The sequence below is a fragment of the Cydia fagiglandana genome, chromosome 10 (assembly GCF_963556715.1).
Source record: "Cydia fagiglandana chromosome 10, ilCydFagi1.1, whole genome shotgun sequence".
In the NCBI taxonomy this organism is placed as follows: domain Eukaryota; kingdom Metazoa; phylum Arthropoda; class Insecta; order Lepidoptera; family Tortricidae; genus Cydia; species Cydia fagiglandana.
In genome coordinates this window covers 9,152,944-9,408,478 of record NC_085941.1, presented here as the reverse complement: position 1 = coordinate 9,408,478, position 255,535 = coordinate 9,152,944, and the positions used below count along the sequence as shown (strand labels likewise).

Here is a 255,535-nt window from a genome sequence, read left to right as displayed (position 1 = left end):
GCTATATTATTAAATTGCAAAATTATCGATACTGCAAGTTTCAATATAATTACTTAATACAAAATGTACGTTTTACATTCCTATAGTAACCAACACCAAAGGCCGACACGTCTTATCTCTATTGATATGAACACTAGCAATAACATTTAACAGAGTACTTCTTCTTCCTCGCGTTATCCCGGCATTTTGCCACGGCTCACATAGGAGCCTGGGGTCCGCTTGACAACTAATCCCATGATTTGACGTAGGCACTAGTTTTTACGAAAGCAACTGCCACACAGTGTTTCGTCTAGAACAAGCTAGGTGGACAAAAGTCGTTATCAAATTATCTCTAATGAGTCATTAGATATGATAAACAACATGTTGAAACCCCCAAACCCATTAATAGATTATGTCTAACTTTCTAATTTTATGAGCCATAGGGTGCAGAAGTCAGCTAATGAGGTAAGTGCAATTGCACAATTTAATCAGTTGCAATTTTGTGATGCGTTCAACGACATCTCTTACAAGTAAAACGTTATTTTATGAAAAGGTTTGGTGATAGATCTTATAACTGAAGGTAAGCACTTTATATTTTTCATAAAAACATGTTCATATCAGTTGTAATAATGCTCGTATAGAGCAATAAATATGCACTTAAAAACGTGGTGAGATTTTCTTCATTTTAGAACTTTGATAGACTAGCAAATACTTGACACCGCTTGACACCGGTCTAGATTTTTGATATTATTTACTTGCATAATTCTATTTTATGATGGTGTATATTTCATTTTGCATAAATTTGCATAACATTTTTTTTTCATTTTTTTTGCAGAACACGTTCTCTCTATTTTAAGGAAGGGGTTTTTGAAGAATGGACAAATAAGGGGAAAAACGACTAAAATTTCCACCTTTATCAGTTTATATTGGTAAAATATGAGTTACGAGATTTCAAAGAAGAGTCTGAGAGACGGTTAAAAAATATTTTAACCAGTTATTCATCAAAACTGAATACCAAGTGGAATAGTGCGTCAAGATTTAAAGAAGCAATTTGTGAAAAAGTTTAAAAGTGGTATGGATGGCCAAAATATAGAATTACGAGTGTACATAACTAGACCAAGTGCATCAACGTCGTCTGAAAATGTTAATCCTGCAGGAAGACCCAAATTAAACTTCAAAAGTTCCCCTTTTAAAACGGAAAAAACGCTGAGTTAAAGATCTGGTACAATTACGTACCTATTTTTTAACTGCTGCCGAAATCCCGATTGATTCGTGATCGGCAGCAAATAAAACACGGCAAAAATGTTAAAAAATATTAGAGAAAGTCCACATAAGCCAACGTAGTCTTGTTCTTACGACAGCAGTAGGTACTTCAATGAATTCTAGGCAGCTAAGTGTTAATGAGGCATTAGCATATTATATTGAGTCAAAATCGACAAATACAAACTTACAAGCAGACTAAAATGTGGTCAATGAAGGCTGATTATCATAAATATTCATCATATGATTATTTGCCCAATGCAAAAGGTACAAGCGTGTTATTTCCTTCAGAAGAACTTTAAAAAACTTACGCAAAACAAGGAAAACAATTATTATTCTGATATAATACATGAGTTAGAACAGATTATAAGTTATTAATAATTAACAGATTAATTATTAATAATAAGTTAAGTTTTAATTAATTTTCTATATTACATTTTTATTTTTTTGTATATTTTAAAGTAAATACTATGAAAATAATGTATCTAATGAACTGTAAAATTTTGTTTATTATTGTGTTAATAATTTATTTGCAAAAAAATATATAATTAATTTAAATATATATTTTATTTTAATTTTTTTACTTTTTTTCATGGTATTTTAAAATTTTTAGTAAATTATATTTAATTAAGCAATACTAACCATAATACTACCCAAAAACACAAAAAAATAATTTTGTCCACCTAGCTTGTTCTAGACGAAACACTGTGTGCCATCTGACCTTCCAACCCAGAGGGGAAACTAGGTCTTATTGGGATTACTCCGGTTTCCTCACGATGTTTTCCTTCACCGAAAAGCGACTAGTAAATATCAAATGATATTTCGTACATAAGTTCCGAAAAACTCATTGGTACGAGGCGGGGTTTGAACCCGCGACCTCCGGATTGCAAGTCGCACGCTCTTACCGCTAGGCCACCAGCGCTTACAACATTTAACAGAGTACATTAACGGCAATTGTAAGTTTATATTTATACCTAATGGTAGTTCCAAACGGTACGTTACCTACTTGTTTCTACATTGTTACACCAATACCAACACGAGTTGCGATTTACCTTTTCGCACGTGTATTGTACAACGTTTTACAGTACATATGGCCCTTAAATTTTTTGACATGGGCACGACGCACGACACTTTTATGTCCTTAACCTTTTGGACGCCTATAACCGATATATCGGCACCGCAGGTCGAACGCCAAAGACGGATTAATCGGTCACAGACCACAGAGCAACATAGACCTACGTGCATATGCATAAAGTTCAATTTCAGTTTTGACACTTCGGTGACGTGGCGTCCGAGTGACTGTTTTTGTGTTTGACACGGCGTCGAAAAGATTTATAATAACCTAGGGCGATAAAGTAGCACCATATGTACTGTAACAACTTTTACTGGGATTAAGGACAATAATTGCCCATGTCAAAAATTTAAAAGGCCATGTGTGCTGTAAAACGTTGTACAATACACGTGCGAAAAGGTAATTCGCAACGAGTGGCGATAAATTGAAATACGACGGTAGGAAGCGTTTTAAATCGACACGAGACACATTTCCTACATTTCGCACTTGTATTGTAATGTACCTACTATTTAATTGAGGACAGCAAACTTGATTGTTCAATAAGAATGATAATGACAGCACATTATACCTCATGACATTTTTATATGGAATAGCCGTCACGTAAAATGTTTGTAGAAGTTTGTTGGAAAGGTCCATGTTCCATCAAAAAGTAAGAGTATGTGGCTAGGTACTATAATGTATGTATTATCTCTTTGTAACAAACATAAATGCAAAAAAATCTGATGTATTTTTATTACTGTTGGTGTAACCGTCTCCTTTCTTATACTTCTTTCCTACTCTAATTACAGGAAATCAACTTTGTCATAACGGTTTCTTTCGGATAAACGAAAAAATACGAAGTGGTGCAAACAAGATGTTATATTTGCATTTTATATACAATATTTTTAACCTACGAGTTGGAGTTAGGTCCGCGGCGACGGCCGAAGGTCTGCACAACGTTCACGAATCTGTAGAGGAAAAATCCATGATTAATTTATGTGTAATGAATGAAATAAAATTTATTCCTTAGCAAGCAAAAATTGAGTCTACGAGTATTTTACTCCATCTTTAACATTTTGAACGCCAGACGGCGACGGAATATACCGTGGTCCGGACGACAGCCGATCGCCATTATTTAAGCGAAATTGAACTTTACGGAGGCCCACGTAATTTCCTATTGCATTGGCGAAGCTGACGGCTGTAGCCGTCGTTGGCGTCCGTGGTAAGACTTTCCGATGACGGCCACAGCCGTTTGTGGATGTCAAAAGGTTAAATGGAATATGTTTACAAACATAAGAGCTAGAAGCTGACGGCTGTAGCCGTCGTTGGCGTCCGTGGTAAGACTTTCCGATGACGGCCACAGCCGTTTGTGGATGTCAAAAGGTTAAATGGAATATGTTTACAAACATAAGAGCTAGGTGTGATGGAATAGCTTGTAAACAGTCTTTTCCACATTAACCTTAAGTTCTTAGCAACATAGGCAAGGAATGAACTATATTCACCTCCTGTTGTACTGGATCCTGCGCTTGGCACGGCCGGTCTTCTTCTTCTTCTTTTGCTGCTTCTCCACCTTGGGGGTCTGACCCTTCACCTTACCTGTAAGGAAATAAATTACATATCATTAATACTGACACAGAATACATAATAACTATGCACAGTCTAACCAAAAAGCAGGTCCAGGACTTGGGAGCTTCTTTCTCTTGCTTGCTCAGTGGCTTAATTATTACCTAATACAACGCAACTACGCGATTATAGCAAGTTCGCGCGAATTTTACTTGCGTGTCAGGCGATTGTCAATTCGGATTTATTCAAGTTCAATGTTTTGCAATAAACGCATAGTCGCGTGTATTCGGACGACCCCTAAGGGCAAGTTAGTGGATGAGGGCATGACAAACTATTGTGGAATTCATGCTCTAGTTCTTATACCTGCTATGGTGATATGACCTTTATTATTTATTTCTTAATTCTTATTAATTGTGATATCAATATGAGTATTGTTTTGATTTAGAACTGCTGGTATTAATACAAATATTTATTGCTATGCTAAATAACTAGTAGTTCATTACTTTACGAGTCTATTAAATTATGGAATAAATTTATGTTATGTACTTTGTTATTGCCAGGGCTGTTCACTTGATGTCATCTAGTCTAGTGATAGTAACATGAACATGCTATTTGAGTTAGTGATTAGTGCAATCATAAAACTACATTAAAACACATTAATTATTTTCTGACTGTGTGGAAACTGAACTAATATGCTTGAATTCTTCCCAAAGGAGAGTTCTAAGAAGTTCTACGAACAAATTAAATTACTTTATATGATAATACTTTTTAATTTGTGTTATTTTAAGTATGATACACTACTACATTGTATGTGATTTCGGTTATGGGAGTAGTTTACAGAGTTACCTACCATAAGAATATAATTATTATAAAATGAGTATCTTACCAGCACGAGCCAGGGATCCGTGCACTTTACCACCGAGCAGTGGCACTGTGAAGTCCAGCTCAGCGGAGGAGAGCTCCGACACGAGGCAGGCGTCCTCAAGGGGAGCACCGCAGAGCGAGAGGGTCACCTCCTCGGCTTCAACTCCCTCAAGGGCGCGCAGGCGCTCCTGAAATTTAAAAATGTTTGTTTATATCAATTATGCAAAAAAATACATATTTTGCCTTTATCAAGTTGTAAGTACCTACTAGTTCGCAACTCAAGGTATTTGATGATTTTATAAGGTGAGATTAATGCACGTATATGCAGATAATGAAAATGACGTATAATATAATTATTATATTATGGAATGTTACTAACATAACCTAAAAATGCTCGGATGCTATTTTAACAATATTGAATTTATTGATGTCGATTTTAATGACTCACTCAAAACCCACAAGTAACAGGCAAAGTGATAATAAATTAACCATTTAATAGTCAGCAGTTATTGCATAGAATAGGCAAAAACGATGATACTGTAACAACCATCATGCCGTGATGGAAATTTCACCAAAACATTTTGAGAGCACCATACCTTGATCTGACCAATGGATTCTTGTCCATTGACGTCTAGAACGTGCGTAGACTGTCCTCTGATGTGAAGCTGCATATTGAGGCCTATGAAATAGAAAAGGCAATGAGCAACAGCATGGTCGCAACACGTCAATACACTACGGCGATGTTTTAACACGTAACACTGAAATTTTAACACCTACATAGAAAAAACTACATATTTTATGCTTAAAGACACTTAAACTCACCCTACACTTGTAAATTTTATAAATTAAAATAGTAAATCCATGAAATACTAACCTTATCAGTCAATTCTGACAAGCGAAAGAAACAAAGATGGCGGTTTTCGGAAACGGATACAATAGTGTTGCACAATACCGTATAATTATGTTGCACGACTATAGATATTATATTATAATATATTGTAAAAACTTAGAATAAAAACTAACTGCAGTTGCTTATGTCTAGGTGCGAAGCATCGAACTTCTATACGATTTTTGATACATTGCAGCTTTTAAACAATCTTTTTAGAGGCCTTTAGTCCGGTGCACATCTTTATCGCTTTACCCCATACATACGTCCCTATCGGACGTACTTTTAGCCACCTTCAATACTTTTGAACAAGCCTCGGACCGGACCAACCAACTTTGTAGATCCGTACTTACGTCTATTAGGACCTTTATTTCGGTTTATTATATTGGCGACACTGCATTTACACATTGAAGCTTTTGATTGGTCGCCTAGAAAAGCGGCTGACTAGCCGTGTGATCTGTGAGTCCGGTTAATACACGACCAAATAATGTACAGCCCAATAATAGGCGTCCACTTTTTTGGATGCGTATTATTGGGTTGTACACTACTGCCCTGTTCAAAGAGTGGCTTCGTATTATTGGCACGGACCGAGCTTGTACACCCTGATAACGCTCAACCCAATAATACACGACCCAATAATACGAATCCATTTAGTGGACGCCGAATATTGGTCGCATATTATTGGCCCGTACCGATAATGTTCGACCCGGGATTGCTCAACCCAAGAATGTACAGCCCAATAATTGGCGTCCACTTTTCGCTCCACACCACAGACTATAAATATTTGACACATAGAGTGATATTCTAGGGATGGGGCGACGATTTTTAAGTTTACGATTCAGTAATGTTGCCATGCGCAAAAAATAAGCAGATAATGGTAAGGTTAAGTAGCTAACATATTATCGCACCGCACCGCGATCTTGGTGCGTCGCGCCCATAAGTAAGAGCGAGAAAGAGATATATTTTTCTTCAGCCCGCTCCAGACTATGCGCGTGAATCGCGGGCGAAGCCGCGAACGCGAGTGTGGAGTCGATTTCGCTGTCTGCGAACATCGACGCCACACTTGCGTTCGCGGCTTCGCGCCGCAATTCGCGCACGAGTGTGGAGGGGGCTTTCCAGACGGAAACAATTGTTCGATCCATGAAATGTATACTTGGTCAAGCAGATCTGGTCAGTAGAAAAAGGCGGCAAATTTGAAAAATTTAGGCGCGTAGGGATCTCTTCCCATAGAAAATTTGAATTTCGCGCCTTTTTTTATTGATAAGATTTGCAAAACCAGCTATAATTAGAATAGAATGACAGAGAAAGGTGCCTGCAATTTGCACGCACCGCGACCCTTCGCACCGGTAAGTGAGGGCGAGAAAAAGATATCTGTTTCTCGCTCTCATTCATGAGTGCGACGCACCAGGGTCGCGGTGCGGTGCGATAGTGTGTTAGCTACTTTAAATGAGTATAGTTTTCCTGGTTCTTAGGCCCCGTTCGCACGACAGCTTTTTCAACGCGCGCTAAAAAAAGCGTTTGAATGACACAAATGGATAACCATTTATGTATTCACACGACAACGGTGACGCTTTTATTCAGTGTTGTTGGATTTTAGACTTTAAGCTTTGGTCGTTAAGTCGAATTTAGAGTGCGACCAGATTCAAGCGCTTTTTTAACGCGCGTTGAAAAAGCTGTCGTGCGAATGGGGGCTTACTGACTGTCAAATTGGTTTGACCAGAGATACATATGTTTGACGAACTATAATTAAGTCTTCGTCACACAGGCGCGTTTTACGGGTGGCGCGCGAGCGGGGCGTGAGCGTTTTATATGTAAAGTAGCTATAGGTGGTCAAGCAAATCTTGTCAGTAAAAAAAGGCGTGAAATTAAAATTTTCTATGGGACGATATCCCTTCGCGCCTACATTTTTCCAATTTGCCGCCTTTTTCTACTAACAAAGAAAAGAGATATACGTTTCTCGCTCTCACTTATGGGTGCGACACTCCAAGGTCACGGTACGGTGCGATAGTCTGTTAAGCCCCCCATTCACACTCTACCTTGTAGTTCGCCTCGTAATCCGCCTCGTTGGGTAGGATCGTGTATGGGGGTTGCGGACTACGAGCCGTCCTACAAACTCAAGTAGGATGCCATAGTACTGGTACTGGTGATGGACGGCAAAACAGAGGGCCTACCGCGAACCACGTTCGACGTGTTGCCCCTCCGTCGCGCGTGTAAATTCGTACGTAAGTGTGACAGGGCAGGGGTGCTGCCTAGCACGTCCAACGTGGTTCGCGGTAGGCCCTTAGTACCGTGTGTAAGCTATTTCTTGCTCCGTAGTCCTGTGAGGCGGACTACAAAGTAGGATGGTGTGTGAGCTATATCTTACACCGTAGTCCTACGAGGCGGACGACAAGGTAGGAGTGTGAATGAGGGGCTTTAGTTACGCGGCGCGCCCCGCTCACGCGCCGCCCGGAAAACGCGCCTGTGTGACGAAGCCTTTACAGAGAATTCTTATTAATAGTTTTTAACAGAAGTAGACCGTTGGATCTGACCTAAGTTTCTGAGTTACACACTCTCTTTTTGTATTATTTAACGAAGACTTCCTTATTCCTTCGGGACTGATCGAATCGGTCGATTTGATCAGTAATGAAATTGGCGTCAATCTCCAATTTTAGATTTATGGTGATATTAGAGCCCTCTTAATTGAATAAACGGGTATGTCCTTAAACCACGTCCAAGACCACCGGTGGACAGGCAGCAGCGTCCCTCAAATTCGGTGTACTCGACTGCGATCGCCAACCCGCCTGCCAAGCGTGGCGATTATGGCATTCACCCCCCAAAAAAGGGGGAGGCCTATGTTCAGCAGTGGACGTCTTATGGCTGAGATGACGATGATGATGATGAAATTGAATAAATGCCCCAGAACGAAAATACTAACCTCACAAATTGGTATTCTTGCGTCCGCACCTCATTTTATCGGTAATATCGGTCATTATCGGTCATTATCGGTGGTTGAATTCGGTGAGCCAAATTGGTATTTGCGTCCGCACCTCCTGATTCGATCGGGCAATTGAATCAGATTGGCGAAAAATTGACTAATCTGGATATGCCTTTAATTGACAAGAGTTTAAAGGATATCATACAAATACGACGGAATTAAAATAAAAGGTAACTTGCTTATACTGTTGTGTATTGCTATTGAATATAGTTCGTTTTTTTTAGCATTAGAAAGAACTCCACAGAAGCAAGCGTGCAGTCTTTATCGGGCTCTTTAATTGTTAATAATTATTGAATTATCTAATGTAGCATGGTCAATACATATAATTTACTTCAAATTATTACCGCTGAAAGTGCCGGATTTGGAACCAGAAGCTTACTTCTGCGAAGTTCTTTCTAATGCTAAAAAAAACGGACTATAGCTTGGATTGCTCATGATAAAATTATTCTTGATTGAATTTCTTTCAGATCAAAAATCAAGCCTCAACATCGCAATCCCTCAACTCAAAAAAAAGATTCCGATTGTTGACGCCAGAGATATAATTATTTCCAAAAAGCGTGCACAAATAACAGATGCACGTGAAATATTAGCTGAACTAGCTCACAGATTAATAATATGTGTCTACAGATTAGTATAGCCGCCCGTCATACTTTTTTTTTCTATTTATTTTTAGAGCTTGTCACTGAGGTGAACATGTCGCTCCATAAAAAACTACAAATTTATACATTCTTACAACTAACTTATTCTATATACTAAAGCCTTTCGTACAAGCTGCAATAGCATCCGACGAAGGAGCAGCCAGGACACTATTGCAGCCCCCAACATAGCATTATGGCTTACGCCCGTCATACTGGGTCATACTGAACAACTTTTTCTATCGGACCAACCCCGAAATCCCAAAAAAAATATTGGCCTTCCCATAGAAAACGTCGACATCCACTCGATCAAAATGTATGAAACGGCCAAAAAAGCTTAAGTGATTACGAAGTTGGTCCCATTATAAATGTCATAACTGAAAAATTTGAATTTGATTAGCCTAGTAGCCAATCAGGTAGCGGTGATTGCTAAAGGGGCTTATACATAGAACACGGACCTAATGTAAAGCGCCCTCCAGACTATGCGCGTGAATCGCGGGCGAAGCCGCGAACGCGAGTGTGGAGTCTAGTTCGCTGATATGCGAAATCGACTCCAGACTCGGCTTCGCGCCGCGATTCGCGCACGAGTGTGGAGCGGGCTTAACGATGCATTTTTACAAATCGGTCGTTACAGCCGGTCGCAACGACGGACTCTAAGCCCCCATTCGCACGAGAGCTTTTTCAACGCGCGTTAAAAAGCGCTTGAATCTGTCCGCACTCTAAATTCGATTTAATGACCAAGGCTTAGGTAAGTCGAAAATCTAACAACGCGTGATAAAAGACCGTAGTTCTGTAGAAAGCGACCAACTTTTTATATTTGTCAAAGTGACTTACACCCTAACTCAGTAGCTTTGGTCTCTTTCTGCATTGATAAAAAAATTGAGTTGGTCGTTTTCTGCATAACTACGGTCATTATTTAGCGCCACCGCTGTCGTGTGAATAAATACACATGTATCTATTGGTGTCATTCAAACGCTTTTTTAACGCGCGTTGTAAAAGCGCCCGTGGGAATGGGGGCTAAAGGCGTATCCTGACCAGATCCTGACTAGTAAATTTTTCGCCAATCTGATTAAATTGCCCAATCGAATCAGGAGGTGCGGATGCAAACACCAACTTGGTTCGCCGAATTCAACCGCCGATATTGACCGATATTACCGATAAAATGAGGTGCGGACGGTTGAATACCAATTTGTGAGGACTGACGCCACACTGTGGGCTGAAATTAGGCTGTCATTGACATAGAAACCGAAGTTATTTTTATGTTTTCTTGATTGAAATCGGTTTTGCTAGGCATTGTTATAGTAACCTATGAATTTTAGACGATTAGGTATGAAAGTTGTGGAATGAGAGTTACGAATTAAAAAAAAAATCGGGGTGCACTCCTGGGGGCCGATTTTTTAAATTCGACTACTCGATTTCGTGTATTAAATTTCGTTCAATAATATCTCTACTACTAGGCATTTAAATTCTACTAATAGAATTGAAAACGAGTGGTCAATACCACTCGATTCCCAATTTCTATCGCTAGTATTTCAAAAATTAGCATTTCGCCGTTTTCCACCGATTTCCGAACGATCGAACGATCGAATTTCAAAAATCGGCCCCCTGGAGTGCCGACAGAAGTGAAAACTCAATGACTAGTCCAAAATGTCTGCAGCACTACCTATGTATAATTGACCCATCCTCCTTACTATTGAAAAACTTTAGTTCCGAAATTGCTGGCTAGTGAGCTTAAATTTGTAGCGTTAATTGTTTAAAATTCGAATAGAAATTGTAAAGTTACCTTGCAGACCTCGCATCTAAATATATTTGGTCATGATATTCTGAGTTTTCACTTTTATTAGCGATTTTATCAAGATGCAGCTTTATTGAATTATATTTGAATACCTAAAGTTAGAATGTAACTGAGATTCTCGTATTTCAGCCCGTACAAGATTAGAACATTGAGCTTTATTGCTTAAATAATATAAAAGTTCCAGTTTTAAATAATTCACCTGATTATGATACGTTATGACGGTTATGACTAAAGTTCTTTGGTGAATAACATTGTGCGTGACACATGACGTCAGCCGTCGTCGTCGTCGTCGTTACGCGTTATGTGTTACGCTGTATCTAGTTTATCATTTTTTCCCCACCTCAAAAAGTGCTCAGCGCCGCTAAAGAAGTTTTCACTTCAAAAAAATGTATGGAGCAGGAACAAAAAATCATTATTACTTATAGCTCAATAGTGGGACCGGATTTTTGCACTAAAAGTTTTGATAATTCTAAAGTTGAAAAAGTGATACTTATCTGATATAGGACATATTTTTAAGCATATATGCTATATATGATGAAAAGTTAGAACGAGCGTTAGATATAAATTAGGTATTTATATATTTTTAGTAATGATCTTTTAATATTGAATTAAAGTGCAATGTTTAAGTTCCATTGTCTATAATATGTATGACGCTTTATAATGTAAAATTATTAGAAATTTTTTTAACGTGCTTCTTTGTCAAACTACAATTAGCTTATTATTTTGTCGATATTGAATTAAAGTTTAATAAATCCACAACAACATATCTAAATTTATAAGTTAATAGGCAAGCTAAAAAGCTAGAAGAATAAGATATATGCTTTAGAATTAATATACGTTTTTTGTCCTATAAGATCTAATATTGAATTAGAGTCTGTAAAAATAAGTCTATTACTATAAAATAATATACGCAGCCATATTATGGAAAGTAAGAAATTTCTGTGTGTAGCTTGCATTGTAATAGTAAAATCTAGTTAAAAAGGCGCGAAATTCATACATACGCCGCGCTGGTCCGTCAGTCGCCGGCGCGGCGCTCGAGAGCCTATCATCATAGCCTACCATACCTCGCCCCTCGCCCCACCTCCCGCTCAGTAACACTGTCTGTCTTTTCTTATCATTCATTTGTTTGTTTACCGTGCACATATATAAATTAGATGCGGACATTACGTGAAATTAAAATATCTTATTAAGTAAAAATACCTACAGCTGGTCAATCAGATCTTGTCAGTAGAAAGAGGCAGCAAATTTGAAAAATGTAGGTGCGAAGGGATATCGTTCCATAGAAAATTTGAATTTCGCGCCTTTTTTTAGTGACAAGATTTGCTTGACCAGCTATATTTCATTATCTTGACTAATATTGTAATAAAAATGTACAAGATATTCACAACTATTTTTTACTATACATAGTTTGTCAAAGGACTGTCTCATTTCAAACATAGACAGGGAGAATCATCATACTATCTTTGACTTACACTAGTACTAGCACCCAAAAGAAAAGGATGAATATAGTTTTTTGTTTTTATTTACTGACATTTTGGTTTGACCAACTATACCTATTTCTGGTTCCTATTGTCATGTCCTGTCCTATTCAACGTCAATATCATAATATGTATATTATAAACCAACTGATCAATATTACACGGTATACATCCTGAATATACAATAAGGTAAGTGGCCTCACTTACCTTATTGTATATTCCGTGTGGGCCGTATATGCCTATATACAGCCCACCTTAAATTAAAATGGTTTTTTTTTTTAATAAACAGGATATGAAGTATGAAAAACTCACTCAAATAGGTTTCTCATTTATTTAAGTTTCTTCATTATACCAAAATAGTTATAAAAATATCACGATACTCTTGGAAAATATACCTTTTATAAAAGTCCTATTATGGGCCTTATTGAACACTACCAGTGTATTACTTAATCCCGCAAAAAATAATCATTTTGACATGTGACAGTTTTTAACTTAAGAGTTATACATATACAAATAACAATATTTGATACTTCATAACAGGAGGATTTATTTATAATAAGTAAAAATAATTATTTTGGGTCTTAATAACTAAAGATATAAAAATTGTCTAGTTTACGCGAAAATAGTAGGTAACTAAACATAAATCTTTATTAGTTACAGTAGTCTCATCTTTTAACATCTGGGGGCACGGCAGTGCCCCCGCCAAGACGAGAAAAGCGCAAGGGCACTATCTACCTTTTCTCGAAGCGCTTCGTCGTTTTTTGGAACCCTCATAACTTGGGGTTGGATTATACCAGATAAACAAAGTTCTCGGACTTATTAAGCATATCAATTGCATAGCTCTTATACTTTAGATTTTATTCATATCTAAAAACTTCGATTTCGTCACTGACTCACTCACTTGATGATCATCAATACCGGGTACTTCCTGAAGTCCTCTAAGAAGCTGAAATTTGGTATGTAAGATAGTTTTAGTACCCAAACAACAAATAAATAAAAAAAAAAAATATCCCTAAGGGGATGAAGATGGGGTTTAATTTTGTATGGGAAATCAATAATCGCTGAACCGATTTAGTTGAAATTTGGTATGTAGATAGGTATTGTTATGGGGAAGGATATAGAATAGATTTCAACCTCAAAGTTTACCCTTACGGGGTGAAGGCAGATTTCAACCCCAAAGTTTACCCTTACGGGGTGAAGGGTTATATGGGGAATCAGTAAGAAGTACATTGTGTAACAGATGCCCCCAGATACTTATTTCAGGATTTTTAATAGTAAATCACCCCCAACCCTTTAAATTAGGGGATGGAAGATTGTCATAAATAACTTACAAAAAGAAGTGAAATCCCACCAAAAACATTTTGATGTACAATGTTGCCCAAACGAAACCATAAGGCTCGCACTGTCAAAAAGTTATCAGATCTCTTGCCAAGCTTCTAACTCTACAAGCCCTCTAACTTTACTAGCTCTACACCAAAAGTGTGTGGCTTGGCCGTTTCGTTTCTACAAGAACTATTATATGTAAGTATAATACAAAAACCGCCCAAATGCGAATCGCACTCGCGTTCTAAGGGTTCTGTACATTACACAATTTTTAACAATATATTTTTTTTAGAGAAAAGTGAGTAGTCTTTAAAAAATCCGTAGGTATCGGAAAACTAGGTACTTAAGTCCGACTCACGCTTGACTGCACATTTCTAATAGGTTTTCCTGTCATCTATAGGAAGAGAGCTAATATGTGTATTTTTTTCATAATTTTAGACCCAGTAGTTTCGGAGATAAGGGGGGAGGGGGGGAATGGTCATTTTTTGCGTATTTTCTTAAATAACTTCTAAACAACTAATAAATATATTTTAAAATTACGAAAAAATGTATCTGAGATTCTTACAATGAGCCCCTTCGTTTGATATATACATATATATATATTTTTATTTATTGAACAATAAGCTAAATAAAGTACATTATTATTACAAGACCCATCGTGGGCAAAACCTTGAGGAGGTTTGTATGCCGATGGGGAGTTCGAGAAAATAACATGACAATATACATATCTATCTTATCTTATACTAATTAAAATTCTAACAAAATTCTCTTATATTAATTCATATTCTAATTCTCTTATATTAATTATAACAAGATATAGTTTTTTTTTCTTCTATTTATCATTAATCTCAAAAGTGACCCCTTTATTTGAATTTATATTATTTACTTTACGTGTATGTCCTTGGGCTAGAGACTTACATGTGTATACTACCAAATTTCAACTTATTGGTGCAGTAGTTGCGGAGCAAATAGGCTGTGACAGACGGACAGCCAGACAAACGAGTGATCCTATAAGGGTTCAGTATTTTTCCTTTTGAGGTACGGAACCCTAAAAATAATGAATTTAATAAATTTTTCACCTTATGCCCATGTGGCGGTAGCGAAACAGCCAAGCCACATATTTTGACTAAGGTGTAGAGTTAGTGAAGTTAGGGCTTGTAGAGTTTGAAGCTTGGCTCGACAAGAGATCTGACAACTTTTTGACAGTGCGAGTCTTATGGTTTCGTCTTAGCAACAAAATTTACATGAAAATGTGTTTGGTGGGATATTTTTTTACAGTAAAAATATTTATTCGTAACAGTAAGTATTATCTTTTAACATAATTTTTACAGTACATCTGGTGCTACATTACGACCGGTGCTATAATAAGCACGTTAAAACACTCCCTTTGACCGTGTTTTAAAATTCGTCACTCGTTGCAAAATATCTATTTTTCGCAATTCTATCGTAAAAGAAAAGAAAACTAACGAAGAGGTTTTACGCATACGAGGGCCGCACTGAAAGTTTTGCGTAACTTTTGAATAAAATCATTTATAACCATAATAATACATTTATTGCTTCTCAAAATGTTTCCCTTTACATTCTATGCACATATTCACTCGCTCAGACCATTTTTGGAAGCATGAGGCCCAATCACTTGACTGCATGTTTTCGACGTGGTGATGAAACGTAGTAACTGCCTTATCCGGGGTCTTAAATGTCAAACCCCAAATTAAATCCTTAATTTTGGGAAATAGATAGAAGTCACATGGTGCAATGTCTGGATTATAATCCGTATAAGAGACATTTTCCACGTTTTCGTAATTAAAAAATGTTTTTGCCTTTATTGCGGTATCGGTGGACGCATTATTATGACGCAGGAGGATGCGGCTTCTCGGTCGTCTCTCGCGGTCTTGACTGGACTAATGCCTTTTTTCCGGATCGTAGCAGAAAATCCAGATTTCATCTCCTCTAACGATGTTATATACAGGTTTTGAACTTTCTTGCTTGTACTTACGCAGCATTTCTCGGCACCAGTCAAAAAGTACCTGTTTTTGGACTGAAGTTAATTCGTGAGGAATCCAAAGACAACAAGGCTTCCCGACTTTTAAATATTCTTGTAAAATCTTTTGTATTTGTCTCATACCTATCCCTAATTGTCCTCAAATTCGTCATAGGTGATTCGTGGGTTTTCTTCAATGAGTCGTCTCACAGTAGCCACGTTTCCTTGAATGATCGCCGTGGACGGTCGACCTTCACGAAAATCATTATCTAGAATAATACTGTCTCTACTAAATTCACCATACCAACGCCTCACGATGCTCAGATGTGGTGCTTCAATCCCAAAAGCATTTTGAAGGCAAGCACTACACTCTTGCGGAGTAAGCGAACTTTTAAAATCATAACAAAATCATAGCTCTAAAAATATTTTCGCGTTAAAGCCACGTTCAACGCACTGACTTACTTTGACAAGCCATTAAAAACAAAAGACGATCGATTTGTCGCCAACATTTGTCACATTCCATAATCAAAAGCCTGTATTTTTTTTAAATATACAATTCATAATTTAAATGTTTACCAGTGGCCAGTAGTGCAAAACATTCAGTGTGGCCTATGTAGTAGGAGAGAGGAGGAGTTTGTTAAGAACTATACAATAGACAATAGAAGAGGAAGGATGCTTGGGCACCTGATACGACACGACGAATTTATCAAAAATATCATAGAAGGGAAAGTTGAAGCAAACAGGAAGAGGGGAAGACCTTGGTCTGGAAGAGCGTACATGGATCAAATAAAGGAAAAGATCAAAGTCGTGTCGTATCGGGCTGTCAAAGAGAAGGCGGAGGACCGCCAAACATGGAAATTGCTCCACCGACAAGAGTCATACTCTTAAATATATGATGATGATAGTAAATACCTACCTATGTATTAACAAAAAAAAGTCACTTGTAATTAGTTACTGCCTTTAAAAAGTATAAGTGCCTCAATGTTATTAGACTTTTTGATTCTTTAAAACGTCTTTAGGTCAATAAAGCAAGTGAAAAATTATTAGAGTTAGACCAAGAAAAGTCTGCAGCAATTTTGACAGCCCACGCAGTGCAAGTGTTATTTATAAGTCATAATTTCATAGAAGTTTCTTCAAATCGACCTTATTAATAAGAGATTAAAAATATTGAAAATTATCTTAAAATATTTTAATCTAATATTTCATCTCATACGTTCAATAAGGCCCGGGACTAGACCTTTTTACCTGCACTGACAGTGGGCCTTCTTAGCAACAAGTAAAAATTCAGAATAATTGGGAATAATAGGGAGCAACTGCTATTTTTGAATGCTGGGCCTTGTTACCCGCCGGGCCTCATATGCCTGCACCTCACCTACCTTATTTATTTGTTTTACAAGGGGAAAAGTTGTTGATTAACCGCTCGTGCTAATATTGATACCCAAATAAGCGAAACATTTTTTTTATTAAATAGGAGGCAAACTAGCAGACGGATCATCTGGTGGTTAGCGATTACCGCCGCCCATGGACACCCGCAACACCAGAAGGGTTGCAAGCGCGTTGCCGACCTTTAAGATGGGGGTCTTTGAAGGTTTGAAGGTCGTATCGGACAGTTCATTCCACAGTTTGGCTGTGTGAGGCAGGAAGCACATTCACAAATTCAAACATTCTAAAATTGAACCACGAGCGTAGTTAGTGGTTCGTAAAGTTGAACCTTGAGCGTAGTGAAGGTTTCAAGGGACGAAGGTTAAATAAAATTTTCACCACATCAGCTCGTAAAGGCCCTCTTGATTGTTCGTAACGGATAAGAAAAGTGGCATTTAATTTGATGCAAATTTTGAGTTGTTACCGTAGGTAAATTGGATCAGTTGGTTGGTAATATTGACTTTAAAATGATAAATATTGAATAACGTCAGTTTGAAATTGATTTTATGATAAAGTAAATATTATCGGAGATGATCGCTCTTAAAAAATATATGTCGCTAGTCATTTATAACCTAAAAGCGCCAAATTACGCAAAATTATATTGAAATGACACCTGTGTATTGAATTTGAAGAATACTTTAACAAGGGTAGTTATCTGTATGACAATGCACCTAAAATAATTTTTTAAATGTATCTATTATTTCTATACTTAACACGATAACGAATTCTACGTAAACGAAACCGCGGGCAATCCCTAGTACATATAGAAATAAATAAGGGAAGGTAAGTTTCCATTAGTGTACTGTGTAAAATAACTATTTACCATTGATAATAATTTTATAAACGCTTTGCGTATTTTTAAGGGCACCGCGCTAACCGCTAGCCCGCGACCGTCGATCGCTGCCTCCTGCCACGGCGCACAGCGCGGCGCGCGCAAACGCCGCGCGTTTGAAATGTAACTTAATATAAGCTCGGAATGCATACTTACGTATCAGTATTTAGTGTCGCCGTGATTTTATATTTCTAATCTTTTGTGTGAGAAGTAAGATCTTTATTATGACCGTGTAATATTAACTCTACAAACTTTAATTCAATATTGGCTATACTGCTTAACGAGAAATCAATATCTAGACAAGCACATTGTCTACATTTCTAACTTTTTACATGTATACTAAGTTGATAGATAATATCGTAATTTTGCAATATCAGCTACTCTAATTCTGTATTTTCATAATAATTCCTGTTTTTACGTTCACCAGAAAGCAGCTGTTCCAGATTTCTAAAAACCGAATAGTGTGAATAAATTAAAGTGTTATTGAATATGTTAATGTTTTTTGTAACTTTAATTTTATATTTACATAGTTATTTAGCAAAAATTGAAAATTTAAATATGGCCGAACGCTCCACCTAAAATTTTCTAACTTTTTACATGAATGTTATTTAACATGCTTACAATAACATATCAAAAAAGAAAAAACTTTAATGTTATCAAAACCCATTTTTGTTCCACCGCTGGTCTATTAGTCAAGAAACAAAACAAACCGTAATATCTTCGCAGGTGGTTATACTACGAATTATTTGTGATTTTTTGGCATACTACATATTATTATATCCGTCACGGGTGCGGCTTTTTTTAAAATCATTAATTGTTTCTATGGGAAAAGCACAAAAACCAAAGTCAACATAATATATATTAAGATTTTTTTTGACTGAAATGGGTCTTGCCCAGTATGTTTATGCTAAGTTGTAAGTTTCAGACGATTTGAGTCGAAAATACTAGTTATGATATTTTTTCAAATAAAATGTATTTAGCCGGTACAAAAAATCAAAATATCTCACAACAGTTGACTTTGGTTTTCGTGCTTTTTCCATAGAAACAATTAATGTTTTTTTTTAAAAAGCTGCACCCGTGACGGATATATGTAATATGCCAAAAAATCACAAATAATTCGTAGTATAACCATCTGCGAGAATATTACGGTTTGTTTTGCGGTTCTTGAGTAGGTACTTAATAATGATTTCTTGTTTCTGCACCATACATTTTTTTGAAAAAAATTCGTAACTCGACAATTTTCATTCCAAAGCGTGTAAAATTCATAGAGTCGGACCAAAAAAAGTCTGCAGCGGATTTGATAGCCCACGCAGTGCAAGTGTCATTTAAACGTCATAATTTCATAGAAGTTTGACGTTTAAAATAACACTTTCACTGCGTGGGCTATCAAATCCGCTGCAGACTTGTATAGTACGATAGCTGCCTTTTAGGACAGTAAAAAAAAAAAGTGGTCGGCCAAATCCTGTGTTGGCAGGTTAATGTGTCCGACCAATTTTGTGGTACCACGTAAGAGCTACAATTTACCTCATCGAAAAATAGAATGAAACAAACGGATTATAATAGCTTAATAAGCCTGTTGACTTATGGCTTAGTCGGCCTCACCTTAGCCGGGCAGTTTTTGCAGTCCGACCACATTTATAAAGAATAATAATTTCTTTATTGAAAATATGGTTTCTTCGCAGCTTGAACTTAACTTAATAATGCTAACTGAAAAAAGTCATAAGTAAATGAGTCCATGGAGGTCTTAGAGGGCTTTAAAAAAAAAGAAAACATTCAGTTCAAATTTTATTCATAAATCTATCTACTTAATATCTAAATAACGTTTTCTAACTACCGACGTGGTTTCAGAGTAACACTTAGGTTGAGATGATGTCTCACAGATGTCAAAAATAAAAAGGTTTTCATCGATTTTTGACAAGTTTTGAATCGTATATCCTACTTTTCCACTACAGATAGAATGAGGAGGCATAACTGACATTTTATCACGCCAGCTGGCGCCTCCATAGTGGAGTTGCTGTCACTGTCAAATCACATACATTGTTTCCAATAAATTGTAAACATTCTCCTTTTTTAACCGACTTCCAAATCCCAAAGGAAGAGGTTATCAATGCGGTTGTATGTTTTTTTTTCTCCACAATACTGCAATAGTGTGCGACAAATTGTGGAAATATACCTATAGGATCTCCCTTTTTTCCCAAGGACCCGATATGCATAAATCGGTGAGAAAAAGCTTTGAGTACCAAAAACTAAGGCAAATGACAAAGACCGTTTGTGTAGGCTGCAATTTAAGGAAGATAAATATTTCGGAAAGAGTAAATACACAGGTAAGCTAAGTTTTAACGAAGTAGTACATAATTTAGGGCATAATGGCTTGGCTACACATGCTGTATTCCATACGCATCATGACTTTGTGTACCTATCTGATGGGCGGGCGTATATGAAACGCCTTCTTGTACATGCAGGTGATCTAGGTATACACCAAAGCTTAGTTTTCAATCGAACACTTGTAATATAACAGGAAAAACTGCACGTGAGCCTTCCAAAATTTTAATAAATGGTAAAATACACAAGATAACCTCACATATATTAAGTGATTATCTTTGTATCAAATCAGCCTTTTTTCCATCAACTGTAGCATTTCTCCTTCGAAGCTCGGTTAGTAGAAAAAAAATTCCCACCTTTTACCAGTGGTAACTACTGGGAATAAAAATTCCCAGTAGGTACCACCAAACCGAGTTGGTGGTAACTACTAGGATTTTTTTTTCTCAGTAGTTACCAGTGGTAAAAGGTGGGAACTAGTGGAAATAACCCTTTTATTGTTAATAATTACTGTTAATCATAATCATCTTGTTATTTCTTCGACTCGCAAAGGCGTTATGTGCCCTTCAAACCATTTTTAACCGACTTCCATTTCATAGAAGGAGGAGGTTCTGTATTCGGTTGTGGCTATTTTTTTTTTTTTTTCTATGTACGTTCACCGATTACTCCGACATCCGTAGTCCGATTTGAGTAATTCTTTTTTTGATCGAAAGGAGCTACCTCCGAGTTGGTCCCATTTTAATTTGGTTTTGTTCTGATGATGGGATCCATGAGGAATTGAGGGAACTCCTCAATTTTAAAAGGCACATGCATGGTGATTTGAGTGTTTTCTTAAGCAACTCGAGCATTTTCTCCCGAAAACCACCACTTTGATGAAGTAGACCTGATGATGATGATTGTTTTGATGATAATGATGATGATTTTTTAAATGTAGTACGTTCACCGATTACTCCGACATCCGTAGTCCGATTTGAGTAATTCTTTTTTTGTTTGAAAGGAACTACCTCCGAGTTGGTCCCATTTTAATTTGGTTCTGTTCTGATGATGGGATCCATGAGGAATTGAGGGAACTCCTCAATTTTTAAAGGCACATGCATGGTGATTTGGGTGTTTTCTTAAGCAACTCGAGCATTTTCTCCCGAAAACCACCACTTTGATGAAGTAGACCTGATGATGATGATTGTTTTGATGATAATGATGATGATTTTTTAAATGTAGTATGTTCAGCGATTACTCCGGCACCTGTGATCCGAATTGAGTAATTCTTTTTTTGTTTGGAAGGAGTTGCCTCCTAGGTGTTTTCGTATTATTTTTGGTTCTGGTCTGATGATGGAATCCATGAGGAACTGAGGGAACTCCTCAGTTTTTAAAGGCACGTGTAAAGTGATTTCGGTGTTTTCTAAAGTAACTCAAGCATTTGCTTCCGAACACCGCCAATTTGATGTAGTGCAAGTGTAGCCTTACCACGAGTTTGACATTGACATATTCGCTAAGTTAGCGACGCTAACGTCTTCGTAACTAACTTTTTATGCATCTCGCTCGCACTAATATGCCAATACGAGCGAGATGCAAAGAAAGTAAGTTACACACACGCTAGCGAATAAATCAATGTCAAACTCTTGGAAAGCTGGTAAGGCTACTGATCGGGGGTTAGGGTTAGGAGTTAAGGGGTCGGGGATAAAGGGGTCGGGTAATGGTGGTTGTAGGGCTGCTGGTTCAGGGCCGAGGGGTACATGGATCAGGAGTTGATACGCTGTGAGGTAGAGTGATCGGGGGGGTTGAGAGATTGGGTCAGTGGCGGGGCGGAGGATGGATTTAGTGTAGTGACAGGAATTGTAATTTCCCAGACGGACTCGAGAAAATTCCTGATTACATATTTATTAAAGTAGATACACGAATTTAGTGTTAATCATGATGTTGTTTTTCATTCATGCGTCGCGCTCTTAACAATGCGTTAAAACTAAAAATGGAAAAATAAAAACTTTTTACAAAAAAAAGAAAACCGACTTCAAAAAGGATGAAATAAAATATTATCCATTTTAAGTCTATGCGTTACCAACTGATATGTTTGAAGTCGGTGCCAAGCCAAGTAGTAACAATACCCGTCAAATATAATCAGCCTTATGACTATAAATCCCATTAGAACTGTATTAATAACTATTATAAATGTGTAAGTAATTCTGTCTGCCTCTTTGTCACCTTTTCATGGCTATACAACTGAACCGCTTCAGGTGACATTTGGCAAGAAAGTAAATTCCTTGAATTGTTTTATATTATGAAGCGTAGTTCTCTGAATAAGGGACGGGAAATAACTTCAGTCCCAATCTCACGCTTGCGTGCCGACTAACATGGTACGGACTGTGCTAAGAAGGTTTGATCGTGTGTTCTGAGGTGTGTTCTTAGATACATTCGACGTCAAAGATATGGTTACACTTTTGCACCTTACTCCTTTGTAATAAGACGAAAAGTGTAAACATATTTTTAACGTCAACTGTACCTACAGAAAGTACGTTAATTGTCGTCGTTTAAGGCAAACCAACGTACATCCTTATCGATTCGCACCAAAATCATGGTATGCTTCCAAAGTTGGCTTGGCACCGACTTCAAACATATCAGTTGGTAACGCATAGACTTAAAATGGATAATATTTTATTTCATCCTTTTTGAAGTCGGTTTTCTTTTTTTTGTAAAAAGTTTTATCTTATACATTTCATCTCTTAATGTCCAGTCACAATGTGTGGCATCAAATTTGATGCAAGTGGATTCTGCCGCACACCGCCACATTGAATTTGTGAAAGCCATCCGTAACAAGCCATACGTCAACAGGTTTATTTTAGCTATTATAATCCGTTTGTTTCATTCTATTTTTCGATGAGGTAAATTGTAGCTCTCACGTGGTACCACAAAATTGGTCGGACACAGGAACCTGCCAACACAGGATTTGGCCGACCACTTTTTTTTTTACTGTCCTCAAAGGCAGCTATAGTACCATACAAGTTTCATACGATTTTTCGATAAAAAAAATTTGATGATTTTTTTATAATTTTGGTCGGACTGCAAAAACTGCCAGGTTAAGGTGAGGCCGACCAAGACATACGTTAACAGGCTTATTTTAGCTATTATAATCCGTTTGTTTCATTCTATTTTTCGATGAGGTAAATTGTAGCTCTCACGTGGTACCACAAAATTGGTCGGACACAGGAACCTGCCAACACAGGATTTGGCCGACCACTTTTTTTTTACTGTCCTTTTGAGGCAGCTATCGTACCATACAAGTTTCATACGATTTTTCGATAAAAATTTTTGATGATTTTTTAATAAATTTGGTCGGACTGCAAAAACTGCCAGGTTAAGGTGAGGCCGACCAAGACATACGTTAACAGGCTTATTTTAGCTATTATAATCCGTTTGTTTCATTCTATTTTTCGATGAGGTAAATTGTAGGTCTCACGTGGTACCACAAAATTGGTCGGACACAGGAACCTGCCAACACAGGATTTGGCCGACCACTTTTTTTTTACTGTCCTCAAAGGCAGCTATCGTACCATACAAGTTTCATACGATTTTTCGATAAAAAATTTTTGATGATTTTTTAATAAATTTGGTCGGACTGCAAAAACTGCCAGGTTAAGGTGAGGCCGACCAAGACATACGTCAACAGGCTTATTTTAGCTATTATAATCCGTTTGTTTCATTCTATTTTTCGATGAGGTAAATTGTAGCTCTCACGTGACCCAATAAATCTGGTCGGACTGCAAAAACTGCCAGGCTAAGGTGAGGCCGACCACTTTTTTTTACTGTCCTCAAGGTCAGGTATCCTACCATACAAGTTTCATTCTATTTTTCGATGAGGTTTTTTTTGATGAATTTTTGTCCAACGTTTTTGCCATTTGTACAAAATCTGCCAGGTTAAGCCTAGGCCGACCAAGTGCGTTGGAAGCTACTAAATGTCAGGTACCTCTACAGGGTAGGTATATTCTATTTTTTGATGAGGTTTGTTTCATGCAGCCGGCCACCGGACTATTATTAAACGTCAAAACTTCTATGAAATTATGACGTATAAATAACATTTGCACTAGTTGCACTGCACTGCTTATAATGCTATCAAAATCATTGCAGAATTTTCTTGGTCTAACTCTATTCATTCACCAGTCAAGCTAACATGTAGATACAGGGTCAACCAAAACAGCCAAAAACGCGAGCGCAGCGAGCCCCAAATTTTTTGTTGACAATATCGCAAGGCTGGGTATCGATCTTCACCTGGGCCTAAAAGTCTGAAGTGCCCCCGTGAGGGGAACTTTCATGTGGAGTCAAAGCCGTGCTTCAGGCTTCAGGATAAGTAGTTGAGCACAGACTCCAACCTTCGGTCGGACACTAGTTTTGTGTGAGGAGAGAGATTAAACAACGATGCTGGCGGAACCGACGCTTCTATGACGTTACAAATACAAACCCGTAACGGTTCTTGCGGCCCTCAATTTACCGGATTTTTCTTTGATTTACCGGTATTATTGATTGACATTTCGGGCTTTTACCGATCAGCATCGGTAAAACTTGGGGTTTTCCGGTAAATCCTAGGTTTTACCGTACTTCGGGCTTATGTACAATTAAACGACGCATTAACACGGCAGGTGCACTTCGCCCCCCTCATCTTGGCAATGGCCGCGTAAAGCATCATCATCAGGCCTTTTATATATTTACAGATGATTAAAATAATTAAGCAGCATCTGTGATCTAGCGACAGGACCGCTCGTGGCTATATTATATATGACACAATTTTTGAACGGCATAATCGTCCACATTTCTGTCAAGTAATACGAGGGTCCGCACCAGGGATGTTGCGAATATTCGCATCCGCATCCGCGGAACATCCGCATTATTTTCAACATCCGCATTCGCATAAAATCGATGCGGAGCATCCGCATGATGCGGATGTCGACCAAGTAGGTACCTAACAGGAACGTATTAGAGACGGCACCGCTGGCGTAAGTGTAAAGGCTCCAGTACACAGTGGTCAAGGATGGTCCATGCCAAGCCATGCTTTGCAATGCGCAACAGTAGGCCTATATCACGTAGGTGTTCACACAATGGTGCATCAAAAAAAAAAAAAAAAAATTGCAGGCTCTGATTCATATAAATCTATAATAAACTGATAAGTCTCTTCATTGCTCCACAATGATGACATTTTGTGCTATTAACATTGAATCAAGCGGTCAAAAATTCAAGAAACTAAACAAACAATGGCGACTGTGTGAACACCACAGGCCACGGTACGCCACGATTCCTTTGAAGTGTGCCAAAAAACCGACAACTCCCCGATTGCTCACCACGGCTGATACAACTGACGGCAGTCGTCCGCCATTGCATACCATAGCATAGCCCCCTGTACACAATGGCCAGGGTGTGGCATGGCCCATCCTTCACTGTGTACTGGGGCCTTTAGGTAATTTCGTCATTATATATAACGAAATCGTCTAGATCCCGAAAAACCGGCCAAGTTATTGTTTATTAAATAAAACACACCTATGTGACGTCCCACAGGTAAAGCCGCCATAAGGTACCTTTTGCCGTGGAACGTCACCTATATTCTTGTTCAAATACTAAACGGTTCGTTTTTTTTAAATAAAAAATACTAAATATGTAACATTTGACGTTTTTTGAGTACCAAATCTTGACATCCGCATCCGCATCCGCGGATGTGAGGCTTTAAATATCCGCATCCGCGGATGTCATAAAAAATCTGCATCCGCAACATACCTGGTTCGCATTAAGGCGACCCTCATCGCACATATATGTCTTATTGCTCGTTTTCGGGCCAAGTCTTGAAACCAGGACCTAACATTGGTTACGCGACCTCTTAAAAGGTGTTCTTCCACTCAACGCGGTGTGTTGCTAGGTCTTTCCATGAGTTGCAGTGCTTTATTGTTAAACGCAATCATATTACGCTTTACGCAGTCTTTAAAGCGGAGTAATGACGTCTTACGTTGCACTTGCCTAATAGCACTGTCCATTCGTTAAACATGCCCTAGCCGCCGCAAACGTCTCTGTTTGAGTAGCGCGGTCTCAGATTATAAGCGCGGTGATACTAGGAAGCTTAGCAAACTCCAGCGCACTTTCGTTGGTAACCAGTAACCCTGTCTTTCCATGTTATGTTTACTATACCATACCTACCTACTCCGAAGGCAGCGCACGTGGAAGGTGTTAATTAAGTCTTCGTTCCTGATTAGCTTACGACGTCCAGGTTTCGGCCCCCTACAAGAGTATTCTCTAAAGACACAAGTTTGGTAGACAGTTATTATGGTCTTTGTCGTAAGGTGTTTGTTATTCCATACGAGTACTCTTGCATATAGCCCTTCGGTTTGCATTATAAGAATTCAGCTGTGACCCAGTTACACCTATACAAACTCTTTAGATAGAAATAGGTTTTTTTACCTTTTATTTTAGCATAGGTTTTTTTAACGTAGTATATAGTTCCCTACGGTAAGTACCCTAAAAAGGGCAGCAAAATTAAGCCTACCAAAAATAAACGAAGTATTAAACACATTGGCTGCCCACCATCCTTCACCTAAAGTGTATCTCCCACGCCCCTTACAAATTTAGTGATCCCAGCATCTGACTATACATTTATTACTGAGGTCAATAAAGAGGTAACGAGCTTTCGATTCTACTGGTGATGCTCATGGGCACACAGAGAAGATTACGTGATCCCAACGGTGAAGTTCAATGTTCATGGCAGCCAACGTGTTAAAAGATTAGCCTGCCAGGCTTTCCAGTTATATTAGGCTATATTGGTGTGCATATAAGTGAAACAACGACATATGTGCAACGTCTTGTAATATATTGATAATGATAGTAAATATATTTATGGAAGCATAGATTAAGTACATTTAATGTAGGCAATGACTAATGACATTCATTTATACAAATTAATAATAAAAATATCATTTAAAGTATATACTTAGTAAATAGCACTTTTCGTGCGTATGTCAAAAGCTTAAAGGGCCATGTACTGTAAAACGTTGTACGATACACGTGCGAATAGGTAATTTGCAAATCGTGTGGATTTATTTTCGTGTTAATTTATCGCCACTCGTTCGAATTTCCTCTTTTCCGCACTTGTATCGTAAATAACTATTCGCCGCCTCTTTCAATAGCACTTGAAAGAGGGTTCTATGAGGTTCATGTTGTTCTAACTAAACAGTGATAGTGATACGTTTCAGCATTAGAACATTATATTTTTCACCACACCTACTCGGAAAGGCTTTCTTAGCACTTCAAAAACTGATAGCAAAGTTGCATTTTATTCACATGTGAGGCAAAGTAATCAAATGCAAATTTTGAGTTGTTTTCTTATGTTTGCTGGTAGAACTGACTTTTATGATGATTTTGGATGATAAATATTTAATAGGTAACATTAATTTGGATTTGATTTTGTTTGATATTTTACATTTAATATTTGCTTCGGGTCGGTGTGGTGAAACATTTTGTGTTTCACTCGGGAGCAAATTTTGTTTAACCCTCGCGCTTTGAAACCCTCGCAACGCTCAAGATTCCATTTTTTTAACCACTCGCTACGCTATCGGTTCAATTTTGGAATCTTTCGCTTGCTCGGGTATCAATATTAGCACGAGCGATTGAACAACAACTTTGCCCCCGAGGGAAACAGATAACTGTTACTGCGGGGCGCGGGCGGGGGCGGGGGCGGGCGCGGCGGGCGGGGGCCTGACACTGGCTGTCGACATGAATCGCGAATATATAACATGTTATATGTTTACCATACCATAATATTAGAATGCTGCAAGTGTAAATATGCTTAACAAATTATTTAAAAATATTAATCAATAATTATCATGATAGTATTAAGGTTCAAATCTATGTAACGGCTCATACGAGTTAACATGTTTTGGTAATGTATTTAGGACGATCGACCACCTCGATGTAGACGAGTTGAATCTTAATACTATCACGATACGGGATACGGATTTAAAGGACATTGTTGCTTTAGCACGTGGCTAGGTATAATAGAGGTAGGTACGGGAGCTAAACCGCCCGTAGGTATAAAAGAAATAATGGTTTTTGTTAAAAGCTTAGGGTCTTAGGCGTAAAAATAAGGCATAGGTATATACTATAATAGTAGATGCAAATAATCCAATTAGCTCCAGGATGGTAGTGTAATATGTGGTTCGTATACTTCGTATGCGTGCATGTGCCTCCATCAATTGGTTGAACAAGACAGATTCGAACTGTCGACCTCCGTCTGTGGTGATGTGAAGAGCATCAAGCATGCCAAACCGAGAAATCTACCAAAACCAAACCAATCTACTAAAAGTTTGCAAAGCTCACCGTTTCTACTACTGTTTTAACATTGTTCTATTGATAAATTACTTGGCTATCGGCTACCATAGTATTTGCGGATTCCTGAATTCGACGCCACTTTTATTCTACACGTCGTGAAAAATATTGCGGCGTCGATTTTGGCGTCCTTTGTGTGACGTAACACAAAAAAAACACATACATTTTCTTCATTTTGTGTTACATTCTTTCATATTTTTGTGAATATTCCATTGTGTTACCTACACTTTTTTGCAATTCACTCGTTTACGGGTTTTACTAGTGCTGCACTCTGGCAACAGAACATTGTATTCTCTATCGCCATAATTTGTGACGTTTTCAACCAAAAGGTTAACATTGTCGGTTGTCGACGAGGCTGATTTCAAATTGAAGCTTTATGGAAATAGCGCCTTATTGACAACAGATAATAAGAACCCATTTGGTTGAAAATGATACATTTGTCCCTATTAACATAATTTAGCCATAATTTCATGAAAGCATTTTTCAGCTTTAGATGTGCATATGCAGTCATGCACATCTAAAGCTGTAAAATACAGACTTATAATTCGAAATGTAATAAGTGACTTAGGAACATATTCCGATTGATCAAACTTTAATTATTCTATGTGCGGCAATTAGCACTGTACGTAAATACATACCTATTTCGAAAATTTAACCGGCCATATGTAAGTACTTACTGCAACTACAAAACGTTGTGCGAATAGTTAAGGTGGTTCGCTTTCCATACAAAAAACAATTGCGTTATATTAAGTAATTACACACTATTAGGTACTTATGTAATTGTTTTTTTTGTATGGAAAGCGAACCACCTTAATTGCCAACGAGAGGCGATAAATTGAAACACGATCTATAGGTCAGGAAATGAATGCTCAAAAAACGTTGTAGAGGGAAATGCTAGGAACACAGTTTTTGACTCCGTAACTTTGTTTGGACTATAACTAGTCTACCCCCCAGCACCGGGGCTACAGCCGGGGACTTTTGATATGTTCACCTCCTAACTAGTCCAAACAAAGTTACGTAGTCAAAAATTGTGTTCCTAGCATTTCCCTCTATAACTTCTTATTGCTTGGCCTACTAAGGGAGTTCTACTTTTCGAACATGTATGTTTGGGACTGCTTCTAACTCGACCTAGCAGAGATACTATTTTCTTGCGCATGATTGCCAGAAAACTTCTAGCTTCGCAAAACATGCCAGATGCACTACATCTACGAGGTAAGCCCAACAGCATTCTGAATGCATTGTTATACTGCACTTTTAATGCATCGTAGGCTCGCTTCGTATAGTTAACCCACAGGCCACTCGAGTAAAAGGAATGGCAATATGCTCTAAAGAGCGTTGTACCTTGACATTACTGATATTATTAACATAAAAGGTTTACATTTGCTCCATGTGAAGCTGTTGGAGGAAAGAAAATAATAAAACTCATGAACTTTCCTTTTCAATATTTTACTGACAGGTGAATAGGTTCTAAAAATGTAGTGCAATTTCCTTTACCTTCGTATTTTCACGGATACGTCCGAACGTCTCATATATGCTACTTGTATTTCAGTCAATACAAACAGTACTGAGGCGAGGTTGACTAAAGTAGCTTTTATACCTAACTATTCGTATCTTCCCCTGCAATTGGCGACTCACACGAAGACGTCAGTCGCCCGAGGCGCGCGACGCACGTCCGGCGCCGGCGACTCAGCAGAGACTCATTCTGGCTGCTTGTATCAGCTCCTGAAATTTGAGAATAATTATATTTAGAATATTTGTTTAAAATGATTTTATCAGTGCAACATGAACTTTAATTCACTTTCATAACTTTCCTGGCTTATTTTATATAGGCCCCACATACATAGATGTCGCTAGAAATAGGTACGTAACTTTTCTGAAAACCTAAATGTTAAATGTTTTAAAATTATGGCTGCTTATATGACCTTGTATTATCGTAGTTTATATAAACTGATATGTCGTTTTTACAAACACTCCCTCAGTGGACTTGTTGTACAAAGTAGCAACAAAGGTCTTTTAAATTCTGAAAGTGTCATTACGGGATTGTCCATATGAGTATGACACCAACGAAACGGCCAAGCCGTACTGTTTGACCAAGATGTTGGCTTTATACTGTTAGAGCTTATAAAGTTAGGAATGACAGAGTAAAAGTCTTGGTACCTACTACGGGATCTGATAACTTTTTTAGTGTAAAAGCTTTATGCAACTAGTCTTGGCAACACTTTACATTAAATGTTTTCGTGGGTTGTTCTAACCTCAAAAGTAGTAAGGTTGTCTGGAAGAGATCGCTTTTTAGCGATAAGACCGCCTGTTGTTTAATCTCTTCTTCCTGTATTATTTGTATTGTTTTCTGTAATGAGGTGTGCAATAAAGAGTATTTGAATTGTATTGTAGTACCTATACTGTAATTGAGGTAATCTGAAAAAAAAACCGGCCAAGTGCGAGTCGGGCTCGCGTTCCAAGGGTTCCGTATATTACACAATTTTTAACAATCAGTGCCGGATTAAGATATTTTGATGCTTTAAGCATTTCTAGACCATGGTGCCCCCTCTCCCTAGGGTCATCAAGATTACATTGATTTTTTTTGGTAAATTGAGAGAAGTTCAATGCCGCATTACAGCTGAGAATGGAAATCAGTCACATCATTTTATCACGAAAATTGACAGTGCCGTTGCAGTAATGTTGCAACAGATTACCTAATACTGCTGCAGTCGCCACCCGAATGTCACACCTTTATCATATCTAAGAAAGTGATTGAAACGCGAGCGAAGCGAGCGCGAAAATTTTTCGATATAAAAACGCAATATGATAGACAGTTGTACATTTTTACTTTTAGTATGGAAATCAGTCACATCATTTTATCACGGAAGTTTTAATCATTTTTTGTCATTTTATTTGCGATAAAAAAGGTTATATACAAGTTGTTTCTGTAAAATTATACATTTTTAAGTCCCATCTTTCTTAACTGACTATGCAGCATGCAAATTTTAGTGTAATATATACCTAACTTAACCTACTTAAACTAGTTTAATACAAATTAATTATCAACAACAATAGAAATAAAAATACACTGTCAATTATGAAATAATAATATATCATGTATCTATCTCAAACAAAACCACTTCAATTAACATAATTTAAAAACTAGATTGTTGATTTACAAGGTATTCATTAATAGAATAAAATGTCGAAGACAGCAGCCATTGAAAAAGTGCTCTTTTAAATTTACTATTGGGCAATTCTCTTATGTTGTTGGGTAACTTATTAAATATATTGACACACATAGCATAACAATTTTTCTTAAAAGTGGCAGTTCTTTGCATTTTATTTATGACCAGCCTGTTAGTGTTCCTAGTATTTCTTAGGAATACTTCGTTGGCTGTTTTAAACAGGTCTATATTTAACTTAACTAAGTTGACAGTACTTTGCAACAGAGTAATGTTGCTGCAGTCGTCACCCGAATGTCACCTTTGTCATACCTTAGAAAGTTATTGAAAAGGCGAGCGAAGCGAGCGCGAAAATGTTTCGATATAAAAAACGCAATTTTACTTTTAGGCCGAACCAGGCCCGAATCCTGGCATTTTGGTGCTCCCCCCTGAACGTGGTGCCCTAAGCACGTGCTTGTTTTGCTTATTGGTTAATCCGGCACTGTTAACAATGTATTGTTTATGTGAAACGTGAGTGAAATCTAACACTTTAAACTCTCGCGTTTTGTACATATATTTAATTACACAAACGGGTCTACCGCGTTTGGACGCGCGTTTGGTTGGCGTTTGTGGGTTTGTTGGGACGTCAGTCTTTCCGTGACCACAGCTAGTGCAACTCAGCTGAAACGTCGGAATTAAAGGTAAAAACAATGAAATTATATCGCGGTAGACCCGTTTGTGTAATTAAATATGTGATTGAAATCTCTTTAAAAAATCCGTAGGGGTCGGATCTAAAACTGTAATTAAGTCCGACTCACGCTTGACTGTACATTTATAATAGGTTTTCCTGTCATCTATAGGTATAGACCTATTTTATGTATTTTTTTCAAAATTTTAGACTTAGTAGTTTCGGAGATAAAGGGGGGGGGGGGGAATGGTCATTATTTGCCTATTTTCTTGAATAACTTCTAAACTGTTTATTCGAAAATTATAAAAAAAAATATATTTGAGATCCTTACAATAAGCTCTTTAATTTGATATGTAACATGATATAATTTGAATTTTTTTTTTTTAAACTATTCATTTACCCCCCAAAAGTGGCCCCCATGTTTAAAATTAATTTGTTTACGTTACATGTCCATATTTGGGTCACAAACTTACATATGTGTACCAAATTTCAACTTGATTGGTCCAGTAGTTCCGGAGAAAATCGGCTGTGACAGACGGACAGACAGACAGACAGACAGACTGACAGACAGACGCACGAGTGATCCTATAAGGGTTCCGTTTTTTCCTTTTGAGGTACGGAACCCTAAAAAGGACTATAATTATTAAAATCATTTAAATTAATTAAGGTAAATGCTAAAATAAGCTCTTTCAATCCTTCAACTCTTGCACTTGTGCATTCTCTACTTACAGAAGTTTTGTACAGCAGAATAAGCGAATCCATGTAGATGTAGTGTAGGGACGCTCGGCAGGAAGCAGGTGGGCTGTCGATCACGTGTTGCGTTCATTCAGCCCAATTCCCTAGAGTTGGAGCTGCAGCTAGGTTACTGTCCCGGCGGCATTAAGTGCCACACCATTCTCCTCGAATCTTCTTGTTTTCCTGCAGAACAGAAGAACATCTTTAAGTTCGTTTTCTTTCAGTGTGTCTTTACCGAATGTATTATATCGCGGTGCCGCATACATGAATTACATGATAAGTTCGCCTTTGTACTAATGATGTGTGTTCTTTCATGTTTTATGTTTCTTTTTGTACAAGGACTATACCAAACAAATTTAAGAATATCCACAGATGGCTCAAAAACAAATGAAGGGACCGGATGTGGTGTCTTCTCGGAGGACCTGAACATATACATCTCAAAACCCCTGGGTTACACTGGGAACACAATACGGGATTCCAAGCTGAATGTGTAGGAATAATGGAAGCTTGCAAAGCGATAAAAAGACGAGAAGTAAAACAAGAAAATATACTAATACTGTCAGACAGTAAATCAGTACTGCAAGCACTAGGTAGCTACAAACTTACATCGGAACTCATACTTGAATGACATCGAGGCCTCACTGAAGTGAGCAAAGAAGGCACCAAAGTAACAGTATAATGGATAAAGGGGCATAGTGGATCAAGAGGAAACGATGCAGCGGATGAACTGGCCAGGAAAGGTTCAGAAACCAGCTTCACAATAAGTTGTTGTTGTCCTAAGGCACCCCAGAGGTGCAAAGGGCCTTCACAAGCTCGCGCCACGCCTTCCTATCTTCAGCGACCACTCTGGCCTCGCTCCAGCTCAACCCGACCGCTCGTCGTTCATTTGTGACGGACTGCTGCCAAGAGTGTCACAATAAGTACTGGACTAAAATGAACACCTGTAGGCAGACCAAAGAACAAAACTACAAGCTTACACCAAAATATTACTAAAAACACCCAGACACGTTTTACGATTACAGTGAGTTTTTTAATATTCCACTAGTAATTTAATAATTAATACAGGCGTGACATTTGTATAGTACCGATATAAATTACATTCTCATTGTTAATAATAATTTCGATATATTGCAAATTTTAACGATTAATTTTATTTATATAATTTGGATTATGTTTACAGGTATATGCACATAGAATACTAGACCAATACTAGTACTTATATGGAAAAAAAGACATGTAACAAATTGTTATCAATAAATTTTTCATTTCATTTCATTTCATTCATTTCATTTCATTTCACACCAACTACGCAAAATAGTAGGATTAATCACAGGTCATAACAGACTAATCCAGCGGTCGGCAACCTTTTAGCAGCCAAGGACCAAATAGTAGTTACCGAAGTTGATGCGGGCCGCACTTTGTTAATATTTATGACTTTATCAGACATTGTTGTTTGTCAATATTACATACAAAATAGCCTAGGAGGCACGCGGGGTGCAAGTGAGAGGTTCGCGGGCCGCTTGTTGCCGACCGCTGCACTAATCAAACACCTACATAATATGGGTAAAACAGACAGCCCCATGTGCAGAGTGTGCATGGAAGAAGAAGAAACAGTAAAGCATATTCTCCTACACTGTAGGTAGAAGGTAGAAGTATACAGGAACCAATACCTAGGGACTCCGTGCACATTGAAGGAGGCAGTTAGCGACCTGAAGACACTGCTAGGTGTCATGGAGGAGCTGGGGCCACCCCATAAACACAATTTTTTTGCTCTTAAGTAGTAGTTTTTGATGGTGTTTGACCCATTGATCAGTGACCCAGTCTCAGTTTTTCTGATAAACAGCTGTCTTAATGGACTCACCAATATGTTTTGCAGAAACCTCCACCTTGTAGCATACACCTTGTTTTCTCAGTCAATCTCAATATAAATAAATATATTGGGACATTTTTACACAAATTGACCAAGTCCCACGGTAAGCTCAAGAAGGCTTGTGTTGTGGGCACCCAGACAACAATATAATTATTCAATATACAAATATCTGTCTCATCAAACAAATAAATTCCCTAACCAGGATTTGAACCCAGAACCATCAGCTTCACCGGCAGGGTCACTAGGCTAGGCACCCACTAGGCCAGACTGGTTGTCAAATATAACCAAGATATTCTTTTGAACAAACTGCCATGTCACTGCTGGTTTCAATCTGTGCCCTTCATAATCTACATACTTACTGCTGTCTGTCTCTCATGCAGTCTAAAAAAATTAAGTGTGGGGTACAAACTTTGTGTCGGTCGAAAGTCGAAACCCTCTTGCCTTATCTCCTGATCCACCTTTCAATACTGGTCATCACTCAAGTAATTTTCCAAATTTCTGGGAATACTTCTAGCTCGAGACAGAGGTTAAATATGTGCCATAGCGGCTCCGCCAGCACCATGCTGTACAGTCCATACGCACGAGGGAATACCATGCGGACACGAAGATTTTTTTAGCTTAAGTTGTTGAATTGCGGCACTTACCTCCAACTTCGGCTTCTCCATTAATTAATATTTTTTCAGTACCTCGTACCTCTACTGAGTCTACTGTTTCTTTTATTAGAATTCATTTTATTGTATTTGTAAACCAACAAGTGTCAATACAATACTGTCAATGTCACTGAAAGATGGCACTAGAAAAAACCGATTATTTTTAAATTGTCAAGAGCTAATGTCAGAACGTCCCTACTAATTTTGACAGCTCCCTTAAAAAAAAGAATCTCTCTGGTTTTTGGCTTCCTATTATTGGGTCGTACATTATTGGGTCGGGCTTTCTCGACCTGTACCAATAATGCGCAGCCCAATAATTGAAAGCCAAGGGACTCAAATTATTGGACGCGAATTATGGGGTCGTACATTATTGCCCTGTGAAAAGAGTGGCTTCGTATTATCGCCCCGGACCAATATTGCGCGGCCCGAGAATGCTCAACCCAGGAATGTACAGCCCAATAATACGCGTCCACCATGGACGCCTATTATTGGGCTGTACATTCTTGGGTTGAGCATTATTTGGTCGTACATTAGTGGCTCCCTGATCTGTCCAATTTTGCCGAAAATTTCGCGAAAATATTAAAATGATCAAATAAAACAAGTGGTTAACATTTATTTAAAGGGCCCAAGTTAATGCATCGAATATGCTGTCGAGATTGTTAGGAGAATTTCTTTTATTTCTCGTACATTTGATTGTAAACGTACTTGTTGCTGTTCAGAATGTTTATCACCAATTTTGGACTAAGAGGGATGATTTACCAACGTGTGAGCTGACGAAGAGGGACATCAGTATTGTCATGGAACATGTGCCAAGATTGAGAAAGAAGTTGCATCATCTGGTTGTGCTGGCCCACACGGAGTATCACTCTCTCAGCGATCTAGCACGCGTTGTGATCTGGAGTCTCGTGGCCGGGATACCGTACGTCAGCTTGTATGACGTCACAGGTAAACATAGATCTAACCATTATGTATCCAATAGTAATCTATCTTTTAATCCACTGTTATGATGCAATTGTCTAATCTAATAACCTTGAGTATTGGTTGTTATCAAGTTTGTTAGAACAATTAGTAAAAATAAAGAACTGTTGTTAACAAATTACTAACAAAATCATCACCTAAAACTATGTAATACTTGTACATTTAGCAGGATTCAAATGATTTAAAAATCCATTACATTATCTATTCCTTGCTAACAACCAAAAGTACTTAACTATTAGCTCAGATCCGTTCCACAATTTATCATTTCTGTTTGCTCAGTTGGTGTTAACTTTCGTCTAAATCAGATGTTTAACTTACTCCATATATTATGTTATTTACACATACATTTTACGGTTAACCTGTAAGAATAGTTGCTAAGTGAAATAAATAAAAAATAAAAAGAGTTAAATATTACATGCTCATATTTTTTTGCAGGTAATCTAAAGCAAGATGAGGAGAAACTGTTTCATAAGATTGAACAGCAGAAGAAAGGTGTTCCCGGCTATATTAAATGGGCAAATAAACCAGATTTAAATGGTTATACCAATGGTGTGAATGCACACACAGTGATTGTCAACATATTTAATTCTTACGACGGAAGACCCAAAATTGCGCAGTGTGTGAGTCATATTGCGGCAGAGGGTAGTATAGAAAACCACAAAGAACTCACGGTAGAAGAATTGAATTATAGACTTAACCTCATGTACCCTTCCATTCCAGACCCAGATTTAGTTATTTATACAGGACCAGTGTGCCGCACAAGTGGTTTTCTACCATGGCAAATTAGGCTTACAGAATTTATACAGTTATCTTTAGACCATAGTGTAAATGTTAAGAGTTATATAGGTGCTCTGTACAAGTATAATAAATGTGATCAAAGGTTTGGTAAATGAAACCTTGTAACTTATAGTGCTAGGCCTAAGTGTTATGGTTAGGTAATTATTTATTATTTTAACATCCCGTATAGTAATTGAAATAATATCACAAATTATGATAACAAGTTAAATTATTAGAAGACTATTTTAAACAACAATGCATGGCCTTATTGTCAGTAACACTAAGTTAATGTGCATTTACTAAGTCATTTTGGAGAGTTCAATAGTACCTAAATAAATAACAATATAAAATTAATAATTTTATACAGCTGTATTAGCTATGGCAGGGGTTTCCAAACTGTACGCCGTGGCGAACTTGGGAACCCCTGAGCTATTGTAATCTCCAGTGTTCAAAAATATCTGATGGTTACTGTGTACTATTTGTTGTATGTTGGTATGTATTATTATTTATTAGTCCTATTAGCGTTTTACTATTTCCAACTTGAGTACACTAAGTATTGTTACCAAGTCAAACAACAACATTAATAATTAAATTGGTAGGTATCTACTTATCTTGAAGAAGGTAATGTTTGTAACTTTTGTAAGTTTCAAATAAAATCGTTAGTTTGGTTAGGACTTGTTATTTTCAGTGAACACTACTTACATATGACTTAGACTTAATTTTGTATCAACTGTGATATAAATAAGTTCAGCAACCAATTTTATGTTTCCACATATAAATAGCACACTATATTAACAAAATATATATCGTGTATATGGCATATCGTGTGAGTCGTGGGAGGAGCTTGCCACTCGGAGATCGGACTGGCGAACTGCGGTCAACATAGGTCTCAACGACTTCGAAAGTGCACGCCTCGAAGATCTTGCTCTCGCGGTAGCCCCTCAGATTCGAAAATCTCGACCCAAGCCCTCCTACACATACACTTACGACTCGAATGGCGAGCTTTACAGCATGTCTTGCGGCCGGAAGTTTAAAACAAAACTCGTCACGTTCGAGCCCATGCACGTCAGGCTTTAATGAATACCAGAGGGCCTACCGCGAACTACGTTCGACGTTTTGCCTCTCTGTCGCACTTGTAAATTCGTACGTAAGTGTGACAGGGAGACAACACGAACGTGGTTCGCGGTAGGCCCTCTGATACTGATTTGTCCGGGTGTAGCCGTCGACGGATACGTCTGGGAGGACATAAATAGCCAAATATAAAAGCTTAATAACACATTGTTTTTTTTTTCTATATCCCGTTTTCCTGACCAGTCAAAATAAAGGGCACGTTTCTTTAACCCTTTGAACGCCAGACGGCGCGCGAATATGCCGTGCCCCGGACGCCAGGCGATAGCGATTATTTAAGCGAAATTGAACTTTACGGAGTCTCGCGTAAATTCCTATTGAATTGGAGAAGACGGCTGTGGCCGTCGTTGGCGCCCTTTCCGATGACGTCTACAGCAGTCTGTGGCGGTCAATGGGTTAAAGAAATGAAAAATCCTCATCTCATATATTTAACATAAATACCCACCCTACATATTTTGAAGATACTACAATAATTTTAGCTCTATAATTCTCTTCTTCTTAAAGGTTGTTATAATCTTTAATAATAATTAGAATGTGGCATTTTATCCACAAGAGTGGCAAAGTGCCTAATTAAAAATTAAGATGCAAATTTTGAGTTTGCAGCACGCCACCATGGTTGCAACCGCAAGTGTGACGCCCAATTATAGTCATAAGTATTAAAGTATATAAATAAAACAAGTTTTGTTTACTTTTAGATTTATTGGAATAAAGGTAATGCAACAAAGCTAGTGCACTTAAAATATTATACACAAATACTATATACACCTGAAGCAAGCCCTAATCACCACCTGCAAGAGAAAAAAATAAAAATAATATATCACAGCCTTTTCGCAATGTGGTATGCCAGAAACACAATCATAAGTCGCATCAAGTTCATGTCAATCTTATCTTTAAAATCTATTATTTTTATAGTTATCATTATCGTGAAATATATGATTGCAATATCATTGTGTTTCTGGCATGTTTACAGTACTTTATTCCTACATTGGACATGATTCCGCTTAAAAGTGTAAAGTATAACTAAATAGAAGGTTTAATTAAAAGAAGGCACGAAAAAAGCGCAGTTAAAACTAGTGTTAAAAACTATTCGTTATCTTTTACGCTAATTAGTGGCACTTATCGGGTATACACCGTGTGCTTAATCTAAATAATAGAAAAGAAATACAACCTGTAGCGTCGGTGGGTTCATCGGCGGTGTCGGGAGCGGCTGCGGCTGCGATCGCGCCGTCGGTCGTCCCTATACCGCTCATACCTATCGTACTTGTCGTGCTCGCGGTCGCGTTTGGAGCTGCTTCGGTCGTACGACCTCTTCTCCCGCCGCCGGTCCTCCGACCGGTCCCGCGACCGGTAGCTCGTCGACCGCGACCGCTTCGACCTCTTCCGAGGCCTTTCCTCGTCGGACTCATCCCTATATTTATCCTTGTGTCTGTCGTAATCCCTACTCCGTTTGTACTTGTCGTAGTCGTTTCGTTTAGATCTAGATTTCTCCTCATAATCGTCGTAGTGTTTCGTTCTGGAGTGGCGGTCTCTGTCGTCCTTCTCTGACTTGTGAGACTTTTCCTTCTTTTGTTTCTTTGATTTGTGCCTGGAGTCTTTGGAGGAGGATCGTTTGCGCTTTTTGGGTTTGGTTTCTACTTTGATTTCGGGTTCGCTAGGGGAAGACGATTCGCTGGAGCTGGAAGAGTCTTCTTCTGAATCGCTGGATGGCGAGGAAGAGCGCTCCTTGTTGTTTTTGGGCGGGCTCGGAGTGCGCTCGCGTTTGCTCGACTTCTTTGGTTTCTCCTCTAGAATAATGTTCAGTTTCCGGACTCCATCGACCTTGTCTACGGATTTGTGGTTGTTTTTCTTGTCTCTGGACATGCGACGTTCCGGGGGCTTTTCTGGCGTGTCGCTGTCCACGGGTGGCGGCGTCGCTGACGCACCTGGATTGGAAATAACTTAGTATATACTAAATCTATTTGTGTAGCAGTAAAGTAAATTGCGCTCAGCATTTATTTCTTGAACTTAACGTCTCGAACGAGTTACATGGAAAGCAATTTGGGAACGGAGTAGTCATTAAGAGGTGGTTTAATTTGAGGAATCCAAGTTCATTGTGATTTAAGCGTTCGACTCGTGAAGGCCTTGATTTGCCGGTTGCGTCCAGTCCGTGGCCTTACGTGTGTGCGGCTCCGGGGTGGCGGGCGGCGATGCTTCGCCGAGCTCCGCCCGTCGCACCTCGGCCTCGATCTCGCGCGACGTCCGCTCGAACTCCACTCGCTTGCGCTTGATTATGTCCTGTGAGATAAAGTCATTGTCAATTTTTCTGTAGTCTTCATACATTCGATTTCCTAATCTGCGACTTCTGATCTTGTTTTGTTTTTGTCCGTTTTATTTAAACCTGTTTACGTGCAATAAAGTGACATACATACAATGTCTATGCTTTAAATTCGGGAGCAGCTAACATCTATTCCGGTTCTAATAGTTCTGTAGTGTAAAATGGTGTAGAAATGCTCTCGTACGCGCCCAGCCCTGCGCACACACACACCGGTGACATGGCGTCGCTGTAACTGAGACGGTAATGTTCACCTGCAACTGCTGGTCCGTGAACTCGTCCTGCTGCTCGCCGCCGCTGTCCTCGCTGCTGCTCTCGTACGCGCCCAGCCCTGCGCACACACACACCGGTGACATGGCGTCGCTGTAACCGAGACGGTAATGTTCACCTGCAACTGCTGGTCCGTGAGCTCGTCCCGCTGCTCGCCGCCGCTGTCCTCGCTGCTGCTCTCGTACGCGCCCAGCCCTGCGCACACACACACCGGTGACATGGCGTCGCTGTAACCGAGACGGTAATGTTCACCTGCAACTACTGGTCCGTGAGCTCGTCCCACTGCTCGTCGCCGCTGTACTCGCTGCTCTCGTACGCGCCCAGCTCTGCGCACACGCACACCGGTGTCATGGCGTCGCTGTAACTGAGACGGTAATGTTCACCTGCAACTGCTGGTCCGTGAGCTCGTCCCGCTGCTCGTCGCCGCTGTCCTCGCTGCTCTCGTACGCGCCCAGCTCTGCGCACACGCACACCGGTGTCATGGCGTCGCTGTAACCGAGACTGTAATGTTCACTTGCAACTGCTGGTCCGTGAGCTCGTCCCGCTGCTCGTCGCCGCTGTCCTCGCTGCTGCTCTCGTACGCGCCTAGCCCTGCGCACACGCACACCGGTGACATGGCGTCGCTGTAACTGAGACGGTAATGTTCACCTGCAACTGCTGGTCCGTGAGCTCGTCCCGCTGCTCGTCGCCGCTGTCCTCGCTGCTGCTCTCGTACGCGCCCAGCCCTGCGCACACACACACCGGTAACATTGCGTCCGGACACAGAAGATGATATAGTACAAGTCGAGCTAAAATGACGTCTAACACTGCATACGACAAACGGCTACCCGAGTCACGGTATGGATCGAAATTACACGAACATATGCAGTTATGATTCCTAGCACTACTTTCATTTCATTTTAAGTTGGGACAGTCACTATTACCGACGACGGTTATTATTATTTAGTGCTATATAATATTTCAGATTCCTAAAAAAAGTGTTAGCATTAGCGAAAACATAAGATTGCAAGGCAAGACAGGAATTAAACTCTATCTTTATTTCTAATCTATGTCTTGTCCTTATTGTTTTGATGTAGTTTGCAGTATTTTGTTCTTGTATTTTTTTTATAAATTGCGTTGTTGCACGTCATTTTAGCTTTAAGATACTATCGGATCTTTCGAATGATAAATCAGAGGCCAGTATTTTATTTAGAAATTACCATTACTAGTAAATATAGGTATAACAGGCACGCTTACAAATAATTTAACATCGAAAATAATTTATTCGTTTCTTACCAATAAATCCATAAAAGACAATGTATTTAAACATTGTCAAATTAAACTGTATTGCCAAGGACAATACAAAATTTAAAATTTTGACGAAGAATTTCTGAAAAGAAAAGGTCACCTGGCGCTATGATGGTTACGTCATTACTTTTATAAATAATCTTGCTTTTAAAATATTTTATGAACATAAATAATATTTATTACTAGTGCGACTTTCATATGTGTAAAGGTGGCAGTAGGTATACCATTCACCGTGTAGGTCATAACGGAACCGACTTTCAACATAATTCCATAGGAAAGTTCAGCACCAGCGATGAAAAACACTCGCGTCCTTTCGCGGATGGTAAAAATAAATTACGTAGGTACACATACTGCGAGGTTAAATGTTAACAACTGCATTGCTTGTTACTGTAACAAGTATTCATAAATTTGACAAAACCATCATAAACGGTTTACGTAACAATCTGGCAAACTTCAAGATTAGGAGATTGTTACATGCTTAAACATAAACAGTGCTTAGATATTAAGGTATGTGCAACATTTTCAGTTTGCGAGAAAGTCCGTATATAAATTCCACAAGAAAGTAACTCACCAAGACCACTAGCGATAGCAGCGAGCGCCTTGGACTTGCTAGCTTTGATGGCGTTGAGACGCGACGCTTTTACCATATAAATAAAACCAATATTAATCACACACACCACATGTATTCATCTGTATCTGAAATAAGACTTTATTAGGTATAAAAATAGGGCACAGTTTAGCACATCACAGTTTCTTGATCACAGTAAGTAAGTATATCACTATCAGTGCACTCGTTGTATATGACAATGTCTTCCGGCCGGTAAGGCAATATGGTGGATAGTGGAAATACCTTGTGCGGCGTTATACCGGGCCAACTCTTCTTGGCTCACCATATGAATCTCGTGGTCGGTCACTTCAAGTAGGATCTCAGTGAGTGAACGCCGAACTGTCAGCATCTATAGACACAAGTTTTGAGTATTTTGGTTTCTCGATTAAGTTTCACATTTTATGAAGCAGCAAATGGAACGAATGATGAATGAATTAATAATAAAGAATATGGAGATGAGAATTGTGAATTTAAAATGGCGCTGACGGTTTTGTGTATAGCCGTTTTTTTTTATGCATTATCTATATATTTTAGTTTAATATTCTTTACCAACTAAGGACAAATTAAAAACAAAAATTACTGCTGTGTGTTGAGACAGTTCAATTAATGAGATTGCTTTGATAAGGTTTCGATCTACTACATTTTGTAGCCTTTTGATTCGATTAAAACTGACTTTCAAAAAGTGTAATGGAGCTCCTAAGGCTGCAGATAGGACGCACGCCACCATTCAGAACAGGCTCATTCAATTCTATACATTAGATCGCGTCGTTCAAGCGGGGTGGCGCGAGCGGTAGCTGCGTAGACGGTCGGGTGCGTCAGTCCGTGGCTTATTGTGGAACGACACCATACGAGGGTCGCACTGAAATATTCGGGAATGGGACACTTAGAAATAACATAATAGAAAGAGGCATATAATTTATAAAAATGTAACTCTTTATAAAACTTTTAAGGTATATTTCATTTGGTTGTCATTTGTATTTAAGAATTACTGGCAATTTGAAAATTGTATGTCGAACATTATTTGAATTTTTGGCAAAGTGATTTTTCCGATCAAATTTTTAAACGGTTTTCAATATGCCCTCAGCGAACAAATAAAAGTTACAATGGGCTTCTGTTATTTTTTTATGAACTAGAGTTCATCGTACGCTCGTTTGCGGTTAAAATTAAATATGAAAGTCACTTTCATTTTATCCCATAGATGATCTTAAAGAAGCATGTCATTCCAAAGCGACGTCAAAAATTAAAATCGCATTTGTGCTGTTAATTAAAAAGACTGCCAAAAAAGTTGCATATCGGCAGATTTCGACATTCCTAAATATTCATATGACAACAGTAAAAAAATATTATATATTATATATATATGTAAAAAAACTTCAATTCCGTTGGCTACTCCACGAATTTCATACAAAACCACTAAGGCTCCAAAATCGCCATACAAAAAGGACTTTGGGATTATGAGCCGTGTGCATTACAGAATGATTACTTTCAAAAGAAAATTTATATGCGTGGTCAGTTTGAGATTAAGTATGCATTAAAATAAAGATTGACTGTCTAGATGCGACAGTATTCTCTATTCCCGACATTTTCAGTGCAACCCTCGTACTCGTTGCGGCCTGAGGGCGGTATTCCATCTGTCCAATATCTTGGTCCAATGTTATCGCGTCCCACTTACCCATTAAGCAAAATGTGAGACGAAATACACTTAGGACAAAGAAATTAGGCAGGTGGAATACCACCCCGAGTAGTAAGCACTAACCACTTCCTGCATGATCTCCTCCTTGGAGCGCTGCGGAGGCTCGGGCGCGGGCTGCGAGTAGAGCGGCGGCGCGGGCGCGGGCGCGGGCGGCGCGCCGAGGTCGGGCGGCGGCGGCGGCGGCGGCGGCGCCTCCGCGCCCTCCCTCTCTTCCGATTCGCCTTCCGAATCTGTGTCCTGTGAGAAAGTATGAAACTTTTAATGGGGTAAAGGTGTAGAGGGCCCGGGTGTTAGGAACGAAACACTTAGGGTCGGTTGCACCAAACGGTTCGTATCGTTAAAGAGTTCGCTAAATTTTTATGTATGGAAAGTTTCATAGTAAGGCGCCGGGACGCGCTGGCTGACGTTGATCAGTCTGTCAAATGTGGTTGGTGCAACTGGCCCTTAGGGTCGGTTGCACCAAACTGTTCGTATCGTTAAAGAGTTCGCAAAAATTTTATGTATGGAAAGTTGCATAGTAAAGCGCTGGGGAGCGCCGGCTGACGTTGATCAGTCTGTCAAATGTGGTTGGTGCAACTTGGTTTAAATTTCACAAATATGTCATTTCGCACCTATTATTTCGCAACCTTTTCGGCAATATGAAATCGCTAGAGATTCCATATTATTATCACTGTGACAAGACACAAAATCGTAGAGAAATAAAATTCCAGTGCGCGGCAACAACAACAATATGCGCGATAAAGTGCCGCACACAATAGGCATGGCGTTTAAATGGTTATAACAGAAGGTAATAGAACATACGAATTTGCTCTTAGGCGGCGGCAGCGGCTGCCCGCTGGCCTCCGCCTCGGCCTTCATCCGCTCGAGTTCCTGTTCTTCTAGAAGCTTCTTTTGCTTCTCTGCTTCTTCACGCGCTTGCTTCTCTTGCTCGCGCTCGATCGCACGCTGCTTTTCACGCTCCATCTTTTCTAGACCTGTGGAATAATCGTACCATGTATTGTGTTTTGCAATCGCCAAATAAAATATTTACATATACATATGTATTATCATATTCATTCAGGTTTTCTCACGGTGTTTTCCTTCACCGAAAAGCGACTTCTGAAAAACTCATTGGTACGAGCCGGGGTTTGAACCTGCGACCTCAGGATTGAAAGTCGCACGGTCTTACCGCTAGGCCACCAGCGCTTAGATATTGTATATCTATCATCTATAATTCTATATGACACAGAGTAGAGTTTTGAGTGTACATACCTTCTCTAATCCACGCGGGCAGCTGCCTTCGTTTCGCCGCATCGATGGTGGGTGTGGGCGCCACCGCCGGGACCATCACCGGCTCTATCACTGGCGGTGCTACAGGTGGCGCCTTTTCCCTGTACATATACAATGGTTAAACATTGTCAATGGTTCCCTCCACAAGCACAGAATAAATAATAGTACTAGGTACAGAAGATTCACTCTCTAACAAAACGCGTCTGTTACGAACAGGACAGATATGACCGCTAGGTGGCGACAGCGCCATGCGCGGCTTATGGCTAGCCGCCAAAATTGGTGTGGGACGGATGTACTTGTAGCTACCTGTTGCAAAGTGACGAAATCGCGGAGTGAGCCACGCCTGGCAGAAGTCGCTTTGAGCAAGGGGCCGTGGACAAGTGATGACAGCCTATTATCTCTCTTTAGTACTAGTACAGCAGCTTTTAACTTTATTATGGATACAGTAAGAATTAAAAAAATAAAAATATTCTAGGGAAAGTCTATATATATAGTAGGGGCTAACTTTGGTGAAAACAATCACTCATTAGAAGAAAGTTAGGCGAACAACACCATTGACAAACTATAGTTGAGTTATAAGGGATGAAGTTTATGCATTTTATGGTGCAGAATATAAATTTTTATAAGGTAAATGAAAAATCTCAGGATTCCTGTCTAATCCTGCCCAGGCATGATTTTTTTAAGACTCTTGTGCTACTATAAGTCTATATTGATTTTCAAAAATGTTCTATGAGGATTGTCCACGAAGGTACCTTGGTCGATGCGAGCGGTGGCTCCTCGATGACTTGGAGTCCCTGTTGCTCCGCTTGGTGCGGTCACGCGAGGTGCTCCGGTTGTTGTTCTCGGGCTGCGGCGCCGTCCAGTATCCGTGCTGAAACGTCGGCGCTCCCACGCCCGCTGTTGTGTATCTGTATAGCAGAAGTTTGAAACAACATTTATTTCATTTCATAGACACATACACATAGTATAAATAAACATTTTTTAGTTTAAATCATGGGTCTTGTCTATGATCTCTTAATTAATAGACAAATTGCAGCAAGAAGCAATCACGCGTAGAACAAAGTACCCGGTAAATAATCCAGGCCTAATAAAATAATTGTAAACAAAATGTGTTTACCCAGGCATTGCAGTAGAGCCATCTGGTGGTACAGTGTAGCCATCTATCATGCCTGGAATCATAGCAGCGTCTGACTGCATGTTGCCCCATCCTGGAAATATATAAGTTATTATATTATTATATATTACTAGCTTTTGCCCGCGACTTCGTCTGCGTGGAATTAGTAGGTACCAGCAGCTAGAGTAAGTACAGTGCCTGGATAAAATCTAATAGCAATTCGAGCATGATATGCTTTCGTTTACACCAATTAATAGGCACTTCATTAATTTTCTCATTTCCACCCCTCTTTTCACCCTCTTTAGGGATGACTTCTGACATAAAAACTATCCTATGGCTTAAACTATCTCTATGCTAAATTTAAACTAAATCCGTTCAGCGGTTTAAGCGTGAAGAGGTAACAGACAGACAGACAGACACACTTTCGCATTTATAATATTAGTATGGATTATATGTGAATGCACAGGCAGCTTAAAGCTAAAACATGCACATCAATGTCCACTTGTGTTTGGTAGTCTACGAAAGTGTTCATCGAGTTTGTTTTTAAAAGAGTTTATCGAAGGTGCAGTTACAGCAAGAAATAGTAAAACAAACGGCCATATCTTTTATTTTAACTTAGAAGTTTGATTTTTTACAGCTTCAAGCCGGGACTGTAGACCTGAGTATATGATTTAAATTTCAACTCGATATCTCCACGCGTTCCCAATATAAAGGATCTTGACAGACAGACAACAAAGTGATCCTATAAGGGTTCCATTTTTTTTCCTTTTGAGGTATGGAACCCTAAAAATTGTAGTAATATGACAATTGCTCACTCCTTGAAGGAGCCTATGGACTTATTCTGTCCTGAATCTGTAGGTGCCAGGTTTTTTAAGACTAGTTCTTTGAGTAGATAGTTGTGAAAATTGTGCTAACAAGTGGAGACTCAATTCCTACAAAATGTCTAGTTTCCATCATTCTTGTTTATCAGTATTGCATTGTAGAACAAAAACACTAGGCGATCATAAAACTAGCCAGTTAATTTTCTTCAAGGTGAGTGAAATCACTGTCTGTACTAAGAAACTTCAATTATAAATGTTACAAAATATACTGATGATATGAAATTAGATTTCTATTCTGTTTGTAAAATACTTTAATTAGTAATTTAGAATTTTATAAGCTTGGAATTTTGTTGTTTAATTTTTTAGGGTGTATTCATTCAGCGTCATCAGCAAAGATATAAATCACTTCACTTATGTCAAGAGTTACATCTCCTTATAATGGCTTTGAGCCCAGGGCCATCAGGGGTTTCAGTCATCAGGGGTTATCAGGGGTGATCAGGGGATCAGGGGTTTAGGGGTACTGTACTTATATTAAAAATAATCATGGTCATCATCATACTGGCATGTTTAAAATGGCATGGTCTGGTGTACCAAGTAATCTGGCACTAAAATTGGGATACAAATGATCATTCTATGCCCTAATTTACTATGTGCACTAACATTTTCGCTCTTTAATCTCTTTATAAATGGCAATTTTTTTAAATATTTAGTAAAATGTATTTCTACAACACACTAAAAAATACATCGATAATATGCAGATTTGCTCTAACTTCCTGTAAACCAAATTTTCCAGTAATCTGGCTCTCTTGTGGCAGATTGTACTATACCTGCAGTTTCTATGAAGTGCCCTATGATTAGTAAAAATTGTGTTTATTGAATAAGTTCCTTATTAGTACAAATAACTTGCTGGGATCCAGAGAAAACCTTAAAAGTAGTATCCACATTGAGCCGGATCAAGGGTTAGATATATACCATGCAATGTCAACATCCTAGTATAAATAAACAACAAAGAATGGAGAGATGATTTATATTATGTTAGTTGTAGATTTACCTGAACGATCTATACTTACTTTAAAGGACAAATATGAGACTGACAAGTATCAGAAGCCTTACCCCACTGATTCCAGTTATTGCCCCAAGAGTTAGAGTTAGTGTTCCAGTCAGCTGGCCCCGACGCGTCGCTGTTTGTGTCGGGATTTTCCACCTCCATGGGTGCTTCGCCTTCTTCCATGTCGGTCTTCGTTGGCACGCCGACTATGGCCGCTGCCTCTTTCATAGCTATCCATTGTTGAGCTAATGCGGCCCAGTCTACAGAGTTGGAATCTACATTTTGATACGCAGTAGGATTCAAGGCCCACTGCGTGGGATATGACGGGTTCACGGCATCTTTGCCGGAATACATTTTGGCTAAAATTTATTTATTTACACAGTAAATATTAAAGGTACTCTTAACATATAGAATTAGCACTTCATAGATTGGATTGGCACTTCATAAAAGTAAGAATAATACGATTCACGACAAAATATCCACATATCACAGCAAAAATCCCACATTTCATTTCATTTAGAAAGAATGAACTTTTTTTAATGTCGATTGATAAAATGTTGCCTTTAGTAAAAAAATTGTGGAATAGCAACCCTCTTCGTTTCCTTTTAGCCCAAGAAAGATACGCTTACGTTAAACATTAATTAGTAATAGGCAATTTTTTTTTTATTCCTGTTCTTTAGATCATTTTAAGATACTTTATTTTCGAATCCAACCAACTTTCCCTCCGGAAGTAGGTAAAAAAAAATAGTTTAAAAAAAGAGCCGTTCTTGTTTGTTAAAAATAGTAATAGTATTTTTAGTTCGTAAACGTGACGAAAATAATATATATAATGAGTCGACAATGGAATCGGTCAAAATATTTACACGAAAAATAACTAATTCAATAAATTGCGGGACCTCACGGATATACGTCGTAACTTGATATAAAAAAAAAGTTATAATTAAGTCTTTGATTTAATTACCATAAAACTACTTCATTAAGCTATTTATCCGAGAATCCAACATCAATATTATTTGTATCACTTTTATATATATTTACGCCTTAAACGTGCTAGAAAAAATGGTTATAGATATAATTTCTAGCAGACTTTGTTCTGATAACGTTCAAAGTGATATTCAATACACAATCACACTAAAACATGGTCAATGTAATAAATAAGAGCAATTTAACAAATTCGCTAAATGAAACTACCAAATTTGAACTCTGTGCGCTAATGCTAAGGATTACATTTCCTTGCGGCGCGCGGGTACAGTTTCAATGCGGGCGGTGGCGGGAGTTCGTGCCAAGGACGCGTGGATAGTATGTAGGTAAGTATGTACTTAACTACAAGTTGCTACAAGTGACAGGCCAATTCGAACGTGCGCGGGCGTCCCGCTCGCACCAAATATTTGTGCGGCCAAGTCTGAGCGAAATGAACGCGCGCGTGAATGATAGCTAATTAAAAATAACTGATATAATTTCCAACATTATTTTAATATTGGTTGATGTTCAAATTATACACGTCAGTCGTCAACGTTATGACCCACTACAAAAATAAAAATTTCGCATGACTATCGTTTTTATTTAATTTCAGAATGGCATAGTGTGGAGTGGCATTATAACAGGGATACTTATTATCGTAGTCATTTGACAGTTTTGGTGACACTTTCACATTCTGTCACAGCGAAGTGTGTAGGCCCACTCTTTAATTTTATATTAAAGTCTATCCAACAACTTTGTCAGTAGAAAAAGGCGCGAAATTCAAATTTTCTATGAGACAATAACCTTTCGCGCCTAAGCGTCTGTAGACTTTTTTTTTCAACTAACGTATTATATTGACTACTTCGTGCTCTTTCTATTCATAACTAGTTTACGTTCCTAAGTTTCAGAAAGCCCCCTCTCGCTGTCTGCGAAAATCGACGCCACACTCGCGTTCGCGGCTTCACGCCGCGATTCGCGCACGAGTGTGGAGGAGGCTTAATAAGTATAACATAGTATAATAATAGTCGACGCCAAAGATATGTTTACACTTTTGCACCTTATTCCTTTGTAATAAGGCCAAAAGTACGGCTTTAAAATGACAACGTTTTACACAAAAATAAAACGCTAATTACATAACTTACCATATTCGGAACCTAAGAACAATATTGAGAGTGGCAACACTGTCACAGGAGGCTATTCATAAATTACGTCATTTCAAATTTGGGGCAGGGGGCAAAAATCGTCAAAAATAGATGACGTCATTTATGGACAGCCCCTAGGTCGTATTGTCTTTTTCTAGCATATACGTCCCTCTCTCCCCCACACTCCTACCACACAGGCAGGTTGCTTTGTCAGTTATACAAGATAAATTTTCAAGTCATTGTCTCAAAATTATACTTATGTGCACCATGCAGGATTAAAACTTTAGGTTCCGAATAGAGATGCACCGGATATTCGGTTATTATCCGGTATCCTATCTCGCCCTTATTTTAATATCCGGCCGGATACCGGATAGTAACTATGCTTGATATCGGAATATAATCGTACTCGATTATTATTTTAAAACAATTTAAACGTTCCATTCACTAGCTCGCGCACTAATTTCGTAGTGATAGACCTATATGAGTCCGTGCAAAAGTTCATTACGAAACAGGGCAAAACTTCCACAATGCTCACCTGAAAAATCGGAATGTAGGTATATTTCCGCCGGCCGAATATTCGGCGCCCGAATACCGAATATTCGGCCTATGGTCAGGCCGTATATCCGGTATCCTGTATGCGGCCAAACAACTATCCGTTGCATCTGTAGTTCCGAATATGGTAAGTTATTTAATTAGCGTTTTATTTTTGTGTAAACGCTGTCATTAAACAGCTGTACCGATATTCGGAACCTAAGAATAATATTGAAGCATGTTTGTTATCGCCTGGTGGTGGGAAGACGCCAAACCAATGTGATTATACATATCCTATGATATACTTATTCTTCTTCTTATTCTCCTACACATCCTGAACAAAAGACTGGAATCCTTTATAGCGAGACAGATTCCACAAGAACAGGCAGGCTTTGTGAGAGGAAGAGGGACACGGGAGCAAATCCTCAACATTAGGTTGGTGATAGAAAAGTGTAGGGAACATAACATCAGTGCCGCTATGTGCTTCATAGACTATGCAAAGGCCTTCGACTGCATCAGCTGGAAGAAAATGTTCGAGGTGATGAGCGAAATGGGGGTGCCAGATCACCTAACCTTTCTGGTCCAAAACCTCTACCTCAGTGGTAGATCCAGGGTGAGGATAGGGGAGTGTGTGTCTGAACCTTTCCAATCGGAACGCGGGGTGCGTCAAGGATGTATCCTGTCACCGCAAGTGTTCAATCTAATCGGTGAACATATCATGCGTAGGGTTTTAGAGAACCAGCAAGGCGGGATACGCATTGGCGGCTACCTCCTGAATAATCTGCGGTTTGCTGATGACACCACAATCATAGCCTCGACGGAAGCTGAACTCGCCGATATACTGGACCGGATTGATCGCATCAGCGCAGAATATGGTCTTCTGATCAATCGAAGTAAAACCAAACTGATGTTTGTCAACCGGAGCGGCCATCCACAGAGAACCAACGAGCTACGTGACCTTGATTCAGTACGCAAGTTTGTTTACTTAGGATCACAAATTAGCGATGACGGGGACTGTGATCAGGAGATAGTCAGGCGAGGTCAGATGGCAAAAGCAGCAGTGAAGCGACTTGAGAAGATCTGGAGGAACCGAGGAATTAACCGCAAAACAAAGATAAAGCTCATGCATACCCTAATCTTCTCAATCTTCCTGTATGCTTCCGAGACTTGGACACTGAAAGCCCGGGCACTTAGAAGGATAGACGCGTTCGAGATGTGGTGCTGGCGCAGAATGCTGAATATATCTTGGACTGAACGCCGCACAAACGAGTCTATCTTAAAGGAGCTCAATATCACCACAAGGCTATCCACCATCTGTACCCAAAGAGTCCTCAAATTCTTCGGCCACACAGTCAGACGCGGCACGGACACGCTAGAAAGGTGCATTATTACCGGGAGTGTCGACGGACGAAGGAGTAGAGGGCGTGCACCCAGTAGATGGTCAGATGTGGTACAAAATATTACCCAGACTTCGCTCCAGGCAACAATGCAGATGGCCGAAGATCGAGAGGCCTGGAGAGCAGTGGTAGGAAGAATAACCCATAGGAGTCACGTCCCTCAGACATGAGGTCACGACCACGAAGAAGAAGAGATATACTTATTATGTGTATGTAATATCATTATATTATAAATGTAGTACACCCTTTATTGTAACACCAATGAGGAGAGAGATATTTAGTAAAGTATACAATTTGATAGGTACATTTTGTATAATTAACATAGGTATATATGCCATTAAATAAATAAATAAATACTATAGGACAATTTTACACAGATTGACCTAGTCCCACAGTAAGCTCAATAAGGCTTGTGTTGTGGGTACTAGACGACGAAATATATAATATACACATATCTATAAACTAGACGGGCCCGCGGCTCCGCTCGCGTAAATGAAATATAGAGTTTATCTTATGTTTATTTAACTGCCGACATTACTATGTACATAATAATTAATAACACAGTCAGACAGGGTTGGATATATATGCAACCTTGCCAGGGTTTATAACTGTGATATCCCATTTCTTATTTAATTGTAGTCGTTACTTGGATAACTTAATTCGCAAATTTCTCAAAAAATGATGTGATTTGATGAATAAAAGGCAAGATTGTATCTTTTCATCTACGTAGGTATTTGTGACGTTCCACGGCAAAAGGTACTTTATGGCGGCTGCCGATTACGTCGCATAGCGCCGCAATAATATTGGAGCGATGCTATTATTAACGAATAATAGCGTAAGCGCCAACCACCATAAGGTACGTTTACCTGTGGGACGTCACATTTATAACAACTTGTTTCAACATAAAATTATTCTTTATTTTTATAAGCCTAGTTCCAAAACGTTCATTAGATTAATTTCCGCCTTAAGAATAATATGGACGATCACCGCCCATAAATCGATAATCGCCTTTTCATACAAACGTAGTCCCCATTTCCCTTTCTGGATATTAACATTACTTACTACGGCTACGGTGATGCAACGACCCAAAGTGAGTCCTGGCCTCCGACTCCAGATCACGCCATGTTTCTCGGTCTTGCGATAGCTCTCGCCAGTCAGCATGGCGGAGGTTGGGCAGGTCTAGAGCAACTACGTCGTTTCAGCGGTACCTAGGACGTCCATCGGCTGTCTCCCACTTCGTTGTCCCAAGTACGCTCTCGGCACGATCCTCTCCCATTCTCTTTGTGTCCGAGCCACGGAAGCTCAGCCGCTTTGGTCTCTCCAATACCCAAATATATCGCCAAATATATCGGAACACATTTTTATTATTTCTATGGCAACAAAGTTATATTACGATATATTTGGCTACTTTAGCCGTCACTATCTATTTCATACTGACTGTACATTTGCTTTATGAATGTGTAGTCGCCATTAGATATATATCGTAGCCACCAAGGTCGCTCAAAAATATCTGAATATACACTTTGATTACATTATACATAATTTACATGGTTCAGATATTTGTGAATACCTCATCCGCTCCGATATATCTGATGGTGACTTTCAGCAAGAAGAAAAATCTTACCTGGTCGAGTCGTATCTTATTACGCGAGAAAACAATTCCCGAATTGATTATATCTCTAAAGTCATCCCTTGAACTGATGGACTTCATATTAACGTATCAACTTTTTATTTTTGGGCTTTCTCGGCAGCCCGTTCCCCGGACGAATGGCAATGGTTGCCGAAGCCATAAAAGTCATCTGAATAATATAACTCGAAAATAAATTTAAAACAACGAAATGCAAATTATTAGTAATATGACAGAAGTCATTAGTATGGGGGCTACGAAGGTTGACATTGACAGCACTTTTTATTTTACTTCGAGTAAAAAAAGCCGAAATCACTGCATACCAACATAACAAACATAATTTTGGTTATTTGAAGATCGAAACGAAACCAACAGAGTTTCCGAAAATGGCCGATAGTCGTAAAATGAAGAATGTTATGAAAATTTCTTTTGCTTATTGTAAGTTAAATACGCATCGAAAGCGATAGTTTTTATGCTCTAGTTATATTCTCATATTTAGATAATAGATTAGAACAGCTTTTTCTTATCATACGTGCGTCTTATTCGTGAAACGTGTCAAAAACTTTTTTAGAAATTTGTAAGGTGCCATCTCTCTTCTTCCCTCGTTTTTTATCCCGTTCTGGTTTTTCGATTTTATATATATGATTTGCATTTGTGACCACCTGACGAAGCCTGCGTTGTGGATATCCTACCTAAAAATTTGATCATATTTTTATAGATGTTAAATAAAGACTTAGATAAAAAATTATATATATGTGAAGTGTAATTAAATCCAAAATAACAACTACATGCAAAAGTTCTTTTCCTTAATCTTTTAAGCTATAGGTAAGTAAGTACCTGCTAAATTATTTATTTAAGTACCTACCTACATTTTTACAAATATTTTATTCAAAATCAAACATCTAGTTGGAAAGAAATAAGTAGGTAGATAAAGAGTGAAATATTTCACGATTTCGTATGTCATTCTTGCGCAGAGCCATGCTAATCTCTCTCTGTTTCTAGTCAAATTTAAGTATATGAATTATGAATTGCCGAAGTACTAACCCACAATGGGATGTAGGTTTGTTCGTTACCTTGTATCTCTTTTTATCAGCACTTTTATTACTAAAAGTTTATTTGTGACGTCCCGCGATAAAGGTACCTTATGGCGGCTGGCGCTTATGCCGCATAGCGTTGCAATAATATTGGAGCGGCGTTAATAATAGCGTAAGCGCCAATCGCCATAAGGTACCTTTATCCGCAGGATGTCACATTCTGCTATATTATACTAACCCTGAACGGGATAAAAAGACAAATTGCTGATAGATACTTAGACAGATGAAACCTCCTCGCCATATCATAGTCTACCTTAATACGTAGGTTCTACGTAACGCGTATTAACTAGCCGTACCATTCGTATTCGAAAACACAAATCACTTGAAAACTGAAGGGTATGCCATTCACCATTTAAGTATTCAAATTTCAAACCTTATTATACACACAGAAAGATTTAAACTAACAAGACTCAGAAGAGACTTCATGTAGTATGTAATGGTAACACGTGCACGCTTTACTAACTCGATGTGTTTTTAAAGATATGTACTTCAGTATTTTCATTGGCATAGCCACGGTGCACGCAGGCAGCCTTTGAAAACACTTTCATGTCATATCATGGCATAAGCCGTTAGAAACTGTTTTTCACCACACCAACTCGGAAAGGCTTACTTTGCACTTCAAAAACTAAGAGCAAACTTACATTTTAATCACAAGTGAGGCAAAGTAATCAAATGCAAATTTTGAGTTGTTTTGTTATGTTTGCTGGTAGAATTGACTTTTAAATCATGATTTTGGATGATAAATATTTAATAACATTCATTTGTATTTGATTATTACATTTAATATTTGCTTCAGGTTGATGTAGTGAAAGATTTTGTGTTTCAATTGGGGCAAATTTTGTTTAACCCTCGTGCTTTGAAACCATCGCAACGCTCAAGATTCCATGTTTCGAATATTGATACTCGCAATATTAGCACGAGCGGTTAAACAATAACTTTGCCCCCTTGTAAAATAAATAACTATTTCAATATAGTCAGCTAAACTGAGGTACAAATTCAAAAACTCACCAGTAATTTAGCTTCACGACCTTCTAGATGGAAAAACAGCAAGCCAATGACTTGAAAATTTGCCTTGAATAACTGACAAAGCAACCTGCCTGTGTGGTGGGAGTGTAGGAGCGAGGGACGTATATGCTAGAAAGGAGCAATACGACCTACGACAGTGTTGCCACTCTCAATTTGAGATGCAATGGATAGTTGTTTGGTCGGATACCGGGTATTCGGCCTGACCATCGGCCGGCGGAATAATACCTACATTTCGGTTTTTAGGTGCGCATTGTGCAGGTTTTAACCTGTTTCGTGGTGAACGTTGGCGCGGACTCATTTCTATGTTCGAAATGAGTAGGTACCTACGCGTGCAAGTGAGTGGATGTGGATTTTTAAATTGTTTTGAAATAATAAACGAGTAAGTACAATATGACCGTGACTGTTTCTTAAATCCAATTTGTTTACTCTGAAATCTAGCAAAGTTAATATCCGGTATTCGGCCGGATAGTGGGTCACTAATGTCACTATCCGGTGCATCTCTACTCTCAATATTATTCTGAGGTTCCAAATATCGGTACAGTTGTTTAATTGTTGCTTAATTTGGAGATTGACCCCAATTTCATTTCTGATCAAATCGGTCGATTTGATCATCCCGTCTGGACTCCACTTAACAGCCGTAACACATTAGCGCGCGCGCGTAACACGGTGCGCCAAACCATAGCCTGATGTCATGTAGGTATGTACTTATAGTCCGTTTTTTTTAGCATTAGAAAGAACTTCGCAGAAGTTCGCTTGTGGTTCTAAATCTGGCACTTTTAGCGATAACAATTTGAAGTAAATTATATGTATTGACCATGCTACATTAGATAATTCAATAATTATTAACAATTAACGAGCCTGATAAAAACTGCACCCTTGCTTCTGCGGAGTTCTTTCTAATGCTAAAAAATACGAACTATAGTCCAAAATTATGTTATTTATATGCAATATATGCATTGAACGTTAAATCTGAACCAATTCGATTACTATTCTATAGTGAATCAGCATGACTTGAAAAAGCGCGGCAAATTTAAAACATGTATGTAAAAACCATTTAAGGTTTCAATAGCCCTCATAGACCTGACTTTTATCTCGATATCGTAATTTTCTAGCGACAAACCCATTATCTATACAAAACTGTCGCAAAAATGTTATCGCTTGTATATCGTGGTACAGGATAGGATGGAGCCATAGACTTACTACTTGCTTGCAGGTATCATAATCAAACAAAGTGCTTGCTAAGTAGCTAAATACGCGCAATGTATTTTTATGTCAAAAATAATGTATTTTTTTAATGTTAATTTAGTATGAATTATATAGTAAATATATGTATATTGTTTTATCCACAAATATGAACAATTGTAGTTAATTTACAAAACATAATTTATACGGCCACAAATAAAATATTAAATGCTTCTAAAGTCTGTTTGATTATTTCTACATTGGAAACGAAGTCATTTCAAATTATAAAAACAGTAACTGAACACCTTATTGCTACCTGCATTCACCGCTCGCCGCTCAGCTACCCCCTGACGAATACCACGGCCTTACGTTTTATGACAGGACTCTGAGTCAGGGGAGTGGCACACTTGGTCCGCCATTTTAGTCAGTCATTCCATGTTCGGGTGCGCTTGCGTTCAGTCGAGTTTTGGAATATTACTGCAAATTTTTGTTGTTTGTTAATTTGTTGGTTATGGTGTCGACTTTTATTGCCCTAGTCGCCAAAATAAATGATGTTACTTAGTGAAATTTTAACCGACACCACACGGTAAAAATAAGTTTAACAATAATTACTTAGTTAAAAATCGAGTAAAAACGGTATTTCTAATACTTAACTTATATTTTTTGCTATTCAATTAAAGAGTACTAACAAAATCCTAACTCAATTAATTAGTGCAAATATTTTAAGGTTTGCGATTCCTGCTCGGCCTTGCGTCGTAAGGTGCCCGGTACCACTGTATTGCAGCAATAACTAGAAATGCTTACTTTGGGGAACATTAGCAACTGTCGTTTTTGATAATTACATTTTAGTGGTGAGGGGTGGTACTTAAATGACCGCTATTGAAACCTTAAATGGTTTAAACTTATAGGCGCGAAGATTTGAAATCCCTAAGAAAATTTTAATTTCGCGTCTTTTTCTGCTATCAAATTATGTGTGTTTCGGTATAATAGCCCAATATAATTGGCCTATTATTGTATTAAATTTAACGCGCACGCAAAGACGGAAAGCCTGCAATTATATAAAATTTACTTTCTTATTTACAGCACTCTTGCCCAGATTAAAGCTGATAAGTAGTTCGAATCTAGTCTCCCATATTTTTTAATTTCACTGGTACATATGTCTTGACCGAGTAAATAGTAAATATACTAAATACTTTTTTAAATATTCGCGCTCGGGGCGGGGGGAAGTTTCATCGTTCCGCCGCCCGCTCCATGCAACGACCAATCGCGTTAGCTCGCTGGCTCGTGCGCGGCAATTTTAAAGCAACGATAACGTTTTTGATGGTTTTTTGTGTTATGAATCATATTTCAAGCCGATTTTTACAGTATTCGACGATCGAGAACTCATAACGAAAATCCCATATGATATTGATCTATTACCATTTTTAACCAGGAAATTAAAGCACAACCCCATAAAACCCACCATACGGTATTATTTAGTGTACGATTAAATTGCAACGCTTGTACTTATTATAATTTGGAAATAATTAGAGAAAAAATAGCCTATTACCATTTTTGAGGACGGAAATATACTGAATTTAATAATAACCGTAGGTTACTTACTTTAAATGTAGGATACATAATTATTTTTTGTGTGATTCATGCTTAATGTTATAAATCAAATATTTCTCTATGAGTATTAATTTAAAAAATGTTATTAATATTTTTTACAAATTTTCTGTGATTTTTTATATTTTTACATTTTTTTTTAAATACCTAAATGTAATATATTTATTTGGATTATGTGTCGACGTAATCACTAGATTTATTGTCTGTCCCATACACCGAATAGTTCAGCTATTACTAATTATTTCCATTCCGCCATACTAGCCGATTGTATCTTTCTTGGGCTATTTTTATTATGTTGGTTCCCACGTTGTTTCATACGTCAAATGTAAAGGTTGGTTGTATTGTTGAGTGGCACGTTTACATCTAGGTTTATTTCAATGCCGCCAACCTATGAGGAAGAGACGTTGTTGGTTGTTGGTATTTGTATTGAACAACAGATGTCACTGTCATAGTATCATAGTGTCATTATGATAGCTATAGATGGCACTGTTGTAAAAAACATATTGCGGTATTTTAATTTTGTTATTTTGTTCTGGTACTTACTTATACAGTGCCAGCCACTTGAATAGCCTCACTCAAAAAAATTAATATTTCTCATAGTAATATAAAAGGAGATATACATTAAACATTAAATATGAAATAAAACAAGAAGCCTTGTAATAGTATATAAAATATTTATTGTTATCTAATCAAAGTTTTAAGAAATAACGTCAAATAAATAATTGGCCCTTCCACTTGAATAGCCTCACATGCTAAAGGATACTTTTTAGTTATTAAAACTCTTTCGTTTAATATTTTGTATACCTTCCATTAGACCTTATTAATTCGAAAATATGATTAGGTAGTGATTCATATAAAGAATGTATGTAATTAACGTCCACAGAATCCCAAAAAGTGTAAATAGCTTGAATCAGTTCTTCTTTATTACTAAACTGGCTTCCGTTGTAATAAACTTGCCGAGACAGCCCACCCCAGGCATTCTCCATGATGTTCAGATCAGGAGACAAGGATGGCCAATCTAGAACTTCAATCTGGTTTTCTTCAAACGACTTTGTAACTATGGCTGACGTGTGTATGGGAGCATTATCATGCTGAAAAAACATTTTTTTTCTACTTGTTACTTTTCTGATCTTACTTTTTGTCTCTATTAATAAATTTAAATACTTTTCAGCATTTAGTCTTCCATCTACCATAACGCTACGTCTTACGTAGGCGAACAACGCGCGAACGCGGCGCGGCGCGGCGCGGCGAAATCAATCCTTTGATGCCCATAGAAGTGTCCTACGTAAGCGATCTCGTTGCGAACGCGGTGCGGCGCGATTTGCACGCGAATGTCAGGCGGCGCGGCGCGGCGCGGCGCGGCGGCGGCCGCTTTCGCCGCGCCGCGCCGCGCCGCGTTCGCGCGTTGTTCGCCTACGTAAGACGTAGCGTTATTAAATCAACAGTACCATAGTAATAAATTGCTCCCCAAACCATCACCGATCCGAGAATTGAGTGATGACGTGATAGTACTTTCGGATCTTTCCTTAGGTCATGAAAATAATATTTAAATCCATCTGGACCATCTAGATTAAACTTTTTCTCATCATTAAAAATCACATTTCGCCACTCGGTTTTCCAGCACATGTACTTTTTGGCAAAAGACAGTCGATCCGCCACATGTTGTTCGCGCAAAGGAGGTTTACTCATGATTTTTTTCATTTGAGGTGGGATGATGTTCTAATAATTCGTCGAACTGTAGAGAGAGATCCTCTAGTATTTATTTCACTAGCTATCTGCCTGGCGGTCTTGGTGGAATTTGAAGCAGAGCGTAAAATAAGTCGACGTTCACGATCCATAGTGGCAAATTTTGTGCGTCCTTTATACTGGTGGTCGTAATTTTCCTTATTTTTAACATAATTATTAATAACTTTAGGGCTGCGACCTATTTTTTTAGCTATCTCACGATGGGATAATTTATGAGTTAAATAAAAATTAACCTTTTCAATTTATAAACTTGTAAGTTTTTTGCCACGTCCTATAGTCACAAAAACATTGTGTTTATCGCGTTACTGCAGGTACTTAATAGAATGCCTTCTGTATTATCTAATCATAATAAAATAAATTTGAAAGCGAAACATAAATGCACGGTTTGGACAATTATGTTACACTGAGCAACGTAGTGATTATATGCTCTTTGACACTGAGGCTATTCATGTGGACGACCCGTATTAGCTTTTGCGTCCACGACGTTTCGCGCGCAGACAAGTTCGGACTTGTGAATGTGTCGTTCGATAAACGTCAGGGCGTACAATTCAAATTTAAGATATATTGATAAAAATTATCACGTATAATTATAATACTCACAATATATAGGTGAGGCTATTTAAGTGGTTGGCACTGTACTAGTAAAATAAAATTAGCTGTGCCCGCGGCTCCGGCCGCATGGAATGAAAGCCAAAGAACATCTTAATCTAAAAACATAGATTTATAAGGCATAGATCCCTAGTCCGTACACCCCCAGTGAAGCCATTTCAAGTGCGACGTCTCGTCACACTCGTATCATCGTATTCGAACGGCCGTCAACGGCCGTCGCAGTACTCAAAGTCAAATCGGTGTGTGTACACCTATCAAAAACTACAGGAAAGATGGTTGTTTGTACAGTGAATGGGTGTCACAACACATCATATAATAAAAACAAACCGCCCGATATTACATTTCACGCGTAAGTACCGAGTTTAAGGTGATATTTTTACATAATCGTAAATACAAAAATCCAAATTTTCGTCAGCTGCCATTTCTTCTAAATGTTGCCAGTGTAGTGAATATTTTTTCCTCCAAATGGGACATGACGTCTACATTCTAAAATAAATACGCTCAATTGAATTTCATTGTATAATTGTAGAAAATTATAATTAAGTTAATTATTTAGGTACTTAGTTTTTTTCTTATTTTTATTATGTGTAATGTTCGTTTCAGTTTTCTGACTGATCTGCTGTCTGCGAGATGGAAGGAAAAAAATTAGACAAAATCGGAAAGACGCAATATGGAAACATTGGAAACCGACTAAACACAGTCGAATATGCTCTGTCATATTTAAATGTATTCTTATTATTTTATGCACTTTTATTTTGTTGAATAAAAATAAAACTAGTAAAAACTTATCAGCTATTTATTTAAACCTTATTTCACAAAGTACAGAAATGCAATAAATCCCAAAATAAACAAAAAGATTTTGCTACAAAATCGAATCTACACACTTCCTAATTATTAATAACCAAGTGTGGATGTTGTTAAAAATCCCCTACTTGGAGAGATGTAAATGAATACTGGCAACATATTTTGTATATATGTGTGTGTTTGCTGAGCGTAAAACACGAGCGTCGCACGCACACATCCATCGTGTTTCGGCTTCACTTTTGGCAGGTTCACCGTATGGGGACTATCTGTCTATGCGTTATTAGTTTAAGTCTAAAAAGTTAAAAGTATGACTATGTGCTGTGTGCAAACTGCAAATAGGGTAAAGTCATGTTCGAATATTTAGTTGGTAAGGGTTTATTCTTTTGTGCGGCGGGCTTAGGATTAGGATTAATTGGCGGGTTAAGGATTGATTCATTTGTGTAATAAATGTCCATTTATTATTACTTAATCCTCAACATTTTCCGCCAGGGGGGCGATTTTTGAATTTCAATCGCTCGATTTCGTCATTAAAAAATCTGTGGAAAATGGCGAAATGCTGACTTTAGAAATACGAGCGATAGAAATGGTGAATCGAGTGCTATTGACCACTCATTTTCAATTATATAAGTAGAATTTAAAGGCTTATTATTAACCGGGCAACTAAAATATTAAACAGGAACTTTCACTGGGCATATAATAATATAATTTGGTTGAGCATTAATATTTTAGTACCAATAAATTTATATTCGCCTCAAATTTAAGCATCATATTATTAAAAAACTGGCAGCAAAATCAAGCCACCCAAAAATATTATAGGGAACTTGAATTGATAGGTCGGCGTCTAAAATAATAAGTTGGCAACTAATATTGTAAAGCTATCATAAAATTTTATTGTTTATATATTTTGTACATAAACAGAATAGAATACCTAAGATACCTATATATATATATATATATATATATATATATATATATATGTATATATATATATATATATATATATATACATAAGCTTTAAATTCTCCATTTTTAAATAATTTAAATTTAAACATATGCATACCTAGTACTTTAAATTGTCAAATTTCACAGAAAATTGAAATTTTCACAGATGATGTATTTCTGTTGCCGCTATAACAACAAATACTAAAAACAGAATAAAATAAAGATTTAAATGGGGCTCCCATACAACAAACGTGATTTTTGACCAAAGTTAAGCAACGTCGGGAGTGGTCAGTACTTGGATGGGTGACCGTTTTTTTTTTTGCATTATGGTACGGAACCCTTCGTGCGCGAGTCCGACTCGCACTTGCCCGGTTTTTTAAATTAATAGATAGCCATTTTCTTTTTAAAATGACAGCGTTTTACACAAAAATAAAACGCTAATTAAATAACTTACCCTATTCGGAACCTAATAATAATATTGAGAATGGCAACCCTGTTGTCGGTCGTATTGTCCTTTTCTAGCATATACGTCCCTCTCTCTCCCACACTCCCACCACACAGCAGTTTGCTTTTTGGCGGTTGTCGCAAAAACTAATTTCCAACTCATTGTCTCAAAATTATACATATTTACACCAGGCAGGATTAAAACTTTAGGTTCCGAATAGGGTAAGTTATTTAATTAGCGTTTTATTTTTGTGTAAAACGCTGTCATTAAACAACTGTACCGCTATTCGGAACCTAATAATAATATTGAGACGTGTTTGTTATCGCCTGGTGGTGGGAAGACGCCAAGCCAATGTGATTATACATGTACTTATTATGTATATGTAATATTATTATATTATGAGTGTTTAATTAATTATGCAGTACACCCTTTATTTTAACACCTGTGAGGAGAGAGGTATTTAGTAAAGCATACAATTTGATATTCCATTATATTATGATACTAACTTAACATTTTATATACGTACTTAATGTACTTATAAATGTTCAAAAAGAATAAGTGAGTCACCACAAGGGTGCTATACATAATTACTTAAATGTAGGTATGTGAAAACTAGGTAAAAGAAGATGTGATAAGTCAGTCTACTCTTCAAAGAGCATACAACATCTGTTATAAGGAGTGATGTAATTCAAGTATGAAAAGATAAAAATAATAAAGTACTAGAGTAGTTTTTATTTATAAGTCGCAATTATTATCAAATTTGATAATAATTATCTATAATAGTAAAGTAAGCAGTTGCAGGAATATAACAAGGACAGGACCTTTCTTATTTCCAGAATCCCTCGGGATTAGGTAGACGAATATTTTAATTATTCGTTATATCACTATCACCACAAACAGAGTTAATAAAATTAGGTACTTATTCAAATGTCATAGGGAATCACTAAATTTATTTAATGACTGTAAGCCATATACTTGGTTATAGGTTATAGTTATAGCTATAAAATGCATTTAACTCTTTTATATGCTTTACTAACGAGAACGCAAGTCACTGTACATACATAAATAAACCTTACTTAAAAGTGTGAAGGTTACTATGAGAGCTTAAGCCACAACACTCATTGTTCACTGCGCTGTGGCACTAGTTATGACGCTTTGTGGTGTTCTTGTGTAGAATTGCCACAGAACTTTATCAATAATATTTGCAGAGTCATTCTAATTAAATTCATGTTTAGCTATCATAACCTTAATTTTACTCAATAATTTGTATATATGTAGTAAGAGTAGTTTCTTAGTGGTTTACTTTATCTGGTGCCTACTGGTAGACATAAGCCTTAAAACTTTATTGGTTCTGACCGCTAAAGTGGCTTAATTTCTGTAAACTATTCATAGACATTGCTTAATTCTGAATATTCAGTGTGTAAATTATAAGGAATCAGATACTTAATTCGAAACCCTAGCTCATCGCATAGGTGCTTTTAACCGAAATACAAATTTATGTGCTTATTTCGTGATTTTACATTATTTGCTGTGGGAAACCAGGGGGTTCCCGACCATTTGCCGGGCGCCTGTGGCCCCAAAGCCACAGCGCAGAGGCCCTTTAAGAGGGACCTATTTTATCCAATGCTAGAATCAACGCTTTGTCGAATCTATTAGATATTTAGGTATACTTATCCTCCTTATGAACTAAGGATAATTGTTACTTGTTTATATTTCAATAGTAGCAAGATTGTAAATTATTTTATATTCTGAAATATAATATTACTTAATTTGGGCCAGTGTACTTTTGTATACTATATCTCTGGCCTACTACCTACTATATAGGTTAGTCTAATAACATCCCGCCTACTGGGAGGCAATATACAGAGTTCATGGATATATATTCACGATATCGCTAAGTGTGTGGATCTAGTTTTCCGACACTTGACTGCATGAAATTATTGTGTACATTTTTTACAGGTCTCGAGCAAGAAGGGTACCTATATATAGGTTGAGGTCCTTAACTTGTGGATTTGGTAATAGGAGCAAGACACAAACGGGGTGTAAATTAATTGATCCACCATGTTTCAAGAGATTCATGTGCATTGATGCCTTCAAGTTACACTGTACAGACAGACTATATACCTAACTCTTTTGCAGAGTTTTGCCAACATATTATAATAAATGACTGCATTTGTTTGGGTGTACTTGTTCCACGACAAAAACATATTTATATATATTACAATGTATTTTTGAAAAGTACTCGCCTTTCAAAATAGCTTCGCCTTTTCGCAAGGCTTGCTGCTGTTTCACATTGTGCAAAGCAACCAGTATCGCAATGCTATAATTTTGTATAAATTGAGAACTAGAGGGTCATGCCCTAGACGTGACCGCCCAGAAGTTATACTAGAATCGTTCGTGCAAACCATTAAGTCACTGTTTATTAAAAACCTTATGACTGGGTACCTTACATTCCACGGTGGGTACATTTGTTAAACGTATAGTATCAAACTATGACGAATAATGATAAGTGAATTAAGTGATAACAATATTTGGTCCGTGCATAGAAGCACGTGCCTATGAGATTAGTGCATGGGTAGTTTAAAATAAACTTAATCTGTGCATAGGAGCACTTACGATCAAGGTGGTTCGAATCCTCAAGGTTCACAAAGCAGACATAAGGATGTAAAATAAATCATTCATAAACGCCCCGTTAGGTCAGTTTTGTATATTTTTATTTCCAACATGCTTGTGCAGCACATGACAATTTTCCTATATACCATGCCAGTCAGGGATATAATAATTAAATAGGTACCTAACCTTGGTTATGTCGTGTACCTACATAGGTAGGTACTCGTAAAAATGTTAACTGAAAGACTAGTGCTCTCGAGGCAAATATAATTTATATTAATTTCTAGTCTGTCATAGCAGGCATAGACTTCAAAGGTTTTTAGATATTCATAGGGCCGCTAAACGGAACCCTTTGTACACCTTGAGCAGGCTGTTTGTGCTCTTGTAATTTTATTTTCACACCATGAGTGATATTAAACATAGCTTATTTCAGAATTGAACCGTAAGCTATGTTGTGTCGTGAGCTTAAGTGAGCCTGATTTAATTAGAGTCCACAGATTATCTGGACCTTGGAGGATTGACCACACCTTATTCTAAATATCAATATTCTGTCTGGGCTTATGGTCGAATTTAGGTGACTAAATCTCTTAGTATTATCTATGCCACCAACGTTATGAGGCTTAGCGTCTCTAGACCACAATTTTATATTAGGGTGCAAAGATTTTTTCATCTTTAAAATAAAAATGAGTCGAGATAGGCTTATATCTTAGGTTATTTCATATCTATTATATTATAATTTTAGAAATGTTAATTATTCCAATTTTGAGTTTAGCCAATAGGGTGTCCGGGACCCTTAAAATAGATTGGTAAACAATAATGAAACCTCGAATAACGAAGCCTATTTCGATTGATTTTTACCCAGAACATTATTTTGTTAGAACCCTTTTCACTTGTCCTTTGTCCAAAAGGAGGTATTTACATATTCATCTTTGTTATATTTTTATGATTGTGGCCTACTCGCTCGCCTGTGTTATGACCATATCATTTAATTTCTGACATGCCTTGCGCAGGCTTATATAGGTTGTAATATCATCATCAGTAACTTGACATCAGTTTGTGAATGAATCAAAGATTCTTTGGCACACCTTACGCAGGTGGAAACATGGCAGCCTTGCGCAGGCTTAAATAGGTACACAACATATTGGTTTCATCACAAATAACTTGACGTTAGTTTGTGACTGAATAAAAGATTCTCTTAGGCACACCTTACGCAGGTGGAACCATAACAGACATAGCTTAAGAATATCATTCAAATGAAGTCAAGGGGAAAGGATTTACTTTAATAGGCACTTTTAGAAAGTGTCATTCACGGTGACGAGATTTGCCATAACTAAACTTTAACTCTACAGTTAGCGAATATAATTTGAAATTATGAAGCAAACCATGCGTCTTCGTCAATGAATCAATCTAAACATTCCCATATCGTTAATGCCCTTTCAAGTCACAGGCTTCCGATTTTACTTAAAACGTTTACAAGTGTAGGTACTATTTATGTAGGTAGGTAGGTAGGCTTAAAGAAGCGTCTTGTATGTACCTATAGTTACATATAGAATGAATAATCAAGTTATTCAAATCCAAAATAATACAAGCACATATAGCAACTACATGCAAGAGTTCTTTTAAGCTGTTAGTACCTGTTATTTATTTAAAGAGATACCTATCTACCTACATTTTAACCTTTTTTTTTTTTTTTCAATATCCTTAGATCTAGTTGGAGAGATATACATTGATAGGGAGTGAAATACTTAAGACTGCATCGAGCAAAATCAGCGAAAAAGGCAGTCACCGTTTAGTCGCTAGCGTTCACATCTCTTGATAAAAAAAATTATAATAAATGTCATTATTATCCCAAAGAGTGTGTTTACAACGAATCACCCTTGAAAATCTGAAATATTTTACAATATAATAAATACACCTATGCAAAGTTGTACCTAAAACGAGATGAACGAGTGTCAGCGTTTAGTAAAATTTGTATAAAAAAATCGATGCTCATGCTATAAAATCGAGTGATTTCGAAAGCCAGATAACTGGACTACAACGAATCAGGCTTTTCCTATTTTTCCTCTTAAAGGCTACAGAGAAATTCAATCGTAAACGTAAACTTTCGTAAAATTTCCATACATCCGCCATATCTGTCAAATTCTCCTTTCAATCAGATGCCCGCTGGGCTTGGTTCAAAGCGGACGCGTACCAGGATCTCCCAGTTTGACAGTTTGAAATTCATATCCGTATACGAATGATGATACCAGTGAAAAACTGTGTTCAAAATAAATAGGGTAAATAAATAACGTCACACGGAGATCTAGAGTCATAAAAATTTCGACATCTTTTTATTCACAAGTCATAATACTTAAAAAATATAACAAATTATTTAATAAAATATATGAATACAACCAAATCAGTGTAATTAGCTTCTTCCTAATTCTCTTAAAATGAAAAAAGTTTGAAGATTTGTTATTTCTTATTGGAATAAATTTTCATTGTGCTGGTATTCATGTTACGTCATTTTAAAAACATATATGACATAATGTCAATATACTAGATAAACAATTTATCAACAAAATTCTTCACATTTTAGCCTAAGCAATATAAATTATTAAAATTTTATTTATGAAGACGGAGCAATGTTGTTCACATAATTTCAGCAATAAAATTCTTAGTTTTTAACTAGTTCTGTTGCTATTCTAAGAGCTATCACGAGCTCTGAAAGTTAATTCAATGATATATCATCAAGAAATTGAAATCAAGACTCGACCTGCAGTCTCAGCGAGTTTTTGTGGCTATATTATCAGTTGAAAGAACGATATTTAAAGCCAATACCAGCAGTGGTCTGTTTTACGAGTACCTATATTGGTTTCATGTGACGATGTTTATATAAATGTATCTATCAAACAACAACTGTGCTTTTATTTCATTGATATTCGGTGCAAAACGATAACTCAGTAACGAAATAAAATTATGAGAAATGCCTTTGGTTTTTTTCAGTGAACGTTTATGTTTATGAGGTCGTTTATAGGTTTTAAGGTCTTATGGCTTATCAGCGTGGCTTTGGCCTTTGGACATTTTTGTAATGCTTTGTAATAAGATAGGTGAGGTATCTACTTATATCCCTAATTGTAATAACCTTTTTTGAAATGAATTACAATTTAATTATTTAAATAAAAAAGTGGTCCACAATAATATACATCCGTTCGGTCCGCTAAAATAATATAAGTGCCCTTCATAATATTAAGTAGGTATATTTAAGATTAACAATCAGTAAACATCATTAATTACAAATTGGGTGAGATATTTCCGACATAAAACCTAAAGGTAAAAGTACAATTTGCCAAGTAAACTGTCAATCTACATTAATTATTATAATAGATAGACTCTTAGAGGTCAGCTTACTGAAGATTATGAACAACATATAGGTACTTTCTAAATAAAATACAATTTGTTTTTCCATGACTCATGTAGGCCTTATTTTACTAGACCATTTAAATTAAAGATGAAATTAATTCATGATAAAAGGTAATAAGGCCCGGTAATATTCTCTGTTATTCTTGAACTTGTACTATGACTCAGACACTGACACTGACAGTGCAAGTAACAAGGCCCGGCTCCGAACCAACATGGTATGGTTTTTTTATAAAACGTGTATTTTTCAAAAGCGCCGGAATATTATTATAACTATTTTGGTATATGAAGAAACATGAACAAATGAGAAATCTATATTGAATTGAATTGGTAATAATATCCTGATTATTTATAAAACTATTTCAGTTAAAATAAAGGTGGGCCTTATATGCCTCACCTAACCCTATTCGTTCACATTTAGATCCTATAGCTATATTTGGTCACTTTGGCCGTCACTATCTATTTGATACCGATTGTACTAACAATTAAAAGTACACCTCATATGTACTTTTTCCTGTACTGAAACTTATAAGGTATGCCCACCAAATACGCTCATAAGAACGATATATTCGATAGATATAGGCTATGAACTATCTAATGATATACAGGGTGTAATCGTTAAGTGTAGCCAGGCTATAATTCCGTAAATATAACAGATATCAGAAAACTTCAAATTGTTATCGAAAGTGCGTTACCCAATGAGTAAAATTACATTAAGGGGTCATCCATTAATTACGTCACACGTTTGGGGGGGGAGGGGGTCAAGAAAATGTGACATGTTGTGACATGGGGAGGGGGAGTCACAAACACTGTGACGTCACTTTAACTTCATCACTATTCATCAGTAACCGAAAATTAATTTATATTTTTTTATTCGCAGTACATTTAAATAATGAGGTTTTGGAAGTATGTAGGTAATTTTCGTTCCTAATTGGTTTTGTGTTATAAAATTATATATATTTATTTTACCAAAAATATATATTTTTTTAAATAATGCCGAGTTAGTACTGCCCATTTCGTTGAAAACAAAATTACCTAAAATGTGACGTCACACCAGGTGGGGAGGGAGTTGCAAAATGTGACCAAGTGTGACAAGGAGGGGGGGAGGGGTCAAAAAACCTAGAAATTAATGTGACGTAATTAATGGATGATTCCTAATAACTTTTTAAAATAAAAGCAGAAATATCCCAAACATTAACGTCAAACCCTCCCATACATTTAGTACGACGACTCACCCCTCACTGTAATAAAATAATAAAACTATTATTTCATAAACGGTAGTTTTATTATTTTATTACAGTGAGGGGTGAGTCGTCGTACTAAATGTATGGGAGGGTTTGACGTTAATGTTTGGGATATTTCTGCTTTTATTTTAAAAAGTTATTAGGAATCATCCATTAATTACGTCACATTAATTTCTAGGTTTTTTGACCCCTCCCCCCCTCCTTGTCACACTTGGTCACATTTTGCAACTCCCTCCCCACCTGGTGTGACGTCACATTTTAGGTAATTTTGTTTTCAACGAAATGGGCAGTACTAACTCGGCATTATTTAAAAAAAATATATTTTTGGTAAAATAAATATATATAATTTTATAACACAAAACCAATTAGGAACGAAAATTACCTACATACTTCCAAAACCTCATTATTTAAATGTACTGCGAATAAAAAAATATAAATTAATTTTCGGTTACTGATGAATAGTGATGAAGTTAAAGTGACGTCACAGTGTTTGTGACTCCCCCTCCCCATGTCACAACATGTCACATTTTCTTGACCCCCTCCCCCCCCAAACGTGTGACGTAATTAATGGATGACCCCTTAATGTAATTTTACTCATTGGGTAACGCACTTTCGATAACAATTTGAAGTTTTCTGATATCTGTTATATTTACGAAATTATAGCCTGGCTACACTTAACGATTACGCCCTGTATAAGTTACTTCGGGACGCGTCATGGTCATGGCCCAGAACCCATACTATCCGGGACACAGTTCTTTAATATTATGTGGGGCTAAAAAGGCCCTCTGTCAGTGCAGGTGACAAGGCCCGGTCCCGGGCCTTATTGAACGTATGAGATGGAATAGTAAATTTAAATATTTTAATATAGGTAATTATGAGTTTTTTGATTTCCCGATAAGTTTTAAGTAAGCATCACTTACTGGCTTACAAAAGTATAAGCGTAGTACCTGCATTCATAATTTTAGATATAAGTAGTTCACTTCGAGTAGGTAAAATAGACGATTTCTTATATCTTTAATAATAAAACTCCTAGTTTTAATTTGGTCTATGTCTACAAACCGCATACTTACCATCGCACACCACCACACTGTTAACTGACAGTTCGTAAACCTTATTACAAAAGGCATAAGGTCTACCGATGGACAGTTAAGAGCGTCGCCGTTTGTACCTATCTTAATACAAAAGTCAACAACGAAAATAAATAATTACCTAATACGTCACATACCTATGACATGACATGAACAAACAAGGAAAGCTATATATAAAAAGTGTTTTTTCTCTGTCTTCTCACAAAGGAAAGTTTGACAGTTTTAATTCCTCAAAGGAGGTCAGTAGTTAACACTAAACTCGAAACAGCACCTTTAAAAAAACATTAGGGGTCACTGACCTGTCCCAGTAAATTGAGGTAGTGTGCGTGAGCTGCGTTTGTGCGTGAAATGGGGTAATTTGACAGAATCTGAAAATTTACCCTCCTCTACGCCCTCTTAATATTGATATATAATAATATTTACACACAAAAACCCCACTCAAATAAGTGCAGTGCAGACTTTTAGAATGCCAGTAAACTGGCTAAGTGTTACTCACTTGTCTTTAACCTCTAGCCGCCCATGCGTTAATCCTTGCCAAGCAGAATGAAATTTTATTTTGTCAATATAAAGTTCAAATTAGAATGGACAGGAGACCTTTTTTATAGGTCTCTGGGCGGCTAGAGGATAAACTAAACAGTCGAAACCTTGAATAGATAATTCGAAAGTTTCGCCGAGATATTATGCTTGCTTTATCAATAGCAAACGTAGATATTCGATCTAGTTCAATTTTGTAACCAGCAATCTGCTTACAACACCTGTAAATTACATTGCTAGTTACACATCTCTTAGCTTGATTAATTGAAGGAGGTATGAAAATGAAACTAGAAGCTTAATTAAGGTTCTTAATTTAATTTATTATTTGAATCATCATTCAATAGCAAACCGCGCGCATTCACCCATCTTCACATAACAGCTCATATCGCTTACACAAGTAGACTACAGACAACACACAAATTAAATTTAGGCAGCGGCGTTTCAACACTCGACGCACTTGTCACACCATTTTTCTACTGGTACCTACTTCAATCACTTACGTAACGCAAGTCTTTGTATTTACACTGGTTTTAGCTTAAAGCTAGCAACGGCTCTTCCGGATCGTGCTTTGGACTTATATGTTTCGAGTTCGCTTTCTTCCACTGCTCCTTTTTGTTAAACTTTTGCTTTGTTGCTGCTAACTTCGCTTTAGATTTCGTAATCTTTGGCGGCTTAGGGTCGTCTAGACGTTCTAATGTCTCTATAATGTTTTTAGGCTTTGAAACGACCCGTCTAGTTTCTTCGCTAATTTCGTCCATCGTTGCATTTTTGTTGGCGTAAACGACGACGAAATGTGAGTAAGCGGAGTTGGATGGAGAGTTGATGTCGGCGAAGTCTCTGAAGTTAGCGAACTGGTCTTGATTGAAATTAGGTCTAGGATTGGCTATGTAGCCTGATCCGAGAGACGGTCGGCCATGGCCATTGTTGTAGAATGAGTTGAAGCTGTCGTGGAAATCGTCGGTGTCCTCATCGTTTTGGGCGAAGAAAGTTCCTCCTCTAATGATTCCAAAGTTTCCTGAGCCAAGCAAGCTAGAGCTTGCATCTACTAAAGGCGCTGAAGCAACGCTATTCTGCTTTCCGAAACCATCAAGACTTCTGTAGTTTCCAAACAAGGGGTAGTTTAGCAACGATCTGTACGATTGCGGTTTCTGGCTGTACGCCGTCTCTTGATTTCCAAAACCGCCTATTCTGTAGCCGCTTTGCTGTTGAGGTTCGAAGAGGTTTGCGAAGGAGGGAAAGAAAGTCTGTGAGCCGCCGACGAGCTCGATCGAGTGGTCGGTCTGGACGGCCGTCGAAGCCGCAGATTGAGGCTCATGCTGTTGATTTTGCCACTGCTGATGCGGCGCCGCTACCACCTCGGGGACAATCTCGGACGACTCTGCACTGAGATCCGTTGCGTCATCTGAAACAAACAGATTTAACGTCAGTCAACGTTGTCTAAAATGCCAAAAAAAAAATTAAAAGACCTTGATAAGGTAAGACAATACGATGCTTGACGTATGTAGGTTTGATATGTTGTAACGGAGATTGCGGCTGTTAATACATAATGCATGTATGCATTGTTTTGATTACACTTGTAAATTAAGTTCTTTGCTGCGTGGGTGTGGGGGGTGACGTTTCGACTTATTTGCGACACGCTATAATAAAAACACATGTTTTATGACGCTCATTGTCTTTCAAACGGAATAATTTAGCTACCGGAATATAAAACGTTTCCTGAATATACATTTGTAATAATTTTTAGACCTTGTAGTTCAAAATGTAAATAAACGTAGGTACCATCAACAAAAATAGGCACCTAACCAGACCCTAACATAAACACAAAGTATCTAAAACACTCGTTAGCCTGTCCAGAAACTTATAAATCTCTCGTATAATTTATTGGTGTTAGTAAATTACAATTGAAGAGAGGCACCTAACCAGACCCTAACATAAACACAAAGTATCTAAAACACTCTCGTTAGCCTGTCCAGAAACTTATAAATCACTCGTATAATTTATTGGTGTTAGTAAATTAAAATTGAAGATGTTTCGTATATTCTTATAAGGAAATGCGAGGCGTGCAAAATGACTTTATCAAAATGTAAATCTTTATTAGGCCGTTATTCAATAAATTGAGAAACTCGGCTCGACATTGTTTCCTGAGTGAATTTCTCAACTTTAGCTTTCAATCAAATCCTTATATGAATAGTATAGCCATAAGAAGCCAATAAGCGTTAATGACGGATAATGAGTTCGAAGAGTGGGTAAATTATTAGGTACATCAGGAGGACGCCAATTTACGCTATTTGTAGGTGTCCTATTCTACTCTTTAGTTGTTAAAGCAACATTAGACATTTAGAAGTAGCTTAGTATTTATTATTGGTTATTGGTGCATTACGATTTCTGATACCTTCATTCATCACAATTACAATTTTTATAACTAGACTTCAATAAAAGCTCTAAGTTTAGTTTTGTAATTACAATTTGTTTAATTGTCACTTACTGTCATTTATTAAAGTTAATAACTTTAACAAATCTCTACGGTAGAAGTTCTACCATTACGTTCGGTGCCGTAAGTCCAAGCATAATTATTGTCCCACTGTGGGTACCTATGTTGGCTGGCTGAATGAATTACTACGTCTGAGCCTTTTGGACCGGAGAAAATTTACTCAACGGTTATGTCATTCCTAAGTACTGGTCAGTGAAGTGACCACTGTGGTTTGCGGTTGCCTTTTTAGAGCACCGTACAAAACTTTGTTCACGGTGCTCTTATGGGATCACTTCGGTCTTGCAAATCGGTTAAATGCGTTTTTCTCAAAGACCGTTTGATGTAGGTACCTGAAATTTGGAATAGTTATGGCAAGTACCATCACTAACACTGTGAATAAGTCGAAACTGCTTATTTCTGATTTTAGGGGGAAATTTAGGGGTTAAGAGGGGTAGGCTGAATTTTATTTTCAATTGTAAGAATCGTGTGAGGTACCATTAGAAAGCTTGCAAAAAATTGAGTCGATGGACTGATTTTGACTTCATTTTAGAATGCAATAGTTTCGATAAAAAATGCATTTAAAGTTGCAAGTTTTCATACAAAAATTTTCACCTCTGTCCTGGCGATTTTCGGGAAAACTATAGCTAACAGGCAGCTGACCAGTCAATATCCAACTAAAACGACTATGGAGACGGCGGGAAAATTATCAGGTTAACTCTAACTTTATTAGTTTTTAAACTGCAGCCTGATCTTTGGTTGCTTAGGGCTAGCTAACTGATGCTTACACTGGTCATTCATATTAAGAAGTAGTTTTAGTTAGAAAGATCCTTACTTAAAACTTTGACATTGAAATTTATGACTTATGTCTTTGATACAAAGTTTAATTCTACTTACTTACTTTTGTGAGATATTTCATTTTTTTCCTGAATAGCCTACTATAAGTATGAGAGAGTAAAAGATCTGCAAAATGCAACCTTATTAAAATAAAAAAAAGCCTTATTAAAAGCAAATAAGTTTAAATTTCGAACGGGCTTTCCAACCAATGGACTATCGCAGTGTGCTCAGTAAGAATCATATTTTATTATTGGAGTTTATCAGTTTAAATTTAAATTAAGAATTCCGTTCTTCACTGTCGTTGTGTTTTTTTTCACATTAGGGCACATAGAGTTAGTAAAGCGAATAGAGATAATAAAGTCATTCAATACTTATTAACAGCTATGGCGTCATCTACCTATAGATTTTACTGAGAGTATCTGATTCGTCGAAACAGTACCTATTCCTTTTCATTAAGTACCATTACATTTATGTATTAATTGTATAAAGTATGTATATTTTTGAACCGATCGGTGAGAGCAGCAACTAGATACTGTTCTGTGACGAAAAAAAAATTAAAATTCACAATTCACAGTTTTTGGAAACAAAGGTAAAGTTGACGAAATATAAAGTAAGCCGATCTTGATCAAACTTGTTTGAGTGACAAAAATGTCAGTTAAGATTTGGTACTCATGAATTCCAGTTCTACTAAAATATTTTTGCTTTTAAAAACTGATGTACAATAAGTCCAAAATTGTCCGGTAAGTTAGGTTTATATTCAAATTATACGCAATTCTTTGTAGCAACTCCGCCAAGTGGACGGAAACAGGTACTGGACGGCAACCTGACGCAGTTACCCTACTTGTACTAAAACTTAGACATTTATTATTAGGTACTTATTTCTGTGACTTATATGAAACATGAGCAAATTGATTAATACTTTACGTTAATTATATTTTGAGTCAGAAACAAGCCTAACGTCAAAAACCGAGAAATGCCGAATCACAGACTTAATTGTAATATTATTCCTTTTTGAGTCGTGCCTGCCCAGTCTACAAGTTTAAAATAAGTACAACAATTGCGACTATATCAAAGATTATGAGGTTGTATGTATACCCAGTATTTTTGACGGATTTAGTTTTTCATGCTCGAAGTTGCCTGTCAACTCTGACGTATATTAAATTGTCAACTATTTTGGTGTTTGAAAAAATCAATAATTGGCAAAGTACCGTGGCAGAAAAAGCCATTCTCACAAAAAAAGAATCAATAATAATGAAAATGTTCAGACAAGTGGAAGAATATCATACTTCAATATGTTATGGATGCTAGTAAGATGTAAAAACAACAGTTTAGCGGAATGTCAGTTTACGAAATGGTTTGTACAAATTACAGAGAAATTCATAATAATTTGTTTCTACTAGAAATGTGCCTTCACCAAACGTTTTAGATAAACGGTATTAGGCCTATATTATATAAACGTTCTTGATTTCGGTTGGCCGAAATGGGACTTACGATTTTTCCTCTTTTCACCTCCAAGATGAGGTTGATTGTTAGTGTTCGAAAGCTGTAATTTGGTATGGATATACAATCAACCCGACAAGGTGGTAAATAAAATCTTTAATCTCTAAAAAATATATCTAAGGTAGAAGCTTTGTAACTTCTACGTTACCTATACTAGCCCAGAGGACTTTAATAAAAGTCCAAACTCCAAGGTCCCAGAGCTCCCAGACATTACCTTCTTATTTCCTAGTCAATAAAATGTACTTATGGGATAAATTAGTATTAGTATCCAAACTTAAAACCACCTAGGGATGTGTCGTACGGTGCTCTGAACACCGTAGTCTTGACTTCGTGCTTGGCCAATTATTTAAATTTTGAATCAAGAACATAATCACATTCGAACGCAATATCGAAGCATGTTGCTGAAGATTACGATTACGTTGAATATATTCATAATTATCAACCTTTATTTCGTAAATATTATAAATATGTGACGATAACCGCTGATCTTTATAACCTTTAACCTAGAGGGGAATTTGAAACAAATCTGCATTTTTGTTAGGAAAACAAGGCAGTGTTTTGAAACTGTGCCAAAGGTCAGGAGAAAGCTAGGGTTAGGGTATAACGAGGCTAGATCGAATAGACGCCTTATGAGAGACGTGGCAGGATCGACGCAATAATTTTGGTCACGTCTGTTCACGTAACTCTGAATGAAATGTGCGTTTTGTATCAGATTAGAAGACAGACTAGGTAATACGCAATTTGCGTAGGAATTTGGATTTCTCTGCGTGCGTATCTATACTGCTTATGCGTTTCTTCTTTGTTTATTTAATGCGACATTAAAAATAAAATAGAGCAGTTTAGTAGGTATTTTGAAATGTTGTCTAATATAGGTACCTACTGTACGCTGTGTTGCGTAGGTGACGCATCGCGCGGTCTCTTTCAAACCAATAGCCAGTAAGTAACCAATAATGTTCAATTTTTACTGATCACAAAAAAGTTGGAACAATTACGATGGTAAAATGTGTATACTAATATTACTAATTACAAAATTATGCAATATCACTTGTTTCTATATCTATGTCATACACATAATAGGGTCCAAAAATGACTTCACTTGACTATTTTATCTTATATGTAAATATGTAACAGATAAGTAGGTAGGTACTTATAGGTATCTGTTTTTACGGTTCCGTACACAAAGGGTAAAAACGGGACTCTATTACTAAGACTCCAGTGTCCGTCTGTCTGTGTCTGTCACCAGGCTGTATCTCATGAACCGTGATAGATGATGTATTTCTGTTGGCGCTATAACAACAAATACTAAAACGTACGGAACCCTCATTGGGTGAATCCGACTCGCACTTGTCCGGTTTTTACTTATTGCAGCAATACGTAACATACTAGTTTAATGCGACTCGTACGTTTAACGAAGAAGACTTTACATGTCGCAGTAATTTCCCGCTTTTCCGTAGTTACGTACAAACAGCAACACTCCTAACTGTACATAGGTGGACCTTATTACAAAAGGCATAAGGTCCACCGATGTACAGTTAACAGTGTGGGCGATAGGTCATCGTTTAACGGGTTGACAGTTTCCACACGAATTGCTAAACCATTCGTACACGTTGATGACATAAGTGGTTCAAACCTATGCAACTCTGCATTTATCTCGAAATAGGAACTCTAGAATAATGTCTCCATAATTCATGGAAGCGCTGCTTGAGAACTTTTTAGGCACTGTCGAAATACTGCGACAATTCGACTGCGACCATAATTATTAAAATTACCCTAACCTGGTACCTAAAATGTATGGGTTGCAGTCGCTCGACCGTAAGTACGTAATACTCGTAAAAGTCGTAGATGCATGATCAGTGATCACATTACTTAAAACAATTGGTAAAAGTATGTTGCCCGCTCACTTTATAGGTACAGTCAACTTTGATAAAGTCAAGTTTGATCAGATCAGACTATGCGTTAAAAGTATAGTAGCTTAATAAAAACATAACTGTTTTAACAATTAACCTGTTGCTTACTACTACTAGATATCTAATTTTAAACGCGAACTACTTATCAAGTTTTTTTTCCGTGATATTTTACTCGTCACTATATGGACGCTGACTGTACCATGTTGCCGGTTTAATAAAGTTCTAAATGTTTTAATTGTACTTAGGTTTATACTCGTAAATTGCTGATAACTGCGTAATAGTAGCTTTCGTAAAAACTTAACTGCGTAGTCCAGTTGTTCCGGGCTCCTATAGCAAAATACTACGCTACGCTAAGAACTGTGACATTTAAAGATGTCATTACAGGATTGTAGTCGTATTTGCAGGTAAGTACAAGTTCTCAGCGTATTTTTATACATTGAGCAATAATACTATGTACCAAGTTAAATTATTTGTGGCCACCAGGTACAATTACAGAATAGTGACTATGCGTATTTTAGTTGCCTATCTAGGTACTACATAAAAATAAAGTATAAAATTTATTAGAATCGTGCACTACACACTTATATTATTATGTAAATTGTTTCAATATTTACATGTTCATCGTGTCTAATAATAACGTAGTTAAATATAAATTACGAAAAGATGTGCAAAGAATTACAAAAATAATTTCCGCAGTGTATTTACAAGTAATTGTAAACATTTATTCGTTCTTCATACTACTAGCACTGAATCATCATCATCATCATCATCTCAGCCTATATACGTCCCACTGCTGGGCACAGGCCTCCTCTCGAGCGCGAGAGGGCTTGGGCTATAGTCCCCACGCTAGCCCAGTGCGGATTGGGGACTTCACATACACCTTTGAATTTCTTCGCAGATGTATGCAGGTTTCCTCACGATGTTTTCCTTCACCGAAAAGCGACTGGTAAATATCAAATGATATTTCGTACATAAGTTCCGAAAAACTCATTGGTACGAGCCGGGGTTTGAACCCGCGACCTCCGGATTGCAAGTCGCACGCTCTTACCGCTAGGCCACCAGCGCTCTTCTCTAGCACTGAATACTTCCTTTTATTAATGTACGGTATTTACTGCCTGCCTAAGGCATCTAGCTAAAATGATTATCTTGCAGTTTCCGGTGCGATAATATACATAAATATAGTGCTTCGTTTACGCAGATTTAATTCTTGTTTCGTAACTTCTTCGTAACTATCTAGATGGTTTTCTGCAGACATTTTTTACATTACGTATGTAAATTTCTAGTCTATCTATTTTAGGATTTCATAAGTGATAGTAGCGTTCCGTAAGTAAATTATCCAGCACAATATACAAAATAGTATTTAAACTGTAAGAGTAGGACCAATTCCGTTGTATAGCACAAGCTAATTTGGACCATCCATATTAACGCTAGTAACGCTACGCATCTTGCAATGTTTGACATACTTGAAATCTAGAGCACGACATCGATTATTGAAACAAATACGCACACTTTTCTAATATGGTAACACCGATTTTCTACGGTTCCGCAATGGACGCGCTATATTGTTTTTGTCTTATTTTGCTGTGCGAAATTAGGTTTCTAAATGCGGTTGTTTTAAACATGCAATAAGAAAGTAGAAAATACATTAAGTATCAGGCAGACACAAATTGTTTTGATATAATCATGTCATTAGCCTTCCAATGTGCACATATGAGTGCATAATAGGACAACTCTTGATAGAATTTTGCAAGTACCGATTAGCCTTAGCGGCTAACGCTAGTTGGTGTCAAAACAAGATGACGATTTTATCAAAATTTAAAACAGAATCGGCCTCATTCTTAAAAGGTGACATTAGACCCCTGTTACGAGCTGAAATTGTTTCAGCTGCACTATTAAAAAATAAATTGCAAGTGATTCAGAAACATGCCTTGAAGGCAGAAAGTAAGTAGGTAAACTACTTTTAAAATATTCGGAAATATATAAACTTATAAGACAAAAATAATCAAAGGTTTAAGTATGGCTATTAAAATAGTCATAAAGGCTATATCAATTGATACTGATCCCTATGTCCCTATGTCCTATGAAAGAAGTTAAAAAAAACAAATGAATATTTAAACAAACATATGGCCTAATTAATGTACCTGGCATTGATTCATCTAGACTTTTGATTGTTTTCAAATGACGTCCGCATTTCCTACATTTCCGCATAGGTACTACGTCCTTTGACGTTAACGATAACAATTTGTTAGAAGGCAGCACAAATCCCACGTCACTCGACATCCACGTAAAAGGATTGTGCATTCACAATTACTTGACAACCAGTTTAAGTGAACACAGAATAAATAATAAAATCATAACAAATAAAGGTCTGAATGAGCTGGACTGGTGCGTTCAATGTCGTCCCTAAATAATAAAGTCTAACCCGGAACGCATTGTTGAAGTCATGTTATAAATTACCATTTGTGTGTAAATATGTACAGTTAATCAGTGAGATAAAATCACACGCATTTCTTCCTGATCGAGGGCTGTGATGTCTGGAAACATATCGATACTACATCCGAATATACTTATTATCTTCTTTCCGCAGTATTGTTTACACGAATTGTTTTCGTTGGTTCATCATTGGTAGAGGTTCATAGGTAAGTGAAGCCAACACATATGCAGAAATATCAGGTAAAAGTGTTGTCAAAGAGAATAAAGGAATTTTTCATTCCGGAAATGGAAAATTTCGGTTGCTACACAAAATAGGACGAGAGAATAATAATATGAGTTGTTTCTTATAATTTTCGAAGCGCGAATTTAACAATTTTGGTAAGTTTCCGACAGTACATTAGTAGTGTTGACCTGGTCTTGATGGTTATCAGATTTTTTAAAAAGGAAACCGATACCGTGTATTGCTAAAAAATTACTGCAAAAACTTGTTTGTTTAGTATTTGGGCAGTTATAGCAAAGTTTGGAACTTCTACCATAACGGGTTTTCTAATAAATCTTTCATCCATCACATCAAATCAATCGTATCATATTTCATTTGAGTACACTGGACGTGTACCTACAACCAGAGAGCGGTTTTCGGTCACAACTACTTAGTAGCTACTTACTACTTAGTAAGTACTTGCATTAGCAAGTCAGACGGGTTCTTTCATTTTATTTACATTGAGATAACAGTAAGTATTATGTAATTTGAACTGGTTATGTCTGTGCATTCGGAAGCACTTGAAGTAATCCCATACCACCTAGTAGCCAAAATTATTAATAATTGTAGATTTATCATTTTAGTGACGGTTCATTGTTTCCTAGTTAAAGGTAGTTTAGTTACTTCGCGGACAACCTAAGTCTAGTTTAACAAGTAGTTTAAATTAAATTATTACTTTCTAATGCTGACATTACTTCGAGTAATTTAAAAATAAAAGCTTTTAACTTTTAGACACTTGAATTGATTAAAACGAAATGTAGAATGGAGATTTCGGTCTTCAACAAGGATAAGCTTCTTTTAAATAAACCCGGAAATAACCTGCCGAACCTGCTGAAGAGAGCGGAAGGGGGAAGTTTTTACTAGAGTGAGAGTAGCGACAAATTTTACTACATAGGCGCATGGTCCAGTCAGCTGCAGAGACTTTTCTCTGCAATTAATATGTAGCGGTGGTACCTTTTCTCTGCAGCTGACTGTACACTGCATTCGATTTGCCTTGACAAAACGTCCGGGTCTTGAGAACTGCTGTGCCACTGGACTAAGGATAATACTCAAAAATTAAAAAATCTACAAATATCTACAATTTTTAAACACATGTAAACAAATGTAATACTATAATAATTACGCGCAATATCTCACTCAGTTACGTACAATGACACAAGCTAATGACTTACATAATGTCTTATACTTATCGCGAAAAGTGCACCTAAAAAAAAGACGATTAGTTATTGTGACGAAATATACATTAAGATTGAGCTTCTTTGCCATGAAACGAAAGTTCTTTTGATGTTACATTCATTGCGAAAAAGCCTTTAAAACAAATAATGCACAACATAAAGAGTAATGAATTCATGCATTAGTGGGTTGGTTACCGTATTATATTGTTTGATGGCTCATATGACATAACATTTTTAAGACAAGAGTTTTGTATCTTGTAACCATTTTAGTTGCGATTCATTGCATCAGCATTTATGAAATCAAATTTTATGATTATTTTATGCGGATGGTCTAAATAATCAAAGGGCCCAGGTTTCAAAATAGCATGGCTTAAATGAAGCATTTATCAATAACATAAATAAAATTGATTGGCAGTGAAAGCTTTAAGGCATTTAAGTCCATCACTTCTAATGTGTATTATTTTTTGTTACCTACTTCAGTAGCTCTACTATCAGTTTCGTGAATGACAGTGAGAAGTGAAGACAGTGAGAAAGTTAAGGAAAATGTATGGAGTAATTGTACAGAGCCTCTACCGGTCACGTAAAGAACTAAAAAAATCAATTGGTACCATGAGTTATAGACGTTTTTACGCGAGTTTTCCATACTTGCCTAACTTCACACCTAAAACGCTCTCTTTCTAATTATATAATGAAAACTGAGCCAGAATTGTTCTGCGTGTTCTGCGTAAATATTTAACGCGAGTAAACGTGACAGTGACACGAAAAATACGTGCGTTTCCAACGTGTCATTTCTGTCAACTTGTAATCACAACAAATACGCAGATTTTTTACAAATATCCATGCAATTTTCAACGTAATATGTATTAATTTATAACAGTACGTGCACTTCAAGCAAAACTTTAAGGGATAAATCAATTAATAGTTCGATAAAAGGCTGATTTAGTACAAAGGTAATGAGTTATACTTGACATCATATTTTCCTATTTCTACTGCTACATTTGCGAAAATCACATTGCTTACGAGCAGTTTTTGGTTTTAGGCAAGAAGCTGATTGAAAACAACATTTCCATGAAAACCCGGATTGCATCATGTATGCATGCGTATGCATGTAGAAGTTACATATGTATTAAGAATTAAGGCTCAATACAAGGAGCGGTACATAGACATGTTGCTGTTTTTGTTGCTGGGTGCACATTACACATAAATAGTAAGAACATACCGCATGACCTATTATAATATTTACACAAGAATTGTTACGTATTTTATTAAGCATTATTATCTTAAATAAAATAAAACATACAAATGTTCTGTGAGTTTATTTATTTTTCTTTAAGTACTAAGTATTATTTAATTTTCCGTTGTTCAAATTATTGTGTTTGGTACCTAGGTAATCGTTTTTCATGTAAACTTGGTAACAGGAAATATAAAACTTTCTTCAAAAACTTGCTGGTGGTTCAGAATCTGAAAATTTAAATATGATTTAAACACATTTATTGCCAAAAACCCGCTGCGTGGGTTCATTTTGTATTGGAAATGGGGCGCTTGGCACTGAAATATACTCGAGATCATATAGGTACTATAAAATTAAGATCGCTATTAAGGTCATACGTAGGGTCTGTGCGGAAAGAGAAGAGTCGTAGGTATAATGTATGGGCTCCCCTAAATTTCACGACTCTTCTCTTTCCGCACACTCTATTAGATAATGTTACTTAGTAGTAGGAGACGGCCGCTGTCATGATGTGGACTGAAGCGGACCAATATAATACATACCTATTTTAATATTTTAAGATTTCTTCTCATGTGTGTACTATTTTCGTCATAGGTAATAAATATGTAGCCAAAATAGGCCTGTATAATCGCGCCGTATACTTTGCTTCCTATTTTTTAACACGCAAAGTCATAATTTTAACTCGATTATTAATGATGTTTACGTAATTATCATATTTTGCAATTTTTGTCTTGAATACAATATATTTTAATTTATACATTGTTTACTAACATTGACGTGTTTATTATTTTTGTAACTATGGCAACGTCAAATCTTTAAAAAATTGTAGAATGAAGGTTGAGTCAGTAAAATAGTGACAAAATTGGTCTTAGAGCATTTAATAACTGGAGTGGCCATTGAGTGCTTACTGTTAGGATTTAGGATTAGGGTTCCAAGCAGGAAAGAAAAGCTTGTTTTAACACCATATAGGTAATGTTTATTAATCTCAAGCAAGACTACATAGTAATAGCGTCTCTTACGAGAAGAAAGAACACCTACATTTGTTTTATATTGACAACCGAATAAATCAAATATCATAGTCGTAGTAGTCTCGAAGGTATACTCTTTATTTTTTTGTTGACATTATTACTTACCCCTCTGCCGAAAAACGGTTTACCCTTGAATTGCCGACAGACATTTCATCGAATGTTATTTGGAAGACAACGTTTCAAGTATTTTTATTTCATCGACAAGTTATTGCGTCGAAGAATCGATACTAGTAAATTTAAATCGGGGACTTTTAATTGGTACTTGAGTTATTTTGTATATAGTTTATATCGTGGTATTTCTTTACGGGTTTTCTTATTTCATTTTGTATTATATTTAATAAAATTGATTACGCGTAAAATTACTTCAATTTGTAATATTTCTTATCGAAACAAGGCTGCCATTTTCATTTTGGCCAAATTATAAATAGGTATAATTTAAGCCGTTCATTTCTGTGTAGGGTCGCAGTTCTAACCTAACCTAAACCTACTTTAAAAAGCCGTTCGTTTCTGTGTGGGGTCGCAGTTCTAGCCTAACCTAAACCTACTTTGATAGCCGTTCGTTTCTGTGTGGGGTCGCAGTTCTAACCTAACCTAAACCTACTTTGATAGCCGTTCGTTTCTGTGTGGGGTCGCAGTTCTAACCTAACCTAAACCTACTTTAAAAGCCGTCCGTTTCTGTGTAGGGTCACAGTTCTAACCTAACCTAAACCTACTTTGAAAGCCGTTCGTTTCTGTGTGGGGTCACAGTTCTAACCTAACCTAAACCTACTTTGAAAGCCGTTCGTTTCTGTGTGGGGTCGCAGTTCTAACCTAACCTAAACCGACTTTGATAGCCGTTCGTTTCTGTGTGGGGTCGCAGTCCTAACCTAACCTAAATCTAAAATTCTTACAACAGAAAAATGTATAAATGTATAGTACGACATATAAAAATGTATTAAAGTAATACGTCGCACAAATGAATTGCGATGTTTAGTAGTTGTGCCAATCAAAATATTTTGAAACGAATTAGCGATCAAGTAATATTCGTTGAATATTATTTCTACGCAGTAAGAAAAATTGAAATAAATAGTATATGAAACAAAATAACGCCAAACAATATTACTAGTACTAACGTTTCGATGAATTGTTGTCGATGAAATAATATTCGATGAAAAGTTTGTCGGCAAAACAAGGGTACACCGCCGAAAAACTTACACAATTGTGCAAACTTTTGTACAGACTGACATGGCTATTTGTACGTTACGTACAAATCATCTAGAAATAGCAATACATTTGATGTCCCCTCCGCCGCAAAAATCGGCAGACTGTTTTGTAAAGAAAATGACAGCGATGACATCTCCCTTCTAAATGCTCTTAGTGGATTGTAGAGGTAAGGAATACTCCATGTAATTAATAATGAAAAAGTGTCCGTCAAAAACCTTAAAAGTTTAAGAGGGAAGTATACTACGTAATCGTCCATACAAAAAGAGAAAACGTTTTTCCACTTGTAAATACGAGTATCTTCCATTCTCCATGAATTTTAGTACGGTATTAATACAATGAAAGACTAAGTTTATGGGTTTTCTTTTTTTCGCTACTCTGGAGAGCTGTAAAAAAATTATAATAGCTGACAGCGTGCCCAGTTTTTGCAAATATTCTCCCATTAAGGAGTTTTCTCATAAAGTCATAAAGGATTCTCCTTATCTCTACCCTCCATATTCACGGCTACCATCAGTATATGTAACATTACTTTCTGTGCATCTCACTTGCACTAATATGCGAGAGCGAGATGCATAGATAGTAAATTACGTAGACGTGAGAAAATTTGACAATTTTGTTATTTAGTTCATTAGGTGACTCCTAGAGGCGCTGTATAAAACTCCGATATACTCGTAACTCTTGCTCTGTTTTTTAGTATAGTTAGAAAGGGACAGTATCGTTTGGAGTGGAGTGAAGTTAGGTACATAAGACCGTAAAGAAACGTAAAACGTGACTCACGGCACGTTTATTCACCGAGTGTAAGTGAAAAATACTCTGCCAACTGATGGTAGAGGCTCAGGCTCGTTTTAATAAACAAGCTAAGATTAGACATACAAATCATACAATATTTGTTTACTAGATCAAGTTATGAACTTATGAACCCGAATAAACAAATGATTCGAGTGGACGGGGCGGCGGAAAGCGCCGAAATTCTAAAACGTAACAAGGTCTGGGTAGAGAGTACCATATGGAGATGACGTATCAGCATTGCGATACAGCGAGGAAATGCCGCCAGCATCCTTGGTACAATGCCTCAGGGGCCTATTTTAGATTAAAGCTAGTTATTAAGTCGTTTATATAGTAGAACCACTGTATATATATATTGTACTTATGTAAATAAATGATTTAATGATAGAAGTCGATTGCGACCCACATCTCCATAAAATTTGATGGCAAGTAGAGTTAGATCAAGAAAAGTTTGCAACGATTTTGATAGCATACGCAGTGCAAGTGTTATTATAAACGTCAAAGTTCTATGAAATTATGACGTACTTATATATGACACTTGCACTGCGTGACTGCGTGTGCTATCAATATTTGTGCAGACATTTTTTGGTTTGACTCTATTTAAGTACCTACAACATATATGTCTTAAATAAATGTATGCAACGTAAATTAAAGACTTGCTTGGCTTGATCATATGCGGGAGAATGCGCTGTTTGGTCTAAGAGACACTTTTAGTTAAATAAAATATAGGAAATTACCTAGTTCTTCGATAAAAATGTAGACACCTAAAAAATAACACATATAATAGTTTTATTAACCTTATATTTGCTTATAAAAATACGTTAAAGGTCTTAGAGAATTACTAAACTTTAAGGCTGTCAGCAAAGCACTTTAGTTCGTGAATATATTTATTCAATAACCCCTCGTTATTGTAAAGTTATAGACATATTGATAGATTATTAATAACAATGACCGTAAACGATCATGATTGCAGTTATTTATGGCCCGAACAATACCTATTTGATGCTCGAATTGGTTTTATCAAGCAGTCATCTTTGGAATTAGAGAGGGCCTTTCAAGGTTCGGGCACAGTAGACATGACTGAAACAGAACAAAAGCTCTTCTTATTTTAACCGACTTCTTTACCCAGAAGGAGAAGGTTCTGTATTGGGTTGTGGTTATTTTTTATTTTTAAATATTTAAGATCAGACATAATTAGGTTCATGCAATGCTAGCTGGTAGACATTATACATTTGAAATCATAGCTAATCAAGCATTTATCGTAGTTGCATCAGCAACATATTCCTAATAAATATGTAAGTATATATGTATGTAAATACTGAATCTACCTATTACGAAAATAGGAAAGATATCTGTGGGTATAATTAAACACGATATGAATAGACACGCTAGAAATAAAATAAAAAACATAATTTATAAAACATATAAGTAATCGCAATGGCATCAGTAGAAGCAGTAAGGAAATAATAATTCCTTTTATATAGATATACCTATTTCAACAGGTAATTAATGCAGCACCAAACTAGGTAACCTGGCTATAGGTATAATGAACCAGACAACAAAAACGTCCCTTGTAAAAATCTCGTATATTAAGTTATCATTTAACATTTCTTAGTCAATATTTTTGCATGATACCTAGGTAATTCACGAATTCGTTTATAAATGAAATTGGCCGGTGGAAGTTTAGCTTCCTATTCACATGTCATTTAAATAAAACGTAATATTTTATCCTTAAATCCGCCTCCAGTAGGATTTGTTATCCAGCTCCAATTTGTATGAAAGATCTGCCGAATCCAGAGCTGGATTATTTCAGTCGGATTCGGATTAATTGATGGACTCGCTTCAGATGTTTGCGTTAAAATCTGGCAAGAGGCACGCTGCACGTTGCACGCATGCAATTTAATTTAAGATTGGTTGAACTTCCTATATCTGTTACTGATTTCCTATATACATTGGATAAGTTCTTATAAGCGTTCGTACAGTAGTAGTTCGTAGTGATAAAAATTGCGAAAATATTAAGTATATTTTTTTTACTTTTTACGACAAGAAAAAATTGATTATTTAAATTATTACTGACTGTCTGTGCGCAGTTATGGTGCCATCGGCTGCACGTACGTCATCATTTTCACTTCGGCCGTACTGTTTTGCAATCTGTGCACCGCGTTGAATTCGCGGCATACCGTCCGATTACCTAGCACGCAGTAGAACGTGACTATGAAATAATACGTATCAGAGCAATCGACGATCTCTGCACTTTTGTGACGTTCCGTAGGAATTTAAAGAAGGTGTGGTTTATTGACCTACTTTTAACCATAGAGGATAAAGACTTTAACCATAGAATAAATGTAAAAGTAGAAAAACTGCTATCTTGGGTGAGACTTGAACTCACGGTCTCTGTATCGATACTCCAGCACACTGCCGGGTATAGAAATTAGTTTTAATCTTATACATACTAAAGTTTTATCACAATAAATTCTCACGGATGATGAGAACTGAAAATTGAGAGCCTATCGCGAAAATCTAAATTTTGTTTTCTGCTTTCTATCAATCTTGGATACGAGCGATAAGGGAGACTAATAGGTAACGAAATTTCGATTTTCGCGGTAGTCCATATTACTTTATTGATGCTGTTACTTAAAATTTGATTAGAATGGGTTTCTTTTTTAGGGTTCCGTAGCCAACTGGTAAAAAAGGAACCCTTATGGATTCGTCATATCTGTCTGTCTGTCCGTCCGTATGTCACAGCCACTTTTTTCCGAAACTATAAGTATACTGTTGAAACTTGGTAAGTAGATGTATTCTGTGAACCGCATTAAGATTTTCACACAAAAATATAAAAAAAAACAAAAGATGGGTTACCCATACTTAGAACTGAAACTCAAACATGTTTTTTTCATCAAACCCATACGTGTGGGGTATCTATGGATAGGTCATCAAAAATGATATATTATAATATGAGGTTTCTAATATTTTCTTTCTAAACTGAATAGTATGCGCGAGAGACACTTGTGGTAAAAGGTGTCCCCCCCCTGTAACTTCTAAAATAAGAGAATGATAAAACTAAAAAAAATATATGATGTACATTACCATGCAAACTTCCACCGAAAACCGCAATTTTACTTATTATGTTACTTGCTGCTACGGAACCTTTCATGGGCGAGTCCGACTCGCACTTGGCCGCTTTTTTTGATTTGGTATATTTGGGGAATTTTTAGCAGATTCTACTTTATGATAGTAAAAACTATTGAATAAAAATATTTTAATACACTAAAAATACTTTCAGTACGTACATAAAATAAGGTTTAATATGTCATATTTTATTATGTAAATATAAATACTATCAGCCATTCATGTGCATGCACACTAGCGTGCAAGCCATAAAGATAAGTTTGTTAATTATTTAATTAAAATCCTTATAACATAATGGCCGCAGGGACGACACGGCTATTAACTTTACGGGTAATAATGTAATTATTTAATCATTTGGTCGTTTTTACACCACCTTATCGTCAACGTTTGTCCTGTAGATACGGTAAATTATAAATTTGTGATAAGGAAAATTTCATAAAATAAATGCATTTGAAGGGCAAGTTAATATTAGATATGACTTATCCCACTAATTACTGTAAAAAAATTAATTCATAAATAACAATTCGAAGCGTTGGAAATCTAGCTGTAAGAGTGTGCTACTTTCAATGTGGAGGTCGTGGGTTCAAACCCCAGCTCGTACCAATGAGTTTTTCGGAACTTATACGATACATCATTTGATATTTACCAGTCGCTTTTCAGTGAAGGAAAACATCGTGAGGAAATTGGGCTAATCACAATAAGGACTAGTCTTCCCTCTGGGTTTGGAAGGATAGATGGCAATCACTTTCGTAAAACTCATGCATTTACCAGTTTTATTCTTGGGATTAGTTGTCAAGCGGCCCCAGGCTCCCTTGAACTGTAGTGATAAGACGGGACAAGCGCTAGGAAGATGAAGTTCATAAATTAAAATTTATCACGAACGAAGCTCACAATGTGTGACAATAGTCACAAGCCCTGTTGGCTATTGTCATACACAGCTTCGAGTGCATACGCAACCCTCAAGCACCGCTGAACGCATCTTACGTACTTCCTCATTACATAACCTCAAAACCATAAGCGAACGATCTCATTTGTCAAATCATTGGCTCTCAGTGAGGCAACCGTTCGTTCGTAGTTATAAGACGAGTAGTATTACAATCGTTAACCGAGCCCAAGGTGAGTCCAACGCTTAGGTAAACCAGTATAATAACCGTCATGATACATAGTTATAGTTACTAATATCTTAAGGTCAACCTTACCCAGACTTGTCAGAGTGCGCGATTCACCTCCGCTCTGTAAGCAATTGAAATAGATACACAGCGAGTGCACTCACTTATAGAGATTATCAGATCACATAATGAGATTAATGTCGGATTGAAAATAGAAGCATGTTTTACAAACCGATTGTACCTTTGAGTGATTAATGAGGTATTGAGTAGATTGATATTATACAGCTTTGTGTAGGTTTTGACAAGTTAAAACGGAAATACAGATTATGCGTACGTTATTCCTAAACTTATTTAGAAATAAGTAACCTTCCACAGCCTATAAAGGTTTTTTAAATTGGTAACATGAAGCATATGGATCATTCGACGTATTTAATGAGTTCGCGACAGTATTTGTAGTAGGTATAAATATTTTTGCTCAAGGTCAATTATGTACTAAATAAATACTTAAACAAAGGGTTATAATGGTGATATGATACTATGACACATCATGCCGACTGTCGAGCCATTTCCTCCGACTGCAAATGGCTGGCAAGCAGAAAATCGTGTCACCTGCGTTCTTCCGTGAGAGTGCCTGGCCTTTTTCACATCATAGAACCTTTTATTCTTTGAACTCGTCCGTAGTATAACATGACCCAGACATCCTTAGCAACTCTTAACGTCCGGAGTTCAACCTAACATTGTCAGAGGCAATACGCTCAATAGGTGTTAAATAACAGTCATTACATTAACAATAAAATACGCGACGAGAGAAATATGAAGTACACGGATACAAACATATATGTAAATCATAAGCGCAACATGCCTTCCGCAACATGTAACAGATTTAATAATAAATTAATTCTGTAGGAATATAAATTACTTAATGTCGCTTTCGCTTATGCAGGGCAATGCTTTGCAAACTGACACCCAGAATCTATCTTGAAAACCTAAGTAAATCTATGCAAGCGTGTATATCATCGCCTAGCACCCATAAGTAGTACAGCCGGCCTAGCCAAGGTTACAATCGCTATCGCTTCGATAACGAAAAGCATTATGTCTCTCTATCACTCTTCCATATTAGCGCGACAGTGACAGTTGCGTTTCGATCGCTACGGAGCGTAAGCGATTGGCATTTTGGCTACGCGGCCAGGTTTTGCTTAGTTTGGGGTTAAGTTAATCTGAGTAAGATGTCCCCTGTGGTATTAATTAATTTTATTTTATTTTACATCAGTGGATGGATTTTGGCCGGACATTAGGTTAAAATAAGAATTCATATTTCTATTAGGTATATGTATTTACCTAAACAGAGCAAAAAAAAATTAGGAAAAATCGATTTTTTGGTTATTGATAAAAGGTAACAATGCAATACGATTTTATTTTCTTAATTTAATTAAGGACTGTAATTAGACAACCGGCTAAATAATAAACTTCGAGTGTTTATAAAATAATTCAGTATTTGCCGTATTAAAAATACGACGTTTATGATCGCCTAGTCATACATAAATGTATGAAATTATTAGCTAGATTCTATTCCACTGTTACATTAGATATTAGATTAACAACATCACGATCGGCTGAGCATGAGATTGTAGAGCATTTTACGGAAATCGTTTGTGACATGACTCACTTCAAGGATAGATACATTACGTAGGTATAATATACACTGCTCTGATCTACACTGGTCTGAGTGACACTCTCTTTGTTGCTACACGGATTTAGGATTATTAATGGTTCCTCGACTCAGGTTACTTTTAGCTAAGTTTTTTGTGACCAAAGTCTGACATCGAGAATCTGATGTTTCCGGGCTAATTTTGTTAATAAAGACAAATGTTTGTTATACAAGATGAACACCACACTCACTAAAGTAGCCCTAAATAATAGTTTTCTTAATATAGAAAATCACATTTTAGAATGGTAATTGCAATTTGACCGATAGCTTACGAACACGTGCTTTACTATAAAATTTTATATTTTTAAAGGAAAGTGAAATAACAACCTAATGTAAAATTTACTAAAGACAACTTTTGAATAAAAGACTTATTTACTTAATCAAATGAATAGGTAGGCACACTTATATGAGTACCAAAATAAAGACATGCCTATAAGACGTCTACGAGTAGGTATACATAAAATCTTTAACATCTGTAACATCTTTAGTTGAATAAAACAAAATGACACTAAGTAGAACCTTTAATGTAGGTAATCCCTGCAAGGTGTCGAAAGCAGGAAATATATTATTGTCTAATTAATAAACAACTGTCATATTAATTAATAACTCATTGATTTATACTTGTTGCCCAATATCTAAAGGTCACGATAAAAGCTTTATGTAACGAACGACAATTTACTATCAATTTCTTTTGACACCAATTTAAGTTTTTCACTTGTTTCGTATGAAACCCGAATATTATCTAATTTGAGTTAAAGGGTATGTCAGAGGTCATTTTCAAAAATTTACATAAAGATTTGTTAAGTTTGATGATTACATCACAATCAGCTAAAAACTTTAAACAAATAGGTTATCCCACAACTCATTTTACAGTTTCACTTCTCAATTATCAATATTTTATCAAGTACCTACGCAACTTGGCTGTTACATACTTTATCAACAGTTTATCTAAATTGAGATTCATTTTATTATTACTGAAGCCCATATTTTTGACGTGATAACGTCTTATAAATCGATGAACACCGGTAGCATGCGCGAAAAAGTGTCACGTTGTGGACAAATCTCCATGGTAACGTTGTGGACAGATCTCCACGGTAACGTTGCGGCCACGTGTTTTCTTATGACGTTATCACTCAAAATTATCGTCCGTAAACAGACTTTACAGACAACCATATTTTTTTCCTTTTAGCGAAAGCTAGTACCTAAGCTAAGATAGGCACTGATTTTTACTGATACAAAATCACGACGCTTTTCAGTAGTTAAAAATAATATTCACCCAATAAGAATTTAACGTAAATGTTAAGTGCAAATACAATCCGAAATCAAAGTTACAAGGTTAGTAACCCGATCAGACCTGATTGTTTGAGAAACATAAAACGATTTCGTGTGGTTGACCTGTTCACAATGTGGTTCAAACATTCCGTGACTGCGAGGCCTATTCAAATTTTTTGAAATCTGTTTTTGATATCTCTCTCGCATCAGTTGGCCTACTGTCATGGCCTAAAATACGAAACTTGAAGTTAAGACTTTATGTTCTATCGCTCTGAAATCATAATGCTTTAGTATTTATAGTCGAGCACTGTCAGTATAGTTTCAGTAGCAGTTTCAGTTTTAGGTTCTGTGAAGAAATTCAAAAAGGTTTATGTGAAGTCTCCAATACGGATTGGGCTAGCGTGGGGACTATATATCGCCCTCTCGAGCATGTGAGGAGGCCTGTGCCAGTGGGACGTATATAGGCTGAATTATTAAATATTATAAAAAAATAAATAAATGAGAACAGGTCTTAAAAAGGGACTATGTGTGCTAAAAAAGCAATAAGATAAGTTATGGCAACCTATTGTACCTATGTCTAAGAGCTGAGACTACTAACGTGGTTTTAAAATAAATTTACTAGTAGGTATCGTAATTTATTCTTCGAACTCGGTAGTAGGCCTTTCGGTTTCATCGCGTGGCGCACTCTCGCTTTCACTCTTTCCTTATCGGAAGTTCAAGGTGAAGCCGCGAATGAGGTAATAGTTGCGCTAAGAAATAAATAATAATACGAATGACGACTGGTCTGGCCTAGTGGGTAGTGACCCTGCCTGTGAAGCCGATGGTCCAGGGTTCGAATCCCAGTAAGGACATTTATTTTGTGTGATGACACAACACGGACACATATTTGTTCCTGAGTCATGGTTGTTTTCTATGTATTTAAGTATTTATATATTATAATATATATCGTTGTCTGAGTACGCACAACACAAGGCTTCTTGAGCTTGCTGTGGGACTGACTCAATCTGTGTAAGAATGTCCTATAAGGTAGAAGTACCTAGTAGGAGCTCGACGCTGCACTAGTAGTTATTCGACATGGACACTTTATGTCAAAGTAATATAGGTTAAATTTGAACAGCGAAGATTTTTCTTTATTCAAATTTAATCCTTGTCACTTTGACATAAAGTGCCCATGTCGAATACTAGTGCAGCGTCGAGCACTAGTACTTCTATCTTAATATTTATATATTTTTGGTGACGTCAGATGTGATCTGATATCATTGCAATGGTCATATATATACGTATGTACCATCACGCTTCGCGATTGTTGCTTGTTGCTATGCTATAGAATTTCCAATTTAGTAAGAACCATATATATATGGGTTTGAAACGGCTTTAAAGAAATATTCTGAATGTTATATGGAGAAAAAGAAAAAGAAATGGTGCGTCTAACAAGTTAACGAAAATAATACAAATTTGTGTAATCTTATTCCTGATAATGATAATGTACCTAATATGAAAGTTATTATGTTTAGATTTTTAGACTCCAGTCATTTTACGCCTTTACGGGCCATGAGTAAGATGGAATGGAAATAATTTATAATAATTATAGCTATATAATGTAGTACATTGGATTCTTAATGATTCTAATATGTGTTTACATGCATAACTAACTTACGTACCAACACAGTCATATCAGAAGGGAACTCGACTCTATCATCTCCATATAATTTATAATCTTAAAACTTAATCTCGTAAAATTGTATTGAAAAGACAGGTGTCATCTTACCCTTCGAGTTTGAAAAATATTATAGTTCTTGAATGAGTATCTCATTAGGTATGAAAATATCGACCTACTGTTTGTTTCAAAACTCGAGTATTCCATAAGTTGTTTAGAAGCCAATGGGCACGCTTGACCCCTGTCTAGTTAATAATATTCGTCACTTAGGTAACAAAAGGTTAAAGATCATTAGCACTTCGCTGACATAATGAACTGTGAAGAACTATGCGTGAGGTGGCACATCGCTTACGTTGCGTGCCCTACATGCATTACGGTACGGGCAAAGAGAATTTGAAAAGTGTTTTTGATAATGTCAAAAAGTATCGCCATCTACTCGACGATAGGCCAAAGGTATGGTTCCATTTTGGAGCTATGCGAGCCTCATTTGTATCGAAAAATGTATATACTGTCTATAACATATAATTTACTTTGACAGTATTCCTCTAGTCTAAATTCTCTTTGGTACGGGCATATACGGGTTACAACTGACGGGTGCACGCCCGTGTCTACGCCGCACACGCCTGGTGTAGTTTAGACTTTTTACGTATAGATGAAAATCACAACAATTTTTACACTACGCCATTGCAAAATATTTGAGTATTTTTGCCAGGTGGTTAGAAAAGGCGATGATAACTCAGAGTAGCGTAGACACAATGTCGTAGGTGATAAGCCGAACGATGTACAAAAGCCCGATGCTCTGGACTGATCAAATTCGCTGAGTTCTTGACACTCAAATCTATAGTACCTACTTGCATTCGGGCACAGATAGAAAAAAAAAACGGCGGCGGATTATGAAAATTAAATTGTATTATTAATATTTGCTATGACCCTCGGAGAGATGCAAGAAGGCTTTTAATAACAGTGACGATGAAGATCTATTATATTTACTAGATTAAATAGTCCATGCTTAGTAAACGCTCCATAAAGACCTAACTTAAGCATTCCACGCGGGCGGTACAGGTCACCAAACATGATTTATTTGCAAATAAACCTAACAAACGGTGTTATATCATAAAGTAATAATTCACATGCTGACCTCACGTAACTTCTTATAGGCCTTTGACCAACGCGTTATATCTTTTAAGTACCAACATATAATAATGACTGTCCACTGTCAATTTATACTGTTACGTGTCTCAAAATTGTTATAGATGACGCCTTAACTCTCTCAAAGAGTTGTGTTGTTCTTTTTAGACCCGGTATCTCATCAGCTGAAGCCATAAAGGTACAATAACATAGAGATGACACGGGAGGGGCCAAGCGACCGAACGAGATGCACTTATGGAAATTTCAGTAGGAGTAGAAGAGAAAGCGGTATTATTGCTTGTCCTTGTCATAGTCTCACTTTTTGTTTGTTCCCCACCAAAAATTTAGTATGGTTTATGGTGGGCAACAAATAACTCGACCGAATTACGTAGATTATTTATGGTATGTTGTCAGGAATGTTTTAAATATTGTCGCTTTGCGTATGTTTTGTCCCTCACGGAGGCACGCGTATAGCTCATCTATGTAATACTAGGTCTATGCCTGAAGCACTCGAGTCTGTATGCAAATCAACACTCTTTATTATATACTTGTCCAACTTGAATGAAGCGTTGAAGCGAGTCATCAATAAAGGTCAACACATGAAAGAGTCACGTTTGTGATAATTTTCATAACAATAGACATAACAAACGCTAATGCGTACTTCCGGCAAAATGTCAATGTGTCTATTACGAGTATAGGGTATTACGCAAATGATAAAGACATTTTAATGCACGAAAGCGTTAAGTGCTTAACCTTTTGTTAAAAATTTAGGTACATGGTTTTTTTAAATGGTTATTAGTTGCATGTATTCGTGGATTGTTAAATAAGATTTCTAAGCTTAAAAAGGGGTATTCATTAATTACGTAAAACATACATTCATCGCTTACTTTTATATGGAAACTTAATCTACGTTCTACGTAATTTCTAGGTACTTTATGTAAGGATCTCAAAGTCATATATTTAATTATGTAAGCACCTATTACATATACAAGCCAAATTATGACAATTTAGTTTAGTACCTATTCCGCACTGTCACATTAAAATCTGTGCAGAGTTAGCTTGATCCGACTCTCCCAATATCCTATATCAATTCTGCTGCTGATAGCTGTCATCACAGAAAAAAATATGAAATCAAAAAACATAATAAATTGTATAAGAATGACAGCTATCACATACATATTTAGACTTAGAGAGAATTGAAATTTATGATAAAAGTACATATTTAATTTAATACAGTGAGTTAAACCAGCCACATCACAAACTAATCCTAATACAGCTACTGAGTATGACAACAATCAACACCCCAATTAAGTAATTCTTTAGTATTCATTAAGTGCAATCTTCTTGTTGTTAGCAACTCATTATAGTTAACTAAAGTGACACTTTGATTTATATCTATAAGTGTACTGATACGGTAACATTACAATCGTATTTGCATTGAATAGTATCATAAATGTGAACTCTATTACGTGAGGATAAGGTATAAAATCAAACTAGTTTTTCGACGTACTTAATGTTATGCTTCTCGTGGCAATATTGCAAACTGTGTGCACTACCGTAATTATCTATACTGGAGTAATTTATTGCATATGTTTATAGACAATTGCATTATTAGAAACCATTAAATGGAAATATCACAAGGAACATCAGTTGACGTTTAGTTTATTTAACTACTTTGATAATCTTCGTCATCTTTGATTACGAAATTATGACTTTATACTTTATAGTAAAACGCAAAAGGTGTATTTTGTTCCTTTTAATACAAGAGAAAAAGAAAAGAAAAATACGATCACGTTTAGTACAGTCGCCATCAGATATATCGGAGCAGCCAAGGTGTTCACAAATATCTGATCAGACCTCTCAATAGAGGTCGCACTCTAACGCCTTGACAATTCAGGGCGTTAGAGTGCGTGTTCAGATATTGTGAACACCTTGGCCGCTCCGATATATCTGATGGCGACTGTACGCTGTCCCGCGAATAATGCGTTTTTGACGTGTCTTACGCGGTATCCTACGTAGGCAAACGAGACTCGAACGCGAAGCGGTGTGGTGCACGTGCAGCGCGGAAGACACAAACCTAGAAGTGTCCTATATGGGCGATCGTTACGCGAACAGTCGATGCTGAAGCAGATTTTACCGTACATATTTATATTATCTAATCTATAATAAATATTCTGACCAGGATTAAATGACTCTGCTTCTGTAGATAATTAATGCTGTAGATAATTAATCAGTTACTTAAGTTTTAAAATGTTAGAACTTTACTAAAAAGTAGCTTTCGTTAAAATTAACTCTAAAGGCTGCATAAATATTATTACAGTGTCTTTGAGACAGATGATATAAATAATTAAATATATTGAAACGGATGTAGCGAACGAGGATGCAATCAGTAAGTAGGTATAATTGAGTCGTTTACTTGTCACATTGTAATAGAGTTCTATAAGAGCACAGGTCAATTATAATACTTAGGTTATAATTATGATTCAGTCGCAGTGAGTCCTGTCACAGATTACTTCACTACCAGCACTAAACTATGCGCTAATGCGCTAATAAAAAACAGATGCACTAATAAAAAAAAAAAGAGAAAATTAAAAATATAAATATAATAAAAGATTGACGACCGCATGACTGTGGATGACGACCGTGGATGATTGACGACGTGGATGCCCGCAAAGTCCATAATACTCGTATGATTCACGCAGTGTTAGATATGTTATACAGGGTGGAAAGGCACGACGATCCTTCCCGGAAGTATTAGGTCGTTTAAACGATACAGAGCAGATTGGTAATGGTAAGAATCGTTAATTGAGTAAAAAATAAAAATACCAAATTTTCTACTTTTTAACTGTGGTGATAACCCTATAGCATGTGCACATGACGGCTAGATTAAGGATCCCCGTCGGGAAAGCTCGGGTCTTTACGCTTTTTTCCGATCGTTGACAGAATCGCAATGATCAAATGACAGAATCAAATGAATGCAAAAATATTACATACAATTTTATTACTTTCTTAGATAATTACTTTTTGCCAATATTTAACACTATCTTCTCTTTACATACGGTGTTCAAATGTACCTCGGTGTCTTAAAATGTACGTTGTACGCCGCAGCCCGCACCCGAGCCCGCGCACATTACCCATGCGATAGTGTAGCTATGCTCTTCGTAATTTTTCCTCCGCAGATTGTCAAAAGCGGCAATTAGCCTTTAATGTCTCATTTCGTCCGCAGTTTCACATTCCGTTTGGTACACCATATCTTTTACACAGCCCACAGATTTAAATAACCACGAGCATCTAACACGGCATTTTTATTTGCAGAATATGACATTAGATAAATAAAGTTCAATAACAATTTAATTTCAAACATCAGACGTCTTGTCTATTTCCTACCACGCAAGAAGGTTTGTCAGTTAGGTATTTAAGAAATATTTATTCTTGATTTATTCTTAGTATTTCATTTTTGCAAGTTTTTTAATCCATCAAACACAACCTACTTGTAATTTTTTATTATTTTAGATAGTTTCCAATTATTCGAAAATAATTTTGTGAAACGTGTTAAGAAACTAAAACCTTTTTATCAGCCAAGGAAACCAGAGACATTTATAAGACAATTGCGTACTTTTGAGTGGTTGTCAATGTCACAATTTGAACTGTCGTTGTAAACAATGTTGTGGTTAGTATTAATAATATTAAGGAATAACATAACTACTTAATTCAAGTATTGAACAAGTGGAACCACTAAGAAAGCGAAAATCCTGCAACGATTCTTACCGTGTTGTAAGCAGACCTAAGAATGGTTAGATGGCAACAAATTAGCATAATTTCCTGTCGTATACTAATTGTTTACAAGTAAGTTCATTGACCCTGTCACCTGTTAGGGTTACAACAAAGTAGTTTTTTGCACGGATGTTTAAAAGGCCATAATTTAGAAACGGTTGCCCATATTAACATAGTTTCTATGGAGAAAATATAGAGCTTAGGCTAAACAACCCCCCTTTTGCGCAAAGGATCGTCGTGCCTTTCCACCCTGTATATGTTATTTCTAGTTTTATTACCTACTTACTCGTATCATCAATAATCGTCATTTATAATAAATTAATAATGATCAATCCACGTTACTTCACGTTGAAATAAAATTTATGTTAACTAAGCACCGATGTCAAAAGATATGAATAGAAATATGCGTTGGTATGCGCATTTCTTTCAACCAAGTTGCAAGATATGTTTGGCAAGCAGTGTCAATGACTGGATCTTTGACCTCAAACACAGTCACCTGCTGAATAATCACGTACCTAACTTGACAGTAGAAGCAAACTGACGTCCGCAATACTTAACTGAACTTGCGGTACAGATGCAGAACATAATTATTTTCTATCGTATTTTCACGGAAACGTACAGTGTCTTGCTATTTCAGTCAGTCTCGGTAGAAAAAGTACTGACGTTGACTGAGGTAGCATGACAAATACGAACGTTTCCGAGAAAATACGATGGGTAACAATTTTACAACATCTGTAAATACATGTGACAACATGCGTGTCATTTAATGACAGTCAAATGACACGCATGTTACAATGAATTGTTACAATTAATTGTATCTGATATTCACACCTTTGAATATTGATATTTATTTTTATTTAAACATCTTGCCAATTTACATAGTTTTCTTCTGCTAACATGAAACTTCAATTTCGCGACCAAGCAAAAATATCGGATACAGCTTTATATCTGTAGAGATTGTGTACATTTATTTTGGCGCTTTTATTCGCGTATTAATTGTCCACTGTAGCTTAATTGTGGTTCAACATAGATCCAAGGTCTAAATCAAAATCGACGTCCGGCCATTTTGATAGATAAGCCTATTAATATTAATGTGAGGGGGCAGGTAGAGGAGCCTCACGGGGATGATGGGAATGAAAGTCAGGATCCAGAGCGATGAGGGGTATTTAATATTTAAATAAAAAGGCACCTGTAACAATACAGGTTACGTGTTAACAGATAGGTATGTATAAAAACACTTTCGTAATTCAGAAGGTTAGAAATCAAATAACTTACAATATGTGCCTTGGTGATGATGTAGATATATATCTGGAAGGTGTGCAGGGCCACAAAACGAGCACTATACTGAACTGCACGCACTTATGAATTATTACGTTTACTAATAAAAATCACACTTAAACGGTCGTGTTTAGAAACTTGGGAAGTACAGTCCGTTAGATAAAATGATGTTTATCGATCAAAGTATGTGATCGAACTGAAAATAAAAATCATTGAATGGAATTTGGAATAGGATTTGAATTTCAAAAAGGAATTTGGAATTTGTATGGTGCCAGAAATAGTATGAAGGTCGATAGTGTAACGCTTCGTTACACGCACCGTTACACTACCGGGGTCGCCCTGGAAGGGAAAATCCTGGGGCTTAAGGCCAAAGGATTTTTCCGTAATGTAAATATAATGTAATGAATATGGGTATGAGTGATAAATTTAGAAGGTGGGTATGTTATATACAATGTTTATCATACAAGAGAGGCGATTTAAACATGCATACCAAAGGTCATTCATACATCATCTTATAAAATTTTGGTTAATTGTTTAACCAAAATAAGTTTCAATAGAGTACTCCTTTAAGTAGAGGACGTACTCATTAAATCGCTCTCCATTAGTATTAAGGCTTATTAATCAGTAACCACCCGCTGAATATTAATGAATCTAAATATAATATCTACAATAATGTGTACCTACAAAGAGTACGATTGTTGAAATTTATTCAACAAAATAATGCCGTATGGAATGTAGGATTACTACAAAATATCATAAGATAATTCCTTAATGGAATTAATAAATGTACTGTACGGTACGTATGTACCTAAGTACGTAAATATGAACGTTATGTCAAGGGAAGAAATATATAAATAAGTATTGTTCTAACTCTGGTAGAGTTAGCTTTGAATAACGTTATATGAACGTAATATAACGTTATATAAATTAAATAGTATAAATGAACGTATAAATTCGTACTAAGTAGGTATGTACGAAATGTAATGAGTCCGAAATGTATAATGGGGATGAGATATAATTATAAATGTATAACATTATATACAATATTTTACAAGTTAGGAGCTTAGGAGAAAAGTAGCTAAGTTTGAGCCAAATAAGAATCTAATTAAGGAAAAACAGTATATTATTTATTTTAGAATTTTGGGGAGAGGTTTAAGGTCTCTAATATGCCATCGTCCGAGCATTTTGCCGGACATGTCTTGTAGGACATATACTAAGGGTGATATTTTTTTTAGGATAGAACATTTAATAAACTTGGGTGCAAGTTTAGCAGAATAGTGTTTAGGAGAATTACTAATTGCGTAATTTCGTTTCCAGACGATGTCATTTTCGTTGAATTCGAAATGTTGGTGATGTTTATTATACGATGAAGAATTGGTTTGGTGCGCTCTCCAAAGACGGGCTTGTACTTCGGAGAAGACAGGCTGGAGAAGACCAAGATTATCAGCGTATTCGTCTCTGGGCGCGAATATAATATCATCTGTGAGATCAGATTTATCGTATGCTGATCCACATGTGACTAATTCGCGACCAAATACAAGGAAAGAAGGAGTATAATTTGTTGTTTCATTTACGGAAGTATTAATAGCAAATTGTATCTTATGTAGGTTGATATCCCAATTCCTGTGGTCATCCTGTATGAATGAGGATATTGCTGTGGTAACAACTTTATTATATCTCTCCACGGGATTTGGTTGGGCGCATTTAATTGCGCAATAGTGTATTTTTGGGATCTGATAGGAGTGGAATAAATCCGTTGTCTCTTGACTAACGAATTGAGGACCATGGTCAAGAATTATGGTCTGTGGGATTCCGTACACTAGGAAAACTAGGTTTTCTAGAATATGAACGATTACTGATGACGTAGCACGTTTAATCGCAAAGAGGAGGCAGTATTTTGAAAAACAGCAAGTAACGACAAAGATGAATCTGTTGTGTTTTAGTGTAGTAGGCAAGGGGCCGATCAAATCTATTGAAATGCATTGAAAGGGTCGAGAGCATTGCTTAGGTTTACCCATTAGGCCAAGTTTTAGTTGGGTTTGGTGTTTGCAAGCTAAGCAAGTCTCGCATTTGGCAATAAAATTTGAAATATCTTTGTACATTCCTGGCCAAAAATATTTCAATTTGACTTTATTGTATGTTTTAAATGTTCCGAAATGAGCGCAAGTTGGGGTGGAATGATTTTCTGTGATAATGGGTATTCTGTACTCTAGTGGGATAACTTCTTTCCAATTATACTCAGATTGGAGTAATGAAGGGGTTTTTGAGTATCGGTATAATTTATTATTATGTATTATGTAATCTGGAGTGGTGTTGGGGTTAGAACTGCATTTAGCGTAGATATTATTATACCAGTCGTCATTGGTATTAGAACTATTGTAGTTAATAACGTCTACTGAAGGTAAGCGTGATAAAGCGTCAGGGATTAGATGATCTTTACCACGTTTATGTTTAATTTCGAAGTTAAATGTAGATAGACGAATACTCCAGCGGGCTAGACGTCCGGTTGGATTATCTAGATGGAGAAACCATTGTAATGCGGAATGGTCTGTGTAGATTGTGAACTTTAAGCCGTTGTCAAGATAGCAACGCCAATGTTCTAGGGCTAGTAAGACACTTAGGAGTTCTCTTTCTGTAATTGAGTAATTTCTTTGGGGACCAGTTAGGGATTTGCTCATATAAGCAATGGGTTTCTCAACGCCATCAAATTCTTGGGTCAGCATGGCACCGATGCCGAAGCTGGATGCATCACAGTGGACTGCGAAGGGTTTTGAGAAGTCTGGGCAAGCAAGAACAGGGGTAGAGACTAGAGCTTCTTTAATGGATTTAAAGGCATTATCTTCTAGTGATGTCCATTTGAATGGTGGTGCTTTTTTGGAAGTGGAGGTAAGTTTAGTTAGTGGTGCAACCTTTGTGCTGAAATCGGGGATAAAGCGTCTATACCAACTTGCTGTACCTAGGAACTTTTTAACTTCTCGAGGAGTTGTGGGAGGTGGGATGTTAAGTATTGCCTTAACCTTGTCAGGATCTGTTTGAAAGCCGTGTTCATTAACTATGTAACCAAGATATTTAAGTTCTTTTTTGAAAAATGAACACTTGGGGAAGTTTATAGTAATGTTGGCTTGTACTAGCCTTTGGTAAACTTTATTAAGTAAAGTGATGTGTTCATCGAAAGTATTACTTATGATGATAATATCATCTAAGTAGGTAAATACTGAGTTATCAAGGTTTTCAGAAGGGAATAACGCATCCATAAAGCGTTGTTGGGTAGCAGGGGCATTAGTCAATCCAAAAGGCATTACGCGAAACATGTACATGCCTTTTGAGGGTACATGGAAACTAGTTTTAGGTCTATCAGAAGGGCGTAGGGGTATTTCCCAAAATGCTTTTGCTATGTCTATCGATGATAGATATTTAGCATTTTTTAGATTATCTAGAATGTCAGAAATGAGTGGGAGTTTGTAGGCATCTTTGCGCGTAATCGAATTTAGTTTACGGCTGTCGATGCAAAAACGCCACGTTCCATCTTTTTTAGGAGTTATTATGACAGGGTTTAGCCATGGGCTTTCACAGGGTTCGATAACATTAAGCTTTAGCATTTCATCAACTTCTTTGCATAAAGCTTTTTGTTTCTCTGGAGAAAGCCTATAGCATCGCTGTTTGATTGGTGGATGGTCACCGGTATCTATGTGATGTTCAATGAGGTGGGTTCGTCCTAAGGGTTTGGTTTCTGTTGAAATATTTTTAAATTTTTCAATAATAGTATCTGAAATTAACTGTTGAGTTTCAGAAAGGTTGTCATAATTAGTGATGTGTTGGTCGCAGGTGGAAATAACTAGGGTATCTATATGTTTATCAGAATATGACGTTATGTCAGGTAATATGTGGGGAGCTATATTGAATTTTCTCCAAAAATTTGTGCCTAGAATCAAGGGTTGCTTTACAGTAGGGATAACATGAGCGGTAATAATAGCCACAATATTTTTGTACGAAATTGGTAGTTGAATTGTACCAATAGAGTATATAGGGTAGCCGTCGGCTACAGAGCCTACGACTTTATGGTCGTAATTTATGGTAAAATTGTGGGATAAGAGAATTTTATGGGAATTATTTCCGAAAATAGTTAAAGCACTGCCACTGTCTAAGAGGCCACATAAAGTTAAATTATTTGTCTGGATGTTGACATAAGGTCGTTCATCGTATGGATCTTGAGTGAAAAGTGCTGATGTAGTATTGTATGATGACATAAATAATTTAATGGTATCTAACCATTGGTTCCATTCTGTAGCAGTAGTTTTATTTAAGTTACTTTTCTCCTTTATGCGTTTTTTGGAAATTTATGGCAAACTGTACATTTTGCAAAAGTGACATTTTGTTTGCCACAGCGGAAGCATACTATATTTTTACTTGTACAGATATCTAAAGAATGATCGTTTGTTCTGCAACGCGGACAGGAGTAACGTAACGTAGAAGGTGGTGCTGTTACAGTATGGACCGGTTTATTAAATGGGAACGGTGGTATGTTCGGTTGGAAAGGGGGGGTATGGTTAGAATCTTGTTGAATGTTGGTATAGTTGCTAGAGCTATAAGTAGAGGTAGTATTACAGCTTTCGTACCATTTGCACGATTGGAATAATGTGTCTATAGACGTAACATCTGTAGGAACTAATCTGGAACTGTAATAAGGGCTCATGTTTCTACGGAGGATATCTATTTTTTGTTTTTCAGAAAGGGGTTCATGTAATTTGGAAAAGAGGGCTTCCATGGCTGAAAAATACATTATTATTCGTTCATGTTGTTTTTGTTTACGGGAATGTATATTTTGTAGTAAGTTGTGGTCATGGTCATGCAATTCGAAATCTTTTAAGAAGTGGGTTTTAAATGATTTCCAATCTGTAAGGGTTGTTTTCTTTGACCTATACCAATCTAAAGGAGTGCCTGATAAAAAATCGTATATATATTTGTGTAAGCGTTTGTCGTCAATGTTACGCGCAGTTGCAAACTCTTCGATGTTTCGAATAAAATCATAAGGGCAACTATCGCCTTTATAGTTGAATTTTTTAAAATCGCTTGGTTTTGCTTCAGAGAGGTTGGTTAATTTTCGAGCAAGTAGGTCTAAATTTGTGGAATCATCTATCAAAGAGGTTGCTGACGCGTAAGTTGACGTTGTTGTTGACGGTTGTGACATGTTAAATTTTGTTTGACATTTTGACAATAATTCGCATATTTTCGAATAGTTGTCAATAATTTCTGGAGATAATTCAGTGGTAATAGAGAGACGTTCTATTCTGTTATATAAATGAAATAAGAAAACCGCTATTCTATCGTGCTTCGCTTGGTTGGAGGTCGCAAGCTGTAGCTGAGAAGAAACTATTGTGAGGCATCTGCTAATTTCGGTGATATCCTGTTCAAGATCATATGGGCTGGAGAGATTCGAACACGGGTCCGCGAATAAATTTGGAGTGAGGAGCTGTCTTAAATCATCAGCCTGCGCGGTGGCTGGGAACTGAATGTTCCTGAGTTTGAGCTCATAGATGAGTTCAGGTTTATTTAATAGTGCTGGATTCATTGTTTATTAAAGTGGATACCTATCACGAAGAGAATAATTGATGTTATCAATATAAATAAAATATGTAGTTATTAAATTTTATTTTTTATTGAATCGAAAGGAGAAGTTTATTGTGATATTAGGCTTAGTTGTGTATATTTATTTAATCGGGTGAAGGATAAGCTATCGGATTATCTCCAACAGTACTGCCGTAAGTCAGGATTGGTTCGCACTTCAGTGACTCCAAGGAGTTTTAAAAACACTTAGGATTGAAACCAATTTGTGAGATTTCAGTGGAAATCTTGGATTGTGTAATTGTATGTGATAGATGTTTTGTGTAATCACTATGTTAAGAGTTTTGTTACGTGGCGCGACAAAAAGCGTAGGACGCTGGCATAATAGGGATTAGAAAATAGATATAGATAAATTGGTATAAGATGATGAATGATGATAGATGTATATGTAATTGGTTATTTAAGGGGGGAATTTTGGTTAAATGGTTGAGGATTAGATAAAAGATTGGTTGTAAAATAGAAAATTAAATAAAATGATGTTAGGCCGAGAGATATTGCGAAAATTTGAGTTGGGTCGACTATAACCTTTTAGAATTTTGAAAAAAATCTTATGCTAACTATTACAAGATATATAAAATTGATAAAAAAAAAATATGTCTTCAAAAAGTAGCAGGCGTCGGCGTGGAGTAGGAGCACGAGCGTAGCGGAGGAGGCACGAAGAGAAGGGCTGCTCTGCGTCGTAGGTCGGGTGGGTTTGATCACGTTGATGGCGCCAGTGTGAGGGGGCAGGTAGAGGAGCCTCACGGGGATGATGGGAATGAAAGTCAGGATCCAGAGCGATGAGGGGTATTTAATATTTAAATAAAAAGGCACCTGTAACAATACAGGTTACGTGTTAACAGATAGGTATGTATAAAAACACTTTCGTAATTCAGAAGGTTAGAAATCAAATAACTTACAATATGTGCCTTGGTGATGATGTAGATATATATCTGGAAGGTGTGCAGGGCCACAAAACGAGCACTATACTGAACTGCACGCACTTATGAATTATTACGTTTACTAATAAAAATCACACTTAAACGGTCGTGTTTAGAAACTTGGGAAGTACAGTCCGTTAGATAAAATGATGTTTATCGATCAAAGTATGTGATCGAACTGAAAATAAAAATCATTGAATGGAATTTGGAATAGGATTTGAATTTCAAAAAGGAATTTGGAATTTGTATGGTGCCAGAAATAGTATGAAGGTCGATAGTGTAACGCTTCGTTACACGCACCGTTACAATTAATAGCTTTATCTAATAAATCTAAAAACTATCAGTTCTCGGTACCCAAAACGCGTAGGAGTTTGCAGGTGCATTCATTACGCAGCGTAGGTACAGTCGTCATCAGGTATATCGGAGCGGCCAAGGTGCTCACAAATATCTGAACACGCCTCTATTGTCAGGGCGTTAGAGTGCGTGTTCAGATATTGTGAACACCTTGGCCGCTCTGATATATCTGATGGCGACTGTACTCGTATTTACGATAATGAACTAAAAGACGAACAAATCGATACCTAATTATGTTTGATTAATTGATTTTACATTAATTTCAATCTTAATTGAGTTTAAAATCTTGTTGACGGTTTGCCCTACCATGATCACTATAGCGCTAGAACAAGGTATACATTTTAATATGTTTTCTAATGTAAAATCATCATCATCATCAGATCATCACCATCTGTGGCATTACAGCCGCGGGTGGGTCTTAGCCTGGTCAAGCAAGTCCATTCCGATCTATTTGTGGCTTTCCTTATCCAACTTTTCTAATGTAAAATACGGTTGTTAAATATGGTGGAGCAGTGTGTCAGTCCCATAAATAGATAATGTATAGTGTATTAGAAATATATAATGTATAGATAATGTATATTGGGCCCAAAGTTCTTGCTTACTGTTTGTAAGTATATTAAAATAATATTAAGTTAGTTATACATATTTCTTGTGTAAGTGATATGTGATTTCTTATGAGAAATTAAATGTCTTTAAACCGAATTATTCATCTAGGCCCTCAAGTGCAATTTTTTCATAATCCACTAACAATAATAATATTAATTTATAATGTCATACCTTTAACGCTAAACCGTCGGTTCAGTTATCCATCGACCTCAAACTTACCTCAAACGTCATTTGAATATCATCAAGTCAAGGCGACCGCACCTAGTCTGAACTGTTTCCCGCGATCTACACTTGAGCACTGCCATTAAAGGTCTATGGCGTTATTCATAATCGTCTGTCAATTATAATTTATAACAAATCGTTGATAATCGTTTGTCCTTATTCATCATTTCGACATTTCTGTTTGTTAGCAAGAGACAAAATTTAACAAAGGTTTGTATGAGGTTGCTAAGTTTTATAATAGTTAGTCTATCCGTTAAACAGTTTTGAATGGGGCCTGTGAGGATTATATCGAAAATTCATATAGTAAAGGTTCTACAAAGTAATTAAAATCGGATTTGTCGTGTCACGTGCTTAAACTGTGTCGATAGTTTTTTTGTCTTAAACAATATAAAATTCTAATACTCGTATATTAATATGTTAACTGTACTGCAGGCCCGCGCTTCCATCTCTGCTTAAGCCATAGATGTAAGTAAATTGAGGTAGATATGGTACCAGGCGCACGATCGTGAGCCATTAAATATAGGTTCCGGAACCTATATTTAGTTAGTCGTATGGGTGACGCCAACCTATCAAGTTGTCAAAATCGTTGGATCAAATTTTAGTTTTGTCAACTATGAACGTCACACGTCTACATAAATAAAAGGTCATTGGCTTAAGCCTAATAATTATTGCATTTAAACATCTAAAGAAAATCCAAAGCCTCGTGAAATTAAGTACCTTCTGGCGCTATATTAGGTAAAAATAAACTGCGTATGAGTAACTTGTCAATATTGGAGCACTTAACTATTGTTACGGTGCTTAAGAAACGGTAAGCTACAAGGTTGGCAGTTTTTCGAAACAGTAGGTCGTTGTTTTCGACATGCTTCATGCTTTGATGGATTGACACGCGAGTTTGCTGATAAGTGGTTCCGATCCTGAAGATTATGCCTAGATCTAGTTACGAAATTTGGTTGGAGATTAGGAAAGTAATGTCTAGTTAAAACTTGTGGCCCTGAGAGCTGTGAACCCCACGCCTACGTCATTAAAAAAAATCCAAAATCCGAATCGATAATTAAGTATTTATGTAAGTATTTAATTAATTCAATCATAAATCGATTATTATCACCAAATTTATTGACAATCGCTTGAAATGCGACCTGTAAAAGAGAACCGACTATTAGGCTAGGAGGTAAAAATTACAAGCACTAAGCTAAACTTTACAGAAAAAGATGAGATAAAAAATTATAATATATGCCTACGTTGATTTTATTCAAGGTTACGTTACACATTAAAACCACGGTAATTTATCAAATGCATCTAAATCAGATAGGAAATTATAGATTAAGTAAGATAAAAAGCCTTACATAACAAAATGACAAGTACTACAAATGATTCATCAATCATCATCACAAGGACATGGCGGGAGGGAAGGCGTGCTATATAAATAATGAATCATCGATAAAATCTAATTTTTAAGTTAATTATTTTTATGTGAACGAAATGCGATGTTACAATAATTAGTACATAATTATATTCAGTCCTATGCATGACAGAAGTTGCGCTAGAAGGGTTCTGCATATTATGTTGGCATTTTATTATATTTGTGTCGTTTAACTTCAAACTCGGGTAAATCCATTCGACCCTCTCTCTATTACCTTTTCTTAATACCAAAATCGCATTTAATCTGACAGATGGATTTACCCGAAGCGACTCATTTGATTTGCTCTATCTATATAATACAGTAAAAGGGAATAAAATAGAGTAGGTATAAGTATTATAAAAAATTGTGTGTTCTACATATAGTTAGGCAGATATTCGCGCTAGTTTGATGTTGATAATATGTTTTACTTAAATAAAAAAACAATTAGAGATATGACGACTTCACACTTATTTATTTATTTATTTAAACTTTATTGCACAAAGTATATACAAAAATGTATAAATGGCGGACTTATCTATTATATAACTCACATTCTAGCTAAAGACACATTCATAAGGAACAAGTATCTGAGAGTTATCTAATTTACAGTATCACTTGTTACACTAACCCGGGTTTCACCGGTTAAACCGTTAATCTTCTTCTCCGTTACACTCTTGACAGAGTGGTCGTGGCCATTATGTAAACTTTTGAGCGACTCATTTAACGACACGTTAAACCGTTAACCCAGTGTCAAATTGTAGGTACTGGTAACCATGGTAACTCCAGGTTTAACCGGTTAACCCTGGGTTGGTGGGATGGATGCAAGTAGCCCTTAAAGGTCTAGTTAGAAGATATAAAGATTCACGAACAATGTATCTAGACTAAGGCTTGGTAATGGGACTTTCGTTGCCCTGCGTATACCTACGGAATCCTAAAATCGTGAACAATGATTATAGAAAAAAGATAATATAGTAACAATGGAGCTTTTACAAGAATTAAGTATATTCATCGTAATTCGAGCGAAGCGCCAAGGTTTGGTTTCGTGTACACCGATTTCCTAATGCTACCTTTGCTTGCTTTACTTAATATTTGATTAAGTTTTACACCACTTTGCGTTTGAGTAGTCTGATGTAAGTATGACATTGTATTCATTCCACATCGCCTTTTCATTATAAACTTATTTAAATATATTTAGGGCCGGTTATCCAAACCGCCGCGTACAATTACATTGTACAATTTGTAATTGTTGATAATGTTTCTTAACGTTAACTATGACGCTAGTGACTGATATCCCGTAGTGTGATTCCAATCCCATACACTACATGTATTACCGCGGCGGTTAGGATAACCGGCCCTTAAAATAATTCAATTAATACTTACTGCTGGATAAATACATCCTATGAATAGTATTCATTGTATGCCTATGTCAAATGTGTGTTCTATTTTAACCAACTATAACTGCCCAGTTATTGTTCGTGTACGTGTGTTAACGAATATAATAATGTTCAATTACATATCTCGACAACACTTTTGCTATTCATCTTCTGACCTCTTGACAGGTAAAATTATATCTCCATTCAAATGTCTTTGAATGGCTCGAAATAAGGGGTCACGTTGGAGAAAATGTATGATGGCACGAACGCGGATCAGGCGCAGAATGTCGCGACCCGAACTCACGCGCATCCGTAGTATTGAGGCCTTTGTTTTTGAACCTAGGCAGAAGTACCTTTTCTGGCCACTTTAGCACCCTTTCTGACCAGTTGAATTTTATTAAATACATTATATTATAATTAATGATTTTTTTTGTTTTTTAAGCTTTATTTTATATGGTAATGAATTGAGTTTGTAATGACATATAATGAATAAATTTATTTTATATTAAGTTAAGACTTAACTTTATTTTAATTAAAGTAACTTAATGGTCAGTGAGTAGCAAGATAAATCTACTTTTCATTACAAATACATTTAGGTACGGCCTACTGGAATGATCGGAAAAAATATCAAAAATTACCATAAAATTGTTAATACTATTGGCTATTATTATCAACGGCCATCATGAAAATTGTATTTTAATGCGGAAAGCGAACCGACGGCCTTAGTTTCCATAGTCCAGCGAGAAGCCAATAGGCCAAGGAAGCGGCCAATGCAGCTTATGGTTAAACTTATTCGTAATAACGTAAACTGTGTAATTAATTTACTTAGCTAATATTGATAAAATTACTAATCATGCAATTATAAATTTCGTAGAAAAATGATGGTTGGTTGGTTGGTTGGATATAAATGATTCGCGTTTTTTGTGAAATAAGAAACTTCAAACAAATATTACATTAATTTTCAAATTATAAAGACATATAATTTGATATCTTTACATGAAGTGTTTTCATTTGATATGTCAAACGAAATAATTTCCAAAACTTGTTTTACTTATATAATTTTCTAATTTACTGTATAAAGTTAAACCTTACACGCTCGTTTTTAAGTCGCCGATTTACGTATGATTACCACAATATAAGTAATTGGACCAGCACTTACTTTTGTAGCAAATTGACTTTGACAGACTACATATACACGAGTGATCCTATAAGGGTTCCTTTTTCCTTTTGAGGTACGCAACCCGGTAGAATAAAACTTAATACAATAACGATAACATGGTAATCTCAAGAAATACACATCCGTTAATTTGTTATTTTTTTTAATAAATCGCCTGATGCCTCTGCTCATGGATACCTGCAACACCAGAGAAGTTACAGTGCGTTGCCGGCCTTCGACATGGGAATACGCTTCTCTTAGGACTAAAGCCCCCCATTCACACTCCTACCTTGTAGTCCGCCTCGCAGGACTACGGAGCAAGAAATAGCTCACACACGGTACTGTTTTGCCGTCCATCATCAGTATTGCTTCGTTTCTCACAAGTCCGACGTCTACTTACTCTTGAAAATGTTATGTGCAATTAAAAAAAAAAAGAAAATAGCTCTTCTGCTATGTATTTTCTTGATATTGGATAAAATAAAAAAGAGTGTGAGAAAAGAAACTGCTAAAAATTCGCCAGAGAGCGTCATATTTCTTAAGAATTGGTAATAATTGTTGCAATGCCTGTTCCTCCATTGTTTGTTAGAGTGATTGGGTGATTTTTGGTCCCACAAACAGCGATTTTCTTTATAAATTTCAAAAAATGACGCACCTGTTGTCATACGTCAAACACGGCAGTCCGCAACGTAGGACGACAACCCACACACAATCCTGCGCGGCGGACTACAGCGGTGGGCGGGGCTTGTAGGATTTGTAGGACCCAAGAGGCATCCTACTTGGGTGCGTTGTAGGACGGCGGCCCGTAGTCCGCGATCCCCATACCCCAATGAGGCAGACTACAAGGTAGGAGTGTGAATGGGGGGCTTAAGTATGGCATGATATGCATGAGTATCCACTAATGACTTAGAAAAATGTTGCTAATCTACAATTATTTGCATTTTTAGTGGAGGTCGATTATAAACGAAAAATTAAACGAGTAGTATGGACTATTAATTAATTAATAATAAATTATATGCGGTAGACGTGGGTTGATAGTTAATTGCCTTCCAAAGAAAAGAAGACGTTAAAAACCACAAAAAGTAATATTTTTGGTTATTAAAATTATTATAAAGATGCCTATTAAAAAAACAATAATTCTCATCTGTATATACGTATATCTTGTCGGCATATACGTGGTTGGCTTTAGTATAAACAAAGCTGTCATGTCGGATCAAGTTTTAAATAAATAGACACATAAAAAAAAAATTTGCCCGTGCCTCTCAAGCACGAGAGGGTTTGGGCTATAGTCCCCACGCTAGCCCAATGCGGATTGGGGACTTCACATACACCTTTGAATTTCTTCGCAGATGTATGCAGGTTTCCTTACGATGTTTTGCTTCACCGAAAAGCTAGTGGTAGGTAAATATCAAATGATATTTCATACATAAGTACCGAAAAACTCATTGGTACGAGCCGTGATTTGAACCCGCGACCACCGGATTGAAAGTCGGGCGTCATATCCACTCGGCCACCACCGTTTTTTTTACATAGGCACATACTTAATAAATTTAAATACGTACCTACACATGTGCCGTTTAGCCCGCTATCCTCTTATAAGATCATCAACAGATAGAACTTAACAAGTCTAATTAACCCGCAGAATGTAACCAGCGGGTTATGTTTAGCGCTAATTACAAGGAATTCCAATATATGAAGAGTGAATCTAGGTTATTAGTTAAAACTTACGTAAAAGGATTACGGCATTTAATAAAGTTAATGATAATGAACTATTATAGGCTCTTACACTAATAACATACGGTTTACTTTTGCTAACTAAAAGGTAGGATTTTTATTTTCAAGTTATGAAGAAACATAAATAAAAACTTAATAAAAAAACACTAACTTAATGTAAAAACGTATAAATAAAAGTTATATTTTATTTAAAGTCTAGGGTTTTTTCTCGGTAATCTATCAAGTTCTGCGTTGCTAAAAGTAACGTGGCCGCCACATTTCAAGAGAGTTTGTCTAACTTTTTTTTTTAGTTCGATACATAAATAAAAAATCTATTTGCATACTTACGACCAATACATGCAATCGCCTACAGGCGATAGTAGAATGTTCAGCGGCGCGTACAAAAAGACATCAATGAATGCACATTGCATCAGAAAAAGTTATCATTGCGACTTTTGTAATCATAGTCGTAACTATAGCTTTTCCTCCTCCTTGTGTCGTATTCCTCATTGCTGAGGGTCGTGGCCTCCACGAATTATTTTGTGGACTAACTCCTTCCACTTGTTGCGATCTTCAGCAGTGTGCAGTGCATCGTGGATTTTAGATTTAGTGCCTTCGCGGATCTGATCTGATAGCTTTTAAGCCGGTGAAAATGCGAACCTTTAAATTCTGACTAGCATGTAAACGTATCCGCTTCAACAATCCAGTGGTAAATAGATGTAAATAAATCTGCGATAACACCGCAGTTGCTAATATAAATTAAATAGCTTCCGACCATGCTAATGAACGCATTAAGGACTGCACGTGTTTACATGTTTATGTCCGGTGTCTGGCCGATTTATGGTATCATTGTGCTGGGCCGAACCTTGAACTATCTGAGTAATGTCAATAAAGATCACCATTAGCGCCCTACTTTCAAAAACTGCGACAGGTACTGAACCTAGAATACTGACCCTCCTGACTTGAAGCTCTGTGTGTGTTGGTGGCACGACTAGCACGGCAAAATGGACAAAATAATTCAGACTTATCCCATTTCTCTGTCATTTTCTAGTTTTTTTCTTGTATACATGTACCTACTATTGACTACTTACTTAGATTCGGTCAAAGATTTATTTAAATTTCCAAAACCGCATTAGGCCTATTGTATACTATACTAAATAAGACCAAAGCAGACTCAGGCATACATTTTAAAATAGTTTTAGAGTTTTTGGGCATTATTCATGAAACTATATTTCTGTCCAACGTATCTTCCTAAACCTTAGTAGTACCTATCATTCCACCTAAGTATGAAGTTTATAGTTACCATTTAGTAAGTAAAAATACCGCTTCTATCTATGAGCGTTTGACGGGCTTGAGCTATAAAATTTATAAAAATATCTGTAAATAAATTTCCCTAAATAATTATTTCCCGTTCCGTACAAATACTCCACTCTATAATAGCAAATTAAGCCCATTAGTTAAGTCATGTTACCTACCATTAATAAGTATTCAAATATTTAAAACGCTGAAATCCGCCGAATCGTGACAGCTAATAGTTGCACTTTTTCTGCGACAAAATCATAAAATAGTTGCGGAATAGCGCGTGCGGCGTCACGCAACTTTTTAACAAGACCTTGGACTTATTGCCGAATGGTTTCTAATTACTATTGGAAAACCATTAATTGTTTTAATTACTGGAAATTGTTACTTTGTTGGAAAGCGCGTTGGAATAGAACATCGACCCTTGTTTAGAACTATTTTTTGCGGGAAAAATTGAAGGCGCGATTTTATGCTCGATGAAAAAAAGGCACCGTGTTAAGCATCCGGTGCCTTTTTATATAGTTCAAGGTCTTATTCAGGAAAGAATGTACGATATGGTAATAAATGTCAGTCTTGCTTAAACCTGCACAACTTTATATGTACATATATGTGTTCCTAATCTAACTCCAATTCGAGGCATTCTCGTACTGAAAAAAAAATCGGCTAGATTTTTGTCTAGATACCACGTCTACGTATATTTAATAACAGTAATAACCACTAATGTGACCGAGCTATTAATAACATGGTACAAGTATCACTCACATAGCATTTTCAGGATACTTGTAAATAAACATAATATAATAGCCCTGGCATATGGCGGCCCCCGACCCCGCGGCAGACCAAAAAAGCGATGGCTCGATGTCGTGAAAGCAGATATGAGCGTGAACGGGCTCACACGAGACGACGCCCAGGATCGCGCAAAGTGGAGGAAAGCAAGTAGGAAAGCGGACCCTGTGCAAAGGCCGGGATAACGCTAGGTAGAAGAAGATAATAGCTCTGGCATATAACCGTTTCCCATAGCATCCACTAATCGTATAATATCCTTGAGGCTTTTACCAGTTGGTAAATAATTGTTTCGTGCCGTCCCAACTACTATGCAAATGGCCAGAGACAATGCACTGTGTCTCTCGGCTTGGGAATCGTGGACAAAATGATTTCAAATTCTTATCTTTCTGATTTATATTGTTCATTTAAATAGACTGCATTTTATTGTGGGAATCAAGTAGGCTTTAACATTCTTAATCATTTGCTTGAAACATTAAACATTGTGGTTTATATTACGATGCAATATAAATCATCTGTGCGAATGTATCATTTATTGGTTTACTTAGTTCATATTTAAAGCTATAAAAAGGTCGTTATTGAAATTAGAATTTAATAGACTGGTTTTATTACTTACAGTAAGTATAAAAAATATCCGTCGATTAGAATCTACATAATCTCAGGTATATTTTAAAACTGTAGCGTAATGTTACCTTAAACAGCTTAAACGAAGCATAAATCTGTATTATGCATAAATCTTTGCCGATAAGTTATATTTGTAAATAAAATTTCCGATATTTCTCAGATTAGCACAATCTTCGGTATATATGTATAAAGTTAAAATAAATACAAGCGTGCAGGTACAATAAATAATGTGCTGTTTACTGAGGTGAATCACCTCTGCTTTAGATACGTCACGCTCACTGGTTTGCCAACAGTTTTAATGTAGCAAAACTAAACATAATCAGATGGACTCACGGACTCATATGACATGTGTGTCCTTGACCGCAAGAGAGACAATGCTAGCGTGCGGATGGTGCGGATGCAGCATTGTGTGAACGCAGTCATTGACTTAATGACTACATATTTAGGACGCTATGCGCCATGTGGTGCTGCGTGGGTAATATGTGGACATTTATAAATGATTGACGATTAATTAATGATAATTTTATGTGTTATCTTTATCTTGCTCGTGTAGGTTTATAACTTATTAATATTTTCTACTCCCGTACTTACTTTTATTTGTCATTTAAAGGATCGTGCACACACCTTTAAAACCCTACCTTAAAGTTGTTAAGACAAGTCTTTAGTATATTCCCCAAAAAAAGAATTTGTACATACACGCAGTATCTTTTTGGTGATTTTACGATACTTCGTGTAATGACCACTTAAAAAATATTGAATGAAATACAGTGTTGCCAACCTTATTTTAAATGTCATCTCTGACAAATAAGTGAACCATAGACATTTTTTTTTTAAATTTCATTCATTCATTCATTCTTTTCACGCCCGTACCCTCCATTTTTGCTACTTCTTGAATTAAAAAGATTTGTTAAATTTTCAATTTTATTTCAAAGTATTAGAAGTGCTTGGTCGTAGAAAAAGTATTGTATACAACGTTGTTAAACTGAGTCAAAAAATACTCGTGGCGTCTTTATTAACAATTTTCGGCTTTGCCTCAAATTGTTACTCACGCCACTCGCCTTTTTTGACCTCTTTTAAACAACGGTTGCATAAAATACTATTAAGCTCTAATCTAATGTTATGATATATCACACGTGCCACGTTAAATTTGTTTTTGAGTAGGTACAATATTTGCATAGCTATCACCGTGACAGCAATCCATCTTACCAAACTAATCAAGTATGACCGTACTAACCGAGATCTAATTACATAAATATTTGGAAGACGTCTCCGAATAATGTAGGTTAAGTACCGTGTAATACGCCATCATTTATCCATCATGACATTGCAAATGAAATATCTCGTTCATCTTCTTTAACCGTGTCAAGTAGAAGTACTCGACGTCAAAATCAATTTAAGGTGTACAAGTCTTTGTATCGTATACATTATAGCAAAATCATTTTATCGTTATGATAGACTTGATAGAGTATTCGCTAACAGTTATTTTGAATGCGTGAATAATTTGCTGGCATATTTCTTTACCACAATGTACCGGTGTTGAAGTAACAGCGGCATTGATTGTGGTATTTGTGGCCCAAGAAGGAAGTAGCCGCGGAGGAATTCCGATACTTTTTTTAGACGCAGGTAAGCAACACAGTATTTACTTATTACTAATGTAAAATTATTGATTCCTCATGCTAATTGATTCAATCATATAAATTTTGTAACTGACATAAGTATATCTATTCCATAAGTAGCATAGGTAAATAAAATCTAACTTTGCTATTATTAGCATATTTCTTTAATATTATTGTTCAGATATCAATAACATTTCAACGACCCGTTAAACTCGTGACGCAAGTTGATTGGGCCTTCATTATCACAATGACATAATAATATGTCATAATAATGCATGCTTAATAAATGCCGTAGGCGCAAAATATGAATTCCAATGGTGTTTTAACTGATAACAGTTTGACAGCCAGATAACGACAGCAAAGCCAGTTTATTTCTCGGGAATATACAATGACAGTTTGGTGACATTACGGAAATTACTCCACAGGTTACTGGGGCAGGGACAAACGCGTAGTATATGTTAAATATTAATATTATGTAACTTGAAGATAGTTTCAAAATACGTGGTTTGGTTTTATTGACGTTTGGTAGGTTTTATTAAGGGGACATCATGATTTGATTTAGGTACCTACGAAGATTTATTTGGTCTCTTCTAAATATTAATCCTTTATCAGACATTTCAAAAATGACAATCATTATGCCAATGCCAGTCTTACTCATCAAAAATAGAACACATGTTTGAAGTTCCGTATGTGGGAAATATATATCCCTTAGCTTGGTAAAGGGTTAACCTTTATAATGTTATATGTACCTAACAGATACATATTATCTAATTATACTTGGAAGTAATATCTGTAATATACAGTTTCAATTATGCAAATGCATGATACCTTGTAATTTTATGATTATAAAAATAATTGTGAATATGTATAATTCTATGCAGTACTAGCAGCTCTGATTCATTAAATTAAATAAGATTTGTGTATTGACAGTGATTTAATTAAGTTAATTAGGCATGGTGAGGCCACCATGTCTAATTAACAAAATCAATCACTAGGTCACAAAGTGACAGTCTAGCTAGACAATGGCCTCACTATGGGTTACCAAACACCAATTATATAGTTTTTACACCAAATTCGCAACAACCTAATTATTTATTACCTTGGACCACAATGGCTCAGATAGATCAACTCGGACTTAGCGGTTAGGCAAATAACTGGCAATACATGCAATATTACTTGTCTAAACAATGACTCAGTCATCGACTGGCGTTCGTTGACTCTAAGTGGCCTGAACTTTATTAGCATGACAAATATTATTATTTTTTTGTCCAGCATTATAACGGCACGGACGCATTGGGTCAAGCTTCCGAATTATTTAAAGATGATTTGAATGTCAAGTCATGGTCATTTCATTAAAGTACTGAAGTTATTAAGAGCTCTTGAATCAGTATTATTGACACTAATGGCGTCTCGTGTGACTTGCAATTCAAATATAATCTTCAAACACTGTTGTTAAACTCTACAATACTCTACATACAAGATCAGAAAGATTGAGCGGACCAAATCTTAAAAGGACATCTCCCGTGTTGTGTAAAGTCAAATGTAAAGAACCCGCGATGACTTAACTTAACCATAAATTGATTGAATGGTTACCAGTGAATGAAAGACTAAAACAAGGATAAAGAAGGATAAGGACGGAGGAGGGATAAGTTCGCCTTTGTGCTGCCTATCCTGTGCCATAAATTTGTGTTTTGTACAATAAAGAGTTTATACATACATACATACTAAGCAGTGGCATATTTCCGTGAACTTATATAACCTCAATCCCTATGGGAGAAAGTCTTTCCTTTGACCTCTCATCTAGATAAACCTTAGGTGAAGAAGTTAGTCGTGAACAAACACTTATTTGGTAAAGACACGTACACTTTCTCTAATTGCCGTAATAGCGGTCAGTTGACATAACATGTTCGTTGCATTATGGTCATAAGTACGGGAACAAGTTACTGGCTGTGTATTTTCTTTACCTGCCGAGCACAAGCGATACAAATTTTGAATTAAACCAGGGCCTATGGAGATGGAATCCTGCTCTTGTAGGAGCAAACAGGGAAAAAGGATCAAAGGATTATGATTTATGGGCGTTTATTTATGTGTTCTTCAGAGTTATTCCTACACAACATCACGTGAAATTTTGATTCTAAGTACCAACTAGAAACTAGAAGACTAAAAGTGTCCTAACTTTTATTTAACGTCTATACTAACGCAAATTTTCTATGGATACTCGAAAAGGTAACGTAATGGAAAATCGAAAATAGTAGGAATAAATTGGGATTCTTTTTTTCTCTGTTACAACAAAGTTCGTGATTCCGAGGTGGCATAACCTAAAAATTTTTGGAAACTAAAGAATACATGAAATTATTACAAAAATAGGTTCTTGGCCAATTTTTAATTTTTGGTACAATATTTTATCGCTGACTGTACTTTTCTTACGACAGACAACTAATACTCATCGAAATTCTAAAAACCCCTAACACAATTAGGTTAAGTTGTTTCATCACAAAGTTCCTATGGCCACCTCCTGCCTCCATCATCAGATCAGCTCGATGATCAGTACTGTAATATTGCATTGTCATCCGATTTATACATGCATGCAAAATTTCAGCTTAATCGGAAACCGGGAAGTAAAGGAAGGAAGGGATCAAATTTAACTTGCAAGATTTGATTACACACAGATAGACAGACAACGGTCAGGTGAAACTACATAAAAGCTTGTAAAAAAAAACACCCTTACTGCTTTGCTTATGCGTTGAACTTGCTCTTGCTCTGTAAGCGATTGCAACTCCACTCCTGTGCATAGTGCACATACGAGTATACCATCTATATCTTACTTGCTGGTAGAATGTGATTCCGCTTCCTGATAAAAGTTGTTCGCGTTCATATTTATAATGAGTTTAGTGCAGGCAGTACTTGCACACTGCTAGTGCTTTGTGTATCAGTTAGCCATATAATGTTATATACTTGGCATAAGTGGTACTGAATATGTTTTGAAATATGAGAGAACTAGGATAATTCGAAACTCTACATGTCACCTGAAAGAGCATATGTGGGTCATCCGGGGGGAAAACGTCCGTCTGGGCGTCCCAGATACCGCTGGAGTGACGAAGCCCAAAAAGACCTGTCCGCCCTCGAATACCCAACTGGCGTGAAGTGGCGCAGAATAGGGCAGAATGGCGCTCTCTTGTGTCAGAGGCCAAGATCCCCTTTGGGTCACTGAGCCAGTGATGTATGTATTTATGTATGTACAGGTCACCTACTTATGTAATTTGTTATAGATGAACTATTTAATTGAATATCTTTAGGGGCGAAGGAAAGAAAATGCCGCCCACATCCGATTATAGTTAAATTGCAATCTGCTTGTTTAGTTCATTAATGATAGAAGCTGCGTCAATATTTGTGATCTTTACTTTGATAACAATATCTATTAAGAAAAATTTTCATAAACTGTACTATAAATCTATTATTTTGTAAAGCGTGAATGGGACGAATTCTACACAGTGCTTACATGTACAGTTCAAGATAATTAAATGTAGGTAGCTATGTTATATGTTTGCATAATATTTTGGAAATTTACTAATTTACTGGTTTTCCATTAGAGTTCACGGAGAAGGCCGCAGCATTGAACTAGTTTTTTTACGCCGCTTGTTTTAGATTTTTTCTATCCAAATTATTCTGAGGCCAACGACTAATTATCAGTAATTATGTGATAACATCAAGTCATAAAAAGAAAAACTTTGAATCGTCCATATTCCCGGTTCTGATGACTTAGGTAACACAACTTAGGTAATACATTTTATGATAGGAAACTCAAACTCATACAGTAAGAACGTTGTTTGAAAAACATGTTTATTTACTGACAAATGATTTCTTACTAACCAGATGAAGTATATAGGACGGGTTGCGGTCACTGCGTATTGACGCACTCATACTAATTTATTATTTAGTATGTTTAAGTTTTTTAATGTTTGTTTAATGATATAAAGATCTTTAGTTACTATAATGCACATTACAGATAAAAATTAACAAAAAAATAGTGTTAGAGGTATTGTGTAAAATAGTATACGATGCAAGTGAGTAATACAGCTTGTAGTATCTACAATTCTACACCTAAGTGTGTTGGTCTTCATAAACACTTGATAAGGAAAATTCTGTATTTAGCTTCATCTTCCTGACGTTTCCTAGCTTTTTGGAACGCCTGCGGCAAGAGAGCGGCTAAAGAATTGGCACCGCGGCGCTCGCACGTTATCACGAAAGCGAATGCCATCCTGTCCATTACTAAAAAAAGTTTTTACCACCACAATTTTATTGTTCTTAGAACTTATATGACCGCTGGGAAAAACAGTTGCTCTGGAATGGTAACCAAATAAAACACCGGGTGGATATCACAAGAATCAAGATGGAACGGCGATCTGATGAGGATTACAGCAATATCGGCCGGAGTAGGACGTCGACGTCGACGTCAAAGGACCGTTAGACGTTTAAGATGACGAAGACTATGGTTATGTAGCAAAAATGTCAAAGCCCTTACAAACATAATTTAAAATCGGAATAATTACTTAAAATGATTAAATACTTCGATTTGATTCAATCGTGCTTGCGAGAGCCAATTCACTTAAGATATGACAATAATTTATTAAACGGCTTCACAAGTGTTTATAACATTTTACGAACTTTGTCATATTCATCTCGATCATCAGGGACATCGTAGCTTCTAAGTAAACGATATTTAAATATTTAACGACAGTTTTTCGTAAGAACCGTAAAAAAATAAATACCTAGCGAAGATCTGTAGTATATTATGTTCCATAAAAATAATCAACAAATCGTAACCATACCTATTGCATAGATGAAAGATGTAATGTCCTAGATAATCAGTTAAGAGAGTTGCTGTTTGGACATCTGTGTCTTTTAATTTCCCATAGCGAATGAAATTAGTCGTGTTTCGTCTTGTCACAAGTAAGTTTAGTAGGTTAACGATACGAGTGTAGTAAGATGCATTTGTCCATACGTGTATAACTTGATCACCGTTTTTGTGCTTTATCATTACGTATGAGGTATATGCGTATTTCGAGAAATTTTACACATCATATCCCTAACGAATTATGCCTATAATTATTTATTGTGTATATATGTATACATATAATAAAATATTTGTCAAAATACTTCGTTCAGGAGACAGACATTTGCAAGTAGGTGTAGGTACTGAGAATCTTGGAATACTAGAAATCTGAATCAGTCGGAAAGAAAAGAAGATATAACCCACGAACGTTGCCATTTTTTTCTACTTACGTACTCGAAATAGATACTTAAGTCTTCCTTAGTGTGTACTTTCCAATATTGTGTAAATCTGCTTTACCTGTAAACAAAAATAATCACTTATTTTTTATTAATTAAATACACACCTTATTTATATAGGATTGCGACAATAATATCTCTTTTCATGTTCTATGTTATCTTGGATAGGAAGAAATAACTGATAATCAAAGAAAAAAAAAATGCTTGATCATATCGTACGTAATAGAAAGCACTGTGACCCACAAGTCGGCTAATGTTTACTTTGATTCGGTTTGCTTTGTTATGCAAAGCTACCACGTCATTATCATTGATTCCAATCGCGTCCGGAAGTACGTACTCTTTGACAAACAGAATGCGTTACTCAAATGGTTACGTCTTCTTCTATGACTGAAGTGAATCTAAGTAATATTCTCACGAACATTGTGTAATAGGTTTTACTTTGGATATTATTGTAATTTGTTTAGTTACGCGTTTAGTGCGGACTAATAACTGTTATGACATTTCTTTAAGTTTGTTATGATTTTATGAAATACTTGCGTAGTTTGGGCACGATTTAAGTGTTGTCAAATTTGGAAGCGTAGTGCAAAGTGCAAGTAATTGCAAAATCTGAAGTACCTAGTATTCGTGACGCGCGAGATATTGCGTGGAAATCACAAATACACAATTTAATAAGTTTGTACAAATTCCGTCTTTTATTTGACGCTACTCCAGAAATTTCATTGTTAAACCTTTTTAGATTTTTGTAGCGATGTTTGTAATATTCTTTAATGGCACGCTCTTAAGTATGACTGCAAATAACTTTGTTTGAATATTTCGCGTGCTTTGTCGTGCCAGATATTAGGTACTTCATCTGAAGTACTTATAGGATGCAGTGTCTTTAAAGACCACTCTTCACGATCTAATGAAGAAGTCACGATCGTTCTACTGAAGAGAACTACCGAATAAATCTGTTCTAAGGGCAACACGAATTACTATTAAAAAGATAAAACACAGTTGCAAATCTGACTATAGACAATTATTTAAAGTATGTAAAATTTTACCAGTGGGATTAAAACTCAATTATGTTAGCTGTAAACAGTCATGGCAGCCAGGAACACAGGGATCTAGTCAATCATAGTCATAATACCAGAGCACTAACTGCGGGCAAATATGAAGTACCTAGGGTGTATAATTATTATGGCGATAGGACACTAAAGAAACGTTTACCCTATTTACTGAACACTTTGCCCACGGATATAGTAAAAGAGCCCAAAATAAATAGATTTAAAATCAGTCTAAAAAGGTATCTCCTGAATACTCTATAGGGGATGTCTTACCCTATAGTGTATTCATGATATACCTACCTATTTCAACTACGAATGTAAACCTATTCTAATTTTTAAATTTAATTAAGTATAGTATTATAGTATACTGAGACTCCACAGTCAAACTAAATGTAGTTTTGTGGAGCATTGTATGTAACAATAAAGTTGTAACTTCTAGTATAATAAATAATTAAATAAATAAATTAATTAATACTAACGTTCACTAATTTAATTAATTGAAGGTTTTCGCAAACGGTACGCCACGATGCGCTAGGCCGTGCCACCGACACATAAATGGATTAATTAACTAAATACGTTCACAGTCAGTTTTGTCTGGCATTAATTGTTTGATAGAGTTACACCCAGAGAAGTCTGCAACGTTTTTGACAGCACACGCAGTGCAAGTGTTATTTATACGTCATAATTTCATAGAAGTTTGACGTTTAAATTTAAAATAACACTTGCATTGCGTGTGCTATCACAATCGTTGCAAACTTTTCTTAATCCAACTGTATGAATATGAATCATGACTTGAGTTGGCTCACTATGCCTCTCGCTGTCGGTTGGACGTTTATCCTTGTTTTAGAGTATTTTTTAGAGCCCGCGCCCACAGAGAGCGGTCTGGAGTTCTGGGTTCCGCGTTCTGCATTCAGAGTTCTGCATTCAATGTATAACTTTTTACTATAACGCACATAGGAGGAGGTGTTTAGACCGCGGCGGTTAGTGTCGGTAGTGTCCAACCGAAGTTTAGATTTTGGCATAAATATCATGTTTCGGTCGAAGATTCGGTTTCGCCCAAAAAAATAGAAATTTTCGCCCGTGCCAAAACTGTATTTCCGGTAGTAAATAGCCGAAGTTTCGATTTCGGCAGATTTCAGCATAAAATTAAAAAATATATTCCGGCCGAATTTAGAGCAAAACCGAACCGTTTTAGTTTCGGAAATAAAAGCTATAGCTTAAACTGTATCTGATAATCAGATAAACTAATGAGTTTGAGTTTTTTGTGGACTAGACTGACTCATTAGGAGCAAAAACTTGATATACGATTTGATTATAAATACAAGATGCGACTTAAATAGTAATTAAGTAAATCTAAGTAGCACGCGATGCTTTAAAATTAATTAATTACTATAATTATACCTACAACATTTGCTTAGTGTTATAATTGTATAAGCATATGTTTGGCCTTGTACATAGTGATCAAAAACAGCATGATGTATCAGCCGATAGAAGACCACAGCACTGGCACAGGGAAAAAAGCATAGGATCTCCACAACAACTGGTAGTGCTGTATCCTCGTCTTATATCTCTCACTTATACTTTTATAATTATCTTGATTTGATTATCGGTCTGCATTGTCTTTTTACAACGCGGTTCCAATTGACTTTAGGGGCTCACTGATTAACAGTCCACCGGGAGGTATCGTAACGATAACATGTTGTAATTAAAATTAATAATATTATACCATAATCATCATTGCCAAGCTATGTTGCCTATGTTCCCTTGTCAGAGAGTTAGTTATCCCAATTATTAAGCGTCATTCCTGTTTATTTGAGTTATCTCATTAAGACGAAACAGGAGCTGAGTTTTAAATATTTTAGGTAAATATACCCGTCTCGCTAACGGAAGCGGCACCTAAAAGTAGTGCGATAAGGACAAGGCGAAAAATCCTGCGTAAAAATCTCAAAAATCGAGGTTTTGTATTCCTCTGTTTCCTCCTCCAAAACTTAACCAATCGTAACCAAATTTGGAAATCTAAATGATTATGAAATTATCTGTGTCGGACCGTTTTGCTTTTTTGGCTAATTGATATCAGTTTTGAATGCCACGCCTCTCATTGCGGCATAGTCAATTAGGCCATTTTGGCCATTTTTGAAGGGCTCTAGCGCCTTAAAAAATAAAAATATCAAAAAAAGCAAAACGGTCCGACACAGATATTGACAATATTAATCTGTGTTGAAAAAATCATTGCTCTAGCTTCAAAAACCACGGAGGAAAACGAGGAGTACGTTTGTATGGAGAAATGACCACTCCTGTGGCTCTTAAGGTCACGTTTCAGCAGCAGTACCTACATAACAGTGCATAATGCGCTTTTGTTGCCAACTTAAGTACATAAAAAATTAAATTATCGCATGAATCATTCTACTGCTGTAGATATACTTAATCCCACAAGTTCAAGACCCTAGTAATCATAGAGCTAGTAAATAGAAACGTGATGGATCTTATTGAGCAGTCAAATAAATAAACATGACTAGTCAGCTCAACATAACTTTGAGACGCACCTTGTTCACGCACTAATAAATTTCTGAGAATTGTAATTGAAAATTAATTTATTCCCAACCAATTCAGCGCAGACAAATATAGGTACCTAAATAATTCAAAAAATAATGGAATTACTTTTCGCAGAATTTGGATCCGGATGATATCTGTAGTTGTTTGCATATTAATAATTTAATTCTGAATTATAAGTTATTACGTACGCTAAATCCCAATGGCTCCTCATAAAAGAAGAATTGAAATATTTATAAATGATGATGTATATCACGTTTTCTAGACGATAAACTTAATACTACCGCCTCATTGCAATTTTCTGTAACAACTCTATCTGAAAATATCTTACGATAATCGAAAGTGAAAGTCATGTTTATGAGTTAATAGAGGCGGATTACTATACTTTACGGTACACAGCACTTTTATGATAACTCTTTGATAATTATACTCGTATTACTCTATCCGTAGCGGTTGCATCATATTCCGTATCTAGTTTGAGGTGTAAAAAATCAAAATCCAGTATTACATTCCAAAAATGTGATCTTGAAAGTAATTGGGAATAAACTCTCAAATTAACAATTCCGGTGCCAGGAATGTACATTAGGTTAACGAAGGATATTGTGGTAGAATGTGAACATTTAATAGGTATTCTATTGATTTTGTTTCCGCTGAAGGTCTACAGAAGCGATTAAATAACAAGATTTGCACATAAAAGTTCACGTTGTTTACGGTAAGTAATTAATTCGATTATATGCATTATGATCAAAGATGGTACTTTTAATTAAGCACGAAACTTCAATTCCAAATGCAGTCAAGATCAAGATAAATAATAAAATCGTGATTTTACTGCAATGAAAACTTCAATAGTAATAAATGGCAATCGTTGATTCATCTGACATTGCCTTAATTGGCAAATTTGCAATAAAACAAATCGAACAAGCAATTAATCAAGTGTAGGTATTGTCTTCATTTGTTATGTAAAGGTACCTAAAGGCGTTATTAAACGAAGTACCTACAAGTATATACATTAAATATTTCATTGAAGTGTAATACGAACAAAATGGAAATATGACTTCGTTTTATTTGTGTGTACTAATATCTAACGTCATAACTTCATTAATTTCATTATAATATGTAGAAGTAAAAACTTTTGACATAGCTCAGGTAAAAGGTAAATTGGTAATTATCAAACATGTTTATGTGACAAAGGATTATGTCACTGAGACTGGACAGTATATTAAGACTTTAGTTATGTGAACAGGAATTTAGCATAACAAATAGTTGCTTGAAAATTGTTAGATAAACATTAACCCACATCAAAAATCGACTTTTAATGCTAATGGTAACAGTAGCAACAGCAACCACAGTTAGTGTTAAAATTACGCTATGTAGAACATAAAAAAATACTATAAGCAAAACAAATTATGCGATCAGGGTTCTGTTTTTGTAAACATATTTTTACATTACATATTCATCATTGAGATTTCGATGCGGCAAAAGATTAATCACATTATCGGTTGAATTTTACACCACCACCACACATCATAATAAGTTTTTTGATTCAGGAACAAGCAAATCGATAAGAATATTGAAGTAAACCGTTGAAAAAAAGGAGTCGCGCAAGGCACGATACTAGGCGCACTTTTTTACAACAGCTCCTCATTAAACTTCAACAACTAAGCTCGTTTTATTTATTATAGACATAAAACAGTAAATTTATTCAAACGGAACCCAAGATACCGGTTTTAAACGTAAAAGCAATCGAGTTCCGGAAGAAATAGACAAAGAGACGCGTGCGACGGCTTTGCATGCTAGAAGTAGGAAAAGATCGCGATTACGAGGCGGTGTGAAAAAGCAATTACAAATAACTTACGTAATTCAATAAGAGATGGCCAAGTTGGTCTAGATATATCAGATAGTGATACTGATAACAGATAAAAACTGCTTTGTGTATCCAATACAAAGTATGACAAAGTAAAAAGGAGAATTATAAACGACAAGCTTGTTGAATGTTGATGTAACTTGAAAAGAATTTGCAGGTAATGCTATTTTATTATACATTATATAATAACTAAAACTTAATAATCTAATTAATGGCCATAAAATATTAGTTGATATTCAGTGTGTTAACGTACTACGGGTAATTAATCATATCAGACATATAATTAACCCGTGTAATTATGAATTAAGAAGTTTTTTCTAAGTTACATTTAGTTATGACCCCGTAAATCATTATTAAACTTACCGAGGAGCAATGTACTGCACACATTACGATACATAGTTATCATGATATTACGAGATACGAGTGTTTTGGTTAATATTTCCATTGTACTTACTTATTTCTAAGCAAAAGTTATCTCAGTACCTATACTACTACGTACGGGAAAACCTTTAAACCATCGTTTAAAGGTTTTCCCGTATTGTATAATTAAAATATTTATGCATGAAAATAAACCCAGCTATAATATTTTGATATCTGCACGGAATTAGAAGGTCATTGCCAGTCTGTTATGTCACTTACCTATTTTGGCCTAAGAAACACTATACTAGACCAAATAGCAAACATATCTTAGCAGTGCAATTAATGCGCGTAATAGGTATAAACCACGTCGGTCTGCTTCCTCGTATCTACTCGTAAACACATGTGACGTGATAGCTCTCGCCATAATTTCAATTCCATCACATGCACCGCAAGTAAGTACCTATTACAACTCGCTCGCGATTCCCCGGAATGGCTACTTAAGTTCGATCACGGCGTGCTCTCGACTGCCTATACAAAATTACGCAATATGCGACATCGAATATATCCAAGTTTCACTTTCGCGTGAGTTACAGTTTCACCCGTGGCCAAATCGACACATCGGGCACTCGGAATCAACGTACCGATTCGAATTCGGAACCGGTATTTTTTCCTTAAACGTTTTTTGTTCGCTTGGGAAAGCTGATGAATCGCACTGATAAACCACTTATTGCAATCGTATTGTGCCGTAGCGAAAGTCAGATAATCTGTAAAAGATTCAATCCTATTAGATCCATTATGAGCTATCGCCAATGCACATAGTTCTGAGATTAAAGATAAGCAACTACGAGTAGTAGAAACCGGGATAAAAATCAACACAACACCCACAGTCCCACATTTAACATTAGTAGTTATAATGTTATATGTACCCATAGAAGGGAAGTCTAGTTAATGCAGACCACACTCTCGACATTAATTCAAAACATGTAAACCTCGTTGAAAAGCAGAAGACATTTCAACTTGTGAAGTGCATCGGGTGAATTTTAAGACAGTATTACAAATAGCGCGAATAACACAGATAACAATACATATCTAAATCAAATTACAAAATGTATTCTTGACCTATTTCGATCGACCTAAATGTCAAACGGTTCAAACAATGAGTCACCAGATGTAGAGGTGTGAGGTGAAAGCAATACATCGGGTGATTGACACGGAGTCCGTATCTTAAATGCCATTGGATCAAGGTTAGACGGTGTGATCTGTTATTGTAATTAACGCAGGGACCGTTACCGGTATTCTGACTACAGGTTATTATTGAGGTATAACCGGTGTAATTTGAATTTGGGTATTTATATCACTTAAGCTCCGAATAGAGGTATTCGAATACCGGTATTCAATAGTGTTATCGGTTTAGCCAATTGACAACAAATACCACTATTTGATAGTTTACTCCTAAAGCTATTACCGGTAATAAGTAAGTGCCAATACCGGTTGTAGTAGTACCACGATTCGTTCCTTCGCTACTCGTCAAGGACATTGTCCGGCCCGCTTGTAAAGTTGTAAATACTTAAGATTCGGATCTTAGAATGCCCGTTTTCATGTTGCTGGTGAAATTAGCTGTTAGGTGATGATTTTGATGGATAAATATTTAATAGCGTTCATTTGATTCTTTTAATTGTTTTTTTATTGTTGATTTAATTGTATTTTATTATGTATGTAGTTTATAATCTCAAAGATATGAGCGCCGATTAGACGTGCGCGCCGCCGCCATAAGGAGTCCGCGCGCCGCCGCCGCCGCCGGTAGTTTAAAATTCGCGCCGAATATTTTTTTATAAGACAGTATTATGCAGCGTTAAAATATGTAATAGGTTATAGTCCGATAAGAAATAGTTGAAAATTATTGCGGGCGCCACTTCCTACGAGCCCCGATGCATATGTTTTCGTCAGGTGACCCCACTTTTTGAGGTACACGCGTTTGTTCAAAAATAATGTTTTTGTTTAAAAATTACTAATATTTAATGCTTATACTAATGTAATTTAATTTTATATGGTAATACTCTGCAATAACTAAATCCAAATACAAGAAATACCGTTTGTACTGAAAGAAAAAAAATAATGATTTTTTTTTTTGACGGGTAGTATTACAACATATGTGAAAAGGGCTATTACCAGAGAAAGCAATAGGGCTCTGCCAATGTACTGAAAATTTTGTTTCGAGCCCATGCATGCAGCAGTGCTGTAAGAGAGGACAATATGATTTGGACAACGTTTTTGAAAACTCCTTTTTTTCAGCAATAAAAGTCTCATGCAATTTTATTATACGATCAAAATAAACTACATTAAACATTGCTATTATGGTTCCCATTACTGGGTCATTATATGTTCATGTGTAAAATTTATTAAAATAAACAAAATTGTTGCGCGGAACTAGACGAAATCATTTGCATCAGGGCTCGTACGTAACTCTCACATTATTGACGTAAAATACTTACTTAAAAATGGCAATAATTACGTACTTACGGAATTTTTCTGGTTATATAATTGAATTTCTACTATTTTATGTCGCACCAACACCATACTAAGTCATTATTTGTCGTATTACAACGTAATGAACCAAATAGATAAAAAAATATTATTACGGATTTTTTTTCCTGTGCGTTCATCAAGACATCAAGAGACAGACCCGATTTCATTTAAGAAATTTCTTACGAAAATATTGATAAAATTACATGCATTATTGTATACCATTGTTCAGATGTTGCTGCATCCTACGATACCCCGCTAAGTTTGATTTAATGTTAATAAAATGACGCCAATGACTGGTAAAATTTTACCACCTACGAGCTATAAACTTTTTGGAAAAATATAAAAATAATAGGTTTTACTTTAGTTTATAAGTTGACATTATCAGTAAGTGTATTTATAATTAAAATGAAATTATTCTATATTAATTTTAAAAAAACATGATATTGACAAAAAAAAACCTCATGCATATAAAGTACTGTATATTCGGCAACGTCCAAAATACTAGACGTCTTTTCATTATGCGGCGTATCTTTTTATTTACACCGAACCTGGCAACATCCAACATATTTGTCATACCTATGTTTTTTTCGAAACCATTATAAATAGATTTTTTCATGATTTTTCTACAATAAACAACCACATACCTAATAAGATAATAACACCAAAAAAATGATACTAACACAGTTTTTAAGATTTTTTTTCCCTTGTCGATTTAAGGGTTAAGCATGACTTTTCATTATACGTCTTAATATTGAAAAGTTGAAAAATTCCACGCCGCCGCCGTGGATTTTTAGGTGGCGCGCCGTTGCCCAATTATTTTCGACCGGCGCGCACGTCTAGCGCCGCGCCGCCCGATAGGCATTTAGCCGGCGACGGTTCGCCGGTCAAAATTGGTTGGCGGTGGCGGCGAATCGGCGGCGTAGCCTTGAAAACTTGGTTTATGCGAAGATAATTCAAACCTTTTAATTTCAAGGATTATTTATTGAATTATGGTAGGAAAAAAGTTTTTCATGCCATGAACTGTAGATAAGCAGCACAATGAACATCTTTATATTGTGAGGTTACTGTTAATTGAATCTATCACTAATTCACTACACCTTATAAAACAAAGTCCCCCGCCGCGTCTGTCTGTAACTATATGAATGTATGTTCACGATGAACTCAAAACCTACTCAACTGATTTTCATGCGGATTTCAGCTATCAATAGAAAGATTTTTGAGGAAGCTTTAGTTTAGGTGTACAATTTGTTAAGGTTTTGTGTTATCCGTGCGAAGTCAGTGCGGGTAGCTATAGTCAAATATAATAGTTATTTAGGGTTATGTACGTATCGCCAGGAGAGGTGAATGATTACACACACTGCTCGCACAGAGTACCTACTAATCGCAAAAATAGTATGAATGAATCAATGAGTGAATGCGACTTAAACGTACGATATTAAAAGCCTATAAAAAAAACCTTCAAGAAACTTTTTTACAGTTGATATCAACTTGATATTGGTACGAAATACGGAACCCTAAAAAGAATATTAATTTCAAAATCTCACTGTCATTACATGATTTTGTTGTTGTGTGCGTGACTTCAACTATCGTGCTCATACCTTTACATGCAATTGTTGAGGATATGTTCTGGAATAGACGTAGTAGGTTAGGCTCCATATCACCTATTTCTTATTCATTGACATTGCCTGGCCACCGAATCGCTAACTACTGCCACATGTTTAGCTTAAGCATAGACAAGAGAAAGCATGCAGTCTAATATATATTAGCCAAAAAAATTATATATCCGAACTTAATATAAGGTGCTAACAAATTAGCTACCAATATTTTTACAGCTGATAATACTCGACTCCTGGAATATATTTAAATATGAAACATTTAGGTTTTTTTGAGAAAATTGGAAAACAAATTTGCTACGTAAAAACACCCTGTTAATGAGATAATTAAATGAGTCCTCTTTTTAACTGGCCACTTCACGTTGATAAATGAAATGACACGTTGATGATAATGACATTTAACACAAACAATTGTTGACAAAACAGAAAGTGTTAAACATCTTGTCAGTTAAATCATAGACAAATATAGTAAGCATAGAGTGCTCACTCCGTACATCAGTTTTGGTACCAAAAAGACTATTATTTTCGTAGTTGACATTTAGCATCGAGTAGCGGGATTATCAGTACCGCTACTTGATACTAGATGTCTCAAATGTCGCGACTCACGAAAATTGTATTGAACAACTATTTACAACTAATATTAAAGCAGAAGGAGTTGAAAATAAGTTCCAGTTAATCCTTGTTTAATATTCGCTGAAAGTTGTTGAGCATTAGACATTTCGGTCGGTGCAACATCTATTGTCAAGTAGCAGTACTGATAATTCCGTTACTCGATACTAGATGTTGACTACGAAAAGAATAGTATTTTTGGTACCAAAACTGATGTATGGAGTGAGCATGAGCACTCTATGTATTTTTTCTTTATGTGGTTAAATGCATGTAATGATTATTTTTAATTAATTTTTTTAATATAATTCTAATTTATTTTTTTGTTCGGTAAATAAAACAAAAATATGATATGAAAAGTTTTCTTGATTTCTATTTAAAGTTAATTGTTTTTATATAATAAAGTACCCTCTCTTAAAATATCGGTACCTAATTTGTTAGCACCTTATATAAAAGCAATAAATTCCCGATCAAACTAATCTGCATAGCATTTGCAACGACAACGTGTGAACGATGAACGATGATATTTACATCGTTAATGTCAAATTTCTATGAAAATATGACGTTTATATTATAATAACACTCCCTCACTTTGTTCTGTTCAAATCGGTGCAAAGTTAGCTTAGACAGACTCTAGTATCTAACAAGGTCACGCCGATGCCACGGCGATAGCGCAGTGTCGGCAGCGGCGACGCGAAAATTTTGGCGGCGGCGGCGGCGCGAAAATTTTGATGGCGGCGGCGGCGCGCCGGCGCGGCGCTCATATTTCATATGGAAATGTTTTCTGGGGTTAATTCTTTTCATTAATTCATTCATTAACCTCGTGCTTTGAAACGGTCGCAATTTCGAACCACTTGCTACGCTCATAAATTATGAAATATTTCGCTTGTACAGCGATCAATATTAGCATGAGGACTTAACAAAAACTTTAACCTCTTGTCGCAAAGTTTTTGGTTACTCTTTGATCAAGTGCAATGAATACCGGTATTAAATACGATAACCATTACCGGTATACTGAATACCTGTTATTATTGAGGTATTAATGAATACCGGTATTTCATTATGTCAATTAGTGTAGTTTAGCGATAAAGACAAAAACGGAATGACAGCAATACCTCTAATTCGAATATAGGTATAACATTTTAACCGGTATTCGTTTGACAGTTTATATACAGGTATTTAATAAAACCGGTTATACGGTCCCTGAATTAACGAGAGCTGTGAAGTATTCACGTTTTGTTTCATCAATAATAGATATGATATTGATAACTGATATACCTAATTCTATTTCAAAAACACCGTTTGTAGGTGTTGACACCAAAGTGTGAATATGATTATACGTTTTATTAGTAGGTATATTTGTAATAACTAAGCATTAACTTTAACAGTCTTGTCTGTTATTATCATAGATATAACAACTTTACGAGGCAGGAAGTAATTTGTGGGTCGGCCACTATCATTGCGAACTTAAGCCTTGCTTATTTCTATTTAAACTGTAATACCTACTTATGATTTTAGTATGCTATAAATAAATAAATAAGAAATAAATAAATATAAATATGCTATGAGATCAATATTTCATTTCGGAGAAAATAGTTTCAAAGTTTGAATATGAACAGTGTTTCTTAGAACAGCTACATTTCTTGTTAATATTCGTACAAACATTGAAATTCCGGCAAAGAAGGCCGTTTACTTTAAAATGCAAAATGCATTGCTAGATAAACACCGGACACAGGAAACCACCAAAGGAAATGATTAAAACCAGCAATTTTACGTAACAAATTATTAGGCTCCTTCCTTTGAACACAAATAACGCCTTCCATATGGAATAGATGGCATAGATATTTTCTTATAAGTAGTTATATAACTATTGTAGATTAAAAAAATTGTAGGTAAATTTTACAATAAGAAAATATCTATGTCAGACGAAAATGTATTGGTACGAAATAAGAATTATGATTAGGTTAATAATAAAGATAATCAATTTGACACGTTCTTATTAAATTTACGAGTAGCTATTCGCTCGTAGATTATTTAATTTTGGCACCCAATGGCATAACCGAGACAGATAGAAATTTGTCACAGACGTTTGATACCATCGTAGTTTAACATATTTTAATGATTCACGGTTAGTTTCACTAGACGTATATCGATCGGTTTTGTTGTAGCGCACTATTTCATGATCTACAAAGACCTATAATTATACATATATTACTTAGTAAGGCCCACTTGCACCATTATACTAACCGGGGGTTAAGCGGTTAAACTATTAACCTAGTGTCAAATTGTATGGCTAACCATGGCAATTCCTGGTTTAACCGGTTAACCCCGGGTTAGTGGAATGGTGCAAGTGGGCCTAAGCCATCTAATATACACGTATATAAGTTGTCGATTAACCTTTAATATTTACTACAACAGAGAATACACAATCGGGTTACGAATCAAATGTGGAAGAAAGAAATATGCAGGTAAATGTATTACAGAATTAGATTACAGGGTTAGATTAGCACTTTTTGTAAATTCTAGTTTCAAGGTTCATGTCATGTCTCATCTTAATTTTCCTCATTTTATTATATTACAAAACAAGGTCTGAATCACAAAATACTTTCCAAATTTCTGCCATCTTGCTTCTTATTTTAAGTGTTTTCATTTTTCGGTTTCACTATATCTTGATAGAGTCTGTGCGGAAAGTGAAAAGTCGTGAAATGTATGGGATCCAATACATTCCACGACTTTTATTTACGTTACTACAATGGCTACCTACTTAGTAGCTCACTATTATCCTAACAATCGTATGTCAATAAGATGAAGAACTGATGAAGAGTCGTATAATGGTTTCAATGAAGCATAATATTTACGTTGGTATGGATGTGCACGTCAGGCATAAATGGCATAATGGTCAATAGATTGTAAAAAAACTTGTCGATCAGTATCCAAAAATAGACGCGTTTTTATTGGTCAATATTTTTTTTAAACCTTATTCTTTTTTTTGACCTATCACAATTAGGTTTAAAAAAATCAAAAATATGTCAGTCAGTATAAATAAAACCTTAATTACAGTGTATTTTATGCTGTATCACCTGTATTGGGCTGTCAGTATTCATCATAATTGATGTCAGTATTTAATTTCAATAAAACCAGGCATGGACCCGATTGCTTCAACGAGAAAAAATGCAAATAAAAGTAAAACTTTATTTTCGTGGCGTAGGGCAACGAACTTGAACGTCCTTTGGCGTCTTAAAAACAAAATTCATTGGGTCACAAAAAATCTTAGCAATTGACGCACATGCATCCACGGTAGCCGGTGAGATTATTCGTCCTTTGCCTGCTATACGATCACATCTCAAAATTTATGGTTATTGGAAACTTAACTTTATTATTTTTAATTAAGATTAAATCTCCAATGACCATAAATTGTGAGATGTGGCAGTATAGCAGGCATGATATTGGACTTGAGGGCCTGTCGCGAAACACGAAAATCGAAATTTCGTTATCTGCCTCTCTATCGCTCGAATATGCAAGAGTGATATATAGAGAGGTAGATAACGAAGCTTTTGCAGTAGGACCTAAGGAGTGAGGACTTCCTTAAAGGTCCCAAACGTACTGATGAAGACATAACAAAAACGACCTTGTGCCATCTGAGTAAAACTTATAACTAGCTAGAACAAATAATCGTCATAAGGGCTTGCTGTACTTAGTTTTAAATATATTTATAAGTACTTTATTAACGGATAAAGCTGTGTGCTGTGAGTTTATGTGCAGGTTAAATATCAGGTTTGCGAAAATGCGCTCCAGTCTTTAGAAATGCAAATAAATCTGCGTTTGTAAGAAATTTCGTAACCCTTAAAGTTCGCAGACAGGCGTTGCCGTACTTAGGCATTCCAGTTGTTGTCGATGTTTTAAATGAGACAGTAAATATAATTTACGCGTAAGAGGGATAAAGGATGCTCTCGGAATATTTATATTTTATAGTTTAGCTATAAATAACATCATAGAGAGATAACCTGCCTGAAGCTAAGAATGGGAAGACTAGTTACATACAATATAGATAGAAAGAGAGAAGTGAATTAGAAACGAATTGAAGAGAAGAGAGCAGTTAAAAATTAATATATAGAAAAAAGTCAAGTATGCGGTATTTGACAGAATCAGAAAGAGCCTACTTAAATTCCCATTTAATTGTAGGTACACTCACGAGTAATTAAATGAGGTCACTTTGTAAAGTTACCTGTTTTCCTAGCGACGTCTATGGAATGGGTTTGAATTGAATGTTTACTATATCGATTGTACCTAACATGCAACTTTATTTTTTTTTAAGTTCCGAAACATCAAAGTCATTGGGAAATGTATCTAAAAGATTGATTTGGAAAATTTATACCTACGTCGCCCAAAGCAATGTAAAATATTAGTAGAAATAAATACTGACACATTGCAGAAACTGATAAAGGTAAGTTAACTAGAGGTAGGTGCAGTTATTTCCCTTAGCTAACTAACCTACTTACGCTCTGGTGAGCCAGTTTAGTTCTTTGCATCTCAAGATCTATAGAGTCCGTCTAAGCTATATTTGCACCGACTGGAACTGAATAAGGTGAGGGTATGTAATTATAAACGTCATAGTTTCTTAGAACTTTGACGTCAATTATGACTTGTTTACACTTTGCCATCGCAAATGCCATGAAGCGTTAGCTTGGTCGGACTCTATTTAATGGCTTTCGACTGATTTGCTTGAAGTTCTACTTATAGGTAAGCTATGGGAGTAATAGCCCTGTTGTGATTATGAATGAGACGCGTTTTGCAATAGCTGGCAGAACTAGAACTAGCTCAGTTTGGGTGTGTATTGATTGCTAATTTGAATGCGTAGACCAACAAAGATTGTGCGAACCAGATGAAAATACAATAAGGTTTCTGGCAAATGCAGCCACGTAAAGTGTTGTAGCAAAAAAATGGGTGGTTATCTCCACTTTTAGTTTGATTAATTTTACATTTTTATTTATATAAAGTTCATTCTCCGTGACATAATATACTTCATTACTACATACATGTAAAGGTACTAATAAATATTGGTAAGGACATGTTGTAAAATTGCGTTAAAAGAAAAGTCGAATAGTGCTCACATCTCATTGATCATTCAAGGATTTGAATATCATGTCTATGATTAGCAGAGCTCGGCGGGGGTGAGCTGTTTTTAGAGTTTGCACAACATGGACATGCCTTGTCATTCGATGGTATACGTTGTGTAATTTAATAACTAAAGAAATTATTTATTTTTATTTAGGCTGCTTTTCCGCTATACGATCTTTACGTCGCCGTCGCCATTAAAACAAATGAATTTTATAGCAAGCTTTTTTAGTAAACCTCTACAAATAATATGTATATCCATCCATATGCTACTATTAAAGTTTATTTGTACATAAGGCATTGTCATCATCATCATCATCATCATTTCAGCCTTTATATGTCCCACTGCTGAGCACAGGCCTCCTCTCGCGCGAGAGGGCATGGGCTATAGGCATTGTCATTTTAGTTTAATTATAATTAATAAAGTTCTATTTTAATATTTCTTTCTAAGGTGTATCTATATTAATATCTACACTTGACATAAGTGACGTCAAAATGGCTCACCCCTGCCGAGCTCTGATGATTAGACATGTTTTATGCGAATCGCAGATCAGGCAGCTTCTACCAAGGAATTCAATAATTGTGTGGTTTTTCTGAACCAAGTCCAATTTCAAGCAATCTCTATTCGATTCAAGGAGCAACTGTTTCCCAACCAATGATGACAGTTGATGGAACAACAGACGAAGGCCGTACGAATTGAATTGTTCTTGCCAATGACAATTTAGGACAATTGAATGTCGGCGACATAATTGCCTATTTTCGATTACACTCTCGGAATAATGAGGATTCGGTGCTTAAATCATAGTTATTATGAGCGGCGTTTCAAGTCCCTGCGGTCACGATTTTTCGTTGGCACAATATTGCTGTAAATTGTCAGCTGATGGATGGTTGTGATGAAACAAAGTAAACGTTTTGTTTGACTGTGATGTTATGGCTCACGACTATATCAGAAGGGGTTGCAGTAATCTAAAGTGTCAGTTACATCTAAATGACACCACTATTTTGCCGTGCTTAGCATATACATTTAAGTAGGTGGGTGTATTTGAAATCTAGTTTCATAGTGTAATGTGAAGGTACTTATCGCTCCTACCGTCTTTAACAGTCAGAGATCTGAGAGAGTTCAGCAGAATTCTGTCTTATGGTGCAAGTAGGCTCTTGAGTCATAGTTTTAAACTATAACCAGCTTCAAATACGGTCATAAGTTACGGGTGAGAAATAAGAGTGGTTTTTGAAACAATGGATGACTAGTGCAAAATGAAGATGTAAAACGCTATTTAAAATTGTTTAAATAGGTAGAGACATGTTTCATGTTGGAATTTTGAACATAATGTTGCTTTCCTTTCTCTATACTATACTTATTGTGTATGCATTGAAGGCAGAAATCTTATTATATATTACAACATCGTTCTACAGTCAAATTGCAACTATGTATTATGTATTTCATTCATCCTGTGTTTCCTTCGAACAACTGCTGCTTTTATTCTAAGTATACTTATTATAATCAGCAAAATTTCATTGTGTTAGTGCATAGCCGAGACAAGTAAATAATATAGACTCTTAGTCTCCCTACAAATGCATCATCTAAACTTTAGTACTGCAACGGTTATACGATATGTATGGCTTGGCTGCTCCAGGATGTAAAATATTAGTAGAATTTAACTACTGGCACCTTGCAGAAACTGACAAAGGTACCTACAGGTTATTCCCTCACTTACGCTCTAGTGAACCAGTTTAGCTCTATATCAAGATCCAGAGTTCGTCCGTACCGTTTGACCGTCGTTGTTTGACCATACGCTGAGGTGTGAATGTGTCTGAACAACTATGAGGCCAAACTTGAAATCGCGAAAAAATATCAGCTGTTCCATAGAAAATGTATGAGACAGCAGATTATTTTTTGTGATTTGGGGGTTTGCCCCATAGTAAAAGTTATTCAGTATGACATACATATCCACTACTCAGCGTATGGCCATACAAATCAATTTTACCCTGTATAGACAGACATAAACATTACAGACGTCGTTTAATGACAATGTCAGACTGCCACTTAGGTGTTTGGATCAAATGAGTATTCATTCAGTAAGAGATACGGGAACAAAATATAGTGTAAGGAGAGCTTTATTATGAAGATCCCGCCAGCGGGCGTACAAACTTACGAAGCCGCTAGATGGTGTAACGCTTTTATTTTCATGCTTGAGTTGAGACTACAATATGTTTTTTTATGCAGATTAACAGTCGTCACCACATACTTGTCCATGTAGCATAGTGTTTATGTATTGCATTGTAATCGTGTTGCAAGCATCGTACCCTTCTGACGCCGACATGGATACCTCTTCGATGACATTTGAAGATTGCCCAACACTGGGGTTAGTGTTTAAAATAGTTGACAGAGGACTTTAGCTACGCGTATAGAATTTTAATTAATCAAATGATTGTATGCTTTATTAAGCCTATGGTTTATTTTAATCGTGTATGATCAACAACTCGGTTTTCATCATTTACCGAATTTGGAAGAGCAATTTAATCCAAACAAAGATGTTCATCTCCTTTCTCAGCCAGAAATCCTCGTGTTTACAAGACACCGTATAATGCAGTAAGCCGCAAAGTTTCACAAACAAGGAACACAAAGGCGGCGCCTGCGCAGAAGAAGAGCATGGCGAAACTGTGTCGCAACCCCAGAAGCCTGATTATCCATTTTGGCGGTAGATTAAATTTTGTAATGCCAGCCGGCGTATTATGGATAGCTTTATCCTTCTTTATCCACGTGATAAAATAACTGTCACTTTCTAACACCGTGGGAGAGAAAGTGACGGACACCGTTTTATCACGCTGTCACGTAGACAAGTGGTAGACAAGAACGACCATCATATCCGCACTGGAATCCCTTTTCGTATCATTAAAACTGTGCATTCCATTACACATCCATTTTAAGTGTACGTCTTTTGGTACCTATAATTTTATTAAAGTAACTCAATTCATCAAGTAAACTTGTTGTAAATGTATCACCGCCAGATGTGAGGTTTCAATTAACACCTAATTGATATGTGATGCCTTTCTGATAGTATATAATTTGATTTCGACCGATATTAATACCGTGAGTCATTTTAATGTATTTATTTCTATTTTCATTTCATAGGTACTATAATTAACTCATCTAGGTTGTTAAAATGATTCTGATAAACACGAAATTGAATTAATTTATCAAGTAAATATTAAATGATTTGTCAAACTACCCATTTGAAAGTAGTCCGACAACTATGCATTTTTAGGGTTCCGTACCTCCAAAGGAAAAAACGAAACCCTTATAGGATCACTCGTGCGTCTGTCTGTCCGTCTGTCCGTCTGTCACAGCCAATTTGCTCCGAAACTACCGGACCAATTAAGTTGAAATTTGGTACACATATGTAAGTCTGTGACCCAAAGACGGATATGTAACGTCAACAAATGAATTTTAAACATAGGGGCTACTTTTGGGGGGTAAACGATTAAATTAAAAAACAAAGTTTTGAAAACTATATCGTGTTACATATCAAACGAAAGAACTCATTTTGAGAATCTCAAATATATTTTTCTTATAAATTTACGATAAAAAATTTAGAAGTTATTCAAGAAAATAGACAAAAAATGACCATTCCCCCCCCCCTCTATCTCCGAAACTACTAGGTCTAAAATTATGAAAAAAATACACAAAATAGTCCTTTACCTAAAGATGACAGGAAAACCTATTAGAAATCTAGAGTCAAGCGTGAATCGGATTTAAGAACGAAAATGCGGTTAACGTTTTTTTAGGGACACAGCCGCAATGGTTTAAGTGAAACGTGATGTAGACAGCTATTGCGAAGGCCCTAGGTCGATATCCGCATAAGGCCGAAGGCCCGAAGCGTCCCAAAGAGGCGTGCCTTTAGCTTCAAGCGTGAGTCGGACTGAAGACAAAAAATGCGACTAGGCTGTATCTGGCAATTAGCCGCAATGGTACTTGTAGTACAGTCAACAGCAGAAGTTGCTAAGCGGGCGAGGTGTTCAAAATTACCTTCACATGCTCTTATTGTCTTAAGTATAAAGTCGCGTCCAGATCATTTTAAACCACTCGCCCGCTTAGCAACTTCTGCTGCTGACTGCACTGATTGATTAGGATACGTTTTACGTGTTACGTGTTTTAAAAAGCACTAGGTATACAGGGTGGCTAAAAAATAAACTAAGTGTATTCCCGTTGCCAACGTGCAACCCTGAAATCGCGAAGAAAAATTTGGCTGTTTCATACATTTTGGCTGGTCCGTTTTCTATGGGAGGATACTTCTTTTTTCGCGATTTCGGGGTTGGTCCCGTACTAAAAGTAGCTCAGTATAATCCCAAAACCTCCTCGTACTTTGACCACCCTCCTGTAGGTATTATCTCTCTTCGGCCTTCGCTTTTAAAACACTTTCGGAAGTTGTCGGAAGCGCGACCCGTCGGACGCTCGAGTTTTCAGCTCTACGCATTTGGACACTTGTATTATTGTTCGGCATTTAATCTTCAGAGATGTAGAGATATAAGCCACCACGCCAGAAAACTCATGTTACATCTGGTTTTTGATTGACCCATTCGGGTTTTTCAAGACGTTTCACTCACGTCGTTTCACGTACAAAAAAAAATGCTGAAAATTGTGTGATGTACGGAACCCTTGAAACGCGAGTCCGACTCGCACTTGACCAGTTTTTTATTATATGTTCCCTGATTTTTCGATTTGGATTTAGCGATTGGATTTAGAGAGTTTAGCGATTTGGATATTTTCTATTTTGGTTTAAAACCCGTTTCAGTTGATCCCACTGTCAATTTAAAGATTGAAACTTATAATTTTTATAAATTCTTTTTTTTGAAAAAGTATATTGTATAAAGTAATTAAATAAGAAATCGATGTAGACAGATCTGAGGGAAATAGTTTACGTAATGTTTTTGCAACGTTTTTGTAACTATCGGACCGCTAAATAGTATAGGTATCTTCGTGCAATCTATGTAGAATGTTCGTTATTTCTGAACACTGAGGAAACATGCGGTTATCGGTCGTAATAACTCGATTACTTTTGAAAATGTTGATTAGACATTCTTGCAAGACAAACATGACATAACGTAATACAATAATGAACGATAATTATAATGAAATCAGTAATCAAATTCATATGGCAATATTTGGCACGATTTTGACGTTTACGATAATGCATTAAGTAACAAAATAAAGAAACAAAAGCATAACAAAAGCGACTTAGGTAGGATGACGCTAAAAAGTGATAAAATAAGGTTACTCGTAATCATGGCGGACGTGTGGTATCTCAAATTGGATGAATATTAACACAAAACACCTGTCGGATCGATAATTATCTTTACTGTGTAATTAGACAATGTTGTATACAATGAGGTCGTCGGATAAGAGGATCGGATGCGTTTCAGGGTCGAATGTTTGATAACCATTTTTTTGTTAAGACGTTTTAACTTTAACGAGCTTTTTAAAATCTGAAGCTTAGGGATAACAACAGATAATTCTGATGTCTTATGGGGTTACCACAAGTAGGTATAATTTTATTATTAGTTAGTATAGTATCTGTTCAATTTGTGTTCACGAAAATTGGCAAATAATTGACTTCTTTGTGAGTTTAAAAGCAAATGGGCGACGTTCATATGAATAACAAAACAATACGAAACAAAGACCTGACAGTGTAATTTTCATCGAAAACCACATTCTTGACCAAACTGCAGGTTTACGTGCAGTCGTAAAGTCAAAGTACATTGTCAATATTAGCAGAGGGTATTGAACTGACAAAGGACCCAGGGCAATGTACAGGTAAGAGGCTGCGTCACTTAGATGAAGAAGGAAGATTTTTAAAAACACTAAACGAAAATTAAAAATTCTTAATAAGAAATCATTGTTATTTAATGGTGCTTGAATCACCGTTGCGGACTGGTTAATTGAGTGGTTTGCGGTCGGTATATTTTTGGAGGTGCGTATATTTTATCAGACGAAAAACAAAGGTGCAGGCATTAAGGTTAACCATGCATGCATGATAAGTATTTTAAGTAATTGAATAATGGATCGGATTAATCGATTACAGAATCGAGTCTCGAACAATTCAGAATAAATTGAATCAAAATAATTACCAAAAATTACTGACATGATGCTAGTAAAAACTGTTAAAAATTAAAGTCAAAATACTACTTATATCCCTATTGCTATTTATTACAATATTTACAATAATTGAGTGGAAGAGCGATACTGCAACGTAGGAATATTTACTGTGACAGCTTTCTGTTACGTTACATTAGATGTACAATAAAATATAGGTAGAGTTGTAGTTTTTTATTATTCAAAGTTTGTAGGAAACATTTGTCTTATTGTGTTTTCATGACTTATTTTGTTTTCTTCGCGCTGATGATTTTTCATTTACAAATCATTGAGAATGGAACAGTTTCATTTAGCACTAACATTCCTATTAGTTATTCTGTGCTAACATTAACAATAGCATTTTGAATCTGTCTGTCTGTGAGCATTAAAGAACCTTGCTGGGCATACATTGTTACTCGACAGTACTGGAGGTTGAAGCAATTAGGCAATATTAGGACTGACGCAAGGAAATCCTTGGGCAAAGAAAATCAGCTAAACGCAATTTGATGGACATTAAGCTTCATTGTTGGAAAATATGCGATCAATTCATTTCGTAAATGTATTACCAACTTTGACAAAACACAGCTTTTGTTTTAAATCTGATCGAGCTAAGACAAATAAGACAATGCAGTGACAACAATGGACTTGAAAGAACTAGTTATTACGGACAATGGGAAACTAAAAAAAAAGTTGTTTCCGCTAAATTGGGACACTAGGTTGTTATGAAAGTTAATTAAGACTTAGGCACATACTATTTAGAAATCTCCTTTCATTACAGAAGTATTTATCTACCCACAAAAATATACTATTTTTTGGGTACGAAAGTATATTGCCCTATTATTTTCTTTCTGTCTTTCGATAAATTTAAATCTTTTTGAAATGCTCGTCTATAGATGCACATAATAAATAAATAAAAAACAATGAACAAGTCTCTTATACCACTGTACCTATATATATCTTGTTAAAATAACTTAACATTAAATTTTAAGGGTAACTAATATCCATAAACTCAATTTATGCCAATAAGGCTTGTAAAATGTTCGCTGGTCGATGTTAATAAATTTCACGGTGTTATCAAATATCAAATTTGTTTGGCGCCGTTAGGTATCTGGGTCGTGTCGATCGTTGCCTCTAATATGCAATGTTATGCTTATGAAGTGAATAATTGCTGTGACCTCTTAATTTGTTAGATACTTAGCGTTTCAATTTCTACTGGCCTAGGAATAAGTTGCATTCGATTGAAGTTCACACGCAATTCATTGAATCATACAAGACAGTATGAGCCAGTTAGTTGTATCGATTGATAATTTAGATAACTGAATTGCTCTCCTAGACTAAACTTATAGTTATCGAACGGAATATGGACCATGCTGACCTTTTTGTATTGTTTTTGACCTTTCGAAATCTCGGGAAAAGGTAATCACGGTCCATATCCCGGTCGATATAAGTCTAGTGAAACTTACCGTGCATCATTCTAAAGTCAAAACTGTTATCCTTAAACTAAAACTTATAGCTAATAACCATATTTCTTTTAAATATCAGGTCAATGCTCAACTTTAAATTATTCTGATTCAAAATATACTGCTTCATTAGACGTCGACTGCAAGGAGCTTAATGTTACGGTGCAGAATTAAGCAAAATAGTCTTTTGTAGTTGACTACCATGCCATGACTACCACGTAAAACATTATCATTTCGTTTTTTTCTCATCAGAGGTTTTTTGTTCTTAATGTTTTTTGGTTATTCTTGGAAAGTGTATCATTATTTACTTCATAGTGTTGCTTTCTGTTACATTTTATCTTTTTACATTTTGATTAACAAAAATTTAATCAAATTTAATGTACAGTCGCCATCAGATTTATCGGAGCGGCCAAGGAGCTCACAAACATCTGAGCACGCCTCTATTGTCAAGGCGCTAGAGTCCTGTTCAGGTTTTTTGAGCACCTCGGCCGCTCTGATAAATCTGTTGGCGACTGTACGTTTCCAACATTCCATGCATTGTCAAAACGTCGTCAAAGATTTGCTAAATTATCTATTATTTTATTTCTACGTCGAATACGCCTAATCTTTTTGTAATCGTGAGGCGTGTCGGTAAGTTTCAGGTCATTGTCAAGCGTGCAGTCATTTTTTCTGCGTGAAATTTACCGTAAAAGTTGTTTATAAATTAGCTTTTGCAACAAGTTTTCGAACAGTTCGTGAACCCGTTTGTGTAATGTCTACTTAATTTTTAGATTTCATTATTGTTAAATTAGTCTGCGTGTAAATTGGTGTCTGCAAGTCTATTCGCTTTAGATTGTTTAGATTATTTTTTATACTTAAGTTTAACACTCTTAGGAGTTTCCACGATCCGCGACTATTTCCAGATCATTTTTTATTTAATTGAATAGGGTTACCTATTTTAGTGTTTCAATGTTGAGCAAAGACCTCCCCTCTTTTCTTTCATTGGACCCTATCTTTTGGATTGTTTCACGATTCCATTTTCTCATTCCAGATAGTCAATGATGATGCCGAAAAATGAAGCGTTTGTAAGTTAGTATTTTTAATGAAATGAATTATAATTTTGAATAAATTTTACATGTAAAATTATAAAGGAATTAAAAAGAAATTTATAACTAGGTAACAACAGGCAACGTATACAAATGTATGTATAAATTGAATAAATAATTTATTTCGACGTAACAAACAATATGTATGTATAAATACTTGACAAAATATTTATTTAAATATTTTAGTAGAGACGGAAATTCTTTAGATAATATTACTATGTCGTTAACGTCATTTAATCCGGAATATGAGAAATACGGGATAAATAGAAAGTTATTATTTTGAAGTTCTATTATCACAAAGTATGTTTTTTGCGATATAAAAACCATTAGTTTCTTTATTTTGGAATTTAAAATAAATGACGATTAAAAAAGCTACCTATGTTATGAGATGAATCACCGAAAATTCCTTCATATCAAGAAAGTATAAACACGTAGTCATTATGATGTTTAATTAATCATAATCAATGAATAAAACTAAATTAAATCTAAGAAATCTAAAACTCAACATATATAAACAGTAAAAATCTACTGGAAATGGGTACCCTCTGCAACCTCAGGTGCAAAGGTAATACGGTTTCGATAACCGGAAAGAGTTTTTTGTTCATAGTATGTATATAATTTTCAGTTCCTTGATTACTTAGTGTTTGATTGTTTTAGTGCACGATTACAGTCATTATTCTACTCAGGTTTTTGTTATTTCAGCTTGCATTGAGGTTTAACGATAGGATATCCTTATTTATGTTATTATACTTTGTTCTTCGCTTGAGCAATTATGTTAATGTTAGGTACGATATTATGAATATAATATAATATCGTAATACTTATACATAATACAGTATTGTAATTACCCTGTTAGATAAAACGCAGTTTTACGATTTCATTAATTACTATTTAATAATTTTTTACAGTTTCTACATCGCGATATTAACGATGATCATCAATATGATACATGGATAAAGTACCTAGAATTTAATAACCCCAATCGGTGCCATTCGATCTTAAGCCTTGAAAACGGGGTCGCTTTTTGATGAGCCGCTTAACCCCTTACCACATACAACGTACAATGCCATATATGGCGGATATAATATTCAACTCTATTGACAGCTCATCATCATCATCTCAGCCATAAGACGTCCACTGCTGAACATAGGCCTCCCCCTTATGGGGGGTGAATGCCATAATCTCCACGCTTGGCAGGCGGGTTGGCGATCGCAGTCGAGTACACCGAATTTGAGGGACGCTGCTGCCCGTCCACCGGTGGTCTTGGACGTAGTTTAAGGACATACCCGGGTCCGCTATTGACAGCTATTAAAGTTCAAATTTAAACAAATTTAAGAATATACTGTTATGCTTTGTCAATCGCTGTACCTTTATAGCACTAAGTTATAAAAGATATATAAATAAAATGACCGAGATCACTACCTATCATATATGTACCTATTGTACCTATTGTACCTACCTATTTGTACTTTTAAGATTTTCACTCGGAATATTTGAAAATATATTTTAGCGTAAGTTTACTGACCGTTTTTACAAATTAGCAAGAATATAAAAAAGATAAAAAAAATGGCATGTAAAGGTTAATACTTACTCCAAATTTTTTAAATGGAACTGGCCGTAGAACATTCACTTTAGACTAAATAAAAAAAAATAACTTACCTATAACTGGCTGTATCCTCGAGTTTCCCGCAGGAACGGCGGCCGCAACTGACACGAGCAACAACACGGCAAAAGCACTGGCACCCATCTCGAAAAAAAAAATCCGGCACGAAAATTAAAAAAAGTTCTTTTCACGATTTTCAAGACGCAACTATTTCCCGCGTGCAGTGCAGTAACATTTGCGCCGCGCGTCGATGTCTGTGCGCGCGCAGTCCTCGACTAAACCCGCTGCGGTACTTTCTATTGGCTTTATGTGCATGCGTTCGGAGGGCTTTGTAATGCGGGTTGCAGGAAAATATTTACAAACAAACAAAATAAAAAAAGTCGGCCCAGTCCGACCGCGCATATATAATAAAATAACCCTGCGTAGTTAGTATATCGTTTTGCAAAGAAGGCAAAATTATTTGCGTAAATTCAAAAACAACAACAAAAACAAAACTTTTGTCATAATTATATGTATGTATCATAATTGTATGTATGTATACCTATTCTTTATTGTATATAAATTACAATATATTGTTACAGAGTGAATTAAATATAACCCAATAAATAAATAAATATAAATTTATAAAATTATTTTGAGGGTGTATTTTGTCTTTATAATTAATAATTATAAACATATTATAACATTATTAATAATTATAATATAATTATAAAATACACCTAATTATTAATTAATAACTTGACTCAAAAGGCTGCTGCAATCAAGTTTTTCTCAGACGAAATTTGTTAGATTTTCTCTATCGATATCAAAGATTTTGTAGAAAATATACCCGGAATTTGATGATAGTTACATTAGGTACACTGTTATTATAGTCTTTTTGATTCTGGCTTTTGCTCACTGCAATAATTTAGCACAGGGTATACAGTGAAACCTGGTTAATTGGCACCTGGATAAATGGAAAACCTCAATAATTGCAACCAAAAGTCCGGTCCCGGTCCCTTGAGACCAAAAGGCCTCTATAATTGAAATTTTGGAACCTCTATAATTGCAATTTAGATTTTAGTGCTTTTCGTAATTTTGCCTCTATAATTGACCACATCGCAACTTAAGACCTCTATAATTGACACTGTGCTAAAAAAATCCGTTATTTTTGCTCTTGTTTTTACCTCTATTATTGAAACGAGTCTTGCTTATTACCTCTGTAATTGAAATAATGTAGTTGTATACAGCAGAAACAATATTTTAATAGCAATGATCATTTTATTTATATCTCCATCCAGAATTTAATTTATTTATTGGGTATCTATCACAGCCTGTAGTAGGTGAAATAGTTTTGATCAATAAAAAACAAAGTATGCTTTTTACATTCTAATAAAACTTTCTTCTACAATTCAAGGGAATTTTTTAAACTCAAATGATAAGAATATAAAGTGGTAATTAATGTAGTGTAAAAGTGCAAGTATAGACGGAAGCAATATATAGAATGTAAGCGTGTAAATCTACTTAAAATGGTTAAATTTGCACCTCCATAAAAGAAATTTGTCAGAACGCAACCTCTATTAATGAAAACCTCTATAATTGACAAAACGATTTTTTGAACCTCGTTAATTGACACGACCTGCTTAAATGAAAAACCTGGTTAATTGACAAAAATTGGCCGGTCCCTTGAGATTGCAATTATCCAGGTTCCACTGTATTAGTCTTTTTCAAACGGGAAGGGCAGAATGACACATGTCAAAATGTGATTATAGGGTTGTGACAATGCAAATTGAATGAAACACCTATATAGTAAATGGACCCTATAATGGACGTGGAACCAGTAATGGGACAAAAAAACATAATTTCTCTAAAATAAGTATCTAAAAGTAGTTTATAAACACTAGCTGTATATTATCATAAATAAGAGTCCTAGAGCTGTTTCAGTTTGAAGTTTTATTAAATTTGGTTGTTTTTTAAGAAATTGGCGTCAACCTAAAAGTTGTCGTGTCACTGAAAAAAAATACCACTACGAATTCTTAACAACTTCGCTAAGAGAGGTGAGTTGATTTATTAAATTTTCATTAATTAATACTTGATGAAAACTAGAATGTGTTTTGTTAATTGCATTTACCATGAGATAAGGTATACAACACACTATGTTGTGATCGCGCACGAAGGGTTCCGTACCATAATGTAAAAGAAACAAAAAATAAGCAAAAAAAACAGTGGTATTTGGCCCAATCCTATTATAGGAGCTGTAAAACTGCGTACCTCCTATGATGGGACAAATGACAGAATGATGCTTGCTATGCCATAATTTCATGTTTAAACAATACAGAAATAAAATGTAGTTAAGAAATATGTCAATCAGGAGGTATTCTCGGACTTCGGATAAATTAATATAGTTTTTCCAAACTTTTATTTAACTTGCCCTGTTAGTTAGTGTGGGTCCAATCTTGGTAGCTGAATTTGAGCCACTTTTCATTTTCGATTCAGTTGAAATTTTGTGTAAGTACGTAATTAAGTATGCAAATCGGATGATAATGCAATATTATGATAACATGGACCTGATCTGATGATGGAGACAGGAGGTAGCCATGGGAACTTTATCGCATTAAACCCTAACTAATTGTGTTAGGGTATATTAGAATTGTCTCGATGGATCTAATACAATAATAATTGGCTGTGGAAAGAAAAATACATTCAGCGATAAAAGCTTATACCAAAAATTGTTTTATTTTGCCGTAATTTATTCCCCATTTCAATATTTTATACTGATAGAGCAATGTCCAATAAAGGGGGCCCATTATTGGATGCACGTCCATTACCGGGGGCCCATTACTGGAACTTTGGTGTCCATGACTGGAGAAAAAAATCATAGTTTTAATTTGTTAAATATGTGGGAACTAATTGCAGTATCTTTGATACAATACGCCTAAAACATGAAAAACGGATAGGACTTTCATCTTTTAACACGCAAAGCGGCAGACCATTTACATGTATAAGGGAAATATCATAAATACTCCAAATTTCCTCTTAAATGTCCCATGACTGGTGCTGTTACTATAAGTAGGTAATTAATTATTTAATTTTTTATAAAAATTTTGTACACAACTGACATGTAGGTAATATTAATATTATACAATAAAAATTATAATGATTATACAATCGATGAATCAATTTTTTTTATTTCATCATCATGGATGTAAAATACATTTAATACAGCTGTATAGTAACAGCACCAGTCATGGGACATTTAAGAGGAAATTTGGAGTATTTATGATATTTCCCGTATACATGTAAATGGTCTACCGCTTAGCGTGTTAAAAGATGAAAGTCCTATCCGTCTTTCATGTTTTAGGCGTGTTGTATCAAAGATACAGCAATTAGTTTCCACATATTTAACAAATTAAAACTATGCTTTTTTTCTCCAGTCATGGACACCAAATCTCCAGTAATGGGCCCCCGGTAATGGATGTGGATCCAGTAATGGGCCCCCTATAATGGACATTGCTCTATCAGTATAAAATATTGAAATGGGGAATAAGTTACGGCAAAAAAATCAATTTTTGGTATAAGCTTTTATCGCTGAATGTATTTTTCTTTCCACAGCCAATTATTATTGTATTAGATCCATCGAGACAATTCTAATATACCCACACAATTAGTTAGGGTTTATTGCAATAAAGTTCCCATGGCCACCTCCTGTCTCCATCATCAGATTAGGTCCATGTTATCATAATATTGCATTATCATCTGATTTGCATACTTAATTACGTACTTACACAAAATTCAACTGAATCGGAAATCGAAAAGTGGCTCAAATTCAGCTACAACATTGGACCCACACTAACTAATAGGGCAAGTTAAATAAAAGTTTGGAAAAACGATATTAATTTATCCGAAGTCCGAGAATACCTCCTGATTGACATACTTCGTAACTAAATTTTACTTCTGTATTGTTTAAACATGAAATTATGGCATGGCAAGCATCATTTTGTCAATTGTCCCATCATAGGAGGTACGCAGTTTTACAGCTCCTATAATGGGATTGGGCCAAATACCACTATTTTTTTACATCTGTGGAGTCACAACATAGTGTGTTGTATACCTTATCTCATGGTAAATGCAATTAACAAAACACATTCTAGTTTTCATCAAGTATTAATTAATTGAAATTTAATAAATTAACTCACCTCTCTTAGCGAAGTTGTTAAGAATTCGTAGTGGTATTTTTTTTCAGTGACACGACAACTTTTGGGTTGACGCCAATTTCTTAAAAAGCAACCAAATTTAATGAAACTTCAAACTGAAACAGCTCTAGGACTCTTATTTATGATAATATACAGCCAGTGTTTATAAACTACTTTTAGGTACTTATTTTAGAGGAATTGTTTTTTTATCCCATTACTGGTTCCACGTCCATTATAGGGTATACTACTATAATAGGGTGTTTTACATGTAGCAGGTATGACTATGATGCCTTTCCGGCATACTATATTTAAAATACATATATAGTTAACTAAATATAATTGATTTAGAATTTAAAAACGTGACGTTATCTATGAAAAGGGACCTTATTGTCGATAGCGCTTACGCCATTATTAACGATGCTCCGATATAAATACAATGCCGCATGACGCTGTGCGGCGTAAGCGCTATCGTCTATATGGTCCCTTTTCATAGATAATGCCCGATATGCGTTACAAACTGTAAAAATCAAATAAATAAACAAATGTCAATCAACCTTACATACTATACTACAATTTAATAACAAGAATGTACAAAGTCAGTTTCAAATTAATACTATGTATATTACAATTAGGAATAATATAAAAAAATTCAATGTCAATATCACATAAAAGATGTTGTTAACAAACTAAATCAAAGATTGGTGGGCAACAACGAACCCGACTAAATTAAGTAGACTACTGCAAGGTGAGAAAGTAGGTAAGCCCGGTACTGGTTTTCTATACAAATACAGTAGGTACCGGAACCGGGAGGTTACCGGAACTAGTTCTTGCCATACAAACTCAGTACCGGGAGCACTTTCTCACCTTGCAGACAGAACATACGCAATGCGACGAAAATAAAAAGATGCTTTAAAATTGCTGACAACATGACAAAAACAATTTACGTAATTCAGTCGGGTTCGTTGTTGCCCACCAATCCAACTCTATACAGTCTATACTTGCTTTTAGGTGTGGATTATGTGCTACAAATATGTAGTTCATTTGTTATTAATAACTTAATGCCTATAATCTTAACCGTAAATAGAGCGTGCTTCTGTTAATCGCCAACAATCACCTACTTTTCATGGATTAGTGCACGCATTGACTAAAGATTGATGTAAAAACTGAGTTCGATGCTCAATTAAAACTGCCAAATTATAAGTAAGTACTATTTGAAGTACATTTTGGTTACATGAAAACAAGTTAAATTATTTTATAACACTTTGAACTCTCGCGTTTTGTATATTTAATTACACAAACGGGTCTACCGCGATATAATTAAATTAAACCTAAAACAAAGAATTAAAGGAAAAACAATGAAATTATATCACGGTATACCCGTTTGTGTAATTAAATTATTTTTCAGAATTAATTGCATATAGGTACTCCGAAAATTGGGACGGGTGCTACCGTGACCGGATGACCTAGAGGTCATGTGTTGAGGTTTATGAGGTCGTGGCTGGTCATGTGGTTATGGCGCTAGGTGCTAGCCACGGTTGTTGCAGACGTCGATTGGAATCCAGTCGCAGCCACTGGGTTAGGCCACTTTTCTTTTAGCATTATTACTTAAATCTATTTCGGTTTATTAACTTTTAGGTAGGTTAACCTTACAGACTATACTGTTTTATATATTCGAACCCTTCGGCTGTAGGCTTAATGGAAGCTTCAAAGGACAGATCCCTAGATCCAATAATAACAAAATATGGGAACTCTGAAAACTACTTTTGAAACGCGTACATTGACCATGCCCCGATAAGCTCTTGGCCGGGTTTTTTATTTTTATTTAGGTTAGTATTAACCTTGATTTTTATTTTAGAGCAATGTACATATCCATTATCTTATTGTTGCAGTTGCATTACCTATGCCTTCATCTACACGATACCTATGAAGTGGGCGAGCCAACCTGTGCCACCGTTGTTCATATTCGTTACAAATACAATTTTCACATAATTATCGTCGCTGGTATAATCCGCTGGAGTCTCATCACAATACGTAGATATTATGTCTCCGTTTCTTTTAACCAGTTGCACATAGTTTTCATTACACGCAGCACCCATGTCGAATATTGAGAAATGTAATCTCAGTTTAGTACCGATAAGTGTTTCCAATTCCCACTCACAATTGTTCTTCTGACGGTAGGCATTTGGATACAGGGGACTTGTCACTAGTCCGTACTCGTTTTGCATTTTTCCGCCGCAACCTTGTCCTTTGTTTGTTATAATATAATTTAAATCGTAGCCAACGCGGTCACCGTCTACCTGGTGATTATGCAAGAGAAGGTACCTTCCAGTTGAAAATACTACTAATTCGGAGTCGTAGTCCCCGGAAACTTTGACTAAACTTTTTGAGGTCGTCTTGTCACCATCGAACACTTCCAAGTATACGTTTTCATTCCAGTAATCGGGATTAACATTAATGAAATAAGCAGATACAGTATAATTTTCAGGAGCGGTGATTAGCGTGTAACAATCTTTTTCAGTTTCTTCGGTATCTCGTCGTGATGCTCTAATGCGGCCTTGTGATTCCGTGTAGTTTCTACCACAAAATTCAACATGCGATACTTCTATTTCGAACCCTCTATGTTGTTTAGAATCGAAATCAGGAGAAGTATGTACATTTATAACAGTAGTCCCATACAAATAATAATCCCCTGAATTGTGAGTACCGCACAGTTGTAGTTCTTTTGGTAACGTTAATGCTTCCTCAAAGTAGTAAGGTGTATCAAATACATCTCTATTTCCGTGTTCGTGAATGTAATCTGAGCCCAGACTAAGGTTCCGTGGTGAATTCTGGCCAGATATAGTAAGTTTATCTGCTATACACTGTTTTCTATCAGGGTCGCTAGGTTGAAGGTCTAGTTGATTAATCTTTACATGGATTGCTCTGTAAGAATACTCAGACAATGGCATAAATTCATAAATACAATTTAATCCTCGGGGAATTGAGCCCGTTTGGTAACCTGGAGAGCGTATAACCAGCTTTTGCGTAGATACGGAGAAAGTAGACTGACCGCAAACATTAGGAATGGCAGTTAAACGAACCTTGAACCCCGAACTGTTAATTTCACCGTCCGTCGAGAGCCTAATGCTCATTTGGTTTCCAGATGAAATTGCTTGAGCCGGTGTTGTATGTCCGCAATAAACACCAATTTGAGTACTATCTGGATTTAACCCATCCCTGATTTCAACAAAGTCACAATCGCACTTGCTATATCCCAAAGCTGTTTGGTTGACATTCTGGCAAGGGGCTACATGAAAACTGATGAATTCTAGTTTGATGACTCGGTCGTCTGGCGCTGTTACGGACCAGTGACAATCCAAGAAGTTTTCGTAAACACTACTACTATTTATGAGTGGGGATGACATCGTTTCGGATAAAGACGTTTCTGTCAAATTGATGTGTCCACCGCAACCAACAGATTCTCCGTAGCTGAACAAAATACCAGCTTTAAATCCCTCATAGTTGACACTTCCGTCCGTTACGAAGTGTAAGAGCATTTTGTTACCAGTGCCCCTAAAAACGGTGGTTTCATTTTGTAGGAAACCGCAAGTCTTAATTATACGATTGTTATAGTCAAGTAAATGTCCGTTAAATAATTCTATGTAATCGTAAGAGCACGAGCGCCCTTCAATATTTATGGTGGTGAATTTTACAATAACGATTTTATTGGAAGGAGCCTCGATGAACCACGTGCAGTTCAAGTTTCTGTCATAATTCTCGCCTTCACCAGATGATATGACAGTGGGTTCAGTTACATTGCCACCACAAGAAAAAATCGAATAGGATAATTTAAAACCTTTTCTCTGTATGAATCTATCAGTTCTAAATCGAATCAATATTTTGTCTCCATAACGATTAGATGTCGGCGTTTCCGTACCGCAGTATGTATTATCAGTATAATAATACATGTTATCAGCAGAAATAGAAACGTTATCATAAGAACATTCAGGATAGGTCCCTTCAAGCTCAAACTCTAGGAATTTTAATGCGATTTTCTGTCCCGGAGCTGATATTTCATAGCTGCAATCTAATGATGGCATATAGTTGTCAGGGAACCCAGGGCTGTACAAAATTTGTTGTTTTTCTTTGGCTTTGTATTTACCTCCACAGATTGGGGTCCATAGAGCTTTGAATCCATCTAGATTAGTGTTGCTGTCTGTCCGTAGAACTACTTTCATCTTGTTGTTAGTAGAGTTGTAAACGGGTGGCAAATTGCGGCCACAGACACGAGCTATTTCTGAGTAAGAGTTATCGTCCCAGTCGTAAATAATAACCATATCTTTTGTACAGTTCGGTGTGTCTTCTATAACGAAGCGATCTATGAAATGCAAAGATACTCTATTGCCTACGTCAGCTTCTATTTCCCATGCGCATTCTTGATTTTCAATGTAGTTCTTGGGATAATTGGGGGATGTAAACATTCTATCAAATCTGTTCATGTATCCTCCACATTGGTGGTTAACAATTTCTGCCATAACTTTAATGGAAGTTTTGTTTTGAATGTTTGAGTGATATTGAATATAAATTTCTCTAAACGATAAAACTAAATCGGTACTTTGAATTTTGTCTTTACAGTAATCTCCAATAATGGGTTGATAAGGTTCTAAGCCTTGACTAATTTGAATAAACTCATCAGAACAACTTAATTTGAATGAACCTTCAAGTTTGATCTTAATCCTATTTCCTGAAGACCCTTTAAGTATCCAGGCACAGTCTAGTGAATCATTATAATTATTTGGTACGTTTAGAACATTAATAGACTCCTCTCCTACTGTTACGACACCACCACAAGGTTGTAATTTCCAATCTAGATGAAAGTTAAGAAACGTCCCTTTATTTTGAGTTGCCTTTAAGTCGATGCTATCTGAAGGTATACGAAATTGTAATTCATTATTACCGCATAGTTCTCTTTTGAATATGACATTTTTATCAGCCATTACGGCATTAATACTTAGTTTTGGGTCACTATAGAGACATCGGGTTCTAGCAAACGATGAATTGACTTTAGCATTGATAAATAATGTGCTGTATTTAACATTGTCACCATTGTCACTGTCATCATCTCGATTCTCAGTACTATATCTGCGATAGCTCCAATCGCAAGAGTAGGATCTGTTCAGTAGTGGTGAAGCCAATTCGCCGGTGTCGCCCGTTAAGGTACCGCCACATAATGCTGGTTCATTTGAGCTAAACTTTGCTTTGAACCTGTTATGTTCCGAAGATAATGGGGACATTATTATATAAATAGCAAGTTTATTTCCTGATGATTCAAATATTTTCGACGGATTCAAATCTTTGTTTGTAATGCTTTGGACTAAAGTTTGGAAACGGTTGTCATTGTAAATTGCTATTCGATAAGTATCCGTACCTAAGTTGTAATCCTCGATCTCTAAACGTACTCTCCTGGATGTATCAGGAACAGTGATGACCCAATAACAGTAGTGCATTGTGGTTTTTCTAGGATATCCAGGAGTCATTATGTAGCCCTCTGGTGTTGTAATGGGTCCTCCACACATGGGTCTGGACGAATTGAATGTGAACCGAAATCCTTTTGAATCTGGATTGTGATAATAAGATCTTTTACCAACATAGTATTTAATGATAACCTCGTTAGAAGATGTTTCGATAGGTGCGTAAAGATCTTCTGTGTCCTCATTGCAAAATGTTTTTAGTGTTGTGTTGTCCGATATTCTTACATTTGTATTATATTGGTTTCCAATGCCGTCTGTAATAGTGACTTTGGTAGCGCATAAAACCACGGATTCAGGTAAATCTATAGTCTGTGGTTTCAACTGGAAAACATAGCCTGGATAGCCTGTTATACGCCATTCACATATTGTGCCCTCGCTAAGCGGAGTTAAGTGAGGAAATCCGGGCGACGACACTTCTCCTGAATTAGCAACTATCGTTCCACCGCAAACATCTATCGATACATTGGCTTTCAGACCACGGTTCGGGATATCAGTTTGAGTGACGTATCTGATATATAGACTGTTGCTAATGGACTTGATGGATCCAGGTTTGTCATAACAATATCGTCCTATAAGTGGAGCTATACTCGATACACCATTTCTAACTTCAAGGGCTTCTTTTCTGCAATCAGTGTCGTATTTTAAATCAAAGTCAGAAAAATCGATTCTTAATATTTCTCCCACAGGACCGCTAAACACCCAAACACATTCAGAATATGGTAGAGGAATGGAGGGATAGTTGGGAGTACTGAAGACCTCCCAGCTATGATCGGCGTCTAATGTGGAAGTCACTCCGCATTCTATGTTTTTCTCTTCATAGTGTAATCGAAAAGTTTGCACTTGGCCTTGGTTTCGCATGCTATTGAAAGTTACAAAGAGAGCGTTACTTGACGTCTCGAATTCTCCGCGCGTCTCATGAGGGTACCCACAGTATTTACCACTTCCTAAAAGAGGGGCTTCCTCAGAATCGCCATTACGAACTGTAACGTACTTATAACAGTCGTTGTCTCTATTAGTAATGTTAAACTGCTCAAACTTGAATTTTATTACTCGGCCTGGACGTACTTTAATTCTCCACTGGCATTTTATGTTAGGTAGGTATCCTTGTGATAATTCTTTCCAAGTGACTCCGATTTCACCTGAGGGTTCTGATATATGACCACCGCATTTTGAAGACACGTGAGCTTGGAAACCCTTTTCAGTCATCGAGTAATCACTTTTGAAAATCAGTTTCATAAAAGAAGTGTCAATGTTGATATTTCGGGCTGCTTCATCTGTGCATATAAATTCTTTTATGGGTTTCCATTGCATCCCGGTATCTGAGCCCATTACGGAAACGTAGTCAGCAAAACAATTTGGCCTTTCTTCAAGCTGAAAGTCAAGGAACTCCAAAGCTATATGTTGGCCGGGTAGAGATTTATATACCCACTCACACATTAACTCATCAGCGTACGGCTCAGGGTAACCTGGAGATGTCACAGTGACTGTTTTCCCTGGTCGTATTAGTTCAGTTATATTTGAACTACCACAGTTGATGGATTCTTGAGGTTCGGTCTCACTAGAGCTTTCAGTCCACCGGATGTGAAATATAGATCCAGTATTAGAGCTGTCTAATTTCAGTTTAATAAATACAACACTTCTGGATGTTCGAACTTCCTTATCTCCGATCTGTATACCGCAAAGTTCTTGCAGGACCGGAGCACTGTCATCAAACCCATCGTATATTGTCAAATGATTTGAGCAGCGTGTTCCATATGTATGTATTTCAAGACGATCCACGATCAGAGATAATGGTTCACCTGTCGACATAATTCTCCAAGTATATTCACCTGTTCCTTCATATGAAGCAGGATACAACGGAGAAGATATCTCACCATTCTCTAAACCGGTGATTTCATTTCCATGTAGAAAACCGTAATGCACTAGAAACCCTTTTCCAGCATTCTGACTATCACTGTGGAATTTCATATATATTTTTGTTGCTGAAGTCGTATTTGTTGGTATATCGTTTCCGCAATATACTCCTATCAATTGCCCGGCTCCGTTATTTTGTCGTAATTCAAGATAGTCTTCATTACAACCTTCAGAAAATGTCAAATCGAATGTTTCAAACATAACGTACACCTTGTTACCCGGTGATGTACTTAGGATCCATTCGCAGTCCGCACTACCTGGGTATGCGAGAGGATAGTTAGGTGAAGCTATTGTGCCCTGTTCCGAAGTATAGGATCCTCCACAAGCATTGCTTAGACTAGTGTAGTGAGCAGAAAACTGACCAGTGATATTATTGGTATAAGTGCCTAGTTCGACGGTAAGTGCACTTCCTTGACTTACTATCATTTGAGGTACTTTATTACCACAATATTCTCCAATGACGGGTCCATATTCATCATTTCCTTCCAGAACTCGAAGGTAGGAAGAAGGGCAGTTTCTATTAGTAACGATGTCAACATTTTTAGGAATTGAAATGTGAGTTATGGTAAGTGTAATTTTCTGATCCGGTTTTGGCGCTACTAAAGTCCATGTACAACTTCGGTTTGAGTGGTTTAAGTATTTATCACTAGCAATAATACCGTCAGACTGAGCAGTGATTAACGCTCCGCAAGTCATCGAAAAGTTTGCCTTGAAACCTTTAGATGTTCCGTAACTGTTAGACACGAACTGTATAGCTACTCTATTAGAGTTTGATATATATTTAGTAACTCCAGATCTAGGGCATATTAGCTTAGAATAATTAGTGCTACTATATATATTATAGCCTTCATAAATCTTGATAAAATCATGGCAGTCGTCATCATTGCCATTGTCAAATGACGAGTATAGGTCAATGTCGAGAAAATTAATTTCAATACGATGATATTTAGGAACAGAGATCTGCCAAGTACAGTCTGTGTCTGTATCATAATTTTGGGGATAATTTTTGGACATAAACATTCCTGTTGGCGAATTAAGTCTGCCTCCGCATCCAGTTTGATAGCTGCTGTATAGAGATTTGAAATAAGCTCCCCTTAGATTCGACTTTTTGACGTAACGTACCAATAAAATATTGCTGTTTGATTGGATTGAAGAAGACTGACGACGGCACAACTTTGTAATCAGTGGGGAGCTCAAAGTTGGTCCACTATAAATTTCAATGGCATCAGTAGTACAATTGTTGGTTTCCGTTAAATATATATCCGTAAATGTCATAGAAATGGTTCTGCCAAGGGGCGCTTGTAACAACCATTCGCATTCCATCTCTTCATCGGACATTTCATTTATATCAGATGACAATGTTCCATACGATTTTTGTAACATCCCTCCGCAGCCGTGTCTCACCCACTCCAATCGAAAGCCGGTGGCTGGCATAAAACCTGATGTTACTAATTTAATTTGCAAAACGTTACTCTTAGTTGTGAATGCAGCCGGAATTGTAGATCCACAAAGCTTTTGAGAAAAATCACTATCAGGTAATTGTCTGGTTTGTAAGTAATCTTGACCGCAGTCGTTTGATATACGCATGGTTTCATGTTGAGGCCAACCCCAGGACGGATAACCCCTTGTCGCTGTAACGCTACCGTATACCGGATATCTCCTGAAGAATAATGGTTTGTAGATGTCAAAATGAGTATAAGTCACGTTAATTTTGTGTCCTTTTGGAACGGTAATAGTCCACAAGCAGTTTAAGTTACCCTTATACTTGCCCGGGAAATCAGGACTTTCCAAAACACCGTAACTGCCAGTTATATTGTTGTTACAAACAGTATTGTAGTTTAGATAAAATCCTTTGCTACCGATGTATATATCTGACCTAAATTTAATGTAGGCGTAGTTCGAAGACGTTACTATTTTATTTACGGAAGGTGACATTTCGCAGTATCGGCCTAAAGTGGGGTCGTTTACCGTAAGACCATCGAATATTTCAACGTAATCGTCCCTACAATCCTTTGTCCGTTCTAAATCTAGATCGACAAAAGAAATTTGAATTCGTGACCCAGGATTAGTTACAACTTTATAGAAGCATTCTGCGTTGTCGTTATAGGTCTGTGGATAGTTCGGCGAAGATATCGACCCAGACGAACTTGTAAGCGTACCACCACAACCTGTGATTGTACCGTCCCATTCAATTTTGAATCCTCTGCCTTGTAAATAACCGTCAGAATGAAAATGAAGAGAAATGGTGTTTCCAAGAGATTTTATAGTCTTGGATTGGAAACTTCCGCAGAACTTTCCAGCTGCCGGAGAGTTTTCTGACGCACCGTTTTTAATTTCTAAAAAGTCGCCGCTGTCACAAGATCCTCGTAATGGTACTTCTAGATCAAACTGAGATATATTTAAAATAATTTGTTGACCAACAGGTACTGTAATCGTCCAAGTACAATCACGATTTCGTTCATATAGATTAGGCCATCCTGGTGAATATATGTAGCCGTGAGTTTTGATATAATTTCCACCACAATGTAGTTTCGCATCTAAGAAGGAATAAAGCACGGAAAAACCAGTTTTTCGTATACTGGCATCTGAATGGAACCTCAGCATTAAACGGTTAGTAGTAGAAGTCAGGGCCGGCGGTAGAGTGGTACCGCAGTATTTCTGCGGATCATCATTCTGATTGGTATCATCGAGCTCAATAATTTCTAGATAATCACTTTCACAGTCATCCATGTCTTCCAAGTCAAATCTATTCCATGTTAGTTTTACAAGAAATCCTTCGGGAGCTGTTAAAATCCAAGTACAGGTTTGGTGATTTTCGTAGTTCTCATTAATTGATTTAGGATGATTTATAAGTCCAGTATTATCTCTGTAAATACCTCCACATTTTGTGTCGATTGTTGTGTAATTTGCGTAGAAACCAGTACCGGAGAGGCTCATGTCAGAAGTGAACTTAATGTACATGAAATTATGAGTGGATATCAATGTGGGTGGCATGTGCTCTGAGCCTCCGCAGTATCTGCCCATCGAAGTTGCGTTTGCATCAGGGCCGTCACGTATTTCAACATTGTCGTAGCGGCAGTTATCTCCAATTTCCTCAAGATCAAAATCTTGGAAAGTTAGTATAATCGCTTTACCTGGAATGGTACGGATGACATACTCGCAAACTCTATTTGCTGGGTAATTATTAGGGTAACTTGGCGACTTAATGACACCGCTATCTCCGAATATTGTGTGTTGGCAGACGGATTCGTATATTATTTTAAAACCTTCTGAGGCTACATTATAGTCGGTATGAAACTTAATAAAAAGACTATTAGATGAAGATGTAAATGAAGTTTTTGGATATGTATTGCCACAGAATTTGCCATACAGTCTCGAGTCGGGCGAAGGTCCATCATAAATTTTAAGATAGTCATACCTACAATGAAATGAGCGTTCTAACGCAAAGGATACAAATGTTATACGGATTTTAGTTTCTGGGCCAGTTTGAATTTTGTAGTCGCATATTAAATTATGTAGATATGTGCCATTAAATGACGGAGAGACGATTTCTCCTCTGTTCATAGTGTACATGCCGCCACATCCCGGGTGTCCCTCGGTAGGAGCATATGAAATTTGAAAGCCGTTTCCGGCCCCGTACGCATCAGAATGGAAATGAATTAGGATATCTGAGCCAACCGAGTGGATGGGCGCGGGAAGGGTTGAATTACAATATTTAGCAAGTAGTGGGTCGCTGCTGTGTTCTCCGTCATAAATAGCAATATAATCAAAACTACAGTTAGAATGCTTTTCTATATCTAGTTCATAAAAATGCAATTGTATTCGTTTGTTAAGGTTGGTTTGCAAGTGCCAGTAACAATCTCTGTTAGGAGGATATTTACCGGGCGAACCCGGGGAACTGATACGTCCGTGTTTAGTCGCGTCTATCTCGCCACCGCAAACCGGGGGAATACTAGTCCAATGCAAAGCAAATCCGTCTTTATTAATTGAACTATCGGATATAAACCAAAAATATAAATAATTATGACTAGAGACTATGTTACCTCCTTTCGGGAATGTACTCCCACAAAACCTCCCAATAAGTTGACTTGCCGAGGTACGACCATCGTGTATTTGCAAAAAATCGTAATTGCAATCTGGATTGTCTTCTAGATTGAATTTACTAAAGGTAACATTAATTACTTTATCAGGGACTGTACGGATTACCCAAGCGCATTTGGAGTCGTGAGTATATGAACTATTGTGCAAAGGATAGTAAAGGCTACCTTCTTCATTGTCCAGTATGCCGCCGCAGGTTCGGATTTGAGTGTCGCACAGATCACCGGTGTATTGCGCCAAGCATTCGCACCTGAAGCCTCTAGTCATGCTGGAATCCTGTCTGCACACTCCGCCGTTGTAACAGGGGTTGCTTGCGCAGTGGTCAGAAGGTGCGTCGCAGTGGGCGCCGCCGTAGCCATCGAAACAGATGCAAGTGTAGCCTTGACGTAGAACATGACAACGTCCATGAACACACGGATTACTTTCGCAGCCTTGGGTAGAATTGCCTCCAGTAGAAACGTAGCAACCGTGGGGCCCTATGCCGTCACCTGCCATGCCGGCGGGGCACACACACGGACTCGTCTGACCGAGGAAACCAGGGTTGTCGATGCATTGGGCCGAGGGATGACAACCACCGCGGTTGACGCTACACGTACCTCTGAAGCTGCAGGTAACTCCGTCTCCAATATAGCCGGGTGGACAATTTCCGCATATACGAGAGCCAATAGTATTATGACATGTGACTAATGGGCTGCAGCCACCGTTTGGTATTGTCATGCATTCATCAATGTCAGAGCAAATATAGCCGTCACCCTCGTAGCCGGGTGGACAAGCGCCGCACCTGAACGATCCCGGGGTGTTGATGCAGTCGACTCTTGGGTTTACGGAGCAATGAATTCCTTGGCTGGGATCGCACTCGTTGACGTCTATTAAACACGCGGAGCCAGTATCGTTTTGCGTCCATCCTTGATTACAGAAACATGAGATACCAGTTCCGGTTTTTCCTTCAACACACGTTCCATGGCCGCACATTTCATAGTTACCGCCAGAACAATCTTTCTGTTTTCTAGTACAATGGACGCCAAACCATCCAAACTTGCATTGACATTCATACGATCCAGGTTTATTGATACAAGAGGCACCATTCTGGCAGCCCAAGTCTGTTCCGGCAAAGTTACGGCATTCATTGACATCTACATCGCAGTCGGTCCCTTCCCAATTAGATGGACATAGGCAGTGGTAGCCTCCCACCAACGTTAAACAGGTGCCGCCGTGAGCACAAGGATTTGACTGACATGCGTCTCTCGTCATTGATCTGATTTGGGCTTCGAGATTAGAAATTCTTGTGATCATTCTATTTGTTCTTCTCCATATCATTGACATGTTCGTTTGACCATTATTTGTCGATATGCTATCACGGTTCTCTAGGTTGTCTAATCTGCGTAATATGTCAGATATATCCGATTGATAATTACCTGTATCATAATTTGAAGCAGGGCCAGAGGGTGCAATACTAGGAGAACTGCTCCGGTTGAAGGCAAGCAAGTCTGTATCGCCGATGAACACTTTCGACCTGGGACCATTAGGGAGTAGATATATATTTTTGTCCAAAGCCGGCTGCAGTATTAAATCGCCATCTGAAGTCTTGATTTTGGGTCGGTCTTGATAAACTTCACAGTCGAGAAGCACAAACCAAACGGTTAAGAATAGACATTTTATAAGTAGAGCGGACATGTTGTCCCGAGTGACCGGAGGAGCCGCTATGACTGACTAGCATGCACCTCTCATGATGCTGACATTGTTGACACGAGGGGCGTTACCCGCAGCTGGTGTTATGATCTTATCACTGGTCCGCCCCTTCATGATTAGCTTAGGCCATGTGGTTCCAGAAACTTCTAAATATAAAACAAGTTGATCTTTATTACGTTCGACTTTTAGACCAAAATATACTATGTATCGTGTTTGGCCAGGCGAACGGTTTCATGTTGCAGTTATTTTGATCAGGATGCAGTAAGTATCTAAATTAAGATAATCAATGCTTATTTATTACACATTATTGAATATCCAAATACGGGCATTGATGCGGGAAGTGTCTTTTTTTAAATTATGTGTGTCTTTTTTGATTATGTATGTCTAGCTTCTAATAGGTAACTTAACCCAGTTATATTATAACTGGCTTCCTACACAAATAAAATAACAAACACATAGATTTAAGTTGAAATTTGCGTGTTGCAAATTGCATTTGGTGTCATGTCGTGTACGCGTGCCCAGTTAAATTAAGGGTTTCACCTCGGAATGAGAGATAATAAGCTAGAAACTCGTATACACCTTCGTTATGATGTGTTAAAGGTCCTCTTAAAAGTCGACGCATAGATCGTGTGCGCGTCAGAAGTTATTCAAGGTCAAATGTCACAAAAATCGGTTTTTCGCGGATATCAAAATTTCTATGGCTCCGATGTTTTTTACATGTAGGTAAGAATTGTAGAGCATATAATTTGCGACAAATTAGGTAACAAACATTTTTTCATGCGATTAGCCGCTTTCAAGATATACGGCATAGAAGGCGCAGCGGCCCGCCAAACGCACTATGACGCAAGGTTAGCTGGTAAACTCTGTGAATAATAAATTTAAAGTTTCATAATCGTTAAAATAACACTTGTTGGTCATAAATAGATTTTGAAACAAAAGTTGCCCCTCCTGTGGACATTAGTTAACAGCTTGTGTGCATATTGTAATGATTTTATTACATAGTTTAATATAAAAAGGGTACCCCTTTTCACAGGTTTAATCAGAAAATTATGCTTTATAGCCTTTAGGTATTTCTAAGAGGTAGATTTTAAGTAATGCGTGTGTCATACACGAAAGTGGTTCCACAAGCTTTTATTTAACTCCCGATGTTGTATGTACCTAACTATGAAACTTGGCTACAAAATTCAACTCAAATCGATTAAGCTGATCTATTGATGTTGACCTTAGATGACCATAGGAACTCTGTGATAAAATGACTCTATCCCATTGAGTTTATTTGTTACAATCGTCTAGAAGAGTAGTCGATCACCGTGAAACAAAGATCAAAATCCCTACCGTTTGAGGTTCAATTATTTTCATTTTCAACGTCATCTTTATCAATTTATCATCTATTGTCAAATCTGGGTCAAATGCACTTTCTTCATCGGGATCGCTTTGCAATGAAGCCGCATTAATACACAAGCCTGTTTGCCATTGCACTGGCCACAAGCTAAAGATCATTTCGACCCCGATTTTCTGCACCAACAGTGTGGACCACAGTCCTTTTTACAATTCCAAAATATGGTCACCCACCTGGAAGGTAAGGCTGCGCTGGCATCCAAAAAACTCGGTGTGCTCAATAAAGCGAGGCGATACTTTACTCCGGGGCAAAGACTGCTGCTTTATAAATCGCAAGTCAGACCCCATATGGAGTACTGCTGTCACCTTTGGGCAGGAGCACCTGGATGCCAGCTTGGACCCTTCGACTCAGTCCAAAGGCGCGCTGTGCGAATCGTCGATGATCCCAAACTCACAAGCGGTATTGAACCTTTAAGTCTAAGGAGAGACTTTGCCTCCTTGTGTGTGTTCTACCGCTTGTACAATGGGTTGTGCTCTGAGGAACTATTTGACATGATGCCAACGGCCGCTTTCTATCACCACACCGCTCGCCGTCGGCAGGGTGTTCATCCTCACACCCTAGAACCTAAATGGTCGCGTACTGTGCTATTTAAGAGGAATTTCCTCCCGCGGACGCTCCGGCTGTGGAATGAGCTCCCTCCCGAGGTTTTCCCGAGGGTCTACAGTATGGGGTTCTTCAAAAAAGGAGTGTACAGGTTTTTAAAAGGTCGGCAACGCGCATGTAACACCTCTGGAGTTGCAGGCGTTCATAGGCTACGGTGACTGCTTACCATCAGGCGGGCCGTATGCTTGTTTGCCACCGATGTGGTATAAAAAAAATGGTATTTAGTAGCTCATCTGGAGCTGGTGCTAATTTTGTTGTTATTGGCTCCATGAATTCGTTTTGAAGCATCCAATCCCATTCTTGGGGTTCTAAGTCATTCCCTAACCATGTTTGTACATGGTAATATGTACGGTTTATACGCTGATGGGCTGCTATAGTTATCGGTGGAAGATTTAACAGCTCTACAGGTTTATTAAGCTTTGAATATAAATGTTTGGTCGAAAAAAATATTTATTATATTTTATTCGAAAAATTTGGATCCGGAGCGTATGGGAATAATGTTGGATTTTCTCTGGAACTAAAAGGCAAACCAATATCTTCGCAGGCACTTACTACTTACCATAACAATTTGTCCTAATTTTATATTTTCTACAGGACAGACAACTTTTAAAATCTGGATATGATCAATAAAGGATAATTAAATAACTTTGTAGAAGGTATTATTCACCGATATTCACGATTGACCTCATCATAGTGAGTTTGGCCTGCCGCTGCGCCTTCTATGCCGTATATCTTGAAAGCGGCTAATCGCATGAAAAAATGTTTGATACCTAATTTGTCGCAAATTATATATGCTCTACAATTCTTACCTACATGTAAAAAACATCGGAGCCATAGAAATTTTGATATCCGCGAAAAACCGATTTTTGTGACATTTGACCTTGAATAACTTCTGACGCGCACACGATCTATGCGTCGACTTTTAAGAGGACCTTTAACACGTCATAACAAAGGTGTATACGAGTTTCCAGCCTATTATCTCTCATTCCGAGGTTGACCCCCTTTTTAGGCTTAAGATGACTGGCCCATGTAGGTACGTCATGTCACCCTATCGAATGAAATCACTAGGGGTACATACAGAGGTTTTGACGCTACGCGCTACTTGGCGCTACGGTGGAAGTGGAACGTACGAGACAAACATAATTATCCATGTATATATACATTAAACATACACATAAATTTGCTTAATAAATTATGCCTAGAAACATCGGTGGCAAACAAGCATACGGCCTGCTTGATGGTAAGCAGTCACCGTAGCCTACAAGAGGCATATTAGCCAGTTTTATAATAGTTTTCTTATATAGAAGATATTCTCGGAAACTTTTCATTATTTTGTATGGGAATTGAAAATGTCCAATTCCAAAATGAAAGTTTCCTGTGATTTTTTTCTGGAATTACCGAGAACTTCTACAACGTCATCGAAAGTTTCAGCAACTTGTACCTACATTACATACCGGGTGTGGCCTGTAATATGAGCAAAAAATTAAACTATAGGCTGTACTCCTCATACTGACTAACATTTGTTCAGCGACTTTTAAAAATAACTTTTGGTTTGATTTTTAATACACTTTAATGTTTATTCTAAGACGCGAATGCGAATTTTGTTATGTTTAAGGCGTGACAAGCAACGTCAATCACAATGATATGGCGCGGCGATGGCGTCCATTGAAGATAATATTTATTTTGTATGAAAAATAGGGAGTCTAAATACTTCATAACTTTTAAAAGTTGTTGAACAAAAGTGTCACCGTTTGAGGAGTACAATCTAATTTTGAATGATTTGCTAGTGTTAAAGGCCACACCCGGTATATACTAGTATTTGTGAATGAGAGTTAGACCAAGCTAAGTTGGCAGCGATTATGATAGCCCAGACGGTGAAAGTGTTAGTTTAAACGTCAAATTTAATTCAATTATGAAAATAAATATTAAATAAATTCGTCAAAAATATTTACATATAAATAAAACTAAATATATTTTTGTTTACAGCGCCATCTAGCAGAAACATTAATAACTTCGCTTAAAAACACTTGACTGTTGGTGGTTTGTGCTGCCATCTAGTGTCGAGTAGCAAAATGAGCTCCTATCGCATCTGCCAAGAAGTTCTTTTTAATGTCACTAGATGTCGTCAGTCGTCCATATAAACCAAGGGCCCAACCTTTTCTGTTCTCTTTCACGACGCACAGTGGCGGATTTCCCATAAGGCACAGTAGGCCCGGGCCTAGGGCGGCAAGATATTAGGGGCGGCAAATTGTGACAAAAAATTCGCTGATGATAACAAAAAATAACTCAAAATTAGACCAGGCAACAAATTCTCAAAAAAAGGTATCTATAGAGGGAAATGCCTGAACCACAATATTTGACTTTGTACCTAACTTTATTTGAACTATCTAGGAGGTTAACATATCAAAAGTTCCCGGCCGTAGCCCTTGAGCCAGGGGAAGAGAGAGGTCTCCGAAACTGCCGGACCAATTAAGTTGAAATTTGGCACACATAGGTATGTAAGTTTGTGACCCAAAGATGGACGTGTAACGTAAATAAATGAATTTTAAATATGGAGGCCATTTTTGGGGGGTAAATGAGAAAATTTAAAAATAAAGTTTTTCAAACTATATCGTGTTATATATCAAATCAAAGAGCTCATTGTAAGAATTTCAGAATTATTTTTTATATAATTTTAGGATAAATAGTTTAGCAGTTATTCAAGAAAATAGGTTTTAATGTTTTTGTAGATTCAATGTTATTGGTAAAACTGTCACTTAAAATGAATAAGTATTTGCTTATTTTTTTCGTAACACCTATGTTCCTATGATCATGTCACAAGGACGTATAGTTTCTAAGATATAATAAGCGAAAAACCGAAAAATGTGACCTTCAAACCCAATTAACCCCCCAACTTTTGATAGGTGAAAATATCAAAAGCTGGGGGGTTAATTTGTTGGGGCGTTGTTAACGAGTCCAAAAAAGTTACTAAGTAAAAAATGTGACCCAAGCATTTCCCTCTATAATATATCTTTCTGTTGCCCGATCTAAATGTAGTCAATATGATGAGTGGCTGAGAAAGGGGCGGCTACAAGGCTTGGGGCCTAGGGCGGCAAAGACTGCAAATCCGCCACTGACGACGCAGCACATAGTATCATTTCTCCATAGACTTATAATTATATAAAGACGGTGTCTCAGCGAGCTGTCACTGTTGCCACTTTTGTGTAGTGTACGATTAACAATGAGGCCCACATCGCTGTAGCCATGTCGATAAAGTCATATCGATAAACTATCGACATTTCTTGCAATTTTAATTTTACTTCAAAGGCTTAACGATACCTAAAATGACCAAAACGCTTTTATTCTTTATTGTGGTTATCAGATCACAATTTTATAGTCACGCCCCAGCAGGGAACCAATGGAAAGTTCAGATATTTCATTAAAATACATAAATACCTCCTAAAATAGGTGTTCCGCAATAATTGAATTATATTATTATATTATAATATATTCATTATCCATTAGCATTTCAATTATGTTTATGTTTAACAAAGATATTGAAGCTTCACTTAATCGCTATTTCGCTATATTTATTTATATATAACATGATTAAAATCGACTTTTCACATCCCTAAAAGAGCACACATATACGCTTTTACGCACACATACACAGCCTGGGCGATTCAAGAAAGGCAACACTTGATTTGAAGTCCACCTTGTCAACAGTATGGTTGTCCTTTTTTGACAAACGGCATTTTAAAAGAGCGAGGAGAGAGAAATGATACTAGTTGCTGCGTCGTGAAAGAGAACAGAAAAGGTTGGGCCCTTGCATTTCTCTCTCCTCGCTCTTTTAAAATGCCGTTTGTCAAAAAAGGACAACCATACTGTTGACAAGGTGGACTTCAAATCAAGTGTTGCCTTTCTTGATGCGCCCAGGTTGTGTATGTGTGCATAAAAGCGTATATGTGTGCTCTTTTAGGGATGTGAAAAGTCGATTTTAATCATGTTATTTATCGATAAACGCTACACAGCGGAACGAAATAGCGATTAATTGAAGCTTCAATATCTTCGTTAAACATAAACATAATTGAAATGCTAATAGATAATGAATATATTATAATATAATTCAATTATTGCGGAACACCTATTTTAGGAGGTATTTATGTATTTTAATTAAATATCTGAACTTTCCCTTGGTTCCCTGCTGGGGCGTGACTATAAAATTGTGATCTGATAATCACAATAAAGAATAAAAGCGTTTTTGGTCATTTTAGGTATCGTTAAGCCTTTGAAGTAAAATTAAAATTGCAAGAAATGTCGATAGTTTATCGATATGACTTTATCGACATGGCTACAGCAACGTGGGCCTCATTGTTAGAGTGACATTCCATTTCCAACTGCAGCTGCAATACTGTTCATTTTACTATGGAAACGCGTCGCTGTCAGTGTCAATTTCCATAGTAATATGAACAGTATTGCAGCTGCAGTTGGAAATGGAATGTCACTTTTAATCGTACACTAAACAAAAGTGGCAACAGTGACAGCTCGCTGAGACACCGTCTTTATATATTATAAGTCTATGATATAAACATTGTTTTTAGGGTACCGTACGTACCCAAAAGATAAAAGCGAGGGGCCTCTATTACTAAGACTCCACTGTGCGTTTTTCTGTCCGTATATCACCAGACTGTATCTGATGAACCGTGATAGCTAGACAGATGAAATTTTCACATATGATGTATTTCTGTTGCCGCTATAACAACAAATAAGTACTTACTAAAAAGTGTGGAGCCCTTGGGCGAGTCTGATTCAAACTTGTTGTCCACGTTTGTTGGTACTCAAGGTATTACGTTTTCAGATATACATAGGTACCATATTTTGGTCTGAAATTCAATGATTGTACGCTATGTTCACGAAAACTAGGCATCAGCATAATTTTTCCAGGTTCCTAATTTAAATGTATCTACTTAGCTATTTAAAGAATTCCATGAAGGTACCCAGGGGCGTATTTTGTTATTTGGCGCCCAGGGCCAATAAGTTTCGCCGCCCCAGAAGTCAAGAAAGAAAAACAAAATACTTTGTCCCGGATGTTCCTAGGGTGAATACTCCTCTGTCTAAGGAAAAGAAAAATTGTCATAATATATTCAGAATAAATTTATTTTCGTCTTTCATTTTATATGCGGTAACAATATTCGCATAAAACGTATAAAATATTATTTACATAATATTCGTAATACTCAGTTCATTTACCTATTTACTATGTAACCTAACGGCACATTTACATGGACATACGTACAATGTTAGAGTTTATGCTTAACCATTATTCGTATTTATTGAAATGAATAAAAACAATTGCTTTGCTAATACATTAAATATACTTCAAGGTTTCAGGAACTTTTGAATAAACTATCAAACTGTATACTGAAATAGTACGCGCAAAATTAACTGTTTATTCACTCCGATTAATAAATAAATAGGCAGAATCATTTACTTAAGATAAGTCTTTCTTGGATGAAAAGGCAACGAATCTTAGCATAGTATACCTAAATGAAAGAGGAATACAAAAGAAGAATGCAACAATAATAATACTGTCCGGACTCCCGGGTTTTTAATACAAAAATGGTAATACATTTGTCAACTTTGTTGAAGTTAACTTTCCCCAGAAAACAACTGGAATGTGTATTTAATCACATATAATTATTTATTGTATGCAACTATGTAATTCGTGTTTATCATGTATTTATGGACCATATTTTACTAAAACGAAGCTTTTAACCGGCATTAAAATCTGTTTGTTTACATGTTTTCTACCTATAAGTCTGTATGTTTAGGTACTTAAATAAAAGTAAGGAAACAAAATCTACCCTCAAAAGGCTCCTTAAGTCAGTTGAGGGTAGATGAAAACATTACATGATCAAATAATGTAGGTTAAAGTCAGGTAGTTCACTGACAAATCCAGGCGGTTTTGTATTTAGTTGGTTAACCAATAAATGTTATAACTACCCGAAAATTTACAAATTATTTATTTATATAAATACCTAAAGATACAGAGTATAATACCGTAAACAAAATGATTCTAACTCGACAACATTTTTTTTCTTACGTCACGAATGTTCGTGGAGATCTCAATAATCCTCTTACCCTCTTATTCTTAAACGTCTACTAAAGTTGACAAGCCGATAATAATTGTTTGTCCCTTTCCGACATATCGGTATGATGGAAAGGGACAAACAATTATTATCGGCTTGTCAACTTTAGTGGACGTTTATGAATATATTATTATTATTATTAATCAGAATACTGGTTCTTATAAAGATTACTAAATTTACTGTTACCGATTTGGCAATCGATAAAAATAAATATAAGATCGTTAAACATTTAAAAGTTACGATCAAAAAAGAACAAAGGCAATGAATGTTAAAATATGAAAGTAGGGATAATAAATAATTAGAAAGAAAACATGAGATGACAAAAAAATAGTGGAATTGAAATAATAACAAAACAATGAAAGTGACGATGAAAAGGAACTTATTAAAAGTGCTTAACCTAGAATAAATTAAAATTATTTACAACGGATTACTAAATATCACAGAGAAAGTACCCAATACTTACAAAACCGTTACTTCAAACACTTCACCTTACATGTATCGATCACTGCATATTCCGAAATATTGACGGACAATACTGATTAAAATGATACTTACTTAAAATTTTATCAAACCATAAGAAGTTATCATCAATGTTAAATTACTCGACTGGGCATTCATATAATTGCTACCAATTCACAACAACTATACAAAAGCTTAATGTGTTACAGAGAGCATAAACTAAAATCTAACAATAAATAATACAGACACTAAGTAATAGAATAAATAGCTAAGAGTTCAAATTACATAACTATAATACTTATAGTCTGACTTTTAAAAAAGTCCTGTGACTCATTATCATTGGTTAACAATCTGTAATATCAACCAATTACGACAATATGAATTGATTACGAGGACATGTCGCGCAGGCTAGGCTCGACTCGTAGGGTAACATACATGTTTGTCTAGTTTTAGATGAATTCAAATCATTGGAATTTCAATAAATTTGTTACAACTTGACGCAACACTGAGTAACTGTAACTACGGGATTGATCTAAAATGCCGGTGCCTTCTTTGTCTCCTGTGCCGTTTAGAATTGCCGTTGCGCTGTGGAGTTCTTTTCGTGAACAGTGCCTGGTCAACTCTTCTGCATTGTTCAGACAGTTTTGGATTCGAGTCGTCTGGACACCGTAGTTCCCAATACCACTTCTTCAATGTATTGGCATAAGCTCTAATAGCGATCATGTCTTGTCGAAGACAGAGAGTGGTTTCTACGTTGTCTTTGTGTAAATCTTCTAGATTTAGTTTGTTAACGTTAATATGTGGTTTAGGGATATTTGCTTTATCCATGTCATCTTCGATTTCTGTTAGAAGCTTGATAAGTTCGTCGAGTGTCGAACGAATCACAGATTCGCGTTTTTTCGCGTAGTTCTGCTGGAAATGGATGTCTAATTGAGTGATAGTGACGTTGCCGAGGCGCTCCCAGACCAACTTGAATTGTACTAAGCTTCTGTACAGCTTCGGCACGATGTACTCAAACTGAAACAAAGGAAAAAGGAAGTCAGCAATGTTATTGATAATCTAAAAATGTTTGTGTTTTAAGTTTACAAGGGAAGTTTAGTTCTTTTTCAGGCATTGTTGTCTTCTCCTCGTAAGCTCGAAGCAAGTATAAGTATATTGTTGGCCGTTAAACATGTATAAATTCCGATATTTTACTGCGAAGCTAATTCGTGTCGAGGTTGTATTATCCGTTTTTGTGATCAACAGGACTGTTCAACTGACATTAACACAACTTTACACAATCTACGACCGATTGCCTTGTCATTAGCCAGTTTTTCTTTAAATTAATTGCAAATGAAATCATACTTTAGATCATACCAGCTATAAAACTGCTTTAAATATTATCTACGTAAGTAACTAAATTTGTTTAGATACCTACAGATCTAATCTGGTCTAAATATCTAAAAAATATGTTTGCTCGTATTGCAGTAAACATTCATTTTAATCATTGTCTTATTATCGCTGACAAAATTAATCACTTCATTAAATGTTCAACACTCCTCTAAATTCAGATTTCAAGTTGAAATACGATATCTGTTAATTTATTTGTCTTAGCATTGAATATCTGTTAACCGATGAATACCCAGGTACGTCTCGACGTAACTACGTATATAACTCAAATTTAAAACGATACAATCGAATTGAGAATATTGGGCGCTTAAGTTGTTTAGAGTTAGGTTAGAGACATAGCTCGCCTATGACACAATCTCCCAAGCATAATTGCAAGTGTCGTATCCAGTTGCAGTACCAATAACATTGCAATGGCCAGTGTGCGATTAGGCTGATAAAGAAATATTATCATAAATTAAATATACCAAGAATTGACATAATATTACAAACTGATGATTGGAAAAATATCCAATAGGTCATATACTCGTAATCCTGTCTAGGTCGGTCCATTAATTGGTCTGACTCCATTGTTCCACTATCTGTGTTTAACATTGTTGGCAAGCGCTCAGCACTAAGATAGCACTTGGAATAGAAATTACATTAAACCTATAGTCCGTAGCGGCAAAATACTTACCATTATATTTAAAACAAAAACGGATCTCTACTATCAGAATTACGGTTCGGAATCGAATGACTAGAAAGGAATGTCACTTGGTTAAGGGTTAAACCCATTTGGCAAGTCTTTAAAGCCTATAGCATTTGTGTTACAGGGGCATTAGGTTACAATATTTGTTTATTTGTAAGCATGTAAGTGCTCGTAAGTGTCAATCATATGTTTTTTGGTCCTACGACAATGAGATTTACTGTGAATGTGCTTCAGTACTATACTCATTATAGTTGTACTGAAGCGCAGAATCTAGGTAAATACAAGTTGCTTAGCCGGTTATCCTCGACTCTTGTAACTGATCGGTTATTATTCTTTTAAAACGTCTTGTCTTGATGCTAGTTGCGTTATTAACGTACGATATAATCACGTTAACGTTATATGATAACAAGATAAATCCTTTATCGTCCTTTAATCATTTTATTTTAATAAGCAAAAATAGAATTCCTAAAACTTGGGGCTAATGAAACAGAGGTGTAAAAGATAAACGAGATTACCAACTATATATAACGAGTACGAACATATAACTAAACTGTAAATAACCTCTAAAAGATATTATATAGCAATAATACTCATTCAGACTTTGTTTGTGTCATTTTAACTAACAAGGAAAACTATACGTTTTTCAATAAAATTTGTGATTTACCACGCTACAATTTACTCCATTCAGTTTTAAGTTGTAATCCCTATCCATAGAGTATACTTTTGTATGTGTATAGTACTTAAATACTGCATGAATGAACTCATCCAGAATAATTGTCACACTTCATAGAATATAATATTACACCGGACGGTAGAGAGACGTAACTAAATATTTTGTTTACTTATAAACACTGTCATTTGTAAACTTCCTCCCCATGAATGGGTGACTCACGATTCATGGGATAACGTTTGTGGAATATTGTTGCTTAGTGATGCTCTATTTATAAATACTGTTTCATGTTATAAAATCTTATTTTATTGATCCATTGTCTTTTCTAATTTTAATATGAATACTTATAGTAAGTTGCGCAAATAAATTTTAATTAGGTATTTTATAATTGTTCAAGTATCAATGTGTTGAAGTCGTAAAAACATGTTTTGCAGGAAACTGCGGAATTCTGAAGAAGAAATTGTCGAGCGATAATAAAAGCGTCGGCGCAAACGCAAGTATTAAAGCTGAAAACCGACAATACGCCGTATATTTGCGTTAAAGAGCGGCGCGAGGCGAGAACGTGTCCCGGACAAACGCCTCGCCCGGAATCGTAAGTTCACATTCGTCTCACTTGAGCAAATAATGTGTTTTTAACATTTCTTGTTGTTTTGTTGAATCGTAAATACTGAACAAACTCTAGCGTCTCCGGCGAGGAAATGCGCTTGTCTCTCGCCCGCCGTCGGCCGGCGCGGGCGCTGATAGCTTCGCGGCTATGCTTTAGTGAATGCTTATTCCCAGTTATTAAATATTCCTCAGAAAATTTTATAAAAAAAGAAACAAGTAAACCCTAAACTTATAGTCTAAAAAGTTAGATGTCCTCAAATATGCAATCTAGTTTCTATATTCCTGTTTATTTCTTATATGTATACTTAATCATTAAAACATGTCATTTACGCATTATTTTGCATTTAGCCGTTAATGCGACTTGATACTATATACTTATGTACAGTAGCATCTATAGTAATGAAGTACGCAAAAATATATTACTAGCTTTTATGGCTCTACGAATAAGTTATATACATCTTATATACAATTCTGTGCTCTCCATTATTACATCTTGTTCCATCTTTTTATTACATAATAAATACACCGATGTATTTATTATCTAATCCATCTTGTGTTCTTGTTGTGTTGAGGGCTATTTAATTTTAAACTGTCCGTAAGTCAACTAAAGTCGGAGCGGAGCTGAGATCACTTGAATTCTAACGCTTTCCTTTGCCCAACGTCAAATATTTGAATTTCTTAAGTGGCCATACATCGATGAAATGTCAAGTCGAACGTCAGAAATATTTAACATACAACGGTGTGTACACTGAGCGACTAATACTGTACCGCGTGAGAAGACAGTTCGACGGCTGGTGTTAGTCGTAAAACTCTCCTAATGTGAACAGACACCAAACCACCAATACACACATGCTTATTGTCTCGTGTCGCATTAGTTTTGTGTACTAATTAGTGGGTGTCCAATACTAATACGTAATAGAAAGTCGCGGTCCAGATGTGTGTTCAACAAACAATAAAAGAGCTTAAGAAGACCCGTTACACATGCTTGTATATCTTATATATCGGTTGGAGGCGGCGAGAACAATCAATGGTCTAGAAGCAATTATCATACGCGGCGTGGACTGTGGTTATCGGCTCGCGTGCCGCCATGGACGCTGTCGATCTATGCAAATTTCCTCGAAATATTTAACTTGCTTCTTTGTTTGCCCGGCTCCCACTAACACGCACAGTAAAGCTCGGATTTATGAAGCACCAGCTTGACTTAAACCCTCACAATTCAACCTCTCCATTACGGATCTCCGTTTACCAAAGACCTTTTCTGCCTGGCTGCCCTTGGGGGCGGTGCTTTATTAAATTTGAAGCGATAATGCTCCCAATTAAATTTTGAATTGATAATCGATGAGTTTAAATTTCGAAACTGAACTTTATCAATTTAATTTCATGAATTAGAGCGCCGATAAAGAATTTAAATGAAGTAATATCGGCCGTTAAAAATTGCGTCAATTTTCGCGCAAAGCGGTATTGAAAATGAAGGCCTGCATTTGTAGTTATTGCCCTTAAGTACAATGTGAAGTAAATAAACGCGCGGCGGGCCGGGCCCGTGTAATTTGGCCGACGGAGCCTCATTTAAGCCGCCGCGAAGCCTCGAGCGGGCTAATGTGCGCGGGAATCTTACCTTAAAGAGAGCAAAAATTAAAAAATAATTTTAAAACATTGAACGGAAAATGAGAGATGGGCGCAACCCGTCCTCCCCCGCGACGCACTGCAGCGGACTAACTTTTACCAACTTCAAAAAGCAATAGCTTAATTCGAAGAAGATTAATTGTAGAGCATTTGACAAAATTAGTGGTTCCAATATTCTAGTCTCCGATGGTTAGGTACTCACAAAAATCTAATCATTCATGTAGTACTAATTACATTGGAAAAATGTAAGGATATAACTAACGTTACATTATCTCACGTAACGTGAATCACTTAATTCAAATTATTTAACCCAAACGATTCATCAGTGACCTATTTAATAGTATATCCGGCGGCTGGTAGTCCGACTCGTTAGTCATATGCAAAAATTACGAAATAGGCAGACGGAACCGTTGAGAGGTCTTTGATCTAAACGGTTACTCAGAAGTTTACATAATGTAGTGAAAATAGTTATTGATTGAACACAAGTATTATTTACATATTTAGATCGACTTTAAAAAAAAACTATTACAATACATTATAATGTATGTAAATAATAAGTACTTATAAAGCGAAGGTACGAACAGTCGAACAACAATTGATCTAATTATGGCTCTTGAATGGACTCGATTGTATGTAGTTGTATTTTTAAAAGAGATTAATATTCGGAACTCATATGGATCGATTTTAGTATAACTATATTAAATTTAAAACTTACTTTTTTCTTAGACATTCCATTATTCAAGTTTTCGTAAGTGTGGTTATGAATCTCGGTGAATTTGACTTTAGGCAACCATTTGGGGTTGCCATATCTGTGCTCCATTGAGTCCCTGACTTCTTGTCGTGCATCTTCGAAGAACCTCCTAGTGTTCTTCAGTTTTTTTATTATTTTTCTTGCTAACATCGTGTGGAGGGGTACGTTCTTTGGCAGCGCCTTGGACTTCATTTTTTCTTCTTTTGGTATTAGCTTATTTTTTAATCTTTCTTCTTTGTTGTGTCTTGTTTTGTGTGGCGGTCGGGCTTCGACGGGCGTGAGACACATCGCGACTACTAGTACTACGCATACAGCTATCAAAAGCCTTTTGGAAAAACCTGCAACAATATAAACGCGGTTATAATTTCGTCATAATTACAGTGACAAGAAAGTGGACCGATTGATTGTTATCACTGTGGATGCTAATTAAATTATTCGGCCGTCGATAATCATAATCTTTACATCGTGCTTGGTATTAACTTAAGAATTTCGCTTATACCTATTGGATAAAAATGGAAAAATAAAAACTTTTTACAAAAAAAAGAAAACCGACTTCAAAAAGGATGAAATAAAATATTATCCTTTTTAAGTCTATGCGTTACCAACTGATATGTTTGAAGTCGGTGCCAAGCCAACTTTTGAAGCATACCATGATTTTGGTGCGATTCTATAATGATTTACGTTGGATTGCCTTACACGACGACAATGAACGTACTTTCTGTAGGTACAGTGGTCGTTAAAAATATGTTTACACTTTTCGTCTTATATTACATATTACAAAGGAGTACGGTGCAAAAGTGTAAACATATCTTTGACGTCGACTGTACCTAAGAACACACGATCAAACCTTCTTGGTACAGTCCGTACCATGTTTGTCGGCACGCAAGCGTGGGATTGAGACTGAGTTATTTCCCGTCCCTTATTCAGAGGACTACATTTCAAAATAAAAAACAAATCAAGGAATTTACGTCCTTGCCAAATTTCACCTAAAGCGGTTCAGTTGTTTAGCCATGAAAAGGCGACAAAGAGGCAGACAGAATTACTTACACATTTATAATACTCATTAGTACAGTTCTAATGGGGTTTAAAGCTGATTATTTTTGACGGGTATTGTTACTACTTGGCTTGGCACCGACTTCAAACATATCAGTTGGTAACGCATAGACTTAAAAAGGATAATATTTTATTTCATCCTTTTTGAAGTCGGTTTTCTTTTTTTTGTAAAAAGTTTTTATTTTTCCATTTTTAGTTTTTAACGCATTGTTAAGTGCGCGACGCATGAATGAAAAACAACATCATGATTAACACTAAATTCGTGTACCTACTTTAATAAATATGTACTTAATCAGGAATTTTTTCGAGTCCGTCTGGGAAATTATAATTCCTGTCACTACACTAAATCCATCCTCCGCCCCGCCGCTGACCCAATCCCTCAACTCCCCGATCACTCTACCTCACAGCGCATCAACCCCTGATCCATGAACCCCTCGACCCTGAACCAGCAGCCCTTCAACCGCCATTCCCTTAACTTCGCTTCGCCTTAACTCCTAACCCTAACCCCCGATCAGTAGCCTTACCAGCTTACCAAGAGTTTGACATTGATTTATTCGCTAGCGTGTGTGTAACTTACTTTCTTTGCATCTCGCTCGTACTGGCATATTAGTGCGAGCGAGATGCATAAATAGTAAGTTACGAAGACGTTAGCGTCGCTAACTTAGCGAATATGTCAATGTCAAACTCGTGGTAAGGCTACACTTGGCTACACTTGCACTACATCAAATTGGCGGTTTTCGGAAGCAAATGCTCGAGTTACTTTAGAAAACACCGAAATCACTTTACACGTGCCTTTAAAAACTGAGGAGTTCCCTCAATTCCTCATGGATTCCATCATCAGACCAGAACCAAAAATAATACGGAAACACCTTGGAGGTAACTCCTTCCAAACAAAAAAAGAATTACTCAAATCGGATCACAGGTGCCGGAGTAATTGCTGAACATACTACATTTAAAAAATCATCATCATTATCATCAAAACAATCATCATCATCAGGTCTACTTCATCAAAGTGGTGGTTTTCGGGAGAAAATGCTCGAGTTGCTTAAGAAAACACCCAAATGACCATGCATGTGCCTTTAAAAATTGAGGAGTTCTCTCAATTCCTCATGGATTCCATCATCAGACCAGAACCAAAAATAATACAGAAACACCGTGGAGGTAACACCTTCCAAACAAAAAAAGAATTACTCAAATCGGATCACAGGTGCCGGAGTAATCGCTGAACATACTACATTTTAAAAATCATCATCATTATCATGAAAACAATCATCATCATCAGGTCTACTTCATCAAAGTGGTGGTTTTCGGGAGAAAATCCTCGAGTTGCTTAAGAAAACACCCAAATCACCATGCATGTGCCTTTAAAAATTGAGGAGTTCCCTCAATTCCTCATGGATCCCATCATCAGAACAGAACCAAATTAAAATGGGACCAACTCGGAGGTAGCTCCTTTCAAACAAAAAAAGAATTACTCAAATCGGACTACGGATGTCGGAGTAATCGGTGAACGTACATAGAAAAAAAAAAAAAATAGCCACAACCGAATACAGAACCTCCTCCTTCTATGAAATGGAAGTCGGTTAATAAATAGGTTATCAGTAAATATTTTGCATACGTAGATATCAAAGTGTTTTTGTTTCGAAATTCGAAATTGTGAAATGGGGTATTACAACATCTCAATGAGTATAGGTAGCTTTCGTAAGTAACTAATATTTAAAATGTTTGTTTAACATAATCGTAAGCTAACTAATAGTCATGCTCAGAAAGCGATACAAGTTTGATAACATTGTAAAATTATAAAAAGGTTTTAACTCACTATCCATTAACTATTTTGTGTTTTAAAAATCGCATTGTTTATGTCGATATTTTAGTTAATACAATCTTATACATTCTTGAACGTAATATACTTCCGAAGTCGGTTCACACAGTAGCTCGCATTCCTCAAAGTACTTGAGGAGTCACATAAAAAATAATAAGCTCGGCGATTACCGGAGGAACAGATATAGGCGTACCTCTGCGTACACTGCTATATGTATACTATCTTCATCTCAACGCACTTTCTTATCCATTTATAGACAATTGACTAGATTGTTTTTCACATGTGAAAAAAACCAAAGTGCTGTATCGGATAGATGAACTAAATGTTACAATATGTAAAATCAAATCAGTTCTGGTAAAACTTTAGCCCTAAAAGTGATTTTACTTAAATCGCAAGTAACTTTCGATTTTAATCCTAAATGTTATTGACGGCTGAGATGTTTTGCAGCGGCCGTAAAATATGTTTTACGGTCCGAGGCCAGCAATCTGTGGATCTTCGTTTGCAAACTTTAAAAAAGTGCCACCAACAACGGGTCTGGGTGCAAATGTGTAGAAAGTGACCATTTCAGATTGCGCAAAAGTGACATTTTATGACCAAGGATTGGCTTCCAGAGGTTTATTACTTAGTTATGTACTTGGTGAGGTAGCTTTAATACAAGTAACAAGTTATACTTAAGTATTTTAGTCACTTTAGTAGGTTGCGGTAGGAAGGCGTACAATATTATCGTAGAAAATTTTGAATAAGAAAAAACAATCGATGCATACTAATTTTGCGGTTTTACTTAGTAACATAATCAATTAATCATTGTAACTAAATATATTTACTATTTTTAAACTAATGACTTAATATTTGATGTGTTAGAATTTCACACGTAATATATTATGTCAGATAAGGATAAAGTAGAGTTTAATGGTCAGTGAATCATTGGGTCAATCCGTGTCGTTGACAATTTAATGTATGTTAACTAAACATGACGCTTTTTCACCACAGTATAATACAATAAGGCTAATATATTGTTGATCTGTTAGTTTGAGTTCGTTTTTCGCGGAACGGTTTTAGGCTGTGGCTATTGTGTACGATTAGTAGCATATTAGCGTCGTGGGATGAATCGCGAGAACAAACAATACGGCCCGTGAAGTACCACGAAAATTGTAACATGACAATACTTTGGATTTTCCCGTTTTTACAGGCGTCATAGATGTCTGAATTCGATTTCCACAAACTCGAACGCGGTAAAATATACATATAAACAGGATTATAATTAAAATTATGTCACTATAGTTATGCCTTATGGACTGTTGTTGTGTACTTACTCACTGTACTGTACACTGCTTTGTACTAAGCATTTTGTATTTCCTAAGCTAATTCTTAGAACACATGAGAGGAAAATTGAACATTATGTTGTGATAGCGACATCAACGCGCATAACGCTACCAATCGACAACCCGGAATCCTATTCAACGTTTAAACTAATTAAACAATTAAAAAGTTAATCATCCAATTTCCGAATCCGAAAAACAAACGAGTATCGGATGTCAACGCTGTCGGTTTCAAGGAAAAATCCTTTTGACATGTTGCCGACGGGCTGTTGAGCATTCCCACACGACTTGCTGAATAGGTGCACTTCTCCGTCGGGCTTCCAAAAACGAGCATCAATCGGTTTTAACAATAACAATGACATATTCAGAAAGGTATTGGAGCACTTGTGTCGTAAATAGTGGTGCACATTCACTTGGGTGCGCTTCTGTATTTATTGCTATTATTGTATGCATATTAATGAGGTCTGCTAATTTATTGTTTATTTATGCAGTTTTGGTTAAGTTTCTCGTGGATTTCCGATATAGGTATCGGAAATCCACGAGAAACTTAACCAAAACTACATTATTATTATTATTTATTACTATTAAATTTTAAAAGCAATATTTAAAAATTTATAATATATATAGAAAATACGATTGATTTCATAAAAAAAATCCATTAAATTATTATTTTACAGCTAATGAATATGAAGACCACTTGCCGAATTCAAACGTAATCCTTTTTTTTTTACTTAAATATAATTTTGCTAATTATTAACAACACACACCAGTTAAAAAGACATCCATGAACAATGCATTGATGTAGCTCCTTCAGGCAAGTCCATATTCACGCGTCAAATACAAACACGGTTTCCTAATTATGGGAAAACAAATGACAGTTCAAACTATTCATCACTGGCCGGAAACTAAAACCACGAGCACTTCAAATTAAAAACACAGAAAAATTTCAAAATTGGAAGGCACTATTTGAATTTGCACTATTCGTTTCGAATCGTGTGTCACCGGCGTGGGGCGAGTCGCGAGTGCGAGACCGGCGCACAGGCAACCTCCACTCGATGAATGGGTACCGAAAAGCGGCACCGTACATGAAATAGCCGGTCAAACATTATGCGAAAACCCTTACCGCCGGGCAGGACTAAAGTTCAAACGGATCGCGGAGACGATGCAACTGAAATTTTTTTTTACAATAGGAACTGTAGAAAAAAAGCAAATTCTATTTTTAGATTCTTATTTAAAGTAAATTTTATAGCGTTTAAGAGCTACGTAAATAATAAATACAGACAAAAAGAAATTGTTTTCAAATTTTAAAAATTTAAACAATAAAATTATCGTGTTCGTGTTACTTTAAAAATCGCGACGCTAATTTTATATAATCAACACGGAAAATAAATTATTTCAAATAATTTTTTTTGATATTTTAATTATGATATTTAACATACTTCTTTTTAAACAATAATTATAATAGCTTCTACTCCAGTCTCTTTCCAAATCTTGTGTAAGCGAACATTATTCGGCCGGCGGTGATTCATCGATGAGTCTATCCGAAGTGAGTTTTTATCGCTCGCCGGCACGTGGGACCGGCACTATTCGCGACACTGAGATAATTTCTTGATTACGTTTAATTGCCTCGTAAATCATATCGGAAATCAAATCGGCGAGAGGACTTTGTTGACATGTAAATTTCACAAGATTGGTGCAAAAAATACATGACGAAATTTACTTGTGATTAATTTTATCAAATTAAATATGCAATATGCAATCTTGAATATAATGATGATTAGAAAGATACACATACTATTTTCATTACTGATTACATACATATAACATGCCCCGCGGTGTATGGGTGAAAAAGTCACATACAAAACTGACAGAGTAACTTCAGTATTTATAATATTAGGTAAGGATTCCACAAAAGCAAATTACTTGTGTCGACTGTCCTTCAAATATGAACGGCAAACACGATGCAAAAAACGTAACAAGAAAGCAAACTACAAAACATCTCGAGTCTGGGAAAAGACTCGCCAACGACTCTGTGACACAGATTAAGGTAGAGATTCACGTGCATACGTAGGCATACAAAATAAAATACTATTTTATACTAACCTCAACAGAGACAAATATGTGGACATTCGTATCACTTTGTATACTGCTCGTCTGAGAACGAGTCTGGTCGTAACTTTTACCGCGTATGGTTCGGTACTGGCGGTCGCGCTATTTACTTTAACACGTTTTTTTGTCCCGTGCTTAACAAGCCGTCGCTATTGTACGTGACCGCTTATTGATAGTGTCAATACAGGATTATTAAAGGTTATGATTAATAACGCACCAAATATAAAACCTTTTGTTTTTAGTTTGTGGGCGGTAGAACGTGGAATAGAGTTTTCGAAGTTCAAAATTTGAACACAACTTTTTTTTTTATTAAATTGCTCCGCGATTACTGACCAATGGCGATACAAGTGAAATGACGGCAGTGCGACAGACGGAATGCAATTTGTAATTGCGATACGAGTAGCGGGAGATTACAATTGTTTTTGCCGCGGTTTCCCAGCGCGTGCGTTTTTGTTCATGTCTACTGACATAATGACACAGCTTTCATCAGTGTTTTTCAGACGATAATTAGTTTAAATGGCGGCTTTTCCGCCGATTGCCTCGCCAATGACTCACGGATTTCCCGAATTTTCGTGGACTCATCGCAAAAAAGGGTAGGGAAGCCTGCAAAAGTCTGGCCCGATATTACTCACGCTAGAAAGCGCGGGTACGGATCCGCGTTGATTCAGCGATTTCTTCATTGACAGCCTTGAGTTTTGTAACAGTGAATTAGGCATGTCATAGGTGCTTCATGAATCAGACAAGTTTGAGGCTGGCTTAGCCAAGATTCTTGGGGTAGCTAATTTAAGTTTACCGTAAAGCTATAGTAGCAGTCGGCGGGATTGCCTGCGTCTGTGGCGTGGTTGCCAATAGTCGAATGGCATTGTTTGCACCGCAGTATAAATCACGCTGACTGGCGCGAGAAAGCTTTTGGCTGATGCGCAAGTAAACACGAATTTGAATAAGTATGAATAGTACGCAGGCTTACTGGTTCGATTTTATAGTATTTTCTCCCGTTAAAAGGACTTTCATTGAGAACCATTTCCTTATGGTTATGACTTATGAATCTTATGATGTAATCGTTAATTTATTTGCGGTCATCTTTTTCCGCATTTATGTTACACATATGAATATGTATTGACGTGTTAGTCATGATGTAACTTTCTCTTCTGACGTTTTAATCGTAATATTTGTCATCGATTGAAATATTATTACTACTTCAAAGTAAATTTATATAAATGTACCAATTCGTAAAGCGCATTAATGTCATTGTTATTCTGACGAAGGACTGAAATGAGATGTGGCGGATTTTTTACAGATTAGATAACAGCTGTTAACTACGATTTGTTCCTTTTTAATCCCTGCTAGTATGTTGTTTGTTTCGAACTTTATCGGCAGTTAATAAGACAACACAATGCTTATGTATGATTTAAGCTTCGGTAATCCAATAAATTATCTCATTGCTAATCACTTTGTTTATGCCAAAAATAGTAAAAAAAGTGTTTAATCCCAGATAAGTATCATGTTCATCTTGATGTCCCATTGCAAATTCCCTGCCAAAACTTTAAAGTGTAGTGAGTTTCATCTCTTCAAAATAATGCGTGATGAGTCAGTTTTTAGGGTTCCGTACCCAAAGGGTAAAAACGGGACGAGATTTCTGTTGCCGCTATAACAACAAATACTAAAAAGTACGGAACCCTCGGTGGGCTAGTCTGACTCGCACTTGTCCGGTTTATTGAACTAAATGCCATCAAGGGATATAAATCTTCCTCAATTCAAGTTATGTCACGCCACGCGGTCAGTAATGTTAATGAGTTGTCAATTGTAATATCAATAAATAGTCGGTCTATTATCAACCAATCACACGAGAGCTTGGATTATCTGTAACCTGCAAGTTTTCTGTTTGGGAATCCTACATAAGAATATTGATTGTACTTCTACAAAAAAGCCCTTCGGCTTTATTAAAATATTACTATAAATATATTTACATGCGTGACTTCATGTATTAGTAACAAAATTCGATTTTCTTGAATCATCATTGATAACAATCGTATGACCTAATGTGAATAACCTAAACCTAAAAGATATGACCTAAGACGTAATGCTTATCCAATGTTTAGTCATATTTCAACTAACGTTACTATTATAAATAATTTCGATTTCATATATTAGAAGCTCCTTCTAAAAACATGGTCTGTTTGTGTTACCTAATCATAATGTTTTGGTTTTGATAACTCTTGTAAGTACTGCTCTAAGATATAGGTACACTTACAAATTTTTAAATAATTATAATAGTTATACTGGCACACCAATCTCGTCAGTAGAGAAAGACGATAGGTAAATTTAAAAGACGCCCCGAGGATCGACCCTTGTACGAATTTAAAATTTCGCGGCTTTGCCAGACAATATGTTACTATCGGTTTCTGAGATATAAAACCTAAGAAATCAATCACCGTTATACAGTTGTTACTAGATAGTAAAAGTAATATCATAGGAGATACATTACACGCTTGTGTGGGACAATATCTATTGTTTATGTCATACCGGTTTAGTGAAGATACGTCACACACGTGATATATATAACTTTAATAGTGTACTTAATTGTCTCAACAATAATTATCTTAGTGAATTAAAATGACAAGAGAAGTACTGAAAATAATATTTACCGTTTTTAAACGATCCGTGCTTTTCCGAGGAACATTTGTTGCAGATCGTGAAATCCATTTCTTCTAAATTAATTATCACAGATACAAAAATAATAAATAATCTTTGGTTCATTCACTTTCACAGTCAATATATCACTGGCACATCACAAATTCGAATTGCCGCGCGTTCGATATTCGAATTTGAAAAATGGCGCGGCGCGTCGCGTTCTGTTGGCGCTTGTTCAGCCGCTACACTTGTAATGTGTATCCTGAACGTTTCACACTGCTTTTATGTGGCCGGCGCACCCGCGATAAAGGGTGCAAAAAACTGTTTGGACTAGGGCTATTACGTCACGGATAACGTCGCTCGCGATTAGGACGTAAGACGACCAGATGCCATAACGTAATCGCTTATCAAAATAAATAGGACATGTGCGTACGAGGATCCAGGATGTATGCGAAAATTGCCGGCGTACTTATGTGTTACGCCCTTAATTTTAAAATAAATCTAATATTAGCGTTAAAAATCGGCTGGAGTAGGATTTTCAGCTGATTTACACAAAGTTTGTTAACAACAGGATACGTTTAATGCCACCAACACACATGATCGTATTTGCCTAAATTACCTAAATTTGCAATTTTCCTTAATTATGGAGTGACGTAGCCATATTATGTTATAATAACCGGCAAATAGGATTGCTAATGTTATATTTTGAAAACCCGTGGGCTAATGCTAAAAGAGTGTAGTATTTTACATTATATTAAAAGCTTTTTATTACATAAGACGTTAAGTGAACTTAATGGACGAAAAGTAGACCTGGACGAAAACTAGCGCAATAAGGATTATTAATATAACTATACCTACGATATATTATAAAATGGCAATCTGCATACTTACCAAATAGTTCTTATATAAGCATGGGTGAGAATTAACTTGTGAGCGCCTTGATTACCGCTGTGTCTGAAACAAACACATACGGGTACATGTCGTACAAGTCGAAAGAAAGGAAAATGAACATATATGGCCTGATTCGAACTTTAAGATACGTCACATATTACTTGTATTTATTTATTTATCGTATGGCATTACAGTTACTGGATTCAATTTAAATCTAGAGATTGAGATTTGCACTCTTCAGATACTCGATGGCCCTTTCACTGAGGTTCGCAAGGTCTTCAATCCGTCCCTTGAATCTGGATTCGGATATTACTTGTAGATACGATATGGATTACTTACTACTAGATATTATATGTCATTGTCAAAAGTGACGTTTCTTCAAACCGAAACTCGTCCACTTTTTGAACCAGTCTTTATGCTTGTGGTTTAAGTATGGAATCTTTCGCTGGCTTGGGTACCGACATTAGCACGAGAAGTTAAACAACAACTCTGCCCCCTTGTAAAACAAATAACTGTTAAATTTGAAATGCCCCTCCGTCTGATTTGCAGACATTCCAATTTTAAATTCGCGGGACCGCCTCCGGGAGATCGGGAGGCGGCGAGCGATTCCCAGCATTCCCTATTGGTCGCCCAGCGTAATCTACTCGCCTATTACGCACTTATATACCGGCGACCTAGTTAGCGTGCGTATGGGCATGTCAAATGTGCGTTTTTTATTTAGTAAGTACTATTGTTTATTCTGTAATTTGGTGTACAGCTTTGCATGTAAGTGTGAGGATTATTATTAGACACTTTTACGGTAAAATAATGAATCTAAAGTAGAACAATTAAATACTCTTTATTTACTTACATTTATTTAAATTTTGTGGCATACATTTGCATGTGAACCTCACGCAGTTCTTTTCAATCCTAAATACAATATATCGAAGACTTACAGTACTATAGTTAAAGTTGCCAATTCGGCACAATGGTAACAAAAATAATAAATAAATATATTAACATAGCAGTTGTTATACTTGTAGAGCTTATATGGTTAATGTAAAAAAAAAACTAATTAGTTTACGGCTATACATAGAAAACAATTATCCATGATGTTACCACGATTCATCCGTGATAAATACACAAATAAATGCCCTTACCAGGATTCAAACCCGGGACCTTCTGATTCATAGGCAGGGTCACTACCGGCTAAGCTAGGAGACAGTTAAGTTTACTAATAACATAATTGCCAGTTTAAAGACAGGTTAAAACCCGATATTTTCCTTAGGCCCACTTGCACCATCCCACTAACCCAGGGTTAAGCAGTTAAACCGTTAACCTAGTGTCAAATTGTATGTCTAACCATGGCAACTCCTGGTTTAACCGGTTAACCCCGGGTTAGTGGAATGGTGCAAGTGGCCCTTAATGTCATTTGATGAATGTTTTAGCTATCCAGCTTACACTCACCTATAGAATAAGTTATGTAAGACGTCGATAATTAATCAGCACATGGGTTATCCCACAATGCGAAATTTTGTAAATAGAAATAACATAACTATTAAACCTATTTACCTTGCGAGGAAGTAAGAAAGATGTACCCATTATTAGTTGTAAATATGTATATAAAAAAATTACGACTTGAATATAAAATTTAGTCCTTTAAAGAGCAGAAAAAGTTACAACTACCGAAATTAAAATTAAAATAAGCAATAGTAAATTGTCAAACTGCCGTATTCGAACTTCAAGATATTCACAAGAGACGACACGTACTAGATCCATTCTAGATACGTACGTTTAGATATCAACTAGTTCTCTTTTGCAGCGCAATCCGGGCAACCAATGTCACTTTTACGTTAGATTGAGTAGGATATCTATTAGATGTGAATTGGATCTCTAAGTCATATCCCGTGGAAATCGTTCAAGAGTATCTCCAGAATCGCGCAAATGTCAAATTTAACAGGTTAGATCTTAAACATATCGTTATCGTATCTTGGTGATGTCTAAAAGATGTCTAATAGATGTCTATTTCAAAATCCGAATTGGGCCCAAAATATTAGTTTGTATAAAATATCAGGCGGAGATGGCGGGACGACTTTGACGCCTTCCTTAACAACTGGCCGGAGGAAGCGCTAAATCGGGAGTCATGGAGAACCAGGGGAGAGGCCTTTGCCCAGCAGTGGGACACACAAATAGGCTATTAAAAAAAAAACTGTAACGCTTCAATAAAGCGCTACGCTTGCTACGAGCATTGTCTACGGGCGATCTTAAGAAACGAAGGTATCTTTACTTATGCATTTTATATTCTTCACATCTAAATGACGTATTTATTTATACTGGGTACCATGACAACGTAGTATATTTTATAAAGCAATAATAAGTAATCTAAACAAAAAAATATATACCTACTAAAATTAAGAACTATACCGGGTGTGGCCTGTAACAAGAGCAAATAATTAAAATATAGATTGTACTCCTCAATCAGTGACACTTTTGTTCAACAACTTTTAAAAATTATGAAGTATTTAAACTCCCTAATTTTTTAATCCAAAATAAATATTACCTTTAAGGTGGTTCGCTTTTCATACAAAATTCAATCAAAGCTCATTAAGTAACTACACACTATTAGTACATAAATATTTCCGCATTTATCTTCCTTCGAATATTCGTTTGCGCGAAATTAACAGGAAAACAATGTTTCATACAGAAATCATGCAAAAATCATAGTTAAATCTTCATCAATTTTACGTATGTGTGTGTCACAAATGTCGTGTACAGATACATTTGCGACGTTGCCATACCATTTCCGACGTTGCCGGGCTGACCACGGCGCGAATTTGGAGTGCCGTCATGTTTAGTGCAATTTTGTTGACACTTGACGTTTGACAGGTACTTAATTGACCTAAGCGAAAATAAGTACCCGAAGTTCGTCAGCTTAGCTAAGAACTATCATGGCGTGTTATGCAAACAGTCGCTTTTTTGCTTACAAACGAAAGATTCCCGGTTCGATCCCCAGTCATTGTATGCTGGAACATAACTTTTTGTATTTTTGTTACATCTAAATTTCGTATTGTTTTTTTATTTTTATTTAATTTTTCTTATCATCATAAATCGATTGATTAAGTATGGGCTACACGTATTCGTTTATTTTTGACAAAGAAAATTAGAAATTATACTCTACCTAATCTCTCTTATTTTTACAATCAGGACATCTTCACTGCAATAAAAAAGAAATGTATAAAATTTCCTGTGGTTAAAAATAATGGATTTTGTCTATGAATGAAAAACACAATTATTACTATAGTTTGTTTTTTTTAGCATTAGAAATAAGGTAAACAATCTTGACGTGTCTTTTAATTGAAAAACACATTTTAAAAATAAGTTACGGCAAATATGTAACAATTATAAATCAAATACGATCATTTATATTCTTCTGCTTTCATAAGTAATAGTTTTTGATTTTTAAAAAGCGTTTAAATCTGTGTGCCTAGCCAAGATGCCAGTCGTTCGCTCCGTAGCGAACGTTAGGGTAATACCTCTCTCTATCACTCTGCCATATTAATGCGACAGACACGGCTGCGCTTCGGTCGCTACGGAGCGTAAACCATTGGCATCTTGGCTAGGCACCCTGGTCATCTGGAAAGCGAAACACATACGGAACGCGTTTCTATTACTCAATACAGTGGCCAGCTGCAGATTCGGCGGTAATCTTAACTATACCTAAATCTGGGTGCCTAGCCAAGATGCCAGTCGTTCGCTCCGTAGCGAACGTTAGGGTAATACCTCTCTCTATCACTCTGTCATATTAATGCGACAGACACGGTTGCGCTTCGTTTGCTACGGAGCGTACACCATTGGCATCCTGGGTAGGCACCCTGGTCATCTGGAAAGCGAAACACATACGGAACGCGTTTCTATTACCCAATACAGTGGCCAGCTGCAGATTCGGTTTTAAAGTTAACTATACCTAAACCTGGGTGCCTAGCCACGATGCAGGCTAGTAGAGTTCTCTTTCACCTTCAGCAGAACCGGGAGATCCAAACCTACCTACTTTTCATCTAATAATCTAAAGAATCAGTGCATGATTCAAACTTTACCGGTCGCCGTGGTAAGACCTAGGATTTACCATATCGGTGTTGGTAAAAGCCCAAAGTAAACTAGTAAGATTTAACATTTCGGGCTTTTACCGATCGGCATCGGTAAAACCTAGGTTTTACCGGTAAATCCTAGGTTTTGCCGTACTTCGGGCTTTTACAGTAACATATATATAATAATTGCTCGTTTAAAGGTAAGATAACACAAAGGAGAAACAAAAAGAAATTACCTACTCGCACCAGTCTTGAACCCCAATCCTCTTGCACGTATTTCCACGAACATACCGTTACGCTATTGCAACATACTTACGTTGTGTGAAATTGTCTACTACAAGGATCACGGAAACACTGTTTGCATGTGTGAGTAATAGTAGGAAAAAGCGTGACAGCAACACTCCGTCGAATTAAAAAGGTGGTTTTTGCACAATGAAGTATTCAATGTTTATTTTAATAGTTCAATATTTATTTAAAGAGTGCGCGAAACATACTTTTAAGTATACAAATACCATGACCATTTTACAAAAAAATAAAACCTGAAATTTTGCAAATGTGGTGCCATCTAGCGAGAGTTAAGTTTTGAGTAACCTAGGCGAACCACCTTAATGGACGGTATCGCCACGCCATATCATTGTGATTGACGTTCCTTGTCACGCATTAAACATAACAAAATTCGCAATAAATTGCGTCTTAGAATAAACTTTAAAGTGTATTAAAAATCAAAACACAAGTTATTTTTAAAAGTTGCTGAACAAATGTTGATCAGTATGAGGAGTACAGCCTACAGTTTAATTTGGTGCTCATATTACAGGCCACACCCAGTATAAAACTACAAGTAACTACAACATAAACTAAAATTATAAAAAAAAACACTGGCTCCAGCTCGGCCATCTAAATTACATACACGTTTTACGAAATAGCTTTGTTTCACAGTTTAGGGTTGTAAAAGGAAAATTATGTATTATGCTGCTTAAATAACACTTTACACGGAATCATAGGCGATAGTAAAACGGCACATTTTCCACAATATTATTTAATTTTACTCTCCTATGTAGTGCGCAATGTGTCTTTAAAACACAAAAACAGGTTAGACACGATATCGGGTTACCAAAGAGAAAACTTTTAAACTTCAAATTTCAATCTTTGGGAGTTAGGGGTCAAGACATAACCCTTAGGTATTCAGAAAGAATAATAAAATCACATCTCCTAAATTATTTTAGACCTAAAAAAATAATAAAATCTCACTGTCTCTCTCCCTTCCGGACCGATTTCCTGTATGTATTGAAAAATGAAAATGAAATGAAAACATTTATTTTCAGGCAACTATTGGCCTTTAGGGCTGATTTAGACGGCGCGCGAACTCGCATGCCTTTTTAGTTACATTGCGGACTGTTGGTTGCTCCAATTCAACCGATCGACCAAAAACCGGAATGTAATGAAACTCGCATGCGAGTTCTCGCATCGTCTAAATGAGCCCTTAGCAACGATACGAGTATGTCAACGCGTATCGTGACTCGGCGCATTGTCTTACGCAGTAATTGCTACAAAACAAATGCCGGTGCAAATGCTAACAAAAGACCTAATTACGTATTAGAGATTATGTTACACCGTACAGAGCTGACGTGAGGAAAATGTATCATTTTGAGATTATTTAATGGTGAAAAGTTATTCAGGGAGCCTAGTCAAGATCAAGGTGATATTCGTACATCGATAAACGTGAGACGAATAGAAAAAAAATTACATCATACCCTGCTATGAAAAGTCTTGTGGCTATTTCCATACATTATTAAAGTTTCGATTGCCGTTTACTATCAACGATTGTCACATTGTCTAGGCCCTCTATCCAGATAATGTTGATTGAGTTATCTTAGGTACCTACTTAATTCAACGATGTGAATTTGGAAATGGTGTTTTTAAGGGAAAAGCTAAATATGCCTTTCTAAATCTTATGCTTTTCTTTTTTAAATTTCTGTTCCTAAAGGGTTTTTCATGCAAGTAAAAATCTCTGTAGAAACTATCTCGGTAGCTATATTAAAGACTAAGGTTTGGATGCATTAACTCTGTATTATACACTTCACTTGCATTGCATCACTATGTAAGTAAGAGCGGATCTGAAAGTGATGTTTAAATGACATCTGACACACATAAACTAACCGTTAAGTAGTTCGAACAAGCCTCCTATATTTTTGAGAACCTATGAATTTTTTTAAATTTGATCTGGTTACGGTTCAAATAATGTCTTTTGTTAGGGGTGAATTTTTAAAAATCAAAACGTCGTTATACGCGATATAATCCAATACTCAATGATTTAATTTTCGTTCGGAACGGTGTAAACGCGTCCAGTGTAAGAAGAGTCCGACGCACAAAAAGCGCGCCTTTCTTAGGGAATTCTACGTCCGACGTAATTTAAATGCACTATCATTAGGGTTTTAGAACATCCTGATTTGAACGATTACAAGGAACTGTTTACGGTGAAACCCCCACACCATGTTAAGTCATGCTTATGCAAATGGCAGCAAATCCGCAATCCGTGACAATAGTGCCATAAATAAATCTGGTTGCATGTAAATCTCAATGAACCCGAATATTAGTAGTTAGTGGTGAATTGCTTGGTTTTAGGTAACCGTATACAAGCTATTCAAATATTTGAGATTGCGTTGAAATTAGAGGTATCAAATGTACTTAAATTATCTCTATGAATAGCTTAGCATAAGGCGATTCATATCCTGACACTGCGATCTACGATAAACTAGTATAGTAGTTTTTAGTGTGTTGTATTGGGTCAATTTTTATAGCACTGCATCTTGAAAATAATAACTTAATTAGTAAATAAAGTTGCGTAAAAGTACCTTTAATCCCTTATAAATTATTTAAGTGTATTTTTTCAAATGTATGTAACAATGTTTATCCCGGACTATTGCCCCATTTTGAATGTTGCTTATAATATGTCACAGCGATACAATACCGATCTGACGGTCAAAAGTGACGTTTTTGGTTGAAGGATGACACTTTTGACACTGATAATAAATATTGTTTGAAATGGGCCGTACGTTACATCCCCCCCATTAAACATATTTGATTTTAAAGTTATCCATTAGTTGTCCCTTTGAAGCCAAAGGGTTATTAATTACCTCTTACTACAATAAAATTTACTATCACCGTTTTCCCCCAGGATTCTTCATATACATTTAACCAGTGTTGATTGTGAAGGTCAACAATTATTTAATCTATCCAGCTCCAATTAAATCTACCGACATTCTCCTAAATAATAATGAATCACAGTTGACGATGAAAGATACAATCTGAAATAGGCCACCAGGAATTTTCGGCGCTTTAGAAGTTTACTATACAACCTCTAAATCAATTTTAAATTACCTGTCAAGTATAAATAAGGCTTCCATCACCATTCAGAAATCTTCGTAGTCATGACAGTGGCATTTCTGAACCTAACGAGCCTTCTCAATTCCGAGCAGATTTTGATGCTAATTTGCAACTAAACTAGCAGAATGGCGCGCTATCTCTTTCGCTTGCATTGAATTAATAAGAGATGCAAGTAATGTTTCATGACGAAAGTTGAGAATAGGGCGCCAATTTCAAAAGTTCAGGTGTGACGTATGCGATGACTAACAGGGTCACGATAGTAAATTCGCAGAAGAATTTCGGCCGGATACCTACACAGGAGGAAATGCCTTAACTGTCTGATCATTATGACGTTAGAGAAGTCCCCGCTTCCTTTTATGGAGGTCTTTACTGTGCAGAATTGATGACGCGATAAAGAACTTTTCACCACACTAGCTCGGAAAGGCTTATTTTGCACTTCAAAAACTGATGAAAATTTTGAGTTGTTTTCTTATGTTTGATGGTAGAATTGACTTTTAAATTGATTTTAGATTATAAATATTTACTAACATTCATTTGGATTTGATTTTGTTTGATATTTTACATTTAATAGGTATTTGCTTCGGGTTGGTGTGGTGAACAATTTTGTGTTTCACTGGGGGCGAATTTTGTTTAACCCTCGGGCTTTACCCCCTTGTAAAAAAATAACTAAAAAAGTAGATCTGACTAAAGGAAAGTTTAAAGCTACAGGAAAAGACTCGATGAGAAAAAATATACATACGGAATGGAAAAATAAGAAAGCAAGAAAAGGAAAGTAAAGAGTTCTGTTTCAGAATTTTTAATCGGAGACCGAATTTTATCAGTAAAATTAGACACACACACACCAATATCTCTTGGAGTAAAGATAAAATTCACTAGCAACTTAGATGATGTAATTCTCGAGTCTCAACCTCGCTGTCGTATGTGCACAAAAAAGCTCCAAAAATGTACAGTTTTATGAAGATAACTGTAAAATCACAGCTGCATATTTGCATCAAATTATGTTTAAGCTTCCTAAAAATATGAACTGTTACTTTAATAGGTAGTCTGCGGCGCGGTTAAGGACATAAAGACAAGTTACTTTAGCCTGTGGCGTGAAGATGTCTCGGCGAGTATGAAAAATGTTATTTTATTAACTTCGTTTAAGTAACGAGGTGTGTTCCCATGGTATTATTTAAGTTTATTTACATTTTCGCACTACTCCGTGATTTACCTTCAGGTACAATAATAATATTGTTTAAAATTCGTTATTACCGGTATTTTCAGAAAAAAATTATACCTACTTTTAACCTTTTTTTCGGTATCTTAACAAATATTTTATTAGAAACTACAATGACTCTTGAATACGAACAGACAAACTGTGTCCTCAATGAAAAATTCTGTGTCAGTTTTGTGACGGTCCGAAAAATGTCTGTGAAAATGCATCACACAACTAGATTCTAAGTAGATATAACCCTGAAGTTGTGGGTTTTTCAAAAATAAGTAAATGGTACTCTTTTTTCGGAAAATGCCAACCTGACTAATAACACTTGGGGTGTGTAATAGTGTGCCTTAAATCCTGTACTTAGTTTTTTTCTTTTAGGTCTTGTAAATTATAGCATCGTGTTGCTAAGGATAAATGACAATAAACTTAAATGTTTATCATACACGCAATAAAACTTAAACGTTAGCCTAAATTATCCCTTCAAGTAACCGCCGAATACCGACAAAACCGCAAAACCAGCTATTGGTTTAAGAACAAGATTAAAGGCCAGATAAATTTGGTCCTGACCCTTGTTATAACAATAAATTTTAACTAAGGGATAAATATTTTGGTTGTGTTTAAAATTTCTGCGTACAAAAAGTGACGAGGGATGGAAGGTTTAATTAAAAACCGTTTAGTATTAGATACTGTTCGCGATTTGATTAACCTTTATGGCTACCACGAGTTTGACGACGACTGACGTATTCGCTAACGCCTGCGTAACTTACGTTATACAAATCTCGCTTGCACTAATATGCCAGTATGAGTAGGATACATAGAAAGTTAGTGACGCCCACGCTAGCGAATGTCAGTATCAGGTCGGAGTGAAGCTCGTGGTAAGGCTACTTGTTAAACTTGAGCATTTTAAAATTTACAACCTGGAACAAATTACCATTACCATCAAACAGACAAAGAATGAGTTGCAACCAACCCACTGGGAAAGCCCATAGTTTAAAACGTAAAACAATTTATTCACAAAGGCTCATTTGAATATAAAAGTGTACAGTAGTACAATTATGGCGATCTCGTTCGGAGTCATCTCGGGCACGATGCAACGTTACCGGAAAAACTGGAAAGGTTTTCCATAAAACGGTTTTTTCTTCAGTGAAGCTATTTGAATACGGTGCATCGCTCCCACGGCGCTTGCAGTCCTTGGAGACTTAGATGGCGTCGATGGGTAGATGCGTCAGTCTTATGTACATACTTACGATTCATTTCAAAGGGGCGTCTTATCGCGCCGGGTGTCCGCGACTGCTCGCGACCACTAACTTTGCCAAGTACATAACTTATGCGCTTTTAAGAAAAAATACTCGTTAGCCTTTTTTTTATAAGGTAATCGACTAATCGTAGTATCAAAAGTTAAGTGAGTTAATTATGAAAATCTTATCTGGAGCTAACGATGAGCCTGATGTATCTAACAAATCACATATTTTAAGTGGTTTTGAAAGTAAAATTTAGGGAATGACGTCCGAATTTATAAACAGGAGAAGAATATAGGTACTAATTATCATCGGTTTGTAAAATAGCCACTCTTACGAAGTTTGCAAAGTATACTGGAATACGGTTGTCGCATCTATAATTCCGGTAACATCTAGTTTAGATGGGAAAAGAGCAGATTATCTTAACGTAATAGCCATTGACAATTATGCCGCGAGAATACTTACCCACGGAGCACTTACCTTAGTGATACACAGAAATGTTACGATGGTAAAAACTATAGGAATACCCGTAGCGTGACTGTGGTGTATGTACGAGTACATAACATGCAAATTGTAGAAATTGCCACGTTACGTAACTAAATTGATGTAAATATTTATTTGACATTTTATGACATATAATCTCTTATATTACAGCTCATCTCTTCATATCTCTTAGATTATCGCAATTATAAATTAAAATATTTTAATTCACTTTTTTGCATAAATATACCCGAATCGAAAATATTTTTCTAACTAATTAAGTAGGTACTGTCTGTTTATATGCCGACCATTTTTGATTACTTAAAAGTAGTGATATCATCTGCAAAACTAAACTGCGTTTATAAGTTATAGCCGCACCCAACATTTGTATTATCAATCACAAAATGTCTAAAAACAATCCCTGATCGCTTTTGTATTTATTTACTGCCAAGATAACGATATCGATAAAGCCCAGGCGAGGTTAGGAATTATAAAAGTGTGATAATAGCAATAAGCTTTATACAACGCGCAATGGTCTTATGATCTGGCACTGAACAACCCAGGGTGAGTGGGTGATGATCGGGGTGTCGATTGATATGTGAGCGTTAACCTTTAAAGTGCAATACCCGTATCACATAACAAAGTTATGTCATTTGCATAGGCGCGTGCCAATTATGTGTATGCGAACGTGCCATAGGATAGAAACATACTTGAGGTCCTTAAACCATACCTACCTAATGTTTTTAACTTTTTACCGACATACCGATTTCTTCCTTAATAGGTATCTGCCTTACTCATGCGTATTCATATTTTAGATGTATAATGTAGGTACAGTAGGCTCACCGGGAGATATTTAAGATAATAAAATTCAAATCTTTCATGTTTTTTCTTTTCTCTCCTAACATTGGATAATCTCATACAATATCGTCGATGGTATATTCAATTATGTACGGAACAAAATATCTACAGTATTTCAAGCTCCATTATAATCAAAAATGCTCAACTTATTGATAGCAAAAATAGTACGGGAAGTTCGTTATTATGGACAATATAAAATAAAATAAAAAATCCTTATTTTACTGTTTCAGGGGACGGCAAGTTGTACGAAAATCTATCACTGTATTGTTTTTTATCTTTTAAAAGCATGTCACAATTATGAAAAAATAACCAAATCAACCAACCAACCAAACCCTTACCAATCTTAATGACCATGACTACTCAACTAAGCTGCACTGCCCACCCCTAGCTAGCTGTGGTCTAGCATGCTTTTGAATTATATGCAGCTTAAAGTGCTACTAAGCGTTAAAGAGCAGGCAGTTTTACATTGCTGCAGACTCATTCGGGCTTAATTTACAGACCATAATAATCTATTGTCGACTATGACCAAGCGCTGCAGTTTATAAAGCGGTAGCAGTTTAATTTAAGTAAAAATATTATTAATAATCCAAGTATCTTTATCTCATTTTGCATATTCTTATTTTACTTACTCTAGGGTATGTTCTAATCCATTTCGTGAGACAGATAAATTCTTCCAAATGCCTTAAGTCTCCAACATTTTAGTATAAATGCTTCATTTTCTGTTAATGGGTCATCCAATTTGCATTTTGCGATAGAAGATAAGCGAATAAAATGTCCTATAATTTATTTCCACAGTTTCCAACGTAAAACAAACCTGCCCCGCTTATTCAATCCTCGATAAAATTACGCAACAACATACATATTCAAACAAAGCAAATGAAAAATCTGAGAACCGATTTGCTTCCACAATAGTGATGGAATTTAAACTCTGAGAGTAATTTTGTACCAGCGCGGAACAGGAAATACAGGACGGGTTGTGGCATAAAGAGGCCGTCATTAACTGTCCAGTCTTGAGGAATTAGCCTTTTTTGCCGTGTCAGTTTTATGTAAGCATCTAGCCTTCCGTGCGTCTTTTATTATTCGAATGGAAGGAATGAGAGAAAGTCTTACTCTAATTACTTCGAAAGTTACGAAGTCTTTCGAGAAAAAAAAATATACAAAGGTATAAAATCTAACCTGGACGGTCAACAGATGAACAGGTGTACCAAAGATTCATATTATTTATGGTTGGTGTCATACCGGGAAATTATAAGCACCTAAGTTGTTACGAAAGGGAAGAAAGTAGGACTTATTCTTTAAGCCCTTCTAAAACGTAGTAAACATAAGCTAGCCATGTTAAACCAATAAACGTACCAAAAAATGGGAAGAGAAAAATGCAGGCTGGCCAAAAAATAAGTGCATTCCCGTTGCCAGGGAGATTTTACTGGGGATTATACTGAGCAACTTTGACTATGGGACCAACACCGAAATCACGAAAGAAATATGGCTGTTTCATACATTTTGGCTGGTCCATTTTCTATGGGAGGGTACTTTTATTTTTCGCGATTTCGGGGTTGGTCCCATTGTAAAAGTTGCTCAGTATAATCCAAAAACCTCACTGGCAACGGGAATGCAGTATTTTTTAGCCACCGTGTACCTATATCTACTTCAGTTTTTGGGATACCTATTAAGTTTCCTATTGTTGTCACAAAGTCCATCTCCTCAAGTGGGTGGAAGGCGTTTAGGCTTGTCAATTAAAAGCCGTTACCAATCGTATTGTTAATAATTATTCACTACTGGCTAATCATAAAGCCACTTAACCATTAGTAAAAGAGCATAAACGCTTTAATGTCATTAAGAGAAGTAAGCCTTTCCTGATAAATAAAACTATGACACTAAATAAGATTTGTCTTAATATATTTTCATTTATAGACAATGGGATAACGACATTCCTTTTAAGGAATGGAAACCTTTTGGATATAATTTCTTGTCTCTTTTGCATGAAGTCATCGTCTACTTATACATAAATATGTGATGACTTCAGGCTTATTAAAATACCAACAATTTATATAAAGTTTCCAAAAAAGAACTGAAAAGAAGCAGTATTTTTTTAATGAATAATCATAGTACATCACTGAATTTCGGTGCTAAATTAATTTAGAATATACATATGAGACGTAACAAGAAGAATATATAATTTATTGCACCTAATATCCTACATTTAAGCATTTTACTTGTCGTAGTGATTCATTGTGCTAATGATCATTGTCTCAATTTAACAATAGTGAGCAAAAACTGATCAAAAGCTGACCGCATGTTGACAAGCATGTAACGTGCTAAATTGACCTGACTATTGTTTCTCGTTGTGGTACAATGTTTTGCGGGCTCAATCAAATGTGTCACAAAACCTGTCATCGTGTATATTACAAGAGATTTGCTTATAAGGGACAACTCTAGTTGAAAGATTATTTATATCGATTTAAGACATTTCTTGAAATATATTTTTTAGGTTTTAACTATGAAATGTGTACGTTTTTAGGGTTCCGTAGCCAAATGGCAAAAAACCGAACCCTTATGGATTCGTCATATCTGTCTGTCTGTCTGTTTGTCTGTTTGTCTGTCTGTCTGTCCGTCCATATGTCACAGCCACTTTTTTCCGAAACTATAAGAACTATACTGTTGAAACTTGGTAAGTAGTAAGTAAGTATATATTCTTTATTGCACCAATACTTATACATTTTATATACATGTATTCATGTATACATGTATTTGTATTGTATGTATGTGTGTGTAAGTAGATGTATTCTGTGAACCGCATTAAGATTTTCACACAAAAATAGAAAAAAAAAAACAATAAATTTTGGGGGTTCCCCATAGGTACTTAGGTTAGGTAGGTTACTGAAACTCATTGTTTTTTTATCAAACCCATACGTGTGGGGTATCTATGGATAGATCTTCAAAAATGATATTGAGGTTTCTAATATAATTTTATTCTAAACTGAATAGTTTGCGCGATGCAAACTTCTACCGAAAATTGGTTTGACGAGATCTAGTAACGTCGTAAATCGTAAACCGCAGTTTTATTATGTTACTTGCTGCTACGGAACCCTTCATGGGCGAGTCCGACTCGCACTTAGCCTTTTTTTATTTTCTGAGAATTTTAGAATACTTAAGAAATTGTTTTTCATATCAAATAAAAAAGGAATTGGGTAACATTATTTTAGGAAATAATTCCTAATGTAAGTCTTACAGAAATAAAAACATACATTAGGAATTATTCGGATATTTGTAAGGTTGTTGTAATTGTAAAGGTTGAAGCGTGGGTGCTGTTTACGCAAAATTACTGCCATAAGTTGGTATTAATTTTAGTGACCAATAAATATTTATTGCTGTCCATGTACTATTTTATGTATGACATATACCTACAGTTCCCACGTAAACTGGCTAATACCTGAGTACCTATATATTATAAAGATTGCGGTACCTACTCGTTTTTCAGATAAAAGTATAGTGCAACGTTTTTTTAGCAATTCCTATTTTGCCAAAGTGTCATTGCTTGACACTCATCTCTTTAGTTGATCTTAAATTCTCATCAAGTGACGGAGCTAACAAATAAGGGCGGTTACACACTAGCGTTTTATACGAGCGTCCTTAGGAATTATAAAATAAAATATGTACCTACAATTAAGTGAAAGAAAATTACGTCAATTACATGTTGGGCTAGGTTCTAACTGCTCTAAGGTATTGTACAATAAAATATGTGTTAAACAATGACATCACAATACGTATGACGTATGTCATTTAGCTAGTCTTAACTTCAGTCGTTTAGTACTCATAACTTTCATCATGTAGGTGATGTATCGCATTACAAAGTTCAATTGTTTGCATGTTTATTATCAGTGGTCAAACTAAGAAAGGCATGTCCACCCTTGTGCTTTTTATTTTATTCAAATTTTGACGGGTTTAAAATTGCCAATAGCTTACTAAGAAGAGTGCTTAGTGAAACGGGTTCTTAAATATTGATGACAGGTTATCCTCTGTCTATTATGAATATTTTGACTTAGATATACAAACGTAATTTAGCACCAGGGATAAATAGTATAAGCAGAACAACCCAGAAGCATTTTGTACAAGTGTGTAACAACTAACAAGGTATCTATTTTTAAAATTATGAACCTGACCATGGATTTCTAGATATCTCACCTCTCATTTCCATCGTACGTGAGTTTTGCACGGTTCAACTCTTATGTTCAATTGTTCATCAGGCGTTTGCCAAATTGATTGCCATAGTAACGAAGTTACCTTTGTTTTACTCAACATGAGTTTGGGGAATGTATACTCAAACACGAAAGCAGTTAGTGTGGACATACCTGAAAGACGTATAAGACCAGACCATTATTTTTAAATTACGTTAGAAAATAAATAACATATGCGCATTTCGCCTTTCATCCGGAGATAATGTATAGTCATTTAGTACAGATCTTATTTTTAAACTGATTGTTGTTGTTTTGATCGTTAACTAGAAATGTGACAGTAAAAGTAATTTACTATAATCCATACTTAGTAAAATGCGTCATTTTGTTCACGAATTGAGAGGATGATTTTAATACGTCATCGATGTGACGATAACTAGTATTTAGACAAAACTACATCACTACTTACCAGCATCCGGGTCCCCTGTGAATAGATCAGCCTTTTTAATAAGTAAGTACATATATATTCCTAGAAAGAGTACGCTTTTTTATGCTTAATTGGATATTACCACGAACATTTTAATATTATGTGTTCTCAGATAAAATATTGTCGTTTCAAATAACTTGTTTGTATTTCAGATAAAGCAAGAAAAGAACATCTGCCACACGAACAAATTTTAACTGTTCTTCATAAAAAAGCCTAAAACTGCGTTTTGAGCTCCCAATTTTTCTGCTTTGAAATTCGACCAATAAATAGGTAGTAATATTTTAAAAATTCGGATTGTTGAGTGTCTTGTTTCATTGTGGAACTTGTGGACATATAGGTTACATACCTACTTAATTATAATATAACAAATGATATTAAAATTTCTATTGTTATCGAATGTTACTTATTATTGTAGTACTTTAAACTGAATAAACTATTAAAATTATCAATTAAATATTTTTGTTTAGAAAAGAAGCAAGGAACGGCGCGATTCGGGAAATGAGTTAGCGATTAACTAGAAACGATAGTAGAGATATGTGACGTCCCACGGATAAAGGTACCTTATGGGTTGGCGCTTACGCTATCATTAACGCCGCTCCAATATTATTGCGGCGCTATGCGACGTAAGCGCCAGCCACTATAAGGTACCTTTAGTTGTGGAACGTCACATAAATTTACTATTTCATATCTAGTAAATCTCTAATTCATTTCCCGAATCGCGGCGCCAGCCGCCATAAGGTACCTTTTTCCGTGGAACGTCACATATCTTTACTATATCATATCTAGTACATCTCTAATTCATTTCCCGAATCGAGCCGAAAGGCGCGTGAATAAATGCCTGTAAATGTGAACATATGAAGCGCTTCCATCTACTATTGCTTATAGCTGAAATGGGCGTCTTATATACCTATCTATTAGATATCTTTTAGACATCACCAAGATACGATAACGATATGTTTAAGATCTAACCTGTCAAATTTGACATTTGCGCGATTCTGGAGATACTCTTGAACGATTTCCACAGGATATGACTTAGAGATCCAATTCACATCTAATAGATATCTTACTTATCTAACGTAAAAGTGACATTGGTTGCCCGAATTGCGCTGCAAAAGAGAACTAGTTGATATCTAAACTATAACGTATCTAGAATGGATCTAGTACGTGTCGTCTCTTGTGAATATCTTGAAGTTCGAATACGGCAGTATATATACTTAGAAAGAGTACGCTTTTTTATGCTTCCATGAGTGTCTTATCGAGTACCCACACAGAACTCGCCCCGATCCGTAGTCTTCATATCACGTGTCACCGACATCACCTGCGTTGCGCCAAAAGTACAAAATGCCATACAGCCGCCTACGGCCTAGTAGAAACCAGTAGGTCACTATACTAGGAGCTCCCGGTACATACTCTACGCGCATTGATTCACTAGGCGTGGGCGACAATCGCAAGGTCGACGTACTCTTTGCGGTACCTATATTTGCATATGCTCGGGTCAGACATAAAAAAGTGGCACCAATAGATATTTTTATGCAGTGGTGCGAATCAGTATCAAGGTCATAGCCTGCTCTCTCCTTCAGTTACTGGGTAAGTGTAACATCAACTTTGCGTATGATAAATTGCTTATTGTACATCGAGATAAGTGTCGTTTATTTGAGTGGTTTCCGATGTCAGTGAAGTGAAAGCGTTTTAATGCGTGTAGGTTTTCATGATTGTATAGGATTAGTATTGATGATCATGATCAACTGATTCTCTGATTGGTACGTGTACCAATCGATCGTACGTGAGAAAGATTGAGGGCATTTAATTTTCAGTTATAATTTCTTTTCATTAAGTAGGTGCCTAAAGAACTATGACATTTCTAAATATTCGCTAAAGCCGACCACTGACTAACAGTCCGCCGGACGATATCGGCCGGTCAGTTGTTCGGAACTGTCAAAATTTTGTTCTAACTGACAGGCCGATATCGTCCGGCGGCCTGTTAGTCAGTGGTCGGCTTAAGGAATGACCTGAAAGACTACAAGAGCGAAACCGTCACACGATCATTGACGACGTCTTGTGTATTTTTTTATGTACGTTATGTAATGTCTTGCGACATGACATTTTGCATGAAAACAGCAATTTCAAGCCTCTTATTAACTTCATTAATGTAGTATGTATTTACTTGAAAGGGACAAGCAAGCTTACTTACTGATTATTTCTAGGCCAAAATAATTTTTGCATGCCAAAGGCAAGTAATTGTTATCATTACGACCGAGCATAATTATACATCGGGGCATTTCTCGTTCGTTTCCTTTAAAATAATGATAAATGCTTACGAATGTGTGCTTGAAAGGGTGACAGGAGGCACGTACACAGCTTCTTCTCTGTCGTTTGTCTGTCTGTCTGTCGTATGTCGTCTGATATTCGGGTATTGTCCTAACTGAAGCAATATTGATTACGTGCGAAGCATGGCGGTGGAACTAAAAGTAATGGCAACGCGATGCTACTCGTAGCTGATGCAAATATTTAAAGTTTCGACTACAATTTGAAAAAAAAAAAAATTTGCTAATTATTGAAATACAAAAGTGTTCACTACACTAACGCGAAGAAAATACTAACTGTAAATATTATACGTCAAATCTAAATTAACACTATTAAAAATATTTACCATTCAAAATCATCATTTAAAAGTCAATTCTAGCACCCGACATGAGGAATAAAACACAAAATTTCCATTAATTTGCTTTGCCACTATTGTGGGTAAAATGCAACTTTTTCATCAGTTTTTGAAGAATAAAGACAACCTTTACGAGCTGGTGTAGTGACATTACTAATACTCGTATAGGCCATAGCCCCCAGAGCAGCGGTCATGAATTATTTATCGAAGTAAGTACTTATTCATAATTCGCTCTCTATAAATATAAGGCGAAATAATACGCAGACGTAAGTAATAATAGAAAAAGAAACTCCCTAGACCTAATCATATTAGTCATTCTGATAGATACAGTAATTAATTTCACTTTCGAAGTAAGGTCACCCATCCACCTACTTTGTGAATCCTACGCCCGTAGGTATGTTTTATTGCAACAATATCTATAAAGTTGTTTGGATTATTTACTGCACGTTGACTTTTAAAAATATATGGCTGGTTTATATTTGCACATCAAGTTTTATTCAATTGTATTGCTGGTGTGTGCATTTGTGTTTTGTTAAGTTTCAACAATACGCAAATTACGCAATACAATATCTAATTTATTGTTCACTAATAGCAAAAAGAATAGATAGTATAGAGGGGTCCTGTCATAGTAAATTTTGTAGTCACAGTCTATCGACACACGACTAAAAACTCAAAACGACAACGTATAAAATTATCAAAAAAATTTATGTATATAGATAAATGATTTTATTATTTTTTTGTCATTTTGATCCATGTTCATTCACTGAGATCCATGTGCTAAAATTGTTAAATATGAAACGGTGTCGTCACGCCATCTAGCCGAGCATAGGCTAAAGGTGTGTGTGGCACTGGCATCTATCCGAGAATGACTTTTTCTTGATTTCCGAGGCACGTTTTTTCTTTAGACTTTATTCATCTTATACGAAGTTACATATGTCTTTGCTAATAGTAACGGAACTTAAACTATAATAATAAAACAATTATTGTAACTATTTTAAAGGGCATCATTTATAATGTTTTCATAATATTCATAATACATTCTTATAAACATGGAATAAGTTGATCAAAAAATTATTCTGACCCAAAGAGTTATGCCAAAGTAAATATTGGCTTTAGTGCGCTGCCTCATGGAAAATGCGGTAATTCTTTCGGGTTATTTGAACCCATTATGAACCTCATTTTATAATTAACTTCCAATAATATTCAGCTGTAATATGTTTTGTTTAACATAATCCTTGTATTAAGTTTACAAACCAGGTTTTGAATACATTATTTTGGTGTGTTAAAAAAGGAAAGTCTACTTGAGTAAAGACGTTGAAAGGAATATAATTTATTCAGTTTATGCAGTGTTAGTTAGTAAACTTTAAAATTATCGGATAAGCTAAGGAAAGGAATTTATATTATCATAATGTAACATGGTTAATTAACCCTTTAACCGCCTGAGTCTCATATAGGTATAAGACATAACATATCCAGCTCATTTCGCCACAGTCTGATAAATAAGACAAAGATCTGATTTGGTTTTTACAGCACATTTATAACTCCCGTAACTATGCCAAACTTACAATTACTGTCGGTGGCGACACGAGCACGCTCGATCAAAAATTGCTGGCGGTTAAAAGGTTAAAGTTAAACCACTTTTTCTGAAAGGTAATATTCTAAATTCTCATGTATGTGCAAGGTGCATTCATCGTCGTAGGCATTATCAAATACCTATTCATATAGGTAAATAGGTTACTAGTAGGATTAAATTAAAGTGTATATAAACCGCATAGGAACATTTTATTAATGATCATTGAATAAATAGTAATAGGCTGTATATAATAATATTACAATCCAACATATTTTGTCTGATAAAATCTTAATTATGCTAAACACAAGATAATATAATGAAATATGGAGGTGCCTAATATGCATATGCATATGGATATATACCTACTCATAAGCTTAATGCATTATTTCTTAAATGATGTTAAGCTAATAAAAAAAAATAAGTACATAAAAAACTGTTTCGCTTTAATGCAACTTCCTTAATTAATCGTTTGCAAAATTAATTTGACAAGCCTTAATACAAACAGTAACAAGAATAAGTACGGAAAAGTAATGCTGTCTTCAACACAGTCACGTATGAAATAAAGTCTATTATTCCACAAAAAACCAAGGAGTTTATGACTTTTCGATTGGAGCGTATATTTTTCAACACTCGCGCATAACGTCGTCGGATCAGTCAATCAAAGCGCACTTTCGCCCCGCCCACGCGGCGTACCTACGCGCTGACCAAGTTTCGGGGGATGAAAGCGAAATGGTGTCAATGACCTTCTTATCAAACTCAATTCTATGTGTCACGATTGTAATTCAAAGACATGTGGTCAACCCGCAACGATTCGGATTCAATCTGATTATGCCTTGTGGTAGCTTCTGTGTGACGCTTAATTTCGATTCGTTAAAGCCGCTAAATTAATCAAATGATTTCGGCAAAGTTTTACACTGTGTGACAAAACCCTTAATATGTTAATGTGAGAAGTAATCACAGACTATCTCAACGATTATAAGGACCACATAAGACAATCAAGGTCACCACACGTAAGCGCTCTCATACAAATTTAGTATGGGAGCATGACCACTTATTTCAGTGCGTCCACAATACTCGTGTAAATTAAAAATATTTATTAAAATAGAGGGGTGTATATCTGGGCTGTTATATTATAAAATGGCGTTGAACACAACTCAGCTGCACTGCTTGTATTTTACAACTTAAAGTCTGAACTCAGGAATCTCAAGCGCTTAATAAATCCACAATTCAATACGTTTCTATCTATAATCTAGGCAATCAGATAGTAGCCGACTGATTGGAAATTAAATTATCGTTCTCAGGAGACGTTTTATCAATAAGGCGCGTTTGGTATACAGATGGAATTAGAAATCGTCCTTATTGTCAATCGATCTAATGCTTGATGTTGTCAAATTTGTATGCATTGACCGATAAATCGTGCCCTAGACAGAGCACGTCATTGTGCAAGTTCGCAGACACTGCGTAGGCGCACGAAATGGTTCAGAATAGTTCATCATTTTGTAGCAATCATTTTCGCGGGCGAATTGATTCTTCTTATTGAAAATACGTCTGTTATTTATCATATTGAAGATGAAAAAGACCTAGAAAAAAATTAAGTATAGGTATAAATAGTTATTTAAAATTTAAGAAAAAGTCAGGCTCATAAGTATGACAACTGAAATAGATGGCATTGTACTCCATATCTCATGTGGTAACTAAACGGTCAAACGTCAACTTTTGACAACCAAAATTACCGCAACAGCTGTGCTTATGTACATACATTAAAATGCAAAATCTATAATCTATACATGTCCAATGCTTCAGTCAATTCCATATATGGTTAAATGACTCAAAGCGTTAAAAATGACTTGACTAATATGTTACGGCATGTGTTAACGTTTTGACTCGTCGCCGTCATCGATTATTGACATAAATTATCTGTGACGACTCAATGATATGATGTCCATGATACGATGAGCAAATACGGCTGAATTTATTTTAAGTGAGCGTGTAGGGACCGTATATTTCAGTATATTTCTAGGTTTAGCATTTTTTTAACAAATATGCTAAGCATTAAATTTGTAAGAAGTACTTACTTTTAAGTGTTCTTGTAAATTTTTGTGATTTGTGAGCTGCGATTGTGAATATTTATGTTATCTACCAAAGGTCGTTTATGAACGTTTTATTTATATAATTGTGATAATTGCTATATTGCAAATGCAAACATAGCCATTGAGGATTCCATATTTTAAAATTCGTCATTCAAAAAGAGACCACATGTAACTAATGTAAGTATTTATTTATTTAATTGAGAATGATTTCAGTTTCAGTGACACATAAATAATTGCGAAAATACCACATTGCATCCATTGACGCCATTTCAATATAGTAATAAGTTTTTTTCATACATTGTGTCACCTGTATTTCCTTGTCATCCGCATATGACTTCGTGTTTAAATTCCGAATGTTTGAAAAAAATCACGTTGGGATGACATGCCTCTTGGTAGGTATGAGGATGACAATATTGACAATTTGCAAGTCATTCATATAATGTTTCCTTATGACTGCATACTGCTTCCTAACTTGTGTGCTAAAACGTACTGAATTAGTACTCACGCTCCTGCTTGCTGCCTTATGAAAATGGAAGACAGCTAACTGCACAATTTAAAAAGTAAAGATAGGTAGGTAAGTATAACTAATAAGTAATTGTAGCAATCAGCTGGCCTATAACCGCGAAAATCGATATTTGTAAATTATGAGCAACTCTGTCACCAAAATTATCCCTTAATTGGGGTAAAATAGAGTTATGCCCGAAATTTGCGTACTACGGTGTTCAACTGTTCACGGTAGGCCCTCTAATCTTGGCTTCGGCATTCGAATTCCATTTTTGACAGAGACACGCATTGACATAGATATCTAGGGACTGGCCCTACAGACAATAATAATGAGGCATGACAGGGGCCAGTACAGCGGTGTGACACCGGTACAACACGATTGGTTGATGAGCTTGCATCACGCGCGCGATTGGTTGATGAGTTCGCATCACGCGCGCTATTGGTCGCAACTAGTTGCGTTAGACTGCACGATTGGCTGGAATTCGTGAGTCACACCGCTAAACTAGTACCATTTTTAGTGCCCGTAAGGCCAGTCCATAGATATATACGTTAATGGAGACACGTTTGACTCAATTTGACTAATCCTTGTCTTGAAGGTATTTAAGGTACTTAAGTTTAAAATTACCTAGCTTAAAATGTTTGAATCTCAGTTTAATATTATCGAAAATTACACCAAAAATCAATCAAATACCAATGCTAACGGTGTTATCTATAAACTAGCGTTATGTTACGTATTTAACTCGTACTTTGACATCATCGTAGTCAAGGTTGGGCATATTCGCTGAGCAATGAATCACATAAGGTAGGATGTGAACGTGAGACAATATATGGCTCGTTCTACGTCATCCTCGCCTACGGTCATTGACACACCGACTAGCTATTCCAGTATTCGACCTTGAAAGAAATTATGGCAATATACTGCGGAAACGGAAATTAACTGTGTATTAAAAGATGTAACACCAACGCTTAAACCACTTTGACGCGCCGCTTACGTAGCATATTCTCATCAGTTAAAAGCAAGGAAGGAAGAGAATGAACTGATTAATTTATATTTTATGATCTAGACTTTACTATATAGACTCTGGATGAATTTAACTACATAATGTGTGTATTCAAACATTTAAACGTTCTGTGTTTGTGAGTCCGTGAAGTTTTTTAGGCAGTAAATTATGCCAATAACAACCCTACGAGTTCATTGGAAAATTCATGCGAGGTGTAATTCGCCAAAAAACCATCAAGGAGAATAATATTGACATGAGTTTACAACCACGATCTGTTTAGTCATGAGAGAGCGCAAAATCATGAGAAACTAAGGGTTTCTTCAAATGTACTAAGAGAAGAATGTCTCTTACAAAAATATGAAAACAAATTAGAGCTTAGCCTTTATGAATCAATTACCTAAACGATAAAGGTTAATAAGTTTCTTTTAAATTAAATAAACACAAATCAACGTTACCAAACACATAACAACTTCATGAATTTCATGATTAAGCCACCGCATAAACATCTAACGGTATGGAACATCAGTGTAGGCTGAGATTAATATAAATAAAATTCAACTACTTCTGCACCAGACACTGAAGAACCCTTATGGCTTGAAAATCTCCAGGGATTAAGAGTCTTCTCATTATTGGTTGAGTAGTACTACAAGCAGTGGTTACTGGCAGTTACTTTAGTCAATTACATCTCATTCGACGCCATTCAAAGGCGAATCATTGATCATTTTGAAAGCAATACGGATAGAAATGGAGATATTGTGTTGCAAGGATTATGTGTATAAAGATAAAGTAAGTACTATAAGCCAACAGGGATAAGTAGATTATACAGTCTGATAGCACATCTCCATGGGTTTTCGTCTTCATGTGTTGCATACCATATCATTTTAATAGTTATGACATAGGTAGAATATTTGGTAACTTAAAGGTTGGTCTTTTTTGTTTATAGATCATCATCACAGGCCTTTCAGTCTATTGCAGACTATACACACAGGGTCAGGCAGGGTGACAACGTTTTTCATGGCTGTATAAGCCAATACGGGAGCGGTAACCACGACCGCAAAACTGGCAGGTGTAGTGTGCCCGTGGCGAACAGATTTCGGGTTGATGACGCTTGGCTCGCCTACTGGCGAGTGCCTTAAACCAAGCGTCATCGTGGATTTTGCGACCGTCGAACACCAGTTTGCGCCACTTATCTCTGTCCTCAGCAAGCTCCTCGCATTTATGAACCGGGATGTTTAAGGAGTGCATGTCTCGATTGGCGCAGTCCTTATGCCGTAGCATCGGCCGCCCGATACTTCTTTTGGCATCAGCTATGGCGCCAAACAAAACACGCCGCGGCAAACGAGAAGGTTACATTCGATGCACATGCCCCAGCCAGCGTAAGCGTCTCTGCTTCAGCAGCACAAAGAGGCTGGGCAGCTGTGCAATCTAAGAACCCTCTCGTTTGTGATACTATCCTTCCAAGATATATGCCCAATATGTTCCGGATGCAGCGCATGTGGAAACCGTTGAGACGACATTCGTGCTTGGCATACGATGTCCAGTCTCAGCCCCGTACAAGAGTATGCTCAGGATGCACGTTTGATAGACAACCATCTTGGTTTTCCTGGTTAGATGTTTATTTTGCCATACTCTTGCACACAACTTCCCAAACATCGTTGCGGCTTTTCCGATTCGAACGTCGATTTCTGCATCCGGTGAGAGATTGCTAGTCACAGATACAGGTTACAAAAATATATAAAATGTTTAATATTAGGTACTCACAGAACCCTTGTAAGCTTGTAACTACATATGTATATGAATGAAATGTATACTTCTCTCCGCAAACAAATATATGTAGTTTTTTTTAATGTTTAATATTTAACAATAATGGTTATAATCTTATAATGTGGTTGGATCAAGGGTCAGATGCAGAAGGCGGTGATCTTGAAAACGGCGCGGATAGTCCGCCGGTTCCTCTCTCTGCAGCCCTGACCACCGGTAAACTACCTAACCTATAAACAACCTAACTTGAGGTGAAAATTATTTTATTTTTTATTTTTCAATTTATTTACACATCACAAAAACATAATACAAACAACTTAAAACTAAGATGCGCCACAGAAACTTGTGAAAGTTTATGCGTGGTGCAAATGCATCACTACGCTCAAACTGCATGTGTAATGTTTATATACCTATGCTTTTTTTTTATATGGTACTTATATACTAGACACATAAAGGAAAAAATAAGTTCGTAAGTAAACAAGTATCAGGTAACACCTGTCATCACACTTTCCCATCCTGGTAATATTTCTTAAACTTAATAAATGATTATAAATATAAAAACAACATATTATTATCAAAATTTTCTGAATCGTAAGTCTCACTTATTTGGCAAATATTTACATGAATAATCATCATAGTTCGTGGAATTGAGTTGTGATTTCTTCGTATTTTTACTTGAATTAATTTAATTACGATTGGCTAATATTTTTTTATCGTTTACAATTATGTAGATGTTGACTTTTTATTTCTTTAACTTTTATGGAAATAAGTATTATTGGAAGAACAAGTATACATCATTATTCATTTATAAACATGTACCATAGTCATATAATTAAGTCATAAACTCTTAACGTCATTGCTAAATACTTTTTAATACAGTTGCTCAAAAAGTGCTACTTTACGTAGCTGTTTAGCGTGCGGAAAGTTGGTTATCTCGAACTAGTGCTTTTTACTTTTCCAATTTTTTTAAATTTATACTTGTTCCAATTCACGACTACTTATTGATGAGTGTTAATATTAGTTTCCTTTAAACGTCGTAATCAGCATAAAAACCTACCGTTAATGTAAGAATACGAAAAATATTACATATTTCATATTTAATTACTTACCTCTTCATCATTATAACACGTTTATTTTTTAATATTCAATATTGAAAATTCCGTTCTTAATAAGTTGACTGAATGGAACGGAATAGCTGCCAAACGCCCATAGATATAATATACTTAAAGACGACGTCTAACCGAGCTGTCACTGTTACCACTTTTGTTTAGTGTACGATTAACAATGTTTTTCTTATATTTTCGCAACTGTATTAAAAAACGTCGTTCGATACACGTGCGGAAATGTCATTCTTCACTCGTCCCGAGTCTTGCCACGAGCCGCAGGCGAGTATCTCGGTACTCGTGAAGTAATGACATACCTTCCGCACTAGCATCGAAATGTACTATTCTGTATGTCGTCATTTTATAAGTGGTATGAAAATGAAGACGTACCTATAGCTAAGTACCTAGAACTTCTTCCAGCAAAAACGGGGGATTGACGAAATTAAATATTGACATAACTATTAGTTATACGTAAGGTGTACAGGTAATATATAGAAAATGTAGGTAGGTTACGTTGAACACCGTATGCCTCATTATATGTAGTCTTCATTTTTTTACAGGTTACGTTGAACACCGTATGCCTCATTATATGTAGTCTTCATTTTTTTACAGGTTACGTTGAACACCGTATGCCTCATTATATGTAGTCTTCATTTTTTTACAGGTAACTTGCTGCTTTTTATATTTTATATATACCTGCCATTTGTTATTCCACTGGTCGAAGACTTATTGGGTATATATTGACGACGAAGTCTAAAGAAACCTTAATGGGATCCGGGCCGCTGACTGGACAGACCGACTTTGGACAGAGAAGCCTAGCGGTCTTTAGAGTAGGAAGGTTCATTTCGCACTACAGGCAGTACGTCTTCGTCCGTTCGTTCAAATTTTGACGGAGGTCTACTTCTTGACCAACGCTCGGATGCACCTTCGGCAAATGTGCAAGGAACTAAAGCTAAGCGCCAGCTGTCACTCACGTCGGTAGAACGTGAGTCATCCTAGGTAATGTTATCAGTTCTAGTGCTGGGATATTATTTCACTAACATTGTCGTGAAATGTAATAGCAGTAAAACTTGTATACGTTAACTATTATTCCGGAGCAGATTTACAACAAGCCTACAACGTAAAGCATAGTGACACTTTAATAGTTTTGTTCAATGAGTGAGGTTATAGCAAGCCAGCTAGCATTGCTGAATGTAACTATTAACATGTACACACGTGATTTCAGGGTTCGCAACCTTTATTGCCACCCATTAAATCGTAAAGCGGACATAGCAAACTGAAGATTTATATTGTGAATTTTTGTCTCTATATTCAGGTTTCAACCTAGAGTAAGTATACTTATGCATACTTGCGTATAGTATACTAGTATAAAATGATGCAGCCTAAGTTGTAAGAACTGACAAATATATCTAATACTATCGGTCGAAAAGAAAACTTACGCAACAAAATGGTTTCACATAGCATTTCTCAAATCCCATTTATTCCGAATGTCCCTTCACAATGTACAATGGCGAGTAACAAAGTGAATATTCCTGGACAATCCATTCGCAGTTATTGAATGAAGGGGAAGCGCGTACCGTTTGTGCTTTCGATTTGCTTGCGATGAATGGACTATAACTTGATAGTAAAATATTTACATAGAGCTGCTGGCTCATGTGATGTTGGTTTGTCATAGTTTTTAATCCCCGACGCAAAAAGGGGTGTTATATGTTTGATGCCAATGTCTGTCTGCCTGTGTCATCGTAGCTCTCCAACGGATGGGCCGATTTCGATGCGTTTTTTAGGTGAAAGCTAGTTTTATTGCGGTGGTTCTTAGCTATGTTTCATAGAAATTGATCCAGCAGTTTGAAGAGTCAGCTCTTTTCCAAAGTTATGTAAGACATTCTTGGCATAAAAATATTTTTTGTTTGCATAGCGTAGGGGGTTTTTAATTTAATAGTCATTAATTTAATAATATAATTATTGAAACACTGTTCTCACTTCTTATTTAAGAACTGTGCTCTTGTCCTGTAGCACAAAGTTAATGAGGTCGCCATTGGTTCTGATCTTGTTCAACTTTCTTGACATTTATCAAAATGTCAAATAGTGGGTGTAAGATAATATATGACATTATTTTTTATTTTATATGATCTCTTTAATAGAAAAGAAATAATAGTTCAGTAAATAAGTAATCAAATAACCGTTTAAACATTTTCAGTTCATATGATTATACTTATTTCATCATTATTATGCACATTTGGTTTGAAAATACGAGTATATAATATATTATTACATTAATTACATGTTATACAACGTAGGCCATCTGAAACAACTGAGGTGTACACATTAATATAAGTTGAAAAACAAAAATTTGTTCGTTGTTTCTTTATTTTATTTTTTATTTTATTTTATTATGGCAACAAACAGTCATTACATCAAAAGATACAAAGGATGGATTACAGAGAAGACAAACAGTGCCGAAGTTTACAAGTGTTATTGTAGAAACATTATAGGAGTTGATACTGAGTAACTAGTAGAGAGATCCATCGTGCTTTAACAAGAACAGATAGCCAGAGAGCGTTGTATCCTCTCCTATTCAACCGGCATCCGGCATTCGCACGACAGTCGCCGACTACAATTACTCAAGCGCTGATGGATGCTCGGCGCTACTGCGCAGCCCACGCCGCACCACGCCTACTAAGCTTGCAGTTCGGCGGTTCGAACGCGGCGTTGTAAACGCTTACTTAGTCGAATTGGGCTTTACGGATTTGTAGAAGCGGTAGGGACGTCAGGCTTTGGAATACTAAATGTCCAAAAAATATAAGAGTGCCGATATTTTGCGGCTATTGTACATGGAAACTAATACATGTAAAAGACTTGCAAGCAAAAATTAACTAGCAAGTGCCAATATGGGATTACTGCCATAAAAGTGCAATTAGGAATAATCCTAATTTCCATCCATCCATTTGAATACCTCTCGTTCCCAATTTTATCATAATTAGCAAGTTTTCATCATAGATATCAAAAAAATGGTGATATATGCTCTTAAAATAGTGAATACTGGATTTGACCAGGATAATAATTATGGAAAAATAAACAAACATTCATTCAAAAAAACATTGGTACATACAAATATAAAAAGAAGTTAGGAATGTTACGAATATAAACTGTAAAAAAATGGTTAGACTAATATTATTAGTATAATACCATGTTAATTATATTGGTCTAATATACCGTTCGAGAAATGGGCCCCTGATGAAAGGAATACTCAAGATTACATACGAATGGATTGGATTAAGGAATGATAGCGATTTAAAAACAAATATTTCTAGCGTTTTACTCGCCGCGTTCCGGTTGCTCGGTGTAAATATTACAGCAGCTATAAAGCTTAAACTCGATTAAATTCTGAAATACCGTGGCGGCAAAGCGGTTTGTCATCTTGCCACTGTAATGTCCAACTCGATTTTCCTAGCTTTGTTGTTCAATAGCTGCCTACAGTTAAACAATGTAAGTTAGTATTAATAGGCAATTAAAATCAAAGGTGCTAAACGGCTGAAATACTAAGTTGCCTGGTTTACTTAATTATGTTATACTGACATTAATGGCCATAAATTGACACCGTAACATTTATTTTAAGGTCAACCAATCTAGATTCTAACATTTATGGGTTTTCAATTTTATTGTCATTGTAAATTAGTTCCGTGTAAGAATTCAAATAGGTTGAATTTCCAGTACATAACATTAAGCTTTAACCATTGTTTTTTTGATTTTGTATTAACCTAACACTGAATCTGAAAATGCAGTTAGTTGATAGGTAGGTAAGAAAATACGTATTTAATCATATTATTATTTAGCTAATATGAATATGGTTTAAATGTCTTTTTTATTCTTTTTGTATTTTACATTTTACTTTTATATTCATAAGTATTTTAAATAGCCTGGTCTAATTATGGAAATGAATATAAAAATATAGCTTAAATATGCGTTACATTTACTTTATGTACAATGCATGGTTTGTAAAATTCATTCATAATTTTCGCTCTCATTCACAGCTTGCACCATTTAGTTTCATTCATTACCCCCTTTGAATGTTGAATGACTTTTACTATCAGATTTAAGTGGGTATCAACGAGTAATGCCGAGGCACACCCTTGCGTGCTTCTGTCCCGTTACCGCCATGGTATTTCCCTACAGACTTTTGATGACGTAACATTGTTTTCCATAATTCTAAAGTCTAGTACCGCCGACGCTGCGACCCACGTGGACGCTATCTCGTTTACCATCATTACGCAAGTGTCGTAGGTGCTTTATGCACAAAATAGATTAGAACAGACAGTCCCTTCCATATTATCATTCTCTAAGGTATCTTTAATTTAAAAGTTGCATTTTGTAAGGCGTGAGCAAACGTTTAAATGCGGTCTGTCTGTAGATGTTTGCGTTGTGTTTTTAGCTAAGTCTTCAATGACAATGCGTAAGTGCATTGTTATTCCCCTTTACCATTGCTTATGACATGCGCTGCACATTTAACACATAGTTTATTCGTAGGCGCAAATATGACATAGGTCACGTAGCGTCATCGTCAGAGCGACACCCATACGTAGAATTTTCAGTTTCCGCGAATTGCGTAGGCTGAATTTTAAGTAATAAGCAATTTCATTATAATTCTAGGTATTTTGACTTAACTCGTGGAATTCAGGTTGGAATTCACTTTTGCATTTCGTTTGTGATGTGACGAATAGGTACCTCTAAATCTACCTTCATACTACGGCAATATCGTAGGTATACTAGGTATTCTGATATTCGTCGAGATTGGTATGAAGTGATTTTGTCTAGTGAGTTGAGGTGGCCAAGTTAATTTACTTGATGTAAGTAAATTATTCACAAACAATTTAACTTTATGATTTATTTTTGTTGTTGCTTTAGAAAATATTCTTGAGATAAAATAGGTAGGTATTGTCTGTACATCCTAAAAGCGGAAACATATCCGCTCGAACAGCAAATCACTATATAAGTACCTACTCTAGTTAGACAAGACAGAGCTTAAAACTTTAAAATAAACTATAACACGGATCCAAGACAAGCCCTTGTTGTTGCTTTCGAAGAAAAAACTGCAGACCCGTAGATCGCACCTTTGTCGTGCTTAACATAATACCACAACTTTATTTAAAAACTCATTCAATTGTGTACCTAGTTCTTTTGTTATAAGGTACACAATTGAATGTCATTATAGAGGTAGTTACTACCTTCATGTTAGCATGATTTAAGCTGCGTCTGCGTCATCCAGCGAGCTCTGACGCGCGCCGTCGCCGCGTGCGCCGGTCCGGCCAAATATTTGATCGATAGACATGGGGTACTGAGAAATAAATAGGACGGATAAAAATAGATTTGTGCGAATATTTTTGGTGAGAATTAAGTTGAATGTACGCACTATTGTTACTTACATCTACTTGTTACTCCTTAGTAGTAGTAGTCCTTACGTTGGTAATGTATGTATGTAAATCTATTATAATATTTAAATTTAACTGAGTATTAAGTATAGTATAGAGAGACTCCACAGTCAAACAAAATGTAGTTTTGTGGAGCATTGTCGTTAGCAAAAAAGTCAACTTCTTGTATAATAAATAACTGAAATAAATGAATAAATACGGCGAAGTATGCTAGTATAGAGTAACAGGCAACCCTTTTAGTAGTTCAGAATTACGGAACCCTAAAAGGCTTGAACCTGAAAATAAACACTAAAGGCAATAAGTACCAATAGATCGAAAAAGAATTCACAAGTCAACTATTATAGTCCGTAATAGCTTAATCAAATACAATAACTCCAAATGTAAGAAACTTATAGAAAAACTAAACATTTACCTACTATGTAAGTAAGTATATTCCTAGAAACTCGCTTTAAAATGGTAATTATATCATTGGAAGGCGATTATAGCCTGCAAATATTTCGCTAAAGACTAGTAGTTAATGTTCTGTTTGCCATCTTGCGGTTAGGAGTGGTTAGATCAGTATGCCGTATTGGAGTTATATAATACTCATAATAGTTATTTGTTTTACAAGGGGACAAAGTTGTTGTTTAAATCCTTCCTATAGTGCTATGTTGATGCCCGAGTTAGTAAAAGATTTCAAAATGGAACCACGGTCGTGTGGAGCTAGCGGTTCGAAAAGTGGAATCTTGAGTTTTGCAAGGGTTTGCTACCGAGCAAGAAACAAAAATGTTCACTTAACCAAATCGCAAAATACTAACTATACAACAACAAATCAAATCCAAATGAATGCTATTAAATAGTTACCACTCAAAATCATAATTTAGAAGTAGAGTACAGGACTTTTCGAGTTTAAATAAATAATAATAAATAAATATTGGGGACATCTAACATAGATCAACCTAGCTCCAAACTAAGCAAAGCTTGTACTAGGTATGGGTGCTAGGCGACGAGTTTAGGCTCTCTTTGACTCTGTGGATGGATATCTCGGAGTGAATAATGTAAAACATTGAAATTAACCTGTAACTAATATTCCGTGCATTTGATTTTGGTACATGATAATAATATATTATGTATTTAACCTAGCCTATTTATATAAAGATTTCTTTGAATTCACGCATGGGAATAAAATTAAGTATCTAGTGTATTTTATAATGCAGGTACTATACTGGTACTATGTGTAATAAGAACTTCTTGTAGGTATTTAATGGGTGTCTGGGGACTCCCCGATTCGCTTACGATAATTTATTTAACTTGATTATAACAACTGCCTTTAAGAAGAGTAGTTTTATCAATTCTGTCCTTATCAGAGTTATTTGATAACTTAAGTGATACGTAGCGTGAAGGATATCATGTTTTATTAATATCTTCCGTTATTATAAATGATTTCTTAAACGCTACTCCTGTATAAATAAACATATTGTTATTTTAGTGTTCTTTCGTCACTCCCATGAATGTAATAACGTCTTGTATCATACTGCTGGGCACAAAGAAATTGACTGCATTTCGAGCTACGAACTGTAGGTTCATTATATTTCTTCGCAGATGTACAGGTATGTTCTCCTTATATTTTTCATGCACCTATAAGTTTAGTGTAGATATTAAATTACATTACGCATCTACGACCCGAGATATTAGTACGAGCCAGGATTCCAAACTAATCACTCCTATTTGAAAGTCGCACACCTGGCGGCCTAGCCAAGGCGACGATCGCTTGCGCTTCGCCATCGAATCGTTTTGTGTCTCTCTATCACCCTTCCATAATAGTGTGACAGTGACAGTTGTGTTTCGTTCGCTACGAAGCGTTAGTGATTGGCATGTTGTCTACAGGGCTTAAATGACCAGACATCGTAACTTTTACAGCATTTTTGGTGCAGTGGAGTCAACGGAATTGGTCTAGATAATTCTAACTGAAATGGTAAATTAAGGTTAATATTAAGGTAATTAATGCTAATTAATCATTAGGGTTGAAATTGTTTATACCGATTCCGTTAACACCACTCCGCTGCACCAAAAATGCTGTAAAAGTTACGATGACTGCTTATGACAGTTATGACTGTATCGAACGCGCAATGAAAGACATATTGTAGTTTGATGGTCGATAAGCACTGCCGTATTCGAACTTCAAGATATTCACAAGAGACGACACGTACTAGATCCATTCTAGATACGTTATAGTTTAGATATCAACTAGTTCTCTTTTGCAGCGCAATTTAGGCAACCAATGTCACTTTTACGTTAGATAGAGTAAGATATCTATTAGATATGAATTGGATGTCTAAGTCATATCCTGTGGAAATCGTTCAAGATAGTTCAAGAGTATCTCCAGAATGGCGCAAATGTCAAATTTGACAGGTTAGATCTTAAAAATATCGTCATCGTATCTTGGTGATGTCTAAAAGATATCTAATAGATGTCTATTTCTAAATCCGAATCGGGCCAGCAGTGTCCGCTTCGGTTGACGTCAGAGGATAGCAAACATGTCTAGGCGCCATTCGCAACACGCCCATGCGATTCTAAAGATAATAATCTTATCGATATACTCAGTCATTGTTGAATAATATAATGTGTAAATTCAATACGGGCGAATACTTAAACGGTGACTGTACGAGATACGAGCTTTTTAATTGTAACTGCCAACAAGCGTGGACAGTTACTTTTAAAACCTCGTATCCCGTAATTTGTGTGTCGTACATAGGCTGCTACTTATGTATCCGGAATCCGGGATAATAACATTTTTAAACGCTTTATCTGACCTCCATGGCAAAATTTAAACTTTTTTAAATACTGGCCGCATTATTTTTTTTCTTATTTGCGCTAGTCTTTTGTTTTTGGCGGGATTTAAAAAGTCATCTCGCTGTAAGAATGGAACTCACTCGTGAAAATATTCGTGCCATGATTTATTATGATTTTCGGCGTGGTTTAACGCAACAACAGTGTATAGATCAATTAAGTTCGACTTTTGGTCATGAAGCTCCATCTAAAACCACTGTGTACCACTGGTTTAGTGAGTTCAATCGTGGTCGTAGTATGCTCACGGACGAAGTTAAGGAAGGTCGCCCAAAATCAATCGTTGTACCACAAAATATTGAAGCTGTGCGAAAACTTATAATACATGACCGTCATGTTACGTATCGTGAGATAGAGGCGACTCTGGGCATATGTATGACGAGCATCAATAAAATATTACATGAAAATTTAGCTGTGAAAAAAATTTGTTCGCGTTGGATCCCGCACAACTTAACTAAGGATCAAAAAGAGGCTCGCGTCGAATGGTGCAAGAAAATGTTGAATAAATATAACCGTGGTGACTCAAAAGCTGTTTTTAATATCTACACAGGTGACGAATCCTGGATCTATGCGTATGATCCCGAAACTAAACAACAATCAACAGTGTGGGTGTTTCAAAATGAACCGAAGCCTACGAAAGTTGCTCGTGCAAAAAGCACCTTGAAGCAAATGGTGGCCTGTTTTTTTGGTATTAATGGTCATGTGGCTACGGTTCCACTTGAGAATCGTAAAACAGTTAATTCGGAGTGGTACACGACCATTTGTTTGCCGGAAGTATTTGAAGAAATACGTAAAAACAACCAGCGACGCAAAATCATTCTTCACTATGACAATGCCAGCTGTCATACATCAAAAGAAACAACTCGATTTTTGGAAGGTCAAAATATAGAATTAACGGGTCATCCTCCGTACAGCCCTGACTTGGCACCCAATGATTTTTATTTATTTCCTTATGTGAAGAATAAATAATAATAATAATAATAATTCCAACGCAGGGCAGCTTGTGGCGAGCTGTTGGGGATTAGCGACCTCACGTACCCGAGTGCTCCTGGGGAGTTCTGTTACCCGCAAGGAGGGTGGGTGGGACAGGATTCTCTGCCTCTGGCTTGCCTTAGCCGGCCGGCCAGAGTGGAGTCGTTAGAGCTATAAGCTCCAGGGGTGGAAGTGAAATATGCATAAGACGCGAGTTGGCACAGTGGCTGTTAACAGCCACTGGGTAGAAAGCGACGCACACCTCTCGACACCCCTGAGCCGCTCACACCGGTGTTGCCCTTGAGCCATCCTAGATGTCGCTTTTTTGTGGGGGCCCATCTTGTGAGGGCGAGTCACCGTCTGCCGGAAATAAAATTGCATACCGTTTTATTAGGCAGGCGTCCGGTTTTTTACCCCATAGCTCAGTACTAGTCCATCGCTTTCACCCAATAACCTAGTTCATTTTAGATTTCATCAACTCTCAATAGCCCTTACACCCTGGCGGGTGCTGCCTCTGCGTGCGTCCCATGACACGGGTAAGGGCAGCATCCGCTCGGTGTACCCCTTACATTTCATTAAAGTGTCAAAAGGGCCTCTACGTGTTGGCTTCGGCTCCGCGCACGCCTCCCAAAGGTCCGGAACACCATTGTTCCGTGATGGGAAAGACATACAATAATAATTTCAACAAGCCCTCGAGCTTGGTTCTCTCCCACCTTCCTTAACAACTGGTGTCACCTTCCTGCTCTATAAGTCCGGTAGTACCACGGAAGCGAAGAACTACAGACCCATCACATGCTTGCCTACACTCTACAAGCTCCTTACATCCATTTTGAGAGCAAAAATCAACGCGCACATTGTCGCAAACAATATTTTGGCCTCTGCTCAAAATGGATGTAGGGTTGGGTCCCGTGGTACTAAAGAGCTCCTCCTCATAGACATGACCATCTGCCAACAAATCCGGCGGAACAGGGGGGCCCTCTCAGCAGCCTGGATTGACTACAAGAAGGCCTATGATTCGGTGCCTCACTCATGGCTGGAGAGGGTCTTAGAGCTGTATAAAGTTGATACAGCTTTAAGAGCCTTTCTAAGTGCGTGTATGAGGCAATGGACCACAGTTCTTCGTCAACCAGGAGGCGGGGATGAACGCCCTGGCCCGCAGGATTTTATAAGGATTGAGCGAGGAATATTTCAGGGTGATAGTCTGAGTCCCCTGTGGTTCTGCCTAGCTCTGAATCCTCTCAGTACCTTGCTGAAGGATTTAGAACTAGGTTGCCGGCTTCGGAGAGGGGGTGAAGTCATTTCTCACCTTCTGTACATGGATGACCTCAAATTATTTGCACCGAATAGCCAAGACTTGCTGGAGCTACTGAAAACCACCGAAGTCTTCAGTAATGCCATCAACATGGAGTTTGGTGTCGATAAATGTGCGGTTATGCACGTACAGCGGGGGAAAGTTGTAAATTCAACAAATTTACAACTTTCTGAGACAATGTCTTTCAGATCCATCTCTGAATCAGAAACCTATAAATACCTTGGTATGTCACAGTCGTTGGGTATTGAGGAAGAGGGTATTAGACGGTCGGTGAAGGAGCGCTTTTTTAGTCGGCTCACAAAAGTACTTAACAGTCTTTTGTCAGGAGGCAACAAAGTGCGCGCCTTCAACGCCTGGGTAATGCCTCTGCTCACATACTCCTTTGGCATACTAAGGTGGACTCAGACCGAGCTGGATGCCCTGGATCGGAGGGTCCGACAGCTGCTCACCACACACCGTATGCTGCACCCACGCTCGTCTGTTATGAGATTGTACATCCCACGGAAATGTGGAGGTCGCGGCTTTCTAAACGCCAAAAATCTCCACAACCGTGAGGTGTACAATCTCAGGAATTATTTCCTCAACAACGAGTGTGGGATGCATCGTGATGTGGTGGCAGCTGACAGGGGCATCACGCCGCTCTCCTTGGCGAACGAGAACTGGCGCAAACCTGTAGTACTAAGCACCGAGGACCGCAAGGCGGTATGGAAGGATAAGCAGCTACACGGGCGGTTCTACAAGGCCCTCATGGGACCCGATGTAGACCTACCCGCGTCGGTGAACTGGCTACGATTCGGGGACCTCTTCGGAGAAACCGAGGGTTTTGCCTGTGCAATTGCGGACGAAGTTATCATGACGAATAACTACCGGAGATATATCCTGAAGGACGGTACGGTCGACATTTGTCGGGCATGCCGCCGTCCCGGAGAGTCACTCAGGCATATTATCTCCGGTTGTTCTCATCTTGCTAACGGCGAGTACTTGCACAGACATAATCTCGTAGCCAGAATTATTCACCAGCAACTTGCCCTCCTATACGGCCTTGTGGACCGTGAAGTGCCGTACTACAAGTACTCACCTGCGCCAGTTCTCGAAAATGGTCGTGCCACGCTCTATTGGGATCGATCTATCATCACTGACAGGACTATTGTAGCCAATAAGCCTGACATTGTGCTGATAGATCGATCGCAACGCCGGGCTGTGCTCGTCGACGTCACCATCCCCCATGATGAGAATCTCGTGAAGGCCGAGAAGGACAAGTCCAGCAAGTACCTAGACTTAGCTCACGAGATAACCGCCATGTGGGATGTTGACTCGACGATCATTGTTCCTATAGTCGTGTCAGCGAACGGTCTCATAGCGAAGAGTCTCGACCAACACCTAGAGAGACTCTCGCTAGGTGGTTGGATCAAGGGTCAGATGCAGAAGGCGGTAATTTTGGACACGGCGCGTATAGTACGTCGATTCCTCACTCTGCGGCCCTGACCACCGGCAGCTTGGGCCCTGCCCCGCTGCCGGCGGCACCCTAGGTTAGGTTTTTTATAATGTGTTTATAATTTTTTTTTTATTGTTTGTAAGTGTTTTTATATTTTACTTTTATATCCATATTATAATTAACCTAACTTAAGAAGAAAAATAAATAAAGAGTATAATAATAAAATGCTTTATTGCACACTACAAAAGAAATGGTACAAAAGTATCAACATATGAAGTATAAACTACGTGGTCAACGATTTTCTACCCGTGAAGATGCCGTCGACGCGTTCAAACACCACATTTTGGAGATACCTAAGTCAGACTGGAAAAAGTGCTATAATAATTGGTTTCTACGTATGCAAAAATGTATCGATCATCACGGAGAATATTTTGAAAAACAATAAAACCATATTTAGTCATATAAGTTTGTTTATTTTTTATATTCCGGATACATAAGTAGCAGCCCTCGTATTACATGGAAGGCCGAATTATTGTGTATGGTTAAAATTTTCATTGCCTATCTAAGCAAAATCTATCTCAATATACTTCTTAGGTCCTATGCTTAAATATACCATCGTACACAATGTGTATATTCAATACGGGCGAATATTTAAACAGTGGTAAAAGCGCTCTTTTGATGAATTATTTTGCTGCTGTAAAAATGCTATTTATATTTGGATCTCAAAATTCATTCTGGAATATGTTACCATGTAAAAGCGACAGCTTGAAAGTTATCAAAGGACATACTTATGTGACGTTCACGGCAAAAGCGGCGGCTGGAGCTTAAGTCGCATAGCGCTGGAATAATATTGGAGCGGCGTTAATAATAGCGTAAGCTCCAACCGCCATAAGGGACCTTTACCCGTGGGACGTCACATATAGAGCGTAGAGGCGTATTGGTTGGAATACCTAAATAAAACAATCAAGGAAATTATAATATTCCGATCATATAAATTGTATGACTAATTCCGTATGATCCGTCAAATCAAGGTAATCTTTAGACACATCAATCAGCTGTCGACAAGGTGGTCTGTAATCATATAGACATCGCCCACTTGGTTAGGATGACGTGTTAGCTGTTAAGTTCCTTCTATTTTTGTACCCAAGTGCCGACACGAAGAAATCAAATTAGTCTTTATAGAGATGTGAATTATTATCGTAATAATTCACATCTCTTAAAAAAAAACCGGCCAATTAAGTGCTAGTCGGACTTGCGCACGAAGGGTTTCGTACCAATACGCAAAAAACGGCAAAAAATCACGTTTGTTGTATGGGAACTTAAATATTTATTTTATTTTTAGTATTTGTTGTAATAGCGGCAACAGAAATACATCATCTGTGAAAATTTCAAGTGGTCTATAAGTCATAAGTTACAGCCTTGTGACAGACAGACGGAGGGCCAGCGGAGTGTTAGTAATAGTGTCCTATTTTTACCCTTTGGGTACAGAGTTCTAAAACGTAAATAAGAATCAAACGGGTCAAATTCCATTACTTATCAACAAATACCTGCTTTAAGTGTGGGCTTCATGTAAGTACCGCAAGAGATAGCTAAATCATTACAAATTAAAACTTAATAAACCTTCGAGCAACACGGAAGGGAGGCGGCATTCGCACTATTTCCCCTCTGCCGAGGTACAAGATTAGCGCGTCAATCTAATCTAGCGCGGGTAATAAAACTAGTTGCACTTGGATTTTTCACTAGACCGAGTCCAGACGCGCGCGTGAACACTGCTGCACAAAAATGCCTATTTGCTCGGTTTTTTGTTATAAAATGAGGTCGGGTACATCAAATTTACAAAAAGAAAGTGTTACATTTCACATGTAATATTTTTTTTACATATGATACGTTAAATTACATTTAAATACAATTATTATATTTTAGTCTCAAGTAATTGTTGGATTTATCGATTTTGCTCGCTCAGTACAAATTGCGGATCGGTCGAGCGACAAATCCGACTTCTCATCTCTCAGAATACAATGATATACTTCAACGAAAATGTGTTAGTGTGCGTGTTGTGACACTAGTCACTCGTCCGTACACAAAAAGAGATCGAGGTTTGCAAGATTTGTCTTTGACGTGTGTCATTTTCTATGTATTTGTGTCGTCATTACAGATTGGATTTTGTATGTAAGTGTGTGAGAAATGCGACTGTGTGCACCTTTCCCCCCGCGAAAAATGGCAGAAAGATTTTTACGGCGAGATATCGCTTGGGCCCCTCCCTTCCGACGTGTCGGAAGCCGGTGTTGCTCGAAGTAATAAACCAATTATGAGATGTCACTGTCAATAATAACATCGTAAAAGAGGGCCGACCGCGAATTGACACAAAAACTTTGACAAGTGCAAACTACTTGTCGTATTCATTCGTCATTGGTAAAAAACACAGATCAATTTCCTATTAGACTCAGCATGATAAGTACACATCGGTAACTCGTGGTATTTAGGTAGCACTTAAAAGATTTATTCTTAATTATTATTTTGGGTTAATTAGTTAATAATATTAAATAAATTCCTATACGAATCGAGAAAAAGAAACCAATAAAAAAAAATAATTAAACTAATCTTTTAACTGCTACCTAAATGCCACGAGTTACCGATGTGTAATGATAAGTAACTCGGGATGACCATTTATTGACGCTGCAATACCCATAATATATGTACTAATTTATTATCAAGGTACCTACTACCGCTCTATTCAATGGCATCAATGCTTACAGTTTTTAGACATAACAAAATATTACGGAAAACGAGTTTAGAGATAAACTAATAATGGTGTAGTGTAGGTAGTACAATAGTGATTAGTTCTGCTCATGGCTTTGTAATTGATAGCAACAACTGCTGCCCTCCTAATCTAAAAGGCCGTATTACCAAAGAAAACTATATGCAAATATCGCTTTTTAGCTTAGGAGGGCAACTAACGTATGGTGATTGCGAGTTCTCGTGCCTAAGTTACTAAATGCGTCATATTGTTGTGTGATAAAATTCTGTGTTAATCTATTAATCGTATTCTTGGTTTGGTCTATTTTACTTTGCTGCTTAGTTTTTTCTGTTTCTAATACGTAGTCTATGTAAAGTAGTCTGTTATTAGTATGAAAACATGATGTAAAGGACTTCAATAACGGATCGCCCTAAATACAATAAAAAACGTACAGTTAGCATGATCGATCGAATTGGCGGATCAATATAGTCCGCCAAACGGACTTGCATTGGAGGTGTCGACACTGTCTGCCCGATTCGAACTTTAAAATACCTACGTCAATTAATAGATCTAGAAACGATATGGATTAGACGTGTCAGTGTCAAATGTGACGTTTTTGTTTGAAGAAACGTCACATTTGACACTGACATATCTAATCCATAACTATTTATAGATCTATTAATTGACGTATCTTAAAGCTCGAATCGGGCTGTGTAGGTTTAGGTTTTAAACTACCTTACTTGTATAAAGTTCTGAGTCACTGAGAAAATAGACCTATTATGTGGAACGCTCTTAGAAATTTTATTTTTATTTATTTTGTAAATAATACACATTTCAGTAACGCCATCGATATCATGTAATCATCGCTTGACATGTAAATAATGTGAAACCTTTTTTAAGTCCCATGCTTTGGTATAAAAGTTATATAAAAGGTGCACCTAGCGAAGCAATAAAAGTATGTCTACCTTACTGACTATATTGTGACGATCTCGTATGAGAGTATACAATATAATACATATGATTGTCTCGCGTGTCTGCACTTACCGAAATCGGTAATGCCGCTACTCTATGACAACTTATCGACATGAATTACCAAGGAACAATACGAGTAGGTATATTGGTCGTTGACATTTTGACTAGAATAAGATCTTTTAATCCAGTCGTGGACTTTTTAGCTCACTAGGATGGGTCACCATGATACTGCTTAATTGGTAGACTTACAGATACAATGTTCTGCATTTTATTTATTTGCATATGACGCAACGTAGTTCTAGACCCACATACAGTTACATTTTTGCTAAAATAATAAGTATGATGTTGCGGCAGTGATTCATAACAAAAATATTAGACATATAATATTTTAAACTTTCGCGTTTTGAATACATATCGCGTCATATCGCGTTAGACCCGTCTACAATGTGAGTTAATAAATATTAGAATTTTTTTTATTATTTACGTTAACGGCCTCTTCGTCTATAGTAGCCGCAACACCAACTAGCGACAGAAGTCATAATGCCATCTCTTTCACTCTTGGTTGATCTTAACAAGGGTAACGGAGATCGCATTATGAGCTCAGTCGCCAAATTGGTATTGCGGTCAGTAACTTCGTATAAGATGAATAAAGTCTGAGGAAAAAACGTGCCTCGGAAATCAAGAAAAAGCCATTCTCGGATAGATGCCGCACACACCTTTAGTCTATTCTCGGGTAGATGGCGTGACGGCACCGTTTCATATTTAACAATTTTAACACATAGATATATGAGTGAATGAACATGGATCAAAATGATATAAAAATAATAAAATCATTTATCCATTTATATACATTTTTTTGATAATTTTATACGTTTTCATTTTGAGCTTTAGTCGTGCGTCGATAGATGGCAGTAAATTTACTGTGACTACAAAATTCACAATGACAGGACCCCTCTATACTATCTATTATTTTTGGTATAGTCGATAGTGCAGGATGGTTATGGGGTTTTGAGAGCCGTACTTACATAGTGCCAAATATTTTAAATTATCTTTAAAATAATACAATGTAGGTATAGGATTTCTATCCGGTCGCAGCTCGCCAGCTAGCAAATTAAGTCATCCTTAAATAGGTAACTAAAATTTAATAATAGCAACAGAACAGAACGGACATTGTTCTAAAGCAAATCATTTACTAGGAACAAATATGAAGGCGCAAAATACATAAAGTCGTCCTCCGTACCTATGCGTTTATCTCGTTGTATTGTAGGTTTAAAATAAAATGTAATACTTATAAATAAACCTTAAGTTTTGCAACATGACTATAACATATAAGTATATAATAGGTTTTGTAAATTTTAGTAAAAATACAGAAAATTACCATCACGTTAGTATGTTTAAATTGGATTGGTTCCTACCTAATGGTATAAATTCATACCCCTGCCCTGTCTTTCCCCATAATTAATTTCGAGGCCTGTCAATCCCTATCTAAGTCTCTTTTTGTTAACTATAAAGTACTGCCCATAGGAAATGTTACAGAACGAATAATCTAAGAAAAATCAATTGTTGTAAAAGTGCTTTAACTAACTTTTTTTGTAATCTCATAAATTATCAAAGTATTTTATCATTTAATTAAATAATCTCAAGATAATGTTTATGATTTAATTTGCTTACTTTTAAATTAAAATATTATCATGACATATATCAACTGTTAACAAAATACCGGAAACAGTATCTACAGCGATATGAAATACAGTGAAACCTGGTTAATTGGCACCTGGATAAATGGAAAACCTCAATAATTGCAACCAAAAGTCCGGTCCCGGTCCCTTGAGACCAAAAGGCCTCTATAATTGAAATTTTGGAACCTCTATAATTGCAATTTAGATTTTAGTGCTTTTCGCAATTTTGCCTCTGTAATTGACCACATCGCAACTAAGACCTCTATAATTGACACTGTGCTAAAAAAATCCGTTATTTTTGCTCTTCTTTTTACCTCCATTATTGAAACGAGTCTTACTTATTACCTCTGTAATTGAAATAATGTAGTTGTAGACAGCAGAAACAATATGTATTAATAGCAATGATCATTTTATTTATATCTTCATCCCGAATTAAATGTATTTATTGGGTATCTATCACAGCCTGCAGTAGGTGAAATACATTTAATTAAATCAAAAACAAAGTATGCTTTTTACATTCTAATAAAACTTTCTTCTACAATTCAAGGGATTTTTTTAAAACCCAAATAATTAATAAGAAAATAAAGTAGTAATTAATGTAGTGTAAAAGTACAAGTACATAAGCAATATAAAGACCAAAAACCCAGAACGTAAGCGTGTAAATCTACTTTCAAAGGTTATTTGCACCTCCATAAAAGAAATTTGTCAGAACGCAACCTCTATTAATGAGGACCTCTATAATTGACACAACGATTTTTTGAACCTCGTTAATTGACATGACCTGCTTAAATGAAAAACCTGGTTAATTGACCAAAAATGGCCGGTCCCTTGAGCTTGCAATTATCCAGGTTCCACTGTATAGGTCAGTTGTGCGAAAATAATGCATAGCTAAGTACCTACTCCTATGTATCTGTGGAAATGAAAACTTCTGAGACTAGGTACCTTCTTGCAAAATGACGTAGAAAACTTAATGATAAAAAAATCATTTTTTATTTAGCCTATTTGCGTGTCCCACTGCTGGGGCTGCCTCTTCTCATTTTTGCGCTTCCTTCTCCGGCCAGTTGTAAAGGAAGGTGTCAAAGTCGTCTAGGCATATCCTCCTTGGCCTATCCTGCCCGTGCTTCTCTAACTCATTAATTAATTTTCTTTATTATATTAGAAAAATATTAATTCGATGTTAATATTGTTAACACCTGAAAATGCTGAGAAACGGCATAGTTATTAGTTACTCAGACGCACCTCTCGCAAAGGTCACATCGTCGATGGCTCGAAAGCTGCATGTACGCAAACAGACGTTCTATTAACCCTACATTACTGTATTTTCACTACGACTTGTGGCCACGGAAATAAGGCATAAGTTGGCTTAGCCTTTGTGTTACCATGGAAACGTTTGAGCAATTACTGCAAGATGGATGCCGTGTGACAAAACGCATTCATAAATGTTTACGTTAGTAGGTAATAGGCGCGGTGTAGGCATTCGTTTTCTGTAAATTGCACATATTGATGGTGTTATAAGCCAGGAGAAATAATGAGAGACTATATCGTTATTAAGAAGTAAATCAAATTACGATTAATGGGAGCGAGGAGGTACCATTACGAAACCAAGCATAATAAAATTGTTGTTTAGTCGTTGCCGAGACATATATTCTAACTCGTTTCATACTACTTATATATCTACTAGTTCTATATACCGGGTGTGGCCTGTAACATGAGCAAATAATTAAAACATAGATTGTACTCCTCAAACGGTGACTTTTGTTCTACAAGTTTTAAAAATTATGAAGTATTTAGACTCCCTATTTTTCATTCAAAATAAACATTATCTTCAATGGACGCCATAGCCACGCCATATCATTGTGATTGACGTTGCTTGTCACGCCTTAAACATAACAGAATTCGCAATAAATTGCGTCTTAGAATAATCTTTAAAGTGTATAAAAATCAAACCACAAGTTATTTTTAAAAGTCGCTGAACAAATGTTGGTCAGTATGAGGAGTCAGCCTACAGCTTAATTTTTTGCTCATATTACAGGCCACAGCCGGTATATCTGCTGGTTCTATATATGTATGTTACAACTACATGTCGAGTTTAGGTTAATAATGATATATAGGGGTCCACTGATTAACAGTCCGCCGGACGGTATCGGCCTGTCAGTTGTTTGACTTACTGTCAAAATTTTGTTCTAACTGACAGGCCGATAGTCCAGCGGACAGTTAATCATTGGGCCCCTTGATTAGTTAAATTTTAAACTTGTAGCTTGTAAAACATTATAGCAAACTCATAATTTAATTATGATTAATATTCATTACACGTAGGTAATTAACTACTATAGCTCGATTTAACTACATAATTCTAGTGTTTCATTTACCTTTTGTAGATTTACGTGCATTATGTAAAGTAGGCAATCGTCACACACTAACAGGTTAAATAATGCAGCAGATTATGTTTATTCACTAGCCAGGTCTTGTTCTCACGACAAGTTGAATTTATAGTGTCCCCAAGAGATCATTTCTATTTTAAGACTGAAATATTCGATTAAGGTTAAAACGCGGGTCATGACATCACATTACACTTTTTGTATATTTAAGTAAGAGCAGTATACTGGTACAATCATATTGGTACAGTCATCAGCAATAGTATCTTACACAACTAGGGCCGCAAAAATATATGACGCGCTCTTATTGCGCTCCAAATAAGAACGTGTCACATATTTTTGCGGCCCTAGTTGTGTTAGATACTATTGCTGATGACTGTACTCGTAGTAACCTATCTTCATGATTATCATGATTATCAAATTTAACAATTCACCAGAGCTTAAGCATTTAATAACCAGAGTCACCTTTAAGAGCTTAAAACCGCTCTGCCAAAAAACCTTGCACAATTGTGCAAACTTTTGTATGGACTGACGTTTATCTGACATGGCTATTTGTACGTAACGTACATACATTTCATACATTTGACGTGCCATTTCATATCATACATTTGACGTGCCTTTCCCTCGCAAAAATCGGCAGACTGTTTTGTACCTACAGAAAATGACAGATAAGGCGTCTCCAGTTACTAAATGCTCTAAGTACCAAAATTACCAGGTCAAATTACACAAAGTTCCATTGTGGTATGTAGGGGTCAGATTTATTTGTCTTTTTTTTCAGTGTGGACCTCTTTTTATCTCATTTAGGGCCAGTTGCACCAACTACATTTGACAGACTGATCAACATCAGCCGGCGCGCCCTGGCGCTTTACTATGAAACTTTCCATACATAAAAATTTAGCGAACTCTTTAACGATACGAACAGTTTGGTGCAACCGACCTTAGACTCAATCAGTGCACACAGTACCGTTAATGGTCCAATCCAAACGAGTAGGTACAGTAGCCATCATATATATCGGAGCGGCCAAGGTGCTCACAAATATCTGAACACGCCTCTATTGCCAGGGCGTTAGAGTGCTTGTCCAGATATTGTGAACACCTTGGCCGCTCCGATATATCTGATGGCGACTGTACAACAGGCTATCTAAGTATTTAGCCTGTCTAGTTTTCATCAATGGTGGAGAGGGACATATTTTGTATAAATACTAAGTAGATCATTTAATTGCTGTATCAATTGCTGTGCACTATTTTAAATCCCTAAGAGTATACCAACTTCTTCCTTACTTTTCAAACTCCACGGTAAGTTTAAGCTTAATAAAACATAATAGTAGAAAGGTGCGCTCAATGAAAACTAGTTATACACCCACTGTTTGTCGAGTTTTGATTTACAAACTTCAACACAATCTCTTGTTGGCCAAATGCAAACAAATTAAAAGCCGTGTTTGACAACCCTAAGTTAAAGCTTAAATTCCATCGTTGCAATACTAAAGGTAAACAGAGACATGCGACACCGACCATACCGGCTTCTCTGCTCTCTGGCTTAGCCTCTAGCCGCCTAGAGACCTATAAAAAGGTCTCCTGTTCCATTCTAATTTGAACTTTGTATTGATAAAATAAAATTTAATTTTGCTTGGCAAGGTTTGACGTATGCGCGGCTTAGAGGTTAGAGCAACCGTCGAGCTTGTGCGGACAACACACACTTCATTGTACAGTCACGTCCCATAATATCGATACGGACAAAGTGCCAGAAATATGTATACGCTACGTTAATATACGGGTAAGAAAGTCGTGTATACATATTTTTGGCACTTTGTCCGTATCGATATTTTTAGACGTGACTGTAAGATCTGTCATGCAGCTTATGAACGCGAGGAATTTTTAACGTATTAAAAATACATAATGTATAGTATAAGAAAAGTTTATAAAAGCCTGGTCATTCTGTCAAAATAGCATTCAAGTAAAGTGCACACAATTACAGCATTATAAAATATTTGATAAGAATAACTTATGTGTCTGGTTTAGCATTGTTTCGAATTTCAAATCTAAGTAGTTCCCAAGATATTTAGCAATGTGACTGATAGACCGACGAACAAAGTTGCACCATTAGGGTTCCTTTTAACCTTTTTGGTACGGCCCCTAAAAACAAACCGCGGACGGACAGACAGATAGACAGACAGACGAACATAGATAAACTATAGGAGTTCCTATAGGGTATAGGGTATATAAGGCTGTCGTTGACTACGGAACCCTAAAAATATAGTTTTGGATGCTTGGCCATCGCGACATAACGACGTAGCTTTGATCTAGGCGCCATAGCTTAGTCATATTTCTCAAAAAGTAACTAATAGCCCTATTAAAGTAACATTTGTTCTCCGCCGCGATGAGTAAACTCATCTCATATCCGTAACGTTTCTTTGCGGGATGATTCACTACTACTCATTTAGTTATTTTAATACATTATCATTTACTTGCGGTTTGGTCTCGAGTGGTCACGGTCATGGCGGATTCATCTCAATATTGTGGGATCTAATAATGTGCAGATCCCTAAAATATTGGAGAGTAGTGATGGCTAATCAGTGATTACCTTAGAGCGTTTAGTAACTGAAGACGTCTTGGCTGTTATTTTGTGTACAAAATAGTCTGCCGATTTTCGCGGGGGACGGGCACGTCAAATGTATAGCTATTTTTTAATTACGATTCATAAGAGCTTGTTGCTAGGCCTACATGAATAAAGTATATTTTGATTGATTGATTGATTATTTGTACAAAACAAACACAACACAATTCATACAAAAGTTTGCCAACTGTGCAAGGTTTTCGGCAGAGGGGTAAGCTCTTAAAGGTGACTCCGATTATTAAATGCTCTAAGCTGGTTATACCTACCTATTAGGCATTAAAGTTTTAAAGTAGGTATCAGGATTTAATTGTCTTTATACCTATAAATATAATTCTATATTTTTTTTACTAAATAAATTAGAAAATTATCTTACTATTGTCTCTCCATAAAATAATTTAGAAAAGTGATTCTCAAGGTATAAATTAATAATGAATACAAATGTAAAGGAATACATTAACCTTTTTTAAAATGATCCCCATTATACAACAGTCCTTCAACTTCAAGTTTTATGTAACACCTGGTCGTAGACGGATAATCAATGTTAATAATTGCGTTGTAATCGATTGTTAATTAATTATTCTGTTATAGTTCAATTTCATTAATATTTTATTAATAACATCTTCAATTAGTAAGCAATCGAATCGAGACTATCTTTGGTTGTCACTGGTTTTTCCTCATATTATGATATTTATGAGCTGATTCAATTCATCTTTTAAACAAATTAAGTACTTACCTTTATGTAAAGAGCAGATCGTTATTAAAATATTAGTTTTGTTTTAATTGCTGTTTTATAGGTTAATTAAATAACTTCTTTAGATAATTAGCGCCACTATCAGCGCCAGCACCTGTCCCGGAATCCAGGACAATTTACACTTCGATAGCTATAAAAATCGGGAGCAACGAAAAAGCTGGGCTTTCAGACATGAGCATTTAATGACAACTAGATCTAAAAACAAAAGGTAAAACAAAATAGCATAAAAACATAGACAATGTATAAAAAGTATAAATAATATAAAAAACCTCAAATTAGTCCTCGACAGCACCATTAATTAAACTCCTTTTTGGGGTTTGTTATAAACGAACACAATTATTTTTAACGAATAACCGTAAACGTATTGATGCTTGTAGGGTTGGCAACGAGATACAAGCACTTCACTTACTAGTTTTGCAAGCGCCCATAGGCTCAAGATCTATCATATGGTGGCTGCTTTACATCACATCATGGGCCGAGATTGCACTTGTTTGCCACCGTCGTGGTACTTATAAAAAAAAAACAAATTACAACTACTATTAACTATGTTAACTCACAAACAAAGACTTTTTCGTATTATGTGTATTAATCAGTAACTAAGGCTTAGTCTTATCAAAATTAACAACTGGTAGCACTGGCGCTTACTTATCTACAAAAACAAATTACCCATTCGTAAAGTAGGTACCTAGTACTAATTCAGCAAAGTACTTTTTGTAGAATGATCTAACCTAACACGTAAAAGTACATACATTCCGGACATCCTTTACTACAGAAAAACACCAAAGTAAATCATCGAATGCAAATAAATAATAAGATTAGCCGTATCTAAACGAATTGTTAGATAGTATCTTGAAAACGGTGGAAATTCCGTAGGATGACATGCGTTATTTTATTCGATTCCTTTTTTGCACTTAGCAGTAAGTTCGTTTTAAACTACCATAACTATTGAACCTATTGAAATACGTTATTCGAAATATAACCAAAATATTTTTAAATTGTACAAAGTATCTAAAAAAATATTGCTGATCTTTATTTTAGGTTATACATATATATCTAATGCAGTTGGTTATTTTGATCTTAAGTTATACCGGTAACGGTTCCTGGTTTAAATAATCTATTCAACCTGACATCACTTTCTCGCGAAATTGCCAATTTAATTGTCAATTATCGGCTATTGTGCCGTAAATTAATTAAGAATTTATCGCGTCTATTTATAGGCCTCTACAGGGCATTAACATTGTTAAACTCTTTAATCGAAACAATGGATGCCTTGGTTCCGTTCCGCAAAATTGAAAATTTATTTAGATTATTACACCCGGATTTAGGATGGAGCGTCGGATTAGTGGCCACGCCTATTGGCTACCATACCGGATCAACTCACAATGGCCGTTAGGTACATAGTAAAGAGTGCAATCACTTTTCACAGTAAGTACCTGGAAATTATTTATTAATAACAAGCAAAATAAAAATAAAAAATAAAAAAAAACGTTAAAATTACAAAAACAATTCTTAACCTAAAGTTATAAGTAAAAAATGCTTCCCAAGTCACCTTTATGCGTTATGGTGTCCAGAAGGCTGGCAGCGTTACATTTTTGGATGGCCAGGCTTATCTTCTGGCCGAGGTAGTTGCCAGCCTTCCGGTAAGTAGCTTGTTTTTCAAGTATACTACATACGTCAAAGCGTCAAACATGCAGGTTTAAAATTTGTACATGCAAAAGATCCCTTACGAATTGCACGTATAGTCACAGAATAAGTAGAACTACCGTACAGAAAGGACACTTCCTACAAAACCGAAGTTTGACAGCGATTCAGGGTCAAATCATGATAATTCTAGCTAATGGCACTATCCCTTTCGGCTATTTAGGCTTGTCAAAATTCAATTCATCTTATCTGTGGTCGTGCACGCAAAGGGACGTCAAATTGTGTCAACCATAATAATTGCTCGGAGAAATGCTGAGCCGAACGGAGCCGAGTTTGCCCGAAGTCAAGAGTGTCTCCCTACTGGTATTGTGAGATATAAATGTCAGCTACAAGTTAGTGACAAACTAGCGGCTAAGTATAGTGGCGGACAAAATAATAACGAACAGCCGATATCGTAACAACTAATAAACGGTAATTTGACACGACAAGTCAATTACGAGCCGACATAAACACGTCGGCTTCGACGGGATTTCGCTGGTAATGCCAGATGTGGGAAACATTTTCGCTTCATACTTTTTATCGGCGGTAAGTGTATTTGGCCGTGGGAGCAAAGTATTTCCGGGAGTTGAAGACTGTAGTATTCAATAATATCTTTAATATAGCGTAATGACACTAATGACAGTGAGTCTTCTCAAAAAGGAAAAAAACCGGGCAAGTGCGAGTCGGACTCGCGCACGAAGGGTTCCGTACCACAATGAAAAAAAAACTGAAAAAAAATGCAAAAAGAAACGGTCATCCATCCAAGTACTGACCACGCCCGACGTTGCTTAACTTTGGTCAAAAATCACGTTTGTTGTATGGGAGCCCCATTTAAATCTTTATTTTATTCTGTTTTTAGTATTTGTTGTTATAGCGGCAAGAGAAATACATCATCTGTGAAAATTTCAACTGTCTAGCTATCACGGTTCGTGAGATACAGCCTGGTGACAGACAGACGGACGGACGGACGGACGGACGGACGGACGGACGGACAGCGAAGTCTTAGTAATAGGGTTCCGTTTTACCTTTTCGGTACGGAACCCTAAAAAGGACTGTATCAAGAGACAAGAGTCACATAACCTCTTAAGCAGGCCACTGACGAGCCTTCCAAATGGATGCCGTTACAATGGATTCATCCAAATGGACGGCATCCTAATATTAACCATTGTACGTTTCTGACATTCATGGACCGATTTTAGATTGCAGCCACGCTATTTGGACTGTTGGAAGGCTCGTCAGTGGCCACCTTTATGTATGTACCATACCCAAAGTATAAAAGTGTAGAAAATATGATCTACCCTCCTGAGTCCCTGAGGTCTTTATAAAGGATTTAATCCAAATCGCATTCTGAATTAAAATGGAATACAAGAAGGTTCCAAATTCAAAACTGCATTAAGTTTTGTCACGAATAAAAACATTCTATTCTATTCTATTCAATAATGACAAGCGGGACTCAGGAGGCTATAACATGACACGATAGACGACATGAGCATCATGCTCCTAAGTCAAAAGAGATCTTAACGAATTGTAGCAATTGTTTGTTTTGATATGACGGAAATCAATAATTTTTCCCAACTTTATTGATTTTTATGTATGGATGGTTTCGTGGATATAGTACCCTGTGCTTAAGTGTACGTATTCAGCAACGATTTTTTTATTAGGATCCCTGACCCGCAGGGTGATAAATGGAGGTAATAGTTAGTGTCATAATGAGTTATTTCTATACAGGACCTTTAGCTGATTTTGCCAATTTTAAATATAAGACCAGTGAAAAGTGAAGAAGTATTTGTTTAATCGAATTCTGAAACGGAGGGCGTCCTTCAAGGAAATACGAACTTGCTTAGCGTTCATAAAACTCATTTCTCTTTTTCTTTCAACTCCTGCCATTCCGCGTCAATTATATTCAATCAGCACATTTCCACCGAACACGTTTTGAGATATCAACAGAGAAACAAGGTTAATTCGCGACAAGATTTCTCTGTGCAAAAAAATTACAAAGGCGGTACAGGCACCAGTAGTCGGCATTATGAGTTACCTCATTAGCTCAATATCAACACGTCTTGGGCCTTTAATAGATATATAATCATGCATATTATTTAAATTGCTTGACAAATTACATGTCGGTACGCAGTTCAAGCCGCTCAGTTGTCGGTTACGTTTGGAATCGCGTTTCTTGCTGGTCGGTAGGTAATGTAGCTATTTCTATAGAGATGATAAAACTTCTGATATTTTTTAAATATAGACTAGGCACTAATGATGGAAATGCGAATTTAATCAAAGTATTTGATTATTAACAGTACATCTTGCAATAAATATACGTCATCAACTGCATTTACTTTTTAGAATAGAATAGTTTGTATTTTTACCACGCTGAAAATTGCCACCTGACAATTAACGTAGATTGCTGACCCAATAAGTTAATATTGACGCCATGTACCATAATTACTCACTGACCCAGAAAGTTCTAAATTGACAGTGTCATGTGTCAATCGTCAAGTTGGTGAAATAGGCGCCTGATGGTAAATGACGACAATCTTCTCTGAGATCTGGATCGTATTTGCCAGGGATTACAGATGATGCCTACGGGAGTGAATTCCATTCCTGATTAGCAACACACAACAAAGTAACTCTCCATTTTCGTAGTCGGAAATATCAATATTGTATCTAATTTTCATTCCCACTAAATTCTGAATTATAAATAAATATCGGGTCACAATCTATAAAGTTATTAACAGGTAATGAGACTAATCTACTTTATTGGCGAACATGAGTGCTCTAGTAACATTATTTATGGCTACAAATATAATGACCACCAAAAAATACTTTGGTACCCTAAATAAAAAAATAATGCTTACCAAAAAAAATTACTGAACACCAAAAAAATAAGGCCTAAAAAAACAAAAGTACCACCGTTTTAATTACGACTGCCCTGCAAATTGTATTCAAATACCAAATATATTGAATGACCACCAAAAATCATTAATGATCACCAAATCTTGAAGACCAAATTAATGCGATATGTTCACCTAAATAAATCACTATGATTGAAAGTAAACTGTTGCCAAAATTACTAGCCCCTCCCGCTCAACCCTCCGTACCCCGCACCGCATACCTACCTAACCTAACCTACTTTTCTAGTAGCATTTCGTTATGCTTCTAGAAAAGTAAGTAAGTAGTAAGTTAGGTTAGCACTGCGACCTTTACAGAAACGAAATGCTACTATAAAAGTGGCTTAGGTTAGGTTAGAACTGCTATCCTCACAGAACCGAAATGCTACTAGAAAAGTGGATTAGGTTAGGTTTCAACTGCTACCCATACAGAAACGAAATACTACTAGAAAAGTGGGTTAGGTTAGGTTTGAACTGCGACCCATACAGAAACGAAATGCTACTAGAAAAGATGGTTAGGTTAGGTTTGAACTGCGACCCTTACAGAACCAAACTGCTATCAGAAAAGTGGGTTAGGTTAGGTTTGAATTGCGACCCTCACAGAAACCAAATGCTACTAGAAAAATGGGTTAGGTTAGGTTTGAACTGCGACCCTTACAGAAAAGAAATGCTACTGGAAAAGTGGGTTAGGTTAGGTTCGAACTGCGACCCATACAGAAAATAAATGCTACTAGAAAAGTAGGTTAGGTTAGGTTTGAACTGCGACCCTTACAGAAAAGAAATACTATCAGAAAAGTGGGTTCGGTTAGGTTTGAATTGCGACCCTTACAGAAACCAAATGCTACTAGAAAAATGGGTTAGGTTAGGTTTGAACTGCGACCCCTACAGAACGAAACTGCTGTCAGAAAAGTGGGTTAGGTTAGGTTTGAATTGTGACCTTTACAGAAAAGAAATGCTACTAGAAAAGAGGGTTAGGTTAGGTTTGAACTCGACCCATACAGAAAATAACTGCTACTAGAAAAGTAGGTTAGGTTTGAACTGCGACCCTTACAGAAAATAAATGCTACTAGAAAAGTGGGTTAGGTTAGGTTTGAACTGCAACCCTTACAGAAAGAAATGGTACTAGAAAGTGGGTTAGGTTAGGTTTCAACTGCGACCCATACAATAACGAAATGCTACTAGAAAAGTGGGTTAGGTTAGGTTTGAACTGCGACCCTTGCAGAAACGTAATGCTACTAGAAAAGTGGGTTAGATTAGATTAGAACTGCGACTGTTACAGAAATAAAGCTTCTAGAAAAAGATGACGAAGTGGATTAATTAATTTAATAGTATTATATTAAATATTTGCACATTTTTGATAAAAATGTGGTTACAATTTTGGTGGTCATTTACTATTTTTGGGTTTACAATGATTATTTTGGAGTAATTTGCTTTAATAGGATAGCAAGAATTAAAAATTTGGTTATAATTTTACATTAAATTGGAGTTCTAATTTTGGTGGTCATTTACTATTTTTGGGTTTACAATGATTATTTTTGTGTCATTTTATTTAATAGGATAGCAAGATGTAATAAATTTGGTTATCATTTCACATTAAAATGGGGTTTGAAATTTGGTAATCATTTACTATTTTTGGGTTAATAATGATTAGTTTGGTGTCATTTCCTTTAAAAGGATAGTAAAATGACATAAAATTGGTAATCATTTCACATGGTGTTATAATTTTGGTGATCATTCATTATTTTAGGGTGGTAAAATATATTTTTTTGGTATTAAATTTTACTAAATCTGGTGATCAGTTAAATAGCAGCCATTATTTATTGCAATGAAAATAGCCTATTAAATTTAATGACGGTAACTTTATAAGTTCTGTAACTTTAAACAGCTCTATATAATTCCTGCATACAATCCATAGCTCTCAGACAAGGAGTTGCCAATTAGCATCGGAGGAAAATGCGCCGTCGGGTAAAATTGCGTGTTCGTGAATACCTCACGTGCCGAGTGGAAAGCACTGCTACTGAGGATTTCGCCACTCACTGTTCAATATAAACTATTTACCTACATTCAAATAAGTGCAAATGATTTTTGCAAGGGCCCCTTTGTTTCCCATAAAGTCTTAAGTCATAATGTATTGTTTGGCATATTATCATTAGCCCTAAAACTGAAACCGTAACTTAACGTAACCGAAACTTTTCAGGATTTTTGTAATGTTATCCTATAGATAGGTTAGGTTTGTTTTATGGCAATCCTGAAAAGTTACGTGTTTCTAAACCAAACAAATTATGACTAACGAAAATGTGGACAAACAATAGTTTATGATTTAAAACTTTTTGGGAAACAATAGAGACCCTTTTAGCATATTATGTAAAATGAATAACACATTTCCATAAAATAATATTTTAAGATATCATAAAGTTTGGTTAGTTAGTCTGTAAGGTATAAAGATTGAGACGGCTTCTGTGATTTGGAACCCCTAAGATGAAGTGTCTTGGAGAGAGTGATGGAGAAAGTACCTATTCTTGCGCTATAAAATATGGTGAGTAAAAAATGTATGGAGAACACAGTGATCATCTTTCTAAAAAATAGTTTAATTAATACTGATTCTAAAATGGTATAAAACATGTTAAAACTAACTAAAAATAACAATTCGAAAGCTCAGTGCTGCGAGCTACGTTTGAAGAAGAACCTGAACTCACGGCGCCTTAAAAATAATTTGATTTGTTCCCTGGATGAGTATTGTGTATAATGGCTCCTCTACACGATGGGCCAACGTCGGCCACTCCTAGGGACGCATTTATGCGTTAGAGAGAGCAAGTGATATTGCTATCTCATTCTACCGCATGGCTGCGTCCCTTGGAGTGGCCGGCGTTGGCCCATCGTGTAGAGGAACCGTAAGGTTTGAAGACAAAAACAAAGTGAAAAGCTATTTATATTTGATAAAATATATTTTCACATGAATTTGCAAAATATACGTTAAATATCCCAATGTAACAAACTAATTACGAACCACCTAAGTAATCTTGTATATAATAATAATTTAGATATGATAATCTGTTGATTTGTATGTAAATCTACTGGCCGGTTGCGCGCATTGTAGTTCGAGGGACAGATGTAAAATTTCTCTCCTCATTGACTCATCTCACACAGCTCGCTTCATCTAGTTAGTTTTAAGATGATCATCAAATGTGACCCCATGCGTCTACCGCTATTATTCTAGCACTGTAAAAAAAATATTGTCTTTCAGAACAACTTTTTTAAATGACGAGGGCTCCTCTCTGTCGGAATGTAATAATGATGTTAATCACTCACAACACGGATAACCATACACGGACAACCAATTTGATTTGATATGTAGGCCATTATTTATCTCATCACAGTGACAATTTATTTTATAGATTGAGAATGTCACTCTGACAAGGCGCAAAGTAGCCCAGAATTCTAATTGGGTCAAACAGAAAACTGGTGTGTTCGCGAGAACAGTACATTTTTCTCTCCTGTGGGCAATAGTTAACAGCTTGTGGGCATGTAAGTAATGATTTTATCATAGTTTTCTAAATAAAAGGAGGACCTTTTCACGTGGATAAGGGTTAAATAAGAAAATTAACCTTTATAGCCCTTAACTCTTGTGTATGTCAACAGGAAAGACGTAACACAGTTTTCTGTTTGACCCAGGAGACTTCTCGCGGCAGCCCTGCAATGATTTTAATTACAAGAGAATCGGGTTTTTATTCCAATAGACGTTAGATTGCTTTGATAAAACGTTAATAATTTAATATCGAAACATAAAATGAAGCTACCAATTCTACAATAGCCCCACCTCAAATAATAATAATGTATTTATATGAATAGTTATTATCCACATAAAAAAGATTTAAAATTGTTTGTAAGTAATGACATGGCGCCATTTCGTCCGTCTCTCAAACTAAACTCAATTAAGCAAAAACTATTGAACACCGGCAATTTCCAACCGCTTTTGGTTGCGATAAGAAACTGGAATGTTTTGAGAGGTGTATTAATGCATTATCATCAGTTATTAGATGGTGTCACAACTATTAAATCTAAAGGAAATTAAAAGCAATTTATGGTTTAAATGTTTTTACTTAACCAGCTGGAGTCCCTGTATAATCTGAAGTTTAATTAGATTTTCTGACGTTTAATTTATTTTCCATGTAAAAGATGTAAATAAGTATGGATCTCTGAATTATTTGTTCTTGCTATTATTTACAAACTACTCGTTGAGACGATTCCAGTATTTTATTAGGTACAAACAGCAACACTTCTAACTGTACACTTGAAAAGCATTTATTACAACAATCATAAGTAATACATAGGCAAAGGGTTAGGTAAGACATATGTAGGTAGGGTAGAAAAGGGGTTTCAGTCGATGTGTGGAACGGCGGCACCGTCGTCGAACCCAAGCCACCTGGCGGTGGACTTAAACCGGTGGCGTGTGCCTCGGATGCACATGCTGGTGGCGCGTATAACGGCGATACTGATCCTGCATCTCAGCCAGCCCAGTATGGTGTTCTAACTGTACATCGGTGGAGGTGGACCTTATTACAAAAGGCATAAGGCCCACCGGTGTATACCATCAGGTTTAAAAATAATGCCGCCGGCTTTATGGTAGTTTATATAAATATGAGGTCAAATATTCAAGTAAGTAAGGTTTAAAAGAAGTTTTAGACTAAAAAAAATTACTGTACGTATGTCGTGTCAGATGCATTTGACCTTACTGAGAAAACTGTATGTAAGTAATAGTGTATATCATCATCATCATCATCATTTCAGCCATACGACGTCCACTGCTGAACATAGGCCTCCCCCTTGATACAAATATAGATAGTGATAGATAGTTGATAGTGTGTATACAAATATGTAAAGTTATGATTATTTAAAGTTAATGAAAGAAGCTTGTTTTATACATGTAATATCATTATACAATCTTATATATAGTTGAGTGAATGAGTTGAAAGCAAACTTGATAGAGTGAGTGCTATGCAAGTAATTACTAGTTAGTTTATAGGAATTCAAGCGGTAGGTATAGAGTCAGAAGTCGGGACGTTATCTAACATTAACATAACCACAATCACATAAAGTCGAACTAAACGAGGCTTTAAATACCGCAAATAATCTATCCATTTGCATTTTATTGGCTATCAATGTATATTCCAACGTAGGCGTCTAACCCATTAAACGCTACTATTGTTAGTTTTTACAGAAGCTTCACAGTGAATCATTGTCCATAACCATTGTAGCAATTGTGCTATATTAATAACACTCGTTCGGTAGCCGCATATATCCAAAAACATTAATCTCGATACTTGAATCTGTTTCATCATAAAATATCCTATCTTTCTACAAAGGCTTATGTGACTATTACACAAAACTATTTTCAACCTTGTTCCTTTAAAACACGGATGATATTGAAACGAGAAGTGGATAGTTTCAAGAATGTAAATGAGTATCCGATTGGCACCTGCAAGTCTGGCAGAGAAATGACGTCACATGGTAGCAATGTAAGCCGAATTATACTGCCAATTAGGGACTTGATTTAGCATAAACGTTTTTGCTATGGCCGGCTTTGGTGATGTAATTAATATGGTTAATCAAACATGAATAACTTGTGAAACACCGCATTAATATTTATTTGAACGTAGGCGATTTACATGCTGAATTTTCAAATATTGTGGGTTAGGGACGTTAAATTATAACGATGTTAATGCACGAATTTGTCAAATTAGATTGAGTGAGAACCTGTCGAGGTAGTTTTGAAAGTCAGAGTCAAATTTTACATAAACGTGATCAGTCATCAGCCTACATCTTTCCTTTTTAGGACCTTAGCGCTAATATGGTGAGTGTGAAACAAATTGACATTCACGAATGATAAAACATACGCTATCCATTTATCAACTGAATTATTTAGATTTGGAGTTAAAGAACGTTACCAACTAATTTTATTAACAATAACGATACCTATATAAATAACATTCACAGTTTTCGTCTATACTTAAAACCTAATGTTGCCCGAGGCATCGGCCCCAGGACGCTTGCTGCGTTTTCCCGATGGATAGCCAGACCTAGCCGCTGAGCGAAATACGGCTCGATTCGGAAAATGAATTAGATTTCTACTAGACTTCAACAAGTTACGATATGGATAATTTAAAGATATTTGTAATATAGATATGTCAAATTTGACGTTTCCGCGATTCTGGAGGTCCTCTTGAACGATTTCGACAAGTTATGAATGACTTAGATATCCAAGTCACATCTATTAGATATCTAATGTAAATCTAGTTGATCTCTAAATCGTCTCTAGATCTTGTGATTATCTCGAAATCCGAATAGGCCTGTCATACACTTGCTCGAAGGTCGCCAGACATCCAGACAAGTTTATGAGAAATTTCTTTCACAACTTGTCTGGTGCCTGATGACCTGATGCCTGGTTAAAAAATGCGGGTAAAAATGTCTTTACTACTGTAAATATAAATAAATAACATTAGGTTTAGTAAAATGCAGCCATTAAGAGAACTTAAAATTAGCAGTTTAATAAAACTGCTTATAATATGTACCTGTATGTCCTTAGCAATTGAATTTATCTAAAGGATACCGGTTCTGTTTAAACACCTTTGAAATCATTGACCTCACGAGACACGGAGGACGATTCGAATTTTATACTTTGTTATGAAACGAAAAACATAATCTATCAGCTATCAGCAGTGACATTTCGTCAACCAAATGCCACTTTGACAACTGAAAGATCGTATAAATAACTGTTTCATAATTATAACAAGATTATAAAGTTCGATGTGATGACTTACGGCTCCGAAACGTGGTCTTTCACTATCGGTCTCATCTCAAAATTCAAAGTCGCTCAACGAGCTATGGAGAGGGCTATGCTCGGAGTTTCTCTGCGAGATCGAATCAGAAATGAGGAGATCCGTAAACGAACTAAAGTCACCGACATAGCCCACCGGATTAGTAAGCTGAAGTGGCAATGGGCAGGCCACATTGCGTGCAGAGAAGATGGCCGATGGGGTCGAAAAGTGCTCGAGTGGAGACCACGGACTAGCAAGCCCAGCGTAGGACGTCCACCCACAAGATGGACGGAGGACCTTGTTACGGCCGCCGGAAGACGCTGGATGCGGGTCACCTCCAACCGGTACGAATGGAGGTCCAAGGGGGAGGCCTATGTTCAGCAGTGAACGTCTTATGGCTGCGATGATGATGATGATGATAAAGTTCGAATTGCCCTCACGTTTATACACGTTTATTCGATCTAACATTTTTTATAGATGTGCCATATAAACACAATTTGTCACTCATGACTTATGCTAGCTTCTGTGTTACCCGATAAATAATTTGAAGACATGGTTCGGACAGTCATTTGTGGTTAGAACATTTTGTTGACGTCTGACTGACTAACACTGATATCATTATTGTACAAAAATTATGTCATTCGCTACATAATAAAAATATAGTTACTTCCTGATTAGAATCTATTTTTAGATGATTTGTAGCTTACTATTTAAATAGTTGATAAGGAAAAGGATTGGCTGATTTTACTATTTTTTACGAGTATTTATATATTTTATAACAGATTTAAATTAATAAAACATTCGACATCTTAAGGGGCCCACTGATTAACAGTCCGCCGGACGGTATCGGCCTGTCAGTTAGAACAAAATTTTGACAGTTCCGAACAACTCACAGGCCGATACCGTCCGGGGGACTGTTAATCAGTGGGCCCCTTAAGGCTTAAAAATAAGGACTTGAATTGTTAGTGGCTATTTTTGTAGATAATACCTACTTACTTACTTAGGTACAGGTTTGTTAGCGTGAAAGGAGTTAAATATTTACGTAAATACTACCGAATCGATT

General features: G+C 36.5%; 6 protein-coding genes, 1 long non-coding RNA gene and 1 other non-coding gene across 10 annotated transcripts; 1 reads left to right on the top strand and 7 right to left on the bottom strand.

The window, feature by feature from the left end:
• Positions 1 to 3,151: 3,151 nt before the first annotated feature.
• LOC134667840 (ubiquitin-like FUBI-ribosomal protein eS30 fusion protein) lies at positions 3,152 to 5,658 on the bottom strand. The gene is made up of 5 exons (XM_063525225.1): positions 5,592 to 5,658; positions 5,314 to 5,396; positions 4,740 to 4,905; positions 3,793 to 3,886; positions 3,152 to 3,258 (listed from the first exon to the last, which is right to left on the bottom strand). Exons 2-5 carry the CDS (start codon positions 5,386 to 5,388, stop codon positions 3,201 to 3,203), a joined length of 393 nt encoding a protein of 130 aa, XP_063381295.1. The 5' UTR covers positions 5,389 to 5,396; positions 5,592 to 5,658; the 3' UTR covers positions 3,152 to 3,200.
• Positions 5,659 to 28,170: 22,512 nt separating this feature from the next.
• LOC134667839 (uncharacterized) lies at positions 28,171 to 36,271 on the bottom strand. The gene is made up of 3 exons (XR_010098699.1): positions 35,795 to 36,271; positions 33,275 to 33,463; positions 28,171 to 30,436 (listed from the first exon to the last, which is right to left on the bottom strand). It is a non-coding gene; the product is annotated as an uncharacterized LOC134667839 (long non-coding RNA).
• Positions 36,272 to 36,348: 77 nt separating this feature from the next.
• LOC134667838 (dehydrodolichyl diphosphate synthase complex subunit nus1) lies at positions 36,349 to 38,757 on the top strand. Its single transcript, XM_063525224.1, has 2 exons — positions 36,349 to 36,745; positions 37,214 to 38,757. The coding sequence occupies exons 1-2, from the start codon at positions 36,445 to 36,447 to the stop codon at positions 37,669 to 37,671; spliced, it is 759 nt and encodes a 252-aa protein (XP_063381294.1). The 5' UTR covers positions 36,349 to 36,444; the 3' UTR covers positions 37,672 to 38,757.
• A 605-nt stretch (positions 38,758 to 39,362) lies between these two features.
• On the bottom strand, positions 39,363 to 49,644 carry LOC134667837 (arginine/serine-rich protein PNISR-like). 2 transcript variants are annotated; one of them, XM_063525223.1, is made up of 12 exons: positions 49,169 to 49,644; positions 47,238 to 47,328; positions 46,873 to 47,028; positions 46,103 to 46,221; positions 45,653 to 45,825; positions 44,915 to 45,088; positions 43,402 to 43,507; positions 43,123 to 43,188; positions 41,913 to 41,989; positions 40,840 to 40,957; positions 39,852 to 40,605; positions 39,363 to 39,471 (listed from the first exon to the last, which is right to left on the bottom strand). In XM_063525223.1, exons 1-11 carry the CDS (start codon positions 49,455 to 49,457, stop codon positions 39,869 to 39,871), a joined length of 2,106 nt encoding a protein of 701 aa, XP_063381293.1. In that variant the 5' UTR covers positions 49,458 to 49,644; the 3' UTR covers positions 39,363 to 39,471; positions 39,852 to 39,868. The 2 variants fall into 2 exon arrangements, with proteins under 2 accessions (XP_063381293.1, XP_063381292.1); XM_063525222.1 differs by having other exon boundaries at positions 39,363 to 40,605.
• A 6,045-nt stretch (positions 49,645 to 55,689) lies between these two features.
• LOC134668439 (U6 spliceosomal RNA) lies at positions 55,690 to 55,800 on the bottom strand. Its single transcript, XR_010098776.1, has one exon. It is a non-coding gene; the product is annotated as a U6 spliceosomal RNA (small nuclear RNA).
• A 17,590-nt stretch (positions 55,801 to 73,390) lies between these two features.
• LOC134668119 (uncharacterized) lies at positions 73,391 to 152,181 on the bottom strand. The gene is made up of 2 exons (XM_063525620.1): positions 151,951 to 152,181; positions 73,391 to 74,493 (listed from the first exon to the last, which is right to left on the bottom strand). Exons 1-2 carry the CDS (start codon positions 152,036 to 152,038, stop codon positions 73,622 to 73,624), a joined length of 960 nt encoding a protein of 319 aa, XP_063381690.1. The 5' UTR covers positions 152,039 to 152,181; the 3' UTR covers positions 73,391 to 73,621.
• Positions 152,182 to 157,928: 5,747 nt separating this feature from the next.
• On the bottom strand, positions 157,929 to 169,371 carry LOC134667836 (cubilin-like). Its single transcript, XM_063525221.1, has one exon. It carries the CDS (start codon positions 169,260 to 169,262, stop codon positions 157,977 to 157,979), a length of 11,286 nt encoding a protein of 3,761 aa, XP_063381291.1. The 5' UTR covers positions 169,263 to 169,371; the 3' UTR covers positions 157,929 to 157,976.
• An 8,177-nt stretch (positions 169,372 to 177,548) lies between these two features.
• LOC134667835 (uncharacterized) lies at positions 177,549 to 192,789 on the bottom strand. Of its 2 annotated transcripts, none has more exons than XM_063525218.1 (3): positions 192,539 to 192,789; positions 183,555 to 183,928; positions 177,549 to 178,883 (listed from the first exon to the last, which is right to left on the bottom strand). In XM_063525218.1, exons 1-3 carry the CDS (start codon positions 192,648 to 192,650, stop codon positions 178,386 to 178,388), a joined length of 984 nt encoding a protein of 327 aa, XP_063381288.1. In that variant the 5' UTR covers positions 192,651 to 192,789; the 3' UTR covers positions 177,549 to 178,385. The 2 variants fall into 2 exon arrangements, with proteins under 2 accessions (XP_063381288.1, XP_063381289.1); XM_063525219.1 differs by lacking the exon at positions 192,539 to 192,789 and adding an exon at positions 188,552 to 188,880.
• Between the last annotated feature and the right edge of the window lie 62,746 nt (positions 192,790 to 255,535).

What these genes read in the sequence shown, in the direction of transcription:
- LOC134667837 (XM_063525222.1), bottom strand. Translation starts at nt 49,457, where the DNA reads ATGTATTCCGGCAAAGATGCCGTGAACCCGTCATATCCCACGCAGTGG. An exon ending in CAATAACTGGAATCAGTGGG is followed by an intron (nt 47,329 to 49,168) that starts GTAAGGCTTCTG and finishes ATATATTTCCAG; the next exon opens with GATGGGGCAACATGCAGTCA. An exon ending in GGCTCTACTGCAATGCCTGG is followed by an intron (nt 47,029 to 47,237) that starts GTAAACACATTT and finishes TCTGCTATACAG; the next exon opens with ATACACAACAGCGGGCGTGG.
- LOC134668119 (XM_063525620.1), bottom strand. Translation starts at nt 152,038, where the DNA reads ATGGGTGCCAGTGCTTTTGCCGTGTTGTTGCTCGTGTCAGTTGCGGCC. An exon ending in GAGGATACAGCCAGTTATAG is followed by an intron (nt 74,494 to 151,950) that starts GTAAGTTATTTT and finishes TGTTTGTTTCAG; the next exon opens with ATGACGCAACGGATCTCAGT.
- LOC134667835 (XM_063525218.1), bottom strand. Translation starts at nt 192,650, where the DNA reads ATGAACCAAAGATTATTTATTATTTTTGTATCTGTGATAATTAATTTA. An exon ending in GCACGGATCGTTTAAAAACG is followed by an intron (nt 183,929 to 192,538) that starts GTAAATATTATT and finishes ATATTGTTGCAG; the next exon opens with GTTTTTCCAAAAGGCTTTTG. An exon ending in ATGGAATGTCTAAGAAAAAA is followed by an intron (nt 178,884 to 183,554) that starts GTAAGTTTTAAA and finishes CCTTTGTTTCAG; the next exon opens with TTTGAGTACATCGTGCCGAA.
- LOC134667836 (XM_063525221.1), bottom strand. Translation starts at nt 169,262, where the DNA reads ATGTCCGCTCTACTTATAAAATGTCTATTCTTAACCGTTTGGTTTGTG.
- LOC134667840 (XM_063525225.1), bottom strand. Translation starts at nt 5,388, where the DNA reads ATGCAGCTTCACATCAGAGGACAGTCTACGCACGTTCTAGACGTCAAT. An exon ending in AATCCATTGGTCAGATCAAG is followed by an intron (nt 4,906 to 5,313) that starts GTATGGTGCTCT and finishes TTTAAATTTCAG; the next exon opens with GAGCGCCTGCGCGCCCTTGA. An exon ending in CGGATCCCTGGCTCGTGCTG is followed by an intron (nt 3,887 to 4,739) that starts GTAAGATACTCA and finishes ATTTCCTTACAG; the next exon opens with GTAAGGTGAAGGGTCAGACC.
- LOC134667838 (XM_063525224.1), top strand. Translation starts at nt 36,445, where the DNA reads ATGCTGTCGAGATTGTTAGGAGAATTTCTTTTATTTCTCGTACATTTG. An exon ending in CAGCTTGTATGACGTCACAG is followed by an intron (nt 36,746 to 37,213) that starts GTAAACATAGAT and finishes ATTTTTTTGCAG; the next exon opens with GTAATCTAAAGCAAGATGAG.